The sequence below is a fragment of the Neoarius graeffei genome, chromosome 4, assembly GCF_027579695.1.
Source record: "Neoarius graeffei isolate fNeoGra1 chromosome 4, fNeoGra1.pri, whole genome shotgun sequence".
NCBI lineage: Eukaryota > Metazoa > Chordata > Actinopteri > Siluriformes > Ariidae > Neoarius > Neoarius graeffei.
In genome coordinates, this window is record NC_083572.1 from 57,551,221 (window position 1) to 57,796,359 (window position 245,139).

Genomic DNA, 245,139 nt, shown 5'->3' on the forward strand with positions numbered 1-245,139 from the left:
ACACACATGTTCTGGTCGGGAGAGAGCCCGCTCTGCTCTCGCTCTCTTCCTTAAATAGGGTGCGGCTCCTGGGAAGACACACAAACACAGGTTAATTCACATCAGGTGTAGTGATTCTGCCACTTAGCTTCCCTGACTCTGCCCTCCGGTCACAGACTGATGCTTGACCACGCCCCCACTGCCACAGTATACTATAATCCAAAGTCCAAAGAAATGCGGTTAGGTTAATATGGGACGGCCTTGGGCTGAGGCGCCCTTGAGCGAGGCAGTTGACTCCCAACTGCTCCCCGGGTGCCATACATTATGGCTGGGAAACCACTACAGCTTGCACCAATTACAGTGGCCTTGTTGTATTTAATCTGCATGTCTTTTGAACTGTGGGGGAAACTGGAGCACCCAGAGGAAACCTGTGGGGAGAAAGGCCCTTGTCAGTGTCTGGGTTTGACCCCAGAACTTTCTTGCTGTGATGCGACAGTGCTAACCATTATGCCACCTGATTCAGCCATTCCTGCTGTGTCCATGGAATTGAACCAGCAACTTTTTGGTCCCAAAGCTGCTTCTCTAACCATTAGGCCAGGGCTTCCCATGTATGCTGTAATGTATACTATAATCCAAAGTCCAAAGAAATGCGGCTAGGTTAATATGGGACGGCCTTGGGCTGAGGTGCCCTTGAGCGAGGCACTTGACTCCCAACTGCTCCCCAGGCACCATACATTATGGCTGGGAAACCACTACAGCTTGCACCAATTACAGCGGCCTCGTTGTATTTAATCTGCATGTCTTTTGAACTGTGGGGGAAACTGGAGCACCCAGAGGAAACCCATGGGGAGAAAGGCCCTTTGTCAACGTCTGGGCTCGACCCCAGAACCTTCTTGCTGTGAGGCGACAGTGCTAACCACTACGCCACCTGATTCAGCCATTCCTGCTGCGTCCATGGAATTGAACCAGCAACCTTTTGGTCCCAAAGCTGCTTCTCTAACCCAGGGTTAGACCACGTACAGTATACAAACATGTGCTTCTAACTTTGTGGCAACTGTTTGGGGAAGAACCACATACGAGTGTGATGGTCAGGTGTCCACAAACTTTTAGCTAAATAAGATAGCACGATAGCTAGCTCGATATCTCAGGGGTGGAAGTTTGAATTAGTCTCAATTAGATTGCGGTTGATTTCAGTTTAATAGCGTAAATACAAAGGTGAAATAAAACACACATCACGTTTTATCTTTGCAAGTTTTCTCTTTCCCCCCTTTTATTGCACTTATGCGACATCCGAACATTCGTTTCTGACATGTATATATTTATAGTTAAAGTCCGCTCTTTCAGAGCCATAACTCGAGCTAAGCTAAATGAAGCTAAGCTAAGCTAAGCTAGCTGGTGGATGGCGGCTCTAACAGCATTAACTACCCGCTGTGGACTAGCGTGTTTAGCTAACGGGCTTTAGGCAGCGACAGGCGGCCAGTCAGTGCTGGTTTGCAGGAGCTGCAGTTCCACAGCGCAGGCTCTTACTGCAGGCACACAAGTACTGAAGACATTTAGCTCACTGAATGCAACAATCTGCACGCCGGCATTTTACTGTATGAGTGGGGTTTCTATCGCGCTGTGGTTAATAAGTTAATGATAAGTTAGTGGTTCAGGGTTAGAGCGCTAACCCGAGCCAAACTAGACGGACAAATCACACAGCGCTTCGCTGACATTTTAATCAACCGGTGTCGTGCTGACTCTCAGTCGGTAACAGTGGAGTTGGCGGTTTCCTGCATTGAACGCACGGTAAGTTGAAACAAGTTTATGTCCGGTGATGCTCGTGTATCCTATCGACACTTAGCCAGTGTTAGTAATGTAACTTAGCTAGCTAGCGCTAACTAGCTAAACCCGTAGCTTGCTTCAAAGTTCGGGATGGCTACAGCTAGCTGGCTAGTTAACTAGCAGGCGTCCTGACCTGCTTATTGAACACGGAAAAAGGCTAATTAGTTTAGCTTAGCAGCCTGGATAGCGCGACACGGTGTAGCTGAAAGACATGTTTACCTGTTTAACCATGTTAAAGATTATATGTAAATTTTTTTTTTTGCCTTTTGTCACTTATAAATAGTATCATTAGGATAATAGGTATTCACTGGTGAGTAGCTTTTCATTCAGACTAGCTAAGGAGGCTAACCGACTAATCTCAGCTCTCATAACTGTCTTTGCAGAAGGATGGATTTGTCGCATCCATGACAGAGAGAGAGAAATGATTTTATTAAATCTCGTTGCCTCACTGATACCCAGTGCAACATATGCACTGCACCCCCGATTAATAATTTACAGGATGTGTAATGTATCGGCTCAGTCGCACTTACAAATATGAACCTTTTTTTTTTTTTGCATAATTTTATTAAATGCTGACTGAACTTGTACAGCAAAATAAAGCAACAACTCCAATTCATCCTCACTGACCATAGGACAGCTCCAGTGAAATTATTAAAAGAAAAAAAATGAATAAAAACCAAATTATTTTTTATACGTAGGGCGACGGCTACAGTTATCGACACCTTAACGATGATTTGGCCGTTGCAAAAGCAGAAAAGACCTTTTCAGTACGTAAATTGTGCATGAATAATTACTCAAACTTCCACTGGGAAAAAATGAGTTGATTCCTGATTACTTAGTGTATCAGATCATGTGACACCGTTCGACGATTACCGACACGCTTGTCCACGGTTATCAACACTGTTCCACGATTATCGATACGCTTGTCCACGGTTATCAACACCATTCCACGGTTATCGACATGCTTGTCCACAGTTATTAACACTGTTCCATGATCGACACCGTTCCACAGTTATTGACACCGTTCGACGATTATCAACACCGTTCCACGGTTATCGACACGCTTGTCCACGGTTATCGACACGGTTCGACGGTTATCGACGCGCTTGTCCACGGTTATCGACACGGTTCGACGGTTATCGACGCGCTTGTCCACGGTTATCGACACGGTTCGACGGTTATCGACGCGCTTGTCCACGGTTTTCGACACGGTTCGACGGTTATCGACGCGCTTGTCCACGGTTTTCGACACGGTTCGACGATTATCGACGCGCTTGTCCACGGTTTTCGACACGGTTCGACGATTATCGACGCGCTTGTCCACAGTTTTCGACACGGTTCGACGATTATCGACGCGCTTGTCCACAGTTATCGACACGGTTCGACGATTATCGACACGCTTGTCCACGGTTATCGACACGGTTCGACGATTATCGACACGCTTGTCCACGGTTATCGACATGCGTGTCCACAGTTATTGACACCGTTCCATGATCGACACCGTTCCACAGTTATCGACACTGTTTGACGACTATCGACACTGACGATTATCGACACCGTTCCACAGTTATCGACACGCTTGTCCACAGTTATCGACACACTTGTCCACGGTTATCGACATGGTTCGACGGTTATCGACGCGCTTGTCCACGGTTATCGACGCGCTTGTCCACGGTTATCGACGCGCTTGTCCACGGTTATCGACACGGTTCGACGATTATCGACGCGCTTGTCCACAGTTATCGACACGGTTCGACGATTATCGACGCGCTTGTCCACGGTTATCGACACGGTTCGACGATTATCGACGCGCTTGTCCACGGTTATCGACACGGTTCGACGCGCTTGTCCACGGTTATCGACACGGTTCGACGATTATCGACGCGCTTGTCCACAGTTATCGACACACTTGTCCACGGTTATCGACATGGTTTGACGGTTATCGACGCGCTTGTCCACGGTTATCGACGCGCTTGTCCACGGTTATCGACGCGCTTGTCCACGGTTATCGACGCGCTTGTCCACGGTTATCGACGCGCTTGTCCACGGTTATCGACACGGTTCGACGATTATCGACGCGCTTGTCCACGGTTATCGACACGGTTCGACGATTATCGACGCGCTTGTCCACGGTCATCGACACGGTTCGACCATTATCGACGCGCTTGTCCACGGTCATCGACACGGTTCGACGATTATTGACGCGCTTGTCCACGGTTATCGACATGCGTGTCCACAGTTATTGACACCGTTCCATGATCGACACCGTTCCACAGTTATCGACACTGACGATTATCGACACCGTTCCGCAGTTATCGACACGCTTGTCCACAGTTATCGACACACTTGTCCACGGTTATCGACATGGTTTGACGATTATCGACGCGCTTGTCCACGGTTATCGACGCGCTTGTCCACGGTTATCGACGCGCTCGTCCACGGTTATCGACACGGTTCGACGATTATCGACGCGCTCGTCCACGGTTATCGACACGGTTCGACGATTATCGACGCGCTCGTCCACGGTTATCGACACGGTTCGACGATTATCGACGCGCTCGTCCACGGTTATCGACACGGTTCGACGATTATCGACGCGCTCGTCCACGGTTATCGACACGGTTCGACGATTATCGACGCGCTCGTCCACGGTTATCGACACGGTTCGACGATTATCGACGCGCTCGTCCACGGTTATCGACACGGTTCGACGATTATCGACGCGCTCGTCCACGGTTATCGACACGGTTCGACGATTATCGACGCGCTCGTCCACGGTTATCGACACGGTTCGACGATTATCGACGCGCTCGTCCACGGTTATCGACACGGTTCGACGATTATCGACGCGCTCGTCCACGGTTATCGACACGGTTCGACGATTATCGACGCGCTCGTCCACGGTTATCGACACGGTTCGACGATTATTTCTAAAAATAATAGGTACAGTATATGGTATTAAGTTAAGAAAACATATAGTTTTTATTTAAAATTTGTTGTACATAAACTTATATTTATTACAAAATATCTTTTCTATAAATATGTCGGTGCTTATGTAAATGAGGAAGTAATTCTAATGTTTGTAAACAAATGAACTGATAATGTTTAACCTGTCAGAAAATCTTTTTGTTCCACTTTCTAAGTATTTTCGTAGATCATATTTTGTTAATCATTCGTTGTTTGTATTAATTTCCAGTTTTGTAGTTTACCAGTAAATGTCAACAGGCAATTGAAATTGTCGCCACATGAAAATCCAGGTCAAAGGTCGCATGTCATTCCTTGAACCAAAATATTACAATATCAGTAGACATTTTATGTGTGGTAGATATTTACAGCAAACTGCAAAAAAAAAAAAAAATTCTGAATGGAATAGAAAAATCTGAATATTTCAAGCATGTAATTTTTTTTTATATGCTAGGGATTTAATTCTGGTCTAATTATATTTATTGCAATAGGATTCCAAATACTCTATAAACATTCCATTCTGTTATGAATCAGAAAAAAAATTGCAGCGCTTTATTATTTTTTTTAAAGTACTTCAGCAATGTTACACAAAGATCAATCCATAACAGTTGTAAATGTCACTTAATTCCACAGGGTGTCGATAATGGTGGACACCGGTGAAAGTGATCACTATTATCGACACCTCACGTGATTCTCAAACGTGCGTTTAGCTACAAAATGGCGACTGTCAAATGAAAGAGTAAGAAACAAAGTAGGTTTTGACAAGGAGATCATGAAATATCGGTGAATTTGATCAGTAAAAATATGTCCATGATCTTTCTACCATGCTTACCTGCGATGATAACGTCCGGGTTTTCCTCAAATTGCTGATTGCGCTAAAAAAATTCCATCTTGGATAAAGAGTTGTCATCAGATGACAAGATCGAAGGGCGAGGCGAGTCTTCCGGTTGATTAATTAACCAATAATAACTGTTGTAACTGAAACTCACCTTTGTAAAATTGTTTTTTATTGGTAAATCTGAAAAGGTGTCTAATTGTAGACTGTCTAATTGTAGCCACCGCTCTAGTACAGTTATGTCTTAATTTCTTCATGTTTAAGTTTAGACAGCTAGAATTTGTAAAAGTACAGCTCCATAATAGTCATTGTTTTGGAAATGTCTGGTAAAGTGACTGACTAACATGACAAGAATGTCGACTGAAGTTATCTTTTAAAGTGCATATCACGGGTAAATTCAGGAGCGAGATCAATGTAATTCTCTTATTTTATATTAAACTTTGGTCAAATATCTGTCACATTTTGTGCAATTTTTTTTTTACCTTGCGCAATACCAGAAAACTTCAGTTGAAATCAAGCCATGTGAGGTGAATTGGTCCGCCTCTGAAAAAACTCGGCATTTGAATTCCCCGGCAAACAGTGATTTTCGTGACGTCGCGTGCGGGACGCCTCCCTCTGAATCCTACGCCAGCGCTGGTTTGTTTATGAGAAAACGACCTGGTGGTTTTCTGCAAATTTCTTCAACGTTCTCGCGTAATTATTACAATGGTTAACAGATGTATCTTAGGAGGGTGTAGCAACACCAATCGTGATGGGATTAGTGCTCATCGTTTCCCAAAAGACCGGACAATGAGAGAGAAATGGGAGCGCTTGGTCTACACAGGCTGTGCACTGAAACCGTGCAAAGCTCGCGCAGCCTGCTGGCGCTTCCGCAGGTGACGTCACGATTCTGGCTCCAGACTCCCTTGGGATTTTTCCAGATGTGTTTTGTTATTTTATTTTTTTCTGCTGTAGACAGATGGCCTTGCGCAAAATTACCCTTCTGGATGAGTGTGTAAAGGGACATACTTTCATATAAAAAAAACACGAAATTGGTCCAGAATATGCACTTTTTTTAATGTTTAACCATTTTAGTAATAGCTTGTTTTTTGGCTATAAATAAGTTGTGGTTTTTTTTTTTTTTTTTTTTGGTAGTAGCACCCCACGTTATGAATTTGACTAAAGCCAAATTTTGAAAGAGATGTTTCGAATTAGGGCTGTCCCAAATGATTATTCTTTAAACGATTAATCTAGCAATTATTTTTTTCGATTATTCGACTAATCTAACGACTTATATTTTGATTAACCTAATAATTTTATTGCAATTATTGTCCAGTTAGTTTTTTAAATTAATTAACTGGAAAATAATTTTAGCCCTCTGAAATTTTAACATTTCAATATTTATTAAAATATTTCTTAAACACCACACTGAGCATTATTCTTTAACAAAACACTTTCCAAACTCAAAAAGCAAGACCTTTTGGTGAGATTTTGGATGTGACATTTTTGAGGGCAGCTTTCACTTTCTCTCTGATGGCCAAATACTACTTTCTCTATTAAATCCATGAAGTGATGTCTGGAGGGAAGTGCATACCCTGGGTGAAATGTTTTTATCATGTCACGGAAGCCTTCATTTTCCACAGTGGAGACGGGTCTCATGTCTTTTACAATCATCTGTAAAATGCTGTCAGTAAGGTCTGCAGCCATCTGGGGATCGCAGGGATTTGAGGTCCTTTTCTGAAAAAAATCCCCCACACTGCTTTGTCTGCTCCTAAAAAGATTAACATATACCCTGTCCACAGTAGGGATTTTGTACCGATACGATACTCCTTTCGTACCGCAACATCTGTCCACACTAGCAACTATACCGGTACTGTAGCGGTATAACTGTATCGGTACGAAACCCACAAATGTATGGGTTTCGTACCGGTACAGTATCGGTACTGTAGCGCTTCACTGTAGCGTGGACAGATGAAGCGGTTCTGTATCGATACAAATATAATGCGCATGCGCAATAAACCATTCCTACTTCTTCCAGGTGTAGAAGAAGAAAAAGTGAAGAACGGAGATTCGTTTTCTTTGTTTCTTTCTCAACTGCCTCACACGTTTTATACAATTCGACTGAATAAATGACCACCAGAAATACAGACTGTACATTGACAACAAAAAGCACACACGCGTTGTTTCATCCGCCATATTCATGGAAGGAAGTTACTCGGTAACCACGGAAACATTTCGCGCACGCGCATTTCAACTACCGTGAAAGAAAACCGCAAACATTTCTTGCTAGTGTGGACAGATGCACTAAACTGTACTGGTATACTTCGTATCGATACAGTTATACCACTTTCATACCGGTATATATGTGAACACAGCAATAATGCACATGAAGAATGACAATAGCAAATTTGAAACCTGATATTATAATTTCTAAACTATTGCTGTGTTATGTCATGCACCTATTCAGAGATATTGGTCCTCAGATCCAATAGGATTTCTATCTCTTGGATTAAGTTAATCACTGCAATATTTTTTACTTAATAAATTGCTTCAGTAGGCCTATAGCTGCTAAAAGATGGAATGATTTCAAAACTAGAGAAACATTTTTATCATCACCACTGGCAAAGGTAGCTCATAGTTAGGCTTACAGTTGTGCTCAAAATAATAGCAGTGTCTTTAAAAAGGCGAGTAAATGTCAAAATTCTTCAAATAAATTGTACTTTAATGAACACAAATGCATTGGGCATACTGCACATTCTATTTCAAAGCAAGCAAATTGGAAAAAGTAATTACATTTCATAATATTTCACAGAAAGTCAAGAAATGTAATGTTCAAAAAATAGCAGTGTTGACACCTTTCTTTGGAAACTCAAAAATGTACCATACAAACTAAGAAATCCTTGAAAATTCAACTTTGCTGAGTATCCTAAACTAATATTTTGTTGCATAACCATGGTTTCTGATAACTGCTTCGCATCTGTGGTGCATGGAGTCGACCAACTTCTGGCAACGGTCAACAGGTATTGCAGCCCAGGTCAATTGTACTACGTTCCACAATTCCTCTGCATTTCTTGCTTTTGCCTCATGAACAGCATTTTTTATGTCAGCCCACAAGTTTTCTATGGGATTGAGGTCCGGGGATTGTGCTGGCCCCTCCATTAGTTGGATGCTGTTTGTCTGGAACCATGATTTTGCTCGCTTGCTGGTGTGTTTGGGGTCATTGTCTTGTTGAAACACCCACTTCAAAGGCATTTCCTCTTCAGCATATGGCAACATGACTTCTTCCAGTATCCTGATGTACTCAAACTGATCCATGATCCCTGGTATGCGGTAAATAGGACCAACACTGGGCGGCACGGTGGTGTAGTGGTTAGTGCTGTCGCCTCACAACAAGAAGGTCCTGGGTTCGAGCCCCGGGGCCGGCGAGGGCCTTTCTGTGGGGAGTTTGCATGTTCTCCCCGTGTCCGCGTGGGTTTCCTCCGGGTGCTCCGGTTTCCCCCACAGTCCAAAGACATGCAGGTTAGGTTAACTGGTGACTCTAAATTGACCGTAGGTGTGAATGTGTGTGTGAATGGTTGTCTGTGTCAGCCCTGTGATGACCTGGCGACTTGTCCAGGGTGTACCCCGCCTTTCGCCCGTAGTAGTCAGCTGGGATAGGCTCCAGCTTGCCTGCGACCCTGTAGAACAGGATAAAGCGGCTAGAGATAATGAGAGAGATGAGAGGACCAACACTGTAGTATGAAAAACATCCCCATATCATGATGCTTGCACCACCATGCTTGACAGTCTTCACTGTGTACTGTGGCTTGAATTCTGTGTTTGCAGGACGTCTGACAAACTGTCTGTGACCCTTAGACCCAAAAAGAACAATCTTACTTTCATCTGTCCACAAAATATGACGCCATTTCTTTTCAGGCCAGTCAGTGTGTTCTTTGGCAAATTGTAGCCGCTTCAGCACATGTCTTTTCTTTAACAATGGGACTTTGCAGGGGCTTCTTGCTGGTAGATTGGCTTCACATAGACGTCGTCTGATTGTACCAGTACTCGCAGGCAAGTTTAGATCTTCTTTCATCCTCCTGGAGCTGATCATTGGCTGAGCCTTTGCCAGTTTGGTTATTCTCCGATCCATTCGAGAAGTTGTTTTTCTTTTTCTTCCTCGTCTTTCTGGTTTTGGCTGCCATTTTAAAGCGTTTGATATCATTTTAGCTGAACAGCCTATAAGTTTCTGCACTTCTTTGTAGGTTTTCCCCTCTTTTATCCATTTCTTGATTAAAAGCCGCTCTTCATCAGAACAGTGTCTTGAACGACCCATTTTACTTGGTTTTTCAGGACCAATGCAGGACAGCCAGCATACGCAATGTCAGTTGCCTTGATCCTTAAATAAGGACCACCTGTTAACACCTTTTTTTTTTCACAAAATCAATGCCCTCCTTAATTGAACTCGCCACTGCTATTTTTTTTGAACACACCCCTTTCAGCTAATCATTCAATTTCACAGAATCAGTAGCATGCACGGCAGGCCTGTTGGGTCTGTTGGTTTTCTATAGACCCTTTTCAGTCACGTGACCTTCGTAAACGCGACCACCATTTTGGACATGTAGCGGACTTCGGCTCGAATCAGTTTGAATGCGAGGAAGGCGACAAACAGAGAACATACAAGAAAAAGGAGTGAGATGCAGAAAACACCTTCAGTATCCAGCGACGTAGGGCATTTACAGGGCGAGCAGAGGGAGAGGTATTTGCAAAAATTGAGGTTAGCAGGCTTAGAGAACGACGTTTACCTGCTTCCACCAGGATTGTTCACTGACGTACGGAAGTACACGAAGCCCTCGTCTTTACCTGACTTCGGCCCACATGATCTGTGTACCTATGTCGTTAAAAACCCATCGCCATACACATACACGCCAACGTCCGAGGTTCCGGAGCGCGCTCCGGCTTGCTCCCGGAGTGCTCCGGCCGAGGTTCCCCTCAAATTAAGCAGCGCGCGCCGGCTTGCTCCCGGAGTGCTCCGGCCGAGGTTCCCTTCAAATTAAGCAGCGCACGCCGGCTTGCTCCCGGAGTGCTCCGGCCGGAGCAAGCCGGAGCGCGCTGCTTAATTTGAGGGGAACTTCGGCCGGAGTGTGCTCCGGAACCTCGTCCGGAGCACTCCGGGAGCAAGCCGGCGCGCGCTGCTTAATTTGAGGGAGAGCAAGCCGAAGCGCGCTCCAGAACCTCGGACGTTGGCTCCGGCAGCTATTTATACTGGATCCGGTGTAAATAGCTGCCGGATCATAATTACAGTAAACTAGTAAATACAGTAAAGGAAAAACTTGAGACTGAAAGGTTAACAGTCATCCAAATGACTGAACGTAAACATTGCTACAGTAACATACCAGCTACTTGTTGACATTAGCTAGTCAACAATCGCTACTACAGAAGAACAAAGAGGTTACAATGGGTTACTTTAGCCTATTTGGTTACACACTCGCCGCCACAGAATGTTAACAGCAATGTAATGCCTTTTCTGGCTAATTTTATTCGTCTTACCTCCAACAAAGTGGTCACTACACAAGCGTTGGTATGCCGCTATCCATCTTCTCCGTCGGTCAGCATCTACCGGGATCCGATAAAATGATAACCCTTGCCTTGTTTGTTGATGGTTACTACATCCAGGTGCACAACAATATAGTGGCATGATGGAAGTCTTGCTGAAAGTAAAAACTTTCTTTGCTGCCGTTCCTCAATGTTGGCTGTGGTAAACTACTGGTAGTACACGTCCAAAATGGCGGCCGCGTTTGTCGTGACGTCACGTGAAAAGGGTCCATACCTTTACTATACCCTCCAGAAACTTGCTTGCGGTGTAAAGGTTGAAATTTTAACAAAAACAGTGATTTATCTTGCTACTGTTGAGGGACTGCTATTATTTTGAACATAACTGTACATCCGTAGCTTCCTTGCTCACTTTCTGTGAAAATAGTTGTAAACGATAATTTGGCTCACTCACTCGTGGAATAAGTAAACCGAAAGAACCTAAAACAGCGTTATTAACGTCTGCTACATTAGCGGTGTAGAATTTAGTATGATATAAAAAATTACACAAATCAGTGGATTGACTGCGGTAATGTTTCCAGGCTTGGGTGGAGAAGAGGCGAAGAAAGTAAACAGAACTTGGGGAGTTTTGCTGCTATCTTGACTCACTGCACCAGGGGGTTTCCTCTTCATGTGCTCGTGCATGACTGTCGTGCTAGAGTGATATGCCAGATGCACTTTGCAGAGTCTGCAGACGACCCCACTGTTGGTGTCAAGATTAAAGTATTTCCAAAACTTTGGATGACCGTGTGCGAGCCTTTTTTGCCATGTGTCGCTCCACACGCTCCGTTGTACTGCTGGTAGACGCAGCCATGTTGCTCAAGTAGATTACACAGATGCAAATTATTCACGTAATCAATTATGTCAACGCGTCGTCCCAGCCCTTGCTCTGCGTCTGTATCCGGTTAAACCAAAGACGATTGATATAAGCGGTCCTATTTGAAAGTTCCGGTTTTGTTCTATGAACATTTACCCTGTGTGGTTTCACACAACGTGTCGACACTAAAATTCCACGTCGGCTAATTTTTATAATCGACAATGTCGATCACGTCGGATAATCGTCCCAGCCCTATTTCGAATGCATCTCGAGTGAGTGGATAACAAGCGGAAACAACCACAGAGACGGATTCATTCAAACCACGCGCTGAGGTAGTCTGGGACGCGTTTGACCACGTATCTTTTGCAGTGTAAATGCTAATGTGTCCTGTTGTGACAAGGATGTCCGTTTCTGCACCGCAGTCCACCAGTTAATCACTCCTGGCAGGTATCTCTCCCAGAAAAAAGTTTTGAGTGGACTTTGAATTTAAGTGCTTCAATGTCATTATGAGGCTTCCAACATCACGAGGCTTATTCAAAGCTGTAAAACAGCTGTAAAGACGTGTCCCTGTGCTCATTTATATGGCGCTATATAGTGAGATAACAGCAAATATGAAGTGTTTTGCTATGCATGTCAGCAGTGAGAGGTACAGTGGTGGAAATTAGAAGCCAGAAGTAATTTGTCTACCAGTAGAGACTTGGACAGACCTTTTCTGCTGTAGAGATTGGGTACTGCAAACATCTACAGTGGTGCTTGAAAGTTTGTGAACCCTTTAGAATTTTCTATGTTTCTGCATAAATATGACCTAAAACAACATCAGCTTTTCACACAAGTCCTAAAAGTAGATAAAGAGAACCCAGTTAAACAAATGAGACAAAAATATGATACTTGGTCATTTATTTATAGAGGAAAATGATCCAATATTACATATCTGTAAGTGGCAAAAGTATGTGAACCTTTGCTTTCAGTATCTGGTGTGACCCCCTTGTGCAGCAATAACTGCAACTAAACGTTTGCGGTAACTGTTGATCAGTCCTGCACACCGGCTTGGAGGAATTTTAGCCCGTTCCTCCGTACAGAACAGCTTCAACTCTGGGATGTTGGCGGGTTTCCTCACATGAACTGCTCGCTTCAGGTCCTTCCACAACATTTCCATTGGATTAAGGTCAGGACATTGACTTGGCCATTTCAAAACATTAACTTTATTCTTCTTTAACCATTCTTTGGTAGAACTACTTGTGTGCTTAGGGTCGTTGTCTTGCTGCATGACCCACCTTCTCTTGAGATTCAGTTCATGGACAGATGTCCTGACATTTTCCTTTAGAATTCGCTGGTATAATTCAGAATTCATTGTTCCATCAATGATGGCAAACCATCCTGGCCCAGATGCAGCAAAACAGGCCCAAACCATGATGCTACCACCACCATGTTTCACAGATGGGATAAAGTTCTTATGCTGGAATGCAGTGTTTTTTCTTTCTCCAAACATAACGCTTCTCATTTCAACCCAAAAGTTTCTATTTTGGTCTCATCCATCCACAAAACATTTTTCCAATAGCCTTCTGGCTTGTCCATGTGATCTTTAGCAAACTGCAGATGAGCAGCAATGTTCTTTTTGGAGAGCAGTGGCTTTCTCCTTGCAGCTCTGCCACGCACACCATTTGTTGTTCAGTGTTCTCCTGATGGTGGACTCATGAACATTGGCTAATGTGAGAGAGGCCTTCAGTTGCTTAGAAGTTACCCTGGGGTCCTTTGTGATCTCGCCGACTATTGCACGCTTTGCTCTTGGAGTGATCTTTGTTGGTCGACCACTCCTGGGGAGGGTAGCAATGGTCTTGAATTTCCTCCATTTGTACACAATCTGTCTGACTGTGGATTGGTGGAGTCCAAACTCTTTAGAGATGGTTTTGTAACCTTTTCCAGCCTGATGAGCATCAACAACGCTTTTTCTGAGGTCCTCAGAAATCTCCTTTGCGTGTGCCATGATACACTTCCACAAGCATGTGTTGTGAAGATCAGACTTTGATAGATCCCTGTTCTTTAAATAAAACAGGGTGCCCACTCACACCTGATTGTCATCCCCTTGATTAAAAACACCTGACTCTAATTAACTGCTCATCCTAGAGGTTCACATACTTTTGCCACTCACAGATATGTAATATTGGATCATTTTCCTCAATAAATAAATGACCAAGTATAATTTTTGTCTCATCTGTTTAACTGGGTTCTCTTTATCTACTTTTAGGACTTGTGTGAAAATCTGATGATGTTTTAGGTCATATTTATGCAGAAATATAGAAAATTCTAAAGGGTTCACAAGCTTTCAAGCACCACTGTACAGAGTACATGTGTCTGTCTGTCCAAGTGTGTAAATTCAGCCGTAGCATCGAAGAGAATAAAGTACACTGTAGTTCTGTGGCATTCCAAGGGCCTTGATCCCAATTACATTTCACTACTCAAATGTTCTTATCAATATCTATTACCATCATTTTTTTTGGCTTTTTTCACCTTTATTGGATAGGACAGTGTAGAGACAGGACAGGAAATGAGTGGGAGAGAGAGACGGGGAGGGATCGGGAAATGACCTCGGGTCGGAATCGAACCCGGGTCCCCGGATTTTTACGCCTTAGCCACCTGAGCCACGACGCCCCAATATCTATTACCATCTTACCAATACCAGAATTCCGGGCAGCACGGTGGTGTAGTAGTTAGCACTGTCGCCTCATAGCAAGAAGGTTCTGGATTCAAGCCCAATGGCTGATGGGGGCCTTTCTGTGTGGAGTTTGCATGTTCTCCCCGTGTCTGCATGGGTTTCCTCCGGGTGCTCTGGTTTCCCCCACAGTCCAAAGACATGCAGGTTAGGTAAAATACCCAACCACTGGGGTTGCACAAGCCAGTGCATACTTGGTGCTGGTCCCAAGCCCGGATAGATTTGAAGGCCCAGTGTGAGATTAGCATGCGCCAAACTGGTTATTTACCTTCTGAAATAAAATCTTTATCTGTTTTTACTATAAATATGCAGGTGATTAATAGAAAATCGTGCGTGCTGATTTGTCGAGAAATTCGGACTATTTCTCAATAATCGCCTCAAGTGACTCAGCAAAATGGCGGCCGATTGGTTTGTCACCATAAGTGAGGAAGAATTACAAATTATGAAGGAAAACACTGTTCCTAAAAGCCCTAAAGATGCTACAAAGTTTGGTCTAAAACTATTCAAAGGGAAGGTGGAATTGTTATTTTAATTTATCTGCTTCAAAACAAAGTATTTTATGTGAGTCGGCATTGATAAGTGACCCAAGACCTTTATTACATTGTGCATGCTGTTTTTGAAGTTTGAAATAAATAATAACCATCTGCGTATGTATACTAAAGCAATTATCCACCTCAGGCTCCGTGAATATCGGTCAGTCATAACCTTGTCTTTATCTCTATTGTTATTTAAATAATTTTGGGTGGCATTGAGTGATATATCAGATATATTCCATTCAGCTAGCATGATTATTTAACAAGTTGAAGACACTTACACAGTGTGCGTCAAGTTAAAGTCTCTCTCACGCCAGAATCTGGTCTTCCCAGCCAGTCTCCTGTCCCAGTACTAACCACCTCTCTAAGGTGTATGGGTGTGACGCCAGTCTCCGTTTCAGTAGCCCTCGGCCTCTCGCCTAAACAGCTAGGGGTACAGTGGGGGGCTAGTCCTCTGATAACCACGAGAGTTTGACTTCCCTACTCGCATCTGTATTTCAGCGTGCCTTGCCAGACGGTAGCAGGTACCATTTTATAAAAGTAGTCTTTGGTACGACCCGACCGCGAGTAGAACTCGCGATCTCCTGGTTGATTGGCGGTCAGTATACAGTGTACGGTATTGCCTTACTGCCCAGCCATTTTTTCATCTTGCACATCAATTGCAGTTTGACGTTTTCTTCAGTATGAATGTTCTGCTATTTTTCAAGACAATAAAACAAGCCTAACCTACACTGAAAAGCCATTTGCTTTCAATCTGCAAGAGCATGCCTTACAAAAGCAAAGACCTTTACAAATGCCAGTAAAAGCAGTGCGTTTGTGAAAGGGTGCTGATCTGGACACACAACCAGCATCTACGTCGTTGTTGTTACCTGTGTGTGTGTGTGTGTGTGTGTGTGTGTGTGTGTGTGTGTGTGTGTGTGTTTTTTTTTTTTTTTTAATTTTCAACCCCCCCCCCCCCCCCCTTTTTTTTTTTAACCTTTCAGTTGTGAAAGTGATCGTTCTTTAAACCTGATGCAACATGTTGTGTTTCCAGTATGGATCCAGTAGGTACAGCTGTCGTGAAATGTGACTCTCCTGATTAGCACCATATCACCCCTTATGCTCAGTGGAGGAAAACGTTCGTACCTCTCGCCCAGATAAATTGATAAAGCGGATAATTACAACGTGCTGTAAGTACAAGCAGCACCATCGTGAATAATTTAGATTGAATTGATTTTCTCATATTTCTTCTTGTTTGCTAAATCGGCGAGTCCCAGTCTCATTGTGGTCAGTTTCTAAAAGTGTTGTTTAATGTATGAACCTGCACAATAGAATACAGTATGATTTCAGTGAGATAAGCTTGACTTTGATTTGATATTAGTTTGCATGATCACATCATCCGTGACTTGTTTAAAGCTGCTTTTATATATATATGTGTGTGTGTATATGTGATTGTGGTAACACGTAGGGTTTAATGAACTATGAATTTGATTCACATTTGGCCTGGCCATCGCTTTCGTTCCTCATGTCATCATGGACAAATAGATAAAAAAAAAAAAAAAATACAGCTTCTTTCCAAAAGCCATAACCGCCCTGAACTCAGATATGCTCTGACTTTATAGTCCATCTTATTTTACTATTTTACTAATTTATAATGTGCAGTACTTTATAAGGTGACTCTCTATGCCGGGGGGGGGCAATTATTTTTTCCATAGGGCCACATGAGAAACAGAAAATTTTGTGGCGGGCCGGACCATAAGGCTGAACTAAATTCTGCATAGTATTAATTGTATTTCTTTATATAAAGCAATAAATATCATTGTTTTTACAAGCTGCTAAGACTGGTAAGAGTATGGAAAAAAACGAGGTTGCCTTACAAAAAATGTCATTTATTCAATCAAATTTCCCAAAACAATGGTTAACAAAATGGAACGTTTGTGCCTTTTTTTTTTTCAGTCACATTCACCCCAAAACACAATGAAGACATCACAATATTGTCTTTCTACTCCAAATATCAAACAAGATACGTCATATTATAATAATGATGCCCACATTTGTAGTCTAATCACCTCATTTGGTGTTTTTTATTTGTTCAGTGAGAGAAATCTAGTCTCTGTTGGTCTTTAACGAGTACATCAGAGTCAGGTTGAATGTCTGAGGTGGAGATGCAAAGCACAGCCGACAGATGATCATCAGTCGATTCGGTGTAGGGATCAGATTGGCTCAGGCGCCTGCTGGTGACGTCACACTATGTGATTGGCTGGACCGTTTGAAGGATGACGTACAAGTTTGTGGTTGGTCTGGACAAATTACGGAAGTAGTTATCGCGGGATTAGGTTTCGTGGGATTTCATGTCATGTTCATGTCGCGCGCGTTGCGTTTTTGTTGAACACAACTTCAAAATAAAAGCGATGCACATTCAGTCCATGCATGAGGTAAAATTAGAAAATGCGTTTGTTTTGTAATTTCTAATTAACCTTACGCGGGCCGGTCAGAATGAACCAAAGGGCCGGATGCGGCCTGCGGGCCGGAAAATGCCCAGGTCTGCTCTATGCAGTACTTTTATAATGTGCAATACCACACTCCAAAATGTGAAACGCAACACATGCACCTCAGGACTGTGCACCTTGCACACAGCACATGCACCTCAAGTCTGTGCACCTTCCCTTCCCTTGCAATACTTCATAATGTGTAATATTTTATCTTATGTGACTCTCTCGTGCAGTAATTTACAATGTGACTGTCACTGTGCAATACCTCACTCCATAATGTGTAACACAACACATACACCTCAGACTGTGCACCTTACCCCCCTTTTTTTTTTCTCTTCCCCCCCCCCCCCCCCTCTCTCTCCCCCTCTCTACACGCTGTTTGCACGGTTATTGGAGATGCTTTAATCTCATTGTACATGTGTATAGTGACAATAAAGGCATTCTGTTCTATTCTCAAGAAGCAGAACAGTGATGCGTATTTTGTGCTCACGCTAACGAGAGATAACATGAGCGAGCGTTCATGTTCTATGTATGTGCGCAACACAGAGCTGCAATTTCAGCGAAAAGTGACGAGCTGTAACACACTCGGTTCTCTCCAGCCAGAGAAACTCACCCCATTTTCTCCCCCCCGTCTGTTCTCATTTTATTGGTAATATTTGTCTGCATGAAATGTTTTGCCTTGTAACGTGTCTGCTTTCTTCTTCTGATCTATTTGCATTTCATGCAACATGCATGTGCAAAATAGGAGGTATATGCACAAATGCCTCCATGCGCTATTTAATAACGTATTTGGTGTGATTGTCTGACTTGCTGGTTGGGACAGTTACAAAGACTAGACATATTTAACTAGTTGCTTCTCACATGCCAAGAGCTTTTTCCCCAAATGTACAAAGCAGCTTTTAAAGCACATGTAGTAATAATAATAATCTCTCAAATAGGTTTAACTACACCAGAAGCAGTCTTTCTCCCGTTTGAAGGCACACTGCTATTTTCTCTTATATTTGGCCATGAGAGCTTGGTGTCAGCTATAACAATGTGCAGCTTTATTTGGTGCGGTCCTCCCACATACAGCACTGAGTCATAGATGCCGGTGATTCTGGCTCATGTTTAACAGGAAGTACTGCTCAGATATCGATGAGGGAGAATCCACAGTGTTACGTCTTAATGCAGTTTGCACATCACGGACCGCATTGCTCAATCATTTATTAAAGTTAAACATAAGTTGCTTTTGACGCCAAAGCAAGCTAAAAATTTCCACGAGGTTTTGGTAACTCCGATTTTCTTCTTGCGCACATGTTGAGAAATGCCACGTGCCTGTGGATGCACATAGACACATCTTTTATAAAGGGCTTAACATGATTGAAATGGAAATAAATAAGCTGTTTAAACCATATGTGTATGTAAAATTGCCTGGTGTATAATTTGAAGATGATCACGGCTTTATTTGTCACATGCATGCTCAAGCACAGTGAAATTTGTCCTCTGCGTTTAACCCATCTGAAGCAGTGAGCGCACACGCACCCCCAGGGCAGTGGGCAGCTATGCTACAGTGCCCAGGGAGCAGTTGGGGGTTAGGGGACTTGCTCGAGGGCACTTCAGCCCATGGCTGCCTCACGTTAATCTAACTGCATGTCTTTGGACTGTGGAGGAAACCCACACAGACACGGAGAGAACATGCAAACTCCACACAGAAAGGCCCCCGTCGGCCACTGGGCTCGAACCCAGAACCTTCTTGCTGTGAGACAACAGTACTAATGATGACGCCACCGTGCCGCCAATCAATTTATATTGGTGAGTCACCCCCAGAGCAGTGGGCAGCTATGCTACAGTGCCCAGGGAGCAGTTGGGGGTTCGGTGACTTGCTCGAGGGCACTTCAGCCCATGGCTGCCTCACGTTAATCTAACAGCATGTCTTTGGACTGTGGAGGAAACCCACACAGACACGGGGAGAACATGCAAACTCCACACACACCCCTTTTCCACCAAATCAGTGTCAGGGCTGGTGCTGGTTCACAACTTGTTCAACTTGCGAGCCAGCTGAGAACCAGTTTGCTTTTCTATAGTTCGCGGTGCTAAGCGGAGCCACGTCATTACGTCGCTGTATATGTCAGTTACGTCGCTGCGTTTGCATAAACCTTGGCGCAAATATCAAAGCAAAAACAACACGGAAGAAGCAGCAGCAGCAACAATAATAATAATAATAATAATGTCTGACTTTGCGTTTGTACAGCTGCTGCTTCTCGTTGCTTAAAAATGGCGATCTTTCGCGGTCTTGTTATTGTTGTTGGTCTTAACAACTCCGCCCCCCGCTGACGTAAGCGGTTCTTTCCTCTGGCCCAGCAGAGAGTTGGTGCTAGCCTGGAACCGGTTTTTCTGGCCCCAGAGCCAGTTCTTTGTCAGTGGAAACAGAAAACCCAGTTCCAAACTAAGCACCGGCCCCGAACCAGCCCTGGAACTGCTTTGGTGGAAAAGGGGCAACAGAAAGGCCCCCGTCGGCCACTGGGCTCGAACCCAGAACCTTCTTGCTGTGAGACAACAGTACTAACGCCGCCGCCACCGTGCCGCCAATCAATTCATATTGGTGAGTCTCATTATAAATATATTTATACAGGCGATTTAGTGTCACACGTTTTTTCCAAGCTAACAGGATTTACATGAATACACGTGTTTTTGTGTATCAAACGATTTGTATATAAATTTGTTTGCTTTATAAATGGGTCACTGCATCTCTAAACTGTTACTGTAACATCATAAGAGAAACATGCATGCAAATGGAGACGTACAGTATTCGTGCACATTCTCTTGCCTGCTTTCGTATGGTTGGTTTACAGCAGAAGCAGAATAGGGTTTTTTTTTTCTTCTTCTTCTTCAGAGATTGGAAGTGCTATTTATAGACATCTACTGGAGCACCAAGTGTGTGGTGCTGCTGCATCTCCCTCCCTCTCTCTGTCACGCTCACCTACAAGCTTTCCCACTCCCCCCCCATATTTACCATGCTGTTTAATTTCTGTATTTGCACCTCTCACAACTTCTCATTTTATCGAATTCCTGTCTATTTCTATTTTGGTTCTTTTCGCCTTTTGTCTTCTACATCCTGCTTTTTTTTTTCTTCTTTCTTCACGCTCATTTTCTGATCTTTCCATGCTCTCATTTTCTGCTGTTGCCTCTTTCTCTCCTCCATGCTCCTTTTCCTTCTGCACCCCATCTCTCTCTCTCTCTGTCTGAATTGTTGAATGTTAATTATTGATGGTTACTGGAGGGTGGGGAATGCTGTTTTAGCAAGTCAGGAGTCTGGTTTCTGACTGGACATGCAAGCCTTTTCCGGAAGTCGCACTTCTTCTAAAAAGAAAGGTGGCCAAACTTAAAAGATCATCTATCTTACTTCAGAATCACTGAAAATGATTTTGCAGATGTCTGTGACCGAACAATGTACAGGCAAGCCTACTGAAATACATCTCCAGTTCTAGTTAATCTCCACTAAACAGTGGTGCGGTGTTAGTGCTACAGCGGTTGGCGCGACTGGAACTGACTGTTCTTGTGACAGAACATGAAGCTTTCCAAACAAAGCAATTTACTTCACAATTACTTGTATTCATAGTCGCAGGCAGACATGGGTGTAGATTTGGGTAATGATGGCAGGTACATGTACCTTCCAAGTTTCACAGTAGCTGAGCTATCTCTACCTCATATCTCTTTCAGACTGAATAGTAATAGCTGTTAGTTTTGTGTGGGCCATACCTTTTCATAGGTCTCTACCAAATTTCAAGACAAACCTATGGACCCTTTTCACGTGACGTCGCGACAAACGCGGCCGCCATTTTGGACATGTACTACCAGTAGTTTACCACAGCCAGCATTGAGGAACGGCAGCAAAGAAAGTTTTTACTTTCAGCAAGACTTCCATCATGCCACTATATTGTTGTGCACCTGGATGTAGTAACCATCAACAAACAAGGCAAGGGTTATCATTTTATCGGATCCCGACGGAGAAGATGGATAGCGGCCATTAACAGGAAAGATTGGCAGCCCTCGGCATACCAGCGCTTGTGTAGTGACCACTTTGATGGAGGTAAGACAAATAAAATTAGCCAGAAAAGGCATTACATTGCTGTTAACATTCTGTGGCGGCGAGTGTGTAACCAAATAGGCTAAAATAACCCATTGTAACCTCTTTGTTCTTCTGTAGTAGCTATTGTTGACTAGCTAATGTCAACAACATAGTAGCTAGTATGTTACTGTAACAATGTTTACGTTCAGTCATTTGGATGACTGTTAAAACCTTTCAGTCTCAAGTTTTTCCTTTACTGTATTTACTAGTTTACTGTAATTATGATCCGGCAGCTATTTACACCGGATCCAGTGTAAATAGCTGCCGGAGCCAACGTCCGAGGTTCCGGAGCGCGCTCCGGCTTGCTCCCCCTCAAATTAAGCAGCGCGCTCCGGCTTGCTCCCGGAGTGCTCCGGCCGAGGTTCCGGAGCACGTTCCGGCTTGCTCCCCCTCAAATTAAGCAGCGCGCTCCGGTTTGCTCCCCCTCAAATTAAGCAGCGCGCTCCGGCTTGCTCCCGGAGTGCTCCGGCCGAGGTTCCGGAGCGGGCTCCGGCTTGCTCCCCTTCAAATTAAGCAGCGCGCTCCGGCTTGCTTCCGGAGTGCTCCGGCCGAGGTTCCGGAGCGGGCTCCGGCTTGCTCCCCTTCAAATTAAGCAGCGCGCTCCGGCTTGCTCCCGGAGTGCTCCGGCCGAGGTTCCGGAGCGGGCTCCGGCTTGCTCCCCTTCAAATTAAGCAGCGCGCTCCGGCTTACTCCCGGAGTGCTCCGGCCGAGGTTCCGGAGCGCGCTCCGGCTTGCTCCCCCTCAAATTAAGCAGCGCGCTCCGGAAGCCGGAGCGCGCTGCTTAATTTGAGGGGGAGCAAGCCAGAGCGCGCTGCTTAATTTGAGGGGGAGCAAGCCGGAGCGTACGTCAGTGAACAATCCTGGTGGAAGCAGGTAAACGTCGTTCTCTAAGCCTGCTAACCTCAATTTTTGCAAATACCTCTCCCTCTGCTCGCCCTGTAAATGCCCTACGTCGCTGGATACTGAAGGTGTTTTCTGCATCTCGCTCCTTTTTCTTTTATGTTTTTCGTTTGTCGCCTTCCTCGCATTCAAACTGATTCGAGCCGAAGTCCACTACATGTCCAAAATGGTGGTCGCGTTTATGAAGGTCACGTGACTGGAAAGGGTCTATACCAGGTCGTGAACAGAAAAGCACTCACGCTGACGTCGGGAGATCTCAAAATTCAAATCCTAGCACTGCTACTGTCTTCCAGAGTGGCCGTGGTCTCTGGGAGGGAGGGATGGCATGCTCATTTCTGTCAATCACAGCGACGCTAGGCAGCCGTGAACGAATCATCTAGGTGGAAGAGGGTAGATGATTGGTGTTTTCCTCTGAGTGTGTTACTCTGCCCTGTGCAGCAGCAGTTTGAAAATAAGAGGTTTCATGTGTCTTGTAGGAAAAACATTTGCTTGAACATCCCCGGTTGGGGCGGCACGGTGGTGTAGTGGTTAGCGCTGTCGCCTCACAGCAAGAAGGTCTGGGTTCGAGCCCCGGGGCCGGCGAGGGCCTTTCTGTGTGGAGTTTGCATGTTCTCCCCGTGTCCGCGTGGGTTTCCTCCGGGTGCTCCGGTTTCCCCCACAGTCCAAAGACATGCAGGTTAGGTTAACTGGTGACTCTAAATTGACCGTAGGTGTGAATGTGAGTGTGAATGGTTGTCTGTGTCTATGGTGGGGTTTACATTAGACCGTATCAGCGGATCATCAGATTAACGTTTTTAAAACGATTAGTGTGCACACAGCAACGCCAATACACGATTCGCGTGCACACAGCAACGCCAATACACGGATACGCTCGGCTCCGCAGGCATCCTGCGCTCCAAATCATTCCGCCCTGAACAGCGAGTGCCCTCTGGAGGGTGCGCACTCCGGCCCTGCGCAGCTCACAGAGCGCGCGAGTGAAGTGCACAAGCTGTGATTCGGGACTGAGCCGCTGTGTGTGTGATCCCAGCGCATATCACCACTTGCAAGTGGAAGGATGGCAAGCCTAAAGACAATCATAACTACACAATGGGCAGTATTTGCATCAGTATTTGCAGTATTTTCATACTTTTATACTCTTTAATGAAAGGTGATACAAGGCGGAAGTCCGCGCCGTTTTTCAGCAGTCGCGTCACATGACCAACGCCAGCGAATCAGGAAGGTGGATGTCACGGTGACGTTGTCCAATGACGACGCCAGCTAGAGCTCGGCACAGCGTATCCGCGTATTCTCAATGTTTACACAGCACCGGACCAGACACGATCTGGATTGAATACGTGGACCCTGGCGGATTCCCGTTTCCCGGCGTTTCCAGGCGTTTTAATGTAAACGGACAGTGCATCCGCGAAGAAAACGAGACAAATACGGTCTAATGTAAACTTGGCCTATGTGTCAGCCCTGTGATGACCTGGCGACTTGTCCAGGGTGTACCCCGCCTTTCACCCGTAGTCAGCTGGGATAGGCTCCAGCTTGCCTGCGACCCTGTAGAACAGGATAAAGCGGCTAGAATTAATGAGATGAGATGAGATCCCTGGTTGGTAGCTGTTGTGTTTTTTGAGCTGATTTTCTTCAATTCAAACCAGTGATCCTTGGGTAAAACTACTCAAATCTAAATGGTTGCTTGATTACAGAATGACTGACTGACTGACTGACTGACTGACTTTTTTGTAACCTCGCAATCCAAAGTTCTTTTATTTTCCCATTTATTGTGTAGAAATGGAAGACCCAGCGCTCCAGCATGGTGCTGATGCTAAACTCGTTAAAGTGCTAGTCTAAGGAAAATTGCATCATAAAATCCCAGGTTTTCTGTGTGATATGCTCAAAAAGGTTGTAAAGTTCACTGATTTAAATAAAAAAAAAAATTGGTTCGAAAAATAAAATTTTTTGCATTTGGATTCTATTCCAAAAATCACTAAAAGCTTGTCTGCCATTATTAGATTGCAGCGATCTACAGGTCCGCAGCGCTGCGTGATGTCATATGCGCCACTGCCTGCTTTTGTGTCCACACAGACTCTATACTATTCTCTGCAATGGTATGCGTTCTTGATACTGATTCTTTTGAAAAAGATGAGACAGCTCTTCAAATTCGTCCACAATCTTTGGTTGGTTGTCTGAGGACGATTTAGAACCTACAGCCACGGAGAAAGAGGCGGCCGAATACACAAGCCAAGTCGCTCATGAAAAAGAAGAGCAACAACTGCTCCAGCGGTTTTCTGGAACCCAGGAAGTTAATACATGGAACAAATCATAGTTTGCTTATTCATTTTAAAACACCTTTTTTTTTTTTTTTTTTTAAGTCTGTCTCTGTTTGTTTATTTTTACTGCTGATTTGGTGTTCAACTTTTCACAATTATGATAAAGCAGTGTCTTTGTAACCTCACTTGGCAGGCACAAGGCTACATAATGGCAGTAATTAGGCACTTACTTTCAGTGCTGGGCAGGAGCGGGTGGTGCGTTGTGCCGTATGCATTGTGCGCAGCGAGCGTGCAGCAGCCAGGGATTTGTTAGGGTTCACCTCCAAAACTAAGTTGTTCATAAAACTACAACCTTTTTCTGTTTCTAACAGTACCAGTTAGGGCCATGTAGACCCTTTCTGTTTTGTGCTATAATGTTAAGTAGTGTGTGTGTGTGTGTGGTGGGGGGGGGTCAGCGTGCAATTACCATTTTATTTATTTATTTTTGTACTAAAATCACCATATCTCTGCAACCTCATCTCATTATCTGTAGCCGCTTTATCCTGTTCTACAGGGTCGCAGGCAAGCTGGAGCCTATCCCAGCTGACTACAGGCGAGAGGCGGGGTACACCCTGGACAAGTCGCCAGGTCATCACAGGGCTGACACATAGGCTACATTCACACTGCAGGCTGAAGTGACTCAAATCCGATCTTTTCACCCATATGTGACCTGTATCCGATCTTTTATTGACAATATGAACGACACAGATCCGATTTTTTCAAATCCGACCCAGGCCGTTTGGATATGTGGTCCTAATTCCGATTCCTATCCGCTCTTTTCATATGCGACTTCAGTCTGAACCGCCAGGTCGCATTCATCCGACTTACACGTCATCAACAAGCCACAAACGTCACTATTCTGCACTGAAGTAGGCGGCGGGTCTCTCAAAAAAAGTTACAACAACATGGCGCATAATCACGGGCACAGATAGAGGGTGGGACGGGTGGGATTCGTCCCACCCAGATTTAAATTCACTTCGTTCGGTCCCCCCCACTTATAGGGAGGAAAAAACGTCTATGCTGTCTTTCTTTGCATAAGGCAAACCTCACGGAAAAATCAAAAGACTAATTACCATTCGGTTTATTGAGGTGCACAGCAGTGTATACATAGTTGCAACAACTCACATAAAACAAAGACTGATATTCGGTTGGTTGAGCTGCGCAGACTGCACAGGTTGCGAGCTCGAGCTTGGTTGCTATGGTAACCCACAACAAGTTTGACAGGCATATCGAGGTTGGGGTTGGTTTGCTGGCAGCTTTGTCCCCCCCAGTTCAAAAAACGTATCTGCGCCCCTGCATCAATGCGAGGGACGCTTCAGGCTGTGAAGGTTCTGAATCTTCTCAATGGAAGGACGCAGAGGTTAGGGAGCTGATTTCCATTTGGGGGGATACAGCTATTCAAGCTAGATTGGATGGGTCATACCGCAACCGGGCGGTTTTACTTCCGTAAACACTGGCCATGCTCACTGTGTGTGACGTCGTCGTATCCTGCAATGCGCATGCGGAACACTTTTAGGTCGCTTTTCGTTCATACTGAGGATCACATACAAGTTGCATATATTTGTTAATGTGAACGACCTCATAGACACAGACAACCATTCACACTCGCATTCACACCTACGGTCAATTTAGAGTCACCAGTTAACCTAACCTGCATGTCTTTGGACTGTGGGGGAAACCGGAGCACCCGGAGGAAACCCATGCGGACACGGGGAGAACATGCAAACTCCGCACAGAAAGGCCCTCGCCGGGCATGGGGCTCGAACCCAGGACCTTCTTGCTGTGAGGCGACGGCGCTAACCACTACACCACTGTGCCGCCATCTCTGCAACCATAAAATATATATATTTTTTTAAAATTCCAAAACCTATGATCTTACATTTTGCTCATGTTGTGAATCTCTTTCAGAGCCTATAAATACAAAAAAAAAACCCTGATGAGTTAGTTGAGAGAAATAACAGGATGGTGTGTCCATTGATTTGATATTGAAATAATGTTTTTAGAAACAATATAACGTCACACGTGTTTCAGTGGACAAAAAGGCAACGGTAACAGGGTAGTCACACTAGAGGCAGAATGCTGTTGGAATGAAAATTCTTCGTATATTCCGGGATATTCGAAGTGCATTTCTAAAAATTCTGACTGTATTCTGAGTACGTTCCAAACATTCGGGCCCATTCTTGTGGTCGGCCCAAATGTTTTGCTCATGCTCAAAACATTCGAGGTGCATTCGAAGAGGAGAAATATCGAACGGCATTCGAAGTGTATTCTAACTGCATTCTAAATATTCTTACGGCATTCGAAACTTTCTGATCACGTTTGAGGGGAAAAATCGAAATGGCAAGCCACTTCAAATCCTGCCAGAATGTCCCGAATGTGCATCGAATGAGCCGGAATGCACCTCGAGTGCATCTCGGTTGCTGCCGGAATCTATTTTGATATTAAAATAGTTCAGCCGGAATGCACTTCGAATACCATCTGAATATCTTGATTGCCGCTCGAATACATCTCGAATGCAGTCGGAACGTCCCGATTGGCCCTCGAATGAGTCCGGACGTGATTCAGAACACCACCGAATCGCATAAAAATGTGGCTAGCTGCCGCTGGAACTTCAGTCTGCATTGAGGAGTCGCCTGCTCAACATCAACCTTTTGTCCATTGGTTTAAAAAGTTTAAAAAGTTTCCCAAGTTTCTCACGTCATGCCGCCAAGGAAGAAGGGAGCCAAGGTCAAGAACTCCACCACTGGCCGTGGCCAAGGTCGGGTCTGATACCTTCTGGGTTTTCTCCTCCTAATGTTTCTTCTCCTAGCCTCCTCCACATCTCTTTCAAGCAGGTCTTGCTGGAGGACAGCAATCTGGATCAAAGCAACATGGTCCAGGGGGTCCATACTCTATGGTGTCTGGGCTGAGACTGATGAAAAATGCTAGATTCGGCAGCATTTTATACCCTATTGGGGACCATTCTGGTGGTACACTTGGGACATTCGTGTTACATTCTAAGCACATTTGAAGTACATTCTAAGTATTCGAGCTGCATTCTCTTTGAATTCTTAGACGTTCGAAACGTATTCGGCAGCTATTCCGGGAGCGTTCTGACTGTATTTGAGGTGAATTCGTACAGCATTCGAGGCACCTTCCAACCCGACTTCGGGTGGTATTCGGGCAGCAATCGAGCTGCACTCGTACAGCATTTGAAGTGCATTCTTAATATTCTTACTGCATTCTAACAGCATTCTAGGTATTCCTACTGTGTTCCAACTACATTTGAACTGCATTCGAAAGCTAATACGCCTGAAATGCGGAAGAATCATTCGAGGCGGGTTCGAAATGCATTCTAAGTATTCAAATGGCATTCTTACAAAGCTGTAAGAATGTTGATCAGTTTGAAATTCCCGCCTGAATGTGGCATGAATTTTGAAAAATTTTTCATTCCGGCTGGTTCTGCTTGATTTCCTGCTAATTCCGAATAAGTGTGATGGGGGCTTAAGATTCAGAAATACACAGGGAAGTTTATCAGAGTGATTTTCTAAATTAATCTTTCAGTGGCCTTTTCCTTCACTCCATTTCCATGATTGTTGTAGAGACTTTACCTTAAAACTTTAAACACCTTCAATTCACAAATCAGCTCTCTGTCAAGGGAACACCGTAAGTGTCAGGGAAGTGTTGGAGATGGATGTATGTGCAGAAGACGGTTTTATTTATAAAGGTGACAACAGGCAAGCAATCCAAATTGGCGAGAAGAAATCAAAAATGGTAAACGAGCAAAAGGTTGGGTGAGGCACAAACAGGTGCGCAGGTAAAGGCGGAAGCCAAAATAAAAGGAATCAGGAAAACGGGAGAGAAGTCTCAGTAATGTGTATGAAACATAATGCAATACTTCGCAGTAAGTGTGTGTTTTCAGAGTCTTTATATAGGTGCACTGATTGCGCCTTCATTTTGTGCAGGTGCGCATAGTTAACAGCGAGAGTCCGCTAGGCACATGCGTGGCCTGGAGCGCGCCTGAGAGTCTGACTGATGCACGCAGATGTGACAGGAAGAAGATCGTAGGTTTTGAAATTTTGAAAAAATCTTTTATGGTTGCAGAGATATGGTGACTTTTTAGTGTAAAAAAAAACCCCAAACATTGCGGTAATTGCACGGTCACACACAACTCTACTTAACATTGTAGTACAAAATAGAAAGGGTCGACATGGCCCAAACTGGTACTGTTAGAACCAGAAAAGGTTGTAGTTTTATGAGCAACTTTAGTTTTGGAAGTGAACCCTAACAAATCCCTGGCTGCTGCGCACAATGCATATGGCACAACGCACCACCCGCTTCTGCCCAGCACTGAAAATGAAGGTGCCTGATTACTGCCATTATTTAGCCTTGTATAAAACTTCAGAACTGCTATCAGTTGCCCCTTTTCCACCAAAGCAGTTCCAGGGCTGGTTCGGGGCCAGTGCTTAGTTTGGAACCGGGTTTTCTGTTTCCACTGACAAAGAACTGGCTCTGGGGCCAGAAAAACCGGTTCCAGGCTAGCACCAGCTCTCTGCTGGGCCAGAGGAAAGAACCGCTTACGTCAGCGGGGGCGGAGTTGTTAAGACCAACAATAACAACAAGACCGCGAAAGATCGCCATTTTTAAGCGACGAGAAGCAGCAGCTGTACGAACGCGAAGTCATCTATTATTATTATTATTATTATTATTATTATTGTTGCTGCTGCTTCTTCCATGTTGTTTTTGCTTCGATATTCGCGCCAAGGTTTATGCAAACGTAACTGGCGTATACAGCGACGTAATGACGTGGCTTCCCTTAGCACCGCGAGCTATGGAAAAGCAAACTGGTTTTCAGCTGGCTCGCAAGTTGAACAAGTTGTGAACCAGCACCAGCCCCGAACCAGCCCTGGAACTGATTTGGTGGAAAAGGGGTAAGTGAAAAGGATAAAATACAAATTAGACAGTAAACTATTTTATAATGTCTAGTTTTATAAGGTATAATTTCCAGGGGTGATGTCATTTTTTGTAAGACTAGCACTTTTAAACACATCACAGCCAAGTCAATGCGGCATCTACAAATGGTACCAGCCAAACGTTTGGCCACGCCTACCCATTCAGAGGTTTTTCTGTATTTTGACTATTTTCTACATTGTAGAACAATACTGAAGACATCAAAACTATGAAATAGCATCTGAGATGTATATGGAGTTACGTGGTAAAGAAACAAAATGTTTTGTATTTGAGATTCTTCAAAGTAGCCAGCGTTTGCCTTGATGACGCTTTGTACACTATCTGCGTTATCTTAACCAGCTTCATGACGTAGTCACCTGGAATACTTTTCAATTAACAGGTGCCTCGTCAAAAGTTAATTACTGCAATTTCTTGTCTCTTTAATGTGTTTGAGATCAAATATTAAATAATAATAATAATAATACAGTAAATAGCCCTGTTCCACAACTGTAGTAATCCATATGATGTCAAGAACTGATCAGCGAAGTAAAGAGAAACGACATCCATTGTTACTTTAAGACATGAAGTGTCTTTTTTTTTTTTTTTTTTTTTTTATTTATTTTTTATTTTTTTTAAATTAATAAAAAAAAAAACCTTTCAATTAGAAGGTGTGTCCAAACTTTTGACTGGTAGTGTATGTATTTGTGTCTATGCTCACACCAATGATCAGAGCATTCTATACATATGATAGACCTTGAAATGTGTCCAATTAAAGGATTTCACCGTTACAGCACAACTTTGTTTGCTTTTGTATAAAGACGTTTATTTGTCTGATTTTGTAGCTCTGCCTTCATCAGCTCTGTCTCTTGGCTGCGGAGTATCGTGTACTAGTTAAACTGATTTCCTGATTTACTTTTTCACCAGCAAGTTTTACTAAATCCTGGCCTGGCAGTTCGAAGGAAAATCTGTAGGTGTTTTGAGTTTGCAAAGACAAAGGTATAATATTAACTACTTATTAACTGAGCATGAGGTCTTTACAGGAAAATATCAGCTTGAGGTCTCGACAGTACAGACTGAGCTGTAGGCGAGGTCTGTACGAAAAGACCGAGGTCTGATATTTTCCCATAAAGACTGAACAAGCGATGTTAATAAGGAGTTTATTATATGTCGTCTTTTATTTCTAATATGAAAATAGACGGTCGTTATAATGAGGTGTGACACTGCTTTCAGTCACGTCATATTTGTAACTTAGTTGAGTCGCACATGCAGAATAAATGGCTAGCGGTTTCAAAATTGAATTTGTTAGCGGTTAGCAGTCTCTGAATGCTCTACGTTGCTTATTTCTTGAATAACTCTTTGCCTTTTTATTTATTTATTTATTTATTTAGGGCAGCACGGTGGTGTAGTGGTTAGCGCTGTCGCCTCACAGCAAGAAGGTCCGGGTTCGAGCCCCGTGGCCGGCGAGGGCCTTTCTGTGTGGAGTTTGCATGTTCTCCCCGTGTCTGCGTGGGTTTCCTCCGGGTGCTCCAGTTTCCCCCACAGTCCAAAGACATGCAGGTTAGGTTAACTGGTGACTCTAAATTGACCGTAGGTGTGAATGTGAGTGTGAATGGTCGTCTGTGTCTATGTGTCAGCCCTGTGATGACCTGGCGACTTGTCCAGGGTGTACCCCGCCTTTCGCCCGTAGTCAGCTGGGATAGGCTCCAGCTTGCCTGCGACCCTGTAGGACAGGATAAAGTGGCTACAGATAATGAGATGATATTTATTTATTTATTTATTTATTTATTTATTTTAGTGCTGTCAAAAATGTCGCGTTATTAACGCGTTAACTTGACTCAATTTTAACGCCGATCATTTTTTTATCGCGAGATTAACGCTCTGTGACATGATGTAGGTTTTTCATAAGCTTTTGAAACTGCCAGGAACTTGGAACAGAGACTTTGCTTAGAAAACCGATAGCAGCTAGACTGTAATGCCCTGCACAGCCAGAGTCCTCTGCCCTCCTCCCCCAAAGAACCAGCGCGGGCAGGGCGCGCTAGTAGAAATGGGATTTATGGCTCTTTGATGGGATCCGCATCTTTGTGGTCCGTTCTTTGAAAAGAGCCGTTCAAAAGACTGGCTCATTTGGCTCTTTTTAAATATTTATTCAGTTTTAAGAAGACAGCGTCTAAAGAAGCCAGATCCCTCTGAACTGTAAACTCAATGCTATCCCAGAGATCCTTCCTGTAATATGCAAATTTGGCCGCCTCTGATTGGACAGCGCGATGCATCAACAGGCAGAAAGTGTAAAAGTACAAAATGTGTTAAGTGAGCTGAAACAGTAAAGATCAGACTCAATGCAATATTTATCAACGAACAACTTAAAGTTAATATAATAGTGTACTTTATATTATAATCAAGCATGTCAAGCCTACCGTCACTGTGTAACCTGTCTCTCTGATTAGAGCTGTAGACTAACTCAAACAGTAGATCATTTCACTCATGGTTCTCTTGCTAGCCCCGCGCCGGTGCTCGGCTTAGGTTTCACTTTGCAGTGGTTGTGTCAAGACGTGTTATGCTTTGCCATAAAAAAAACCATTGGTACAAAGCAAGCCCATTCACTTTTTTATGCTGATAAGAGAATTACAATGGTTTTTTATGTGACAAAAATGTGTGATTAAATTGCGATTAATCGCGAGTTAAATATGACTGTCGCGACATTAATCGCGATTAAATATTTTAATCGCTTGACAGCACTAATTTATTTATTTATTTATTTTTGCAGGGCTTGACATTAACTACTGCCCGATTGCCCAGGGCAAGTGAAATATTTGATTCGGGCATGTGGGATATGTCCCTGACATGCCCGACTGTGCAAGTTGGAATGAGCATATATTATGAAGTAGCACCACAAAACTTAGGCTTTTTGATCTTTTAGATCCGTTCCTAAAAGCGTCCCTCACTACGTATCCGCCATTTATGTCTTGGCTGTTTTCTTAGTCTCAGTTTCATTTACTGCTTTGCAAGTTATTTTATATAACCCCGCTGTTGTGGTATGGTACGCATACTGTTTATAGACCCCTTGTGCATGACGTCACGCATCACGTAATAATTACAGGTGGGGTCAGACAGAAACTGTCTTACATGCAAGCAAGGCTTAATCTGTCTTCAGTATAGTTAATTTTTGTGCTGTTTTCGCTTGTTCAAACAGAGAAATAGATAAAAGGCATTACTGTCTGCCTGCTATCAAGAAAATTGTTAACAAATAGAAGCAAATGATTCAAGAACAACGGGGAAATGAGTGGTTAAAGAATACGACGAGAGGAGCTCAGCCTGAAAACTCCAGAGAAATTCACGATTGTATTTAAAATGTATTTAACAAAAACAAAAATTGGGAAGTGAGGATGGAAGAGTTTGCTTAAGAATCTCGTTTTATTTTTTTCTCCTCGCATTTGAGTTAGCTCCTTCATGAAAGTGTTTGATTTTCTTAAAGGTGAAGCCGCTTCCTTATTCAACACAGAAAACCCAGATTGGTTTCAAACAACGTGGGCATAAAAAACTCAAAGAGCAAAATGTGCGATAAATCCGAAATGAACAGAACAGATTAAGAACAGAGAGAGCTGGAGCTTTGTTTCTGTTATCAGAGGAACACAGTCCTGGGCAAAATATTTATATACAGGTTTTTTTAAATATCCTCCACCTCTAGGTTTATTAAAAAAAAAACCCGTGCTGTGTGATGACAGAACGGCTGCACTGATTCAGTTACGGGTTGCCAGGTCTGTATAAAAGACCCACAACCTACATACTGAACAATAATTTTAAACTCCAAACATTATCCTGTCTGCCATGATGCAGCGTTGTTTTTTTTTTTTTTTTTAAACAAAAAAAAAAAACCTAGTGGATGATATCACAAAAAGCCCGATTATATAAATATTCTCAAACACAGGACTGTTCAAAAGTCTTGGCACCCTATTTTCTTCATACAAACTTTGTTATAGATTTCTACTTTATGATTTCTACATTATCGAGTAATGAACCTACAGTCTGAGAGAGTTCTACACAAGCACACTGAACTTTACAGCAGCTGCATGCATGTGAAATGGAAATAAATCGACTAAAGCAGGAAAAACTATTTTGGATAAAATTGTTATTGTCCGTTACAAGTAAAAAGTAACCAATAACCAAACTTCAACTCAATGTGTGATCTTCATTTTATGTTGCAATTCACAACTATTCTATGGTTTTTCTAAAATAAAAAGTCGTACTCGCAAAATGGGGGGCAAGTGGAAATTTACCCCCACTTGCCCCCCAGGGCAAGTGGGTTTAAAAGTTAATGTCGAGCCCTGTTTTGTCTTTTGTGTTTTGGCTGTTTTTAATTCCGTTTTGATTTCCAATTAAACTTTTTTATTATTTAATTTTTTTTTTTTTTTGCAATAAAGCTGGCACCTTGGAAAGAAAGTCCATTGTTGCTCATGGGCATTATGGGAAAATACTGCCTGCCAAGGAACCAATTGGAGCACACCATTTTCCCAGAAGTAGCTCGTGCCATATAATATAGATATACAGGCACTGCCTAAAAGCGGAGCTCCTGATGAGTGTATGAGCAAAATATTTGCAAGGGCACAAAATCAACCTGAATAGAATAATAATATAGCATATGAACCATCGAATTGCGTATTTCCTGTCAGGAAATTGTTGCATTGTCTTGTGACAGTGATGCCAATAATGAGACGCATCACAGTGAGGAAGACAGATTTATTCTTTTCTTTGACATCTCCTGCCATGCGCTAGAAACGCCACCACGACATTTATTAAGATGTGACTCTGCTGGGTGCCTGGTGGACAGTAGTGAACCAGCGCTTTCACTTTACATCATTTACTGTATAGTTACCATTCAGTATCAAACTTGATGTGACCGGACAACTGACATATCAGTCACGTCCACATGCGCTGGAGCTCGGTGCGCACGGCTGCAGATCGTAAAGCGTACACATGCCGTTAGGACTAATTAGTATGCACCTGTTCCTGATTAGAGCTCAATCACAGCGCATACATAAAAGGACCATCAGTGGCACAAAGACTTTGCGAAATCCATGTATTTTGTACTGTATAAGTTTTCTGGTTTTGGACTGCGAGTATTGTATTACCTCTAATATTGCCTCACTTGACCACTGCCTGTTATTCGACTCTGCCTTCCTTTCCATTTTGGATCTGTTTGCTAGCGTGTTTTCAATAAAACTCTATCACTCTTTTCTATGAAACTGTTGAATATATTCTGTAAAATGTGTTAGTAAATAATCCCACATTACTTAAACAAAAGTAAATTAAAAATAAGCACCAGATTAAAAAATCCATCTATTTTATGTACATAAATATGGAAATTTCATTGTCCAGTGGTCAAGAGTTTGAGAGCTACGTTGCTTTGCACTTGTGGTCAGGTTCCCTGTGGTGGTACACATGCATCGTTTGTTGTTCATAAGCACAGACACTGTACGGTCAAAGCCACCAAATATCAGGTCAATGCATTACCGTATTCTCTTAAAGCTAGACGGCCTTTCGATTTCATAAAATCGGTGAAATTTACAATGGTGCTTAGAAGTTTGTGAACCCTTTCGAATTTTCTATATTTCTGCATAAATATGGCCTAAAACATCAGCAGATTTTCACACAAGTCCTAAAAGTAGATAAAGAGAACCCAGTTAAACAAATGAGACAAAAATATTTGACTTGGTCATTTATTTATTGAGGAAAATGATCCAATATTACATATCTGTGAGTGGCAAAAGTATGTGAACCTCTAGGATTAGCGGTTAATTACAACCCCGATTCCAAAAAAGTTGGGACAAAGTACAAATTTGTAAATAAAAACGGAATGCAATGATGTGGAAGTTTCAAAATTCCATTTTTTATTCAGAATAGAACATAGAGGACATATCAAATGTTTTTAAACTGAGAAAATGTATCATTTAAAGAGAAAAATTAGGTGATTTATTTATTTATTTATTTTCTTAAATTTCATGACAACAACACATCTGAGTTGGGACAAGGCTGTGTTTACCACTGTGAGACATCCCCTTTTCTCTTTACAACAGTCTGTAAACGTCTAGGGACTGAGGAGACAAGTTGCTCAAGTTTAGGGATAGGAATGTTAACCCATTCTTGTCTAATGTAGGATTCTGGTTGCTCAACTGTCTTAGGTCTTTTTTGTTGTATCTTCTGTTTTATGATGCGCCAAATGTTTTCTATGGGTGAAAGATCTGGACTGCAGGCTGGCCAGTTCAGTACCCGGACCCTTCTTCTACGCAGCCATGATGCTGTAATTGATGCAGTATGTGGTTTGGCATTGTCATGTTGGAAAATGCAAGGTCTTCCCTGAAAGAGACGTCGTCTGGATGGGAGCATATGTTGCTCTAGAACCTGGATATCCCTTTCAGCATTGATGGTGTCTTTCCAGATGTGTAAGCTGCCCATGCCACATGCACTAATGCAACCCCATACCATCAGAGATGCAGGCTTCTGAACTGAGCACTGATAACAACTTGGGTCGTCCTTCTCCTCTTTAGTCCGAATGACACGGCGTCCCTGATTTCCATAAAGAACTCCAAATTTTGATTCGTCTGACCACAGAACAGTTTTCCACTTTGCCACAGTCCATTTTAAATGAGCCTTGGCCCAGAGAAGACGTCTGCGCTTCTGGATCATGTTTAGATACGGCTTCTTCTTTGAACTATAGAGTTTTAGCTGGCAACGGCGGATGGCACGGTGAATTGTGTTCACAGATAATGTTCTCTGGAAATATTCCTGAGCCCATTTTGTGATTTCCAATACAGAAGCATGCCTGCATGTGATGCAGTGCCGTCTAAGGGCCCGAAGATCACGGGCACCCAGTATGGTTTTCCGGCCTTGACCCTTACGCACAGAGATTCTTCCAGAGTCTCTGAATCTTTTGATGATATTATGCACTGTAGATGATGATATGTTCAAACTCTTTGGAATTTTACAGTGTCGAACTCCTTTCTGATATTGCTCCACTATTTGTCGGCGCAGAATTAGGGGGATTGGTGATCCTCTTCCCATCTTTACTTCTGAGAGCTGCTGCCACTCCAAGATGCTCTTTTTATACCCAGTCATGTTAATGACTGTGGCAGCGGGGGCGTGGTCAAGCGCCGGTCTGTGACAGGAGGGCGGAGCCAGGGAAGGTGAGTGGCAGAATCGCTACACCTGATGGTGATTAACCTGTGTTTTGTGTGTTTTCCCAGTAACCGCTCCCTATTTAAGGAGGCAGAGGGAGAGCAGAGGGAGCGCAACCCGGGACCAGAACGCAGTGTGTGTGTGTGCTTACGCCGCATAATAGAAACTGGCGATTGAAACTGAAAAGTTGTTTAATAAAAAGCCTTCTCTGCCTCTAAAGCGTTGTCCTGCTGTCCTCTGTGCTCCACCCACACGTTGTAAGCGCTACAATGACCTATTGCCAATTGACCTAATGAGTTGCAATTTGGTCCTCCAGCTGTTCCTTTTTTGTACCTTTAACTTTTCCAGCCTCTTATTGCCCCTGTCCCAACTTTTTTGAGATGTGTTGCTGTCATGAAATTTCAAATGAGTCAATATTTGGCATGAAATTTCAAAATGTCTCACTTTCAACGACTTTCACTTTATGTTGTCTATGTTCTATTGTGAATACAATATCAGTTTTTGAGATTTGTAAATTATTGCATTCCGTTTTTATTTACAATTTGTACTTTGTCCCAACTTTTTTGGAATCTGGGTTGTAGAAGGTAAAATTAGAGTCAGGTGTTTTCAATTAATGGGATGACAATCAGGTGTGAGTGGGCACCCTGTTTTATTTAAAGAACAGGGATCTATCAAAGTCTGATCTTCACAACACATGTTTGTGGAAGTGTATCATGGCATGAACAAAGGAGATTTCTGAGGACCTCAGAAAAAGCATTGTTGATGCTAATCAGGCTGGAAAAGGTTACAAAACCATCTCTGAAGAGTTTGGACTCCACCAATCCACAGTCAGACAGATTGTGTCCAAATGGAGGAAATTCAAGACCATTGTTACCCTCCCCAGGAGTGGTCGACCAACAAAGATCACTCCAAGAGCAAGGCGTGTAATAGTCGTCGAGATCACAAAGGACCCCAGGGTAACTTCTAAGGAACTGAAGGCCTCTCTCTCACATTGGCTAATGTTAATGAGTCCACCATCAGGAGAACACTGAACAACAATGGTGTGCATGGCAGGGTTGCAAGGAGAAAGCCACTGATCTCCAAAAAGAACATTTCTACTCGTCTGCAGTTTGCTAAAGATCACGTGGACAAGCCAGAAGGCTATTGGAAAAATGTTTTATGGATGGATGAGACCAAAATAGAACTTTTTGGTTTAAATGAGAAGCGTTATGTTTGGAGAAAGGAAAACACTGCATTCCAGCATAAGAACCTTATCCCATCTGTGAAACATGGTGGTGGTAGAATCATGGTTTGGGCCTGTTTTGCTGCATCTGGGCCAGGACGGCTTGCCATCATTGATGGAACAATGAATTCTGAATTATACCAGCGAATTCTAAAGGAAAATGTCAGGACATCTGTCCATGAACTGAATCTCAAGAGAAGGTGGGTCATGCAGCAAGACAACGACCCTAAGCACCCAAGTTGTTCTACCAAAGAATGGTTAAAGAAGAATAAAGTTAATGTTTTGGAATGGCCAAGTCAAAGTCCTGACCTTAATCCAATCGAAATGTTGTGGAAGGACCTGAAGTGAACAGTTCATGTGAGGAAACCCACCAACATCCCAGAGTTGAAGCTGTTCTGTACGGAGGAACGGGCTAAAATTCCTCCAAGCCGGTGTGCAGGACTGATCAACAGTTACCGCAAACGTTTAGTTGCAGTTATTGCTGCACAAGGGGGTCACACCAGATACTGAAAGCAAAGGTTCATATACTTTTGCCACTCACAGATATGTAATATTGGACCATTTTCCTCAATAAATAAATGACCAAGTATAATATTTTTGTCTCATTTGTTTAACTGGGTTCTCTTTATCTACTTTTAGGACTTGTGTGAAAATCTGATGATGTTTTTGGTCATATTTATGCAGAAATATAGAAAATTCTAAAGGGTTCACAAACTTTCAAGCACCACTGTAGGTCCCTGTGAAATTTGGTCATTGTGATATGTTTATTTCTGTAATATCTCACAAAATATCAGGCCGTTCTGTGGCTGGTAAGTAATTTAATTTGAGAGGATTCCCGAGCAAATAACGTGCATGAACTCGCTTCATGCAGACAGAGGAAGTCCGTGTGCACATGCACAGGTTTACCTTCTTCTTCTGGGTTTTACAGCAGCTGGCATCCACACTGTGGCATTACTGCCATCTACAGGTTTACCTTTGACCGTGCACTGACAGTTACATCATTCTGCCACTAAACGAACAGCTGATCACACCGAGGTGCTCGCTGACTGTAGATATTTATTAGTTTGGTCCTGTTTTTCCTTTCCCTCGCAGCTTAAAGTCTTTTCTTCTTGCTTTCAGTTACTGTAGTTGGTCTTCTGTGTTTCATTTGCACACTCACATCCTCCATTTTTCTCTCCTGTTTCAAATTTTATCCCACAATGCTTTGCGTGAACGCAGAAAGCCCACCATGTGATGCGTGACGTTGTATTGGGTCATGGTGAAGCTGGAAAAAAAACGGAGGAGAATTTCGGGCCACGTAGCCCTAAATTCATTGTTCTGTTAAAAAAAAAGGATATAATTGGAAGTCTGTGATTCAAATTCAGTAGCTTTCGGTCCACTAAACAAAAATGATTGGGTGTCGGGGGGTGGTTCTTCTCATGACCTACACTTGAAAAATCTGAAAGTCAGTCTACCTTTATTTATGGGACTCTGGTCTGCTATAAAAAGCAGATTCTGTGATTTCTTCAGCCTCGCTAACAGAACAGTGGGCTTTTATTTCTATGGTGCAGGACTTGATACATGATATCACTGTCTTTTGACATGTGTGAGTGAACGTGGGTGAAGCCAACATTTTATATTTGACACGTTTACATGCACGCGCACATCCCTCTTTTAGCCTCTGTGGTATTGGGTATTATTAGTACAGGCTCTCTTTCTTAGTCATGTGAAGTGTATCTGGTCTAGCCTGTCCTAAAACACACGTGCTTACACACCTGATCACAGTGGTGGTGAAATACAGATTTCTAATGTTTGTCTATCAAAATGAATGAAAAACCGGTTTAGTTGAATATGCAGACCAGGCAATATCAGAAAAATACACACATATGGATATTTTTAACATTATTTTTATATTTGGTTTTTTTTTTCTGTTTTCCAAAAAATGCAGTGTGATGTACAACCCCGATTCCAAAAAAGTTGGGACAAAGTACAAATTGTAAATAAAAACGGAATGCAATAATTTACAAATCTCAAAAACTGATATTGTATTCACAATAGAACATAGACAACATATCAAATGTCGAAAGTGAGACATTTTGAAATTTCATGCCAAATATTGGCTCATTTGAAATTTCATGACAGGAACACATCTCAAAAAAGTTGGAACGGGGCAATAAGAGGCTGGAAAAGTTAAAGGTACAAAAAAGGAACAGCTGGAGGACCAAATTGCAACTCATTAGGTCAATTGGCAATAGGTCATTAACATGACTGGGTATAAAAAGAGCATCTTGGAGTGGCAGCGGCTCTCAGAAGTAAAGATGGGAAGAGGATCACCAATCCCCCTAATTCTGCGCCAACAAATAGTGGAGCAATATCAGAAAGGAGTTCGACAGTGTAAAATTGCAAAGAGTTTGAACATATCATCATCTACAGTGCATAATATCATCAAAAGATTCAGAGAATCTGGAAGAATCTCTGTGCGTAAGGGTCAAGGCCGGAAAACCATACCGGGTGCCCGTGATCTTCGGGCCCTTAGACGGCACTGCATCACATACAGGCATGCTTCTGTATTGGAAATCACAAAATGGGCTCAGGAATATTTCCAGAGAACATTATCTGTGAACACAATTCACCGTGCCATCCGCCGTTGCCAGCTAAAACTCTATAGTTCAAAGAAGAAGCCGTATCTAAACACGATCCAGAAGCGCAGACGTCTTCTCTGGGCCAAGGCTCATTTAAAATGGACTGTGACAAAGTGGAAAACTGTTCTGTGGTCAGACGAATCAAAATTTGAAGTTCTTTATGGAAATCAGGGACGCCGTGTCATTCAGACCAAAGAGGAGAAGGACGAGCCAAGTTGTTCTCAGCGCTCAGTTCAGAAGCCTGCATCTCTGATGGTATGGGGTTGCATTAGTGCGTGTGGCATGGACAGCTTACACATCTGGAAAGACACCATCAATGCTGAAAGGTATATCCAGGTTCTAGAGCAACATATGCTCCCATCCAGACGACGTCTCTTTCAGGGAAGACCTTGCATTTTCCAACATGACAATGCCAAACCACATACTGTATCAATTACAGCATCATGGCTGCGTAGAAGAAGGGTCTGGGTACTGAACTGGCCAGCCTGCAGTCCAGATCTTTCACCCATAGAAAACATTTGGCGCATCATAAAACGGAAGATACGACAAAAAAGACCTAAGACAGTTGAGCAACTAGAATCCTACATTAGACAAGAATGGGTTAACATTCCTCTCCCTAAACTTGAGCAACTTGTCTCCTCAGTCCCCAGACGTTTACAGACTGTTGTAAAGAGAAAAGGGGATGGCTCACAGTGGTAAACATGGCCTTATCCCAACTTTTTTGTGATGTGCTGTTGTCATGAAATTTAAAATCACCTAATTTTTCTCTTTAACCCATTGATGCCGGATGCTGCATCGCACAACGTTGCCCCTAGTGCCGGTTGTTGCATAACGCAACATTGCCCCAAATGCTGGTTGCTGCATAACGCAGCATTGTTGATTTGTCATTATTTTTAAGACGCATGCCAGATTTATTTTTTTTTAATAAAAATGTTAGTGTTGATGCTGAATGAGCATGATCCAATAAAAGCAGAGAATTTTATCTTTTGAATGCAACTTATTTCATGTCTTTATGTGCTTCAGAGGCTGAGATATTGAATTTTTCATAGGCGTTTTCAATTAATTTTATTTCAGAAAACCCTCAGGCAGATGGGGACCTTCTCTAAAAACTGGCTTAGGCATTTGCAGACGTTTTTTTGCAGGCGTTTCAGGCGTCAGTGGGTTAAATGATATACATTTTCTCAGTTTAAACATTTGATATGTCCTCTATGTTCTATTCTGAATAAAATATGGAATTTTGAAACTTCCACATCATTTCATTCCGTTTTTATTTACAATTTGTACTTTGTCCCAACTTTTTTGGAATCGGGGTTGTATTTTAGTCTGCTGACTTGAGTGAATTATTTAACAAATCTAATATCCAGAGAGATCTGAGCTGGTGAGATTTATTCCCTGCTCTCTCCTCCAGTCCTATAGTCAAATCGTCCAGATGCTTCAAACCTGTTGAGACTCTCCGGGAATGTGATCATACTGAAAAGTGCTTTTTCAGATCTAGATTTTAACATTAGGGGTCAGGCTTGACACCTTTACTTGTCTGGAACAGAATATGAATGTGCATGTGTAGCAGGATTCATGTGCTTAAAAACGCCATGCCGTGTTTACGGATACAAAACATCACATGCAAGAAGTGATGATTGATTGATTGATTATTTTAAGCTCAAGCACATAAGAACGTTGTAAATAATTCTTTGAACAGATTTTTTTTTTTTTTTTTAAATTCTCTGCTAGCTGAAAGGCCTGGGAGGGATTATGTCGTGGCGATTTCCATCCGTCTGTCCCAGGAAGGGTAATCATCTTCTGAAATCAACTCCTCACACAATCTTTGGAGGAATTTCACAAAACTTGGCAAAAGGCATTGTTATATGTCAGTAGTACGCAGAATGTAATTTCATTCAATTCGGTCGCATTCTACCAGAGTTACAGCCCTTGATTAACAAAATTATACTTTGACAACTTCACGAGAGTGTGTTTTCCTTCTGAAATCAACTCCTCTCATAATTTGTGGAGGAATTTCACGAAACTTGACGAGGCATTGTTATATGTCGGTAGTACGCATATTATTTTGGTCAATTCGGTCGCATTTTACCAGAGTTGTGGCCCTTGATTAACAATCTTGTACTTTCACAATTTCATGAAGGTGTGCTCGCCTTCTGACATCAACTCCTCTCACGATTTTTGGACGAATTTCTCGAAGCTTGGCAAAAGGCCTTGTTATATGATGCTAATGCGCATGTTGTGATTTAATTTCATTTGTGAAAATTTTCCCAGAGTTTTGACCCTTGATTAAATCTCATTATCTGTAGCTGCTTTATCCTGTCCTACAGGGTCGCAGGCAAGCTGGAGCCTATCCCAGCTGCCTACGGGTGAAAGGCGGGGTACACCCTGGACAAGTCGCCAGGTCATCACAGGGCTGACACATAGACAACCATTCACACTCACATTCACACCTACGGTCAATTTAGAGTCACCAGTTAACCTAACCTGCATGTCTTTGGACTGTGGGGGAAACCCACGCGGACACGGGGAGAACATGCAAACTCCACACAGAAAGGCCCTCGCCGGCCACGGGGCTCGAACCCGGACCTTCTTGCTGTGAGGCGACAGTGCTAACCACTACACCGCCGTGCTGCCACTTGGACAATTTAATGAGGGTGTATGTACGTTCTTCTGGAATCAGCTCCTCTCACAGTGTATGGAGGAATTTTACCAAACTTGGCAGAAGGCTTTGTGTTATGACAGTTATATGCATATTGAAATTTAGTTTAATTTGGGCAGATTTTACCCGAGTTATGCCCTTGATTATTAACAAACTTGTACTTTGGTAATTTCATCAAGGTGTGCTCGCTTTCTGAAATCAACTCCTCTCACAATTTTTGAAGGAATTTCACCAAACTTGGTAGGATTCTTTGTTATATGTCAGTAATGTGCATACTGCAATTTCATTCAATTCAGTCAAATTTTACCAGAGTTATGGCCTAGTTGCCAGTGGGGGATACTGTGCTGTCAGAGCGCACTCCTTTTTTGTTTTTTTTAAGTAGTGCAAAATGGTTTATTGCTACCCATACAGTTAATCTTTTGTGATGCCTGTTCTGGAGAGAGTAACAGCACCGAGTCTCTTCCTGTAGTGCATCACAAAACATTAACTGTGTGTGTACCAATAAACCATTTTGCACTACTTTAAAAAAAAAAAAAATCTATTCGGGCGGCACGGTGGTGTAGTGGTTAGCGCTGTCGCCTCACAGCAAGAAGGTCCGGGTTCGAGCCCCGTGGCTGGCGAGAGCCTTTCTGTGCGGAGTTTGCATGTTCTCCCCGTGTCCGCGTGGGTTTCCTCCGGGCGCTCCGGTTTCCCCCACAGTCCAAAGACATGCAGGTTAGGTTAACTGGTGACTCTAAATTGACCGTAGGTGTGAACGTGAGTGTGAATGGTTGTCTGTGTCAGCCCTGTGATGACCTGGCGACTTGTCCAGGGTGTACCCCGCCTTTCGCCCGTAGTCAGCTGGGATAGGCTCCAGCTTGCCTGCGACCCTGTAGAACAGGATAAAGCGGCTAGAGACAATGAGATGAGATTAAAAAAAAATCTATTCAAAGAATTATTTCTAATGTTCCTGTGGGCTTGAGCTTAAAATTAATTATCACTTCTTGCATGTGATGTTTTTGCATATTGTAGAGGGATTTTGGTCCACTTTTCATGCAGACCATTTTAAGCTCCTTTATACAGTCACGGATAAAAGAAAGTACACCCTACCTTCCTTCAATTCTATGTTTTTATTTATCAAGGCCTAAATAACAATTGTTTTTTCCTCACTAACTTCTGATAACGATAAAAAAAAAACACAACAGGTTTCAAGATGTCATTTTTCTTCCAAACATCAAACCAACATTCAGAAACCAGGTGGGGGGAAATCAGCACACCCTATATTTTGGTAACCTGTCAAGCCAACTTGAGTGGTTGGCACCGTCGCCTCACAGCAAGAAGGTGCCAAGTTTGAGTCCAGTGGCTGACGGGCCTTTCTGTGTGGAGTTTGCATGTTCTTGTGTCTGCGTGGGTTTCCTCCGGGTGCCCCGGTTTCCCCCACAGTTCAAAGACATGCGGTTAGATTTAACATGGGGCGGCCATGGTCTGAGGTTGGGTTGAAGTGCCCTTGAACAAGGCACCTAACCCCTGGGCACTGTAGCATAGCTGTCCACTGCTCCGGGTATGTGTGCGCGCTCATTGCTCACTTTTGTGCACTGCTTCAGGTGGGTTAAATGGAGAGGAAACATTTCACTGTGCTCAAGTCTGTGCTCGAGTCTCGTCTCGTCTTCTTCCGCTTATCCAGGACCGGGTCGCGGAGGCAGCAGTCTAAGCATGGAAGCCCAAACTTCCCTTTCCCCAGACACCTTGGCCAGCTCCTCGGGAAGAACACTGAGGCGTTCCCAGGCCAGCCGAGAGACATAGTCCCTCCAGCGTGTCCTGGGTCTTCCCCGGGGCCTCCTCCCGGGGGGACATGCCTGGAACACCTCCCCAGGGAGGCGTCCAGGAGGCATCCGAAAAAGATGCCCGAGCCACCTCAGCTGGTTCCTCTCGATGTGGAGGAGCAGCGGCTCTACTCCGAGCTCCTCCCGAGTGACTGTGCTTCTCACCCTATCTCTAAGGGAGCGCCCAGCCACCCTGCGAAGGAAACTCATTTCGGCCGCTTGTATCCGCGATCTTGTTCTTTCTGTCATTACCCAAAGCTCATGACCATAGGTGAGAGTCGGAACGTAGATCGACCGGTAAATTGAGAGCTTCGCCTTTTGGCTCAGCTCCTTCTTCACCACGACGGACCGGTAAAGCGACCGCATCACTGCGGAGGCTGCACCGATCCGCCTGTCGATCTCACGCTCCATCCTTCCCTCACTCGTGAACAAGATCCCGAGATACTTAAACTCCTCCACTTGAGGCAGGACTTCTCCACCAACCTGGAGAGGGCAAGCCACCCTTTTCCGTTCGAGAACCATGGCCTCGGACTTGGAGGTGCTGATTCTCATCCCAGCCGCTTCACACTCGACTGCAAACCGCCCCAGTGCATGCTGAAGGTCCTGGTTTGAAGAAGCCAACAGGACAACATCATCCGCAAAAAGCAGAGATGAAATCCTGTGGTTCCCAAACAGGATTCCTTCCGGCCCCTGGCTGCGCCTAGAAATTCTGTCCATAAAAATTATGAACAGAACCGGTGACAAAGGGCAGCCCTGACGGAGTCCAACATGCACTGGGAACAGGTCTGACTTACTGCCGGCAATGCGAACCAGACTCCTGCTCCGTTCGTACAGGGACCGGACAGCCCTTAGCAAAGAGCCCCGAACCCCATACTCCCGAAGCACCCCCCACAGAATACCACGGGGGACACGGTCGAATGCCTTCTCCAGATCCACAAAGCACATGTGGACTGGTTGGGCAAACTCCCATGAACCCTCGAGCACCCTATGAAGGGTATAGAGCTGGTCCAGTGTTCCGCGACCAGGACGAAAACCGCATTGTTCCTCCTGGATCCGAGGTTCGACTATTGGTCGAATTCTCCTCTCCAGTACCCTGGAGTAAACTTTCCCTGGGAGGCTGAGAAGTGTGATTCCCCTATAATTGGAGCACACTCTCCGGTCCCCTTTCTTAAAAAGAGGGACCACCACCCCAGTCTGCCACTCCAGAGGCACTGTCCCCGACCGCCACGCGATGTTGCAGAGGCGTGTCAACCAAGACAGCCCCACAACATCCAAAGACTTGAGATACTCAGGGCGGATCTCATCCACCCCCGGTGCCTTGCCACCGAGGAGCTTGCAAACCACCTCAGTGACTTCGGCTTGGGTAATGGACGAGTCCACCTCTGAGTCATCAGCCTCAGTCTCCTCAGTGGAAGACATGACGGTGGGATTGAGGAGATCCTCAAAGTATTCCTTCCACCGCCCGACAATGTCCCCAGTCGAGGTCAACAGCTCCCCACCCGCACTGTAAACAGTGTTGGCAGAGTACTGCTTCCCCCTCCTGAGGCGCCGGACGGTTTGCCAGAATTTCTTCGAGGCCGACCGATAGTCCTTCTCCATGGCCTCCCCGAACTCCTCCCAGTTCTGAGTTTTTGCCTCTGCAGCTGCCCGAGCTGCAGCACGCCTGGCCTGCCGATACCCGTCGGCTGCCTCAGGAGTCCCGGAGGTCAACATGGCCCGATAGGACTCCTTCTTCAGCTTGACGGCATCCCTTACTTCCGGTGTCCACCACCGGGTTCGGGGATTGCCGCCACGACAGGCACTGGAGACCTTGCGGCCACAGCTCCGAACAGCTGCGTCCACAATGGAGGTAGAGAACATGGTCCACTCAGACTCAATGTCCCCCGCCTCCCTCGGAAGCTGGGAAAAGCTCTCCCGGAGGTGGGAGTTAAAGACCTCCCCAACAGAGTGCTCGGCCAGACGTTCCCAGCAGACCCTCACCATACGTTTGGGCCTGCCAGGTCTGTCCAGCTTCCTCCTCCGCCAGCGGATCCAACTCACCACCAGGTGGTGATCAGTTGACAACTCGGCCCCTCTCTTCACCCGAGTGTCCAAGACATAGGGTCGGAGATCAGATGACACGACTACAAAGTCGATCATCGACCTCCGACCTAAGGTGTCCTGGTGCCACGTGCACTTATGGACACCCCTATGCTCGAACATGGTGTTCGTTATGGACAAACTGTGACTAGCACAGAAGTCCAATAACAAAACACCACTCGGGTTCAGATCGGGGAGGCCGTTCCTCCCAACCACGCCCCTCCAGGTGTCACTGTCATCGCCCACGTGAGCATTGAAGTCCCCCAGTAGCACAATGGAGTCCCCAGTCTGAGCACCCCTCAGTACCTCTCCCAGGGACTCCAAGAAGGCCGGATACTCTATACTGCTATTTGGCCCGTAGGCACAAACAACAGCAACAGCTGTGCTCGAGTGTATGTGTGATTTAAATAAAGGCTTCTTGTCTTGTCCTGGCAGAGACAGTGATGTGATCAGTCTTCACAAAAGCCCCTGAACCGCCATAGAACAGCACGAGGTATCAGCAGTGTTCTCCACTTTTCAAAAATAAAAGGTGGTGGCGGGGGTTTGGGGGCCGCCTAGCTGACGGACTTTGGGCTTTTTTGACAGTGAAACTGGCCAATAAATGGATAGGAGATGCTAAATTATTGATAAAATCATTTTATAAAAATTAACGCATTGTTACTGTATACATCTTTTGTCAACGTGAGACTCATTTGACATTTCAGTTGAGATTGATGCGCCTGCTGCGCATCTCTGAATTAATAATAATTTTTTTGTGTGTGGAAATGAATGAACTTCCATGCATAAACAAAATACCCAATTACAATAAATGCATACATTTTTACATAATGTTAATTGGGTGAAACCACTCCAATCAATGCACGAGCTGGTGCGCGTGCCCGAGACTGGCACTACAAAGAAGAAGAAGAAACCTTTTTATTTGTCACATGCACAGTGAAATTCATCCTCTGTATTTAACCCATCTGAAGCAGTGAACACGCGCGCACACACCCAGAGCAGTGGGCAGCCACACTACAGCGCCCGGGGAGCAGTCGGGGTTGGGTGCCTTGATCAAGGGCACCTCAGCCCAAGGCCGCCCCACGTTAACCTAACCTGCATGTCTTTGGACTGTGGGGAAACCGGAGCACCCGGAGGAAACCCACGCGGACACGGGGAGAACATGCAAACTCCACACAGAAAGGCCCTCGCCGACCGATGGGTTCGAACCCAGAACCTTCTTGCTGCGAGGCGACAGTGCTAACCACTACACCACCGTGCCACCTGTTCAAAGCCACCCTGGACTCTGTAGTTCAGGTCCTTTGACCCGGGAACCTGGAAGTCCTGCAGTAAACAACCACCGGGAAGCAACGGGAAAATGCAGCTCTCGCCTACACAATCACAGACACGTAAAATAAAAGACCTGTACTTAACTTTAGAGTGTGTGTGCGCGCGCTGTTCTATGATTACTGTAACTGTGTACGGTCAGAAAAGACGATAGATAACTGTTACACAATGCTACAAACACCCGCAAAGCTAGCTGCTGGCTAACTGCAGCTTGTAGCTTCCAGCGTTACTGTGTGTCAGTATCGTGTAATGTAGTGCGGTGTAGTGTAACGCAGGGATAGACCTCAATCTGCACAGCTGTGTCACAATCTGTATGCAGCCAGCCGGATGGCTTTCTATTGCAATCGCGTGGCCACTTCAGGTAGCCCCGTATGCATTCGTTTAATGGTCTAATGCATGTTAAATAGTTACAAAATTATAATAAAGCAAATACTTTTACGATTTATTTGGTGTATACTGATGAAGTTTGTCACATGGGTTCTATGACAAAATGACGACACAGCCAAGGAGTGCAACTTCGGTGCAGAAAAAGGTGTTTATTTTCATTCCGTTTTCCCCCAAAGTGAACAAAAATAAAATACGAATGGGGAAAAATAGTGTTCAAACTTTTAAACAAAATAAAATAGGCCTATGAATTTCACAAAATAAACAAACAAAAAAAAAGTGTATTTACAAGAAAAGCAGAAAAATAATTCCAGTCTTACCCCTTTTCCACCAAATCAGTTCCAGGGCTGGTTCGGGTCCAGTGCTGGTGCTGGTTCACAACTCGTTCAACTTGCGAGCCAGCTGAGAACCAGTTTGCTTTTCCATAGCTCACGGTGCTAAGGGAAGCCACGTCATTACGTCGCTGTATACGTCAGTTACGTCGCTACGTTTGCATAAACCTTGGCGCAAACATCGAAGCAAAAACAACACGGAAGCAGCAGCAGCAACAACAACAATAATAATAATAATAATGGATGACTTCGCGTTTGTACAGCTGCTGCTTCTCGTTGCTTAAAAATGGCGATCTTTCGCGGTCTTGTTATTGTTGTTGGTCTTAACAACTCCGCCCCCCGCTGACATAAGCGGTTCTTTCCTCTGGCCCAGCAGAGAGTTGGTGCTAGCCTGGAACCGGTTTTTCTGGCCCCAGAGCCAGTTCTTTGTCAGTGGAAACAGAAAACCCAGTTCCAAACTAAGCACTGGCCCCGAACCAGCCCTGGAACTGCTTTGGTGGAAAAGGGGCAACAGACAAAAACCCCATTTACCACCATTTACATACAATGTCAGGTTTCACAAACTACAAATGTTACATAATTATCGTCCAACACCTCCGTTCCCAATACAACAACATTATGTGTTCACAACAATTCATTTTTCCGTTAATTGATGGTAATTGGAGGAACCCATTAGACCATCAGCACAAGCTTGTGGTCATTGACGAGACTGGCACTACAAAGCCAGCCCGGTCTCCAATGTTCGGGTCCTTTGCAACCAGGAAATACTGCAGGACGGAACAGAGAGACAACAACGCAAGGCTCCGACTCCCCACGCTAAAATAAGTAACTAAAAAATGTTAAATGCATTCCTGTGTGTATGTTGTCATTTACAATAGCTACGAGAGAGTTTCCTGTAACAAAAGTATCACTACAAATAACTTGTGTGCGCACCCACAAAGTTAGATGGCTGAAATTAGCGATAGCAACATGAAATGTATCAGTACGTATGTGTGTAGTGCATTTTATAGCGTCTCACGCTGGTGCATCAAGAGCTCCGTGTGACAGTTCTTTTTTTTTTTTTCTTTCTGGCCAAGGAAAGGGCGGTGGGCCAGAATTATAACGTGGTGGTGCGCCACTTTAAAAGCGCCCGTGGAGAACACGATCAGTGATGCATCATACTTCATAGGGCAACAACAGGGTTCTTGGGAATGAGAGCAAATGAAAATACATTTTTCAAGAACGATAATTTAGTTGCATTTATCGTAGCTCATTTGTGATGCACTGTTATTGAGAAGAGTTGAAATGCATTTTTTTTTCTTCTCCTTGGAACAAAAAATTTCTCATTGAGTAGATAATTGCATGTTTTTATGCGTAACGTTTATTATATAATCCGTTCTCATTTGTACAAAGTGTCCTGATGATTCTGAAGGGTACTGTGTAGTAGGAAGATTTCGACCGAGAGCTGCAGACGTATTTAATATGCAACGTAACGTCTTGTTTTCTGACGATTTACTCCGAGAAGGAATTGGATGAAGTTCCTTGAACTGTCCGTCTGTGACCCCGCACGTTAGCGAACGTATACTCGAGTTCAGATATGCTGCACTGGAAAAAGTGTTTTCAATGAGAGCAGGTTTAGTGGAGAGAATGAATGAGCGCATGCTCGTAAGTTGGGATGAGAGAGCGCGAGAGAGAGAGAGAGGGAGGGAGGGAGAGCGAGCGAGCGAACGAACGAGTGTGTGTGAGTGAGTGCAGTTCAGTTCTTCTTGCGCTTCATTCAGAAAAAGAAAGGGGGCATCAGAACCGAAGCATCCTCCGTTCACGCTAAGCACAGAGGAGGAGAGAGGGAAGAGCTGACCGTAAGAGAAGGGGGGAAAAAAAGAAGGTGAAGATTTGTCTCTTTCTGCAGGTGAGTGTCTGAGTGAGGTTCTACAGCTGCAGGTTTACGATCGGTCACTGTGCACTTAGCTGTCAGTTGACGCTTCAGGCACGTAGCACTGATCGGGATCCCTGAGAATACGACGCTGACGACAGTAAGGTGTGCGCGCGGGCGCATGCAGCCTGAAGGTAATTGAAGTGTTTAAGGAACTCTTAGTGATGTTTTGTACAGTATTGCATCTCATTCATCGTTTGTTTGAATCTCGGTCTTCTCCTGCTGTCTCCATTTACTGTTTCTTAGTGGAGTTTCTGGTTTCCTCTTCGCTCAAGAAAGAATGATTTTTATTTATTTATTTTTTTAAACAAACCAGGAATATGCTAAGGCTAATGTAGTGTAACCGAGTGCCTTGCATGAAGCAGAGTGTGGATCGCATCTGGATCATATAGTGATGTAACTAACTCACGGGTGAATTGGAGTATTTGTGTGTGTGAGCGAGCACGTGTGGATTTTGAACTCGGCGTGGGTGATTTTGGTGAATATCTGCCTCTACAGTACAGTCCTTGCACTATTATGCTTATGAAGCATCTTCAGTATGATGTACTGCCTGCTCTCGTTCGCCTCGCTTGTAAACTGCGCTGCGTGTTTGTTAGTAAGCTGCTGTGCCATTCACATCTTGTGTGTATGTGGCATTGAGAAAGGTCCCTGTGTAGCCACCCACTTGAGGCGAGAAAGAGTGGAGGAGGGATGGATGGAGGCAGGGCCATTTTCTGAGGTAATGAGGAATTCCCTTTTACTGAGTCCTTGCACACCACGCGCCGGTGGTGGACGTGGAGGTGGAGAGTCGGTGGGAAACTTGCCATGCTCCCGTTATTCACACCGTCACGCACAGTTCAAGGAGCGCGTAACCGTGTGGGAGGTGAAGGTGGAGGATGGCTAGATTAAAGTGCCATTCCACCATTGGATGTATTCTTTGGCATAAAATACAATATATTTTGACAACATATATAAACGGTATCACTAGATAGAGAAATCTTTTAGCTTCAAAATGATATATCAAACATAATTTTTTGACAACGACAAGTATATTAATTTTGCGACCAAAGTCACCTACCCTTTTAATTTCCGTGCGTGATGTCATCGGCAGGTTCCCCTTCTTGTGTACCGTGTGACGTGGCACATATTATCAGCAATGGCGGACAGAACGCGATAAAAATAATACCAATAAATCTAGCTAATACCAATAAATCTAGCTAACTGAAAGATTAACTCAAAATTTTTCGCAATTTTTTTGGCCCCCATATACGAGGAGAAATGACTCTCTCACTTTGGGGGTTTCCTGGTCTAAAAATAGACAGACACGTGGTACACAAGAAGGGGAACCTGCCGATGACATCACGTTTCACTACCGCGCGGAAATTAAAAGGGTAGGTGACTTTGGTCGCAAAATTAATATACTTGCCGTTGTCAAAAAATGATGTTTGATATATCATTTTGAAGCTAAAAGATTTCTCTGTCTAGTCATGTTGTCATAAAATATATTGTATTTTATGCCAAAGAATACATCCAATGGTGGAATGGCACTTTAAGAGGAGGTGGTTAAAAGAACCCATAAGAGAAATTTTCAGACTTGGTTCATACGGATGCTTACCTTTACGCCCACACGGTGGGGTGGGGTGGGGTGGGGCAGAAAGGAAAAAAAAAATCCCCCACCCCAGTGTTCTTCTGTTTCTTCATCTTTCTCTGTTCTTTCTCACTTTGTCTCACTGAGTACATCTCTGCCCCTGCCATCAACAGCCCTGTCTGCACCTCAACCTGAGCCTTGTGCACACACGCGCGCGCACACGGGTTATTTTTGAACATTGTTGGAACAAAGTCGGAGAAAGGATTAAGTAGAAATGGAGAGTAAGAATTGGAAATGGGGATGTAGGAGAGAGAGAGCGAGCAAGGACACACAGAAGCATTGCCTGAATTAAAAAAAAAAAAAAAAAAAATCTGGTACTATAAATAGAAGATAGTCCTCATGGCTTCGGCGCTCTGTGTGCTTTTTTTTTTTTTTCCTTCCTCGCTCAAGCCTAGTTCCTGTCTTCCCTGCCTCTGAACATGTCGGGTCATCAACTTGTTTTAAATGGCTGTGTTGTAGTGTAATTTTCTACAGCGGGTCCAGCTCTTATTCAAGGTTTTAAAAAATGCACGAGATCTATTTATTAGAGGAAAAAAAAATAAAGCCTGCAAGCGCACTTTCACCTGAAAGTGATGATTTATGCACTCACTGGAAGTTGTGTAATTGGTTTTTAAAGTCGGCGAGTTCACACTCCTCTCACCGGAAATCACAGCATCAGAGGCTGCATGCATGCATCAATCACAGTCATTACAGAAACAAGGCTCCGCATGATGATTGTGTTAAAACCCAGCAAATGCATCAAGTAAAAGCTTCCCCCAAATTAGCTGATATTTTTGAGGAAGGCGCTTTTTTTTTTCCTCCCTTTTCTGCCATTTTAAGTGCGAAAAGCACTCACGCAAATGTCAGATAAGTAATTACTAAAAGAAGCACTGGACAAGGTTCTTCTGATCATACTCGATCTACATACCGTACATCTTTGCATTTAGGACTGATCTGCGTTCCCGTCATACGGGCCTCGTGTTCTTTTTGTATCCACAGACCTCCTTCTTCGGTTGCGGATTTATAGATAGATGGGTAAAACGGTTTTAGTCCATCGTCATTATTTGAGATTTGGCTGCCTAGTCTGCTACAAAGCCCAGGAAAAATAAAACCTTGCTCAGATGTCTGTCAAAGAACTGAATTTGCACCTGCAAACTAAATGCTATTGCAATTTTTCCATAGAATACTAACTTTTTTTGTTGGATCGGAATGAAGCAGAGGTGCCAAAATAATGGGATGGGACTTGTTCAGGGCCTGGTCTTGCTCTTATTCACTGAGACTCTTCACTAAAGCTGAAGTGTCCTCTACCTGCACCGATCCTCCACTTTCAGACTTTGCATAGTTAGTTAGTAATTTGAGTTGCGAATTGGGTTTAATGCCAATTAAACTAGTCATGAAAGTGTTCCGGATTTTCCCGGAATTCCGGGTTTTTAGATTTTACCCCGGATTTTTTCCACTAATGACCCGGAAATCCGGATATTTGACAAAACTCTTCAAAATCTCCTGTTTTCCGAGTGGAGAAATTTATTTTTCACGTTCCTAGACGCGGCGTGATACTTCACATCGTCCTTGCATGGGCGCGGTCCTTAAACAGCCCAAACACAGTGCATTGATTAAAGACAGGTGTTCTTTGTTAACGGCGCGCATGCCGGAGCTCGTTAGGCGCGCGCGCCTTCAGGTGCATGTGCTAAAGCGCGCAGGACTGTTCTACGCAAGCGCAACACAATCGCACTAGAAAGCGTGTTCAAGCTGCCAGTGTAGCTGCAGTCTTTTTAGTTGCGAATTATGAGTATTTTCTCTCGTTAATAATTCGCCATGTCAAAACAAGCAAAACTTTCCTCCTTCTTTTGACGTGAAGAGAGGTAAGCAATTTATTTTACAACCCCGATTCCAAAAAAGTTGGGACAAAGTACAAATTGTAAATAAAAACGGAATGCAATGATGTGGAAGTTTCAGAATTCCATATTTTATTCAGAATAGAACATAGATGACATATCAAATGTTTAAACTGAGAAAATGTATCATTTAAAGAGAAAAATTACGTGATTTTAAATTTCACGACAACACCACATCTCAAAAAAGTTGGGACAAGGCCATGTTTACCACTGTGAGACATCCCCTTTTCTCTTTACAACAGTCTGTAAACGTCTGGGGACTGAGGAGACAAGTTGCTCAAGTTTAGGGATAGGAATGTTAACCCATTCTTGTCTAATGTAGGATTCTAGTTGCTCAACTGTCTTAGGTCTTTTTTGTCGTATCTTCCGTTTTACGATGCGCCAAATGTTTTCTATGGGTGAAAGATCTGGACTGCAGGCTGGCCAGTTCAGTACCCGGACCCTTCTTCTACGCAGCCATGATGCTGTAATTGATGCAGTATGTGGTTTGGCATTGTCATGTTGGAAAATGCAAGGTCTTCCCTGAAAGAGACGTCGTCTGGATGGGAGCATATGTTGCTCTAGAACCTGGATATCCCTTTCAGCATTGATGGTGTCTTTCCAGATGTGTAAGCTGCCCATGCCACACGCACTAATGCAACCCCATACCATCAGAGATGCAGGCTTCTGAACTGAGCGCTGATGATAACTTGGGTCGTCCTTCTCTTTAGTCCGAATGACACGGCGTCCCTGATTTCCATAAAGAATTTCAAATTTTGATTCGTCTGACCACAAAACAGTTTTCCACTTTGCCACAGTCCATTTTAAATGAGCCTTGGCCCAGAGAAGACGTCTGCGCTTCTGGATCATGTTTAGATACGGCTTCTTCTTTGAACTATAGAGTTTTAGCTGGCAACGGCGGATGGCACGGTGAATTGTGTTCACAGATAATGTTCTCTGGAAATATTCCTGAGCCCATTTTGTGATTTCCAATACAGAAGCATGCCTGTATGTGATGCAGTGCCGTCTAAGGGCCTGAAGATCACGGGCACCCAGTATGGTTTTCCGGCCTTGACCCTTACGCACAGAGATTCTTCCAGATTCTCTGAATCTTTTGATATTATGCACTGTAGATGATGATATGTTCAAACTCCTTTGCAATTTTACACTGTTGAACTCCTTTCTGATATTGCTCCACTATTTGTCGGCGCAGAATTAGGGGGATTGGTGATCCTCTTCCCATCTTTACTTCTGAGCAGGCTTTTAGATAGAGGGGCGTCTGGGCGTCTTTTCGACGCCCTGTACTGAAAAAAACAAGAAATTGGACGCCCTACTTTTTAGTACGACGCCCTAAAGACGCCCTAATATTTCCGCCCGTGTTATGTCCGGTAACTTAGCTGAATATGTTAAAAAATCGCCGAGTCTGAGCTTTCCGAGGATCTACAAGCTTTGTTGACACCGCCATTTTGGAAATTTCAGAAGTCTCGCTTTGACAGCTGTCTTTCCCGAAGACGCCCAGGGTTACCATAGCAACAGCACGAGCCCAGAGTACAAAATATAGGCACCCGCCGCAGAGCTACAGAAACACGCGTTTCTATGGCTGCACTAATTTCAAAGTTGTGAGAGCCCTCGTTATAAATAAATGGGTTATTAAATAAATTTGGTGTACAAAGCACTTGTAATATGCGTTCCCAGAGCAGAGGGGGAAAAGATGTATGCCTAGGAGACACTGGCATAAATATCCAGACAATATAGCCGTAGACTATATTGCCGCAGCTAAATGTGGAATGTAGTCTATAGAAAACCGGCCTTACCTGACATGTTATTTATCCCGAATAAATCCTTTTAACAGTAAATAACACATTTTCATGCAGATTTTCCCAACATTACAGGCTACGTAGTGGAGAGTGTGGTAGTCGAGCCGGCGGGTAGTATTTCTAGTAGGCTAAACAATAATCAAATACGACACGTTCTAAAGGATGCTGGGATTCCAAAGAACACACGTGAAAAGGACGAACACGTGGGATATTTGGTAAGGAAGATAGAAGATAGATTTTTCTGAGTTTTTTGGGCATGACAGGAAGAAAATGAAGAAAAGAGGAAGGCAAACAACGATTTCCAACTTCTTTCAGAAGAGAACTCATGTAAGTTTTTTTTTTTTTCTTCTGTAACTGTTGATAGGCTTGGAATGTCAAAAAACTATCACAATCCCAGCCGCCAGAAAGTTGTACCTCAAGGCCCCCAGGCGGTTGTAAACATATTGTTGCCAGTGGACTGTTGCAGTGAAACCATTTTGTTTACATTAAGACATTAAAGAAAGTTGTTTTACCTAAAATGAATCTGGCTTGAATTTTTCCATGCACACATGCCTCCCCCCAGTCCAGCCTTACTATTGATACAAGAATGTTGTAACAAAGGCAAAAACACTTGGCTGTATTGCTCAAAATTTGCTGTCAAAATGAAGGAAATAGCATTTGAGAGCATTAGAAATTTCAAAATTTTCCGGGGGAGTACCCCCGGAACCCCCTAAAACACTCGTGCCAGCGGCGCTCAACGCGCCGCTACACCTCGCCACATACAGTGACACCTGCAAAAAAGTTAGACTCCCTAAAAAAAAATCCTGCCTAAAAGCCTGCTTCTGAGAGCCGCTGCCACTCCAAGATGCTCTTTTTATACCCAGTCATGTTAATGACCTATTGCCAATTGACCTAATGAGTTGCAATTTGGTCCTCCAGCTGTTCCTTTTTTGTACCTTTTAACTTTTCCAGCCTCTTATTGCCCCGTTCCAACTTTTTTGAGATGTGTTGCTGTCATGAAATTTCAAATGAGCCAATATTTGGCATGAAATTTCAAAATGTCTCACTTTCGACATGTGATATGTTGTCTATGTTCTATTGTGAATAGAATATCAGTTTTTGAGATTTGTAAATTATTGCATTCCGTTTTTATTTACAATTTGTACTTTGTCCCAACTTTTTTGGAATCGGGGTTGTATATCAAAGTTGCATTTTGTGGCTTTGAAGCTAAGTTTTAGTGCCGTTTCTAGAACACATCAAGAAAACGTGGAAGAAACAGCAGTAATGGAAGAGCCGGTTTCTAAGCTGCCTAAAACTAGCAATGGTAATTATTTTTTGTTACATAATGCACTCAGGCTGCCAGTCAGTGAGTGCGTTTACATGCACATAGAGAAAATCGAATTTCTGCCGTAGCTCGACTGAAATCGAAGTTCTAAATGCCATGGAAACACCTTAGCTCGGCTGAAATCGAACCGAACTGGATTTCTCGTAATCGAGCTACGCGACCTAGATTATGCGATTGTAGCCGAGCTACTAAGTGCATGTAAACCCTGTCGAGCTACGGAGTCGAGCTACTTACTTCAGCACTGCCCCTTCCGGAAGTGACGAGTGACGAGACCACAAGCGGGAAACACAACAGCCTCGGTCGGCATGACAACAGAGTAGCGAGCAGCAGAAGAGGTCAGGAGGAACAAGGAGACCAAAAACAAAAACAGTTGAACCTTTTGTGTGTTTATTAAGACATAAGTTAAATTGTAAGCAAAAAATGGACTTTAGAAAAATATACAATTGTGCAAAATAAGGTGTCTTACAAAACAGTGGTCTGTGCAGGACCGTTTGTGGCCAACAGGTGGCAATGACATGTGGTGTGAATGTAAAGTGGAAATCACTCCTCTTCTTCATGACGACAACCGGAAGTGTAGCAACACGATGGGGCGTGTAGCGCCACCTGTGGCTCGGGTGCACAATGTACCTCACACAATAGCTCGATTTCCTTGTGTGCATGTAGGATTGGATTTCTCTGGCACCCCTGCTGGGACCCTTAGCTCGATTACCGACAATAGCTTGATTTGGATGTGCATGTAAACACACTGTGTGTGTGACACACGCACGCACGCACGCACACACACACACACACACACACACACACCCTACACCCCTGATTTATATGAGAAATTTGGTATTCATTGGTGTGTTTAAATTTACAGACAATATGAACTAATGTAAACAATTGGCTTCAACTCGCATAAATCTGAATTGGAAATGTTTAGTTCACTTTAGCTTCTGCAAACGCACAACTCTACTAAAGGGGTGTTCACATGGCACATATTTGCATCGATGCTGCACCGATGTATTTTGTTGCGATATATCTTACACCCGTGTAAATTTTGTGGAGCGTTCACACGTCACAACCCTGCTTACTAGAGAGAAGTGTGTTCGCACCGGTGCAGCCCCACTTGCGTTCACACGGCAGTTTTTGCGACCGTGCTATACGATAGTAATAATGCGGAAATGAAATATGCGCATGCGTGAAAATGTACTTCTTTTTCCCGGTTGTCATGGCATCACCAAGCGCTGGCAAAACACCGTGGATGAAGACACCAGTGTTGCCAGATACTGCTGACATTTTCCAACCCAAAATATGTTCAAATCCGCCAAAATGAACTTAAAACCGCCCAATCTGGCAACACTGGAAGACACGCAGTTCTGTTGTTGTTGAAATTCGCCATTTTGGAAGCGCAAAATACCAGGATGCAAATTATGCAGTGCCCGTATGTAATCAACTCTCCTCGCGCGTAGTGAGTCTACCCCTGTAGCGTTCAGACGTCCCATTTTATATCGGTGCTGCCCCGCAAACTAGCATTTACTCCGGAGTAAATTTCTTAAACCACCTCCCGAGCAGGGTTAGATTTGCACCGGTTTAAGCAGCTTTCAGGGGCTACACCGGTATAACTTTGTACCGTGTGAACGCTCTACCGGGGCAGCCCCGGTGCTACACCGGAGTAAAAGTTGCCGTGTGAACACCCCTTAAAAGATTGATAAACGAGGCTCAGCGTCCCCAACGTTGAAACCTGAAAGCTTGAGAAACTCTAACAGGCCTTTACTTTTTAACAGGACTATTTTGGGATTTTGCTGAGTTTACCTTCAACTGTCTGATATTTTTTCAAACTAATGAACTGTGTAGCAGGAAAATCACCGCGTTTTCTAAATGCACGCCTGAAAATTACTCATTAACTAGGGGAATTAAATTTGATATTTTTGACATGTTAATCATTAATGTACATGAAAGTAAAAGGCTTAAAAGTTATAACTTGTTTTAGTGAAAATAAGTACTAAAATGCACTAGAATGCAGGGTTTTGCGTGTTATTAAAATATTTTCGGGGGACGTTGCCCCCCCATTTCAGTTTTTTTTTTCTTTGCTCCACGTTCATCTCTATTAAACATGCAAGACGTTACTGTAATAAAACATAATATATTTACTGTTTTCCCCACTCGTAATAATTTCCATAGCAAGTTGTATAAAATTGCCAATGCAGCATTTTGGTAAAGACTCAGTTTTGATATTGAGTACTCGCACTGTCGAAATTGGCCAAAAAATGATTGATTATTCCTTCTTAAACATGCGTGCACACACAGGTTTGAACCATTTGAATATCTGTTTTTGTGCATCATGTCTATAAGAGGGCAAAGCAATACAACGAGAAACGTGTGTGTCTTTTTAAAAGACCAACATACCTACTCATTACAAAATAAACCAAGAAAATAATTAAGTTATGGTATCTAGAATGAACATTTAACCATCGGAGTGTGCTGTGATGACCCTAACCAATTGGGTAACACTTTCATCAGGAATATTAATGAGCGTTCCCCGGCCACCCTGCAAAAAAAACCAACCCAAAAAACCTACAGGCAATCAAATATTAATTTCAGTTAGAATCAGGTTTGTCATTTCTAAATGCATCTTGGCATGTGTAGAAGCAAAATGTCGTTCTCCTCAAGCAGGGCCGGCTCTAGGTCTTTGGTAGCCTGGCTAACGCGACAAAGCTCTCCGAGCTATTGGTCTGGCCAAGATATTAAGCCCAACCGTTTCCCAGAGCCCGTGGTTGACCCGCCTCCCTGAAATGCCTCAGTTTGCTACTGGTCGAAGCCAGAAAAGGCTGTGACGAAGCTTAAACCAATCACATCACTCTTTCCTCTGACGTATGCGACGCGACGGGGCTAACTGGTAGATTAAACTCTTACCGAAGCCGGTCGGGAGCAAGGCGAAAACGTCCTTCCTTTCAATAAATACCTCCAGGGCTGCTCTTTGGTCCGTTTTCAATCAGAACTTCCCGTTGAATGCTTTCAATACAGCATCTATGCGTAATAGATGCGGAAGCGTGAATGAAGCGCTTCTGGCATAGATTCTGTAAACAATCTATGGCTTCCGGTCGCAGTTTTACTACGTCAGTGCCTTGAACACGCCTCTACCCAGGGCCGTTGGAGATGCTCAAAGTTGATTGGTTCCCGATTTTTCGGGAGCTTGGAAGAGCTGTAGATAGCCTGCCTGGCCAGACTAAGCTTGCAACAGGCCCTCGTGTTGCGTCACGCTTAGGATGGGCGGGCCCAGGCTAGGTCTTTGGCTGCCCTAGGCGAGATTGAGTTTTGCCCCCCCCCCCCCCCCCCCCCCCCCCCCCAAGGAAAAAAACCCCTCTCCAAGGAAAACCCCCCCTCTAATAACATCTAAATAACACTTTAATCTAATCACTCTATTCAGTTACCATTAAACAGTGTACGGTGCATGGACAATAAACAAGAAGTCATTTTTATCTTTTTCATTATTGTTATCATTATTCACATAAAGTGTCACAAAGTAAAATGACCACACAAATTCAATACATATCTCCATATAATGGGCAAAAACTCTTCCGCACCCTGTTCAAAGTGTAGTGCATGGACAATAAACAAGAAATTATTATTAGTTTCTTTTTTGCTATTAAAAGTTAAGTCATCTCTGAAGAATTAACAAATTAAAAAATTCTACAATTCTAAATTGTGCAAACTTAAGCACCCTGTTAGGACATCAATGGGCTGTATTTTCAAACAAAAGTGCTATTATGGGTACTTTGTTATTGCTGTTTGCAATAACAAAGTTATGGGTTAATAATAACTTAGTACCCATAATAAAGTTATTATGGGTACTAAGTCTGTTGCTGTTTGCATCTAGTTAGCTAGGCAGACATTGATTCAGGCGTCTAAAATATTAATTTGCCACTATAATGGTTGATATGAGAGATTAGATCAGACTTGCCTCTATACTTGGCTCTATTTGTTTCTTCCTGTAGCCTTCGTTTGCACCCTTGCGCACCCGAGAGTTTGGATTTCTTCATTTAAGCACTTGTCTGGGCTACTTTTTGCAGTGGATAGCCATTCTCATTCCCCGATGAGCACCGCTCCCCCCGCCCCCCTTATAACCTATCATTGCGCATTTTTAGTAGGCATAAGGAAATCACCGACCACTACTGCGTAGGCTACACTTGTTTTTCAACCTTTTTGAGCCAGGGCACACTTTTTTCAATGAAAAAATCTCAAGGCACATCACCAATAGAAAATGTTGACTGAAACTAAAACGCTGTTGCCAATATTTACAATATACAGTCATTCTATAATTTTCCACGGTACACTTGGTGATCTCTCACGGCACACTAGTGGTCCGCGGTACTAGAGTTCGGCAGCACAGTGGTTGAAAACACTGTACACCACTGATGCACTTGGTAACATCTCCATTCAATAACTCCACCCCTCCTTTTTGGTGGGGTTTTGGTCGCCCTTGGCGCCCCTGGGGCGCACTTTGCGCTCTAGGCAATTGCCTAGGTCGCCTATCGCAATCGCCGGCTATGATTACATGGCCAAAACAGAGAATAGCCGCGGATGCGCACTTGCGCGCCCGAAGACACACTATAGACAGGGCGAACCACTGTTGAGCACTTATTGTTTCATGATTAACAACCACCACCACACCCCACCCCACCCCGCTTTTTTTGACAAATTGCACCCTGACTACATGCTTTGCTGTACAATTAAATTAGACTAAGACATTATAATGCTGACTCGTTTTCAGAATAGTGGAAGTCATAATTTTTCTCCCCCCGTTTCTGCGCCCCTGGATGGACGCAGCGCCCTTAGCATTTGCCTATATTGCCTATGCCATGGGCCGGCTCTGTCCTCAAGTCAGAGTAAAATAAATCGCATTTAAAAACATGCACTCACGTTATCTAAAAGTTAACATTTCTAAAAACAAATGAAAAATGAAAGTGCTGGTGGTATTTGTGCAATGAATTTGCGAGGCTATAATACTGGAACTGATGAGTACATGAAGTGCATTTCAGCACACAATTTTGAATTTTTGCAATCTTTTTTTTTAGCAATTTGATTATATAATCAAATTTAGAATATTTGTTGACGGCAGTATTGGGTGCTGCTGCAAAATGTTTAGGCATGTGATCAGGTCCTTGAGTTACAGTGGTGCTTGAAAGTTTGTGAACCCTTTAGAATGTTCTATATTTCTGCAAAAATCTGACCTAAAACATCAGACTTTCACACAAGTCCTAAAAGTAGATAAAGAGAACCCAGTTAAACAAATGAGACAAAAATATTATACTTGGTCATTTATTTATTGAGGAAAATGATCCAATATTACATATCTGTGAGTGGCAAAAGTGATTTTGATTTGATTTATTAGCTTTGCCATAGCAAGATCTATACAAGTACGTATATTACGGCTGGGGAAACCACTACAGCTTGCGCCAATTACAGTGGCCCTGTTGTACCGAAGCTGCATGTCTTTGAACTGTGGGGGAAACCGGAGCACCCGGAGGAAACCCACGCAGACACGGGGAGAACATGCAAGTATGTGAACCTCTAGAATTAGCAAATAATTTGTAAACTTTTTGGTTTAAATGAGAAGCGCTATGTTTGGAGAAAGGAAAACACTGCATTCCAGCATAAGAACCTTATCCCATCTGTGAAACATGGTGGTGGTAGTATCATGGTTTGGGCCTGTTTTGCTGCATCTGGGCCAGGACGGTTTGCCATCGTTGATGGAACAATGAATTCTGAATTATACCAGCGAATTCTAAAGGAAAATGTCAGGACATCTGTCCATGAACTGAATCTCAAGAGAAGGTGGGTCATGCAGCAAGACAACGACCCTAAGCTCACAAGTCGTTCTACCAAAGAATGGTTAAAGAAGAATAAAGCTAATATTTTGGAATGGCCAAGTCAAAGTCCTGACCTTAATCCAATCGAAATGTTGTGGAAGGACCTGAAGCGAGCAGTTCATGTGAGGAAACCCACCAACATCCCAGAGTTGAAGCTGTTCTGTACGGAGGAATGGGCTAAAATTCCTCCAAGCCGGTGTGCAGGACTGATCAACAGTTACCGCAAACGTTTAGTTGCAGTTATTGCTGCACAAGGGGGTCACACCAGATACTGAAAGCAAAGGTTCACATACTCTTGCCACTCACAGATATGTAATATTGGATCATTTTCCTCAATAAATAAATGAGCAAGTATTATAATTTTGTCTTATTTGTTTAACTGGGTTCTCTTTATCTACTTTTAGGACTTGTATGAAAATCTGATGTTGTTTTAGGTCATATTTATGCAGAAATATAGAAAATTCTAAAGGGTTTGCAAACTTTCAAGCACCACTGTATTTCCCCCTTCACAGTAGTTCACTAATGCTTTGTACCTCACTGGCTCAGAGTACAATATGGATGAGACACTATACATGAAAAGCACATACAAAGTTTTAGGGAATTGCTGAAAAATAAAATGAATCAGTTTACCGAATTATGACACGAAATGGCACTGGCTACATCATGAGTGATTGTAGTTACAAAATAGGAAATTTTAATTTCCCTGAGGGAACCCTCCCAAAGGAATCAATAAAGTTTTATCTTATCTAATCTAATCTAGTCAACACGTTGTAGAAGATTTTATAAAGCTAACTCACCTTAAAGGAACAGTCCACCGTACTTCCATAATGAAATGTGCTCTTATCTGAATTGAGACGAGCTGCTCCGTACCTCTCCGAGCTTTGCGCGACCTCCCAGTCAGTCAGACGCAGTCAGACGCGCTGTCACTCCTGTTAGCAATGTAGCTAGGCTCAGTATGGCCAATGATATTTTTTGGGGCTGTAGTTAGATGCGACCAAACTCTTCCGCGTTTTTCCTGTTTACATAGGTTTATATGACCAGTGATATGAAACAAGTTCAGTTACACACATTGAAACGTAGCGATTTTCTATGCTATGGAAAGTCTGCACTATAATGACAGGCGTACTAACACCTTCTGCGCGCTTCGGCAGCGCATTGATACGGAGCTCAGATATCAATGCGCTGCCGAAGCGCGCAGAAGGTGTTAGTACGCCTGTCATTATAGTGCGGACTTTCCATAGCATAGAAAATCGCTACGTTTCAATTTGTGTAACTGAACTTGTTTCATATCACTGGTCATATAAACCTATGTAAACAGGAAAAACACGGAAGAGTTTGGTCGCATCTAACTACAGCCCCAAAAAATACCATTGGCCATACTGAGCCTAGCTACATTGCTAACAGGAGTGACAGCGCGTCTGACTGCGTCTGACTGACTGGGAGGTCGCGCAAAGCTCGGAGAGGTACGGAGCAGCTCGTCTCAATTCAGATAAGAGCATATTTCATTATGGAAGTACGGTGGACTGTTCCTTTAAAGGATGACATTTTTGGCAGCAGGCTAACTGACTAGCTGATTGTTCAGCTTCTGCTAGCTCTAAGACCAAATAAATATCATGCACAATAGTGTAAAAATATTGTACCTTTCTTGAGTTGTTTCCTGAGATTTTTTTTGTTTTGTTTTCACTTCAGAAAAAATGCAATTTTAATACGGACATCATTCTGTACTGTGCTAACTTCACATACCAGTGAATGAAATGATATTGATTGCTGGGATTTAGCGCAACCATGATTTACAACCAGGAAAGGCTGCACCCTGAACAGTTAGATTTTTAAACTAACTCAGTCTTTTTAAACTGGTCACACTTGTGCAGTAATTTATCAAATGTATTGAACGTTAAGCATGTTATCAAACTACAACCCTATTTCCAGTTGGGACACTGTGTAAAATGTCAATAAAAAACAGAATGTGATGATTTTCCAGTCATGGAAACCCTGTATTTCTTTGAAAATGGTCCGAAGACGACATGTCAAATGTTGAAACTGAGAAATCTTATTATTTAAAAAAAAATGCTGATTTTGAATTTAATACCAGCAATATGTTTCAAATATCCTGGGAAATATGACCGGGGCAACAAAAGACTTGGAAAAAAAATTATATAACGTTTAAAAAAACCAAACAACCCGCCCCCCAAATTAACCTAATTTGGTTAATTGGCAACAGGTCAGTAACACAATTAAGTATTGCTGGGTTTCACGTGACGTCACATCCGCCTCATTAGTTATTCAAAACTTTAGCTGGTGCTCTACTAAAGCTCAGTTGACAAAGCGTTTGTACGGAGAAGGCTCACATGAAAAATGCCTTACGCTTGCGTTGTTTTAGGTTGTTCGAATCGATCAAACCATGAAACTGATAAGTTTCTTCAGGGTTCCCTGTGAACTAATAAAAAAGGGTGAACGAACACAGGGTTTCACAAAAAGACGTCGAGAAAGGTGGCTTTTGAACCTCTCGCTGAAATCGAAGGGAGCCGAGTCGAAGCATGCTCGAGTTTGCAGTGATCACTTGGTGAAAGGTTTGTATCTCCCTCTCAGCTATGGCGTTAGTGTTTTCCAAGTATTTTTCTTGCGATGTGTCGTTATTTTATGAGACTTTTTTTTTTTTTTGTCATGAAGCGCTAAAGTCCCCAGCTGTTTCTTTGTTTCCTCCTCACAAAGTCCATATGCATGAAGGTTGTGACAGAATTCTTCCCAAGCTGTATGGTTACAATGCGCCGTGATCACTTCTCCGTCTCGTTTAACTAAGATCCAGGTCTTTAAAGGGGTTTCTGATGATCTTTGTGAATGATTTACCTGAGAGATAAGAGCCAACACAAGTGAGAATCAAGCAAACTGTTTTGTTTACACTTCAACTTGCAGCGCTTCATTGTAAAGATGCCAACGAAAAGCTTAAAAAAACCATACTTGCACGGGCAAAACCAATACAGGATTCATTCGGCAGCGACTTGATACCGAGGTCCTTTACCCAGCCACATACAAAAAAGTTGTAAGGCTCCATACTCTTCCACACTTTCATCTGTTTTGCGGTGTAGAAGGACGTCTGCAACACCAGATAGTTCGAGATGTCGGGGAACTCGACTGAAGGGTAGTTTTCGAGATCGTATGACAAATCCTTCTTTCCCAGACTGTAGGGGTCGATTCCATTGCACACAGCAATCTTCTGAATATATCTAAAGTGAGCAGTGGCTTCTAGATTACTCTGATAACTTATCACTAGTTGTTTGCACTACGGCAGCCTTTAGACCACCAGCTATTTCACTTCCGGTAAAACCGCTAAGAAAAGTCAGGTGATTTGAAACCCAGCAATAAAAAAAAAAAAGCATCCCAGAGAGGCAGAGTCTCTCAGAAGTAAAGATGGGGAGGGGTTCACCGCTCTGTGAAAGATTGAGTAGGCAAACAGTGCAACAATTTAAGAATAACATCCCTCAATGTAAAATTGCAAAGAATTTGAGGATCACATGATCTGTGGTACATAATATCATTAAAAGATTCAGAGAATCTGGAGGAATCTCTGTATGCAAGAGACAAGGCTAAAAACTAACATTGGATACCTGTGATCTTCAGGCCCTCAGGTGACGCTGAATTAAAAATGGATTCATGATTCGGTCATAGAAGTTACTGCATGGGCTCAGGAACGCTTAAAGTAATTGTCTGTCTGTGAAAACAGTTCTTTACTGTATCCACAAATGCAAGTTAAAACCAGATATATAAACAATATCCAGAAACACTGTTGCCATCTCTGGGCCCGAGTTCAATGAACTGGGGCAAATTGGAAAACTGTCCTGTGGTCTGATGAATTGAAATTTGAAATTCTTTTTGGAAATCATGGACACCGTGTCCTCCAGGCTAAAAAGGAGAGGGACCATCCGGCTTATCCGCATACAGTTTGAAAGCCAGCATCTGTGACGGTATGGGGGTACATCTGTGAAGGCACCGTTAATACTGAACAATATTTACAGGTTTTGAAGCAACATGTTGGCATCCAGAGGACATCTTTTTCAGGGAAGACCTTGCTTATTTCTATAAGACCATGCCAAAACGCATTCTGCACGTATTACAACTGCATGGCTCTGGAGTAAAAGAGTCCAGGTGCTAAACTGGCCTGCCTGCAGGTCCAGACCTGTCTCCCATTGAAAGCGTATGAAGTGTAAAATGTGACAAAGGAGACCCTGAACTGTTGAGCAACGAAAATTGTATATCGGCAAGAATGGGACATTTTTACTTTCAAAACTACAGCAATCGATCTCTTCAGTTCCCAAACATTTAGTGTTGTTAAAAGTAGAGGCGGTGCAACATGGTGGTAAACATGTCCCTTTCCCAACTTTTTTGAAATGTGTTGCTGGCAAATTCAAAATGAGCATATATTTTTCAAAAAACAATAAAATTTCTCAGTTTCAACATTTTGATATGTTGTCTTTGTACTATTTTCAATTAAATATAAAGTTTCCATGATTTGCAAATCATCACATTGTTTGTTTTATATAGTGTCCCTACATTTTTGGAATTGGGGTTGTATTATGATTTACTTTGTGCTGTTGTATTTGTCTTACTGTAACGGAGCTGCCCTGCTACATGCAGGCATTGGTAGGAATGATGTGCCACAGCAGTTTAAGGGTTGCCAGGTCTTTTTTTTGGTTGAGGTAATTAAAAAAAGCTCCAATCTAACAACAGTAAAGAAATCAGGCAGCATCTTTTTAACCACTATGAACTTGTTTGTAAAGGGTTGTGGATAACTGACCATCACATCCATATATACGATGGAATGTTGGGGTCATTGGTAATATTCTGAGAAACACTTGGAATTTCCAAGGTTTACGAGAAAAGTATCGGATGTTTTCCAAGATTATAAAGTCATAAATTTGCTCGAAAAAAACCCGTCAATTTATTTGTATCAGGCTTTTAACAATAGACGTTGTCGCAAAGCAGCTTTACAGAAAAATAAAGATTGTAAGCATGTGATCTATAAATGCAGAGATTAAAAAGTTGGAAATTACACGATTACAAAGCGACACATTTATGAGAAAAAAAACCTCAGCAAAATAGCGTTTTTGTGAAGGAACCAGATGGCTTCACTGTGCAAGGTTGGCTCAACCTCATCACACCACAAACAGCACAGCTGAGCAGAGAGTTAGAGGAAATGCAGTCTTTCCTCTTCTATTGTTGCAATATAAAAGAATAAATCCCTAAAAGAATTTCAGCAGCATTTCCCAGAATGCATTGCAGTTGGGAAGTTAGGAAGCACATGACTGTTGCGCTTCCTGAACGCAGCGGGAAATTAATGTAAAAACCTCACGGCTTTATGTCTGTCTTCTTTTGCTTTTGTCTTTTGCTGTTTATGAATGTATAATTATTGTGCGTCTCATTTGCTGAAGTCTGTTACTTTGAAATGGCTGAGCAGAGAGTTCTAGGAAATGTAGTCTTTCTTCCGACAGATTTTCTCCTATTGCTGGGTTTCAGTCACGTGACTTTCCTTAGCGGTTTTACAGGAAGTGAAATAGCTGGTGGTCTAAAGGATGCTGTAGTGCAAACAACTAGCGCTAAGTTATCAGAGTATGCTCGTAATCTAGAAGCCACTGCTCGCTTTAGATATATTCAGAAGATTATGCGCAATGGAATCGACCCCTACAGTCTGGGAAAGAAGGATTTGTCCTATGATCTCGAAAACTACCCTTCAGTCGAGTTCCCCGACATCTGGAACTATCTGGTGTTGCAGACGTCCTTCTACACCGCAAAACAGATGAAAGCGTGGAAGAGTATGGAGGCTTACAGCTTTTTTTGTACAACCCCGATTCCAAAAAAGTTGGGACAAAGTACAAATTGTAAATAAAAACGGAATGCAATAATTTACAAATCTCAAAAACTGATATTGTATTCACAATAGAACATAGACAACATATCAAATGTCGAAAGTGAGACATTTTGAAATTTCATGACAAATATTGGCTCATTTGAAATTTCATGACAGCAACACATCTCAAAAAAGTTGGGACAGGGGCAATAAGAGGCTGGAAAAGTTAAAGGTACAAAAAAGGAACAGCTGGAGGACCAAATTGCAACTCATTAGGTCAACTGGCAATAAGTCATTAACATGACTGGGTATAAAAAGAGCATCTTGGAGTGGCAGCGGCTCTCAGAAGTAAAGATGGGAAGAGGATCACCAATCCCCCTAATTCTGCGCCGACAAATAGTGGAGCAATATCAGAAAGGAGTTCGACAGTGTAAAATTGCAAAGAGTTTGAACATATCATCATCTACAGTGCATAATATCATCAAAAGATTCAGAGAATCTGGAAGAATCTCTGTGCGTAAGGGTCAAGGCCGGAAAACCATACTGGGTGCCTGTGATCTTCGGGCCCTTAAGGCCAATTTATGCTGACAACGCAGTCCTCGCAGATGGTGTCGCAGATGGCGTCTGCGTAGCCCTCCCCTTCGCAGACGCTCTGCACGCACCTCCCAAAAATTGTGACCACCGCAGAAGCCTCGCAGACAGCGTCGCAGACAAGAGGGCTCTGATTGGTCCACTCTACATCTGCTGTACACGCACTTCCGCTTCCCTACTTTCCCGGTTTGGTTTGTTTTCACTACCGCCATTTTTAAAAACGCGAGCAAAGATGGAGCAGCACGAAGAGCGGTTGATCGAGGAAGTGAGGAAGTACGGACATCTATACGACTCCAGTTCTAGTCATTATAAGTAACCGGAGGATAAACACTCCACTAACCACATCCACCAACTACTCCTAGCGATTTCGCGACTTCGCGCCCCCTTGCGTTGTGGCGGTGAATAACATCGCGCACGCCTATTACTCCCCGCTCAACGATAAATTACAACTGTCTGCGAAAAGCTATCTGCGAAAGCCTTGTCGCAAGAGCATGCAGAGGCCCTTAGACGGCACTGCATCACATACAGGCATGCTTCTGTATTGGAAATCACAATGTGCTCAGGAATATTTCCGGAGAACATTATCTGTGAACACAATTCACCGTGCCATCCGCCGTTGCCAGCTAAAACTCTATAGTTCAAAGAAGAAGCCGTATCTAAACATGATCCAGAAGCGCAGATGTCTTCTCTGGGCCAAGGCTCATTTAAAATGGACTGTGGCAAAGTGGAAAACTGTTCTGTGGTCAGACGAATCAAAATTTGAAGTTCTTTATGGAAATCAGGGACGCCGTATCATTCGGACTAAAGAGGAGAAGGACGACCCAAGTTGTTATCAGCGCTCAGTTCAGAAGCCTGCATCTCTGATGGTATGGGGTTGCATTAGTGCGTGTGGCATGGGCAGCTTACACATCTGGAAAGACACCATCAATGCTGAAAGGTATATCCAGGTTCTAGAGCGGCAGACATAATGCACGCAAAGCGTGCATATATATATATATATATATATATATATATATATATATATATATATATATATATATATATATATATATATATGAGAGAGAGAGATATGCAAGTACGAATTTTTCATGGGGCGGGATGGTTTGGAACAGGCCATCTAAAATTGGGATAACATTTACCCGGGACGGGTATTTGAGGCGGGTCGTCTAGCTTAAGCTTGATTAGAGTTGTTACGCATGCCAGTGTTTCCCACAGAAATTTTGGAGACTATGGGGGAGGCGCGGGGGTTGTTTAAAATTGAGTGATATGTTAAATATTAAGTTATTACTGAAAAACTATTGATTAAAAAAACAGACACTGAGAAATGGTCCTATAAACAACTTGACCAATATAAAAGATTACCAGGACTACAAAAATGCAGAAAAATAGGCTTTACTTATCCAAATGCACCTGTTGGTTCAAAAGTTAAAGTGCAGAGAACCTCACAGCACAACATGAAGTTACCTTAAAATATAATATAAATGCCTCAGCTTTCATGTAAGAAAAAAAAAAACTATTAATACTAGTACTGTGTGCAGGCAGTCTCTCCTGAAGACTAAATTAAACAATAATTATAAACTAATAAAATAAATGGCTCAGGCTTCATAGAAGAAAAAAACAATTTGAACAGAATCTCACAGTATGATGCTGAAGCTGCCTAAACAATGGAAAATAAAATACCATTTTGGCAAAAACGTTGGCATCCATTAATTTCTTGTATTAAGTAAAAAAAAATATGTTGCCAGATACTGCTGATGTTTTACAGCCCAAAATATGTTCAAAACCTGCCAAAATGCACTTAAAACAGCCCAAATTGGGCGGGAAAACGCGCGATCTGGCAACACAGGTGGCAGTAATGGCTGCACTCGTGTCGAGGATGTAAACACAGTTGACGCGGCAACGGACATACATGACATAGTGGATGTAATTTACGTTCACAACTTTTTTTGAAGTCAGAAATATTTAATATTAAATTTTGTGACTCGACTGACAATAGCCGGCGGCATAAGCCATAGCCGGCGATTTGCCGCCGGTGACCGGCTACTTTTGAGACCGCTGGACAATGCCAAACCACATACTGCATCAATTACAGCATCATGGCTGTGTAGAAGAAGGGTCCGGGTACTGAACTGGCCAGCCTGCAGTCCAGATCTTTCACCCATAGAAAACATTTGGCGTATCATAAAACGGAAGATACGACAAAAAAGACCCAAGACAGTTGAGCAACTAGAATCCTACATTAGACAAGAATGGGTTAACATTCCTCTCCCTAAACTTGAGCAACTTGTCTCCTCAGTCCCCAGACGTTTACAGACTGTTGTAAAGAGAAAAGGGGATGTCTCACAGTGGTAAACATGGCCTTGTCCCAACTTTTTTGACATGTTGTTATGAAATTTAAAATCACCTAATTTTTCTCTTTAAATGATATATTTCCTCAGTTTAAACATTTGATGTGTCATCTATGTTCTATTCTGAATAAAATATGGAATTTTGAAACTTCCACATCATTGCATTCCGTTTTTATTTACAATTTGTACTTTCTCCCAACTTTTTTGGAATTGGGGTTGTATGTGGCTGGGTAAAGGACCTCGGTATCAAGTCGCTGCTGAATGAATCCTGTATTGGTTTTGTCCGTGTGAGGTTTTTTTTTTTTTTTAAGCTTTTTGTTTGCATCTTTACAACGAAGCGCTGCAAGTTGAAGTGTAAACCAACAGTTCGCTTGATTCTCACTTGCGCTCGCTCTTATCTCTCAGGTAAATCATTCACAAAGATCATCAGAAACCCCTTTAAAGACCTGGAGCTTAGTTAAACAAGACGGAGAAGTGATCACTGTACGGCTGGGGAAGAATTTTGTCGCAGTCTTCATGCATATGGACTTTGTGAGGAGGAAACAAAGAAACAGCTGGGGACTTTAGCGATTCGTGACTTAAAAAAAAAAAGTACCGTAAAACAACGACACAGCAAGAAAAGTACTTGGAAAACACTAACGCCATAGCTGAGAGGGAGATACAAACCATTCACACTGCAAAAAACGATATCTTAGCAAGTGAAAATATCTTGAAAATAGTTGAAACGATCTAGCATTTCCTATTAGAAGGATACAAGACACTAATTCTGAGATTATTAAACCTAGTTCTAGATCGCAACCAACTTATTCCAAGATGTCTTATCAAGTAAAGTTATCTGTCCATGCAGCAAGATCATTTCACTAGCATAAAGTAATTTTCTCCTCAAATTCAGTTTTCAATTTTTTGCAGCGCACGAAGTGATCACTGCAAACTCGAGCATGCTTCGACTCGGCTCCCTTCGATTTCAGCGAGAGGTTCAAAAGCCACCTTTCTCGACGTCTTTTTGTGAAACCCTGTGTTCGTTCACCCTTTTTTATTAGTTCACAGGGAACCCTGAAGAAACTTTCATCAGATTCATGGTTTGATCAATTCAAACAACCTCAACGCAAGCGTAAGGCATTTTTCATGCGAGCAATGCACCTTCTCCGTACAAACGCTTTGTCAACTGAACTTTGGTAGAGCACCAGCTAAAGTTTTGAATAACTCATGAGGCGGATGTGACGTCACGTGAAACCCAGCAGTATTTCCCCAGAAGGTATTGCAGCTAGTAAGCTGGGAAATTTTTTTTTTTTTTTAATATATACACAATTTTTTTTTTTTTTTGTAAAAGTGTCACTTAATCTCTGAATTTGAGTTTAAGGTAAGCGTACCCATTAAGCCCACCAAAATCTAAATTTCTTTATTTTTCATCCATATTCACACAATGTTTTAGTGAAATGATTTGCTAAATAGTAAGATTTACCTCTCATCTCAATGCTTATTGATGAGTTGATGTGAATTTCAAAATACACGATTAAGATATTTTAGTAAAAAAGTCAAAAGTCTGGCTGGGCTTAAAGGGTACCATCGGTACCCTTTTAAGCCCACTTGTGTTCCTAATAAGCCCACTTCAACATCTTTCATAGAATAATGTTGTTTAATGAAATATAAATATATCAATAGATGAAATAACAATGAAAGTGTGCTGTAAACATTCTTTTTCATAAATATGATCAACTGACAAACATGACAAAACAACACAGAACAATGAATCATTTCATCTAATTTTGTTTCATTTCAGGCAAGCGGATCAGCGAGCGGATTTGATCATCTTACCGTATTTTCTGGACTATAAGCCGCTACTTTTTTCCTAGGTTTTGAACCATGCGGCTTATACAAAGGTGCGGCTATTCTGTGGATTTTTCTTCCACCGCTAGGGGCGCTCTAACCGGAAGTAGAATCAAAAATAAGACAGACGAAAAATCAATGCAAAGAAGAATTAGCAGATCTTTAGCAGATAGAACACGCACGACAAATTACTAACTGGTAATTATTTTCAAATCCAGCGAAGATGATTAAAGTGACTTGTGGTTTCAAACACAGGAGAAATGAAGGTAAATAAATACCGGTTATTTTCTCTTGGCTCTGTTCCGTTTTAATCAGCAAAGTTGCTGCCGTGTTAAAAGGCACTGTTCGGAAAGAATCTGTTCAGGTACATACATGTACATTTACAGTACAAAATCGTTCTGTACATGCAGTAAATATCTAATTTTTCAACATAGATATCTGCGGCTTATAGCCCGGTGCGGCTTGTATATCTTTTTAAAAATTTTTTTTTTTTAAATAGAGCGGATGCGGCTTATATACAGGTGCGCTCTATAGTCCAGAAAATACGGTAAGTTTTTGTTTGTATACATTTTCCACCTCAGTGTAGTTGCTGAGGTAGAATGGGCCAGCTCCCACTAGGTTTGCCTTGCACAGTATGAACTTTTTTTCCACATCTTCAACCTTCTTCCTTGAAGGGAGATGGTGCGTGTTGTTTGGGCCCCGGTCAAGAAATTTCATGACGTAAGACGTCTCACCCTCTGGTGGCGTGGACTCATTGAGGACTCGCGCTATATAATATTTTGCAGGCTTGGTAAAAAGCACTGCGTAGCGGTGATTAGATAACAATAGTTCGCTATTATTATGTTAATAGCGCTATTTTGCGCTGCCGTCGGGGGCAGTGCTTCAAAATGATGCTGCTTGTAGCACTGCCCCTTTTGCCTAGCATTTGCTAGCTGTAGTTTGCATACATTTCAATGGGTGGTACCATTTAAGCCCACCTGTACAAAAGGCTAATTTATGTAAACACAACTAAACAGGGCCTTTTATGATACATATATTTAAATATCAATGTTAAACAAATCATAAAATGGTCACTATTTCTATCTAACAACTTTAACTGTTCTGCTGGAGAAGGATTAGCAACACTAGCGTTGTTGTTTTTTTTTGAGAGGTTAGCTACTTTCGCAAGCTCACAAAACTCATCTTTTCATTAAAAGAGAAAATATATATAATTTAAGAAAACACATCGTTTTTTTCAATAAAAATCAGCACATTTGCCTCTTATTTGACATAATATCAATATACTTACCAAAGATGTAGCTGAAAAGTGTTGAAAATTGGGGATTTCTAACAGGTTGCAAAAGTGCAAAGTTTTTCTGTGTCTTCTCGTCAGTTGTCCTGGGACTGTATACACATGGGCGGGGCTAATTCAACCATACAAAATGTTATTGGTATGCAATAAAAAACACTTCGTAAAGAACAAATTATTTAATTGAATGAAGTAACTTTTGGCAAAAAAAAAAAATGTTTTCCTTTTTTGTAATTTGACCTCAAAGTTGAAAGTGGGCTTAAATGGTACATGCGCTTATTGGGTACGCTCGCCTTATTTATTTATTTTTAAACTCTAATGGCCCTACTACCCTGACATGGATGTTTGTTCAACATCCCATTCAAGATTTACTCCCCTTTTGTAGTTCTAATAAGCCGCACTTTTCAGGGAATGCTTCTCACTGGATTTCGAACCGTGGCTGTGGGAATGTGCTCGCTCAGCCGCTAGAGCATTAGTGAGGTCAGACACTGATGTTGGTTGAGAAGACCTGGTGTGCGGTCAGCGTTTAAAATTGATCCCAAAGGCGTTCAATGGGGTTGAGGTCAGGACTTCAGTTATTCCACTCCATCCATCCATTCCATCCGTTATCTGTAGCCGCTTATCCTGTTCTACAGGGTCGCAGGCAAGCTGGAGCCTATCCCAGCTGACTACGGGCGAAAGGCGGGGTACACCCTGGACAAGTCGCCAGGTCATCACAGGGTTGACACATAGACACAGACAACCATTCACACTCACATTCACACCTACGCTCAATTTAGAGTCACCAGTTAACCTAACCTGCATAAATCATGTCTTCATGGAGCACGCTCGGTGCACAGCGGCATTATCAAGCTAGAACAGGTTTAAGGCCTCTTATGCTGTGTTCACACTTATACCGGTACGATAGTGGTATAACTGTATCGATACAAAGTATACCGGTACAGTTTAGTGCATCTGTCCACACTAGCGAGAAATGTTTGTGGTTTTCTTTCACGGTAGTTGAAATGCGCGTGTGCGAAATGTTTCCGTGGTTACAGAGTAACTTCCTTCTGAGAATATGGCGGATGAAACAACGTGTGTGTGCTTTTTGTTGTCAGTGTACAGTCTGTATTTCTGGTGGTCATTTATTCAGTCGAATCGTATAAAACGCGCGAGGCAGTTCCCCCCCCCCCACTTTCTCCCTCTTCCCTTCTCTTCCCCTCCCTTTCTCCCCCCTTTCTTTGCTCCATGTAGCTCCACGGTCGTTTTGAGCCATTTTGACGTTTTATTTACAGCTGGAAAGCACAGGAGTATTGTATTGTATGAATAACCCGGAAGAAGTAGGAATGGATTATTGCGCATGCGCATTATATTTGTATCGATACAGAACCGCTTCATCTGTCCACACTACAGCGAAGCACTACAGTACCGATACTGTACCGGTACGAAACCCATACATTTGTGGGTTTCGTACCGATACGGTTATACCGCTACACTACCGGTATAGTTGCTAGTGTGGACAGGTGTTGCGATACCAAAGTAGTATCGTATTGGTACAAAATCCCTAGTGTGGACAGGGTATATGTTCCAGTGAAGGGAAACTGTAATGCTACACCATACAAAGGCATTCTACACAGTTGTTCTTCCAACTTTGGGGAAGGGTGTGATGGTCAGGTGTCCACATCCATTTGGTGACCGTGTACATTTGTACTCTTCAGGACAAAATAATGCATGCCTATTTGGCTCCTGGCATATTCAGCTGATCAGCTACTTTATATTCTATTGTGAACTGGTGAGCAGCAAGCTAACAACAAAACTGACTCAGTTCAGGAGCACAGAATGTAATTCATCTTGCGCAACGTGTATAGTAACCCATTGTTTCTTTTGTCGAATGTACTGGTACGTGCTGTATTGGTGACTGCGCTTAAAGATCTGATGACACATTTTTGACATCTTTGGCGATGTTTTATAACATAAAAAGTAATTCCTGATGATCCATATGTTAATTCATGAAGGCGCCTATTTTACAAGTGATGATAAAAAACGCGGCTATTTGGGCAAATTTGACGGGGCTGCAGCACCCAGGAGACGAAAGAGGAGGAGGAGCTATATGACGTCAACGAAAGAACCTTCCTCCTCACTTACCAGTTTGTTGTTGATGCGGCAGGTGTTCAGTTTGTCATTATTAGTATTATTATTATACATTTTATATATATATATATATATATATATATATATATATATATATATATTAGGGTTGGGCGGTATTACGGTAAGAAGGTATCCCGAGGTATCCAAAAGTACCAACGGTATCGGTCTCATTACCGTCATTTTAAAAAAATATATAATATCTAAATAAATATGGAGTACATGAGGTCATAATATAAAATAATAAATTGAAGATCATCCCGAATAACTGTGTGATCGTATTTTCACTAATTCTATCAATTTCCTAAAGAAGTTCTCATCGCGTGCAGGGTTGTTTATGTCGTTACCATGGCAACCCTGCGTGACATTTGGAGTCTGACAGAAAGCTTCGCAAGAGACTGAGACCACGGTTGAAAGATGGCAAGTCAAGATAACGAGTTAGTGGCAAAAAAAAAAAACCATCGGCAGTGTGGCAGTATTTTGGTTTCAAACCAAACGAAAAGGGAGAGCCAGCAAACACAGATGAAGCTGTGTGTAAAGTATGTAAGAAGACGGTCACGGCGCGAGAGGGGAACACCTCCAATCTGAGTGTTTTGAGTAGGTTACATGAGTAACAACAAGGTAAAATAATATAACGTATGACATTTGGGATGTGGGTAATAAACGTTTGAAATGTCATCTACTGAAGAAACGGAAGAAAACATCGTAGCGTAAACCGTTAGGTTTCTGGTGGGAATTAGCAATGCGCTTGCTGTCTTTGTTGGGTGTGTTAAACCGTATGGATTTAAGTGGAATAATTGTAAGGAGTTATGTGATCAAGACAACGTTTTAAGCAAGGTAAGGCCATTTGATTATTAATTTCCCCGCCATGGCATGACGTGGGCCCATATGATTTTGCCTTGTGCAGCTATCACGCATTTGAATTAGGTTCGCCTCATTTGCGCTGAAGAATATGGTTTATCGCGCAGTCTAAACGGGATGTTGGTTGATTCTTTTTCTTTTCTTTTTTTTTTTATTTCCCATGCTTGAAAGGGTATGATCCTGCTCATCGTGTAGTTTTTTTTGATGGAGTAGGTGAAATAGTGCTGCAAATGGCGTTTCAACGCAGACGTGTAAACGACAGTTGAATGCTATTTTCAAGATGAAGGAAGAGTTGCGTGATGCTTTGAAATATCTCTTAATCCATTCATCAATGCACAAAATTCGCTTTGCTGCTTAATCCATACCACAATGCACACAATTCGCTATGCTGCTTTTAAATAGTACATTTGAGGCATAGGCGCAGGTCTGGACAAGGTCCGCCGGTATAGGCGCACGTTACACAGTAGGCCGAAACAAAATATTATTTTTTTCTCGGTAATACCGTATACCCCGGGAAAACACAGAGACAGTTTAAAGGTATCAAAATTTGGATACCGCCCAACCTTAATATATATATATATATATATATATATATATATATATATATATTAGTGCTGTCAAGTGATTAAAATATTTAATCGCGATTAATGGTGCGACTGTCATAGTTAACTCGCGATTAATCGCACATTTTTGTCACATGAAAAACCATTGTAATTCTCTTATCAGCATAAAAACGTGAATGGGGTTGCTTTGTATTGCAAAGCATAACACGTCTTGACACAGCCACTGCAAAGTGAAACCTAAGCCGAACACCGGGGCTGGCAAAAGAACCATGAGTGAAGTAATCTACTGTTTGAGTTAGTCTACAACTCAGAGAGACAGGTTACACAGTGACGGTAGGCTTGACATGCTTGATTATAATATAAAGTACACTATTATATTAACTTTAAGTTGTTCGTTGATAAATATTGCGTTGAATCTGATCTTTACTGTTTCAGCTCACTTAACACATTTTGTACTTTTACACTTTCTGCCTGTTGATGCGTCGCGCTGTCCAATCAGAGGCGGCCAAATTTGCACATTACAGGAAGGATTTCTGGGATAGCATTGAGTTTACAGTTCAGAGGGATCTGGCTTCTTTAGACGCTGTCTTCTTAAAACTGAATAAATATTTAAAAAGAGCCAAATGAGCCAGTCTTTTGAACGGCTCTTTTCAAAGAACGGATCACAAAGATGCGGATCCCATCAAAGAGCCATAAATCCCATCTCTACTAGTGCGCCCTGCCCGCGCTGGTTCTTTGGGGGAGGAGGGACTCCTGGCTGTGCGGGGCGTGGCATTACAGTCTAGCTGCTATCGGTTTTCTAAGCAAAGTCTCTGTTGCAAGTTCCTGGCAGTTTCAAAAGCTTATGAAAAACCTACATCATGTCACAGAGCGTTAATTTCTCGATAAAAAAATTATCGCCGTTAAAATTGACGCGTTAATAACGCGACAAAAGTATATATATATATATATATATATATATATATATATATATATATATATAAAAATAAATATAAATAAGTTATGCCTTCACGTTGTGTTGCCGACTTTTGCTCCAAAACCCACAAGGATGGGGTAAGTTTATTCAAGTTTCCCAGAGATCCCGAGCTGCATGCGAAGTGGGTGAAGCAAGTCAGGTGCACTCGTGACAAGTGGGAGCCCTCACCAACATCCGTCCTGTGCTCTGAACACTTCGATTTGGATTGTTTTGACACCCTTCCCAGCTTAAAAGAATCTCTTGGGTGTTCAGTTCAGCACAAACGTGTGTTCCTACCATCAGCAGTGCCTACAGTATTCCGGAGGGGGTCTACTAGTAGCTATGCCGGATCCAGCAGTCGCCTGGGACAAGGCGACTCCTCCAAAGACAGTCCAACTGTCAGAACATGTGTTGTGAAACGACATAAGATAAAGGTACGTAGAGCTATAGAGTGCTCCGACATGATGCTAAAAATAGTAACCATGCAGTCTGCATGGCCATCTTGGACGTCACTCGCTCCAGAGCGCTCGTAGAGTACACATTCATGATAATCATAAATGTAATCATAAAGTCGGCGTGATATCAGTCATGTACTTGCTTGTGAAAGCTTGCGGCTTTCATGTAACTGCCGCCTAGCAACAAGAGGCAAATGTGAAAATATTGATTCCGTAACATTTTGAACAAATACGGGTTGACCTACCAATCCTTGTTATCCAACCTTGTGGTGTTCGTCAATGCTGGGCTGTCTGCCTGTCCGCTGTCCATCTCGGGGTCGGAGTCGCTCTCAGATTGCACAGTAACAGGTTCAAACCTGTACGGTTGGATGCACCCGTGTTCGTCATCACTAGATTCTTCCGATCTATCCCACTCGCAACACAATTCTAGACTCCCAGAAGAGGAAGAGCTAGCACTAGAGAGTTCACCGGCGTTTTCATGCGCCATTTCCATTGAGTAGAACCAGAGTAGAACAGCCAGTGAACCGCAGCGTGTTCTCCCGCTGACGTCACAGCATGGCCGCGAGCCACGGACCCAGTTTTCTTGCGCTGTGCAATTAAAAGTTGGATATTCGCGTAACAGCTTCTTTTCACGTAATTATAACAGAAAGCTAACATGTTTGCCATGTTGTATAGTTTATTTAAGAAATTGCATAGAGTCATGTTCGTGGCATCAGATCTTTAACTGTTGGCAAGCCGCTTATTCGGATATCTGTCGAAGACATTATTCAGTCGAAGACCATTTGTAAGCTGCTGTTAAAGTGTTAAGGCCAATTTATGCTGACAACCCAGTCCTCGCAGACGGTGTCGCAGATAGCATCTGCGTAGCCCCCCCCACCTTCGCAGACGCTCTGCGCGCACCTCCCAAAAATTGTGACCACCGCAGAAGCCTCGCAGACAGCGTCGCAGACGAGAGGGCTCTGATTGGTCCACTCTACATCCGCTGTACACGCGCTTCCGCTTCCCTACTTTCCCGGTTTGGTTTGTTTTCACTACCGCCATTTTTAAAAACACGAGCGAAGATGGAGCAGCACGAAGAGCGGTTGATTGAGGAAGTGAGGAAGTACGTACATCTATACGACTCCAGTTCTAGTCATTATAAGTAACCGGAGGATAAACACTCCACTAACCACACCCACCAACTACTCCTAGCGATTTCACGACTTCGCGCTCCCTTGCGTTGTGGCGGTGAATAACATCGCGCACGCCTATTACTCCCCGCTCAACGATAAATTACAACTGTCTGCGAAAAGCTGTCTGCGAAAGCCTTGTCGCAAGAGCATGCAGAGGCCTTTAGTGTTATGTGAATAAGGCATTGGAGCTCGTGTGTGTTTTTTTTTTTTTTTGCATTGTGATGTTTTTTAATGCATCCCTTCATGCTTGCTAACAAAACAGATGGAAGTGTGCTATGACCTCACACCTAGAAGGCGCCGAACTGCAGCTCACAAATTGGCCATGTGTGCAAATTCGGAGAAGGTTTTTAACCCCGTGGAAGACGAGTGCTAATGAGTGATGCGTGTTTCAGCCCTTATATGTAGTCACTCCTCTCACCATGTGTGCGCTTTTTCATTTTGCAGTTCATAAGATTCATACGAGATCTATCAGACTTTGTTTCAGTGTAAGCTACAGTTGAAGCCACAGGAGGCCTGGATGAAAATAGAAATATTTTTGTGCAGAGGCGTGAGGGAGAGGTAACATTCGGAGAAAGAGAATAATCGAAGGGACTGTTGGGGAAGGGTACAATGAGTATTCTGTGCCATCCTATTTGGAAAAGTGTGGCACCTGAGCAGATGGCATGGCTCAGTGTGATATGGGCAGTGGCAGCGCTCATAGGTTACTTGCGTCACCCAGAAGACTCCAGCTCTACATTACTGAAATGCTCGTGAGCTACCCGTGTGCAAACGAGACCGCTAGAAGCCCAGGATTACAACCCCAGTAAGTAGGGAAAGTGGTAAAAACACTTTTAGTATCCTTTCTGCTGTTTATGATCAGAAAAAATATCTGAAGAGTAATCTTCATCTATAAACTCTACCAGATTTCTTCAGTGAGTAAATTAATCTCAAATAAAACTTGAATTCAGTACGTTCAGTCATAAATGGCAAAAAGCAGGGCTTTGAAGCAGAATTTTTTTCCTATTGGTTCGTTCCGAACAGAAACGGAATTTTAACGTTTCCGGTTTTGGGTTCCACCATTAAATAGACGTTCCCGAACCGGTTAGAACAAAAAAAATTTCGTTCCCGGAACGGTTAATTACGTTCCCTGTCAGCTGTTTAACAAATGGCTATAAAATGATGTCTCTGTCTCATCCAGCTTAAGCCAAATGTAGGCTAATTCTATTACAACCTTCATTAAATAAGACAAGAAATTATTCAAAACAATTATTATTTCAAATGTTGGCGATTTGGATTCTCAGTATGTCTTCCCATCTACACAAACAGAAAAAGTGCCAAAAATGAAAGATAATTCGTTTAGTGTGTTACCAAAGGCTAGTCAGGCCCTATGCATTGATAGGCTAACAGAGGTTAACGTCATTTAATGTTCGCGAGCCTCTCATTAACGTGGACAAATATATTGATATTGTGTTTGAAATTGACGTTTTTGAATAACGATAGACTGCAATATTTACCTCTTATTTAAGATGTGGAGACGTGATAGTAGTCCACCCTCCCGCTCTCTCCATTCAGTCAGCGAACGTCACACAGGAAGTGAACCCCAGCGGGTCATAGAAACTTGCGCAGGAGAACAATGACTTTTTTATTTGTAGGCTACAGAAACTTTGAGGAACGAAATAAAAACCGGTATTAACCGGTTACCATTATTTTTAATAAGCATTTCTGTTCCGGAACATAAAAAATAATAAAGTTTCTGGTTTCGTTTCTGTTCCATGTGAAATAGAAAAAGTTCCCGGTTTTCGTTCCTTGAACCGGTTCAAAGCCCTGGCAAAAAGAAACATATTCTATATTTGATGAATGAGACAATTTAAAATTTGTGTTGGACACAAAAGTCACACATCTGAAAAAGACACGGTGTCTCGTTTTAATTTTTTACAGTTTATAATCTCATCTCATTATCTGTAGCCGCTTTATCCTGTTCTACAGTGTCGCAGGCAAGCTGGAGCCTATCCCAGCTGACTACGGGCGAAAGGCGGGGTACACCCTGGACAAGTCGCCAGGTCATCACAGGGCCGATACGTAGACACAGACAACCATTCACACTCACATTCACACCTACGCTCAATTTAGAGTCACCAGTTAACCTAACCTGCATGCCTTTGGACTGTGGGGGAAACCGGAGCACCCGGAGGAAACCCACGCGGACAACATGCAAACTCCGCACAGAAAGGCCCTCGTCGGCCACGGGGCTCGAACCCGGACCTTCTTGCTGCGAGGCGACAGCGCTAACCGCTACACCACCGTGCTGCCCACAGTTTATAATTTCCTGGAAACTACAAGATTTTAAATAATTCGTCCTGTACATCCATATTTTGGGCAATTTCACCCAGTCTGCCAATTGGCAGGTGTTGCTGTGATTGACGGGGGAAAGAAACGGTAGGCCCTCCTTCCCACCCAGAGATCACAGCCAGTTTTCCGCTCATAGATGGCGGTCACGTCACTGCGATTTTAACTCGTGATCTCCGGATGATGGAGTGAGCGTTTTTCTGTGCTGCCACTCGGGAGCCCAATTCATCCAATTTGTGTCGACTCAAATGAGAGCATGCGTCCCACTCCTGGAAACAAAATGCTGTGTACTAATCTGAAGAGAAGTGGTTGGAGACATCTGCTGTAGGAAACTGACCACAAGTCACAATGGGGGGAAAAATGGCAGTGTAAAATCTTGCACAGCTGAAAATGAGCTCTTTTTAAATTGTAGGTTGCATTATTTAGCCACTTTGCTAAGCCACTGTTGAGTCTATTTCGAATTGAGAGGTGGTGTGGTGAGACACGGGGCAACATTTTGGGTGATATTGCCGGCAACGGGCAACCAGGTGAGACACAGGGCAACTAATTAGAGCAACAGTCAATCGGACAAGACCAACTTGTGCAAAAAAAAAAAAAATCATGACTTGCCTATACAGGCTTGTAGTACTCGAGTCCGACTCGTGCCCTGATTTTAAGGACTTGTGACTCGGACTCGTGCGTTAACTGCATTCGGACTCGTAAATTGGAGACGAGGACTCGGATTTTTTCTTTATTTTTTGGAACATGCCATAATAATTTGGCATAAGATATTTATAGCTACATTAATTTTGTACTAATTTCGTGCAAGAGTGTCACACCTGTGCGCTTTGCTGTGTGCATTAGATAGATTCTCGGGCATGCTCCAGACAGCGTACGCCAAGCGGACTCTCGCACGCGCACCGTAAACGACTCACACCTGCACACGATTAAGGTGCAATCAACGTGCCTGTATAAAAACTGTGAAAACACGCTTACTTTGCGAAGTATTTATTTAGTTGATTTGCTGACACATTACCGAGCCTTATTTCCTGGTTTGGTTTCCTGATCCCTGATTTCCTGTTTCTCATCTTTTGATTCTGCCGAGTCTCTGATGGCCTGTTTGCGCCTCGCTCGACCTGTTGCCCGTTTCACCGTTTTACGATTTTGCCTGCCATTCTGGATTGTTTACCTGTCTACACTTGCATTAATAAACACGGCTTCTGCATTTATATTCGTCTCCCAACCGTCTCTGACAGAATACTTCACACTCCCTGATAAAGAGACTGCATATTCACCTGTTCATACTAGGGATGTTAACCGATGACCGTTTGACCGGTGGTTGACCGAATCAGCGTCAACCGGTTAATTTTTTTTTTGGTTGTCGGTTAAAAAAAAAAAAAAAATCAATCGTTTTGAAGCTGCCGATTTTGGAGCGGAGGACTTGGAATTCTGTATTGTAAATGCTTGGGGCGTGCCATGCGGTGTAAGGACGACAGCTGACGAATCAGAAACACCCATTCAGTCATGTCCCGCCCTCCCACCCCAGTTAAAGACAGCTAACAAATCAGAAACACCCATTCAGTTATGTCCCGCCCCAGTTGAACACAGCTGCCACTCGGCGAAAGAAAAAAGTGTAGACACAGGCTTTTTAGCTTACAAATTACTATTCTGTTTTTTTTTTTTAATTATTATTAGAAGGCACATGGAGTTTAGTCCTGCCTTGGCCAGTGAATTCTGAAAGTATGTTTCGGTCTGTAGCCAACAATGCATGTTATTGCAGATCATATCTCTCCACACAAACTAAAGGCGCAGATGCCGACTTTTTCACGGCTGAATCGTGCAGATCTGATTGCTTTCCTTTGAGCATACAGAATTTACTCTGATGAAATTATTCAGACACTCCGACACCCCCCCCCCCCCCCCCCCCCCCAAAAAAAAAAATGGGATCTGCATGATTCAGCCGCGAAAAAGGCGGCATCCGCTAAAAGGCATGCCGTTTGCATCCCTGTTTAAACTCATAGGTTAACCAACTTTAACCGGCTAATGAGGCTCGGTGGTCGGTCAAGATTTTTTTTAGTTTTCGCCATCCCTAGTTCATGCGTCATGTTCAGGAACAAACTAATGTTAATGGGGCTAAAACAGCCGCCGTCAAATGGTGCAGTTTGGAGTCTTGTTCTTGGACTTGACTCGGGTTTTTATTTTTTATTTTATTTTATTTTTTTTAAATGACTTTGACTTGACTCGGACTCGGTTTAGTGACTCGACTACAACACTGGTTGCCCATCACTTTTAACTTGACGTAAGAGAGCTAACATTATCCCAACATGCAGTGTCTTGCAAAAGTATTCATTCCCCTTGGTCTTTGTCCTGTTTTGTTGCATTACAAGCTAGAATTAAAGTGGATTTTTTTTGGGGGGGGATTGGCACCATTTACACATGCCTACAACTTTTTAAAGGTGCAAATTGTTTATTTATTTTTATTGTGACCCAATAATTAAGATGAAAAAAGCAGAAATCTGGAGTGTGCATAGGTATTCACCCCCTTTCATAAGCAACCCCGAAATAAGAGCTGGTCCAACCAATTCACTTCATAAGTCACATAATTAGTTGATTAAGATCCACTTGTGTGCAATCAAAGTGTCACATGATCTGTCACATGATGTCTGTATAAATCAACCTGTTCTGGAAGGACCCTGACTCTGCTAGCCTGGGAAATCCCATGCTGCTTTGCACAATCGTTCCGATCTGAAAAGACAGCATGGAAACTATGGTCTAAAGGCTCGCCTGAGTTAGGGAGCCAATCAGAGAGTGGGGAGGGGTGGAAAGACGGTGACGCGTACTACTTGACAAACGGAAGCTTGTAGTTTATTTGGGACTGGTTACGGATCACATTTAACATGGCGGCGAGCGATACGAACCAAACCAGCTTCTCTCATATTTGTCTTGCACAAACGGCAGTAATCGTTCGGTGCCATTGTTTTCCTATTTTTGTTTTGCCTTCTCTTTCTCTTTCCTTCTCTTCTTCGCCGCTCTAACTACGTCACCGGGTACAACTGCCATGATTGGCCATGGGCTACGTATACGCCAAATGATAGACATTCGCAACGTCCAATAAACGGCCGATGACAATCGTAAACCACACCTCCCCTACGAGAAATTCAATAGGCGGATTCCAGACCATATTTCACTTGTGATATGGTCTGGTGTTAACCAGGCTATGACTCTGCTACACTACTAAGCAAGCAACATGAAAACCAAGGAGCCTCCAAACAGGTCAGAGACAAAGTTGTGGAGAAGTACAGATCAGGGCTGGGTTATTTTATTTAAATTTTTTTAAGACTTAGGACGAGATGTTGATCGTCCTTTGTATGATTGTCCCAAACTTTGAATATCCCAGGGAGCACCATTAAATCAATTACAGATAGTCGTCGACTTATGACCCATGCGACTTGCGACCGATCGACTTTACGACCGTCTGGTTACGACTGGCGAGTGAAGCCTTGCTTAATTTATCACTCGCAAAACCTGCGGGCGTTCAGGAATGTAAACAAGCACACTTTTTGCCAGTCTACTTTCATTCTAACCATAAAGCATAGATGACACAGGCACTGTTCGAAGACTGGTTTATGAAATTTATGAGGAGAAAAAGAAACAAACAATTCAGACGAGGCTTACCATGTTTATGAAACGAGCAACTCCTCCCGCCAGCCTGAGCGCTGCAACAGCTGATGATGACGTAGACGACCCACAGCCAAGCACCAGTCATGCCAGCGGTCACCAAGTTTTGTATTTTGCTATGTTTTACATTTGTATTCTGGTATGTTTCAAACTAAAATGTTTTCTATTTTTCACACCTGTATTTCGTATTTTTTGTTTTGCACATAATAAACGAATTGTACTGTACGCAGTGTAGTATGCAGTGTTTGACTTAAACCAAATAATGAGCCAAGGTAATGAAATAAGAAAATGTTGATAAAATAAGACTTGAAGATGATTACAATATCATTACACATCACACGTTCATTTAACATAGGCCGACTTACGACCAGATCGGTTTATGACCGGTCAGTCGTAACCAAACGCAGTCGTAAGTCGACGCATAATTGTATAGCAAAATGGAAAGAATATGGCACCACTACAAATCTGACAAGAGACGGCCGCCCACCAGACTGGGCAAGGAGGGCATTAATCAGAGATGCAACAAAGACACAAAAGATAACACTGAAAGAGCTGCAAAGATCCACAGCGGACATGGAATTATCTGTCTATAGACCCCTTCGCATGTTTGTAAACAAACCGACCGTTGCCAGGATGCGCGCGCAGCCTGGACTCAGAAACAATGGCGCTGCCCATAGACCGGCATTATGAGCTGTCAGATTATGCCAAACGATTGTCGTTACAAGATCGAGAATGCTACATAAATAAGTTAACTCTAACAAGTGGACATCGCCTACCGGATCCGCATTTAATTAAAGAGTGGACGGACGATGTTAGTAAGTTCCCTGGTATACAATGGCCCAGGCCCGGCGCCAGGAACAGTTTACTAAGGGGGCAATTAGAAATCGCAAGGGGGCAAATATTTTTCATATTGTGTGTAGTAGTGATGGCGGTCTGACAACGTGTTTCAAACAATTAACTGCGCCAACCACAAAACCACCACGGCCCCGAAGGTTGCTTTAGTCCGGGAAAATCATGTGACATATTACCAGGGCAGTTGCGCTTTCTCAGCCCCCGTGCCCACCTGTTAACCCTCCCCTCCGATTTTCTCACAGACACGCGGTACAACCGGAAAGATGCCAAACATAAAACAACACACGCAAACCTACAGGCAAGTCCTTTACATTTAAAATACATACAAATAGCTCCGCGGCATGAAAACAAAACGTCAATGCAAGTCTAAGGTACTTGGCTCGGCGGCCAAAATCATAATTTAAAAAAATCAACAGACCCCGCGGCTGCACCAGTAATAGCCTTCCTGACTCGCACCGAGTCAACGCTAACCACTTAATCCGCGATCCCAGTTTAGGCGTGTAGGGGACTAAACACTCTGAAGTGATGAATTTTCACCCCCGCTGCATGGGGGGTGACGTCAACGACACATATTCTTACGCTATTTGCGCACAAAGCGGACCATATATGAACACATACACCAACATAAACGGAGATAAACTTAGCCTATAGAAAGAAAATGGATTCACAATATTGTGATTGAATTCGTTTAATTCGGTGGGGGAAAGACTACTCCCGTAAACTGACTGCATATTACAGGATATTGCAGAGACAGTGCACTTGTAAGTGTAGACTACATGTAAAACCCCCGCCCGCCCGCGCGACCCCTCCCCTTGTCCTTATCACAGGTCTGTGTGTGCGCGGCTGTGTCAGCATTTCACACACAGTACACCCACAATAACAATTAAGAAAACAATTAAGTGATCCGAGTCTCCGTTGAGGGGGCGGGGCTGTAGCCATGAGGGGGCGACGCCCCCTTTCGCCCCTCCACGGCGCCAGGCCTGCAATGGCCAGATATATACTCGTACCTTATTGACAAGACTTCAGTGTACACCCACGAAAAACTTCGTGCCTACAAGTCTTTAGACGCATATGATTATGTTATGTGCGGGCATGTACAACTTGATTAACAATGGGACATTCATATTCATTTTATTTTAATCAAATTATGCCAGTGATGTGATGGCAATGTGGCTTTAGCTACAACAGCAAATACCAACACTAAACAGCAATTTGCAGGAGGGAATGGCATGAAAGGAATGATAGTGTAAAGAGTGCAGCTAAGAGAAATCAGAGCTGCGTAAAAAGCGAGAGGCAGAGAGCGGAAATGAAACTGAACGGGGCGGGAGCTAGGTTAGAGCAGTCAGCGTAAGTTGGCATTTAGAGTGAGGGCACACAATTTTACCTTTCCATCCTTGCTTTAAAATTGTGATTTTCGGCATACACAAATGATGACGGCACAAAATCTGGACTGCTTGAGTCAAGCGAGAGCTCTCCTACAAACAAAACTGCATGCAAAGCTAAGTTAACATGCTAACAATATTCATTACATTGTGGAACTATGACCCAGCTAATCAGACAAACGTTACCAAAGTATTTTGCTACATCAATAAACGAAGACTAGAAAGAATAAAAAAGAAAGATTTAATAAATAGCCTGATCTTACCTGTGATGAAGTGGGCGCTGCAAACCCGCGCATTTTTGATAGTGCTTTCATCCCACTCTACACGTTTGATGGCTTGTAGCCATAGACGTCGGCGATTTTTTTGGAATGGGTGAGATCCTGCTGGAATTCTGTACATTTTAACCCCATCACTGCTACGATTCTGACACCCGACAACACAACAACTAGGCATTTCTGAGTCTTTTTTGAGTCCAGGCTGCGCGCGCAATTTCCGCTTACGTATGAATGACGTACTGCGAAGGGATCTATAGGACCACTTTAAGCCATACACTCCACAGAGTGGGGCTTTATGGAAGAGTGGCCAGAAAAAAGCCATTGCTTAAAGGGGAGGAAAAAAAAAACGTTTGGAGTTTGCACAACAGCATGTGGCAGACTCTCCAAACACATGGAAGATTCTCTGGTCAAATGAGATTAAAATTGAATTTTTTGGCCATCATGGGAAACACCACGTGTGGTGCAAACCCAACACTTCCCATCACCATGAGAACACCATTCCTACAGTGAAGCATGGTGGCGGCAGCATCAAACTGTGGGGATGTTTTTCATCTGCAGGGACAGGAAAGCTGGTCAGCACTGAAGGAAAGATGGATGGCACTAAATACAGGGGAATTCTGGAGGAAAACCTGTTTGAGACTGGGACGAAGGTTCAGGTTCCAGCAGGACAATGACCCTAATCATACTGTTAAAGTGCCATTCCACCATTGGATGTATTTTTTTGGCATAAAAATACAATATATTTTATGACAACATGACTAGACAGAGAAATCTTTTAGCTTCAAAATGATATATCAAACCTAATTTTTTGACAACGACAAGTATATTAATTTTGCGACCAAAGTCACCTACCCTTTTAATTTCCGCACGGTAGTGAAACGTGATGTCATCGGCAGGTTCCCCTTCTTGTGTGACGTGGCACAGATTATCAGCAATGGATAGAACGCGATTGTCAGCTTCGGAAAAGAAGCGAAGGAAAATAGCAAGTGATGCCCAAAGGAGACGGTCGATGGTGAATATCGGCACAGCAATCGACAAGTGGAAATCGCGTTCTATCCGCCATTGCTGATAATCTGTGCCACGTCACACAAGAAGGGGAACCTGCCGATGACATCACGTTTCACTACCGCACGGAAATTAAAAGGGTAGGTGACTTTGGTCGCAAAATTAATATACTTGTCATTGTCTCAAAATTATGTTTGATATATCATTCTGAAGCTAAAAGATTTCTCTGTCTAGTCATGTTGTCATAAAATATATTGTATTTTATGCCAAAGAATACATCCAATGGTGGAATGGCACTTTAAAGCTACACTGGAGTGGCTTAAAGGGAAACATTTTAAATGTCTTGGAATGGCCTCATCAAAGCCCAGATCTCAATCCAATTGAGAATCTGTGGCATAACTTGAAGATTGCTGTACACCAACGCAACCCATCTATGTAACTTGAAGGAATTGGAGCAGTTTTGCCTTGAGGAATGGGCAAAAATACCAGTGGCTAGAAGTGCTAAGCTAATAGAGACATACCACAAGAGACTTGCAGCTGTAATTGCAGCAAAAGGTGGCTCTACAAAGTATTGACTTGGGGGAGTGAATACCTTTGCACACTCCAGATTTCTGTTTTTTTCATCTTAATTATTGTTTGCATCATAATTTTAAAAATTGTGACGCAAAATCCATTTTCATTCCAGCTTGTAATGCGACAAAACGGGACAAACACCAAGGGGAATGAATACTTTTGCAAGACACTGTAGCTAGAGATAACTTTCAGCTAACTATGTTAGCAAAAACCACTGCTAGTTAGCTAAATTCCATTCAAACTCTGGTGCGGTGGTTAGCTAACGGCAGTTTACGCTTTGATTTTTTTTCAGCTATGTTTTAATTACAACCTGAGCACATAAAAGTACAGTAGATGTCTGTTGGTTTTCTAAGCATTTGATGAGGTGAAGTCACCACTTGCGTTTACATGTTACTTATCGGCATAAAAAGATAAGTTGTCTGTCTTTTTCTTCGCTCCATTGCTGTTACGATGCCGCCATCTTTGTTGAAAATTTCAGTTCTCAGGTGGTCATGTGTTTTGTTGCTAGTGCTCTGATTGATTGATTGATTGGATGATCTTAAAAAGTTGCCCAGAATGATCAAAATCGTTCGGTTAGAAATTATGTTGCTCAATCTCAGTGGGAAAGTGTTGACGCGCAGTTGCCCAGCAACATTGCCCAAAAAGTTGCCCCATGCATCATCACCTTCAGAGCGTTGGCTGTTGTGAAATCAGTGAAACCCATTCAACATGCTGTCTCTTGTCCTTGAAAATGAAATTCTGCTAAGTTTTCCAGAACTAAGAAAATAATGGAAAACTGTTTAGGTCTCACCTTATAATGGTGTAAGTCTAAGGGCAGGTGTTGGAGCAGTCAGTGCTTATATGAAGTTTTTGTACAAGGACTCTGACTCCGCTCGAACTCCGAGTTTTTTATTCAGTGGTAGTTTAGTCAGTGATGTAAATTAAATGATCTAATTTTTATAACTTCTGACCTTTTAACCCTCTGGGGTCGAGAACTTCGCCGGTGAAGCTCGACAGGTTTAGAATAGGTCATGTATTTGGATAAATATCTTCACGAGTTTTTCATCATACAAGCAACATATTGACAGAAACTTTACACTTTCCTATGTGCCCACTGCCAAACAATATTAGTTTTAAATTGCCTAAGGCCCTGTCCACACGGCAACGGATTCAGGTGAATCTGATAAAATTGTTTATCGTTTCGGCCTGGCGTCCACACGGCACCGGCGTTTTGGGTGCCCCAAAACGAAATCTTTTGAGAACGGGTTCCAGAGTGGAAAAATCTGGCAACGGCGCCGTTGTGAAGTCGTCTGGATGAGTAGAACGGATTTGTTTACGATGACATCACAACCACATGACTAGAACAAGCAGCACTCTCGCTGTTTTGTATGAACCACTGCATTGCATTCACTTTTGTATACAGCTTTTCTTTTAAATAAACAAGTAACTGAACCATTTCTTGAATTTATTTTTTCTTATTGGATAAGACTGCTTTTCAAAATGTTCATACACAATATAAAAAGTTCTATAAATTATATAAAAATGCTTTTCAAAATGTTCACACACAATAAGAAAATTAAGTTATATAAAACTATGCACACTAATAAAACTAATTTGTACACACAGAAGGCACGATTTCCTCGCGTAGTCGCAGCCATCTTCTTCTTGTTGTGCGTTTGTTCCTGACAGTGCTTCACACCAGGTAGAAGAAGGGGTTTATGCGCATGCGTTTACTTCTTCTATTGTTCTGGTGTCTCCGATGGGACCGTCTTACAGCGCCCCTAGAGGTGTGGCATGTGTATTGCATCGTTTTCAGCAAGCGTTGCGTTGCCATATGGACCTGATATTTTACTGATCCGTTGCCCATGTGGACGCGATATATTATTATTTTTTTTAATAATGTCTCGTTGCCGTTGTCGTGTGGATGTAGCCTAAGGCTACATCCACACGACAACGGCAACGAGATGTTATTTAAAAATATATCGCATCCAAATGGGCAACAATCAGTAAAATATCAGGTCCATATGGCAACGCAACGCTTGCTGAAAACGATGCAATACACATGCCACACCTCTAGGGGCGCTGTAAGACGGTCCCTTCGGAGACACCAGAACAATAGAAGAAGTAAGGACGCATGCGCATAAACTATTATGCGCGAGACTTCATATTAGCCACAAAGTCAGGAAAATCTGTTTGTAAAATTACATTATAATGACCAAATACAATGAAAAGTATTTTTCCAGTCTCACCTGTGAAAGGTAATCCCATGTGATCTCGTTTGGACGGCAAACCTGTTGGTACAGTTAAACGCAGCTAATCTTTATTCTCCGCTTTGACCTATCCAATATGGCGGCGAGGATGACGTATGATTCTACGCGGAAGGCGGCGTCTTTAATGGTCCGGAATAAATTGAATGCTACACGTTGATGGATTAATTTGTTGTTTCTCACCTGTGAAAGGTAATCCCATGTGATCTCGTTTGGACGGTAAACCTGTTGGTACAGTTAAACGCAGCACATGAATCTTTATTCTCCGCTTTGACCTATCCAATATGGCGGCGAGGATGACGTATGATTCTACGCGGAAGGCGGCGTCTTTAATGGTCCGGAATAAATTGAATGCTACACGTTGATGGATTAATTTGTTGTTTCTCACCTGTGAAAGGTAATCCCATGTGATCTCGTTTGGACGGTAAACCTGTTGGTACAGTTAAACGCAGCACATGAATCTTTATTCTCCGCTTTGACCCATCCAATATGGCGGCGAGGATGACGTATGATTCTACGCGGAAGGCGGCGTCTTTAATGGTCCGGAATAAATTGAATGCTACACGTTGATGGATTAATTTGCTCCTCTACGCCCTTTTTGAGGAATGTATTGTAGGACTTAAACCCACATCTGAAGAGGTAAGATCGCTCCTTTTTTTTTTCCCTATTTTTGCTGGCGGGATTGACTCTGCCCTAAGGGCTATTCTCTCTCTCTCTCTCACTTTGCACCATTGCACAATAAATATTCACAGTGAAAATATTTTGTAAGCGCGTTTCATGAACCAAGTTATAGGATTTGTTGACAACTCGCATCGAGTTCGTTACACTTCTACCCGGCGTGAAGCACTCACAGTCATGTGGTTGTGACGTCATCGTAAACAAATCCGTTCTACTCATCCAGACGACTTCACAACGGCAACGTTGCCAGATCTTTCCACTCTGGAACCCGTTCTCAAAAAGATTGCGTTTTGGGCACCCAAAACGCCGGTGCCGTGTGGACGCCAGGCCTAAACGATAAGCAATTGTATCGGAGTCACCTGAATCCGTTGCCGTGTGGACAGGGCCAAAATTAGATGAAACATAAAACTTGTCACCTTCCTCAATCACACCGGAGTCAGAGCGCTGAGCGCCCACTTACACATTCACAAAAGACTATTCACATGGTAACGGCATGATAATCACCTTCACTCTTTTGGTTTCAGTTGGTTTTTCTCTCACGGTGGGAATGCCTACTGTAAACAGGATAAAATCTGTCAGCCGTAGTTTAGGCTATTTGGAGGTAAAATTTGTATTCAGGTAACATGTTTTAAAATGGGCCTCATTAACGAATGAGATCAAATTTTTTTTTTTCTTAAACACCCCCCCCCAAGATATTTACATGGAAATTGGCAGGCACATAGGCTACGTTTACACTAGACCGTATCTGTCTCGTTTTCTTCGCGGATGCACTGTCCGTTTACATTAAAACGCCGGGAAACGGGAATCCGCCAGCGTCCACGTATTCAATCCAGATCGTGTCAGCTCCGGTGCTGTGTAAACATTCAGAACACGCGGATACGCTGTGCTGAGCTCTAGCTGGCGTCTCATTGGACAACGTCACTGTGACATCCACCTTCCTGATTCGCTGGCGTTGGTCATGTGACGCGACTGCTGAAAAACGGCGCGGACTTCCGCCTTGTATCACCTTTCATTAAAGAGTATAAAAGTATGAAAATACTGCAAATACTGATGCAAATACTGCCCATTGTGTAGTTATGATTGTCTTTAGGCTTGCCATCCTTCCACTTGCAAGTGGTAAGTGATATGCGCTGGAATCACACACACAGCGGCTCAGTCCCGAATCACTGCTTGTTCACTTCACTCGCGCACTCTGTGAGCTGCGCAGGGCCGGAGTGCGCACCCTCCAGAGGGCACTCGCTGTTCAGGGCGGAGTGATTTGAAGCGCAGGATGCCTGCGGAGCCGAGCGTATCCGTGTATTGGTGTTGCTGTGTGCACACTAATCGTGTACTGGTGTTGCTGTGTGCACACTAATCGTTTTAAAAACGTTAATCTGATGATCCGCTGATACGGTCTAATGTAAACATGGGCATAGATTGTATACTGAATACAAAATTTAAAAAATGAGTAAAAACCATTGATGCAAATCAGTATTTAATTACTATTAATTATGCTAATTAGGTAAACACATTAAATCAGTACACTCTCCTTCTTCAAAGTTTCACCAAATGGCTTTATTTATGCAATATAAAGCTGATCTCAACTCTCATTTATACATCACAAAGAAGGAGAAATCAGTGTTAATTACAAAATATGCATAAATAAACACAATGTCATTCACATCTACCATTCTCTATCAAAATTTAAAAAAAAAAAGAATATTTCTAATACCCTGTTTGTGCTCTGTAGGCCTTTGTATTTCTCAAAAGTAGGGCCTACTGGTGTTTACTTCAATTAAGATTCACAGCTTTCAAGGCGAACCTCGAAAAAACTCTGTGAGCCACATCCAATAAATAATTCCAGTTAATAGAACTGAAATTAACACTTGCGTTTCTGGCTTCCGGTTTTTTTGAAATGTCATTCCGACCACTAAGATCTCGATATTTTTCATAAAAACTACAGCCGTATTCTATTTATTTACATGAATCAGTTTGATTTGAAAAAAAAAATTAGTAGGTAAAGCTATGAAAACTCACTTCAAAGCCTCTTGTGACTCATAACATCAAAACTAGCTGGCGGAAAAATTTTTCTGAATACTTCATCAGAAACGGTGAGAACTAGAGAACATCCCTGTAGAGGTTATCCAGTGTTTTCCCCAGAAAAAAATTAAAGCCCTAAATTCTGGCATGATGATACACAGACAATTGAGCGCTAACGGCGCGAAGTGAAACTAGGGGGGTGCGGGGGCATGCCCCCCCGGAAAATTTTTTGAAAATAGATGCTCTCAGGTGCATTTTCAGGATCTCTGAGAGGTTTTAGATGCATGATTAGCTATAGGATGGATTTTAACAGTGCTTCAATGATTTCTGACCTAATAGTATTAACGCAGGGTTCTCGCCAGCGCTTTATATGGTTGCGGCCCGCTACGCTAAAATTTCAGACCGCAACGGTAATTTCCCCCCGCTACGCTAAATTTTTAATATAGCGTAACGGTTGTTTTCAGTTGTTCATCACCATCGCCAAAAGTTTTTTTTTTCCTGCGCACTTGAGCAGTTTTCAAGGTGTCAAAATCAGCCTACGTTTGTTAGGAAACCCATGCCTGGAAATCAGTTCCGAGAGAGAGAGAGAGAGAGAGAGAGAGAGATCCTGGCGATAACTTTCTCTTGAGCTGGACTTCGGTGAATGACAATGGATGACGGACCCCCTCGCAAAAAAAGAGACATTCGCTCTTTCTTCACAGTTAGAAATGTAAGTGCACCACTTCTACAGGTTTTCCATCACGCTTGAAAACTTAACCCAAAGCCCTTTGATGAATGAAAACGTCTACTTTGTAAGCAGGTTTAGCAATATGACAGGGTGCACGTATCGGATGATTAGCGCTAATTTACTAGATCCCACTGTGGCTAACATTAACACACTGGTAATCTGCCTGCATGCCATCCATCGTTATATTTCTATAAGGAGACAGGCACAAGAGAGGTTGGAGGAGATGAAGGAAAGGACATAGGAGGCAGAGGAAAGGAGGTTTATAGATTATAATAGATTATATATTAATTATTTATTAAGGGGGCTGGGTGTATGTTATGCCTGAATGAAAATGCAATTTGTTTTTTTTTTATTTTTATGTGCTCAGGCATTTCTTAATTTCTTAATACAATAAAACATTCATTATCTCTTTGGTTGTGTCTGAGTTTACATATCTTTTGACAACACCCTTTGTAGTTCAGTGAAATACAACAGTAGGTAACACATTGCCAAGATCCAAAGATGTAACAATTTTCCATCAAGGATATACAACATAAAAAATGCAATTTATCCCCTCCAGGAACGTCAAATATGGCCAATTTTGGGCATGATTTTTCAAAATCTCCGCACCATCCCCCCGCTCGGTCGCTACGCTCCCTCGCCATAACCCATTACGCTAAAAAAAAATCCTGGTGAGAACCCTGATTAACGTAAACACATTTGAAATTTCACCTTAAAGTTCAACATGCAAGTTAAACTGTTTTGTTATAGATTACTGAGGTCTACGATCGATTTGAAAATCTACGGGGATGCCTTGCACTTAATTATCTATGATCAAGTAGTGCTGTAACAAAAATGTGCATGACCAGTGGTTTGCTCCATCTTATGCAATCCAATGAAGAGAATCGATCATCATGACCTCCTGTTGATCACAAAGGGATCTGAACCTAAGAACTGCCACCTTAAAATAAGTCGCTGTATTACTATAACTGTAATGATTTAGAATGTTTCAATTACCGTAATATATGTATAACTAAGATGCACTGAAAAGAAAAGTAAGGCAACTGCATATTATAAAGTTTAAATTTTGGCACTTTATTAAATAGACTAGATTAAGATTAAAACATTTAAAGGAAAAGAAAACTTAATTCGTACATTTAAGTTTGCAGAAAGATTATGTATTTATAAACACGTTCATGAATGATAATAGACGAGGTCAAACTTTTGTGATTTAGGGCCCGTTTACACGAGGACGCTGTCGGGTAAAAACGACTAAATATTTTATCGGAGGTGCCTTTCGTCTACACGGGGACGGCGTTTCCGAGGCTGAAAAACGGAAAAAATTGAAAATGCCTTCCAGAGTGGAGAAGTTAAAAACAGCCCCCGTTGCATATCCGTCTAAACTACCCAATACGCGAAACTCTGCTCGGATCTGCTCACGTCGGGTACGCGTTTACGTCATACACATGTCATATACTGTACATGCCAGCCCGGGAAGTAAGAAAGTAAGTAAAAAAGTAAGAGCATGTCTGATTACATCGATCCAACGGACCTTCAAGCTGCTCTGGCAGCTTTAATAAACGTCCAGGAGTCCTTCGAACATCTATACCGAATCTGCACATATACCGTTAATGAACAGAGGCGGGTATAGCACGCTCTTACTTTTTTACTTACTTTCTTACTTGCCATAGCCAGAGTAGTCAAAGTTTTCGCGGCGCAGATGTGCAGATCAGACAAGACGGAAGACGTTGCGCATGCGTGCAGACATAGCGGAGGTCTTTCACAGCACCACCTAGCCGCCTGGCATGCACATCCAATTGAATTCCACACATTTATGCGTCACCGTATAGACGCAGATTTCCTCCTTGAAAACGGTCGTGTTGACGCGGAAAAAAGTGAGAACGAAAACGGACTTTTACGTTTTTGTTTCAGACCGTCCCCGTGTAAAGTGGGCCTTAAAGTCAGTCGGCTTTGTCCGTCTGGTGGGGGACAACATCGGCAGCCAATGAGATCACTTATAATGAATCGGAAACTTCCGGGATGTTTGACGTTTTCTTTCGATATTTTTATTGGACGGTTTGAACATGTGATCTTGACACAGCCAATAGATTAGTTTGTTTACATCATACCATGCGGACATATTACTTTGACAGAATCAACACAAACATTGGAAAAAAAGAGCGCTTGTTTAAGACAAAAATCAATCAGTATGTAAATGGATCTGTGATGATCTGGCGACTTATCCAGGGTGTACCCCGCCTTTCGCCCGTAGTCAGCTGGGATAGGCTCCAGCTTGCCTGCGACCCTGTAGAACAGGATAAAGCGGCTAGAGATAATGAGATGAGAGGAGATATGCACTTTAATACTGAAATAAAGGTTGCTATATGGCTAGTTAACTTGCGTGATTTTCCGATGAAAGGTTTGATGTTCCAAACAGTTTTAATAGAAATTGCTAACAGTTTGTGTTGGCGCATGCGTCCAGTAAAGTTCAAATAAGTAGATATGAGATGAAGTTAGAAAAGTTAAAATAAATGAATATCAGTACTGTACAAAAGTCTTAGGCACCCTATTTTTTCATGCAAACTTTGTTGTAGATTTCTATTTTATGACTTCTACATTATCGAGTCAGTACAAAAACATTTTAGAGTTCCAAACGTTTGTTTTTCAGCACAAAATTAAATGTTGGAGGGAAAAAAATTTGTTTGTATCTGAGCAGCATATTACATAAGAGACCACTTTACAGATTAAAAAAAAGAAAACGTTATGAAGGCTACTGGGTTTTGCTGCAAAATTAAGAAGCAAGTGAGACAAAGTGTCCAGAAGAACTGGGGCTGGTTTTGCAAGATGCTCAGTAAAACCTACAGCTCACTTCCTTATGAAACTGCACTCACTGTACCGGAGACTACAGAGTTCTTTATTTTAAAGTAAAGAGTCGTCTCACACCAAATTTTGGTTGCTTCATTTATTATGGCTTGCTGCTGTTTTATAGTTGTTTTTTTTTTTTTTTAAAGTGTTGAAACATTTTTCATTATTTTTAAGACATTTTTGGTCTCCAGCATTTCTTTACATGTGCCCAAGATTGTTGCGCAGTACTTTGTCTCAATATGGATTGCGATTCATTGAACTTTGATTTTAATTTCTAGTCAAAATAATTCAAACTGACCCGAGGATCGCATTGCTGTTTTTCATATTGAATTGCCAGTTGCAAAATTTATTTACAAATTGCATGACCAACTTGTGCAATTGAATGAGCCCCCCCCCCCCCCCCCCCCCCCCCCAAAAAAAAAAAAAACCACCCTTTAATTGAAAGTTGTGTTCCTCTAACCATACCATCTGCATCTTTTGGGCTTATTTCAGCTCCATAGAGCGAGTGCTTTTATACACACTGCTGACACACTGCAGTACTACTGCACTACATTTTACCACGCAGATCTCTCACAGAGATGGCATACTTGTTCTTGCAGGAATGCTGAAAGGGAGAGCATATTGCCAGAGGAGTCATGGGACGGCCAGCTGGGGTTGCTGCCTTTATACAGCAGGGTACCATACAATGTGCAGGATGTCAGAAGAAGGATTCGGTAATATATTGAGGAAGTACCACTGAGAAACATGCTCTGCTATTCACCTAGGTGTCTGGAAGTGTTTAATATTTGAAGGCTAAAAAGTTTCGCTCCTGGCAGGGGGACTCATTGGAGTGACTGCCTGACACGTGCAAATTGGCCCTACTAGCAAACAGACCTCAGATAGGAAGGGGCAGGTTTTCAAAGCCAGCATGGCCAAATGGGCCGTCTGTGTAGAGCCTTTAGTATGCCGCACCCCATTCTGTGTCGTGAGCCCACCTGCCTCACACTACCTTTCAGCAGGGGGACCACGCTCTGAAACGATTATACCCCTTTTCCACCAAATCAGTTCCAGGGCTGGTTCGGGGCCAGTGCTGGTGCTGGTTCACAACTCGTTCAACTTGCGAGCCAGCTGAGAATCAGTTTGCTTTTCCATAGCTCACGGTGCTAAGGGGAACCACGTCAGTTACGTCGCTGTATACGTCAGTTACGTCGCTACGTTTGCATAAACCTTGGCGCGAACATCGAAGCAAAAACAACATGGAAGAAGCAGCAGCAGCAACAACAACAACAACAATAATAATGGATGACTTCGCGTTTGTACAGCTGCTGCTTCTCGTTGCTTAAAAATGGCGATCTTTCGCGGTCTTGTTATTGTTGTTGGTTTTAACAACTCCGCCCCCCCTGCTGACGTAAGCGGTTCTTTCCTCTGGCCCAGCAGAGAGCTGGTGCTAGCCTGGAACTGGTTTTTCTGGCCCCAGAGCCAGTTCTTTGTCAGTGGAAACAGAAAACCCGGTTCCAAACTAAGCACCAGCCCCGAACCAGCCCTGGAACTGCTTTGGTGGAAAAGGGGCAACAGTAGACTTGTGAGTGCGCCACATCTACAGCGTGGGATGGGCAGCCCACGAGCTGTGGACCAAAACATTGCTGTATTCAGAATGCAAGTACGATACACCAACGCTAATACCACAAATGGCTAAAAGTTTGTGGACATCGGATCATCACACCCATATGTGCTTGTTGAACATCCCAGTGTTTCCCCTACCATTTGATATGATAATTTCTTTTGTCTGTAACTCGGCAAGGACAGCTGCCCCATGTGACAGACAGGGAGTAGGAACAGCATGTAGAAAGTGGAGAGGTGAGTGAATTCCACATTACAGAATCAAGCAATACGGTACGAGAGGCTGTGGTACAGATGGGTGGCAAAGCCAAAGTGAAGTGTCTTCGTAGTGAGGCCACCATGAGTCTCCAGAATATCTTGAGTGCTCCTTGGCAAGTCTGTGGAAGTATATTGGAGGGATGAACTTTCCTCCAAGATGTTCCCTCATTGATGTACAACCTTTATTTCATCAGGTGATTTTAATTGAGATCAGGAGTTCTTTTGCAAGAGAAACCGGAGTACAGTAGACAGACCTCAAGTAGGGGTATCTGAAAAATTTGAGCCCTTTTGAGGATTTGCACCTGTATTTCCCCCCCCCCCCCCCCCCCAATCAAAATTCTGCCCCTGCCCGAATAGAACCCTACCAGTTCTCCTGCTGAAACTGCATCCCACCAGCACAGGACTCCCCACAGGATCAGTGGTGATCCAACTTGGATAAAAGAAAAAAAAGTTATCTTGTAAAAATTGTTCTAAATGTTGTAATAAAATAAATGTGAATACTTAAATACGACTCCTTTAATGGTTTGTTCAGGTCTAAACGCTCTAATAGGAGCTGCAAGGAAGGGTCCTGCAGAGGACCATCCTCATCCAGTACACTCTTGCCCCTTTTCCACCAAATCAGTTCCAGGGCTGGTTCGGGGCTGGTGCTGGTTCACAACTCGTTCAACTTGCGAGCCAGCTGAGAACCAGTTTGCTTTTCCATAGCTCGGGGTGCTAAGGGGAGCCACGTCATTACGTCGCTACGTTTGCATAAACCTTGGCACGAACATCGAAGCAACAACAACACGGAGAAGAAGAAGCAGCAACAACAACAATAATGGATGACTTTGCGTTTGTACAGCTGCTGCTTCTCGTCGCTTAAAAATGGCGACCTTTCGCTGTCTTGCAATTGTTGTCGGTCTTAACAACTCCGCCTGCCCCCCCGCTGACGTAAGCGGTTCTTTCCTCTGGCCCAGCAGAGAGTTGGTGCTAGCCTGGAACCGTTTTTTCTGGCCCAGAGCCAGTTCTTTGTCAGTGGAAACAGAAAACCCGGTTTCAAACTAAACACTGGCCCCGAACCAGCCCTGGAACTGCTTTGGTGGAAAAGGGGCATCAGGGAAACCACTGCATCCTGTTTCAGATTTGGGAAGGCCTTTAAACAGATTTTGGAGCATGGCTGTGGGGGTTTGCCCTTTCACCCATAAGAGATCAAGCACTGACCTTGGGTGAGAAAGCTTGGGGCAAGATACAAGTCATTTCGTCCAAAGCCTTTTTCATACGCATTATCAATTATTTTGTTTCCGGTATTTGTTTGTTCAACAAAAGGAGGAATTCTCAATGGAATTTGACCGACGCAAAACACATTTTTGCAGCGTGTAGTTTAACCACCTGCCACTCGCCAAATTCGAGTTGTGAAATCTAATGGCGAGTAAAGATCGCCCCAGACTCGCCTTTCTCTCAGCGACTGTGTGGTCAAAACGATGGGCTCCTACCCAGCATTCATGCCAAATCCAAGAAATATTCAACAAAAAGTCCTTCCTCACGCATGTCGGGGGCCACCATTGCAAAACGAAACCGGAAATGATGGGAATCAGCGAGTGTCAACTTCAGGCGTGTTTGGCAGTGCGTATGAAAAAGGCTTTGGATGAAGTGTCCTGATCCCCTGGGGCACAGTCTGCGTTCCAGTTTGTTCCAGGTGTTCAGTGGAGTTGAGGCCAGTGCTTTGTGCAGGACACTCAAGTTCTTCCACTCCAACTATTGGCCCCTTTTCCACTACCCTTTTTCAGCTCACTTCAGCTCGCTTCAGCTCACTTCAGCCCGACACGGCTCGCGTTTCGACTACCTCAGAGCAGCACGACTCAGCTCGCTTCAGCCCTGCTTAGCACCCAAAACTCGCACGGTTTTGGAGTAGGGCTGAAGCGAGCCAAACCAAGCCGAGTGGGGCTGGGGGCGTGAGCAGACACTCCCCTGTGCACTGATTGGTGAGGAGGAGTGTCCTCACACGCCCACACACGCCCCGCGAGCACGCTGGGATCTGTAAACACCGCAAACCCGGAAGAATTACGAATTACGAGAATTTCTGAAGCCTTATGCGCCTCGCCTCATCTATACGCTCTTGCCAGTATCTGTTGGCGTTGTCGGTGACAACAAGCCACAGCACCAAGACCAGCAACACTAACGACTCCATGTTTATTGTTTACTATCCGGGTCGTGAGACTACCGCTTAAAAGGTCACTGATGTCACTGTTTGCGCCGCCGAACGACATCACGTGACGTCCACCCACTTTCGCTAACTCCACCCAATGTGTCCACCCACTTCCAGCCAGCACGGCTCAGCGCGGCTGTAGTCGAAATGCAACTCAAACAGCCCCACTCAGCCCAACTCAGCACGGCACGGCTCAGCCCAACTCAGCCGCGTTGGTAGTGGAAAAGCGGCATATGACGCATCATGTCTTTTACGGACCTTACTTTGTGTTCAGGGACTTTGTCTTGTTGGAGCAGCTTTGGTCTCCTCCTTAATTCCTCCTCCTCTTCTTTTTCACCCGTCTACTGTCCCTTTCCTGGGGTTTCTTGGCTAAGTTAGTACAGCCGAATAGCCACTCCTCTGTCGCACCGCTTTTGGTCGTGGACAATTTAGAGTAGCCAATTGGCTTAACTGGACTGTGGGGAGAAACCAGAGCACCTGGAGGAAACCCATGCAGACACGAAGAGAACGTGCAAACTCCACACAGAAAGGCCCCCGTCAGCCACTGGGCTCGAACCCAGAACCTTCTTGCTGCGAGGCGACAGTATTAACCACCGTGCCGTCCCTCCTTAAGTCCAGTGAAGGGAAATTGTAAAGCTACAGGATACATGGACTTTCTACGCAAATGCGTGCTCCCATATTTGTGGCAAGTTTTGATGAGGACCCACATATGGGTGTGAAGATCATGTGTCCACATACTTTTTGCCATATAGTGCATTTCTGACCTCACCTGTGCCTCTAAAACTAGAAGAAATCATGAATCAACGCACACACAACTCAGGCTTGAGAAAGCACTGTGGCATTTGGGAACTAGTTATTCGGTAATGGAGAGAGGGCGGGATCCAAAACCCCTCTAGGGCGACAGAGAGCCAGGCGACTCTCTAAGAGCAACTAGCGAACAGCAGAATAAGAAAATCCCCATGCTTCAGACACGCACTTCTTATGAGTCACACCAGTGAAGGATTCGCCATATTTATTTTATTACATTCTATTAAGATTAGATTAGATAAAACTTTATTGATCCCTTTGGGCGGGTTCCCTCAGGGAAATTAAGATTCCAGCAGCATCATTACAGATAAACAGAGAAAAGAAATAGAGAAAACTTCTAGATGAATTAAAATAAATTATACAAATATAAAAAGAATAAGATATGGGGAAGGAGGGAAAAAAACGGGGGGGGGGCGGCAGGAGAGATATATGCAGCTTTTTTATTATATGCTGCTACAGTCTGAATGCACCACGTGAACACTGTCCGTATTAAATTTCACCTATTGCACTTGTGTAATGTTTTAATTGATTGAAAATGGATACCAAAGGCGCACAGCCTCTATAGGCAATGCCCATCAAATATATACCGCATCATATTTTATTGAGACGCCACCGTATCATATGTTTTTGAAGTTTGTGTATCATTCCACCCCAGTATGTAACTGTAATGTCTCCCTTGTATAGTGGACACTGGTACAGGCGGGCGGGATCAAGTTCACTTTCGGTTTTTATTTTCAACCGGTAATCAAAACAAAATGCTCTTTTCAGCGGCTTGACGAAGCTTCACCGTCCCAATGCACGGGTGTGATTTCAGCCAGAGGAAGAGATCCTCTCACACTGCTCCTACTCACTGCATGCAAACACACAGACAGCGGATTCATTCACAACAGGTGCTTGCCACTCACCTTCCCTGGCCTCACTCTCCATTCACAAACCGGCGCTTGACCACACCCCCACTGCCACGGGAACTAAATATTTTTCCATCATCGAAACTGCAGTGGAAATTTTTAGACGAAAATTACACACATTCTATACAAATTTCTAATTTGTGCTTAATGGATTTGCTCAGTGGCGGCACGGTGGTTTAGTAGTTAGCGCTGTTGCCTCACAGCAAGAAGGTCCGGGTCGAGCCCCGTGGCCGGCGAGGGCCTTTCTGTGTGGAGTTTGCATGTTCTCCCCGTGTCCACGTGGGTTTCCTCCGGGTGCTCCGGTTTCCCCCACAGTCCAAAGACATGCAGGTTAGGTTAACTGGTGACTCTAAACTGACCGTAGGTGTGAATGTGAGTGTGAATGGTTGTCTGTGTCTATGTGTCAGCCTTGCAATGATCTGGTGACTTGTCCAGGGTGTACCCCGCCTTTCGCCCGTAATCACCTGGGATAGGCTCCAGCTTGCTTGCGACCCTGTAGAACAGGATAAGCGGCTCAAGCACAAATTGGACAACTGTCAAAATAATGTGGTTGTTGCAGTTAGGTGGCAGCCATGGCCTGAAGGTTGTTAAAGAAGCAGCCTTGGGCCCAAAAGGTTGCCGGTTCAATACCCAGGACCGACAGGAAAAATGTGAGGGGGAATTGAGTGAATGAATAACACGTACCCCCGCCCCCCCGGTATCATGGCTGAAGTGCCCTTGAGCAACTGCCCACTGCCCTGGGTTTGTATGTGTGCTCATGGCTCACTTGTGTGTGCAAGCATGTGTTCCCTGCTTCAGGGTTAAATGGAGAGGAGGAATTTTGCTGTGCTCGATTGTGCATGTGACCAAATAAAGGCTTCTTCTTCTTGATTAGTTTGGAGTCATGCATCTATTGATCCAGGTGGTGACCGTGTGACTTTTTGATGATGGGGACCACACCCCTTTTCCGTTTTTCACACGTCATTTAATAACAAAAGTATAAACTAGCCTTAACCTCCTAGGGCTTAGCGGTCACATGCGTGGACAGCACTTTATGGAAATTCGGAACAAGAATCCACATATGTGGACATACTTTTTCTCTAAAAGTACATCTTATCAAAAGATGATGCTTAGTTTTTATTCTAATCAGGTTCTAATAAGCCCAAATAGCAAAGAGAAATAAAAAATGCATGTAAAAAAACAGCTTGGGCCTTAGGAGGTTAAAGGAGTCTGTATGTCCAGTGCCCGGCACAACCTCACAGCCCTATACAGCTGTATTCACTAGTTGCCTTTGTAGTTTTGCTTAATTACAATCGCAACGGTATTTGAAATTGAGCCCCTTTTTTGGCTGATATAATTTGTCTTGTATTGGTTGCGGCACGGTGGCGTAGTGGTTAGCGCTGTCGCCTCACAGCAAGAAGGTCCGGGTTCGAGCCCCGTGGCCGGCGAGGGCCTTTCTGTGCGGAGTTTGCATGTTCTCCCCGTGTCCGCGTGGGTTTCCTCCGGGTGCTCCGGTTTCCCCCACAGTCCAAAGACATGCAGGTTAGGTTAACTGGTGACTCTAAATTGAGCGTAGGTGTGAATGTGAGTGTGAATGGTTGTCTGTGTCTATGTGTCAGCCCTGTGATGACCTGGCGACTTGTCCAGGGTGTACCCCGCCTTTCGCCCGTAGTCAGCTGGGATAGGCTCCAGCTTGCCTGCGACCCTGTAGAACAGGATAAAGCGGCTACAGATAATGAGATGAGATGGTTATGGCACATCTTAAACCCCATGTGACGAAACCTTTTCATATGTAGTCTCTAAGCTCCATGGAGAAAATGCACAGTGGGAGCAGAGCAACGTTGTGGATGCGGTGTCCTACATCCATTCAAAGCCATGACTGCCTGTCTAACCGGAAGGGGAGAATTAGAATAGGGTCAGGATGCGTGTTTGCGTGTGAGGGAGTGAGTAAGCCTGTTTACTGAACTCCTCTCTCAGTCATGAATAACTGGGGTGATGCAGAAAGGTGTGTGAGAGAGTGATCGGGGGACGGGGCTGAAGTAAGATGGATCGGGGATAGAGGGAGAGATCACTGTTCTCTCTTGGTGACAGAGCCTGTTGCCATGGAGCTGCCATTCCTATTGGCGAAGGCATCAGCCAATGGCACCGCTGCATTTACTGTTTCATCATTGAGAATTTTTCCTTTCCTTCCTTCTCTCTCTCTCTGTGTGTGCATGTCTCTCCCCCCACCTTTCTCGAACACTCCCCCAGCAGGGAGGAGTTGCATAAGCTTTGCAATGGGATCCAGGTTTTTACCTGACACACTTATTTTTAGAGCATCGAACTGGAGGAGAGAAACAGCATCAGTTCTCACCAAGTCTCTCTCTCTCTCTCTCTCTTCACACGCACTCTTTCTTTCGCTTGAGAGTGATTGACACATGAGCATGCACAGCCTCAGTTACTTCCTCCGAAGTCTTAGTCTGAATAGCTGAGCAAAAAAAAAGCCTTAGCTTTATAGACTTTGTATGCAGCCTCTCTCTCTCTCTCTCTCTCTCTCTCTCTCTCTCTCTCTCTCTCTCTCTCGTTTTGTTCTCACTCTACTTCGTCAGAGAGAGGATCCCCTTCTGCAACCTCACCCTTCCCCTCCCTCTCCATCTATACCTACTTGGATGATGTGTGTGTGTGTGTTGCTGACGCCATCCTCCTCCTCACGTCCTACTCAGTCCAGTGGGACCATCTCTGACTCATACTCATACCCCCCCCACCCCTCTCTATATCTCTTTCCATTAAAAAAAAAAAAACCTGTGTTGGTCTATCATTCTTGAAGTCTACTGCTATTGGCTTGAATTAACATTCACCTCATCATCTCTCATTCTCTAAAATGAACTCGTACTTCACTTGTGTGATTGCCTGTCCTCCTGGGCATCCTCACTTTGCACAAGGGTAAACCCTGCTACCACCTGATCAACACTCATGCAGGACTGTACAGATGGATTATCCACATAAAAACGCAGGTGTAAATTCACCCAAGGTTCATCTCATCTCATTATCTGTAGCCGCTTTATCCTGTTCTACAGGGTCGCAGGCAAGCTGGAGCCTATCCCAGCTGACTACGGGCGAAAGGCGGGGTACACCCTGGACAAGTCGCCAGGTCATCACAGGGCTGACACATAGACACAGACAACCATTCACACTCACACCTACGGTCAATTTAGAGTCACCAGTTAACCTAACCTGCATGTCTTTGGACTGTGGGGGAAACCGGAGCACCAGGGCTCGAAATTAACTTTTTTTCTTTGTGTCCCCCCCAGTGGTCCCGAATTCTGTGTTGTATTGTCCCGAATGGAAGCAATAGTGTCCCCATTTTTTTCCTCTCTGAAATAACCAGTGGTTAATAGTATCATATGAAGTTACTATTATATTTGTAACTATGCAATTTTGAACCCTTTATATCATTTTTACAATAAGTCACAAGACACAAGCGACACATGTCCTATACATCATCTACTTCAAAATTAGTTATTGCATTTTCAGTTTATTAAACTTTGGCGATCTCACTGTATGAATAGATACCCGTTTATTTAAAGGGGCCAACTAGCTCATTCAGAAAATGTTTCAACTCCCTACATCTGCAGTACACTTTAGTTGAAAATAAGACCCCTTTTATGTTCATTTCATCTACTTATACCTTGAACATCTGTTGGCACTTATAAGGCCAACTTATCATTTTCACCATTACCGTTATCCATTTTTATGAACTTTCCGTTATCCATTACCGTTATCCATTTTTATGAACTTTCCGTTATCCATTACCGTTATCCATTTTTATGAACTTTCCGTTAGCCATTACCGTTATCCATTTTTATGAACTTTCCATTATCCATTTTTATGAACTTTCCGTTATCCATTACCGTTATCCATTTTTATGAACTTTCCGTTAGCCATTACCGTTATCCATTTTTATGAACTTTCCGTTATCCATTTTATGAACTTTCGCTGCCGGGTGCAAACGTTAGCAGCATCAACATAGTGGCAGGTCCGAGCCTAGTTGTGCTGCTGACTGACTAAACTTTCTGAACTAGAAAGACACCAAGAAAACTCACTTATTCTGTTGAACGGTATCTTCCGTCAATATCATCCACATCATTCCTGTTGTATTTTATAACGTGTCTAACAGTGTTCATTCAGTTCATTCAGTTGCTAGCGTTGCCTGCAGACCAGGCGATGACACTTTGGATCCTGAAGGTCCCGGAGACGTTATGTCTGGGCTTTCAGTTTCTTCCCCGCGGTCGGTCCGCTTCAACCACTTCAGCATTTTTGTTCTGGCAAGAGTCGGCGCAGCGTGTGCGGTAGCAATTCCATTCCAAGTCCATATAATGCGGACTCCGGCCGAAGATTCTAGAACAGAATGCGCTGCTCTGTAGCCTACGGATGCAGGTGCATCGAAAGTGTAGCTACTATGTATTTTTCGCTGTTAACGTTTTAAAATTAAAATTGACAAATTAGGTGAATGTCTACGTATGTGTTACGGCTTTGTAAATAATATTAATGTAGAACTTTTTTTGTAGATCTATTTTTTTTTCCATTGTCCCGGGATTGTCCCAGATATGATAACTTTGTGTCCCGATGACATTTTTTATGGTCCCCGGGACATCGGGACACCGTTAGTTTCGAGCGCTGCGGAGCACCCGGAGGAAACCCACGCGGACACGGGGAGAACATGCAAACTCCACACAGAAAGGCCCTCGCTGGCCACGGGGCTCAAACCCGGACCTTCTTGCTGTGAGGCGACAGCGCTAACCATTACCCCCCCCCCCCCCAAGATTCATTTGAAACAAATTTAAATTGAATTGCACAAGCCATTTCAGGTGCTCTGAGGTACGTTTTAAGCACTAATATCCTACAGCTTTCTCTCTCTTTGTATTGCACTGCTGCATATTAAACAGTTAATTGTAAATTGTAGTCGTCTACACAAACGTGCGTGGCTGTGATATTCAGTAACATTAATGGCCGTTATGAATTGTTCTACCACAAAATGGTTTAATTCTCCTATTTGATTGGTCAGTAGATATGCATTATTTTTGTATTGGCACACATCTTGGACAGTAGTTCAAATGATAGGTTTGCATTAATGCGCTCGTTTGTATAGGTAATCGTATGGGGCCGAGTAAAATTAAGGAGTGACTTCGAAGTTTTGTCGCGACTCGGGCAGTTTCACAACTTCGAAATTGTGAGTGAAATTGATCCTTAATTTTACGAGGAACCATACAATTACTTGTTTATAATATATAGGGCCAAATTCATACTTCGGAAGCTATTCAAGTTCACATTTGTCATTCATGTTTTCTGAACCAATCAGGGCGCGAGACTATCTCGCACGTTTGAATCCGTTTCTAAAGCGTCTTTCATCATGACACGGCGACACGACACGAGGATTTTGTACAGGATTTTAACATCTTTCAGGACTGATCCCGGAGATTTCTCTCGTCTCAGATGCCGATCCAATGCTGCCTGCATTACTTTAAGAGCGTCTGGTTCGTAGTTTTTCCCATTTTCTTTCCTCACTTCTGCATAAAACTGCGATAACACCTTGTCTAACTCACAGCATTCATACGCCACTAGAGAGGCGTTTATTTGTCTTTCTGCAGCCCATTTCTTAAACACAGAAAGCTAAAAATTCGTACTTTTTTTTTGGCATTTTTGCTTGCAGCTTTTAGTTGGTTTATCATTTCTTCGACAAACATTGCGAAACGTGGGCTGCACGGTGGTGTAGTGGTTAGCGCTGTCACCTCACAGCAAGAAGGTCCGGGTTCGAGCCCCGGGGCCGGCGAGGGCCTTTCTGTGTGGAGTTTGCATGTTCTCCCCGTGTCCGCGTGGGTTTCCTCCGGGTGCTCCGGTTTCCCCCACAGTCCAAAGACATGCAGGTTAGGTTAACTGGTGACTCTAAATTGAGCGTAGGTGTGAATGTGAGTGTGAATGGTTGTCTGTGTCTATGTGTCAGCCCTGTGATGACCTGGCGACTTGTCCAGGGTGTACCCCGCCTTTCGCCCGTAGTCAGCTGGGATAGGCTCCAGCTTGCCTGCAACCCTGTAGAACAGGACAAAGCGGCTACAGATAATGAGATGAATGAAATGAGATTGCGAAGCGCAGCATTGAGTCAGCAGAGTCCGCCATTTTGCTGACAGAATTTGCTCATTTTTGTAACCATAACCAAGCCTGGCTGTAAACCATAACCAGGCTAAAAGCAGTACTCTCTCTGATCCAAGATGTTTGGGGCGTGTCCACTGAAGGTATAGATGACTTGCAACCACGCCATGATGGCGGATATCAGAGGTGGACAGTAATGAAGTACATTTACTTGAGTACTGTACTTGGGTATTTTTTTTAGTTTTTGGAAACTTATGATGTTAACTTCACTACATTTGAAAGACAAATATCGTACTTTTTACTCTACTACATTTCTCTCAAGGTCCTCGTTACTATGAAGCAGCTTTGAAAGTGGATGGGTCGTCCCCCCCGGCATGCGACACTGAGACAGCCCGTCAGTAATCACTCGGGTCACGTCACATCCATAGACTGTATAAAATCAAGTTCAATGATTTTCTCAGCAACGTTATTTGAACTCGATCAGTTGATGGCAGAATGTAAGGAGGCGGTTCTTCTGGAGAACGCACGCACCCATGGCCATACCTAGACCCCATGTTTCAGTTTTTGGTACAGATTAAAGATTTGTTTCGTTTTAGATGTTTGCTTTGTTTGCATAAAACAAACCATATCACGGCCTACAAAAACTCGCTGCCCAACCTGCGGAAGCATATTGATCTATATAAATGTTTTATTCCAAGAGAATGCTTGTAATGAAGTTGTCTGTGCTTTTAGAGCTAGCGATAGCATTGCATTAGCTATGCAGTCCGGTCCCTCAAATGACTTTCTATGGATTTGCCCACCAAGTTGCCATCGCCTTGTCCACGGCTAATGTTGACACACAGCTGGTTAGCTTGTAAAAACGGAGTTACGCTAACATGAATAACGTTAACTTATCTGAAGTCCTTTCAGAAATGTGTTTTAGCTTAATCTTGCCAAATAAACAATGTAGAAATCCGTGTTTAAAGGCGTTTATTCTACAGGTTCTACAAGCAAGTCAGTAAATCTCGTCAGTTGATTCAGAGGCATTAGGTTTTGTAAGCATTGTGGCAATAATACAACAATGTGTCGACATAAAATGTACTTAAGTATTTTTAAAAGCAAGTACTTCAGTACTGTAACTTAAGTAAAAATTTGACTGGATAACTTTCACTTGTGTCGGAGTAATATTTGACCAGTGGGATCTGTACTTTGACTTAAGTAATGAAGGTGGGTACTCTGTCCACCTCTGGTGGATATACAAAGCAACTAGGATAGACGTGCTTTCAGCGGCTGCCGTAAACAATGCTGAATTTCCTCAGTATTACCACGATTTAAACGATCGAGCGAAGATGTGATACAAAGAGAAGATAAATGTGTGTAGTTTTGACCCATATTATTATTTTAAAAAGTCAGACTTTTCTGAAGATAAGATGCTTCTACTGACCAAGTACGAATACAGGTCATTTCGTCCAATGCCTTTTTCATATACAGTACACTTCTCATCTCATCTCATTATCTGTAGCCGCTTTATCCTGTTCTACAGGGTTGCAGGCAAGCTGGAGCCTATCCCAGCTGACTACGGGCGAAAGGCAGGGTACACCCTGGACAAGTCACCAGGTCATCACAGGGCTGACACATAGACACAGACAACCATTCACACTCACATTCACACCTACGGTCAATTTAGAGCCTAGGTTTTCAAAGTGGGGGCCGTGGCCCCCTGGGGGTGCTGGGGGGCCTCAGAAAGTTGGAGGGACGATAACAAAAAATTGCGAGAAAAAAAATATATTAAAAAAAAAATTATTAAATATAATGTAATTAGCTTTTTAATCATTATTATAAAATATAATTATTAATAATAATACATCATATCGAAACGTTTGCCATGCTCATCTCTCCGATTGCCTGTGACGTTGCGGTTTGCGCCATTTATCAAGCTGCTTTGCTCCTCAAGCTAGCGTATTGCTAGCGCAAAATGGACAGGTTTTTGAAGAAGAGACCGAAGGAACAAACCAACAGCCCTGCTGTGGAGGACACTGCTGCGAAAAAAAACATAAGTCCTGGCCAACTAAAATCCGAAAATATGAGGCAGCATACATTTAAGTATGGCTTTACAGCCATACAGAAAAACGGCCATGATTGCCCGAAATGCGTCCTCTGTCTGGAGACCCTGTCAAACGAGTGCTTAAAACCTTCGAAACTTCAGCGTCACTTGGTACAAAAACATCCGACAGATGCCGAAAAAACAGTAGATTTCTTCAGACGCAAAGAAGAGCATTTGGTCAGGCAATCTGCTGCATTCACCCAGCAAGCTACTGTCCCCGAGCGGGCCCTGAAGGCATCATTTTTAGCCTCATACCACATTGCTCGTGCTAAAAAAACCTCACTCAACTGGAGAAGATTTGATTTTACCAGCCACGAAAGACATTGTCCGAGAATTGCTTGGTGAGGATGCTGCCAAAAAAATCGATGCCGTCCCACTCTCTGATAACACCGTGAGCCGACGGATTGGTGACATGGCTCAAGACGTATCTGCTCAGCTGTTGGAGCAGGTGAGAGCCAGCGAATACTTCGCACTTCAGCTGGATGAGAGCACAGATTTATCCACTGAGGCCAACTGCTTGTGTACATCAGATTTTTCACAGGAAAGATTTGTGGAGGAAATACTATTTTGTAAAGCACTTGAAAGAAGAACTACTGGGAAAGACATTTTTCAAGTTTTGGACGATTACATCGAGTCTAACGGATTGGGCTGGACCCGTTGTGTGGGGGTGTGTTCGGACGGAGCTGCGGCAATGACCGGGAAGATCAGTGGAGTGACCGCTCTCATTAAGCAGAAGGCCCCGCATGTAGTGGCCACACACGGCATGCTCCATCGCGAGGCACTGGTCACAAAAAGGATGGATAACGAGTTGAATCAGGTACTACAGGAGGTTATACAAGTAGTGAATTTTATTAAAGCCCGTCCCATGAAACACAGACTGTTTACCCTGCTTTGTAATGAGATGGGCGCTCGTTTTGAGGGGCTGCTGCTTCACTCGAACGTGCGCTGGCTGTCGCGGGGCGCAGTTTTGAACCGTGTCTATGAGCTGCGGAGGGAGGTTGCAGAGTTCCTCTCATCTGAAAAGCATCAGCTGGCAGATCGGTTCACCGATGCAACCCGGATCCACAAACTTGCTTACGTCAGACATTTTCCAGCATCTATTGCTGTGTTCACACTTACACCGGTACGAAAGTGGTATAACTGTATCGATACAAAGTATACCGGTACAGTTTAGTGCATCTGTCCACACTAGCGAGAAATGTTTGCGGTTTTCTTTCACAGTAGTTGAAGTGCGCGAAATGTTTCCGCGGTTACTGAGTAACTTCCTTCCGAGAATATGGCGGATGAAACAACGTGTGTGCGCTTTTTGTTGTCAGTGTACAGTCTGTATTTCTGGTGGTCATTTATTCAGTCGAATCGAATAAAACGCGCGAGGCAGTTGAGAAAGAAACAACGAAAATGAATCTCCGTTCTTCACTATTTTATTCAGCGAAGACATCAATTGAGGTGTGTGACTTTGCGCATGCGCATTATATTTGTATCGATACAGAACCGCTTCATCTGTCCACGCTACAGCGAAGCGCTACAGTACCGATACTGTACCGGTACGAAACCCATACATTTGTGGGTTTCGTACCGATACGGTTATACCGCTACAGTAGCGGTATAGTTGCTAGTGTGGACAGGTGTTGCGGTACAAAATCCCTAGTGTGGACAGGGTAATAATGTACTGAATCAAAGCGTGCAAGGACGGGACACGTACATACTCCAGGTGCAAGACAAAGTGCGTGCTTTTTCCAAAAAGATCATGCTGTGGTCAAACAAGCTCCAGGAGGGAGTTACAGAAATGTTCCCACTACTTCACCAGGAGCTGCTGTCGTGTGATGATTTGGGCTCCGTCTCTCCATTGATCCAGTCCCACCTGGAGCACCTCCAAGGATATTTCAAAGACTGTTTCCCTGACCTCGAGAAAACATTTAAACTGGGTTAGGAACCCCTTTGCCCCCGGTGTCGGTTCTAGTCTGGACTTAAAGTCACAGGAGGAGCTGATTGAGATGACAAACTCGGGGGATTTAAAAATGGACTTTGAGGCTCTTCCCCTGTCTAACTACTGGCTGCATGTAAGAAAGGACGATCCCAGCTTGGCTGACAGGGCACTGAAATGCCTTCTCCCTTTAGCAACAACCTATTTGTGTGAGTCTGGCTTTTCAACTTTAAAGGTACTCAAAACCAAACATAGAGCACGTCTACATGCAGACAATGACATGCGTATGGCGCTGACGGAGATTAAGCCCAGGGTTGACAAACTATGCCCATCCCTCCCACTAGTGTAAACCGTCTGTCACTCCCACACACACACACATATATATATATATATATATATATATATATATATATATATATATATATATATATATGAGTGATTCCACGCTTATGGGTACTGAAATGGGGACATGAACTTATTCACCTAAAACCATTTCTTTTTTTACCATCAGGTCACAAAACATGTAATCTTTAATGAATGATATGTTAAAAGATAACTTTAATTTTCTGAGATGTAATAAAAACATATTTATATGCCAAAGTCAAGCCTATGAGTTCCAAAATGATGTCTGTTACATTACTTCTGTTACGATTGTCCATCTCGCGTCTGTTACAAATTAATTACAATCAGCTATATACCATGTTAATCTTATTGAAAGAATGTGTATGTTTATTCTACTACACATGTTTATTAATTATATTTGCTCAAACATCACCTTCCTATGTTTCAAAAAGTAATTCTACATTGTTAAAATTGAGAATATATATGTCCACAACACTTCTGTTACGTTCTGACTTTGGCATATAAATATGTTTTTATTACATCTCAGAAAATTAAAGTTATCTTTTAACATATCATTCATTAAAGATTACATGTTTTGTGACCTGATGGTAAAAAAAAAGAAATGGTTTTAGGTGAATTTTTAAAAATAAGTTCATGTCCCCATTTCAGTACCCATAAGCGTGGAATCACTCATATATACCGGTACACACACACAATTGGGAGTGGTTTGATTTCTTTTGTGCTGTTCTTATCAACAGTTTGTTGAAAAGTTTATTGTTCAGTGCGAAAATATTTGTGTTGAAAACATGTTAATTAATATTCTTATGATCAACAAATGTAACAAATATTGAATAAAAGTAAGAGAAAACATTCTAAAAGTTGATGTTTCTTTACATATTTTGTAGCATTGTCTGTGGGTTTGCAAAGGGGGTCCCCGGCCAGAAGCTAATGCTGTTTGGGGGGCCTTGGCATGGAAAAGTTTGGGAACCCCTGATTTAGAGTCACCAGTTAACCTAACCTGCATGTCTTTGGACTGTGGGGGAAACCGGAGCACCCGGAGGAAACCCACGTGGACACGGGGAGAACATGCAAACTCCGCACAGAAAGGCCCTCACTGGCCGCTGGGCTCGAACCCGGACCTTCTTGCTGTGAGGCGACAGCGCTAACCACTACACCACCGTGCCGCCCATGCACTTATCAATTGTTTTATATTTCAGATATTTGTTTGTGGTGGCATGGTGGTGTAGTGGTCAGCACTGTCGCCTCACAGCAAGAAGGTCCTGGGTTCGAGCCCCGTGGCCGGTGAGGGCCTTTCTGTGTGGAGTTTGCATGTTCTCCCCGTGTCCGCGTGGGTTTCCTCCGGGTGCTCCGGTTTCCCGCACAGTCCAAAGACATGCAGGTTAGGTTAACTGGTGACTGTAAATTGAGCGTAGGTGTGAATGTGAGTGTGAATGGTTGTCTGTGTGTCAGCCCTGTGATGACCTGGCGACTTGTCCAGGGTGTACCCCGCCTTTCGCCCGTAGTCAGCTGGGATAGGCTCCAGCTTGCCTGCGACCCTGTAGAACAGGATAAAGCGGCTAGAGACAATGAGAGGAGATATTTGTTTGTTCGGGAAAAAAAAGGAGGAATTCTCAATGGAATTTGACCAGCGCAAAACACATTTTTGTAAAGCAAACAAGTGCCATGGTATATGCGCTTCGACACTAAAGAACGTACTGGGGGGGTAACCATGTTGGCCCGTGCCACTTGCTGACCCTGGGATGAGTTAACTCCCTTGTCCATTGCAGGCTGCTCGCTTGCATGTCTAGGTTTCCGACTGAATCATATTAAATCTTCAGGTGCGGAGCAGCGCTCTCGCAGTGGCTTCGTTCATGAATTCCGGGCTGAGGCGTGGTCCTACCGACCTGAGACCATGCTCTTTCGAAGGGTGAGGCTTAAGGCCAATTTATGCTGACAACCCAGTCCTCGCAGATGGCGTCGCAGACAGCGTCTGTGTAGCCCCCCCCACCTTCGCAGACGCTCTGCGCGCACCTCCCAAAAATTGTGACCACCGCAGAAGCCTCGCAGACAAGAGGGCTCTGATTGGTCCACTCTACATCTGCTGTACACGCACTTCCGCTTCCCTACTTTCCCGGTTTGGTTTGTTTTCACGACCGGCATTTTTAAAAACACGAGCGAAGACGGAGCAGCACGAAGAGCGGTTGATCGAGGAAGTGAGGAAGTACGGACATCTATACGACTCCAGTTCTAGTCATTATAAGTAACTGGAGGATAAACACTCCACTAACCACACCCACCAACTACTCCTAGCAACTTCGCGCCCCCTTGCGTTGTGGCGGTGAATAACATCGCGCACGCCTATTACTCCCCGCTCAACGATAAATTACAACTGTCTGCGAAAAGCTATCTGCGAAAGCCTTGTCGCAAGAGCATGCAGAGGCCCTTAGAGCGAGGTGTCTGTAAAAAATTTGGCTTCGCTGTGCGCTCCCATGGCCGAGTTATTAATTTTTCAAGCCAGCTTGATCATGTTAAATCTTTGGGCACCGAGCAGCGCTCTCACGGGGATTTCATTCGCAAACGCCGGAATACCGTAAAAAATCGGAACGTGCCAAGGTCACGAGTACTGTTGTGACCACAACCATATACAGCACAAAGATATGGCATAGCTAAAAGAACGCTAAAGCAGTGGAAAAACAGAGAGCTGCGCACATGTGACTGTCGCTTGACCCCGGATTTGTACATCCACCAGCGTGGCCGACATCCGGGTTTCTATTTTGCTTTGACGTCACTTGCAAGTCGAAGATTGAAACCACGCCTGATTTGCAGGAAAGGCAGAGCCTCTCTCAACTCTCGAGTGCCACTTTGACCTGAAAAATGAATGCTCTCGGCTTTATTGTAATTGTACAGCTGTACATGTTTGAGCCTCCAGAGCCAGAATCCAATTCTGAGCCGGAAGACTCTGACCTACCCAAGAATTCCTCTCAGTCTGTAACTGAATGGGGAATTTTCTCTTCCATTTTCTCCCCATTTGCAAGTTAGCAATATGCATTAGTGACGAGCATAACCTCGCCAAAATATTGTTAGGCTATCAATAAGGAACATGTAACAAAACATATATATTTTCTCATTTGACCTGATCATACTTGCAACCATCCTCTGCATATCGTACAATATTCATCCATTTTTATAATTCTTGTTTTGTGAGTAGCATAAAGGTGTTATGGGGATGGACACTTGAGCTCCTTTCACATACGAAATCCATTATCGTACGAGGTAAACAATGAGTGACGGGATACGATGTATAATTTACGACGCGGCAAGTCCGCTGTTGTAAAAAGCCCAATCTGAGACATTAGCTAGTTAGCTACATGACAGGAGTTGACCTGCATCACGTCTCTTGTCAGAGTTCTCCTTCTGTTTCTGAACATTTGTTCAAGCGAAGCCTATTTATAACTTTTTTTTTTTTTGCTTAGATCAGTCACTCCGTGCGTTTACATGCACATAGAGAAAATCGAATTTCTGCCGTAGCTCGACTGAAATCGAAGTTCTAAATGCCATGGAAACACCTTAGCTCGGCTGAAATCGAACCGAACTGGATTTCTCGTAATCGAGCTACGCGACCTAGATTATGCGATTGTAGCCGAGCTACTTAGTGCATGTAAACCCTATCGAGCTACGGAGTCGAGCTACTTACTTCAGCACTGCCCCTTCCGGGAGTGACGAGACCACAAGCGGGAAACACAACAGCCTCGGTCGGCATGACAACAGTAGTAGAAACGTGCACTTCTGGAGCAATGAGGAGATAGAGTTCATGCTCATTCAGCTTAAGGAGTTGAATATATAATATATCTTGATGTTGCTGTCCTTGTCGTCGTTCTTCTTGTGAACACGGAACTGATAACTTTGTTTATACTCTTGAATAGCTCTTCTTCATGACGACAACCGGAAGTGTACCAACACGATGGGGCGTGTAGCGCCACCTGTGGCTCGGGTGCACAATGTACCTCACACAATAGCTCGATTTCCTTGTGTGCATGTAGGATTGGATTTCTCTGGCACCCCTGCTGGGACCCTTAGCTCGATTACCGACAGTAGCTCGATTTGGATGTGCATGTAAACACACTGAATGTTGTTTGTTGTTTTGAGTTTGCTGCCGGTTGCTTTACATTGAGGCAGTATGAGTAGTTCAGTCACACCATCACTACATCATTTACATCATTGGCAGCAGCGTCACGGTCGATCACAACCAGAGGTGGACAGTAACGAAGTACATTTACTCGAGTACTGTACTGAAGTACACCTTGAGTATTTGTACTTTACTTGAGTATTATTATTATTATTATTATTATTATTATTTTAAAACTTATGACTTTAACTTCACTACATTTGAAAGACAAATATTGTACTTTTCACTCCACTACATTTCCATACATGTCAACCTATACGGAATGTCTGTATTTTATACAGATTTGATTCAATAAACGTAGTATACGGGCGTACAAATAGTTATACGGATTCTTTAAAAAAAACTTCAATATTTATTTAGAGCTATAATCAATTCCCACGATGATAAAAGCGTGCATAACATTTACAAACGTACTGTACACCACAGACAGCCAGTAAAGAGTCTTATGAAATCGCGCGTTATCTTGTGGTAGCGAGACTTCGTTCCACTTTTGATCATGCGCACACCGCATTGCGAGAATCCCGCCAACCGTGAAGTCATAGACATATAGACGCCGCCTTCTGCGTAGAATCATACGTCATCCTCGCCGCCATATTGGATGTGGCAAAGTGGAGATTCTTCAACCGTCTCTGGTATAGCGTCTAGACAGTAGCCGAGAATAAAGATGCCTCATTCACGTGCTGCGTTTAACTGTACCAACAGGTTTACCGTCCAAACGAGATCACATGGGATTACCTTTCACAGGTGAGACTGGAAAAATACTTTTCATTGTATTTGGTCATTATAACGTAATTTTACGAACAGATTTTTCTGACTTTGTGGCTAATATGAAGTCTCGCGCATAATAGCCGCTCGGTGAAACCTGTCTCCAAACAACGAAGTATTTCCTTCGTAACTACACTGATAACACTGTGTTTTTGTCAAACATTGGAGCTTTGTATTCATTCTGAAGGTTTATTGTTATTAATATTGAATAAAAAGTAACTGGGATACATCATTGTTAATTATCATTCAAATTTTAGGTAAATTATTTAAATTTGCATCTTATACGGATTTTATAAGGGAAATGCGGATTTTGGAGGTTGGTTATACAGGTTTGATTGACCAAAGGTTGACATGTATGCATTTCTATCAAGGTCCTCGTTACTATGAAGCAGCTTTGAAAGTGGATGTTTGTTCTTTTCTTTTCTAAAAAACGCAATTTGGGATTTTTTTTGCCCCCCCCCCCCCCCCCCCCCCCCCCACACACACACACACACACACACACACACACACAGGTGACACTGAGACAGCCCATCAGTAATCACTAGGGTCACATCCATAGACTGTATAAAATCAAGTTAAATTATTTCTCCCCAGCATTATTTAACACGATTAGTTGATGGCAGAATGGAAGGAGGTGGTTTTTCTGGGGAATGCACTCACCCATGTTTCAGTTTTCTGAAAGGAATAGTCGTTTCGTTTTAAATGTTTGCTTTGTTTGTCTAAAACGGAGCAAATCACAGCCTACAAAAACTTGCCGTCCGACCTGCGGAAGCATATCGAGGTATATAAATGTTTTATTCCGAGAGAAAGCTTGTAATGAAGTTTTATGTGCATTTAGAGCTAGCAGTAATGTTGCAATATCTATGCAGTCTGATTAGTCAAATGACTTTCTATGGATTTGCCCGCCAAGTTGCCGTAGCCTTGTTCACGGCTAACATTAACACACAGCTAGTTAACTTGGACACTTTTACACTACGTTCACACTGCAGGCTGAAGTGACTCAAATCCGATCTTTTCGCCCATATGTGACCTGTATCCGATCTTTTATTGACAATACGAACGACACAGATCCGATTTTTTTCAAATCCGACCCAGGCCGTTTGGATATGTGGTCCTAATTCCGATTCCTATCCGATCTTTTCATATGCGACTTCAGTCTGAACCGCCAGGTCGCATTCATCCGACTTACACGTCATCAACAAGCCACAAACGTCACTATTCTGCGCTGAAGTAGGCGGCGGGTCTCTCAAAGTTACAACAACATGGCTTTGATGTTCCTTTGAACAGAGGTTGCAGTCACTACCCCACAGAACGCCTGAGCCAAAACCCTTGCCCTCTTCCTTCTCAACCTCCTCCTTAACATCAGGCTATTGTGCATGTTCTGGCTCCGTCGCAACAACAACTGCATCATCGCCAGGTACTCCATGCTGGCTACTGTCATACACAGGAAACTTTAGGTTACTTCCGTAAACACTAGCCATGCTCACTGCGTGTGACGTCGTCGTATCCTGCAATGCGCATGCGGAACACTTTTAGGTCGCTTTTCGTTCATACAAGTCATACGATCACATACAAGTCGCATATATTTGTTAATGTGAACGACCTCACAAAAAAATCGGATTTCACAAAAAAATCGGAATTGAGCATTAAGCCTTGCAGTGTGAACGTAGTGCTAGTTAGCATGTAAAAATGGAGTTAAGCTAACATGAATAACGTTAACTTATCTGAAGTCCTTTCAGAAATATGTTTTAGCATAATCTTGCCAAATAAACAAAACGGAGAAATCTTTCTTGTCGAGTAACGTTAGCTACCTAATATGATTTTGAGTTTGAAAATAGTTTGCTAGCATGTCAGGTGGAGCTTCACTGACTAGCTAGCTTAACGTTAAACCATCATTATTCCATAGGTAGATTCATATGTGCATGAATACATACACTTACACGCGCACACACACGAGACCTGTGAGATGGACAGTATTGTACTAGTCAGTCACAACAAATTGCTGGAATTCTTGCTTTTTTTTTTTGTCTTGCTTAAAGCAGTGTTGCTGTTAAGCAGTTCTTAAGCTTGAGGTGTGGACCTGGGTTTTAAGTCGGTTGGGTTGTCCTTTTTATTTTCTGAGCAAGCTGCATTTAGAGCTATTTCACTGTCTTCCTGATTAACATACACATACGGTACATGTGTGCACACACTGCCAGGGCTGGGTCAGAACACTACCATGCTGGTTTGCGGGGGTGGGGAGGAGTGTTACAATTTAAAAAAAAAAAAAAATGAAAATGACACTGGCTCTTTTTCAGTTCAGTTGTGTTTCATTTTGTAACATTCTACAGGTTCTACAAGCTGGTCAGTTAATCCAGTCAGTTGTTTCAGTGGCATTAGGTTTTGTTAGCGTTGTGGTAACAATACAATAATGCGTTGACAGAAACTGTACTTTTAATACTTAAGTATTTTTAAAAGCAAGTACTTCAGTACTTTAAGTCAAGTCAAAGTCCTTCCTGCGTCATGTGGCGCATCGGGCAGCGCCGATCTCCGTTTCCGTAGCCCTCGGCCTCTCACCTATTACATAGCTAGGGTTACAGTGGGGGGCTAGTCCTCTGGTAACCACGAGAGTTTGACTCCCCACTCGCATCTGTATTGCAGCGTGCCTTGCCAGATGGTAGTAGGTACCATTTTTATGATGGTCTTTGGTATGACCCAACCGGGAGTAGAACTCGCGATCTCCCGATCGAGAGGCGGATACACTAACCACTAGGCCACTAGCCGGTACTTCAGTACTTTAACTTAAGTAAAAGTTTGACTGGACAACTTTCACTTGTATCGGAATAATATTTGACCAGTGGGATCTGTACTTTGCCTTAAGTAATAAAGTTGGGTACTTTTTGTTCACCTCTGGTCACAACACAGAAATCTGATGGCTCCGGTTCTCACTGGAGCCGTGACAGAAGATTTCCGTAAATGTTACTAGGTCAGCAGGGGGTAGATTAATGTTTCGACTTTGCCATTTTGCTCCCATTTCTGCATGACACCATTACAGCATAATGGCAGAAATTGTATGGCTTTCAGTGGGAGTGGGAATGGGGTATTAAAGTGAAGCAAGCACTTTGAGACCTGTTGACCCCTGAGAGGTCCAAAAGGTGTAGGGAACCAAATGTGAGTGTGGGATCAAGGATGCTTTTCTGCTCACCATGGTTGTAAAGAGTGCTATTTTTATCCCCGCTGGCCAAAAGGCCCGAAGGGGGATTATGTTGTGGCGATGTCCGTCTGTCCCAGGAAGGGTAATCACCTTCTGAAATCAACTCCTCACACAATCTTTGGAGGAATTTCACAAAACTTGGCAAAAGGCATTGTTATATGTCAGTAGTACGCAGAATGTAATTTCATTCAATTCGGTCGCATTCTACCAGAGTTACAGCCCTTGATTAACAAAATTATACTTTGACAATTTCACGAGAGTGTGTTTTCCTTCTGAAATCAACTCCTCTCATAATTTGTGGAGGAATTTCACGAAACTTGACGAGGCATTGTTATATGTCGGTAGTACGCATATTATTTTGGTCAATTCGGTCGCATTTTACCAGAGTTGTGGCCCTTGATTAACAATCTTGTACTTTCACAATTTCATGAAGGTGTGCTCGCCTTCTGACATCAACTCCTCTCACGATTTTTGGATGAATTTCTTGAAGCTTGGCAAAAGGCCTTGTTATATGACAGTAATACGCATATTGTGATTTAATTTCATTTGTGAAAATTTTCCCAGAGTTTTGACCCTTGATTGAATAACTTGGACAATTTAATGAGGGTGTACGTACGTTCTTCTGGAATCAACTCCTCTCACAGCGTATGGAGGAATTTTACCAAACTTGGCAGAAGGCTTTGTGTTATGACAGTTATACGCATATTGAAATTTAGTTTAATTTGGGCAGATTTTACCCGAGTTATGCCCTTGATTATTAACAAACTTGTACTTTGGTAATTTCATCAAGGTGTGCTCGCTTTCTGAAATCAACTTCCCTCACGATTTTTACCTCCCGCTGGCCGAAAGGCCCGAAGGGGGATTATGTCGTGGCGATGTCCGTCTGCCCGTCCCGGGAAGGGTACTCACCTTCTGAAATCAACTCCTCTCACAATTTTTGGAGGAATTTCACCAAACTTTGGATTCTTTGTTATATGTCAGTAATACGCATATTGCAATTTTCGTTCAATTCAGTCACGTTTTACCAGTGTTGTGGCCTAGTTGCCAGTGGGGGATACTGTGCTCTCAGAGCACTCTTTGGGGCTTTTTTTTTTTTTGATTACTCAAGACTCCTGTCAGCTTGGACCAGTCTGGTAATTCTCCTCTAATTTCTCTCACGAGAGAGAGAGGTTTCGGCCTGCTGATCCTCTGCTTGCAGGACATTTTTCACACCGCAACTCCTAGAGACTGTAGAGTATGAAAACCCCAGGAGATTAGCAGAAATACTCAAACCAGCCTTTCTGGTAACAGCAACCATGCCATGCTTAAAGTCATGGAGAGCACTCTTCCCCCCCCCCCCCCCCCCCATGTTTGATGTGAACATTATCTGAAGCGCTTGACCTGTATGTGCATGATTTTAAGCATTATGCTGGTGCTGCGTGATTGGCTGATTGGATAACTGCATAAATAAGCAGATGTACAGGTGTTCCAATTAAAGTGAACAGTGTGTGTGAGATATATACACACACTACCGTTCAAAAGTTTGGGGTCACCCAGACAATTTAGTGTTTTCCATGAAAAGTCACACTTTTATTTACCACCATAAGTTGTAAAATGAATAGAAAATATAGTCAAGACATTTTTCTGGCCATTTTGAGCATTTAATCGACCCCACAAATGTGATGCTCCAGAAACTCAATCTGCTCAAAGGAAGGTCAGTTTTATAGCTTCTCTAAAGAGCTCAACTGTTTTCAGCTGTGCTAACATGATTGTACAAGGGTTTTCTAATCATCCATTAGCCTTCTGAGGCAATGAGCAAACACATTCAGTGCGTTTAGGTCGCGTTAACCGACAATTGTCCGTCATTGACGGATTTTTTTTTTTAGCTATGACGGAAAAATCTGAAGGCCGTTGGTCATTTTGACGGATGTTTGCCGTTACCATTACCAATAACAATAATAGCCTAATAATAACAATAATAAAACATAATGAAACACACAATTGAAATGATTGGCAAGTTGTGGCAGAGTTTTCTTACATACAGTATACATAGTCTTCACTGCTGTCACTTTCAATCTGAGCCGACGTTGCGGCAGTCTTGATGTTCAGTGCATAGGCTGCTCATGTATACACTGTAGCCACTGCGCAAGGCTGTTCCCCCCCATCGCGCTCCTGACCGCGCTCTCACTTTTCTAACCACTAGCACAGTGAGATGTATTAATGTTTCCCTTCTCTGCAGAAGACACGTCATTTTTGCTATTAAAAAAAGAGATGCATTGGGTTGTTTGTGTCGTTTCCCTGCCTGTACGTCTTAATGCAATAGCGCTCATTTAGGCTAGTTGTTTTCTTGTTTTTAAAATGAAACAAATGTCGATTTATTGTATTCTTCCCCAGCAAGCTTAGGAACATCACTGCTCGAATATCTGCTAAACTATCATTTTAATGAGAGCACGGGTAGACAAACTAACATTTAAACATAACTTCGTTTTATTGAAGACCTTCCGTGTCAGCCCACTACGGGTCACCGCGGGGTGCAGCTGCACCACTGGTGCAGAAAGACCGCATGCTGCAGGATTTCCTCCCTATGAAGAGAGTACTAGCAGGGTCGGGAAATCCAACTTTCAGAGGCTCTTGCCGGCTTCTGATCACTTCCCTGGGAGAAATGTTTCCCGACTTCAGAACTTTGGCTGAAGTGGCGCTGGTTATTCCAGTCTCCAGTGTCGCAGCAGAGCGCGGGTTCAGCCTTCAGAATAAAATTAAAATGTCAATGAGAAGTCGTCTGTCCGAGGCAAAGACGCAAAATTTAATGACAATTGCCTCGGCAGCAGTCTCCATTGACGACTTGGATTATGCACAAGCGAGCTCCCAATTTAAATCCATGCGGGCCAGAAGGAAGGTTTGAGCTCACGCAAACAGGTCAAATTAGATCGTCACTTAAACCGTTGTAGTGGACTGTTCATATTTTAACTGCAATTGTCTTGCTACGTTGTAAAATAACATTGTTCATATGCCCGTTAAGGCACAACAGCCGCAATGTTTTTAGCGGAGGGAAAATGGGTTCACAAGTGACCGAACGTCAGAATCTCTGTTCATCTTTTTGCATCATAAATACATAAATGATGAAATAATACAAGCTTGTTCTGTGAATTAATTTTTAAATGAAAATAAGTCCATGAAAACACAAGTTATTAAATATATAGCATTTATAGCCTATATACATTGTCATTTAAAAGTTAAAATAAAATGACAGATAATAATGGACAATGACGGAATTTTTACGACCCTGTCCGTCAAAATGACGGACAATGAAAAAGTCTAATGCAACCACTGGTTTACATGCACATCCAAATCGAGCTACTGTCGGTAATCGAGCTAAGGGTCCCAGCAGGGGTGCCAGAGAAATCCAATCCTACATGCACACAAGGAAATCGAGCTATTGTGTGCGGTACATTGTGCACCCGAGCCACAGGTGGCGCTACACGCCCCATCGTGTTGGTACACTTCCGGTTGTCGTCATGAAGAAGAGCTATTCAAGAGTATAAACAAAGTTATCAGTTCCGTGTTCACAAGAAGAACGACGACAAGGACAGCAACATCGAGAGATGTTGTTCCTCCTGACCTCTTCTGCTGCTCGCTACTATTACTGTTGTCATCCTGACCGAGGCTGTTGTGTTTCCCGCTTGTGGTCTCGTCACTCGTCACTTCCGGAAGGGGCAGTGCTGAAGTAAGTAGCTCGACTACGTAGCTTGATAGGGTTTACATGCACTAAGTAGCTCGGCTACAATCGCATAATCTAGGTCGCGTAGCTCGATTACGAGAAATCCAGTTCGGTTCGATTTCAGCCGAGCTAAGGTGTTTCCACGGCATTTAGAACTTCGATTTCAGTCGAGCTACGGCAGAAATTCGATTTTCTCTATGTGCATGTAAACGCACTGACTGTACCATTAGAACACTGGAGTGAGAGTTGCTGGAAATGGGCCTCTATACACCTATGGAGATATTGCACCAAAAACCAGACATTTAGTAGAATTTAGCTAGAATAGTCATTTACCACATGAGCAATGTATAGAGTGGATTTCTAATTAGTTTAAAGTGATCATCATTGAAAAGAACAGTGCTTTTCTTTCAAAAATAAGGACATTTCAAAGTGACCCAAAACTTTTGAACGGTAGTGTGTGTGTATATATATATATATATGTGTGTGTGTGTGTGTATATATATATATATATATATATATATATATATATATATATATATATATATTTTTTTTTTTTATTTTAATGTAATTAATTTTAAGTAAATAAGGTTGGAAAGAGCTTTTGTTTTTAAAACGATTAATACTGAACAGAAAGCAGCCATCCATAAAATCCACTATTTTGATCCCATTTCAGTATTCGATTCTCTTACAAAAATGTGAAAATATAATGATGTAAGATTTTGTGTAAAATAGCGCAGTTGGGTCAATCACGATTTTTGGTTTCCAGCTCGGTGTAATCGCAGCTGAATTTAGCACACACCTTCCAGCGTTGTTTGGGAGCTCGGGCTCAGATTAAGAATGCAAAGGCAAACGATGAGTAGTAATGTGGTTTATTTAATGCTGTGGTCTCCCAATTTGAGTGTGTCTTTATTAAAAAAAAAAAGGATCTTGCAAAATTAGTGTATTCTATTTTAAAAAGTCCATGGTGTGTGAGAAGTCAGGCTGCATGGTGTAACTGAAGCTTTGGAGCGAGTACTTTCAGCTAAAGCGAAGGGAGGGAGCACAGAACGAAATGGTCAAAAATAGGCACAGTCTAGCAAAGTGTAGGAGGAAAGGGTTAGCAGTCGCACTGCTGGGAGAGACAGTCTCTCTCTCTCTCTCTCTCTCTCTCTCTCTCTCTCTCTCTCGCACACAATGAGTGGACTGCTGCACTAATGGCAAGTGTGTAATTTATGCGTGACTAACATGGGAAGTGGAAGTACATGCGTACATCATGTTGTATGTTGTCAGTGTCCTTATTGTCTGCTGTTATCAAACAACCCCCCCCCCCCCCCCCCCCCCCCCCCCCCGGACACTCTAAAACGATCACGAGCGCAAAATTTAAGATTGGACATTGTGTGAAGTTTGATCACTTTCATGACCATTCAGGTTAGAGCTGGAGAAGATCTCCTTAGTTAATTCATAATAGTACCTTTGGTAGTGTGCAGATGAGCCTTCTAATTAGTAACGTACTGTTTTGTTTCTGCATTGTGATCCTCCTGATCGTCCTAATGTGTTTCTGTGGGTGTTTCGATGAGTCATGTCGTTTCCAGGATCAAACAAAAACTTTAAATAATGCAGGCCCGACTTTAATCATCAGTGGTGTGTTTATATTATGAAAGGCCTATGACGGTTACAATGCGTAGTACTGTAATCTAACGTACAGTACGGCGTTTTATCTTGTATAGACATCCTCTGTGTGTGTGTGTGTGTGTATATACACAGTGCTCAGTGTAAATGAGTGCACCCCCTTTGAAAAGTAACATTTTAAACAATATCTCAATGAACACAAACAATTTCCAAAATGTTGACAAGACAAAGTTTAATATAACATCTGTTTAACTTATAACGGGAAAGTAAGGTTAATAATATAACTTGGATTACACATTTTTCAGTTTTACTCAAATTAGGGTGGTGCAAAAATGAGTACACCCCACAACAAAAACTACTACATCTAGTACTTTGTACGGCCTCCATGATTTTTAATGGCAGCACCAAGTCTTCTAGGCATGGAATGAACAAGTTGGCGACATTTTGCAACATCAATCTTTTTCCATTCTTCAACAATGACCTCTTTTAGTGACTGGATGCTGGATGGAGAGTGACGCTCAACTCGTCTCTTCAGAATTCCCCAAAGAAAATAATTTCTTTACACCACAACGGTGAAGGCTACAAGAAGATCAGCAAAGCTTTACTTATCAGTCAGAATACTGTAGAAAAAGTAGTACAAAAATTTAAGAAAGATGGAACTGCAACCATCTCACAGAGACGTCCAGGTCGTCCACGGAAGTTAACACCTCGACAGGAGCGTCTTCTGATGAGAAGAAAATCGGCATGCAAGTTCACTGCAGTTATCTCAAGAAGTAGAAAGCCAAACTGGGGTGACTATTTCCCGTGACACAATACGGCGTACACTGCAGAGGAATGGCATGCATGGAAAGAAGCCTCTCCTAAAGCCCAGGCACAAAAAAGCCCGCCTAGAGTTTGCCAGGGCCCATGCTGACAAAGATGAAGACTACTGGGACTCCACACTCTGGAGTGATGAGACCAAGATAAATGTTTTTGGAACCGATGGCTTCAAAACTGTATGGCGTCGCAAGGTGAGGAATACAAAGAAAAATGCATGGTGCCTACAGTGAAACATGGTGGTGGCAGCGTCCTTATGTGGGGCTGCATGAGTGCTGCTGGTGTCGGGGAGCTGCGTTTCATTGATGGCATCATGAATTCACAGATGTATTGCTCTATACTGAAAGAGAAGATGCTACCATCACTCTGTGCCCTTGGTCGTCGTGTACTTTTCCAACATGACTAAACACACATCTAAGGCCACTGTTGGATTTCTGAAGAACAACAGGGTGAAAGTGATTCAGTGGCCAAGTTGATCTGAACCCAATCGAACACCTATGGGGAATTCTGAAGAGACAAGTTGAGCATCACTCTCCATCCAGCATCCAGTCACTAAAAGAGGTCGTTGTTGAAGAATGGAAAAAGATTGATGTTGCAAAACGTCGCCAACTTGTTCATTCCATGCCTAGAAGACTTGGTGCTGTCATTAAAAATCATGGAGGCCATACAAAGTACTAGATGTAGTAGTTTTTGTTGTGGGGTGTACTCATTTTTGCACCACCCTAATTTGAGTAAAACTGAAAAATGTGTAATCTAACTTTATATACTTCTTTTTATATTATTAACCTTACTTTCCCGTTATAAGTTAAACAGATGTTATATTAAACTTTGTCTTGTCAACATTTTGCAAATTGTTTGTTCATTGAGATAATTGTTTAAAATGTTACTTTTCAAAGGGGGTGTACTCATTTACGCTCAGCACTGTGTGTCTGTCTGTCTGTCTATCTATCTATCTATCTATCTATCTATCTATACACACACACACACACACACGTGTGTATGTGTGTGTGTGTGTATATATATATATATATATATAAAAAATGTGTGTATATATGATAGTATAACATTTTATATATATATATATATATATATATATATATATATATATATATATATATATATATATATATATATATATCATCTCATCTCATTATCTGTAGCCGCTTTATCCTACAGGGTCACAGGCAAGCTGGAGCCTATCCCAGCTGACTACGGGCGAAAGGCGGGGTACACCCTGGACAAGTCGCCAGGTCATCACAGGGCTGACACATAGACACAGACAACCATTCACACTCACATTCACACCTACGCTCAATTTAGAGTCACCAGTTAACCTAACCTGCATGTCTTTGGACTGTGGGGGAAACCGGAGCACCCGGAGGAAACCCACGCGGACACAGGGAGAACATGCAAACTCCGCACAGAAAGGCCCTCGCCGGCCACGGGGCTCGAACCCAGACCTTCTTGCTGTGAGGCGACAGCGCTAACCACTACACCACCGTGCCGCCCATATATATATATATATATATATATATATATATATATATATCTCGTAAAATACCAAATAATAGCCCGGGCGATTATTTGTCTCAATCGCGTAAGAGACCCGGCGCGTATTAGAGACTAGGCGGCTATTTGGAACAGGCGATTAATTCCTTCTTCACAAACACCTTCCCCAAAATCTACCTCAAAACGGGGAAAAAATCATTCTCAGATAGGCCTACTTTTAACCAGTATAACTTACAGTTTGTTTAGAGTTAGATTACAGATAGCATGGTGCCGACTTCGGGGAATTTTGAAGACGCAGAATGTATCTTCGCATGGCACAGTCGGGATGGATAAAGGATAAATCACACACCTTTTCCTGTTAATGACTAGTTAAGCGCATGCTTTACAAAATAATCAAGAAACCACACCATTGTCTGTGCGCAGCACTGTGATTTAATTACTCTGCAAAGTTATGGTCACTTGCTATCACCCTCACCCATGCAGCTTCCACCCTTTGCGCTTCGCGATGTCTGTCAATCTGAAATTGCATGGAGGGCGCGACGTTGAAGCAACATAATTAGGGTGCGAAGTGTCAAACCAAAGGGTTTTTTCTTATGCTGAAAAATAAGTGACCTGCAGTGGCTACATACTGTCATCTTGCATTCTCACGTTTCTCTCCAAGACGTCTCCCTATTTGGCGGATATGAGCCTATTCCCCGAGTGAGTTGGTACGGTGGCTCGACCCCGTAGAAAACTTAAAGTTCGGATGAAAGTTAGTTGAATAGGTTACTGACTTGTAGGCCTACATGTTGCCTGCCTGACGCGTGCTTCTGCCCAACTTGCACGACAGATTACTTGTTGAAAAGGCCCCTTGGATTAGATTGGCCGCAAGCAGACTGAAATGCATGTTAGAACGCTCTCACCTTTTTTGTAAAGCGTCTTCCAGATCCGAATGGGTAAGGGCAAGTGAAATGGTATAAGGTCTTTAATAAAACTCAGCAGGGGCGATTCTAGCATCAGATCTTTGGGGGTGCTTAGCCCCCAGAGCTGACAGAGGCACCTGGCTTGAACGACAGTGTTCCCACGTTTATTCCGCATTTAGACTAGACTTAACTAGACAAGAAGACTAGACTAGACAAGACTAGACTTATGCAATGTTTTAACAGAAGCTGACCCAATAAACTATGATATCTACACATTTACAACCACTGACACAAATATTTACGTTATATTTTTAACTAAACAAGACCTACTACTGCATTTGTAATGTTGGAGCTATTCATTTTGAACAGTGGTAATTGTTAATGTGTTTACAATTGTTTACAACAATTAATTAATTAATTAATTAACAGTAAATAAAATTGACTAACACACGGTGGTCTAGCATCGTAGCACTTGTACAGCTCTGCACAAAAGTATCTCGATATGGATGATAAATGTGGTTTTTATCATTCTGTTCATAGACCAGGGAACATCAATATTGCATTATGCATATTATTGTGTTGTGTTTAACAATTGTAACTCCAGTCCGTACCTTCACATCTCGCTGTGCCAGTAAGACTCAGGTGCTACTTCGAGTTCCTCATCGGCGTGGAATCCAGTAAAAAAAAACCCACCATGTCGTAGCAAGCATTCGCGTGGACAGGCAACCCAATCAGAGGGGACGCAAGGAGGAGAGGTATTTTACTGGTCATAGAACTATTACGTAACAGGTGAATTCAAGAACACACACACGCCCGCGCACACATTCACTGCGGCGCAATGAATTAAATACGTAAGTGCCCTTGCGCACTGCGCAATGATTGCGCAGTGCGCAAGGGCACTTATTTCTGAAAATTACGTCCAAAAGCAGTGTTTTTGAGGGTGCTGAGCTAGGGGGTGCTGAGCTCATTTTTGGGGGTGCTTGAGCACCCCCAAAAATAGGCTAAACACGCCCCTGAAACTCAGTGTGTGCTTTGACGCATGCATTCGGCAATTTAGGTCGTTTAACAGAAGCAGCAGTCCAACCTTGGAAACCCGCAGTCCTCAATGTCACCACACACGCTGGCTTTCGTTGGGTATACCCAAAGGGGTGGCTAAGACATCTGTCAAAAGTTACGGAGTTGCATTCCTCAAGAAATATTACGGTAGACCAAGATTATAACATTGAAATGGCATGTTTATTATCACGTAACAAAATGTTGTAAACAGTATTATAGAAATAATTTCATTCATTCATTCATTCATTCATTCATATTGTTTCGGTAGAAAACTATGCAATGCAAAATCGTTTAAACACCAGAAAACCAGAAAAGTGCTGGGCCTCAAGATTCTAGATAGAACGTTCGGACGCTTTTTTTTTTTTTTTAGACCCCGGCGAGTATTCGGAACCGGCCTTTATTTGTCACAACACACGCGTACACCCGGCCATTAAAGGGAACTCGGCGGTTAATTGGAACTCGGCTATTATTTGGTATTTTACGGTATATATATATAAAATGTGTGTATATATATGATAGTATAACATTACATATACACACACTATATATACACACACAATATGTGTGTGTGTGTGTGTGTATATATATATATATATATATATATATATATATATATATATATATATATATAATAAAATGTGTGTGTTTTTATTTTTTTTATCATCATAAACAGCTCTGAAATGGATAGATAGTGGCAGTGAAAAGCTACATGAGGAATATCATCGCTGTTTTCCCAGCGTTGAGCAGAAAGATGAGCTGGAACATTGGTTATACTTGTTGAATCTTATTTTCCATTAGACCCATCACTGAGATTTGACCAAATTGATTTGATTGTCTTGTCGGTCTGGATGAGCAGCATTGCTAAATCGATTCTCCTAAAATTACAACCCCAAATCCGAGAAAGTTGGGATAGTATGTTGAAATTGGAATTAAAACTGAAAACAATGATTTATAAATAACATTTGACCTTGTGTTGCACTCAAAACAATACAACAGCACATGATTTGATGTTTTACCGCATGAATTTTTTTCCCCTCAAAATAAACACGTTTCAGTTTTGATTCTTGCAACTCAGATGGGATGAAAGTTGGGATGGTGCAGCATGTTGCTATTCCTTCTCTCAACAATTAGGATGTTTAGGGACTGAAGACACCTGATGAAGTGTTTCAGGTGTTATTTTCTCCCAGTCTTCCTGCAAACAGGTCTTAAAGTGTGAAACGGTACGGGGTCGTCATTGTCATTTTTTCATTTCAAAATTCGCCACACATTCTCTGTTGGGGACGGAGTGAACAGGCACCCTCTTCTTCCACAGCCCTGCCTTTGTAATGTGTGCAGAATGTGGTTTTGCTTTGTCTTGTTGAAATATCCCTGGAAAAGATGTCGTTTTGAAGGCAGCATATGTTACTCCAAAATCTCAGTCTACTTTTCTGCATTAATGCTGCCGTTCCAGAAGTGTAATTTAACTTTGCCAAGGACACTGACACAACCCCATACTGTGACAGATTCTGGCTTTTGGACTTGTTGCTAGTAACAGTCTGGATGGTCCTTTGTCTTTGATTCAGAGCACGCAACATCCATTTCCTCCAAAAAAAAAAGACCTGGAATACTGATTCGTCTGACCACAGTACACATTTCCACTGTGTGATGGTCCATCCCAGATGCCTCTGAGCCCAGAGAAGTCGACAGCACTTCTAGATACAGTTAACAAAAGGCTTCCTTTTTGCACAGTCAAGTTTTAACTGGGGTCAGCACGGTGGTGTAGTGGTTAGCGCTGTCGCCTCACAGCAAGAAGGTCCTGGGTTCGAGCCCCGTGGCCGATGAGGGCCTTTCTGCGCGGAGTTTGCATGTTCTCCCCGTGTCCGCGTGGGTTTCCTCCGGGTGCTCTGGTTTCCCCCACAGTCCAAAGACATGCAGGTTAGGTTAACTGGTGGCTCTAAATTGACCGTAGGTGTGAATGTGAGTGTGAATGGTTGTCTGTGTCTATGTGTCAGCCCTGTGATGACCTGGCGACTTGTCCAGGGTGTACCCCGCCTTTCGCCCGTAGTCAGCTGGGATAGGCTCCAGCTTGCCTGCGACCCTGTAGAACAGGATAAAGCGGCTAGAGACGATGAGATAAGAAGATTTAACTGGTATTTGTGGATGTAACTCCACATTGTAGTGCTTGACGAAGGTTTGCCAAAGTAATCCTGAGCCCATGTGGTTATATCAGCTATAGATGAACGACAGTTCTTGATACAGTGCCGTCCGAGGGGCCGGAGATCATGGATGTTCAGCTTCGGCTTGTGCCCTTTCCCTTTTCGCACCAAAATTCCTCCAGATTCCTTGAATCATTTAATGATATGGACCGTGGAGGGTGAAATGTCCAAATCCTTTCATATCTTTCTGAGGAACATTTGTTTTTAAGCATTTCAATGATTTTCTCATGCATTTGTTGATAAACTGGAGATCCTCAGCCCAGCTTTGCTCCTCAAAGACTAGGACTACGTTCAGACTGCACCCTGAAACGACCCGTATGTGACCTGTATCCGATTTGTTATTGACAATCTGAACTACACAGATCCGATTTTTTCACATGCGACCCAGGCCGCTTGGATATGTGGTCCTAAATCCAATGCATATCCGATGTTTTCACATGCGACTGCAGTCTGACCGGACAGGTCGCATTCATGCGACCTACACGTCATCAACAAGAGACAAACGTCACTATTCTGCGTTGGCTAATCCCGCCTCTTTGGTGGAAAACAACAACATTTGTACAGTTTTCAGAATTTAAGTAGACTTTTATAGAATTGATCAAGCTAATGGTGGATTTGGTAGGGACCTGGATGTTGATCTGTTAGCCTGATTAAATAAAACAGTTTCTATAACTGATTTATAACTTATACCATCCTGTATTACAAGATTATAAGATTGTTCTGGAAATTTCCAGTAATTTGACACCTTCGGTCTCATTAGTCTGCTGCCCACATTAATCAGATTATTGTGCGAGTTCCGCCGCCGCCACAAAAACCACATCGCCAGGTCTCGCCTCATCTCCATAGCAAACTGCACTGGTGTTTCTGCACCTTGAGCCAGCGCTGAGAGAAGTTGCAGAATTCAGCTGGCTATAAACAATCTAAATAAATATTTATCAAAATGTAGAAAAAGTTTATTAATATGACGAAATAAATATGTGCAAATTATTAAGCCTGAATGAAGAGTTTGGTAATACAGCGGCCGTATCCCAAATGACTGCCTGCTGAAGCTCGAGTGCACTATATAGAGTTTAAAAATCCATTACTTCCTAGTAACATGTAGTGCACTTATATAGAAATTAGAGAGACATTTAGGAGTCAACCCTCGTTACCAGGCTACACGTTTTCATTTCAGTTCAGAAACAAAAACACACACGAGACCTCACACTTTAACACTAACCAGATAATTAAACAAACAAACAAAAAAATCATTAAACTTGAAGAGTGCGCTTTTTTTTTGGTTTACGTATTACGTAGATGTGCTTATTACGTGTCAATTTGCGCATGCGGGACACTTTTGGGTCGTTTTCCGTTCATATTGGAGATCGCATACAAGTCTCATATAATTGGTAATGTGAACGGCCTAACAAAAAAATCGGATTTCACAACAAATCGGATATGGGTCGTTTCAGGTTGCAGTCTGAACGTAGTGTAGGGCTTCATGGACACTGATTTTGTACCAGGTCATGATTACGATCCCCGGTTTCAAATCACATCATTATTTAATTGTTTTACTTGATTACCGGCCCTAAATTGCCCCAGTCCTTAAATGCAGGAATGGATGTCTAATAACAAATGAAATTTGAATTGACCAGGAAAAAAAAAAAGCATTTTCCATACCATGCCAATCTTTTTTTCTGATTTGGGGTTGTAAAATCGTTGTATTCAAGATCAAGTTTAGTCGGTCGTTGGAGGATTGCAGGATAAAGCCATCACAACCTGCACGCCTGCTCTTTGATTCGGAAGGACAGGCCTTCTCTCTCTCTCTCTCTCTCTCTCTCTCTCTCTCTCCAGTTGAGAGCAGGTAATGCTGACCTTCAGTGCATTCCACACCCTTCTAACGTTGCGTGTGCAGCACATTTCAAAAAGAGTGGTGTGTCTGAGGAAGCATGTGTTAGACTTGAAGGGTTTTGTACTGATAACATTGCAGCACTTCTCCCAACATGCTTTTCGTGCTAGTTCTGGTTTCGGTCCTGTCCCGACCATACTGGATGTGCTTCTCCGCTCAAATACCATTTGCTTTGCTCACAGTGATGCAGATCTGCACACGATTTTGAACCCCGTCGCTGTTTCATGAGCCAGATATGCACACATGCATCTTCTCTTGATTTCTGATGAACTGACGATCAGATGACTAGTTCTCTCGATGTGTTTGAAAATGGAGTGCAGTTTAAAAAAAAAAAAATTATTATTAAATAAATAACTCGACCAGTCTGTTCTATATTTTCAGCTGGCTTTCAGACAAGGTCTAAGAGCCAGACCTTATGTTGTTTGTGTGTGTGTGTGTGTGTGTGTGTTACACAAGCTTGTCCATGTCCCTGCTCAGGCCAGTGTGGTTTAAATTGTTGTTGAGCTGGCCAGGCGAAATGAGGGCACATGGTTTCCGTGGTTACCAGCATCGAGCCCAAACATGCTGTTTAACACGGTGGGACGTGATGTTTGTCATTGGTCGTCTGCAAAACAAATGACCTGATTTTTTTTATTTTTTTTTTATTTTTTTTTTAAACTTTCCCTCTGTCCCCAATTTCCTTAGCTTCCACTTCCTTCTCCTATTTATTTTTATTTTTATTTTTAATAACACCCTTCGGCCTTCACTCGCATTCATGCGAACGGACACAGTTGAGAATGGTGTTATTGTCTCCTTGGCAACCCTGGCTGCCCTGCGAAAAAGGGGGAGCGTGTGCAGCGAAACAGGGGAGTGAATGAAAGCAATCATTCATTCATGAACATTCTCCGCTCTCATTCACCGTCACTGGAGTTTAGTTCACTTTTGACTTCCGAGTCTTATGTTCCAACCATCATCATAGGTGTTATATAACAGCAGCACTGTTACACAGCTGTGTGTGTGTGCGCGGTGTACTGGCAAGTGTAAGGATGAGTGGGTGACTGGTCAGCAGTGTCATGAATTGCTGATGACGTCTTTTCAGCAGTTGGGAATCCCTCCTCTTTGTGTGCGCTCTCTCTCTCTGTGTGTTTGTGTTTTTGCTGCCTTCCTCTCTTGCTCTATTGCTCACATACGCACTTTCCCCCTCCCTCTCCCAGCGTCTGTCTCTGCAGTATGACGTCATTACTGGAGGTTCCTCTCTCCTTGCAGCGCCTGCTGTCCTGCTTCCTTCACGTCCAAAGCCTCAAGCTTTCGAAGCCTTCATGTCCAAATGATCCATTTTCTCCCTTTTCTTTCTGTGTGTCAGTGTTTTTGTGTTTTTTTTTTTTTTTATATTCATGTGTTTATTTTTTGTGGCAGATGGTTGGTTACTCAGCCTTGCCACTTTGAACTGTTCCTCACCACACAGACACATCCAGCTGAACTGACTGTATGAATAAAACTATGACCTTTAGCTTGTCATTTTCTGTATTTTAAGATGCAAGTCATACTGTGTCGGTCATAGCGCGTATACAGTATTCATTCAGTCCTGTGCAAATGTCGTCTTTTTTTTTTTTTTTTTAAGCGTAACTTTTTTTTTTTCTCCCCCCCCTCTGGATGACTCATTCATTAAAGTTCTCCCACTCTGTGTGTTTCCAGCAGGAGGGGTTGATGTGACAGTGTGTGGGGAACTGCAAGATGCAGGAGCACTGAGGACGCACACTCTCGCCATGGCGTGTCCCCCATCCCCTTCCCCTGTTTAAGAGCACCATCTGTCCAGCATCTTGTCTCTGGGGCTTCAGAGTGGAGCCCCACACCTCAACCCACTCCAGTTTCAGGTAGTGACCTTTTTTCTCTTTGATGGTTATGATTCTGCACAAGTATATAAGCTATGTATTTGAACACATCTCTCTCTCTTTTTCCTGGCTCTGTTTCTCAGTCTTGTGTGTTTGTATGTGCAGAAAGTGTGTGCGAGTTGGGTTCTAGCTGCTTTTCTGAAGGAAGATGTCTATGGTATTGCCCCTGGATGGGGTGAGAGAGGTGGAGAGCGTGCTGGTTACTGAAACTCCTGCTGCCAGCCGCTGTAAAGGAACCTCAACCACACTGAGCAAAGACAACAACGTTGAGAACAATGGCGCGGAGCCCGACGACAACCTCGCACAAGACACACAGGTAGCATCTGCTAGTGTACAGACTGTCAAGGCCAAGATATCATTATGAACAACTACTATAGTAGTGTTAAACACAGAAACCACAACCATAATCTTACCTTCGACTCAAGGATCACACTAATATACCGTCGTAATGGCTCTAAATTATTCCTGATTCTTCTTTCCCCCAAAATGCATTTCTTACTCATAGAGGGTGAGGGTTAGCACATGCTTCGTACGAGATGTGAAGCCAGCTGAACGCATCTTTTCAAACTGCTGCATTCCAGGGCAGTATAACGCGTTCAGAGGAAAGTGCCCTCTGCCCTCTTCCACATACATGAGCTCACAAAAGCCCATGATTGGTTAGTGTTGCTGTGATTGACAGGGGAGAAAGACGCCCTGTCCACACTAGGGATTTTGTACCGATACGAAACTACTTTCGTATCGCAACACCTGTCCACACTAGCAACTATACCGGTACTGTAGCGGTATAACCGTATCGGTACGAAACCCACAAATGTATGGGTTTTGTACCGGTACAGTATCGGTACTGTAGCGCTTCGCTGTAGTGTGGACAGATGAAGCGGCTCCGTATCGATACAAATATAATACGCATGCGCAATAATCCATTCCTACTTCTTCCGGGTTATTCATACAATACAATACGCACGTGCTTTCCAGCTGTAAATAAAACGTCAAAATGGCTCAAAACGACCGTGGAGCTACATGGAGCAAAGAAAGGGGGGAGAAAGGGGGAGGGGGAGGGGGGAAGAAAGGAGGAAGAGGGGAAAAGGGAGGGGAAGAGAAGGAAAGAGGGAGAAAGTGAGGGGGGAGAAAGGGAGATTTGTTTTCTTTGTTTCTTTCTCAACTGCCTCGCGCGTTTTATACAATTCGACTGAATAAATGACCACCAGAAATACAGACTGTACATTGACAACAAAAAGCGCACACACGTTGTTTCATCCGCCATATTCTCGGACGGAAGTTACCTGGTAACCACGGAAACATTTCGTGCACGCGCATTTCAACTTCCGTGAAAGAAAACCGCAAACATTTCTCGCTAGTGTGGACAGATGCACTAAACTGTACCGGTATACTTCGTATCAATACAGTTATACCACTTTCGTACCGGTATAAGTGTGAACACAGCAAGAGTATGCCAGCCCTTCTGTCCAGAGAATACAGGCCAGTCTGCTCTCATGACTCCCAGGCATGGATGGCTGTGACATCATCAGCAATCAAACTCGCACCATCCGAATCTGTGTGAGAGAAAGCACTCTGCATACAGTGTGAGCAGCTGGGAGACAACAAAAGTGTTAACTGAGCAAGCAGGGGTAAACGAAAGTACCTGGTGCTAATTGCTTTGGCATTATTCCCATTAAACTACTTTTCTGATATGCAGGTGCTGGATGCTGTAATGTACATCTGATACAAAGACATTTCTGTTTGTAAAATAGCATTCAGTTAAAAACAAAACAAAGCGCAAATGTTCTATCTGGGCAGCATAAGGACAGGTAGCACAAAACATATAATCTTGTACTGTTGAGTACCGTATATGTTCAGTTTGTAATAAATCTCCAGTTTCTGTTCATGCACAGCCCCAATTCCAAAAAAGTTGGGACGCTGTGTAAACTGTAAATAAAAGCAGAATGCGATAATTTGCAAATCATGGAAATCCTATATTTCTTTGAAAATAGTATAAAGACAACATATCAAATGTTGAAACTGAGAAATTTTTATTGTTTTTTGAAAAGGATGTGCTCAGTTCGAATTTGATGCCTGCAACATGTTTCAAAAACAGTTGGGACGGTGCATGTTTACGATCATGTTGCATCACCTCTACTTTTAACAATACTTTGTAAACGTTTGGGAACTGAGGAGACCAGTTGCTGTAGTTTTGAAAGAGAAATGTTGTCCCATTCTTGCCTGATTTTATAAAATTTCAGTTGCTCAACAGTTCGGGGTCTCCTTTTGTCATATTTTGCGCTTCGTAATGCACCGAATGTTTAAATGGGGGACAGGTCTAGACTGCAAGCAGGCCAGTTTAGCACCCAGACTCTCTTATTACAGAGCCATGCAGTTTTAATATGTGCAGAAAGCGGTTTGGCATTGTCTTGCTGAAAAAAGGAAGGCCTTCCCTGAAAAAAGATTTTGTCTGGATGGCAGCATATTGCTCCGAAACGTGTATATATCATTCAGCATTAATGATTCTTTCCCAGATGTACAAGCTACCCATGTCATGTGCACTAATGCACCCTCGTACCATCACAGATGCTGGCTTTTGAGCTGTGCACTGATAACAAGCTGGATGGTCCCTCTCCTCTTTAGCCTGGAGGACATGGTGTCTGATTTTCTGAAAATAATTTCTACTTTTGATTCATGAGACCTCAGGACAATTTTCCACTTCGCTTTAGTCCATCATAAAAGAGCTTGGGCCCAGAGAAGGTGGTGGTGTTTCTGGATATTGCTTATATGGTTTTAACTTGCATTTGTGGATGCAGTAATTAACTGTTTTCACAGATGATGGTTTTCTGAAGTGTTCCTGAGCCCATACAGTGATTTCCACTTAGGGCTGTGCGTTATATCGAATATACTTGATATATCTCCGAAAATTCTGTGTGAGATACATAAAATTATTACATCGTAACTATCGAGTATTTTATGGTCATCTGCTGACTTGCATTTGTTTCGTGTTTGTTGCGTTTGTTTAAAAGATTTTCCGGTGGTTTTCTCCCTGTCCCTTAGGCAGTAACATGAGAGGCTGCCTAAGGGTGAAAAAAACAATAATGTCACACACTCGCCAACCAATCCCGGGCGACATCTAGCTGCTGAAAGGAACTTGTGGGAAGATTTTCTAGTTTCAGTTTACTGCGCTGACTCAGTTCGTGCAATCGCTGGTGTTGCATAGGCTACTGTGTAAGCTCTGTCAATTTCAGTGACAAATTAAAAATGGAAGCGGATGAATTGGTTCCTAAAAGAACTAGTAAGGGGTCAGTCATCTGGCATTTTTTTTGGATATTGCGAGGAGGACGTGGAACAGCAAATGCCAATTTGTAAAGTGTGCAAAAAAACTGTCATCACGAAAGGCAGCAGCACTACAAATATGTTCCATCACCTGAAAACTCACCCGGTACAGTATGAAGTCTCTTAAACTCCGAACTACTTGCCCACGAGCTAAAACTAAAATCAATTGTGATTAATCACTAACATGAAAATTTAAAATGTGTTGTTGAAAACCACCTGTAAAGTTAACCAGGAAATGTTATTTAATCTGCAGGGATTGTAGTGAAAACAGTAAAGAGTAAAAGTTAGATTTCATGGGGTCCTTTAGAGGAGATTTCAGTATATCGAGATGTATATCGTATATCATGAAATGGAGAAAATGTATCGGGATATTCATTTTTTTCCCATATCGCACAGCCCTATTTCCACTACAGACACATGTCTGCTTTTAATGCAGTGTCGCCTGAGGGCCTGAAGATCACAGACACCCAATGTCAGTTTTCAGTCTTGTCTCTTGCATACAGAGATTTCCCCAGATTCTCTGAATCTTTTAATATTATGTACCATAGCTGATGTGATCTCCAAGTTCTTTGTAATTTTACATTTGATGAATGTTATTCTTAAATTGTTGCACTGTTTGCCCACGCAGTCTTTCACAGAGCGGTGAACCCCTCCCCATCTTTACTTCTGAGAGACTCCGCCTCTCTGGGATGCTCTTTTTATGCCCAATCATGTTACTGACCTGTTGCCAATCGACCAAATTAGTAATGGTGTTTTTTTTAAAGCATTACACAACTTTCAGTCTTTTGTTGCCCCGTCCCACCTTTTCTGAAACTTATTGCTGACATCAAATTCAAAATGAGCCTATATTTAAAAAAATAAATAATAAAAAAATAAAATTTCTCAGTTTCAACATTCAATATGCTGTCTTTGTACTGTTTTCAATGAAATATAGGGTTTCCATGATTTGCATCTTCACATTATTTTTATTTCTGTTTTACACAGTGTCCCAACTTTTTTGGAATCGAGATTGTCGTTTATAGGGGTGTTCACACGGCAACTTTTACTCCGGTGTAGCACCAGGGCTGCCCCGGTAGAGCGTTCACACGGTACAAAGTTATAGCGGTGTAGCCCCTGAAAGCTGCTTAAACCGGTGCAAATCTAACCCTGCTCGGGAGGTGGTTTAAGAAATTTACTCCGGAGTAAATGCTAGTTTGCGGGGCAGCACCGATATAAAATCTGAACGCTACAGGGGTAGACTCGCTACGCGTGAGGAGAGTTGATTACATACGGGCATTGCATAATTTGCATCCCGGTATTTTGCGCTTCCAAAATGGCGAATATCAACAACAACAGAACTGCGTGTCTTCATCCACGTTGTTTTCCCGGCGCTTGGTGATGCCATGACAACCGTCCACGTGGCCTTGAACGACACGAAGTCGTCGATTTGTTGCCGAATGAATTGTAGAATGCGTTGTTTTCGTGCTCTCTTGTACTTGCGCAACCTTTCCTTTCTCTCTTTTACCCTTTTACAGTGTCTGATAGACCACAACATAGAAAGTTTGTCTGGAGAAGTATAAACCATGGTTTTTCGATATATCAATCACAAACAAGGCGGGAACAGGAAGTACATTTTCACGCATGCGCATATTTAATTTCCGCATTATTACTATTGTATAGCACGGTCGCAAAAACTGCCGTGTGAACGCAAGTGGGGCTGCACCGGTGCTAACACGCTTCTCTCTAGTAAGCAGGTTTGTGACGTGTGAACGCTCCACAAAATTGACACCGATGTAAGATATATCGCAACAAAATACATCGGTGCAGCATCGATGCAAATATGTGCCGTGTGAACACCCCTAATGTGTCTCAAATCCACTGAACAACTCCATTGGTGTTGCTCATGCCACAGAACCCAATAGATTGGATTCTAGAAATATTCTGTAACCTTTACTGGTTTCTGTCTGGCTCTACAGCGATGTGGCTCGTTAATCTTCAGGTTTCATCAACATGGAGAAGTCTTGCTGTAGTGACCAATTACTTTGATGACATGCAAATTTGCTCGTCACTTTTAATTGGTATGGAAGATTAGTCAACATAACCTTTAAACTGTTCACTCCAGGTGGTGATATTAAGGTTTCGCATCTATATTTCACTTTTCAGTGGTAGTGAGGAAGTTCTAACTCATTTAAGCACAAATGGTTGTAGCCGTGAAGTTATTAGTGCTGGTCCTGTCAAAAAGGGTTGCAGATATCACCCAGCTGCTCAGACATACAGTATTGTACACCATTGTCTCCTTCAACAGTAGAATTTGGTTTCTTTTTGGAGTGGTTGAACAGGATAGGCTTGAGTGTGCCACTTAACGTAGGCTCCTGCAATAAACTACTTTAAAGCCCTTGTGGAGGCAGACTGAGGGATTTGAGCAGAAAGGCAGACTCACAATCACTCTAGAAAAAAGCTCTTGTTTGAATGCCGCTGAAATGTCGCTCCTCTTACGGACCTCCGCTCTGACCTTCCCACTGATGGGAAGACGTTTCTGCAGGTGTTTGAAGACAAGCTGGAAATGTTGTTCATCAGCTCTCCACATCTATAAAATAACATTCTTAATTTCCAAGTCCGGGTTGATATGACATTTCATATAAACCATTCAGCTTTTATTATGTTCCACAAATCCATTGATGACGGTGTTTTTGAGATCAGAAATCATTCCTTTTCGATATACGGTATATTCATACCTACTCTTAATTAGGGCTGTGCCGATAGACGATGCCATCGTCCATCGACGATGGTGGTCATCCATCATGATGGAGAGCCACCATCGTGATACCACGCCCCCTCCTGTCATAATCATGCATATACGGTATCATCTGGGCCGATTTAACCTAAAAAGTTAGTTTTTTGTTAGTTTAGTTAGTTTTGTTTAATATATAAATATATTATATAACATATAATTATAAATACATTAATTATATAAATCATTATAAAGTAATATCCTATTACCGCTTGTTCACGTAGGCTATGGTGCAGGGACGTGCTAGTGAACATAACATGTGGTTACACAAATACAGTATGCTACTAATAATACATTTTGACTTCATTTTTTAGCCTACACTATACTTTTAATGTAAAATTTGTCATGTTGTTCAAACAAATAGCCACTATTAACGACTTCAGTCGGGAAATATTGCACCTTATCAAACGGCAGTGAAGCGCAGACTTCGGCAGAAGTCAAATAACTTTAATCTGGTAAATAGGCCTACTTTCAGACACAAAATGGTCCACTCTAAGCCATAATGTCAAACCAAAGGGAACAATGAAGGCGATTCTGACAAATGTAAAGACAGTAAAAAAAAAAACAGTTTTAAATCATGATTTTAAAAGCTGGCACAATAATTCAAACACTAATAAATTGGAAAAATTAGCGCGTTCAAGTGCACACTAAAGGCCGAAACGCATCTTCAATTGATATGGTGTAAATAAACAATGAGTAATAGCTTAAGTGTAGTTTCTTCTCATAGTTTGAATACTAGTCTTTCATTGTTAGAGCAGATTAATATCTTACCGTGATCAGTGAGTGCTCGGGGAGGTTCATTTCCACCTGCGCTTTGCGCAGCTCATTTCTCCGAAGCCAGCTGTGCGCAAACGTAGTGTTGACTGCTCGACAAACGCTCAGGCTGTACTGGCCCTCTGTTGCGCAAGCGAGTTGGTTATGGCCAGCTTCAAATTGTGCCCAAAACAACTTAACCACGGCCATTTCAATTGCCTGATGGCTGTGACAGTATTCGCCCTGTTGTCCGTTGTTATGCAGGCGATCTTTTTCTCCTCTATTTTCCATTCGGCAAGTGTCTCGCGCAATGCGTCTTCTAAATTGTCCACTGAATGTGTCTCTGGCATGAAACTCGTCTGCAGGCATTTGGACTGCATTGCCCACTCTCGGTCCACATAATGTACGGTTGCTGACCTATAGGGCATCATGTTGCAGCTGGACCACATATCCGTTATCAAGGCCAAATATTCCACATCACCTAGCGCTTTTTTTTCTTAACGTGCCAAAGCCTCGGATGAGTATCTAATACTTTTAATAATAATAATATAATAATAATATATTTAATAATGTGGTGTTAAAATTCCCCGCCCACGATATGATCGTCCATCACGATGTTTGCACTGTAAACATCGTCGATGCCAATTAAGGGGACATCGCACAGCCCTACTCTTAATATTTCACACACTGAGTCAAGGCTTCAGTAGTTCATAAATGTCATTTGTGATCAGTTTCTCTTTGTGATCATTTCATAATCTCATCTCTCTCATTATCTCTAGCCGCTTTATCCTGTTCTGCAGGGTCGCAGGCAAGCTGGAGCCTATCCCAGCTGACTACAGGTGAAAGGCGGGGTACACCCTGGACAAGTCACCAGGTCATCACAGGGCTGACACATAGACACAGACAACCATTCACACTCACATTCACACCTACGGTCAATTTAGAGTCACCAGTTAACCTAACCTGCATGTCTTTGGACTGTGGGGGAAACCGGAGCACCCGGAGGAAACCCACGCGGACACGGGGAGAACATGCAAACTCTGCACAGAAAGGCCCTCGCCGGCCCCGGGGCTCGAACCCGGACCTTCTTGCTGTGAGGCGACAGCGCTAACCACTACACCACCGTGCCGCCCCTCATTTCATAATGTTTATTCAAATTTTTCTTGCGATACATCTTCCATTTGAGAACTGCTAAATTGGTGATGCAGTGTTCTGTATTTGAGTATTGTATGAATAGTGTTTCAAAAAATCTGATATCATTTCACAATCTAATAACTTTGCCAATTCTCGTTCAGTTGACCTCAAAGCTTAACAGCATGTGTGGAAACAGGTCAAAATTTTGTGTTATTTTATTAGGTATAGAAATGCCATTGACTGGAAAAGAAAAGGCGTTTTGTGTGTTAGAGTACAGTCGAACAAGACTTCTCCTTAATGCACTGTTACCAGAAAAGACTGTTACCAAGGACATGTTGCAGCGTGTTTGGCAGGAGTTGGACTACCGACTCAACGTGTGCCATGTCTCAGGCGGCACATGTATTGAAAATTTGTGAAATCGTTCCTGGAACCCACATACCTTTTTGAATTTCTCATTCAAATTTTGAGGAATAAATCTTGTAGTGCATATCACGGGTAAATTCAGGAGCGAGATCAATGTAATTTTCCTATTTTATATTAAACTTTGGTCAAATATCTGTAACATTCTGCGCAATTTTTTTACCTTGCGCAATACCAGAAAAATTCAGCTGAAATCAAGCCATTTGAGGCGAATTGGTCTGCCTCTGAAAAAACTTGGCATTTGAATTTCCCGGCAAACATTGATTTTCGTGACGTCGCATGCGGGACGCCTCCCTCTGAATCCTACGCCAGCGCTGGTTTGTTTATGAGAAAACGACCTGGTGGTTTTCTGCAAATTTCTTCAACGTTCTCGCGTAATTATTAAAATGGTGAACAGATGTATCGTAGGAGGGTGTAGCAACACCAATCTTGATGGGATTAGTACTCATCGTTTCCCAAAAGACCGGACAATGAGAGAGAAATGGGAGCGCTTGGTCTACACAGGCTGTGCACTGAAACCGTGCAAAGCTCGCGCAGCCTGCTGGCGCTTCCGCAGGTGACGTCACGAATCTGGCTCCAGACTCACTTGGGATTTTTCCAGACGCGTTTTATTTTATTTTTTTCTGCTGTAGACAGATGGCCTTGTGCAAAATTACCCTTCTGGATGAGTGTGTAAAGGGACATACTTTCATATAAAAAAAAACAAACAAAACTGGTCCAGAATATGCACTTTACGCCTGTTCAGTTTCATTTGCCTAGACTATGTAGTTTCTGGGATGTTTACATCTCAGTTTTTGAAACACCCTGTATATTTCAAACAATGTATGTTTGTGTTATGAGAAGTGATCTAAAAGAGGGTTTTTTTTTTTCCTCTTCTTCTTTCCCCCCTCCCCATGTAACACAGAAACGCTGTCAAAATCATGGCCATAGCAGGAAAAGAGCCAAGGTAAACACTGCTGCATGATGCACCATAGCACCATGTTGCCATTAGTGGTGTTTGCTAATCCTCCTGGCAAAATTCCAACTGTGGCAGAGGAAAGGCAACATGCACAGAAACACATAACACAAATATTTCAGGTAGATACACTACCGTTCAAAAGTTTGGGGTCACCCAGACAATTTAGTGTTTTCCATGAAAAGTCACACTTTTATTTACCACCATAAGTTGTAAAATGAATAGAAAATATAGTCGAGACATTTTTCTGGCCATTTTGAGCATTTAATCGACCCCACAAATGTGATGCTCCAGAAACTCAATCTGCTCAAAGGAAGGTCAGTTTTATAGCTTCTCTAAAGAGCTCAACTGTTTTCAGCTGTGCTAACATGATTGTACAAGGGTTTTCTAATCATCCATTAGCCTTCTGAGGCAATGAGCAAACACATTGTACCATTAGAACACTGAAGTGAGAGTTGCTGGAAATGGGCCTCTATACACCTATGGAGATATTGCACCAAAAACCAGACATTTGCAGCTAGAATAGTCATTTACCACATTAGCAATGTACAGAGTGGATTTCTGATTAGTTTAAAGTGATCTTCGTTGAAAAGAACAGTGCTTTTCTTTCAAAAATAAGGACATTTCAAAGTGACCCCAAACTTTGGAACGGTAGTGTATGACTCACAGGCTTTAGATGCAAGTGTGCATTAAGTTCACTTTAACCCACATCATTCCCTCAGTACTTTTGAGTTAAATAAAAAAAAAAAAAAATTATTCATAGAAAATCTTCTAAGGCCCACTTTACACGGGGACGGTCTGAAACAAAAACGCAAAAGTCCGTTTTTGTTCTCACTTTTTTCCGCGTCTACACGACCGTTTTCAAGGAGGAAATCTGCGTCTATACGGTGACGCATAAATGTGTGGAATTCAACTGGATGTGCATACCAGGCGGCTAGGTGGTGCTGTGAAAGACCTCCGCTATGTCTGCACGCATGTGCAACGTCTTCTGTCTTGTCTGATCTGCACATCTGCGCCGCGAAAACTTTGACTACTCTGGCTATGGTAAGTAAGAAAGTAAGTAAAAAAGTAAGAGCATACTATACCCGCCTCTGTTCATTAACGGTATATGTGCAGATTCGGTATAGATGTTCGAAGGACTCCTGGACGTTTATTAAAGCTGCCAGAGCAGCTTGAAGGTCCGTTGGATCGATGTAATCAGACATGCTCTTACTTTTTTACTTACTTTCTTACTTCCCGAGCTGGCATGTACAGTATATGACGTGTATGACGTAAACGCGTACCCGACGTGAGCAGATCCGAGCAGAGTTTCGCGTATTGGGTAGTTTAGATGGATATGCAACGGGGGCTGTTTTTAACTTATCCACTCTGGAAGGCGTTTTCAATTTTTTTCCGTTTTTCAACCTCGGAAACGCCGTCCCCGTGTAGACGAAAGGCACCTCCGATAAAATATTTAGTCGTTTTTACCCGACAGCGTCCTCGTGTAAACGGGCCCTAAGTGTCTTCGGAAACCTATTCTAAGTATCGAATAGAGCTGAGGTTTAATTACATATTTGGTGATGTGCTCATTGTCTTAGTCCAATGCCAAGCTAAAGCTGGTGAGGAGTCTCGCGGTGTGTGAGGAGTCATCAGGCATGTTTTCTACTGATGGACCTGTCGAGAGTCAGGTACTGCACCGTCCCTCACCAGTTCTTACAGAAGAGTTGAACTGTGTCCTGTATAATTGTGTACTGATGTATTTATATATTTTTTTCCCCTCCCTGCCGTTCCTGAACTCTCTAGGATATTATTCAGCTCCACATCAGCTGTCCGTCAGACAAAGAGGAAGAGAAGTCTTCGAAAGATGAGTATGAGAGCGAGGAGAGGGAGAAGAAGGACAAGACTCCACACAAGATGCTCTCGCGTGGTGAGTTCTCCTCTGTGTGTGTGCACGTACATGTCTTTTCAAATTCACTAAGGAACATCGACTGTTACCTCATCTCCTACAGTTGAGGTCATCTGCCATCTCTCAAAAACTACATCTGTGTACTCTGTGCTCACTTGTGACAAGAGTCCAGTTGCAGACACTTGAATCTTCATCGGTGACGAGGTCTGATCTGATGTGTTTCTGCTCATTTTGAAGAGAAAGACTTAAAGCCTCGGTCACAACCGGCCGTGCGTGCTCCTACGGCCGGTCTACGTGCAAAAAACGCAAGAAACGCGTGCGTGTGACGTGCTGACCGAGCCGTAGACCGGCCGCAGAGGTTTTTTGTCATGTCAAACAAACTCTACGGGTGCTTACGTTTTTTTCAGGTTGCAAGACAAACTTGCGGCCAACGTGCATCTTTCTCCACGAACAAAAAAAACGCAGCGATTTGGGAAACGCCAAAAAATCGCACGGCCAAAAAATCGTACGTCCGGTTGTGACCTATGCTTATAGTGCATATCACGGGTAAATTCAGGAGCGAGATCAATGTAATTCTATTTTATATTACACTTCAGTCAAATATCTGTAACATTCTGCATTCTGTGCAATTTTTTTTTTTACCTTGCGCAATACCAGAAAAATTCAGTTGAAATCAAGCCATTTGAGGCGAATTGGTCCGCCTCTGAAAAAACTTGGCATTTGAATTTCCCGGGAAACACTGATTTTCATGACGTCGCGTGCGGGACGCCTCCCTCTGAATCCTACGCCAGCGCTGGTTTGTTTATGAGAAAACGACCTGGTGGTTTTCTGCAAATTTCTTCAACGTTCTCGCGTAATTATTAAAATGGTTAACAGATGTATCATAGGAGGGTGTAGCAACACCAATCTTGATGGGATTAGTACTCATCGTTTCCCAAAAGACCGGACAATGAGAGAGAAATGGGAGCGCTTGGTCTACACAGGCTGTGCACTGAAACCGTGCAAAGCTCTCTCAGCCTGCTGGCGCTTCCGCAGGTGACGTCACGAATCTGGCTCCAGACTCCCTTGGGATTTTTCCAGACGCGTTTTATTTTATTTTTTTTTCTGCTGTAGACAGATGGCCTTGCGCAAAATTACCCTTCTGGATGAGTGTGTAAAGGGACATACATGAGTGTGTAAAGGGACATACATATTTAAAAAAAAAAAATGAAATTGGTCCAGGATATGCACTTTAACGTGTTAGTGTGTGTTCCTAATAACAGAATACCAGGGAGCCAGTAGATACAGCTCACTGGTTGTTGTATTTGTAGTTGACTGCATTTAAGCGTCATGGTAAGACACTTGAGATGACTGCAACAGACCAGATTCAGTCTTGAGGAAAAACAACAAATCACAATAGGAACGTTTGAACAGATCATTTGAGCTACTGAGTTCTAATGTCCCCTAATGAGTGCCTGGAAAGCACTCAGGATTTCCTAATGACCGGATTGGTTCATGCTTCAGGCACTTCGAACGCAACAATGAGTTGTTTAGCCTGAGGAGGACCCATTTCTACAGGCCTTGAAATTCCTTATTTATTTCAGTCGGATTGCTTGCAAATTGCATGCTGCTCCAATGAAATCGGCTCTCCCGTTTTGGGAGTGGAAGGGTGAGCGCAGAGATGTGAGAAGTCAACTTTTACTGCTGTTTTTCTTTCCATTTGGTACAAAACTGTACTGAATCCACTGGCTGAATGGCTATAGGTTTTACCATCCTGTTTTTCTTCCTGCAGACTCCAGCCAGGAGTACACAGACTCCACAGGCATCGATGTGCACGAGTTCTTGGTGAACACACTGAAAAACAACCCCAGGTACAAACGACACAACATCGGATGCAAGCCGATGCCTTCGAATGCGTGACTGCATCTTTTCACCATATACTCTTGAGTGTCGGAATCAATTAGTTCTTAGTATTAATATAAGCCCAGGGTTCTCCAGAAAATCTCAAGTAGCCGGCTAAAAAAAAAAAAAAAAGTAACAAAGCCATCACGGCACCCTAAAGGTGTGAGAAAATTTTGAAACTTGCAGTACATGCCTTCTGATGCCTTCTGGTGCAGTCTCAGCGAATAAATTACTAACCATTTCCCTATAAAATACTTGCAAAATATGTATGAAACTTCCCTCCAGATGTGTGTGTGCCAGGCCCGGCGCCATGGGGGGGCGAAAGGGGGCGTCGCCCCCTCGTGGCTACAGCCCCGCCCCCTCAACGGAGACTCAGGTCACTTAATTGTTTTCTTATGAAAATATAATGTATTATAGACGTATTAATAATTTGCATTTTCAAATACGAAATATTAAGTGGTTGCGCATTGCACAAAAATACATTTCACATAAATCACTACTAAAACTGGCACGGTAGAACAAATCTGATTTGTTATGATTCTTACGTTGCAATCGTAGAATTCAACTGTATTAAGGTAGGATTATTTCAGAAAGCCTGAATTTAATATTAACCCTGTTTTAGACATATGTATCAATCCTAACTACTGGGGACTAGTTATTGTGGGTGTGTGTGTGAAATGCTGACACAGCCGCGCACACACAGACCTGTGATAAGGACAAGGGGAGGGGTCGCGCGGGCGGGCGGGGGTTTTACATGTAGTCTACACTTACAAGTGCACTGTCTCTGCAATATCCTGTAATATGCAGTCAGTTTACGGGAGTAGTCTTTCCTCCTCCGAATTAAACGAATTCAATCACAATATTGTGAATCCATTTTCTTTCTATAGGCTAAGTTTATCTCCGTTTATGTTGGTGTATGTGTTCATATATGGTCCGCTTTGTGCGCAAATAGCGTAAGAATATGTGTCGTTGACGTCACCCCCCATGCAGCGGGGGTGAAAATTCATCACTTCAGAGTGTTTAGTCCCCTACACGCCTAAACTGGGATCGCGGATTAAGTGGTTAGCATTACTTGCATTGACGTTTTGTTTTCATGCCGCGGAGCTATTTGTATGTATTTTAAATGTAAAGGACTTGCCTGTAGGTTTGTGTGTGTTGTTTTATGTTTGGCATCTTTCCGGTTGTACCGCGTGTCTGTGAGAAAATCGGAGGGGAGGGTTAACAGGTGGGCACGGGGGTTGATAAAGCGCAACTGCCCTGGTAATATGTCACATGATTTTCCCGGACTAAAGCAACCTTCGGGGCCGTGGTGGTTTTGTGGTTGGCGCAGTTAATTGTTTGAAACACGTTGTCAGACCGCCATCACTACTACACACTATATGAAAAATATTTGCCCCCTTGCGATTTCTAATTGCCCCCTTAGTAAACTGTTCCTGGCGCCGGGCCTGGTGTGTGCTTGGCTTTCTCAGTTACCCTCTGTAATGCGCTGCCTGGCTCTGTAACACAACTACATAGTGTAACATAACTACAGTGCTGAGCGTAAATGAGTGCACCCCCTTTGAGAAGTAACATTTTAAACAATCTCTCAATGAACACAAACAATTTCCAAAATGTTGACAAGACAAAGTTTAATATAACATCTGTTTAACTTATAACAGGAAAGTAAGGTTAATAATATAACTTAGATTACTCATTTTTCAGTTTTACTCAAATTAGGGTGGTGCAAAAATGAGTACACCCCACAACAAAAACTACTACATCTAGTACTTTTTATGGCCTCCATGATTTTTAATGACAGCACCAAGTCTTCTAGGCATGGAATGAACAAGTTGGTGACGTTTTGCAACATCAATCTGTTTCCATTCTTCAACAATGACCTCTTTTAGTGACTGGATGATGGATGGAGAGTGATGCTCAACTTGTCTCTTCAGAATTCCCCATACGTGTTCGATTGGGTTCAGATCAGGAGACATACTTGGCCACTGAATCACTTTCACCCTGTTCTTCTTCAGAAATCCAACAGTGGCCTTAGATGTGTGTTTAGTCATGTTGGAAAAGTACACGACGACCAAGGGCACGGAGTGATGGTAGCATCTTCTCTTTCAGTATAGAGCAATACATCTGTGAATTCATGATGCCATCAATGAAATGCAGCTCCCCGACACCAGTAGCACTCATGCAGCCCCACATAAGGACGCTGCCACCACCATGTTTCACTGTAGGCACCATGCATTTTTCTTTGTATTCCTCACCTTGCGACACCATACAGTTTTGAAGCCATCAGTTCCAAAAACATTTATCTTGGTCTCATCACTCCAGAGTGTGGAGTCCCAGTAGTCTTCATCTTTGTCAGCATGGGCCCTGGCAAACTCTAGGCGGGCTTTTTTGTGCCTGGGCTTTAGGAGAGGCTTCTTTCCATGCATGCCATTCCTCTGCAGTGTACGCCGTATTGTGTCACGGGAAATAGTCACCCCAGTTTGGCTTTCTACTTCTTGAGATAACTGCAGTGAACTTGCATGCCGATTTTCTTCAACCCTTCTCATCAGAAGACGCTCCTGTCGAGGTGTTAACTTCCGTGGACGACCTGGACGTCTCTGTGAGATGGTTGCAGTTTCATCTTTCTTAAATTTTTGTACCACTTTTGCTACAGTATTCTGACTGATAAGTAAAGCTTTGCTGATCTTCTTGTAGCCTTCACCGTTGTGGTGTAAAGAAATTATTTTCTTTGGGGAATTCTGAAGAGACAAGTTGAGCATCACTCTCCATCCAGCATCCAGTCACTAAAAGAGGTCGTTGTTGAAGAATGGAAAAAAGATTGATGTTGCAAAACGTCGCCAACTTGTTCATTCCATGCCTAGAAGACTTGGTGCTGTCATTAAAAATCATGGAGGCCATACAAAGTACTAGATGTAGTAGTTTTTGTTGTGGGGTGTACTCATTTTTGCACCACCCTAATTTGAGTAAAACTGAAAAATGTGTAATCTAAGTTATATTATTAACCTTACTTTCCTGTTATAAGTTAAACAGATGTTATATTAAACTTTGTCTTGTCAACATTTTGGAAATTTTGTGTTCATTGAGATATTGTTTAAAATGTTACTTTTCAAAGGGGGTGGACTCATTTATGCTGAGTGCTGCACGTACACTACAGTGTGGACCGACTTAGCCAATCAGAGCGCAAGAATCGATCAACAAATATGGCGTCACTTCTGGTCCTGCTAAACTCGAATCGAAGACAGTTTCGTGGTGGAATAATTGGATTTGCAGTAAATTATGGGCAACGGGGACAATATAAATTGCTCGAACATTGAAAGGCAAGGTTTTTTTTTTTTCCTTTTCTGGGATCGAGTAGCCAGTGCAGACCATCTGTGTAGGTGGAGAAAACCGCCAGTCGCTGGCGCTTGTGGACATCTCTGTAAGCTTAATTAATTTGGAATTAATTCATCTTGTATGCAGTGTATATAAGGACTGAAACACTTTGGGTTGATGGGTGGTGTGTTGTGCCCTGCCAAGAATGCTAATTATATAAGAGATGATGTGCAGCGAGTTGGTCATTATTGTGAAATAAATCCAACCGGGTGATGCGGTATACAAAGCAGAGGGGTCTTGAATCACCCTGAAGAGTTTTATTTTGAGATAATGACTGGCTTTATGTACATTATCTCATTCATTATGTGGCTATTTACTTAAATCAATAATTCGACACATTGATTTTCAATATTTTGTTGCTTCTGCTAATGGAAATAACAGATGCCGCAATTGACCAGTCAGAATCGAGTATTCAAATGGACTGTGTAATAAATTCCAATAACAGTCTTATGACACAGAAATTTGCTCAGAGTCATAATCTTTTATATTTATGAAAGAATACATCACACTTTTTATCTGTTTGTTGCTGGGTTTCACGTGACGTCACATCCGCCTCATTAGTTATTCAAACCTTTAGCTGGTGCTCTACCAAAGCTCAGTTGACAAAGCGTTTGTACGGAGAAGGTGCATTGCTCGCATGAAAAATGCCTGACGCTTGCGTTGTTTTACGTTGTTTGACTTGATCAAACCGTGAATCTGATAAAAGTTTCTTCAGGGTTCCCTGTGAACTAATAAAAAAGGGTGAACGAACACAGGATTTCACAAAAAGACGTCGAGAAAGGTGGCTTTTGAACCTCACTGAAATCGAAGGGAGCTGAGTCGAAGCATGCTCAAGTTTTCAGTGATCACTTGGTGAAAGGTTTGCATCTCCCTCTCAGCTATGGCGTTAGTGTTTTCCAAGTATTTTTCTTGCTGTCTCGTTATTTTATGGCACTTTTTCTAGTCACGAAGCGCTAAAGTCCCCAGCTGTTTCTTTGTTTCCTCCTCACAAAGTCCATATGCATGAAGGTCGCAACAAAATTCTTACCCAGCCATACGGTTACAATGTGCCGTGATCACTTCTCCGTCTCGTTTAACTAAGATCCAGGTCTTTAAAGGGGTTTCTGATGATCTTTGTGAATGATTTACCTGAGAGATAAGAGCCAACACAAGTGAGAATCAAGCGAACTGTTGTTTGTTTACACTTCAACTTGCAGCGCTTTGTTGTAAAGACGTGAACGAAAAGCTTTAAAAAAAAAAAAAAAAGTACTTGCACGGGCAAAACCAATACAGGATTCATTCGGCAGCGACTTGATACCGAGGTCCTTTACCCAGCCACATACAAAAAAGTTTGTAAGCCTCCATACTCTTCCACGCTTTCATCTGTTTTGCGGTGTAGAAGGACGTCTGCAACACCAGATAGTTCGAGATGTCGGGGAACTCGACTGAAGGGTAGTTTTCGAGATCGTATGACAAATCCTTCTTTCCCAGACTGTAGGGGTCGATTCCATTGCACACAGCAATCTTCTGAATATATCTAAAGCGAGCAGTGGCTTCTAGATTACGAGCATACTCTGATAACTTAGCGCTAGTTGTTTGCACTACGGCAGCCTTTGGACCACCAGCTATTTCACTTCTGGTAAAACCGCTAAGAAAAGTCACATGACTGAAACCCAGCAATAGTTATGTTTATAGTTAGTTCCTGTTATCACTTGCATTATCAGAGTCCCTCCCGTGCCAGGATCTGGTCTTCCCAGGCAGTCTCCTGTACCAGTACTAACCATCTCTTAATGCGCATTAGGTGGCGCCAATCTCCATTTCTATAGCCCTCGGCCTCTCGCCTATTATATAACTAGGGTTACAGTGGGGGGTAGTCCTCTAGTAACTGGGAGTGTTTGACTCCCTACTTGTGTTTGTATTGCAGCGTGCCTTGCCAGATGGCAGTAGGTACCACTTTTATGATGGTCTTTGGTATGACCTGACTGCATGTAGAACTCGCCATCTCCTGATCGAGAGGTGGACATGCTAACCACTCAGCCAGCTCGTGGTAGACTCGCTTACATTATAGCAGCTATGAACAGTTGTTGTCTCCACCGATGCTTCCTTCGAGACACCGTGGCCTTGCTGGGATCTCCAGATTATAAGCCAAACGGTTTCTGGAAATCTTACAGCTTTACCTCTGGCTGTAATATTGGAGACGACTTCTTCCCACAATGTTAAATAAATATCTCCTCATGCAAAGCCTCACCATATAAATGACTAAACACATTTTAAATCCGATCATATGGAGTAGTCTCTGTGTAAGCTGTTACTATAGACACGGTAACGTATTAGAATGAGTGCATTAATATAAACCTGGTAGGCCATGCTCCTGTCATAACTGTACTGTATAGAGAAAATTAATCAACTTTCTGACCAGTTAGATTCAACCATTCAGCAGAGATATGATTTTTTTTTTAAATAATTATTGTTATCAGGTTGTGGTTTAACACACATTTATGTATGTAGATATTCCTAGGCTTGTATTCATAAAGATTTCATTATACATGACGGAGGGTTTTCTTGGTCTCTTGTGTGTATAACATTTATTTGGAAGCTCTTGAAACACCATCTGTTTTGTCCTTTATTTCTGCTTTATTGACCCGCCTCTTCCTTTACTTCATCCTTTACTCACTGTGGCAGGGACAGAATGATGCTGCTGAAGTTGGAACAAGATATACTGGAGTTTATTAATGATGATAAGTAAGTGTGTGTGTGCTTATGTTGTTCATGTGGGTTACGGGGCATTTAGAAATGTGTGGTACTTTATGGCTCAGCAAGTAAATAAGGTCGTTATTAAAACTGGAAAAATAATTATAGTTGATGTACAGATGTGTTAAAAAAACAACAACCCAGAAAACAGGACCATATACTGTTTTTTGCATAGGGCCACACCAGTTCGATTAGTTGGTTCTCGGAATTGCCGCTTGAAGAAAATGCAAAATGAAAAGAAAAAAAAATCGAACTCAAACTCCCACCAACAGAAAAACATCGTCGTGGCTGATGGTTCAAAATACTGAAGACTGCAGGTTGAAGTCACGTGACGTCGAAAACCAATCAAATCGCCCCTTTCACTTTAGATAAAGAGTTGTGGAAGAAACATGCCTGTGGAGGGGAGTCCTGCAGAGCCTGTGTTTGTGATTGTTAGGATATTCAGCGAACAGAAGCGTAAAATCTTTGACAGGTGTGTCGAAATTCAAGAGGGGGAAAACTTTGCACAGTTGTACTCAAGATGCCGTGAGCTTGTTACCCTGCGATGTGCCAACTTGGACTACAGCTCTGTGGAGGTGGGTTTGATTTATATATTTCACTGATTGATGTGAGGGGCAAACAAAAAATCAGTCGAAGTATTTAGCCATCAGAAGTAGCCTACTCCTGGTCAAGTCTTTTTTTTTTTTTTTCCTGTGCACTGTAGATGTTCAATTGACTGTAATTCAATCGTTTATTTAGCCCATCTGTTTACTGGTTTGCCTGATAAAAGACGTGCAGAGAGATGGCATTCTGACTCGTCAGGCACAGTTGTTTGAGTTCCCCTTGGGGGCTTGTTTACACAAATAAAAGGAAAAAATGAAGACTGTTGTTTCAGACTTTTATTTTAAACTTTGCAATAAAATCAGACAAAAACTCAGAGAACTCTTGAATAAAGTCCATTTTAAACCATTTGTACAAAATCTTGGGGTAACGTTTGACAGTGGGCTTAAATTTGATAAACAGATTCGTTCTGTTGTTAGAACGAGCTTTTTTCAACTTCGTCTCTTGGCCAAAGCGAAGCCGTTTCTCAGTCGGCAGGATCTCGAGAAGGCAATTCATGCATTTATCAGTTCGAGACTGGACTATTGTAATGCCCTGTATGTTGGCCTCAGCCAGTCTTCAATTTTACGTCTTCAACTTGTACAGAACGCTGTGGCCCTAGTCTGGCTAACGCAACTTCAAAGCTCTGCGAGCATTGGTCTGGCATAGATATTAAGCCCAACCGTTTCCCAAAGCACGTGGTTGACCCGCCTCCCTGAAATGCCTCAGTTTGCTACTGGTCGAAGCCAGAAAAGGCTGTGACGAAGCTTAAACCAATCACATCACTCTTTCCTCTGACGTATGTGACGCGACGGAAACTGCTTGAGTAACAGGAAGAAGATAAATACCTCCAGGGCTGCTCTTTGCTCCGTTTTCAATGAGAACTTCCCGTTGAATGCTTTCAATACAGCATCTACCGCTGTGTCAAAGGCTTGCCGCTGCTCCATGTTCGTAATGTTTCTAGTGAATGAAGCGCTTCCGGCATAGATTCTGTAAACAATCTATGGCTTCCGGTCGCAGTTCTACTACGTCAGTGCCTTGAACACGCCTCTACCCAGGGCCGTTGGAGATGCTCAAAGTTGATTGGCTCCCGATTTTTTGGGAGCTTGGAAAAGCTGGAGATAGCTTGCCTTGCCAGACTAAGTTCGCAACAGCCCCCCGTGTTGCGTCACGCTTAGGATGGGCGGGCCCAGGCTACTGCGGCCCGATTTTTAACAAGCACGTCTAGACGTGAACACATTACTCCTGTGTTGTCGTCACTCCATTGGCTTCCAGTTCGTTTTAGAATTGATTTTAAACTTCTGTTGTTTGTTTTTAATGCCATCAATGGCCTGGCTCCCTCTTACTTGTCTGAGATTTTAACTATTCGTGATCATGTTAGGGCCCTGCGTTCTTCGGGTCAGCTTCTGTTAGAAGTTCCAAGGTCGAGATATAAACAGTGGGGTGATCGTTCTTTTGCTGCCGCTGCTCCCAGACTGTGGAACAATCTGCCCCCCGACATTTGCACCACTATTGATCCCGGCCTTTTTAAATCAAAGTTGAAGACCTACTTTTTTAGATTGGCATACAATCCTGACTAGGGGAGTCTTGTTTTTGAGGGATGCTTCGTTTCGTCTGTTTTATTTCATGTACTTCTGAAAGGCTTTTGGTAATCTGCAGCACGGTGGCACCTTCCGCAGTCAAAACCTGTGTTTTTATGTGTTTTGGTGTTCTGTTTTATGGCTTTGATGTAAAGCACTTTGGGTACCTTTTGGTTATTGTAAAGGGCTATATAAATAAAATTTGATTGATTTGATTGATTTTATTTTCAATTATCCTTAATGCATATGGGTGGAAATAAGATAAGCTATTAAAAGAGCCATATGAAATGTGTAACAATAATGTATTGTCTTTGTTTTGTTTCTCTATTATGAAAGCCCTCTATTTCCACCGCTAATTTTACCATCAGAGCATTTTTTTTTTAATTTTATTTTTATTTTGCTCGCTCGCTTCATATTTTTCCTGAAAAAATTCGAGAACCAACTAATTAAATTGGTGTGGCCTAAGTATACATCCCCCTTGAATTTTTCCATATTTTATAGTGTTTTAGACGGGAACCGAAAAGGCGCTAATTAACGTTATATGCCATGAATCTGCAAAAAAAAACCCAAACCCATAATATTGAAGTGGGGAGAAAAATATATACAGGTGCTGGTCATATAATTAGAATATCATGAAAAAGTTGATTTATTTCAATAATTCCATTCAAAAAGTGAAACTTGTATATTATATTCATTCATTACACACAGACTTATATATTTCAGGTGTTTATTTCTTTTAATTTTGATGATTATAACTGACAACTAATGAAAATCCCAAATTCAGTATCTCAGAAAATTAGAATGTTACTTAAGACCAATACAAAAAAAGGATTTTTAGAAATGTTGGCCAACTGAAAAGTATGAACATGAAAAGTATGAGCATGTACACCACTCAGTACTTAGGTAGGGTTTACATTAGACCGGATCAGCGGATCATCAGATTAACGTTTTTAAAACGATTAGTGTGCACACAGCAATGCCAATACACGATTCGCGTGCACACAGCAACGCCAATACACGGATACGCTCGGCTCCGCAGGCATCCTGCGCTCCAAATCACTCCGCCCTGAACAGCGAGTGCCCTCTGGAGGGTGCGCACTCCGGCCCTGCACAGCTCACAGAGCGCGCGAGTGAAGTGCACAAGCTGTGATTCGGGACTGAGCTGCTGTGTGTGTGATCCCAGCGCACATCACTTACCACTTGCAAGTGGAAGGATGGCAAGCCTAAAGACAATCATAACTACACAATGGGCAGTATTTGCATCAGTATTTGCAGTATTTTCATACTTTTATACTCTTTAATGAAAGGTGATACAAGGCGGAAGTCCGCGCCGTTTTTCAGCAGTCGCGTCACATAACCAACGCCAGCGAATCAGGAAGGTGGATGTCACAGTGACGTTGTCCAATGATGACGCCAGCTAGAGCTCAGCACAGCGTATCCGCGTATTCTCAATGTTTACACAGCACTGGACCAGACACGATCTGGATTGAATACGTGGCCCCTGGCGGATTCCCGTTTCCCGGCGTTTCCAGGCGGTTTAATGTAAACGGACAGTGCATCCGCGAAGAAAACGAGACAGATATGGTCTAATGTAAACTTGGCCTTAGTTGGGGCTCCTTTTGCCTGAATTACTGCAGCAATGCGGCGTGGCATGGAGTCGATCAGTCTGTGGCACTGCTCAGGTGTTATGAGAGCCCAGGTTGCTTTGATAGTGGCCTTCAGCTCTTCTGCATTGTTGGGTCTGGCGTATCACATCTTCCTCTTCACAATACCCCATAGATTTTCTATGGGGTTAAGGTCAGGCGAGTTTGCTGGCCAATTAAGAACAGGGATACCATGGTCCTTAAACCAGGTACTGGTAGCTTTGGCACTGTGTGCAGGTGCCAAGTCCTGTTGGAAAATGAAATCTGCATCTCCATAAAGTTGGTCAGCAGCAGGAAGCATGAAGTGCTCTAAAACTTCCTGGTAGACGGCTGTGTTGACCTTGGACCTCAGAAAACACAGTGGACCAACACCAGCAGATGACTTGGCACCCCAAACCATCACTGACTGTGGAAACTTTACACTGGACCTCAAGCAACATGGATTCTGTGCCTCTCCTATCTTCTTGCAGACTCTGGGACCTTGATTTCCAAAGGAAATACAAAATTTACTTTCATCAGAGAACATAACTTTGGACCACTCAGCAGCAGTCCAGTCCTTTTTGTCTTTAGCCCAGGCGAGACACTTCTGACGCTGTCTCTTGTTCAAGAGTGGCTTGACACAAGGAATGCGACAGCTGAAACCCATGTCTTGCATACGTCTGTGCGTGGTGGTTCTTGAAGCACTGACTCCAGCTGCAGTCCACTCTTTGTGAATGGGTTTTGTTTCACAATCCTCTCCAGGGTGCGGTTATCCCTATTGCTTGTACACTTTTTTCTACCACGTCTTTTCCTTCCCTTCGCCTCTCTATAGATAGTTTTTACTGACGTCACGGCATTCCGGGGAACTCTCTCCAGCCGCCATCTTGTGGGGCAAACAAAACGGACCATCGCCATTACCGGCTACGTTATCTCGGACGAATTTATGAAGTTATATAGTCAGTTTTCTAAAATAAAGATCAATGTCGGCAAAATTAAGCAAACAGAAGTATATAGATACATTAGACGACATCTCACGACAACGGTATGCAGCCAAACTGGCCTTGATTGGGGGAATTGACCCCTACGAAGTGGACAAAGATGCATTTTCAAGTGACTATGCAGGGCTGCCAAAGCCTGAAACTGCCAAAGCCTGCTCCAAAGCCTGAAACTGACTTCATCAAACTTTAAAGGCTGTCTGATATATACAACTTTATATATTCACAGCGCGCCTTTTGGCGGATGCCGCCTTTTTCACGGCTGAATCGCGCAGATCCGATTTTTTTTTTGGGGGGGGGGCGTTGGAGTGTCTGATTATAATTTCAAAGTAAATTCTGTATTAAAATTACTAAATAAGCAAATCTGTTACAGTCCATGAAACAGGAAGTATAAGGATGAGAAAACAGTTTAAATCGCAAAGCTGCGCACATTTGCGCAGTCCTGCACACCGCTCGGGCTGCGCAAATGTGCGCAGCTTCCTGATTTAAACAGGCAGCATCCGCCAAAAGGCGTGCTGTTTGCATCCCAAACACAAGTCAAATCATACAGAATAGACCTAAAATGTTTTTCAAAAATGACCCTTGCGTGAGTGAAGTGACAAGTTTCAAATAGAAACGTGACAAACGAGCGATATTAAATGTACATTACAATGTAAACGTACACTCAGCGGTTCCAGTTAGGCATTCTCCAGAGATTGTTTACACGATGTTTTGGTTTCCAAAAACCAAAACACTTACCACTTATAAAATGATCGGAGCAGACTTTGCTGTGTTTGGAAGGCTGATAATCCTTGCGGTTGATTCTCGCAAGCCATAGATTTCTCCTTTGTATGCTGAGTTTCTTTGTTTGCTCACCTTCGTGCTCCCGTACAGTGGGAATTCCATAAAAGCTAGGCTTGACGTCATCGTCTGACCTATTACGACAGCCGTGAATACAACAGGTGTGCACCATTGCTAGCTTTAAATAGCCTGCTTGGGTTCTTTTGAAGACTTTGTACTCGCGTGTTACAATGTGTGCTCAGTGACCCGTACGGTAAGCTTGGCCCGCAAGATGGCCGCCACTAGGGAATCCCTGACACTGTTACGTCATGTGAAAACTATCTATTAATGTGCTTGGACACAGAGCTCTGTGAACAGCCAGCCTCTTTAGCAATGACCTTTTGTGTCTTGCCCTCCTTGTGCAAGGTGTCAGTGGTCATCTTTTGGACAACTGTCAAGTCCGCAGTCTTCCCCATGATTGTGTTGCCTACAGAACGAGACGGAGAGACCATTTAAAGGCCTTTGCAGGTGTTTTGAGTTAATTAGCTGATTAGCGTGTGGCACCAGGTGTCTTCAATATTGAACCTTTTCACAATATTCTAATTTTCTGAGGGTGTTTTCACACCTGGTCCCCTTTAAAGGAACCAGACTCAGTCCTCTTTAAGTGGACCAAAAAGTGGACCAACAGAAAAAGAACTCGGTTCTTTTTGTGTTCACACTGTGAATTTATTACAAAGAGGACTGGGTTCTCTTTCTGGTCCAGTTAAGCTTTGATGGGGCCTCAGTCCTCTTTCTGTTCACACCAGGTCCTCTAGAGCCCTCAGACCCCCAGTGCATGGAATTCTGGGTAATTTTCTCTTGAATCAAAATGTCTGCTGCCATGCTTGCCCTGCTGTATTCTTTGATCAAAATGGTGCGGATTAAGGAAAATAAATTTATTATATTTTTATATATATATATATATATATATATATATATATATATATATATATATATATTTTATTGTGGCCGACTCATCAGTCAGTAAGTTCAGAGAACTAAAGCGGCTGTGGTAAGTTCCAAAAGGAAGTTGAGTTTCCCTGCTACAGTCACGTGACCAACTACGGCAAACGAAGAAGGTTAAACTACAGTGAAAAAGGCGAAGTGAACCCGGTGCGCTTTTTGTTCACAATGCGCAGATTAGGCGAATCGTACTGAGACCACCTCCTGAGGTGGTCTCAGTTCGGTTTGCTTTAAAGGGGTCTGGGTACGGTTGGAGTGTTCACATATGCGCAAAAAATGCTGAGTCATCGATCTGAGTTCGGTTAGATGGCTGAAAGGGACCAAGTGTGAAAACACCCTGAGATACTGAATTTGGGGTTTTCATTCGTTGTCAGTTATAATCATCAAAATTAAAAGAAATAAACACTTGAAATATATCAGTCTGTGTGGAATGAATGTATACATTATACAAGTTTCACTTTTTGAATGGAATTACTGAAATCAACTTTTTCATGATATTCTAATTACATGACCAGCACCTGTACAGCTGTGCAAGCAAAGTGTTAATTTTAACCATTGAGCTGTTGGTGTAAGCCAATGGATTTGGCAAGAATAAAAAATTTGTGTGGTGTTGAGTTTGTCCCTGTTGTGCCTCTGTCACTTCAATATGTCACTTATGGCCCCCTGTTGGTATGTCAAAGCCTTGCTTTTTGATTAGTTTTGTGAAGTTTTAAGACGATTTAAAATGTATTTAAATGTTTTAGGCGTTGACATTTTGTAAAGGAAACTGGTACTCAGTTGTACGTAATTTTTGTTTGTTTTCATGTATTTTTAGCAATCAGTATAAGAAGTTCCCCCAGATGACCTCATACCATCGCATGCTGCTACATCGAGTCGCAGCTTACTTTGGCATGGACCACAATGTGGACCAAACCGGCAAAGCAGTCATCATCAATAAGACGTGCAACACCCGCATGTAAGACGTTTTCATCCAAATTAAAAAAAAAAAAAAAATCTTTTTTTTTTTCTTCAAACAGCAAATTATCAGCCTGCTGTAGCTGCCTCTGGTTTTAAAATATGTGAAATAAATGATGTTAAGTGCAAATAATTTTAAAGGTATGGTGCATTAGCTTGATGTAAAAACAGCACCCATTATTAATGCTATTATTAATTATTAGTAGACCTAATTAAGGTATGAGGTCTTGCGGGCATTAATTAATAATGTTAAAAATCACACCAGCTGACTGAACAGATTGAGTGTGTCTCGTTCGCAGCCCTGAGCAAAGGTTTTCCGAGCACATTAAAGATGACCGAACCATGGATTTCCAGAAGAAGTTCATCTTGAAGAGGGATGATGCAAGCATGGACAAAGATGACAACCAGGTAAGCCTTCAGCCCTCCAAATCACAATGAACATTTTATTTATTTATACACACACACAGTGCTGAGCGTAAATGAGTGCACCCCTTTTGAAAAGTAACATTTTTTTTTTACAATATCTCAATGAACACACACAATTTCCAAAATGTTGACAAGACAAAGTTTAATATAACATCTGTTTAACTTATAACGGGAAAGTAAGGTTAATAATATAAACTGAGATTACACATTTTTCAGTTTTACTCAAATTAGGGTGGTGCAAAAATGAGTACACCCCAGAACAAAAACTACGATATCTAGTACTTTGTATGGCCTCCATGATTTTTAATGGCAGCACCAAGTCTTCTAGGCATGGAATGAACAAGTTGGCGACATTTTGCAACATCAATCTTTTTCCATTCTTCAACAATGACCTCTTTTAGTGACTGGATGCTGGATGGAGAGTGATGCTCAACTTGTCTCTTCAGAATTCCCCATAGGTGTTTGATTGGGTTCAGATCAGGAGACATACTTGGCCACTGAATCACTTTCATCCTGTTCTTCTTCAGAAATCCAACAGAGTCCCAGTAATCTTCATCTTTGTCAGCATGGGCCCTGGCAAACTCTAGGCGGGCTTTTTTGTGCCTGGGCTTTAGGAGAGGCTTCTTTCCATGCATGCCATTCCTCTGCAGTGTACGCCGTATTGTGTCACGGGAAATAGTCACCCCAGTTTGGCTTTCTACTTCTTGAGATAACTGCAGTGAACTTGCATGCCGATTTTCTTCAACCCTTCTCATCAGAAGACGCTCCTGTCGAGGTGTTAACTTCCGTGGACGACCTGGACGTCTCTGTGAGATGGTTGCAGTTCCATCTTTCTTAAATTTTTGTACTACTTTTGCTACAGTATTCTGACTGATAAGTAAAGCTTTGCTGATCTTCTTGTAGCCTTCACCTTTGTGGTGTAAAGAAATTATTTTCTTTGGGGAATTCTGAAGAGACAAGTTGAGCATCACTCTCCATCCAGCATCCAGTCACTAAAAGAGGTCATTGTTGAAGAATGGAAAAAGATTGATGATGCAAAATGTCGCCAACTTGTTCATTCCATGCCTAGAAGACTTGGTGCTGCCATTAAAAATCATGGAGGCCATACAAAGTACTAGATGTAGTAGTTTTCGTTGTGGGGTGTACTCATTTTTGCACCACCCTAATTTGAGTAAAACTGAAAAATGTGTAATCTAAGTTATATTATTCATCTTACTTTCACGTTATACAATGGGGCAAAAAAGTATTTAATCAGCCACCAATTGTGCAAGTTCTCACATTTAAAAAGATGAGAGAAGCCTGTAATTTTCATCATAGGTATACCTCAGCTATGAGAGACAGAATGGGGGGAAAGAATCCAGGAAATCACATTGTAGGATTTTTAATGAATTAATTGGTAAATTCCTCGGTAAAATAAGTATTTGGTCACCTACAAACAAGCAAGATTTCTGGCTCTCACAGACCTGTAACTACTTCTTTAAGAGGCTCCTCTGTCCTCCACTCGTTACCTGTATTAATGGCACCTGTTTGAACTCGTTATCAGTATAAAAGACACCTGTCCACAACCTCAAACAGTCACACTCCAAACTCCACTATGGCCAAGACCAAAGAGTTGTCAAAGGACACCAGAAACAAAATTGTAGACCTGCACCAGGCTGGGAAGACTGAATCTGCAATAGGTAAGCAGCTTGGTGTGAAGAAATCAACTGTGGGAGCAATTATTAGAAAATGGAAGACATACAAAACCACTGATGATCTCCCTCGATCTGGGGCTCCATGCAAGATCTCACCCCGTGGGGTCAAAATGATCACAAGAACGGTGAGCAAAAATCCCAGAACCACACAGGGGGATCTAGTGAATGACCTGCAGAGAGCTGGGACCAAAGTAACAAAGGCTACCATCAGTAACACACTACGCCGCCAGGGACTCAAATCCTGCAGTGCCAGACGTGTCCCCCTGCTTAAGCCAGTACACGTCCAGGCCCGTCTGAAGTTTGCTAGAGAGCATTTGGATGATCCAGAAGAGGGTTGGGAGAATGTCATATGGTCAGATGAAACCAAAATAGAACTTTTTGGTAAAAACTCAACTTGTCATATTTGGAGGAGAAAGAATGCTGAGTTGCATCCAAAGAACACCATACCTACTGTGAAGCATGGGGGTGGAAACATCATGCTTTGGGGCTGTTTTTCTGCAAAGGGACCAGGACGACTGATCCGTGTAAAGGAAAGAACGAATGGGGCCATGTATCGTGAGATTTTGAGTGAAAACCTCCTTCCATCAACAAAGGCATTGAAGATGAAACGTGGCTGGGTCTTTCAGCATGACAATGATCCCAAACATACCACCCGGGCAACGAAGGAGTGGCTTCGTAAGAAGCATTTCAAGGTCCTGGAGTGGCCTAGCCAGTCTCCAGATCTCAACCCCATAGAAAATCTTTGGAGGGAGTTGAAAGTCCGTGTTGCCCAGCGACAGCCCCAAAACATCACTGCTCTAGAGGAGATCTGCATGGAGGAATGGGCCAAAATACCAGCAACAGTGTGTGAAAACCTTGTGAAGACTTACAGAAAACATTTGACCTCTGTCATTGCCAACAAAGGGTTTATAACAAAGTATTGAGATGAACTTTTGTTATTGACCAAATACTTATTTTCCACCATAATTAGCAAATAAATTCTTTAAAGATCAGACAATGTAATTTTCTGGATTTTTTTTCTCATTTTGGCTCTCATAGTTGAAGTGTACCTATGATGAAAATTACAGGCCTCTCTCATCTTTTTAAGTGGGAGAACTTGCACAATTGGTGACTGACTAAATACTTTTTTGCCCCACTGTAAGTTACAGATGTTATATTAGACTTGTCAACATTTTGGAAATTGTTTGTGTTCATTGAGAGATTGTTTAAAATGTTACTTTTCAAAGGGGGTGCACTCGTTTACGCTGAGCACTGTACATACGTACGTACGTACGTACATGCATACATATATCCATACATGCTGTACCTAACAGGTTTTGTATGGTTCTTTTCAGATTCGGGTTCCTCTGCAGGACGGCCGTCGTAGTAAGTCCATCGAGGAGAGAGAGGAGGAGTATCAGCGTGTCAGAGATCGAATCTTTGCTCGGGAAGTAAGTGCACAGGAAATGCAGGAGTCCAGTAAAAAGAGATCTGTATTGCTGATGGGGCTCAAATGTAAAGAGTAATAATAATAGAAATAAAAAGACTCAATATTTTAACTTTTCCCTTTTTGCATTCCAACTCCATCATACTGTTCTTAAACTAGTTAAAACATTTAAATCTCAGTTAATATTGTTCCTTTTACATAGGCAGTATGAATCTAATCAGATCCTCGGTTTGGAAAACTCTGAGACTCAGCAGTTGTGTCCGTGTTGAGGACATGTCCATGCATACACAGGCTATGGAATTTTATTCTTTGTGCATGAATATACAGTGAATAAATATCTTTATGATTTAATAAGAGGTTCTTCTTCCTAAAAGAAGTCCGATGTATTCGTAGTCTGGGTTAGCTTATGCGTACAGCGCTACAGTAAACTGGCCTGAGTATCTGTCTCATGCAACATTTATACTAATAAGGCATCACGCCTCTCAAATTTTATTAACCGGGAACAAAACTTTTTCATTTTAACATTTGCGTTCCAGAACAGTTAGAGATGATTTTTTTTTTGTTCTTGTCGAAAATAAAAAGCCCTTATTGCCAGTGCATTTCCCTCGGACCATATTATTTTCACTGTACGATGCAAGTTCTTTGAAGGACCAAAGAAACCACCTGCTACCAAATTCCTCTTCTGATGCATCAGGTCTTCTTCAAGCTGCTTAAGATCCGATAAAGAGGGAACTCGGACTCCGTCGCAAATGTGCTTTAGTTGATGTTCACAGAGTTTTGCTCTGATTAAAGTTTTTCAAGTAGTTAATTTCAGCAGGGCCGTGCAAAGACCTTTTGGAGGGGCAGGGGCTCAACATTCAAAAAAGGGCACTTGGAACAAATTTTTCACACAAGTTAACTTTATTCAAAACTAAATTTCAATTGCAGCTGAACATTCTGTGCGTCTTGATAGAATATGTTGTGGACGTCGTCATTCAGCCTTAAGTTTTCGAAGCTGCTAGAATATGTTATTAACGCCGTCGTTCAAACTAAAGTTTCCGAATCTGCCACGTTAATGAAATGGATGGAGCAAACGGTTTAAATACAGCCTAGGCGGCTTCATTAAATGATAAACAACCCTACGCATTTACTGTTGTGTTCTAAGCTGCACAATATTGCATGTTCAGATAAGAAATGAAAGGAGACTTTCAGTGTGACCTTTCCATGCCATTCCTCGCACTGTCTCCCACTGTCAACCGCCTGCATGCGCTTTCTGCACGGAGGCTCACTGACGTCACGGATTGATGCCCGCATTTACATAGAAAAACGTTATTTTATAAATCTATAATTTCATATATTATTGTCAAATTGTAGAGAATATTGATGTTGGAGCTAACTTATCTTTTACAAATATTTAAAAAAAAAACCCAAAACAACAAAACAGTCGCTATGAAAAGGGCACTTTGGACAGCAAACAGAAAAGGGGCAGGGGCTAGAGCACCTGTAGCACCGGTTCATTGCACGTGGGTGAATTTCAGTACGACCTGAATAAACGCTACTATTTTATAAATTCATTAATATTTAGCTAATTAGCAAAAAGAAATTCCTGTTTAAATTTGCATTTGTAAGCAAGTGTTTGGGGATTCAGCTTAGCTGTAGAGCTATTCGTAATGTGCAGGTGTTTTTTTCTTCACAGTCTTCTCAAAACGGATACCTCAACGAGAACAGGTAAGACACACTTACACCGGTGAGCAACGCAGGTTTGAGTCAGTGGGGATTTTTTTTTTTAAAGGCACAAATAAATTGCTGGTGTGATCTTGTGTGCGTGTAAAAGATGTGTGGGTGAATTTATCAACTACTTATTTATTTGGCATCCTTACTGCTTCATTGAACTGGTTTTTACTGATTTCCTGTTTGGTATACAGCTTTAGAGCGAAACAAATTACCAGGATGGGTTTATACAAGATGATTTCTGATCATTTTTTTTTTTTTTAAATTGAACCTTTTTTGATGTAATGATGAACATTTTCTAAACCAATACCTTATACTGAATGGGTGTCTACGTAAGAGTTACACCTTCCGCATAAGATGATGGTTCAGTTTTAAAAGCACCCCAGAGCACAATTTTTCAAAGTTAAGCACTTTTTGCTGAAAGGAGGATGAGGTGGAGGAGTGCTGAGACAAACACTGGGGGCTCGTGAGGAGAAATTGCCCTGTTTGCATTTCTCCTCTACGCAGTCGGCGGTCTGTGATCAGATCAAACAAATTCACTTAAAATCTTGTTTTAATTAAGTTTTTCTCAGCCTGGTTTTGGTCTGTTCCAGATGCACGCGCGCACACGTGTACAAACTGCCGAACGTACAAGTTGAGTCACTTCCTTCACCTCACACAATACAGTAACTTGCAGCCTTTCTCTTCCCAATGTGACCCCACAGACTTTCCACTGAAGGCTACTCCTCTTCCTCCCAAAGGAGGAGGCAAATCTTTAGGTACTTAGTGTTTGCTGTGTGTTCCCATACGCGTTTCCGTGACAAGTGTGTGTGTGTGTGCTTAGCGTCAGCTCGGTGCATGGCTGCTCTGTGGATTTGAAACACGGCTCTTTTAAAGGGGAGGGACTTGTGAAGTCACGACCATTCTTGCACTTTTCTCTGATTGTGCACTTGCACTTTAGTGGGTGGGTGGGAGTGTGTGTGTGTGTTGATGTGGGTCCAGGCTAAGCTTGGTTGCTATGGTTGCTGTGGGGAATGTTCTGGAATTGTCATTTGCTAACTAGCGCATGCTATGGAGTTATTTGTCAGGTGTCTTGCTATTTTCATAGCAGTATGCTAGTGGTGTTAGACTTGTGCTTTTGTTTTTATAAAATGTTAAACCACTTATATTTGATTGCTTTAGTTTTGTGCCATGAAAGGGAGGAATGGTGGAGAAAAGAGAATGGAGGAAAAAATGTCCCCCACCCCCACCCCCCTCTTTCTCGCTGTCTGTCTCTGCAGTAAGTCTGTGTCAGTAATGGGCTGTGTAGGCAGCAGCTCATTCATTAATTGCATACACAAATGTTCGCTACCTTACTGCACCTTTTAAAAGCACACCCTCTTAGACATATAATTCAAGAGGTTTTTTTGTGTTCATTTGTGTGTGAAAGAGTCTAGTCTTCATGAATTCTGCTACGACATCTGAATTGTGTACGACTTCTAAATATAGTGAATATAATTGGTGGTATCCTCCCCGTATTACACTGGGTTAATTTGCTTCACGGGACAAAAATGAGTCAGGGTGTTGTCAGTGTACCCCCCCCCCCCTTTTTGTGTTAATAGGAAATTTTACTTCAAACTAAATTTCTGTGTTTCTTCGAACAGTGATTTAGAGTGGGCTGTTTTGGGTCAGCAATTATTTAAGTCTTTTTAAGTAGGTTTTTACTTCTCTTGTGTAATGATTAATAAAGTAATGGCAGGGTAGCACTGTAATTAACACACACGGACCTTAAAGTGACATTCCACCATTGGATGTATTCTTTGGCATAAAATACAATATATTTTGACAACATATATAAATGGTATCACTAGACAGAGAAATCTTTTAGCTTCAAAATGATATATCAAACATAATTTTTTGACAACGACAAGTATATTAATTTTGCGACCAAAGTCACCTACCCTTTTAATTTCCGCGCGTGATGTCATCGGCAGGTTCCCCTTCTTGTGTACCGTGTGACGTGGCGCACATATCAGCAATGGCGGATAGAACGCGATAAAAATAATACCAATAAATCTAGCTAATACCAATAAATCTAGCTAACTGAAAGATTAACTCAAAATTTTTCGCAATTTTTTTGGCCCCATATACGAGGAGAAATGACTCTCTCACTTTGGGGGTTTCCTGGTCTAAAAATAGACCGACACGTGGTACACAAGAAGGGGAACCTGCCGATGACATCACGTTTCACTACCGCGCGGAAATTGAAAGGGTAGGTGACTTTGGTCGCAAAATTAATATACTTGTCGTTGTCAAAAAATTATGTTTGATATATCATTTTGAAGCTAAAAGATTTCTCTGTCTAGTCATGTTGTCATAAAATATATTGTATTTTATGCCAAAGAATACATCCAATGGTGGAATGGCACTTTAACACGTCTTCTCCCCTCTGGACTATCAAAAGCATATAAAAAAATACATTTTATGTAAACAGTCAGAATGCAACAATATAAGTTGATTTTGTACGTAAATGCACTTTATCACAAAGTACGCCAACCAGCTACTCGCTACATCACTCGCTCGTGGTACGTCACTTCCTGATTTCTCAAACGACAGGGAAGGGGGCACAGAACATGCATGTGTTAATCATGCGTCAAAAAAAAATTCTTTAAAAGGAATTTGCATTAATGCATTCTTGCGCTAATTTCAACAGCCCTTTATTTATATATATATATATATATATATATATATATATATATATATATATATATATATATGTGTGTGTGTGTGTGTGTGTGTGTGTATGTAAGTTATCCCACTATGTGCTGAGTTGGCTATAAGCCATGTATAACGAGCTTAAATGGAATAACTGTTTTTTTTATTTTGTCCACATTCACTGGATTTTGAGAAACGAAGCATTTTCAATTTTTGCACATTCGATAAAAAAAACTTTGTACCAAATGTCCGACAAAATCATTTGCGCTTAGAATGTAAACAAACCAGTGAAATGACCAGAGCAATTTGTGAAAAATGCTGTAATAATAATTCTTGAAAAATAAAAACATACATTCTTGCCATCAAATACTTTCATTCCATATTTTTTGGGGGGGGGGGGGGGGGCTTTGTTTTCGAGTAGAGATTTTATTTCATCCTTGGTTGGTTCAGCAACATGCTCCGCCATTTTGTTTTTCTCTACTCATGGTATATGAGCTGATAGCCTAGTAGTAGAGTAGCCAATTAGAGCATGCAATTGCTCATATCCAGTGAATAGAAATATATATATATATTATAGAAATACACTACTGGTCAAAAGTTTTAGAACACCCCAAATTTTCCAGTTTTTTATTGGAAACTATTCAGTTTAATGTCTCATTGCACTCTGAAATGAAAGCATAATACAAATAAGCAATTGGAGTTAAAAAAGAAACCATGGAATCAATTTATAGACCAAAATGTATTCTAAACTTTTGACTCATCAAAGTAGCCACCTTTGGCAGATATAACAGCTGAACACACTCATGGCATTCTTTCTACAAAAGAAATCAAATATTCTTCAGAAAATTCTTCCCGAATCTGTTGCAGAAGTTCCCATAAATGTGTGGCACTTGTAGGTTGCTTTGCTTTCACTCTTCTGTCCAGTTCATCCCAAACCAGCTCGATGGGGTTTAAGTCTGGAGACTGTGCTAGCCACTCCATGTTTTCAAGCTTACCATCTTATTTTTTTCCTGAGGTAGTTCTGGCATAGCTTGGACTTATGTTTTGGGTCATTATCTTGCTGTAGGATGAGCCCCTGACCAACTAGGCGCATGCCAGAGGGTATTGCATGGCTCTGCAGAATGCTGTGGTAGCCGTTTTGGTTCAGGGTGCCTCTCACTCTGTACAAGTCACCGACCCTGAATCCAGCAAAACAGCCCCAGACCATCACACTTCCTCCTCCATGTTTGACAGTTGATGTCACACACTATGGAACCATCCTTTCGCCTACTTGACGGTGTACAAAGATCCTGCGTGATGAACCGAAGATTTCAAATTTTGATTCCTCAGTCTATAATACCTTCTTCCAGTCTTCAGCAGCCCAATGGTGGTGTTTCATGGCCCAGTCAAGCCTCTTTGTCTTATTCTGACATCTTAGCAATGGCTTTCTTGCTGAAACTCGTCTTGTCAAACCTGCAGCTCGAAGTCTTCTCTTCACAGTTGAAACTGAGACTTGCTTACTACAACCACTATTAAGCCGTGCTTGCCGCCTATCACGCAAGCTCTTAATGCTCAGAAATTTGTCCTCCGATTCAGTTGCGGCTTTGGGTCTGCCAGACCTCTTCCTGTCAGAGTTTCCCCCCAGTTTCTGAGTGCCTTTTGATGGTGAAGAAAACTGTACTCACTGACACCTTGACTTTCTTGGCAATTTCTCTGTAGGAAAGACCTACATTTTTAAGTGTTATGATGGTCTGTCTCTCTTCCATTGTTAATTGCCTTTTTCTCGCCATTTTTGTAGCAACACGCTACTTTCTGCAGTACAATACTGTTCAACTGATGCTCACGAGGGTATGGTACCACAGTGTGTTCCAACACTGCTTTTCTGCAGACAGACAGGGTTGGAAGCAATCAAGAAAAGTTGGAACACCGGTAGGAATTAGTAGCACCAGCTTTCAAGGCTTGATCAACCTTCATTGCTGCAGAGCAGCTTTAAATTGTTAACCCATTGCATTTTCCCTGAAAGAGGCCTTTTTGTATCATTCTGAAATGTACATTAATTTTCAGTTTTGGGTAATCTTACCTTTTTTTTTTTAAATTAATTAATTTATTTATTTTTACCTCTGACAGTTGAGCACCTACCTTTCTACCATTTCAAGCTATTCATTGGAGTTGAACGACTTGAATTGCAATAAATAAGTGGAAAAATTGGGGTGTTGTAAAACTTTTGACCGGTTGCGTATGTGTGTGTACTGTATATATTATAGATGTGTGAGACACATCATACCATTGCTCTTTATACTTAGAATTAAGGCAACAGAACTAACATTGTAGAGTAATAATACAGTATTGCTGCCGAAGCATTCAGTATTGCAGTTTATTGTATCTTGTACCACAGCGCAGCTGAATCTTTGAATCCGATTCGTCAGTAGCTGTGCATTATTAACAGCATGGCTCAGACTCTTCAGGCTGTAACATGAACAGGTTTATGTTAATGCACTTATTCTAATATGTTTCTATAGCAACAGCTCATACACAGGGACTTGCATAGCAGACGTACCCCGTAATCCAAATGACTAATAATCAACTGATATATTTTTTTATTTTTTTAAATGTGGTGTTTAACAAAGTAAAACTTAAATTCATCACATCAGTGATTTCGATTATAGGAGACATTTATTTCATGTTCATGGAAGTTGTTTAGGTGTAAGTGCTTTGAAACAGTCACATTTTCCCAGCACGTGAAAAAACGGCTTCAGGACAAAGTTGTTTACGCTTTCTCAATAAAATGATGGGCGGCATTTTGACCTCAAGAGTATGTGAAAGATGAAGACCGGTGTGGGAATGGCGGTTTATTGCAGCTATATCGTGAGAACAGGAACTAGTTTATCACTCAGACATTCCACAACATTTAATCTAACTAGAAACCATTAAAATGTGTGATGTAACATTTCTTAATGAACTAAACATTGTAATCATAGGCAGATTGCTGTCGTATAAATGGAATAACTCATTCCAGATCCTGCTGTTATTCTGTGTTCCGGTAATCTACAGTTAGTTACAAAGAATAAAAAGGTCGTCTAACGGCTACACTTTTGGGGGAAACTACACTGTTAGACTGTGGCTACATCCACACGACAACGGCAACGAGATTTATTTTTTAAAAATATAGCGTCCACATGAGCAACGGATCAGTAAAATATCAGGTTCATATGGCAACACAACGCTTGCTGAAAACGATGCAATACACATGCCACACCACTACGTGCGCTGTAAGACGGTCCCATCGGAGACACCGGAACAATAGAAGTAGACGCATGCGCATAACTGCACATGCGCACAGTGACTATCCCGGTCACTGTCACACGCACACACTTTCTCACTCCCTATCCTATGGATATAGTCCCTTTAAATCACGTGCTCGTTGTTTGAATGGAGACACAGAAAGAGGAATGAATGGGGGTAGATGGAAGCCGGTACGCCAACATTCTGATATCCTCCAGAATTCTTTAATGGTCCGGAATAAATTGAATGCTACACGTTGATGGATTACTTTGTTCTTCTACGCCCTTTTTGAGGAATGTATTGTTGGACTTAAACCAACATCTGAAGAGGTGAGATCGCTCCTTTTTTTTCCCTATTTTTGCTGGCGGGATTGACTCTGCCCGAAGGGCTATTCTCTCACTCTCTCTCTCACTTTGCACCATTACACAATAAATATTCACAGTGAAAATATTTTGTAAGCGCGTTTCATGAACCAAGTTATAGGATTTGTTGACAACTCGCATCGAGTTCGTTACACTTCTACCCGGCGTGAAGCACATGTGGTTGTGACGTCATCGTAAACAAATCCATTCTACTCATCCAGACGACTTCGCAACGGCTCCGTTGCCAGATTTTTTCACTCTGGAACCCGTTCTCAAAAGATTTCGTTTTGGGGCACCCAAAACGCCGGTGCCGTGTGGATGCCAGGCCGAAACGATAAACAATTTTATCAGATTCACCTGAATCCGTTGCCGTGTGGACAGGGCCTGTGTGTTAAGTTTCTGTAGCTGTCTAGGAAACCCCACTGCATGACGCTATGGCTAAATTCTGGGAAACAACTGAGTAAATAAAATAGGATATTGTGCCCATAACACAATCTGACATCATTACATTCACAAAAGATAAATGTATCTTCCCAAAACACCATGGAAATGTTTATATTTACTTTTTAATTTTGCCTAGACTTCCTGCACGTGATGTCTAAAACCTTGCTGGCTGAGCATGATTTCCTCACACAGTGAATTCCAGACTTTCATCAAGTTGTTGAATAGGGGTGTGCTATAGTTAATTGGGTGGAAACATAATCAGCTCAGCATGTGGTTAAATTTGAACAATGGAAAGATGCGTCTTAGGAACAAAACTCAAGGATGGAGTATCAGCTGGACAAATTCGTGAAAGAACTGGTTTTGCTGACATTCTAATAGAAATTAAGAAAAGGAAATGGAGATCGGCGGGCCACTTAATGTGGAGAACCGATGGACCATGAAAACAACACTATGGCAACCACAAACTGGTAAAAGAATACGAGGTTTTCAGAAGAAACGATGGCGGGGTGAGCTGGAAGCGTTTGGAGGTTGGCATTGGGAGAGAATTGCAGTCAACCGGAAGGAGTGGAAGAATTTAGACGAGGGCTTCATCCAGCACTGGATAGATACAGCCATAAACTAAGTAACTTGTGGTTCAGATCCAAGCATAAATATTATTTGAAGGGCTTTCCTAGGCCTGAACACCCATGTTTGAGCTTGTATTAACTTGTTCATGCTGCAAAAAGGCCTTTGCAGATTGTAATAATTAAACTATTCTGGGGGGGGGGAGCATGTGACACGTGTTTGAACTTGAGCAATAGCTTATTTTCGAAGGTGTCTATTTTATACTGGTGAATTGATGGATTGTGTCTTAGAGGTTTGTAAATGTGCATGTAGTGGTCCTGTTATCAAGTTGTAATATAAGGTATTCACTGAGTTTTGGGAAGAAATGTTTATAAACACTATGAACTTACACCTGTAATCTTGATATGCTGTACAGCCAGCTCAGTTATCCTGGACTGTTCACTGTAAATTACCAATTTCTTCATGCCATACGTTGGTGGTGCTTCAGACAGAAGTATGGCGTATGTTGTGAGTATAGAATATTGACCCAGGAGCCCTAAGAGCACTAGGATAAAGAAAATGAGTAGTCACATATTTTCAGGTAAGTGTGTTTATATGACGGCAGGTCACGTTTAAGGGATTCAGCAAGTGGACACTCTGTGAGAACTAACAAAGGGATTCGCAAAGTGTCGTGATCCAGTGAAATTAGGGACCATGATCGGAAATGCATGGACTTCCCAGTTATAACAAAATAGCCAAAAATAATGATAAACTGATGAATTAGGTGTGAGCAGGAAAATCACCAAACTCGAGACAAAAACAGGCCTGGTCAGCCTCCTAAAAATAATATAGTATTATCTAGCTGTTGCTGAATTTCATACTTAGATTGATTGATTTTGCAATTCTATTCCAGTAAAATCCAAGTTTCTAGATCATATTTGAAGTGTTGTGATTAGGGAACTCACATAATTAAAAATGACGATTGATTATTGGTGGCTGCTCCTGTCAAGAGAGACACACTTGCAATGAGTGTACAATGGTGCTTGAAAAGTTTGTGAACCCTTTAGAATTTTCTATATTTCTGCATAAATAGGACCTAAAACATCATCAGATTTTCACACCAGTCCTAAAAGTAGATAAAGAGAAGGCAGTTAAACAAATGAGACAAAAATATTATACTTGGTCATTTATTTATTGAGGAAAATGATCCAATATTACATATCTGTGAGTGGCAAAAGTATGTGAACCTCTAGGATGAGCAGTTGATTTGAAGGTGAAATTAGAGTCAGGTGTTTTCAATCAATGGGTTGGCAATCAGGTGTGAGTGGGCACCCTGTTTTATTTAAAGAACAGGGATCTATCAAAGTCTGATCTTCACAACACGTTTGTGGAAGTGTATCATGGCACGAACAAAGGAGGTTTCTGAGGACCTCAGAAAAAGCATTGTTGATGCTCATCAGGCTGGAAAAGGTTACAAAACCATCTCTAAAGAGTTTGGACTCCACCAATCCACAGTCAGACAGATTGTGTACAAATGGAGGAAATTCAAGATCATTGTTACCCTCTCCAGGAGTGGTCGACCAACAAAGATCACTCCAAGAGCAAGGTGTGTAATAGTCGACGAGGTCACAAAGGACTCCAGGGTAACTTCTAAGCAACTGAAGGCCTCTCTCACATTGGCTAATGTTAATGTTCATGAGTCCACCATCAGGAGAACACTGAACAACAATGGTGTGCATGGCAGGATTGCAAGGAGGAAAGCCACTGCTCTCCAAAAATAACATTGCTGCTCGTCTGCAGTTTGCTAAAGATCATGTGGAGAAGCCTGAAGACTATTGGAAAATGTTTTGTGGATGGATGAGACCAAAATAGAACTTTTTGTTGAAATGAGAAGTGGTGTGTTTGGAGAAAGGAAAACACTGCATCCCATCTGTGAAACATGGTAGTGGTAGTATCATGGTTTGGGCCTGTTTTGCTGCATCTGGGCCAGGACAGCTTGCCATCATTGATGGAACAATTAATTCTGAATTATACCAGCGAATTCTAAAGGAAAATGTCAGGGCATCTGTCCATGAACTGAATCTCAAGAGAAGGTGGGTCATGCAGCAAGACAACGACCCTAAGCACACAAGTCGTTCTACCAAAGAATGGTTAAAGAAGAATAAAGTTAATGTTTTGGAATGGCCAAGTCAAAGTCCTGACCTTAATCCAATCGAAATGTTGTGGAAGGACCTGAAGCGAGCAGTTCATGTGAGGAAACCCACCAACATCCCAGAGTTGCAGCTGTTCTGTACGGAGGAATGGGCTAAAATTCCTCCAAGCCGGTGTGCAGGACTGATCAACAGTTACCGCAAAAGTTTAGCTGCAGTTATTGCTGCACAAGGGGGTCACACCAGATACTGAAAGCAAAGGTTCACATACTTTTGCTACTCACAGAAATGTAATATTGGATCATTTTCCTCAATAAATAAATGACCAAGTATTATAATTTTGTCTCATTTGTTTAACTGGGTTCTCTTTATCTACTTTTAGGACTTGTGTGAAAATCTGATGATGATTTGGGTCATATTTATGCAGAAATATAGAAAATTCTAAAGGGTTCACAAACTTTCAGGCACCACTGTATATCCTAAAAGTGGTATGTGTGAATGTGTCAAATTGTTTCATTGTGCAATTACTATCTAAAGTGTTTAAAGGGCATGAAACTGTACAAATACCCAATTTTTTTGGTGTGTTTATTTTCTGTTTTTGTGTTTGAGTACGTGTTTCATGTTGTCTGGTTTGTGTTGCTTGCTGTAACAATACTCAAGGCATTTACCGAGTGTGCATCTTGAGTGGTTTATGTGACTGGGGCCTTGTCATTGTAAATATTGTTTTCAGGTATTCCTCTGAGATGCTGACACTTCATGTTTTTATTTGTCGTGGTATGTGTATATAAACATGTACATTGTGGATGTGTGTCTGATGTCTTGTTTTAAAGTGAAACATGGGCTTGATTTGAGTGCGTCTTTCTGGAACGTCTAGCTCTGTTCTCAGTCCTTACTAGTATTTCAAAAATAAGGTTGTCTTGTTTCTTTCATCCTGTCCCTTTCTGCTTTTTGCTTCCTCCTCTCCCTTCCCCACCTGTTTTCTTTCTCTCTCTCTCTCTCTCTCTCTCTCTCTGTCTCTCTCTCTCTCTCTGTTCTGCTGGCCCGTTCTACAGGGGGAATAAAGAGAGCTCGAGCCGGCCATCGAGCAGTCGTCAAAGCAGCACTGACAGCGATATGAAGAGTCTGGAGCCGCGTCCATGGAGCAGCACGGACTCTGATAGCTCAAACCGCACACTCCGGCCTCCCGTTACCAAGGCCAGCAGCTTCAGCGGCATCTCCATCCTCACACGCGGAGATAGTCTGGGTAGCAAAGGCTCACAGGGCAGTGCAAGGGGCTCACGCACAGGTACACACACGCGCACACATGCCTTTGCAAAAGTCGGCCAAGCAGCCAGATCTATACTAAAATACTCACTTGCATACCTTTTCATGGTTCCCACATACACACAACCAGTAATTTGTTACAGTTCTATCGGCTTGGTAAACGTAATCTCGAGAGCCCTCTAGTGCCTGAGAGGTGGATTGCAATTGCAAGTGTGAAGGGATCCATCCATCCATTATCTGTAGCTGTTTATCCTGTTCTACAGGGTCACAGGCAAGCTGGAGTCTATCCCAGCTGACTACGGGCGAGAGGCGGGGTACACCCTGGACAAGTCGCCAGGTCATCACAGGGCTGACACATAGACACAGACAACCATTCACACTCACATTCACACCTACGCTCAATTTAGAGTCACCAGTTACCCTAACCTGCATGTCTTTGGACTGTGGGGGAAACCGGAGCACCCGGAGGAAACCCACGCGGACACGGGGAGAACATGCAAACTCCACACAGAAAGGCCCTCGTCGGCCACTGGGCTCGAACCCGGACTTTCTTGCTGTGACGCGACAGTGCTAACCACTACGCCACTGTGCCGCCCCATGAAGGGATCCTGTTCCTCCAAAATTGAGGATTCATTAATATAATACCCTCTAAGGACCAACAGCCCACTCTTTCATTGACTGAAGTCAGTATTCATGAGTCCACCATCAGACAAATACTGAACAAAAAAGGTATGCATGGCAGGATAGCAAGGAGGAAGCCACTCCTCTTCAAAAAAGTACACTGCTGCCTGCCTCAAGACCACATGGATAAACCAGAAACCTGCTTGGCAAAAATACCAACATATGCACCTTATTCCAACCATGAAGCATGGGCGTGGCAGTATCGTGGTTTGGTGCCGCTTTCTAGTACAGGACGGCTTGCCATTGTTGATAGATTTGTGTATTCTGGATTGTCCCAGCAAATTCTGCTAATCACAGCCGGGTTTATATTTAGTACAACACCGCAACCTTGAGTGTTTATTGCTTAGTAATTATATTGCTTTGATGCAACAGTTCTATAAATAAGAAAATGATATTAAGTGACATTTTGGACACAATATGGCCAAATGTCATGGGGGTTGGCTTAATGAACGAAAACAGATCCCAAAGAAACCACACTCATTTTTATAGTACGTCAGCTAGCTACAGTGGGGCAAAAGAGTATTTAGTCAGTCACCAATTGTGCAAGTTCTCCCACTTAAAAAGATGAGAGAGGCCTGTAATTTTCATCATAGGTACACTTCAACTATGAGAGACAGAATGAGAAAAAAAATCCAGAAAATCACATTGTCTGATTTTTAAAGAATTTATTTGCAAATTATGGTGGAAAATAAGTATTTGGTCAATAACAAAAGTTCATCTCAATACTTTGTTATATACCCTTTGTTGGCAATGACAGAGGTCAAATGTTTTCTGTAAGTCTTCACAAGGTTTTCACACACTGTTGCTGGTATTTTGGCCCATTCCTCCATGCAGATCTCCTCTAGAGCAGTAATGTTTTGGGGCTGTCGCTGGGCAACACAGACTTTCAACTCCCTCCAAAGATTTTCTATGGGGTTGAGATCTGGAGACTGGCTCGGCCACTCCAGGACCTTGAAATGCTTCTTACGAAGCCACTCCTTCGTTGCCCGGGCGGTGTGTTTGGGATCATTGTCATGCTGAAAGACCCAGCCATGTTTCATCTTCAATGCCTTTGTTGATGGAAGGAGGTTTTCACTCAAAATCTCACGATACATGGCCCCATTCATTCTTTCCTTTACACGGATCAGTCGTCCTGGTCCCTTTGCAGAAAAACAGCCCCAAAGCATGATGTTTCCACCCCCATGCTTCACAGTAGGTATGGTGTTCTTTGGATGCAACTCAGCATTCTTTCTCCTCCAAACATGACAAGTTGAGTTTTTACCAAAAAGTTCTATTTTGGTTTCATCTGACCATATGACATTCTCCCAATCCTCTTCTGGATCATCCAAATGCTCTCTAGCAAACTTCAGACGGGCCTGGACATGTACTGGCTTAAGCAGGGGGACACGTCTGGCACTGCAGGATTTGAGTCCCTGGCGGCGTAGTGTGTTACTGATGGTAGCCTTTGTTACTTTGGTCCCAGCTCTCTGCAGGTCATTCACTAGGTCCCCCCGTGAGGTTCTGGGATTTTTGCTCACCGTTCTTGTGGTCATTTTGACCCCACGGGGTGAGATCTTGCATGGAGCCCCAGATCGAGGGTCTTGTATGTCTTCCATTTTCTAATAATTGCTCCCACAGTTGATTTCTTCACACCAAGCTGCTTACCTATTGCAGATTCAGTCTTCCCAGCCTGGTGCAGGGCTACAATTTTGTTTCTGGTGTCCTTTGACAGCTCTTTGGTCTTGGCCATAGTGGAGTTTGGAGTGTGACTGTTTGAGGTTGTGGACAGGTGTCTTTTATACTGATAATGAGTTCAAACAGGTGCCATTAATACAGGTAACGAGTGGAGGACAGAGGAGCCTCTTAAAGAAGTAGTTACAGGTCTGTGAGAGCCAGAAATCTTGCTTGTTTGTAGGTGACCAAATACTTATTTTACTGAGGAATTTACCAATTAATTCATTAAAAATCCTACAATGTGATTTCCTGGATTCTTTCCCCCCATTCTGTCTCTCATAGTTGAGGTATACCTATGATGAAAATTACAGGCCTCTCTCATCTTTTTAAGTGGGAGAACTTGCACAATTGGTGGCTGACTAAATACTTTTTTGCCCCACTGTACCTCCCATTGATTTGTTACCTTGCCTTACCTTACCCATCTTCTTTGTGCCTTGTGGCACATAAGGCCTCCACAGAGTATCTCTATCTTTCTCGGTTGGCCGCTACTGCCTGCACTTCCTCCCACGAGCCCCAGCCTGCCTCTTTCCTTTTCTTTCTCGACTGTACATCTACACCTGGTCTTGGGTCTTCCTCTTTTCCTTTTACTCTCTGGCACCCAGCTTATCGCGACATTGCTATCATTATCCCGATCTTGCCTTTAGTTATATTGCCAATCATTTTCCATCTGTGGCACTTTACAGTCCTCACTTAGTGACTCCGTATTTGCGCTTTCCAGTAGCTCCTTTGCACTGGTGTGTTTTTGCCATCGAATTTGGAGGATTCTTCTGAGAAACCTGTCATGGAACACATCCACTGCTTCATTGTCTTCCTTGGTCATTTTCCATGTTTTGCACCCATATAGCAATCCCAGTGTCTTGTATAGCCTCAGTTTTGTTTTTCTCCAGATGTTATTGGTGCTCCAGATCATCTTTAGTCTGATGAATGCACCTCTTGCTTCTGATGGCCTGTTCAAGTCCTTCATAGCACCTCCGTCCTTGCAAACTTTGGCATGTTGATTTATACAGTCCCGCTAAAGGTGCCTCCAGTAAAATTGCCATCCATTCTTCCTTTTCATCTTCATCTGACAAGCTTTCATATTTGAAATCAAGTGATATTCCTAAAAAGCATAATTTGGCATGTCGGCTGATGTCGTAGCGTCTGTATACTGCAGTAAGCATTTCAAATTAGGAAGTGGAACTTTACGTGAACGAGCGGCGTGATGCACGCAGTGAAGCGTCCCAGTGCTGTTGAGGTGAAATATCAGCACTCTTGGCATGCTGCTCAACCAATTAAATTGCTGGACCAGAACTAACTGTTGTATAATAATGTTTAGTTAATGAATGAATAAATAAATAATAAATGTTTTTATCTAGCTTTAAAATTTGAAAAGCTGATCACATTTCAGGTCAAATGTATGCAGAAATACAAAAGAATGTAAAGGGGTTCAAAGTTTGTGTGTGTGTATATAAATAAAAATGTCAACATGTCTTTGCGCTGCTGTGTGATGGTTTTATTATATAGACACAGCTACAAAAAAAATGCAAGTTAATCAAAAGAATTTTAATTTTGAACCAGTTTGCCATTTCGTCTAGTCAGTGCGAAAACACTGGGAGTGACGACAGAGCGAAATATCAGAAAATGCCACTCAGATCCGCGATGTATTTCTGTATGTAGAAACTTAATATCTTCAAACCAACATGTGATTTTTCTTTGTATTATATAGACCAGGGGTTTTCAAAGTGTGGGAGAGTCAGCCCCCCCGAGCAAATAAACAACAGCGCCCCCCACCACAATTTTTGTTGTTGCTATACTTAATGTTCCATTCGCATGTAAAAAAAAAAAAAAATGGTTGTTGTACACATTTTAATTTTTTTCTTTTACACATTTTAAACATCTGTGCTTGCTCCCCCTCAAATTAAGCAGCGCGCTCCGGCTTGCTCCCGGAGTGCTCCGGCCGAGGTTCCGGAGCGCGCTCCGGCTTGCTCCCCCTCAAATTAAGCAGCACGCTCCGGCTTGCTCCCAGAGCGTGCTGCTTAATTTGAGGGGGAGCAAGCCGGAGCGCGCTCCGGCAGCTATTTACACTGGATCCGGTGTAAATAGCTGCCGGATCATAATTACAGTAAACTAGTAAATCCAGTAAAGGAAAAACTTGAGACTGAAAGGTTTTAACAGTCATTCAAATGACTGAACGTAAACATTGCTACAGTAACATACTAGCTACTATGTTGTTGACATTAGCTAGTGCTAACAGCTAGCTGCTAGTACACTGCTACAACACAGACACCGACCCTAATAATACAGTTCTTGGTCATTGCCTGGTAACAGCAAATTTATAACGGGCCATGTCTCAACAGACTAAGAAGTTATTTCACTGACATTTAATAACATTTTGTTTATCCTGAGGACCGAAAGTAAATGAAAATGTGAACAAACCTTAGCTGTAATAAGATGGCGACCACCGGCTCCAGGGACGACCCGCTGATGTGGGCATGTTACCCAGCCTGACACAAAATATTTGTAGGCATCCAAACTCTCATATGCTTTCAGATCAATACCTGTGTATGGCGATGGGTTTTTAACGACATAGATATACAGATCATGTGGGCCGAAGTCAGGTAAAGACGAGGGCTTCGTGTACTTCCGTACGTCAGTGAACAATCCTGGTGGAAGCAGGTAAACGTCGTTCTCTAAGCCTGCTAACCTCAATTTTTGCAAATACCTCTCCCTCTGCTCGCCCTGTAAATGCCCTACGTCGCTGGATAGTGAAGGTGTTTTCTGCATCTCGCTCCTTTTTCTTTTATGTTTTTCGTTTGTCGCCTTCCTCGCATTCAAGCTGATTCGAGCCGTGACGTCCAAAATGGCAGCCCAACGATGCATCACATGACTTGGTCACGTGGGTGAAAAACCTCAATTGCAATTTCATTCGATTCAGTCGCGTTTTACCAGAGATATGGTCCTTGATTACCAAACTTGTACTTTGACAATTTCACGAGTGTGTATTAAGCACTTCAAGCATAGATATAGTTGCCAGTGGCAGATATTGTGCTCTCGGAGCGCTCTTGTCATTCTTGTGTTGGGATTTCATAAAAATAAAATCTTAACTATGATTCCCAACCACAATTTATATTGCAGGTCTTCCTCTTGTAACTACAGAGGCTTGCCCACAGCCACTTCAGCAGAGCCGCACTCTTCTGCCCTGTCCATCCAGCTGCCCCTCCAATGTTCCTCAGAGCCAGGCTCCACCACCACCACCTCCACAAACGGCTCTGCTGCCCACCCCTACTCACACTCACACGCACTCTCACCCACAGCACCCCATCGGCAGCCATAGCCATAATCACATGCTGCCACAGGTGAGTCATTGGGACTTGGGGGGGAATAATAATCGACCTGTAATGGATGAGTGGTACAGAGAATGAATGATGTACACTTAAACCCACTGTATTTGAGTTAACTGATCATGTGTTCTGTATTTATATTTTTCGAAATGTATTTTCGTTAACATGGTGTCAAGAGTTCCTTAAGTTAATGTTTCATTCTTTACTTCCAGCTTTTTCAAATGTCTTTTTTCTTTTCTTTTGTGACTCCTCCTTTATTGGTCCCTCTAACACTTCCCCCCCCCCCCCTTCTCCATTCTTTTTCCCTTTTGCTTTTTCTCTCCATCCCTCTCTTGCACTTCCTTTCCCTGACCGTATGTAGCCGGTGGCATCTCTGCAGCCTGCTCCACAGCCTGTATCATACTCCAGCACTTCCTGCCCTCAGGTCATCCTGCCTGTTTCTCCTTCTCAGCAGTATAACTTGGTACTAATTGTTCTTTTCTGCTTTACATATCGCTGCTGTCTTCTCCTCTCGTACCCTGTCATAAGCTCTTAGCCGTACAATAGCTTCTCAAACAGCACAACAATTTGCCTGCATCATCTTTATCTCTCTGTCTCTTTCTTTTATGGACGCTCTTGCTGTTTCTTTTTGTAATGGGTAATAATTTTTAGGTTATTAGGTTCAGTTTGGCCTGTGAAGATTTAGATTACTGCAAGGTCTGAATGATAACTTTTTGGTGTGTTTTCTTTTTTTTGGGGGGAGGGTTTGTTAATTCAGTGCTAAGAGTAACAATAATACCAGTTAACAATAAATATTGTCATGCTATGGCTGTTTGTCTTTACAGTCTCGCAGCAGTACTTTGAGTTGTGACCTGAGTATTATTGGGCTTCTCCTGGCCAAAAAAATTGTCGCACACTTCATGGTTTTCATTTGGTCTTTTTGTCTTTGTTTCATCTAATTTAGGTAGTTTAAAAACTGTTATTTGGCAGTGGGCAAATAGGAAAGTGTAAAGTATACAGCTTCTGTCGATATGATTATCATGCTTCTATGATTAAAAAAAACTCGCAAAGATTTTTATCTAAATACATGACCTACTCATTCTAAACCTGCCGAGCTTCACCGGCAAAGCTCTCGACCCCGGAGGGTTAACGTATTCTCAAAATGTGGATGGTAACATTTATTTCAGGTCTGTTCTTTGCCTACATAGAACCTACATAGTTATGCACCTCTCTCTTTCAATCTTGTTCGCTCACGCTCTCTCTCTCTCTCTCTCTCTCTCTCAGGCTGAGGAGTTGACTCCAGGTTTTGGACAGATGTCTTTGAGCCGTCAGGGCTCCAGCGAAGCTCCCGAGCCACCAGGACTCTATCAGCCTCCACCTGCCGTGTTATCCCAGCATCCTCCGCCACAGCCAGGCTACATTATTGCCCCACCTCCGTCCAGCTATCAGCCACCCACGGCCCATCCGCACCCTCCTCCACCAGCTCCACCCCCAACTCAGCCTGTACTGCAGACAGCTCCACCTGCACAGGGCTACATGCAGCCCCCTCCACCACCACAGCAGGTGTGCCTTAAACATGCAGCTTGGGCAGTGTAGATGGTTTAAAGTGGGTACTTATTTGTCTTTAATCCTGTTTTAAAAAAAAAAAAACCAGTATAAATTGGTGTGGGCCATGGCTTTCAAAAAAATCCTGCATATTACATTTTAACTGTAATTTTGTCACTTCTTCAAAATTATATTCATCTAATCTTTATTTTGTTTGCTTTCTAAGAGATTACTGTATGAAAATGTGTTAAAATTGTACAAATATGAAAAGCTGCTACTTTTAATGACTTGACTGAATTGCACAACCTTATAGCAACCCTCAGATTGTAAAGTGCTTGGTTTGCTTAAACTTAAGTTCGGAATGCAAGGTGTTTGGTCATACCTTCTGCTTATTAGGGCAAATGAGGCAGGAGTATGTACAGTAGAGGTCAAATGATTGGGCACACCTAATTCAATGGTTTTTCATTTTTATTAATTAAGACACTTAATGTCTTAAAGGATGGATGGTCATTTCTCTTGACTGTGTTGAGCAGTTCTTGACATCAGGGATTACTACAGTTGTAGAATAGGACTTCTTTTTCTTCTTTCGGCTGCTCCCGTTAGGGGTCGCCACAGCAAATCTGTTCTGCACATTTGATTTGGCGTAGGTTTTACGCTGGATGCCCTTCCTGATGCAACTCTCCCCAATATATCCGGGCTTGGAACGGGCACAAAGTATGCACTGGCTTATGCAACCCCAGTGGCTGGGTATTTTATTTGGTAGTTCAAAGACTGCATGTCTTTGGACTGTGGGGGAAACCAGAGCACCTGGAAGAAACCCACGCAGACACGGGGACAACATGCAAACTCCACACAGAAAGACCCCCATCGACCGAGCAGTTTGAACCCAGAACCTTCTTGCTGTGAGGTGACAGTGCTAACCACTACACCACCATGCCGCCCCAGTTATGGAATAGGGCTGTTTGCTGTTTTATTATTTACTATTTATGGTTTGATGATCCTCAAATGCATTAAGAAGGCAAGAAGCTCCACTAATTAACTTTTGATGAGGCACAGCTGTTAATTGAAAAGCATTCCAGGTTGACGACCTCATGAAACCGGTTAAGATAACGCCAATAGTGTGCAAAGAGTCATCAAGGTAAACGCTGGCTACTTTGAAGAATCTAAAATATGAAACATATTTTGCCTTTTTTATTTAACACCGTTTTTGTTTACCACATAATTCCATACATGTTCTCTATTACAACCCTGATTCCAAAAAAGTTGGGACAAAATACAAATTGTAAATAAAAACGGAATGCAATGATGTGGAAGTTTCAAAATTCCATATTTTATTCAGAATAGAACACAGATGACATATCAAATGTTTAAACTGAGAAAATGTATCATTTAAAGAGGAAAAATTAGGTGATTTTAAATTTCATGACAACACATCTCAAAAAAGTTGGGACAAGGCCATGTTTCCCACTGTGAGACATCCCCTTTTCTCTTTACAACAGTCTGTAAACGTCTGGGGACTGAGGAGACAAGTTGCTCAAGTTTAGGGACAGGAATGTTAACCCATTCTTGTCTAATGTAGGATTCTAGTTGCTCAACTGTCTTAGGTCTTTTTTGTCGTATCTTCCATTTTATGATGCGCCAAATGTTTTCTATGGGTGAAAGATCTGGACTGCAGGCTGGCCAGTTCAGTACCCGGACCCTTCTTCTACGCAGCCATGATGCTGTAATTGATGCAGTATGTGGTTTTGGCATTGTCATGTTGGAAAATGCAAGGTCTTCCCTGAAAGAGACGTTGTCTGGATGGGAGCATATGTTGCTCTAGAACCTGGATATACCTTTCAGCACTGATGGTGTCTTTCCAGATGTGTAAGCTGCCCATGCCACACGCACTAATGCAACCCCATACCATCAGAGATGCAGGCTTCTGAACTGAGCGCTGATAACAACTTGGGTCATCCTTCTCCTCTTTGGTCTGAATGACACGGCGTCCCTGATTTCCATAAAGAACTTCAAATTTTGATTCGTCTGACCACAGAACAGTTTTCCACTTTGCCACAGTCCATTTTAAATGAGCCTTGGCCCAGAGAAGACGTCTGCGCTTCTGGATCATGCTTAGATACGGCTGCTTCTTTGAACTATAGAGTTTTAGCTGGCAATGGCGGATGACACGGTGAATTGTGTTCACAGATAATGTTCTCTGGAAATATTCCTGAGCCCATTTTGTGATTTCCAATACAGAAGCATGCCTGTATGTGATGCAGTGCTGTCTAAGGGCCCGAAGATCACGGGCACCCGGTATGGTTTTCCGGTCTTGACCCTTACACACAGGGATTCTTCCAGATTCTCTGAATCTTTTGATGATGATATGCACTGTAGATGATGATATGTTCAAACTCTTTGCAATTTTACACTGTCGAACTCCTTTCTGATATTGCTCCACTATTTGTCGGCGCAGAATTAGGGGGATTGGTGATCCTCTTCCCATCTTTACTTCTGAGAGCCGCTGCCACTCCAAGATGCTCTTTTTATACCCAGTCATGTTAATGACCTATTGCCAATTGACCTAATGAGTTGCAATTTGGTCCTCCAGCTGTTCCTTTTTTGTACCTTTAACTTTTCCAGCCTCTTATTGCCCCGTTCCAACTTTTTTGAGATGTGTTGCTGTCATGAAATTTCAAATGAGCCAATATTTGGCATGAAATTTCGAAATGTCTCACTTTCGACATTTGATATGTTGTCTATGTTCTATTGTGAATACAATATCAGTTTTTGAGATTTGTAAATTATTGCATTCCGTTTTTTACAATTTGTACTTTGTCCCACCTTTTTTGGAATCGGGGTTGTATATTTCATAGTTTTGATGTCTTTGGTATTGTTCTACAATGTAGAAAATAGTCAAAATACAGAAAAACCTATGTATCAGTAGGTGTGTCCAAACGCTTGACTGGTACTGTATTCTACACTTATTTATTAAAACTGTGATGTTCTGTCATTGAGAAATGTTCAGCCATTCCAAGGAAGGAAGACCTTGTTTCTTTTTGGTTAACAAAATGACAACCCAGAAAGGCTTTGCTAAGGGGTAAAACAGAAAGATGTATAGCTGCTGTATTAGATAAAGCGGTGCATATGCGAAGAATTAGCATAAACGATGCACTTTGGTTGTATGTGCATGATTCCACCTCTAGGTTGAGATGTCACTTTAGAAGAATCTCATCTCATTATCTCTAGCCGCTTTATCCTGTCCTACAGGGTCGCAGGCAAGCTGGAGCCTATCCCAGCTGACTACGGGCGAAAGACGGGGTACACCCTGGACAAGTCGCCAGGTCATCACAGGGCACTTTAGAAGCATGTGAAATAATAAAATGTAAGGTTTTTTTTTTAAGCAAACATTCTTTAAGTATGTTTGTATGGTGTGTGAGCTTTTGTGTGTGTATGTGTCTACCCTGAAGATTGACAGTGTTTCCTAAGGCAGCAATAGTGTCTTGCAGGGCAACTCATGGTCAGCTCTCCATGGTAATGGTATCTGGCATTAGAGCTTCTCTGATGCCTTTGGCTCTTTGGGAATATCCTGTTCAAAATGTACGTGTGTGTATGTATTCGTGCAAAATGGCAGCAGTGAAGAGTGTATCAGCTGTTGCATCCTGTAACTGAGCATCAGCAAGTCTTGATCTCTCCTCTTTCTCAGATCCAGGTGCAGTATTATTCTGCTGGTGGACAGTATCCAAGTTCAGGACAACAGTACAGGTCCATGTCTCACCAGGTGTCATACCCTGCTCAGCGCTCTCAGCCCATGCCACCACAAGCACAGCCCACTGGTCAGTCCATCCCTCACTCCCTTACTGCCACCCCCCATCCATCCTGTGCATCTGTTGTGGTCTTTTCTGTATTTTCTACATAGGGAAATGTAGTTTTCTCATAAGGGACCAGATATATTTACATACAGCCCAACATCATAATATAGCTGATGGTATAAGCTCTGCATGGTAATGGTATCTGGCATTGTAAGCAAATTAGAATAGGGTGAACCAATTAAGGCCAATCTGCACAAGCATCAAACTCCATGCTGACCAACATGCTGGGGGCAAAAAAAAAAAAAGGTCCTTGATGAATAAAAGTTCTGTTTCCCTCCTCCTGACTGCCAGGAGTGGTGTGAATTAACTGCACACGCATGCCATGACACATGATGCATTATTTGCAATAAATATTGCTGTCCTACAGCCATCCTTCCTTTATTCGTCTCAACTCGTACACACTGAACCATGTGCACACAATAAGGAGCTATCTGCCTAGCACCTTGCGACTACAGGTTTTCTGCCTGTCAAAGCTGGCCATGGCCTCCTATCAGTTTACAAGTTCAGTTTCGAAATTGAAAAGCTGTTTTTTTTTTTTTTTTGAGAACCCCCCTGGAACTGCTAGCCTTGAACATCTGCCACTCTGACTCCACAAGAATGCTGATGTCGAAACTACATGCTCAGCTGGGATTTTTGGACCCTGTTTTATATTCTAATCTGACTTGAGACCAGTAGCCAAAACAGATAGTCGCTAATTATACAGGGGTTGAAATAGTCGCTGACCCGGAGCCAGAAGCTTTTTGGAAGGGCCAGAAGTGGTTTTAAGTTGCCAGCCTGTCTGGCTAGTTGGTTTTATCGTGTATATACATGTGAAAGACCTTGATGTTAATTTTTCTTGTGTATATAGACAACATTTGCTTGTGTACATAAACTACATTTATGAATGAGATTGTAAGAGAGAGCCAATCACGTTGCATCTATTTATTTCCATGCCATTTTTGTCATCTCGCCCATGTTTGGTCTCTGTGCATATTGCAAATGGCGGTCCTTGTGTTTCACTACTAAGCTATTAGCGACCATTGTCATGGAAGACCAAACCTCAAAAGTAGCCAAAAATACGCTTGCACGAAAAAAGTTACCTGTAAAAGTACCTTTACTGTATAAAAACACTTTCAACACTGAGTAAGCCCGGACCGCACTGAAGTCTAAACTTCCACCAGTGATTTCTAAACCCTGTCACATTACAATGATAGCAGTCAGTGGTGAAGAAACACAAGATCCTCTGAACATTTGAGCTCCCAAATTGTTCTGAGGGTCAGCTTAATGGAGCCTAGTGTCAGAAAACCTCCGAAGTAGAATATTGAAAACTCAGTCTAAGTAACACAACATAATTTCTCCATGATCTTGGAAACCTATTTGTAGCAGGCTAACGCAGTTTTGTGTATCATGCCCACTAAATATTGGAATGAGAAAGTACTAACTTTCTAAACTGGCTAACAAAAATACATTCCACAGTCTGACCTGCCGACCCTTGTAACACAGAAAGCCTGGCACAAAGATAACTGTGGGCCACAGAAATAGAATTTTTAACACGTTGTGAAGCCCTAAACAGTAATCTTTTAGGTATAAAATAATCCTGCAGCATTTATTTATATGTTTAATTTTTTTTTTTACTTTCTGGAGAGAAGGTAGACGTAGTACAAGAGGAAGTTTCTGGAGAGAAGGTAGTATCACGTGAATGGGCGATGGATGGATGTAAGTGCAGAAAGAGTTTATTTGAAAGCAAGCTGGCAGTTCCAAAATGTGAGGCAAAGAGAAGAATTAGGGACTGGCAGTGATCAGGTAAGACACAAACAGGATATACAAGGCAAGGGAAAACATGGTCATGAAAACAGAAAGCAACGTCGAAACCAGAGTAGCAAAACAGTAATTAAGGCTTGGTAAAGTCAGACATAAGGAACGGATCATATACTTCGCACAGTCTGTGTGAATAGAGTCCTTATATGCATAAGCTGTGATTGTGCTCTGATCAGGAACAGGTGCATGGCAATTAGTCCTAATGAGCTTGAGTGTGGTGCTGCACGTGAGTTACAGTCAGAAGTGTACCGCTTCATGCTCCAAGCGCCAATGCATGTGAATGTGATAGGTAAACAGTCGTCGTCGTCGTCATCAGCTGTTCATGCCACTACAGGCAGGTAGCCTCCATAGACTCTTTCATTCCCTCCTGTCTTGCACAGTTCTCATCAAAGAGGTGCCACACTTTTTTTTTTCTTTGATGTCATCTCTCCATTTCCTTCTCAGTCTTCCTTTCACTGTCTTTCCTTCTTTTGGTGTCCATCCTGTTGATCCCCCCCCGGACACAGACGTAATAGAACATTATCAGTGATTTCAGATAAGTTCTCACAATTGAATGCAGTCTCTGCATAATATGGCTAGAATATGCTGTAGTATAAAAAAAACACTTGTACTATATTATTTAAGTACTGTAACTGTACTAATTCTAGTGTCCAAGTTTGAGCACTTTTGGAAAAGTTGCTACGTTTGCCTAATAGAACCATAGAATGATGAATTGTGAAATTCTATTTTTATTATACCAAAATTATTATTAGCACAGCTTTAATCTTAGCAAATTTTTAGTTAATTTCAGTTTTCTAAAAGTGCTAAAATAGCTAAAATAAAGTGGTCACTAATATTTGTAGATTTACAGTCCTCATGCTGGCCCCTCTTCGGTCTGTCGCTGATCTCACGCAAGACAGATTGAAGGCCAACCTGGAATTGGGAAGGGCCAGTAGATTTCTAACCCAACTATCCTTTCTGGGCAGTGACAAAAACTAACTTTCTGTTCCTGGTTACAAAGGTCCATGTATGCTAATGACCCGTATAACAAGATGAGCTGAATTGGTGGCCTGCAGGCAGATGTAGGTCAACTAAAATTGATATTTCTGAAGCAGATACTGTAGCACTGAATGTCATTGAAGCCCTCCTTTTAGCCTGATGACCAGATATCCTTCCTGTTCCTTATCAGAGGAGTGTGAGGATCCTATGTTCTACAGCCAAATCTTTGTGGGTGTTTCATTTAATGTAATTTTTTTAAAGGCTGAAAATTGCACAGCAATTGAACTGGCATGTTCCGCTTTGGCCCCCGCAGCATCTGACAAAGGGACTGGGTCAACCCCTGCTAGCTCATAAATGCCACTTGTAGGCTTTAAACTAGCTGTGGCAGGCCTTCTAAAGAAGGCAGTTACTTGATTACGAGTTGATGGTGCTATGCAATTTCGATTACTGAATGCACTCTTTCACTCAGCACTGGTTATGATGAACTTCATTGTGGCAATATGCAGTTTTTAAATTTGCACATGTCTGAGTGTTAATGTCAGATGTTCTTGTGAAAAAGATGCCCACAATTGTTAAAACTATGATAGGTTTTTTTTTTTTCTTTTCTCTGATTTTTTTTTACCTAATTCAGTTATAGCTAAATACCACCCACCAATTCGGTCTCCCTGTCATAGGACAGACAGCTAGCAACCAGGGAGAGTGACTGCTATCACATGCTTCCTCCAAGACATGTGGAGCCAACCATCTGCATCTTTTTGGATTGCTGCTCAAGCTGCGTCGGGGGGGGAGGGTCATGGGGTCGTAACGCACTTTGAGGAAAGCGAAATGAGGGAATGGGAGACAGGCTTGTGACATCTCAATGTGTGCTTTATTTCACTTGCTTTCACTTTTCAGCAACTTAATTTTACTCTTAGCCAACACACAGCAGTGGCTGTTCAGCGTGCTCTCTCTCTCTCTCTCTCTCTGGTTACTGGCTCCTCTGTAGAAGAATAGAAGAGACATGCACAAGTAAATTGTCAGTGATCTGACATGGTGAGACTCATCACATGTTACCTGCTGATTCTACCTGCCTCCTCTCCATCCACAACTGACACTCGATCATGCCCCCACTGCCATGTACCCCCACCGTGTGACTCAGGCTAAGGAGCTATCCGGCCTGCATCTGACAAACCCCCCCCCCCCCCCCCCCCCCCCCCCCATGAGGTGGAGCCATTGGGACATGATTGGGACATAGAGTGAAAGGGCGTCCCAGCAAGTAGTATCGGAGAAAGAGGACTGCCCGCTTGATGGCCAGATGCTGTACTTACTCTCCCGTGCTGAGAGCTTGCAGCTAATCTACAGCATGGGGTGCTACTCCCCCTACATCACCTAGAACAAAATGGCCCACAGCCTTCTGTCTGATGCCTCAGACTGCAGAATGAAAGCGAGAGAAAAGTCAGGTGAATGCAACAGCAGGCCCCCAGACAAAACCGCTTTAACCTGGGCAAAAGCCCCTTTGCCTGGCTCTGTCCACTGGACCAGATCTGGTGACCCCCTTTTTCGTGAGGCCAGTCATCAGGCTGGTGATATCTAAAAAAAAAAAAAAAAAAAATTGGTACAACCCTCCTGTACAGGCCAGCCTGCCCCAGGAATGTCTCACTCCCTTTTTGGTCTTGGGCAGGCTGCAATCGCAGTCTTATCAATTTGGGACCACACCTGCCCATGACCCAAGTGGAAGCTCAGATACCATTCCTAGCATCCCTGTGAAAGAAGTTACAAATCATATTTTTAAGTGTCTGATTAAATTGTATGACCAGTCCATCTGTTTGCAGATGGTACACAGTGGTATGAATCGATTTAATCCCCTGTAACTTGAACAGTTTGTGAAGTGTGTCTGACATGAACACTGTGCCTTGATTAATCAGAATCTTTTTCAGGATTCTGGCTTGGGAGATAGCATGGAAGAGTGCTTCTGCAACACCGCACATAGAAATGTCGCATAGCGGCACTGCTTTCGGGTATTGTTGCATAATCCAGTGAGACTAATGCAGAGTGATGCCTTTGTGCAGTCTGATCTATGATCCTCTTCAAAAAATCTATACTGATTTTTTGAAGAGGATCTCAATTAATGGTAAAGGGCACAGTCGCACTTTTGGGGTGGCTGGCGGATTCACCAGCTGTGACATTCGTGACATGCCATGAACCAACTGTGAACGTTGAACCATTTCTATTATCCAGGCATTCGCAGCAGTGTTTTATTCTGTCCTAAATGCCCTGCCATGGGATTATGATGAGCTGCATGGAGCAAAAGTTAACTACGGCTCTTTGGGATCAGCAACTGGGTCCTTTCCTTTTTTGTGCGAGTGTCCTCCATCACTCAATATAACCTATCTTTAATAACAGAAAAATACAGATAGGAGGGTGCAATATTCGACTGGAGGTTTTGACCATCGATTCCTCTCATTTGGTCAGAAGCATGCCTCAAGGTTTCATCTTGCTCCCGTGGGAAATCCAATGGGAAATCCCGAAGGGAAATTCTTGTGAAGAGTAGAGGGGTGGAGCTCTCCCCACTCTCCCTGTCCCCCTGATGAGGAACGGATGCAGACGTCCTTGGGATTGCCTCCCCAGAAAAGGCTGCACTCTTCTGCATTTCACCACTGGAGGATCCATCCACAAATAAATGCTCTACCAATGCCTGAAACCCCAGCCAGTTTGTTCCCAGAATTAGTGGATGGATGAGGCAAGAATAACCACTGCCTCCACACTGTTTTTGTCTCCTGAATTGTATAGTGATGGGCACCAGCAGATACTGCAGTGCGGGGATCGGGAGGGGTGGGGAGACATGAGGGGAGAGAGAAGGGGGGGGGTGTCAGGTGGCTGCCAGCCAGACCACCTCCACCAGCGATGCTGCGCAGAGGCACTGGACCCAAGCCGTGGCTCTCTTATTACTGGCTCTCTCTGAAAGAATATGAGACACATGCATAAGTAAATTGCTAGTAATCTGACACAGGTGAGACTCCTCACGTGTTGTCTGCTGGTTCTACCTGCCTCCTCTCCATCTACAGCTGATGCTTGATCTCATCCTTGCTCCCAAACAACCATTTGGGACATGTGCTCCCTGTATACTATTCTGCCTCACAGTGATTCATAAGCATGAGCCTAGAACCAGAGTGAATTCTAGCTACGCTGTCACCCAAGCGCGTGGCAGATATAATGCTTGTCAAACAGATTCAACTAGGCTGCAGTTTGCAACAACGTCTTATGTTGAGGATACTAGGACTGATGATTTCGGCCTAATCAGCAATTCCTCTAGATTTGCTGGAGCTACTGTCTTCCCAGTTGTATTCTCGACTGACAGTTGGATTCCAAAAGTGACAGAAACGTGGTCCTTTTCTCAGCAGTAGTGACATGAGCTCAAATTTGCTGGAGCTTATGGCCCTGAGGTTGCCAGCAAAACTTTGGCTTCCAGAAAGAAAGAAAAGCACAACTTTATTCATCACACAGTTGTGAAATTCCTCTCTGCATTTAACCCATCTGAAGCAGTGAACACACACATGCGGACACACATAGCCAGAGCAGTGGGCAGCCATGCTAACAGCGCCCGGAGAGCAGTTGGGAGTTAGGTGTCTTGTTCAAGGGCACCTCAGTCCAAGGCCATCCCATATTAACCTAACCGCATGTCTTTGGACCGTGAGAGAAACTGGAGCACCTGGAGGAAACCCATGCAGACACGGGGAGAACATGCAAACTCCACACAGAAAGGCCCCCTCTGGCAGCTGGGCTCAAACCCAGAACCTTCTTGCTGTGAGGCGACTGTGCTAACCACTTACACCACCGTGCCGCCCACTGGTACTACCATTGCAGCACATGGACTTTCTTGAGTAGATGTGTTGTACCAAGTGGATAGAGAAATTTGGCACCCTCAGCCAAGGTATGTGGGCCTGGCTCCATGGATTGAATCTCCAGCTGAGGGCTGCAAAATGGCCCTTAAGTAAAAGCTGTTCCTTGAATATGCACTTCATTGGCTGGATCCAGAGCATTTGCCAGATTCCCATACTAACCACAGCACCATGGGTTACATGTCTCTGAGCACTTTTAGGCTTACTACAGCCTTTTGGAAAGGGGTGAAGCATTTCTATCCTTGAAGACCCCTGCTTACATGGTAAGATAGCAAACTGAAATGGGTGTCTCTGAAAACTGCCTTTTGCTAGCAGTCTCTTCTCCAAAAAGAGGGAAAAAACATGCACGATCTGGTGGTAACCTTGGCTTACCGGTATGTGCATTTGTGATTCTGGGTTTCAGCCTAAGGCCCCATCACCCAGTTTTGTGAATCAGTGAATTGATCATGCAATGTTATATGAAGATGAGCCTGCAGAATGTTCTTTACTGTACCCATTATGTGCCACAAGTTATTGAACGTAGAGAGGATGGCAGACATCCTATCTTCATACCAGTTGTTTTTCTCATCTAAAGATGATGGTGGATGTCAACAGCATAATGATGTATACGGTAGATAGGCTGATGACCAACTGTTCCTGTGACATGCCAGTCTACAAGGAGCATCTCATCAGCATGCGTATTATTTAGAGATGTGCAGCACGAACGAGTCGATACTACTGTTGCCTGGACATCACCATGTTTCTGAGTTCTGCAAGGTTAACCTTGCCCTTCCCAGTACTGTGAGTTCTGCAATTATCTCTGAGGTCCTTTCCAGTTATCCCCAAGTTAATTAGTTCTCATGACAGGATTGATGTATGTTATCCAGGTGATTCCAGCAACCCCTGATCGTTAGGAGGGTTTCATAGAACTACATTTATACTGTATATGTGATTAATATAACTATCGTGATGTTAAACATTTGGATTTATGAAGGTTGAATGAATGCAAATCTTTCTTTAGTCATGCTCTTGTACTAAACAGCCAATCAAATGCTTTACAGTGCTCTGTGCAGCAAGAAAAACTTGGATGTATAACATTTGAGAAAACTTGACAGTAGAGGTGAATAGTGTTGTCTGTCTGCAGCCAGTGATTTGTAATTTGTTAACCAATTATATCAATTACACACGTACTGAAATGTGACCAAATAAAAGACTGAGCAAGGGAAAAAGATAAATCTACAAATATCAGAGTAAAGATGCAAAAAAACTAAGATTTCCTCTTTAAAAATCCAATTACCTGCCTCCTTTTATTATTTGTTAGACCTGTATACGATGTAATTGTTTACTGTGTTCAGCTTATGCTTACTTGTGATCAGGAGTTTTTTGTAGTCAATCTGAATTTAGTTATTGCCTTTGTCTAATCAGCTCCTCTCCAGCCCATTATGGCCAGTCAGCAGCCAGCATACCAGGGAATGATGGGAGTTCAGCAACCACAGAGTGCCAGTATCATGAATTCTCAACGTCCAGGCATGAGTGGACAGATACAAGGCATGGTGGTACAGTACACACCAATGCCCTCCTATCAGGTACTGTGTGTGTGACATGTGCATGTGGAAATGCTCTTAACAGGTATCCAGAAACATTTGTGCGCCAAACACCCCTGTACTTACCTCAGGTGCCTGTAGCTAATGAAACCCAGCCTGTGGTGCAGCAGCAGTACCAGCAGCCTGTCATGGTGCCAGTTAGCCAGTCTGTACAGGGTGCAATACCAGCTGCCCCACCCATGCCAGTCTACTATAGCGTCCTGACGCCAACACAACAGAACAGCACAAGGTAATGCAATCACAATGCAGAACTTTTATGCAACACTATACACTTCTACTGATAAGCATATGTAGTATGTTATACTTTGTATTCCAAATGTTTGTATGCATGTGTGGATCTGTATGTGTACATATTTCAGTCCATCTGTGGGCTACCTGCAGCCTCCCAGTTCAGATCAGTACCAGATGACTCAGTCCCCTTCCCCCTGCAGTCCTCAGCAGATACAGCAGCAGTATTCAGGTATCTGAATAATTTGGCATATTTTATTTGGTTAGTTCGTGTTGCAGTTTTATATATATAATTTTTAAAATTTCTCTGAATATAATATTTGGCTTTCTCTGCTTTTATTTATTTCCTGCTTTTTAAGTAGCTATTCTTCCTCACTGGATAAAGTGTTCTTAGAAGATTTGTGTACACAGTGAGAACTGTTTACAATTTCTGGCTGTTTTTTTTTTTAAACAGCAAATTAACAAAATGTACAAAACCCTACCCAACTTATTCCATATTCCTATAACTGATTGTGAGCTGAAAACAAAATCTGAAGAATTTTTTTTTTAATAATTATATATGAAACTGATATTTACACACATCAGATCAGGTACATCAGCCAAAACTCCCCAGTTTACAGACTAGACCCTCAGTGGTTAAATCTGCTCATCATTGATTGCTGGACACAGTCAGCTTTGTTGGACATAGCAGACAGACAACGGACAGGCTGTCCTACTGCAGAACATTTACTACCTCATGCTGAGCCCATACAACATACATAAACACACAGTCAGCCTCAAACTCTAAATATGATGGCAAGTGTTACATTATAGGTCGTCGTCGTCTTTTGGCTGCTCCCGATTAGGGGTCGCCACAGCGGATCTTTCGTCTCCATTGCTCCCTGTCTTCCACATCCTTCTCTACCACATATGCCACTTTCATGTCCTCTCTCACCACATCCATGTATCTCCTCTTTGGCCTTCCTCGTTTTCGTTTGCCTGGCAGCTCCATCCTCAACATTCTCCTTCCAACATGCTCTGCATCTCTCCTCAGGATGTGCTCATACCATCTCAGTCTTATCTCTCTTACCTTAATTCCCAAGCTGTCCACATGTGCTGTCCCTCTGATGTGCTCATTCATTATCCTGTCCAACCTTGTCACTCCCATCGCAAACCTTAACATCCTCAACTCCGCCACCTCCAACTTTGCCTCCTGTCTCTTCGTTAAGGGTACGGTCTCCGATCCATACATCACAGCTGGTCTCACTACTGTCTTGTACAGCTTACCTTTCACTTTTGCTGGAACTTTCCTATCACATGACTCCTGAAACCCTTCTCCAACTGCTCCACCCTGCCTGCACTCTCTTTCTCACCTCACTATCGCAGCCCCCATTTTCTGCACAGTTGACTCCAGGTACTTGAATTCACCAACTTTCTTTATGTCTACTCCTCACATCTTCACTACACTCTCATCCCCATTCTCATTGATGCACATGTATTCTGTTTTGATACTGCTCACCTTCATTCCTCTTTGTTCCAATGCATACCTCCATCTCTCCAAACCCAACTCAACCTCCTTTCCACTTTCACCACATATCACAATATCATCTGCAAACATTATGTTCCATGGTGACTCTTGCCTCACTTCGTCCGTCAAGCTATCCATCACTATGGCAAACAAAAAAGGACTCAAAGCAGATCCTTGATGGAGTCCCACCTTCACCTTGAACCGTTCAGTCGTTCCAACTGCACACCTCACTGCTGTTTCGCTGTTCTCATACATGTCTTGCACCACTCTAATATACTTCTCATTCACTCCACACTTTCTCATACAATACCATAACTCATCTCTCGGCACTCTATCGTATGCCTTCTCCAGGTCTACAAACACACAATGTAGCTTTCTCTGGCCTTCTCTGTACTTCTCCATTAACATTCTTAAAGCAAAAATTGCATCCGACGTGCTCTTCCTTGGCATAAACCCGTACTGCTGTTCACAGATTGCTACCTCTCTTCTCAATCTCGCCTCCAGTACCCTTTCCCATAGCTTCATGGTGTGGCTTATCAGTTTTATCCCTCTGTAATTACTGCAGCTCTGTACATCTCCCTTATTCTTGTATATTGGGACTAGCACACTCTCCATTCATTTGGCATTTTCTCATTCTCTAAGATCTTATTAAACAACCTCGTTAGGAACTCCACAGCCGTCTCACCCAAACATCTCCAAGCCTCAATCGGGATACCATCTGGTCCGACTGCTTTCCCAGTCTTCATTCTTTCATGGCTGCCCTCACCTCATCCTTACTAACCAACTCTATTTCCTGATTTGCTGTCTCCAACGAATCTGATCTTTTCTCTCTTGGATTCTCCTCATTTAATAAATTCTCAAAGTACTCTTTCCACCTTCTTAATACACTCTCTTTGTTTGTCAGCACATTTTCATTTACATCTTTGGTCACTCTTACCTGCTGTACATCCCTCGCTTCCCTGTTTCTCTGCCTAGCTAGTCTGTACAGGTCTTTCTCTCCTTCTTTGGTTTCCAGTCTTTCGTACAACTCCTGGTATGCATCTGCTTTTGCCTTCGCTACCGCTCTTTTTGCCTTCTGTCTCGTCTCTCTGTATAACCGCCTGCTTTGCTCATCTCTCTGATTGTCCTAATTCTTCTTTGCTAGCCTCTTCTCTATAATTTCCTGCACTTCATTGTTCCACCACCATGTCTTCTTGTCTTCCTTCCTCCTTCCCGATGACCACCCTAGCACCTTCCTTGCTACCTCTCTTACTAGTATAGCAGTAGTATCCCAATCTTCTGGCAGACTTCCATTACCACTCACTGCTCATCTCATTTCTTCCCTAAACTCCTTCTGATGATCAACCTCTTTTAGTTTCCACCACTTAATCTTCAGCTCCACTATTTCACGCTTCCTCTTTTTCACTTTCAAGCTCATCCTGCACACGACCACTCGATGTGGTCTAGCTACACTCTCCCCTGCCATCACTTTACAGTCTCCAATCTCCTTCAGGTTACCTCTTCTGCAGAGTATGTAGTCCACCTGTGTAGCTCTTCCTCCACTCTTAACCGTCACCCTGTGCTGTTCTTTCTTCTCGAAGTATGTATTGACCATTGCCAAATTCATCCTCTTTGAAAAATCAACCACCATTTGCCCTTCCACATTTCTCTCTCTTACACCATATCTGCCCATCATGTCCTCATCTACTCTGTTTCCCTCGCCAACATGTCCGTTGAAATCTACTCCTATCAACATGTGCTCCTCCCTTTTCTACCACTTCATTCATCTTTTCCCAGAAAGACTCTTTCTCTTCATTCTCACATCCAACCTGTGGGGCATACGCACACACAACATTGATTACCACTGCTTGAATCTCCAACTTCATGCCCATCACTCTATCTGACACTCTTCACATCAATCACACTGTTGACCAACTCACCCCTCAAAACAATGCCAACACCATTTCTCTTTCCCTCGACTCCATAATAAAACAACTTGCATCCACCTCCAGTGTTCTTGGCCTTGCTTCCCTTCCACTTCGGCTCCTGCACACACACAATATCCAACTTCCTTCTTTCCATCATACCTGCTAACTCTCTCGCTCTGCCAGTCAATGTTCCCACAGTGTTCCTACCCTCAATTCTAAGCTCCTTCCCTTCCATCTTTCATGCTGTCTCCTAACATGCCTCCCCCCTCTCTTTCTCATTCTCTGTTTTGGCGCAACAGTAGCATACTTTCCACCGGCACCTTGTTGACCAACAGTACTGGAGGCAGCCGTTGTTAAGGCGGGCCCTGACCGATCCGGTATGGTATTTCTCTTTTCAATCTGCATTATGGCCAGTCAGCAGCCAGAATACCAGGGAATGATGGTCTTCAGCCACTGGGGGTGCATAAGCGTACTCTTGGTGCTGGTCCCAAGCCCGGATAAATGGAGAGGGTTGCATCAGAAAGGGCATCCGGCATAAAACTGTGCCAAATCTAACACGTGGATTGAAAAATGTTACATTATAGGTAACACATTTATAATAATTTGTTGCATTTGTTTTCTTCATGTTAAAGCACCTTATAGTTACTGTTTCTTGGAAATAATTAGAAACCATTATATCTCTGTGTAGCTGAAACGGTCATTAATGACTGTACTAGCAGTCACTGTACCATACTTTCAGCCATTCACCAGGCTTTAAACATGCTTAAAAGTACATATGAGTTACTTAAATTTGTCATGATAATATAGCACCCTGTATTGAACTGAAATTTTGTATAAATTTTAAAATTAAACTAGATTGCACTTCCTCTGCAGAAACTGCTGGAGTGTGCTTGCTCAAATGAAGCCACATTCTCTGCTTCTGTCTCTCTCTCTCTCTCTCTCTCTCTGTGTCTCTCTGTTTCTCTACATCTCTCTCTCACCCAATCACTATCCCCACCAATACACATTGTCACACTGTCATGTTTTAAAAGAAGGATTTCAGAGCGCTTCGCACTCTGAAATCCTTGTTTTAAATGGCTTTGGTCAACAGCTCTCACTCCTTCTCTGGCTCAAAGTCTCTTTCACATCATTTTGAAGGGAGATTTCACTGCGCTTCGCGCAGTGAAATCTCCTCTCCACCCTTTTATATGTTTTTCAATTTAATTCAGAGGTTTTACAGGGTTTAAAACATGGATTTTGGCTGTAAAATCGCAGTTTTAATTTTGTTTTTCTGCTGCTCCCATTCTAACGTCTAGAGTGGAGGAGCTCCTTATGACATCACTCCAAAGTTCTACCCATTCATTTCAATGGCACGGAATTTTGCCGAAAAACGGGAATACCGAACGAACAACAAGGGGGAGTGCAACCATTTTAACAAGCACACCATTCCAGATCGGGCCCTACGTTTCAGCGTTGGAACGGTGTCTCTATCTCGAAAGCCCTAGGAGCAGTAGTGGATCCAAAATATGGGTGAAATGGAATAATAATAAAAACTAGATTGCATCTCCTCTGCAGAAACTGCTGGAGTGTGCTTGCTGAGCTGTAGCAGAACAGAAGAAAAAAGAAGGAAAAAAAAAGGAAAAGACGAGTGCAGTTCAGACCCGATTGCATGAATGTGTCAGGGGAGTTGGTCTGAAGTATCACATGAAGTTTGGTGCATCTCCGGTGGAGCGTGTCTGAGTAGGACGACTCGATTCGTGAGTCCTATTCATTTTCTATGGGGAAAAACACAACAGAAAAACGACAAGGACGACAGAACGGGTGCATCGATCCAAAAGCTGTATACAAGCGCACTACACCAGTGGATATGTGGTGAAGTGTTACTGAGCAAAACTCCATTCATTTGAATGGGGCCAAAAATCAATGGAAGCCTACGGAGGGAAAAAAAGGATGTGTGAAAACCAAGAAAAAGACGAGTGCAGGTCTCAGATGAGGGGATGGATATGTGTGGGGACTTGCCCTGAGGCATCATATGAAGTCTCTTGAAGTTTGGTCACTCAGTTAAAAAAAAAAAATTTGACGGAGAGTGAAAGCTTTTTTCCCGAAACGCCATTCATTTTCAATGGGGCCAAAAATGAATGGAAGTGAATGGATGAAGAAGTGGGGCATGAAAAGAAAGGAACAAATGAGTGCGGGTCAGAACCAAATGCATATACACTACCGTTCAAAAGTTTGGGGTCACTTTGAAATGTCCTTATTTTTGAAAGAAAAGCACTGTTCTTTTCAATGAAGATCACTTTAAACTAATCAGAAATCCACTCTATACATTGCTAATGTGGTAAATGACTATTCTAGCTGCAAATGTGTGGTTTTTGGTGCAATATCTCCATAGGTGTATAGAGGCCCATTTCCAGCAACTCTCACTCCAGTGTTCTAATGGTACAATGTGTTTGCTCATTGCCTCAGAAGGCTAATGGATGATTAGAAAACCCTTGTACAATCATGTTAGCACAGCTGAAAACAGTTGAGCTCTTTAGAGAAGCTATAAAACTGACCTTCCTTTGAGCAGATTGAGTTTCTGGAGCATCACATTTGTGGGGTCGATTAAATGCTCAAAATGGCCAGAAAAATGTCTTGACTATATTTTCTATTCATTTTACAACTTATGGTGGTAAATAAAAGTGTGACTTTTCATGGAAAGCACAAAATTGTCTGGGTGACCCCAAACTTTTGAACGGTAGTGTATGTGTCTGGGGAGTTGGCCTGAGGTATCACATGAGGTTTGGTGCGTCTGCGATGAAGCGTGTCCGAGCAGGACGATTCAGTTTGTGAGCCCTATTCATTCTCTATGGGAAAAAAATGACAGAAATATGACAAGAATGAGAGAACAGGTGTGTCAGTCCAAAAGCTGAAAACAAGCACGCCATTCCAGATCGGGCCCTACGTTTCAGCGTTGGAATGGTGTCTCTATCTCGAAAGCCCTAGGAGGAGTAGTGGATCCAAAAACCAGGTGAAATGTAATCATAAAAACAAAACTTAAGAAGAAAAATAATGTGCTTTTGCAAGCACATTAATAATTGCTGCAGACTTGAACCTCCTGAAGCTTGTGTCTAAATATCTAAAGCGGTATTCTTGAGTAGAAGCCAGTGACTGAGGGCGCAACATACTATAAATATTTACTGAAGTCTTGTGCTGTGTTCTAAACTTGTTGAATCTGGTACAGCACCTGCTGAACTTCTAAGGTCAAAGAAGTAATGGTGGTCATTGCCATGATCTTTGCCACAAATAGATATTCTTACCTTTCACCCCCTTTCATCTTTAGTCAGGTATCTGAATCAAGAATGTACCTACCATGACAGAGGTGTTTTTCATATATATATTAGAGAGAGAGACAGAAAACCAACCAATCAATCAAGTTACATATACACGCTTCTTAGGTGTTTTAATAGACGAAAAGCTTGCATAGAAAAATCATGTTGAGCTCATTATCAAAAAGATATACAGTAAGAATATAGGAATAATATGAAAGGTTAAATATTTACAATCACAAAAAAAACCCTCATTCTATACTACACCTTGATTTACCCAGGGGTGTAGTGGGCGTGGTACGCGGGGGTACGCCGTCCACCCACTTCTCCCGAGGTGAGATTAAAACAAAAAAACTGTCATTCAATGGCCTGAGTTTATACGCTCTACAGTAAGTGACACATGCCTTTGTGCTCATCATCAATGCCCCCTCCAATCGAACGTTACGTAAAACGTAGCGACGCAAAGTAGAATGCATTCTAAACGCAGCCGAGATATTAGAATTATGTAAACGGTTGACTCCGCCATTTTAATGGCTGCATGTCATGTATTTTGTATACGCAGGTGCCTCAATCGCGCCAGACTAAATGCTTGATTTATTCGATTGGTGCCTTTTATAATAAATTTCAGCCCATTGCTGGTTTGCATGCGATGCGAGTGAGTGACGCGACTTTTTTTGAACTTCTGGACACATGCTGTTGCCACGGCAGTAAGTAGGCTAGTAAAAATATCGAATTCCGAATGCAGCTCGGCTCAAATGAACATGAATCGAACATGAACAAAGGTGTTTGTGTATCATAATTTCCAATATTTTGGCTTCACGCCTGATAGTCCATGTTGAACCTATGCAAGGTTTATGTTGAGTTCCAGCAGCAGAGTGGTGCTGTCTACGACGATGCATTCGGAAGGAGAAGGCGAATTTGTTCCTCTTTAGCCATTTCGGCATATTTATTGGAGACAAAATAAACCGCGGCTTTTCGCCATAACAGTTGGGCTGTACTGACAAACACGAATGAAAATTGCACACACAAAAATGTCTGAAAAAAAGTGTCTTCTTGTGCCCTCTTGTGTTGTTAAAAGAACGTAACATTTATACAAATCATTCATACCAAACATAGGCGACCAAACAAAGGCTACCGCTTCTGACATGATATCAAATCGATGATGTCACGAATCGCGTACCCCCACTTTAAAAATCTCCACAACACCACTGGATTTACCCATACCTAACATACTGTAATATTATATGAGCAAGCACTTATCCAACAACGCTAAAGCCATTGCTCTTACTACAGAAACGCTTTATTAGGATTGCTTCAAATGTGTCATATACATTCCCTTCAGCAATTTTGTTTCATGATTTCAAAGTACAGTATTAACAATATACGACATTAACAAAATACAGCATAGTCTTTTTTTTTTTTCACAAAATCATCTATGGAAGTTCATGTTTAACAGCACATTAGAGATAGCATTACATTTAACTCAAATATCCAAAAACACAACACAAGACAGCGCAATAACTTAAGACCGTTTCTAATCAAATCTAATCAGCGACAGTTTAATGTATACAGGACCCTTTGTATGGAATAGTCTAAAAAAAAAAAACAATTACAAAACAGTACGTTTCTGCCCCTTTTCAAGAAGCAACTGATAAAGGAAATCTTGAATAATCCAACTACTAAATTACACTGATCTGTCTTTCCAAATCCTTATCAATAAATTGTTTATAATTGATGTTTTCATGTTTAATATTGGATTTGTTCAGTAAGTTGAGCTTTAGCTTAGCCCTATCATTTTATTCAGCAAATCGATGTCATTATTGTTATTTTACAATGTATTCATATATGTGCTTGTAGCAAATTGTATGTTTGTTTTTCCTGGCTATCTAGTTGATCAATTACTTGAATTATTAAGGGATTTTTTTTTAACTTTATGCTTTATATAAGTTGAACCTAATATTGTCATTTTTATTTTAGCAAGGGGAGACCCTCGAAAAACCATCAGGTTTCAGGCCTCCCCTACATGTCTTGTATTTGTTATATTTTGTTCAGCCAATTTTGTTCTTGTATGTGCAATAAACACGCGCGCGCACACACAGTGCTGAGCGTAAATGAGTGCACCCCCTTTGAGAAGTAACATTTTAAACAATCTCTCAATGAAGACAAACAATTTCCAAAATGTTGACAAGACAAAGTTTAATATACGTAACATCTGTTTAACTTATAACGGGAAAGTAAGGTTAATAATATAACTTAGATTACACATTTTTCAGTTTTACTCAAATTAGGGTGGTGCAAAAATGAGTACACCCCACAACAAAAACTACGATATCTAGTACTTTGTATGGCCTCCATGATTTTTAATGGCAGCACCAAGTCTTCTAGGCATGGAATGAACAAGTTGGCGACATTTTGCAACATCAATCTTTTTCCATTCTTCAACAATGACCTCTTTTAGTGACTGGATGCTGGATGGAGAGTGATGCTCAACTTGTCTCTTCAGAATTCCCCATAGGTGTTCGATTGGGTTCAGATCAGGAAACATACTTGGCCACTGAATCACTTTTACCCTGTTCTTCTTCAGAAATCCAGCAGTGGCCTTAGATGTGTGTTTAGTCATGTTGGAAAAGTGCACGACGACCAAGGGCACGGAGTGATGGTAGCATCTTCTCTTTCAGTACAGAGCAATACATCTGTGAATTCATGATGCCATCAATGAAATGCAGCTCCCCGACACCAGCAGCACTCATGCAGCCCCACATAAGGACGCTGCCACCACCATGTTTCACTGTAGGCACCATGCATTTTTCTTTGTATTCCTCACCTTGCGACGCCATACAGTTTTGAAGCCTTCAGTGTCAAAAACATTTATCTTGGTCTCATCACTCCAGAGTGTGGAGTCCCAGTAGTCTTCATCTTTGTCAGCATGGGCCCTGGCAAACTCTAGGCGGGTTTTTTGTGCCTGGGCTTTAGGAGAGGCTTCTTTCGTGGACAGCATCCATGCATGCCATTCCTCTGCAGTGTACGCCGTATTGTGTCACGGGAAATAGTCACCCCAGATTGGCTTTCTACTTCTTGAGATAACTGCAGTGAACTTGCATGCCGATTTTCTTCAACCCTTCTCATCAGAAGACGCTCCTGTCGAGGTGTTAACTTCCGTGGACGACCTGGACGTCTCTGTGAGATGGTTGCAGTTCCATCTTTCTTAAATTTTTGTACCACTTTTTCTACAGTGTTCTGACTGATAAGTAAAGCTTTGCTGATCATCTTGTAGCCTTCACCCTTGTGGTGTAAAGAAATTATTTTCTTTGGGGAATTCTGAAGAGACAAGTTGAGCATCACTCTCCATCCAGCATCCAGTCACTAAAAGAGGTCATTGTTGAAGAATGGAAAAAGATTGATGTTGCAAAATGTCTCCAACTTGTTCATTCCATGCCTAGAAGACTTGGTGCTGCCATTAAAAATCATGGAGGCCGTACAAAGTACTAGATGTAGTAGTTTTTGTTGTGGGGTGTACTCATTTTTGCACCACCCTAATTTGAGTAAAACTGAAAAATGTGTAATCTAAGTTATATTATTAACCTTACTTTCCCGTTACAAGTTAAACAGATGTTATATTAAACTTTGTCAACATTTTGGAAATTGTTTGTGTTCATTGAGAGATTGTTTAAAATGTTACTTTTCAAAGGGGGTGCACTCATTTATGCTGAGCACTGTGTGTATGTATATACAGATAGTGTGTGTATGTATGTATGTATGTATATATATATATATATATATATATATATATATATATATATATATTTATTTATTGGTCTAATCAAATTCAGAGAGATTCAATTGCACAGATGAGAGTTCATTATTGTTGTATTAATCATACAGTTTCTCATGAAATCTGATTTGTTTTCAGCACCATGTAGACAATTCTGAACAAGATTTCTCTAAAGTAGTGTCAGCATTAATGATGTGTGTGTGTGTGTGTGTGTGTGTGTGTGTGTGTATTTGATCTCTCTGTGCATGTGTGTAGGAGTGCCAGCTCCTGGTCCAAGTGTTATGGTGATGCAATTGAGTGTTCCAAATGGGCCACAGCCTACCCAGAATCCTCCCATGGTGCAGTGGAATCCCTGCAAGTATTACAGTGTGGAACAGAGACCCAGCAAACCTGAGCCGCAGGTATTAAACACGGTCCTACTAATTACCGTCCGGACCCTTCTGGATACTGTCCAGATATTGACATTTTTTTCCAGCTATATATAAAGTTAAAGGGTACATATTGAGAATTAATGATGTATACCAAACAGGGATTTTACCTACTATAATTTTAAATTGCACAGGGGCATACACTCAGAAGTAGGGGCCCCTGTGTGTGGTGTAACAAGAGATATGGAGAGCAAGCGAGTGAGTGTTCAGCTTGCATTAATTGAGAATTGTTTTTATTTTTTAATTTATTGACATTTTTTCCAGCAGTATATAGAGTTAAAGGGTACATATTGAGAAATAATGATGTAAGCAAGAGAGAAGAATGGAGGGACAGTACCGGCAGAACTCTGCAGACTACATTCAGGCAGTCATCTCTCAGCTAGACGACCACCCATTTGTTCAGCATGTGGTGCCTCCTAAAGGGAAACCACCTGGATTTATCCTGCATGTTGATGACCAGCTGAGGGACATTGCATAGTTCTGTTGAGCTGATGCCAAATATCCCTCCATCATGGGAATCGACAGGACCTTCAACCTGGGGGAATGCTGCGTAACATGTACAGTCTACAAGAACAACGGAGTCCTCCGGAAATCATCACAGGAACCACCCATCATGTTTAGGCTCCATCTGTCTACACTGGGATGGCAGTTATGAGAGCTACCATGGGTTTTTCTTTAACCTGCAGTATAAGTTTGACAGCAGCACTCTGGCAGGTATGGAATTCGGCATCGGGGATCTGCTGGTTGGCTCAGATGAGGAGAGAGCCCTGACTAAAGCCATAAGACGGTGCTTCCCAGGTTCTTCTCTGCTCCTTTGTACACGTCATCTAGAAGATAACACCAGACGTCGACTGCAGGACAAAGTTGGTGTGGGCAAGAAGACACACACGCTGATCCTATAGGACCTCTTTGGGCCAGATGGTCTCACAAGTGCCAAAGGCACATTCCAGTTTAATGAAGTGGCTCACACTCTTCAGCTGAAGTATGAAGAAAGTGTTCCCCTCTTCACTCCTTACCTATGCCAGAAGCTCCTGCCTGCCATCAGAGAACATGTGGTTGCACCACAGAGGACTCATGACAACATACCCATCAACTGGACCAACAACAACTGCGAGGCAGTCGACCATTTGCTGAAGCTGGAGACCAACTGGAAGCCTGAGAAAGTTCCAGATCTCATCGAGAAGATTCACCGCATCATGCTACTACAGTACGCTGATATCCGGCGAGCACTTCACGGTCAAGGCAATTTCCAACTTGTCCCACGTGTGCAACATCTGCAAGTTGCACACTTAAAGTGGACTGCTAAGATTGAGGAAGAGAAGAACAAAGACTTCGTGGCCAACAGGAGCCAAAAAAAAAAGATCCGCTAAGATGACCTCTGCTGATGGCAAACTGACCATTACTTCCACAACGCATCTAGCCAAAAACCCATGCCAGTGTTCCCGCCCCAGGGCAGCAAAGACCAAGTAAACAGCACAGATTGCCTATGTACAAATACATTGTAATTACATTATAAATGATCCATTCCCTTCCATATATTGCATACAGTGCCTTGCAAAAGTATTCATACCCCTTGAACTTTTTCACATTTTTCCACCTTACAACCACGAACTTAAAAGTTTTTTATTGGGATTTTATGTGATAGACCAACACAGAGTAGCACATAATTGTGAAGTGAAACGAAAATGATAAATGGTCTTCAAAATTTTAAACAAATACAAATCTGAAAAAATGTGGTGTGCATTAGTATTCAGCCCCCTGTACTCTGATACCTCTAAATACAATCCAGTGCAATCAATTGCCTTCAGAAGTCATCTAATTAGTTAAGAGTCCTACTGTGTGTAATTTACTCTCAGCATAAATACACTTGTTCTGTGAAGGCCTCAGTGGTTTGTTAGAGAACACTGAAGAACAAACAGCATCATGAAGACCAAAGAACTCACCAGATAGGTCAGGGATAAAGTTCTGGAGAAGTTTTAAAGCAGGGTTAGGTTATAAAAAAAATATCCCAACTTCTGAACATCTCAAGAAGCACTGTTCAATCCATCATTCAAAAATGGAAAAAGTATGGCACAACTGCAAACCTACCAAGACATGGCCGTCCACCTAAACTGACAGAGCGAGCAAGGAGAGCACTGGTCAGAGAAGCAGCCAAGAGGCCCATGATCACTCTGGAGGAGCTGCAGAAATCCACAGCTCAGGTGGGAGAATCTGTGCACAGGACAACTATAAGTCGTACACTCCACAAATCTGGCCTTTTTGGAAGAGTGGCAAGAAGAAAGCCATTGTTGAAAGACAGGCATAAGAAATGTAGGGGACACAGCAAACATGTGGAAGAAGGTGCTTTGGTCAGATGAGACCAAAGTTGAACTTTTTGGCCTAAATGCAAAGCGCTACGTGTGGCGGAAAACTAACACTGCTCATCACCCTGCACACACCATCCCCACTGTGAAACATGGTGGTGGCAGCATCATGCTATGGGGATGCTTTTCTTCAGCAGGGACAGGGAAGCTGGTCAGAGTTGATGGGAAGATGGATGGAGCTAAATACAGGGCAATCCTGGAAGAAAACCTGTTGGAGGCTGCAAAAGACTTGAGACTGGGAAGGAGATTCACCTTCCAGCAAGACAGTGACCCTAAACATACAGCCAGAGCTACAATGGAATGGTTTAGATCAAAGAATATTCATGTGTTAGAATGGCCCAGTCAAAGTCCAGACCTAAATCCCATTGAGCATCTGTGGCAAGACTTGAAAATTGCTGTTCACAGACGCTCTCCATCCAATCTGGCTGAGCTTGAGCTATTTTGCAAAGAAGAATGGGCAAAAATTTCAGTGTCTCGATGTGCAAAGCTGGTAGAGACATACCACAAAAGACTTGCAGCTGTAATTGCAGCAAAAGGTGGCTCTACAAAGTATTGATGCAGCGGGGCTGAATACTAATGCACATCACATTTTTCAGATTTTTATTTGTTTAAAATTTTGAAGACCATTTATCATTTTCGTTTCACTTCACAATTATGTGCTACTCTGTGTTGGTCTATCACATAAAATCTCAAGAAAAACTTTTAAGTTCGTGGTTGTAAGGTAGAAAAATGTGAAAAAGTTCAAGGGGTATGAATACTTTTGCAAGGCACTGTATATTGTGCTTGTATAGCCTCGGTCACAACCGGCCGTACGTGCTCCTACGGCCTGTCTACGTGCAAAAAATGCAAGAAACGCACGGAGGGCGCGCGTTAAACGCACGGAGGGCGCGCGTGTGACGTGTTGATTTTCGAGCCGTAGACCGGCCGCAGACCGGCCGCAGAGGTTCTTTGTCATGTCAAACAAACTCTACGGGCGCTTACGTTTTTTTCAGGTTGCAAGACAAACTTGCGGCCAACGTGCGTCTTTCTCCATGAACAAAAAAAACGCAGCGATTTGGGAAACGCCAAAAATCGCACGGCCAAAAAATCGTACTTCCGGTCGTGACCTAGGCTTATAATATGTTAACATATATTCCAGAATTCTTTAGTTTTGGGCTTTGATATTGATGATATGATAACAGTCCGGACGGTGTGCCTACTACATCAGAACAGTGTTAACACTGTCCGAACGGTGATGGAAAGTTCTGGATGGTATCCGGACGGCAATTAGTACGACCCGTTAAACATGCACACACAGACACACTCGCAGGCTCTCATAATGAATGTCATGCTTCAAATATCATAGGCATTTTCATAATACTTGCATATTTAAAGGCAAAAAAAAAATCCCACATTTGAATTAAGATCCCTTCCTAAATTTTTGAATGAATAATTCCTGTCTGTCTCGATGTATAGAACATGCAGAAACATTGTTATTTTTATATTTAGTAAATGTTATTTATTGCATGCTTTAATTTTGCAATGTTTCTAAAATTATCCACGATTTTTCTAATTAAACATCTCTATGCATGTGTACTGTGACACTATACAGTGTGTCAGTAGTTACAATTTACAACAAGCACTATCGGAGACGCTTTTTCTGTGGCCAAATTTGAAAAGGCATATTGTGCAGAATATTCTCTTATAATGGGCATATCAGGTGAAAATTCAATCCAAATTGCTTGAAACGGCTCTCTTTGAATTCAGAATTGAACGCAGAACAACATACTTTTTACAGAATTAAAATATTTGTTTATCCATTCTTGAGGTATTACAAATCAAACATTGAAAAAAATGGCTTAATTTTTAGAAAAATTATGTATTAGGATGGTGTGGTCCAAAATGGGCCTAATTAACGAATTAGATCAAATGTTTGTTCGTAATACCTTTATTTTTCAAGATATTTACATGGAAAATAATGTTAATTATGCTAATTAGGTAAAAACTAGTGCTGCCAAAAATGTCGCGTTATTAACGCGTTAACTTGACTCAATTTTAACGGCGCTAATTTTTTTATCGCGAGATTAACGCTCTGTGACATGATGCCACGCCCCGCACAGCCAGAGTCCTCTGCCCTCCCCCGAAGAGCCACGGTGCTCGGCTTAGGTTTCGTTTTCCCATCGGCGGCTCCAGCCCCATTTTGCAGTGGCTGTGACAAGACGTGTTATGCTCTGCAATAAAAAAAAAAAACACATTGGTACAACCAGTGTTCGAACTATGCCGATATTTTCAGGGGGTCCCTTTTTTTTCCCTTGGGGGGGGTGTGCTTGCGCTTGTCTCAGAGCGTGGATCTCCATCGCGCGCTCACTTCGGATATGCAAATGCTTCCCGTTACACACGATTGCTATGTCAATAAACATCATTTTGCCAATATTTTAGAGACCCCCCCAACATTTCCCAAATCATGTTTTCAAGGGATCTCATGTCTGTTTCAGGGGATCTCGGATCCCCCGAGTACCCCCGTAGTTCGAACGGTGAGCAAGCCCATTCACTTTTTTATGCTGATAAGAGAATTACAATGGTTTTTCATGTGACAAAAATGTGCGATTAAATTGCGATTAATCGCGAGTTAACTATGACAGTCGCGACATTAATCGCGATTAAATATTTTAATCGCTTGACAGCACTAGTAAAAACATCATCAGGGTTCCTGCGGGGTTTTAAAAGGTAGTAAAAGGTAGTTAATTAAAATAGGCTAAATTATGGCCGGTAAAAAGTAGTAAAAGGTAGTAAACGTAATCTGACGTGGTAGTAAATTTTTTTTTTTGACCCCCATCCAACTGGGCCTATGTGTTTTCTAATTCGTTTAATTAACCTGCATGCCATAATATCCATAAATTACTACATTTGGGCGAATTTATTTTTATGTATCGAGGAGGACCGCAGTGAGGAGTTGGTGGCGCATGCGCATTGAATTCCAATAACGGTCGAATCCAGTATAAATTTATACCAGAGATTGTTTAGTACGAGACTGACTTTGTTTATACGGCTCTAGTCGAATCTATCTGTTAACCCGACTGGCGACATCTGCACGAGAATTAAACAATGGGGAAATGCAAATTTTCAGACCTCTGGCTGGAGGAACCTGATTTTAAAGACTGGCTAAAGGCGGTAGATGGCAATCGGCGAGAGGCGTTCATTGAAAAGTTGATCGAAGAAAAGGTCCAACAACTGAGGCACATGTAATGCGTTGTGTGTGTGTGTGCCTGGTGCGTTGTGCGCGTGCGCGCCTGGTGCGTTGTGTGCGCGCGCGCGCCTGGTGCGTTGTGTGCGCGCGCGCTCCTGGTGCGTTGTGTGCGCGCGCGCGCGCGCCTGGTGCGTTGTGCGCGCGCGCGCCTGGTGCGTTGTGTGCGCGCGCGCCTGGTGCGTTGTGTGCGCGCGCGCCTGGTGCGTTGTGTGCGCGCGCGCCTGGTGCGTTGTGTGCGCGCGCCTGGTGCGTTGTGTGCGCGCGCGCGCGCGCCTGGTGCGTTGTGTGCGCGCGCGCCTGGTGCGTTGTGTGCGCGCGCGCCTGGTGCGTTGTGTGCGCGCGCGCCTGGTGCGTTGTGTGCGCGCGCGCCTGGTGCGTTGTGTGCGCGCGCGCCTGGTGCGTTGTGTGCGCGCGCGCCTGGTGCGTTGTGTGCGCGCGCGCCTGGTGCGTTGTGTGCGCGCGCGCCTGGTGCGTTGTGTGCGCGCGCGCCTGGTGCGTTGTGTGCGCGCGCGCCTGGTGCGTTGTGTGCGCGCGCGCCTGGTGCGTTGTGTGCGCGCGCGCGCCTGGTGCGCGCCATTTGAGGCATCCAAAATGTGATGAGCAAATCTGTTGAACTGTTCAAATGATTAAGATTAACCCTCTAAAACACTGATCTCTGGGAGGAAGGTGTTGACTCTGCCCACGGGCCTTCACGACTGCAGGACTGGTGCAAATGACTATCTTAAGCAAACTTGGCAATGTGTTGAGAGACTGCCAAAATAGGGCTTGGGTTATGTGTGTTTTGTATCTTTAGGGTGTGTGTCTTGTCTTTGTCATGTGTGTGTGCACACGTGTGCGTGCGCTTTGTGTGTGTGTGTGTGTGTGTGTGTGTGGGTTCGTGTTTGCCATTTGACCTGATCTAAATGTAATGAGTTGATGTACCTAAGCGCACAAGATTTTTTGTGCAAATCTGTTCACCTGTTCAAAAGATTATTCCACAAACAAAATGTTGGCCATCTTGAAAGTGTTGGCCGACAAAATGCAATCAGATCTTGTCCCTAATGTGAAGTGTTGACGCACAAGGTTTAGTGCAAATCTGTGTACCTGTTAAGAGGTTATGGGCCACAGTTTCACAGTTCAATAAAATTATAACTTATATGTGGAAGTTTGTTTTCTTTTATGCAAATATGCATTACTCCATGTGTAGCCCTAGCAATGGGAGGTTCTATTATGCGTCCAAAGGGAAAGAGTTACACTACCGGTACGTTCAGATTTTCTTTCTATCTTGTCTCATCAATCCAACTCTTTGGGTAGAGTTGTCACTAACTTATATGTAGCACATTCACTTGGACTAACACACACACTCAAAGATTACCTTGTTAAATTGTGAGAAAATGTCCAAATCCAAATTGTCACTGTGGTAGTAAAAAAAAAAAATTGTGAAGGTAGTAAAAAGGTAGTAAATTCAACATAAAATATCTGTAGGAACCCTGATTATATTGGTACACTCTCTTCAAAGTTTCACCAAATGGCTTTATTTATGCAATATAAAGCTGATCTCAACTCTCATTTATGCATCACAAAGAAGGAGAAATCAATGTTAATTACAAAATATGCATAAATAAACACAATGTGATTCACATCTACCATTCTCTATCAAAATAAAGTAATAAAAGAATATTTCTAATACCCTCTTTGTGCTCTGCAGGCCTTTGTATTTCTAAGTAGGCCCTAGTAGTGTTTATATGAAAGAATATGAAAGATTGATTTATTTCAATTAATATTCACAACTTTCAAGGCTAACCTCGAAAAAACCTCTGTGAGCCACATCCAATAAATAATTCCATTGAATTGAACTGAAATTGACCCTCACGTTTCTGACTAACGTTTTTTTAAAACATCATTCCAACCACTAAGATCTCAATATTTTTCATCAAAACAACTAGAGTTATATTCTAAAATAGTTATTTATTTACATCAATCAGTTTGATTTGAAAAAAAAAAAAGTCGGTAAAGCTATGAAAACTCACTTCAAAGTCTCCCGTGAAGCATAACATCAAAACTATCCATCCATTCATTATCTGTAGCCGCTTATCCTGCGAACATCAAAACTAGCTGATGGAAATTTTTGCTGAATACTTCATCAGAAACAATGAAAACTAGAGAACATCCTGATAGAGGTTATCTGATTTGATATTCACGTGTAACTCATTGGGAAACCGATCAGAAGAGAGAGAGCCTGACCACTTTCGCATGACTCAGAAAGCATCGGCAGTTTCCCGATGTCACGCGAGCAGAACGTGGGCTCTGTTGTACTAACTTCAACCTGCCGTTATTCCCAAAGTACTGAACAGATCTTAACGAGATGCATTTCTTTGGAAAGCAGAAATTATAAGCTTTTTAATGATAGTATTCCAAAGATGGGACCAAGTCACACATGTGCAAGTCTCAAGTCTTAACCTTCAAGTCCCAAGTAAGTCCCAAGTCTTTTTTGTCTTGGGCAAGTCAAGTCACAGGCTATGTCAAGTCAAGTCCAAGTCAAGTCACCTTAGGCATATTGGCGTAACTTTAGCAGCAGAATATGAATTTAATACATTGAAAAGGCAATACATAAGTAAATGTCAGTAAACATCCCTGGCACATGTGCCCAACCTGTTAAATATTTGCATTTTAAATACTCATGTTCTGTAAAATACATCATGGAATAAAACAAAACAGTAATAATGTCACAAAGTTATTTATTGATGGCAAAATTGATTGCAAGATTGAAAGCCAACTAAGTTTCTCACATTGTCATCAGCCAACAAGACAGTCTGGCTAATGTACACGAACACACTTACACGAATTTGTACTGCTCATGAACGTGTACATGTTCACAAGCTGACCGTTAGCTTAACCCTGAAACAGAACAACAGGGTAGGAAGCTGCTTATGTTATTCAGCATCACGACTGCAAAGTGCACAATCAACTTACTACTACTGATATACAATATCATTAAACTTGATGTAACTACATTGCTTACCAGCATTCACATAAGAATTTCACAATAATAAACTGAATCCCTAGCTACATCTGCAACGGCTAAAATCCTCCTACCGCTCACTCTCGTGGCTAACATTGGCTAACGAGGAGTTTAGCTGCTATCACCAAATAACAACACATTAATAAACTTACTGGGCAGAATGGATCTTCAAATGCCGGACGAAATTGGAGGTCGTGGTCTGGCTGTCAGAAATCGTCACGTTGCAAATCTTGCACTGCGCCGTTCGTCGTTTACCTTCTAGGCAGTAGCCCTTGAAGCCGAAAGTGATTACTCTTGGGATGGCTGACATGATGATATGATGTGAAATCTGTGAACACATTGTGGCATGGGGCGTGTCGGTATATAGCCCACGCAGAGAGCGTGCCTGATGGACAGGGCGGTGACAACGCAACGGCAGTGCAATCAAAATTACTGAAGTATGTGCATATTACATTTTATTTTCACAATAAAAACACGATGGAAATAACACTCAAGTCACTTAAGTCATCGTGTGTCAAGTCAAGTCAAGTCCCGAGTCTTAAACTTCCAAGTCCGAGTCGTCTCAAGTATTTTCATGTTTCGTCAAGTCAAGTCACAAGTCATGAAAACAGTGACTCGAGTCGACTTGAGTCCAAGTCTCAAGTCCCCACCTCTGGTATTCACGATAGAAAATATTCAGGAGTTAAGCGATGACAGGTTTGTAAACTTAGATGAGCGTCTGCATGCACAATTTTCACACCATGGCCGGCAAGCGTTTGATGTGCCTACTTGTATTGTCCCTTAACTAATCAACAGTACATTTGGCCAAAATGTGCTAGGGGCTATACCACACTGAAAGCTCACTTGCTTTTATTTCAATTTATCCGCTGCTGGCTAGTTTATGTTTAAATGGCTCACTATCTGATACTTAATAAAAGTGACAAAAAATGTTGATACAATACACAAAGTGAATGCTCAGCACCTACAAACAGTATCTGAACACGAAAAAAGTAGATACAAAACTAAAAATAACGGAGAAATGGCAAAGGCTGAATAACAATAGACACAATGCTCAGTGCTACACTGATTATTCTAATCACGATCCATTTATTTGGCTCAAGATGGCAATTTTGCAACCGAATTGATGAAAAATGGTTTTCATACATCAAAAAGAACACACAATAATATGATTAGTATGTACATAATGGAAGACTAATGGGGAAAAGATGAAACACATGATGGTAAGGGGTCAGTACAGAAAGGAAGACGGCTTTGATTTAACTACAGTAGAAGTAAACGAACGTAAATTTGAGAGCAAATCCATTATCACAATCTTTGCAATTTTCTTTGTGTTTGTGTGGCATGAACCATGGGAGATGAAAATGATCATTTTCTATAGCAGGCTTTAATGCAAAATCATTTTTCAGGGAATCTGACTGTCCTAATACAGATTAATTTGTGAGACCTATATTTGTGATGATGTTCCTTGTTAGAGATCTCTCTCGCACTCTCTTTCTCCCCCCCCCGTTGGTGTAGGTCAGCACTCAGCTGAGTAGTCCACTGGCATCTCCTACTCAGTCACCCACTCCCACTCCATCGAGTAGTGGAAACAATGTGTGTCCTGGCCTCGGACCACTGCCTCTCATTTCCCAGTTCCCACGGCCTGGCGGACCTACACAAGGTAACGCTAATACCACTATGTATTCATTATGCATTGTCATTTTTGCACCACACTGTGATACATTTTCAGGACAGAGGTAAAAATAAGGTGCTATAATTTTGCATTAATTTGTTCTGTTATGTTGCCAGTGTCTGATAAAACATTATTTGATGCAAGTAATTATCTTAGAAGATAAATATGTACAAAAGGGAAGTTGCAGTCTAATTCCCAGCAAACAATGTAATGCAGGGCTTGATATTAACTTTTTAATCCGCTTGTCCAGTCGGACAAGCAGCAAGGTTTATCATTTGTCCTGACCATAACCTTGTTATTACTATGTATTTATGAGGTCAGTGAAAGGAAAGTTGTTAACAAAGTTTATCAAAAAGCAGGTCTAGTTATGATGATCATTTTATGTTTTACTGATTTTATAATTTTTCAATAAAACCCAAACTTCAACTGTAACAATAAACAAAAACTATCCAATGCCCCATTATGGTGCACGTGTTATAACCCATTACCTGATGTGCAGTTTTAAGAGTTTGACTCACCCAAATTCAAAGTTTCTGGAGGAAATAAAGTTAAATCTTGTTTAATCCAGTAAAACTTGAAGTACAAATTAATTTAAAGAAATGAAACCATACAAAGGAAAAATACTATGAACGTCAGAATGAAATGAAGATTTACCACAGATATTTATTTTATTGAGGTATTTGATTGCCATTTCTCCAGTTTCAATGAATTCAAAGTCTAATAATCTATAAATGGATATTACGACATGGTTATTTTTACGCACGTGTCTGCTGCACTTGGCTTCCCTGGAATTTTGTAAACATTAATACGGCCAGATCGAGTTGACTGAACTACTTTTGTTGGAACTTTATTGATTAATTACTATAAACATGATGATTTTCAACAAATATCCAACTTGTCTCGTCAGACAGGCAGGTGCAGATTTGACTTGCCCAGACCAAATGTTTGGTTGTCCCGGACAGTCGGACTACCATTTATGTTGAGCCCTGTAATGCAGGTTTATCTACAAACTGATAGTTCATTATTTGGAAACTACAAATATCCCATTCAGGGTGCCCGCTTAAATTGTGTTGTGACTCATTTTCTCTTTCTGCCAGTAACTGATAATTCCAAAAGATTGATCATGTTTGCGGTATTAGCACCAGCGTGTGATTCTCCTATTGAGCTATGTCAGCGTGTCGCCAGTGTTTGATAAACCACTTTTTGCTCATCACTGTTGTAGTCAATTGGAAAACTGTTGTGTTTCTTGAAGAGGAGACACATGTGACAATTTGTTTTTCCAGCAGTCACCATTTGAAAACTAAAACCCTTGCATACAGAGATTTCTCTGGATTCTCTGAATTGTTGCGTGATGTTATATACAGTAGATGATGTGATCCTTAAATTCTTCGCAGTTTTACATTGAGGAACTTTACTAGTTTATCTCAACCAATTAGTATATTGTGGAAAAGTTAATTTTGGCTGGCCAGTCAAGCATAGTAATATCCTGGTCAACAAACCATTTGGTAGTAGTTTTGGCACTGTCAGCAGGCGATAAGTCCTGCTGGAAAAGGAATTCAGAATCTCTATAAAGCTTGTCAGTAGATGGAAGCATGAAGTGCTTTAAAATCTCCTGGTAGACTACTGCATTGACTTTGGACTTGATAAAACACAGTGGACCAACACCAGCAGATGACACGGCACCCCAAATTATCACAGACTGTGGAAACTTCACACTGGACTTCAAACATCTTGGATTCTGTGCCTCTCTACTCCTCCTCCAGACTCTAGGACCTTAATTTCCAAATGAAATGCAAAATTTACTTTCATCTGAAAAGAGGACTTTGGACCACAGAACAACAGTCCAGTTCTTTCTCTCCTTAGCCCAGGTAAGACACTTCTGATATTGTCTCTGGTTCAGGAGTGGCTTGATATTAGGAATGCCACAGTTGTAACCCCTTTCCTGAAGACGGCTGTGTGTGATGGCTCCTGATGCACTGACACCAGCCTCAGTCCAGCAGGGATGTGATTTTTCCGCGAATTCGCGGAATTCCGCTTTTTTCACCTCAAAATTTGAAAAAAAATTTTTTCCAATTTTTCGCTCAAAAATCCTCATTCATATCCTATTCGTTCCGACTTTCAGTAATTCCGTCATTGAGATGAAACGAGGTACGTGATTGGCCCATCGCTCTGTAACAACCAATGAACGCGCTTGTTAGATAGCTGTACGCAAGCTTGCTTCAAACAAAGAGTTGAAAGATGGCAGCCTCCGTGATTGAGCGTAAAGATGCAAATCGAGTTAAAGAAATCGACAGAATAGTGAAAAACAAGTTCCGCTGGGAATGGTTGGAGAAAGAGGTTGCTACAGACGTTGGACGTAAGACTGAGACATTTGTTCAGCGATTTCGTTCTTTGGGGAGAGGGCAGAGGTCTCTGGCTGTCAAGTTTGGGGATGCTGGGACCTCCCCTGCCCGAGCTACGAGCGTGCAAAGTCGGGCTGGAGCCCGGGATAGAAACGAAACCTAAGTGAGTGAACACAGTAGTTTTGAATGTCCTTAAGTGAGTGAACACTGGGGTTCTGAATGTCCTTAAGTGAGTGAACACTGGGGTTCTGAATGTCCTTAAGTGAGTGAACACTGTGGAGTTATGATTATCCTTTCGTGAGTGAACACTATAGAGTTATGTATATGAAGTTGACATTGCTAGAGTAGAAACTGCAGAAAAAAGTGACTGATATGCTGGAACTGGACATGGATGCTAGCATCTTTTTTCTTTGAGAGTTCCTGAAGACTTGTGGATGAATTCTTATGTTGCATCATGTTTGTTTGAAAAGGCACATTTAGGTATGCTCAACTTCTACAGTAATTGAAAGTATAAATTTTGTTTTTCCTTATACAATTTTCTATTTATTCTAATGCGGATTTAATTTAGAATGACATTTTTATGTTTCATGTTTTGGCTTTTTGTCAGTTAAGAATCATTGAATTTACTATAGGGGCTCAGAGTTGCATATTGACCATTAAATTGGCTTGAATTTGTTAATCATGACAAGTTTTTTCTTGTGTGTTTGCTTGCCATTTTAGTACAATTTTTAAGTCAGAAAACCCCAGAACCCAGGAGCTTTGGGGGGCTTCACCCCCCTTATCCCCCCACCAGGGCGCTGCCCTGGACCAGCTGGGGGCCTGCGGCCCCCAGACCCCCGGCTAAAATTTTCAGATTATTTCACCAGCCCCAAATCACATCCCTGGTCCAGTCCTTGTGAAGCTCTCCCAAGTTCTTGAATCGACTTTTCTTGACAATCCTCTCAAGACTGCGGTCATCCCTGTTGCTTGTGTACCTTTTCCAGCCAGCCTCTTCAGCAATGACCTCCTGTGGCTCACCCTCCTTGTGGAGGGTGTCGATGATCATCTTTTGGACAACTGTCAAGTCAGCAATCTTCCCCATGATTGTGGTTGTGTGTAGTGAACTAGACTGAGAGATGCATGGAATTTATACTGTTTTACTCAAACTCGAAATGAGAGACTCCTAATATTTTGAGATTTTTTTTTAAAATTGATTTTTCTACTGTAAGCCATAATTATCAAAATTAAAATAGAAAAATGTTTGAAATGTTTTAGTTTCGATGTAATGAGTCTAGAATAAATTTAATTTTCATTTTCTTAAATAACTGATGGAAAATATTGAACTTTTTCACGATATTCTAATTGCATTTGTATGTGTGGTGGCCTGAGAAAACTTTACATGGTAAAATGTTAACGATTCTGGTTCCAAATTGAATTTATTAGGTTTATTCCCATTTCTCGATGGCATGTAGTTATTTTATAACTTGAAAGTTTGATTTCCTCACACAGTGAATCTCATTCAAATGAAGTTTTAAGCATCTTTAGGAAAACTACCCATCATGCTTTTACCACCATGTTTGTTAAACTGGCTCTTGAACCAACATCGTCTCTGAAGGAAGATAACCAAGGCAAGATTAAAAAGAACATTTCCATGTAGTTTTAATGAAAAATATTTATGGGTTCTTAAAGTTGTTGTGTCAGCCAGAGTGATATCAGATGGGTTTTTCCAGACTACCATGCATAGAGGCATGCACAGAATGATGTGTGAGAAACCAGTTGTGTCACTGTCACCCTTCTTGCCAGCAGATCAGTGCGACCTGATTTAAGCTCTGCACAAACAAACACATGATATCTAGTTCCCCCACTGATCTACTGATAGTGTGACCTGAGTGTTGCCTTTGGTCCTGCTCCAGTACCCTTAAACAATTTGCCATGTGTATGATACAGGAGATGGGCGATATTCGTTACTGGGGCAGCCTCTGCAGTACAGCTTGTGTCCTCCAACCATCATGCACAACCATAGTCAATCTTCCTACAGCTCCCACCAGGTGAGCATGCATGCATGTACACCATTTAGTTTATCCTATTTACACTCTCTAGCAACTTATTTGTTGTCTCTCAGGTGGGGTTTATATTAGACCGTATCAGCGGATCATCAGATTAACGTTTTTAAAACGATTAGTGTGCACACAGCAACGCCAATACACGATTCGCGTGCACACAGCAACGCCAATACACGGATACGCTCGGCTCCGCAGGCATCCTGCGCTCCAAATCACTCCGCCCTGAACAGCGAGTGCCCTCTGGAGGGTGCGCACTCCGGCCCTGCGCAGCTCACAGAGCGCGAGTGAAGTGCACGAGCAGTGATTCGGGACTGAGCCGCTGTGTGTGTGATCTCGGTGCATATCGGGCATGCGCGTCACTTACCACTTGCAAGTGGAAGGATAGCAAGCCTAAAGACAATCATAACTACACAATGGGCAGTATTTGCATCAGTATTTGCAGTATTTTCATACTTTTATACTCTTTAATGAAAGGTGATACAAGGCGGAAGTCCGCGCCGTTTTTCAGCAGTCGCGTCACATGACCAACGTCAGCGAATCAGGAAGGTGGATGTCACAGTGACGTTGTCCAATGACAACACCAGCTAGAGCTCAGCACAGCGTATCCGCGTATTCTCAATGTTTACACAGCACCGGACCAGACACAATCTGGATTGAATACGTGGACCCTGGCGGATTCCCGTTTCCCGGCGTTTCCAGGCGTTTTAATGTAAACGGACAGTGCATCCGCGAAGAAAACGAGACAGATACGGTCTAATGTAAACTTGGCCTCATACTCTCTGTTTCATGACTGGTCTTTCCTGTTTGAGAGCCATGTGAAATCACTGAATTTGTGTGTGTCTGTTCACAGAGCTCAGGAGTGATAAAGCATGGAGCCCGAGGAAAGAAACAGACACTAAAATCTGCCTCTACAGATCTAGGCACTACTGACGTGGGTATGGCCCACACACAAAGTAAATGTGAATCTACTTCACTGCTAAACCTACAGACTGGGCAGTATGGCCAAAATATCAGATGATAATGTTTTTCATATATTTAATGATATTTTGTTTTAGTCTGTGGAAATGACATCGGTCATTAGTCATAACTGAAATCTGTGCTGAAGGTCAGGATCTACTCTATCTGCAGTAGCCTGCAGTGTAGTTTGCAGCCATAGCATTTGTCTGCCAATCAGTGAATACATTTTGTCTATATTTTAGAGCCAGAGTGGTTGATTTTATGTTGTTACATGATGACACACACGCACAGTGGTGCTTGAAAATTTGTGAACTCTTGAGAATTTTCTATATTTCTGCATAAATAGGACCTAAAACAACATCAGATTTTCACACAAGTCCTAAAAGTAGATAAAGAGAACCCAGTTAAACAAATGAGACAAAAATATTATACTTGGTCATTTATTTATTGAGGAAAATGATCCAATTTTACATATCTGTGAGTGGCAAAAGTATGCGAACCTCTAGGATTTGCAGTTAATTTGAAGGTGAAATTAGAGTCAGGTGTTTTCAATCAATGGGATGACAATCAGGTGTGAGTGGACACCCGGTTTTATTTAAAGAACAGGGATCTATCAAAGTCTGATCTTCACAACACATGTTTGTGGAAGTGCATCATGGCAGGAACAAAGGAGATTTCTGAGGACCTCAGAAAAAGCGTTGTTGATGCTCATCAGGCTGGAAAAGGTTACAAAACCATCTCTAAAGAGTTTGGACTCCACCAATCCACAGTCAGACAGATTGTGTACAAATGGAGGAAATTCAAGACCATTGTTACCCTCCCCAGGAGTGGTCAACCAACAAAGATCACTCCAAGAGCAAGGCGTGTAATAGCCGGTGAGGTCACAAAGGACCCCAGGGTAACTTCTAAGCAACTGAAGGCTTCTCTCACATTGGTTAATGTTCATGAGTCCACCATCAGGAGAACATTGAACAACAATGGTGTGCATGGCAGGGTTGCAAGGAGAAAGCCACTGCTCTCCAAAAAGAACATTGCTACTCGTCTGCAGTTTGCTAAAGATCATGTGGACAAGCCAGAAGGCTATTGGAAAAATGTTTTGTGGATGGATGAGACCAAAATAGAACTTTTTGGTTGAAATGAGAAGCGTTATGTTTGAAGAAAGGAAAACATTTTATTCCAGCATAAGAACCTTAACGTTGTCCGATGCTGTAGTATGCTCTGGCCCCATCCCAATGTGGTGTGACGCTGTAGCTTACAGCAGGTTATGGTCGCTGAACTGCTGGTTGTCCAGGTGGTGCTCTGAAAACAGTGTGGGCTTTATAGATAATTGGGCTAATTTTGAGGGCACTGCTGGCCTGTTAGGGCGGGACGGTATCCATCCCACTCGGGCAGGTGCTGCTCTCATTTCTTGCAACATAGGTCATAGTCTCAGAACAGGCCTAGTTAATTTCTGACAATCCAGAGCCAAGGCCAGGGAGCAGACAAACAGGCTAAACCGACTGTCTGCTAGCTGCACAGAGTCATCACTCAGGGTTCACTACATCGAGACTGTGTCTGTTCCCCGAGCTCAACAAAAAGGTAGAAATATTCAGAGTTTGTTCCAGTAACCTAATCAATATAAAATTAGATCAAACTGACTGTACAGCTGCTGCCAGCACCTTTGATCTAAAGGTAGGGCTGTTAAATATTAGATCTCTTACATCTAAAGCGCTAATGGTTAATGAACTCATTACTGATCAGGAGTTTAATGTACTTTGTTTAACTGAAACATGGATTAAGCCAAATGAATATATAGCATTAAATGAAGCGAGTCCTCCTGGATAGAGTTATATACACCAGCCTCGTCTAACTGGCAGAGGAGGAGGCGTCGTGGTTATTTATTAGAGCTGTGGTCAAAAAATCGATCCACGATTCGATATCGATTCACGCGAAAAAAACACGATATCGATCCAACAACATGTGAATCGATTTCTTCCAGGTGCCTATAACACTATTTTCTCGAACGCGCAAGGGACTATTTTCTCTAACGCGCAAGGAGCACTATAAAAGCGGGTGCCGGTAAAACAAAACTTATAAAGAAAACAAGAAGATGGACGAAGCTGCCCGGTTAAAAACACCGCCGGGGATGAAGTCGGATGTGTGGAAACACTTCGGCTTCAAACGGTATGAGGACAGAGACGAACTGGACAAAACGAATGCAGTTTGCAAGTTGTGCCAAATAGAAGTAAAATATCTGGGCAATACCACCAATCTAAAGAAACCATTTATCCAGGCACCACCCCGAGACAGCTAGTGCTAAACCTGACGCGAAGCAGGCGGCACTTGAAAATGCATTTGGTGTGAAATTTCCCCCACAGTCTAAGCGTGCTATGAGCCTTACAGAGGGAGTCGGGATCTTTATTTGTAAAGACCTCCGCCCCTACAGCGTAGTCGAAAATGCTGGGTTTAGGCTACTAGTAAAGAGGTTAGAGCCACGCTACGTCTTGCCCAGCCGAAAACATCTAAGCGAGACAGTAATTTCTTGACTGATGAGCTATTTTTTTTTGTGTTCAGAAACCCAGACCTGGGTATGTTATTTAACTAGAAGAGGGCCACCAAATGTCATAGTTTGTTACACTCTGAGACTTATCAGTCAAACATAATTTCTTGACTGATGAGCTATTTTTTTTGTGGTCAGAAACCCAGACCTGGGTATGTTATTTAACTAAAAGAGGGCCACCAAATGTCATAATTTTGATTTAGACTTCAAATAAAACCTGGATATGTTTCATTCCAAAATAAATAAGCTTTCTTTCAAACTTGAACTCTTGTCTCTCTGTGTGTCCCTCTTACACATACACAGATACAAGCACAAACAGACATGGAGCTGTTTGTCAATAGGGTCAGTTTTTATTTAAAAGTTTTAAAGTGACAATACAGCAATATGTACATGAATCGAAATCGGATCGAATCGTGGATCGAATCGGATCGTGACCTAATGAATCGAAATCGAATCGATCCAGGAAATCCGGATCGATTCCCAGCCCTATTATTTATAATGACTATCTAGGTGTAACACAAAAACCTGGTAATAATGTAATACATTTGAAGTTCTTCATACTCATATAATGTATGTAGCCTCGAAAAATAAGTCTACGCAGTTAATTCCATTGCTTATTATTTACAGGCCCCCGGGGCCATATTCTGAGTTTCTTTCTGAATGTGCAGATTTTATCTCAGATCTGGTTATTTCCTTAGACAAAGCTTTAGTTGTCAGAGATTTTAATATTCACTTCGATAACCCAGAAGACCCTTTGAAAACAGCGTTTGTGTCCGTTTTAGAGTCAGTAGGGATTAATCAGAATGTCATAAAGCCGACCCATAATTGTGGTCACACCCTCGATCTAATACTAACATATGGGTTAAACATAGAAAATGTAGTCATACTTCCACAGTCTGAAGTTATCTCAGATCATTATCTCATCTCATTCAAAATATGTCTGAGTAATAATATATGCACCTCATCATGCTACTATATTAAACTTACATTCACGTCAACTACTGCACAGAGCTTTATAAATGATCTCCCAGAGTTATCAACTTTGATTGGGTCACTGTCAGCCCCTGCAGAACTTGATCAGGCAACTGAATGCTTAGAGTCAACATTTCGCCATACCTTAGATAATGTAGCTCCTCTTAAAAGGAAAATGGTCAGAGACAAAAAATTAGCACCCTGGTATGATGATGACACCCGCACATTAAAACAGACCACTCGAAAATTGGAACGTAAATGGCGTCAAACAAAATTGGTAGTGCTCAAATTAGCGTGGAAGGAGAGCTTCCTGAAATATAGAAAAGCTCTTAGTGCTGCTAGATCAACATATCTCTCCTCCCTAATAGAAGATGATAAAAATGATCCTAGATTCCTATTTAATACTGTAGCAAAATTAACCAGGAATAAGTCCACTATAGACACATGCACACCTGTAGTATGTAGTAGCATCAATTTCATGAATTTTTTTAATGACAAAATTGACAATATCCGACAAAAAATTCAAACTACTAATTTAAGGTCAGACACTGTAAGTGACCCTGTAGTTAACAATATAACTGTATCAGATCAGCAATTAGAATGTTTTACTCCCCTAAAAGAAACTGAATTACTTTCATTAATCTTGGCATCAAAAGCCTCAACTTGTGTACTACGGTAGATCCCTTACCTACACGTCTATTCAAACGGATTATACCTGAAGTAATTGAACCGCTTCTAAAAATAATAAATTCTTCTCTTAGGATCGGCTATGTACCCAAATCCTTTAAACTAGCAGTTATCAAACCCCTGATTAAAAAACCTGACCTTGATCCCTGTCAGCTGTCCAACTATCGGCCAATATCAAACCTCCCCTTTATCTCCAAGATCCTTGAAAAAGCTGTGGCACAGCAGTTATGCTCATATTTACATAGGAATAATATCCATGAAATGTATCAGTCAGGATTTAGACCTCATCATAGCACAGAGACAGCTCTGGTTAAAATAGTAAATGACCTACTGTTGGCGTCTGGTTAGGGCTGTGTCTCGCTGCTTGTGTTGCTTGACCTTAGTGCAGCATTTGATACCATTGATCATTCCATTCTCCTGGATAGACTAGAAAATGTTGTGGGAGTTAAGGGAACAGCCCTCTCCTGGCTCAGGTCTTATTTAACTGATCGCTATCAGTATGTTGATGTAAATTGTGATTTTTCTAGACATACTGAGGTAAAGTTTGGTGTTCCACAAGGTTCTGTCTTGGGTCCATTGCTTTTTTCTTTATACATGTTACATCTGGGTGATATTATTTGTAAACATTGTATTAGTTTCCACTGTTACGCTGATGACACACAGTTGTATGTTTCTGCAAAACCTGATGAGAGACACCAGCTTAATAGAATTGAGGAATGTGTAAAGGACATTAGACACTGGATGCTTATTAACTTCCTTCTGCTTAACTCTGACAAGACTAAAGTACTTGTACTAGGACCACATGCAGCTAGAAGTAATTTTTCTGATTACACAGTGACTCTGGATGGCCTTTCTGTTTCTTCACGTGCAGCAGTAAAAGACCTCGGGGTGATTATTGACCCCAGTCTTTCGTTCGAAACTCACATTGATAACATTACCCGGATAGCTTTCTATCATCTCAGAAATATTGCTAAGATAAGAAATTTAATGTTACTACATGATGCGGAAAAACTAGTTCATGCTTTCGTTACCTCCAGGTTGGATTATTGTAATGCCTTACTGTCTGGATGTTCCAATAAGTGCATAAACAAGCTCCAGTTAGTTCAAAATACAGCAGCAAGAGTCCTTACTAGAACTAGAAAATATGACCACATCACCCCTGTCTTATCCACACTGCATTGGCTCCCAATCAAATTTTGTATTGATTTGTAAAATACTACTATTGACCTTTAAAACACTGAATGGTCTCGCACCACAGTACCTGAGTGAACTTCTGGTCCTCTATGACCTGCCACGCCTACTTAGATCAAAAGGTGCAAGCTATCTGCTGGTACCTCATATAGTGAAGGCTACATCAGGGGCAGAGCCTTTTCTTACAAAGCCCCACAGTTATGGAACAGCCTTCCAAGTAGTGTTCGGGAATCAGACACAGTCGCAGCCTTTAAGTCTAGGCTGAAAACACATCTGTTTAGTCAAGCCTTTTGTTAATGGTGTTTATGAGGTAAAGATGTAGATCTGGAGGGTCCTGAGACATGTTGTCAGTCCCCACTCGCTTGCTCACTCGAGTTTGTTGACGGTGTAGTGGCCGCTGCTTTGTGTCCCGGGGCTCCCTCATGCCTGTGTTACCTTCTGGCTCTCCCCTTTTAGTTATGCTGTCATAGTTAGTTGCCGGAGTCCCTGCTTGTACTCAGTGCAATATGTATACTGTTCGTACTTATTCAGGTGACATTCGGCATACCTAACAACCTGTTTTCTCTTTCTCCCCCTCCCCCCCCCCCAAAAAAAAAAGAAAAAAAATTTGTCCCTCTGAGTTGCATGTCGGTTCTGGGATCGAGATGCTGACCTCTTCTGCTCCTCGGACCTGCCTGATCCATCCTGGTGCCCTGTGTCTGGTTGGAGTCTCATCGCATCGCTCCTGTGGAGGGCGGCCCCATGTGGACAGTTGGGGTTCGCGCCTGGAGGATGCTCTGGGACTCTTGCAATGGTGCTTTTCTGGCTGGGGACTGCAGTTGCCTTGCTGACTTTAGGACTGCAGTTGACTTGCTGACTTTGGGACTACGGTTGTCGTGAATGGTTTTGCGCTCGGGTTTCCGTCGGTGGGGGGGTTTATAGCATCAACGAAGCTGACTTTGTTAGGACTGTTAATGTTAGTCATGTTGTCTGTTGTTGCCCGGATGGGGATGGGTTCCCTTTTGAGTCTGGTTCCTTTCGAGGTTTCTTCCTCATGTTGTCTGAGGGAGTTTTTCCTTGCCACCATCGCCACAGGCTTGCTCATTGGGGATAGATTAGGGATAAAATTAGCTCATGTTTTAAGTTGTTCAAATTCTGTAAAGCTGCTTTGCGACAATGTTTATTGTTAAAAGCGCTATACAAATAAACTTGACTTTACTTATCCCATCTGTGAAACATGGTGGTGGTAGTAGTATCATGGTTTGGGCCTGTTTTGCTGCATCTGGGCCAGGACGGCTTGCCATCATTGATGGAACAATGAATTCTGAATTATACCAGCGAATTCTAAAGGAAAATGTCAGGACATCTGTCCATGAACTGAATCTCAAGAGAAGGTGGGTCATGCAGCAAGACAACGACCCTAAGCACACAAGTCGTTCTACCAAAGAATGGTTAAAGAAGAATAAAGTTCATGTTTTGGAATGGCCAAGTCAAAGTCCTGACCTTAATCCACTCGAAATGTTGTGGAAGGACCTGAAGTGAGCAGTTCATGTGAGGAAACCCACCAACATCCCAGAGTTGAAGCTGTTCTGTACGGAGGAATGGGCTAAAATTCCTCCAAGCCGGTGTGCAGGACTGATCAACAGTTACCGCAAACGTTTAGTTGCAGTTATTGCTGCACAAGGGGGCCACACCAGATACTGAAAGCAAAGGTTCACATACTTTTGCCACTCACAGATATGTAATATTGGATCATTTTCCTCAATAAATAAGTGACCAAGTATAATATTTTTGTCTCATTTGTTTAACTGGGTTCTCTTTGTCTACTTTTAGGACTTGTGTGAAAATCTGATGATGTTTTAGGTCATATTTATGCAGAAATATAGAACATTCTAAAGGGTTCACAAACTTTCAAGCACCACTCTGTGTGTGTGCACCTTCACTGGATTATCACTAGCAAGATGTTTTGCTTCTCGATGCATGCCTTCAATGTGTCAACCCATCTCTTTCTGTGCAGTGGTGAGTCGTGTGCTGGAGGTTACAGACCTGCCTGAGGGCATCTCTCGCCCAGAGGCCGAGAAGCTCTTCAACCAGCTCTCAATGTGTGGGGCCAAGATCCAGTGGCTGAAGGAGCCGCAGGCATCCCGGGGAACTGGCACTACCCCAGCACATGGAGCTGGAGGGGGCGGGGCAGTAGGAAAGGGTGACCCCCACGACCCAGCACACCTCTACACCGTGGTGGCAGTGTTCCCCAACACCATGGCTGCACAGAGCGCTTCCTTTAAGCTCAACAACAGTGGAGGGAGTCTGTTCAAACTGCGCGCTGCCAAAAAGAACTATGACCTGCGCGTACTAGAGAGAGCTAGCTCACAGTGAGGAAAGAGGGAGGGGGGAGAGAAGAGTGGGGTGGAAGATTGGAGAGAAAAGAGAGATCATACTGATTTTCTCAGTCTTTGTTTTTTGTATCATTACGCAAAGAGGACATAACACATGTAAGCATGTGCACCTCTGTTGTACCTCTGTATATATAATTCCTTATGTACACACAGAGGCGCACATACTTGCGCACGCACACAGCCATGCACTGGACAGAGGGTGTTGGACAGGCTCCTCCCCATCTTTTTCTGTCTCTCTTCATTTTTCATCCTGTCTCTCCTTCAGTCATCATAGGCCTCTCTCTCTCTTTTTCTTCCCCCCCTTGTCTGTTTTTTCTGCACTTTCAAGATGGCTTTCTCTCTCTCTCTCTCGCTTTCCGTTTGCCTTAATGCTGTTGTGGACTTCTGTATTGCGCTGTTCTTTCTCATATTTTCTCTCTCTCTCTCTCTCTCTCTCTTTTTCTCTCTCTCTCACAGATGAAATATTGAAATATTGTTCCTCTTTTGTTCGATATATTTATATAAGTGATGTAAGGATTATAAGAAATCTATATATTCAGTGACACCCCCCACCCCTCAGTGGATAAGTTAAAGTTCCTTTACAACCTGTTCCCATCCATGTCTTTCCTCCCTTTTCCTTATTTCCCCCACACTTCCTCATCCCTTCCTCCTTCATCTTTGTGTTTTGCATCTTTTTTTTTTGTGACAGCTGTGCAGAAAGTTATCTGAGGTATTTAAGTGCACAAAGATTGCAAATGTCTACTGTAAATTCCATTAATTCTGTTCTTTTTTGTTTGTTTTTAAAAATATAAAAGAAAACATAAGAAATGCCTTTATCTGTGTTTTTCAATGAGGAACTGAAGGAGTTTGTCACGTAAGAGCAGTAGAGATGCAAATGTATAATTTATAATGACTTGAGTCATAATATTCCTGATTATGCTATTTGAAATACTGAGAAATCAGTTATTTAAAAAAAAACTATTGAAAACCCTCTCAAGTGAAAGAATTATCATGAATAATCTCATGAGATTGGTCAGCAGATGCTCTGACAGTAATTCAAACCACAGGTTTATATAGATGCACTTGTTCTAATGCATGATTCCCCCCCCCCCCCCCCCCCCAAAAAAAAAAAAAAAAAAAACAGCTTATTCAAAGGAACATGTATGGCAGACACACCTCATAATCTAATAATAATAATACAACCCCAATTCCAAAAAGGTTGGGACACTGTGTAAACTGTAAGTAAAAACAGAATGCGATAATTAGCAAATCATGGAAATGCTATATTTCATTGAAAATAGTACAGAGACAACTTTATCAAATGTTGAAACAGAAATTTAATTCTTTTTTTGAAATATATGCTCGTTTTGAATTTGATGACAGCAACACATTAAAAAAAAAAAAAAAAAAAAGTTGTGACGGGGCATGTGACCCACTGTGTTGCATCACCTCTACTTTCAACAACACTGTTTAGCAGTTGGTCTCCTCAGTTCCCATAGTTTTGAAAGAGAAATGTCCCATTCTTGTCTGATATACAGTTTCAGTTGCTTGACAGTTCGGGGTCTCCTTTTGTTGTATTTTGCGCTTCATAATGCGCCAAATGTTTTAAATGGGAGACCGATCTGGACTGCAGGCAGGCCAGTTTAGCACCCAGACTCTCTTACTACGGAGCCATGCAGTTTTAATATGCGCAGAAAGCGGTTTGGCATTGTCTTGCTGAAAGAAGGAAGGCCTTCCCTGAAAAAGATTTTGTCTGTATGGCAGCATACAGTATTGCTCTGAAACGTGTATATATCATTCAGCATTAATGATTCCTTCCCAGATGTACAAGCTCCCTGTGTCATGTGCACTAATGCACCCTTATACCATCACAGACGCTGGCTTTTGAACTGTACACTGATAAACCGGATGGTCCCTCTCATCTTTAGCCTGGAGGATGTGGTGGCCATGATTTCTAAAAAGAATTTCTACTTTTGATTTGTCAGACCTCGGGACAATTTTCCACTTCGCCTCAGTCCATCGTGAAAGAGCTCGGGCCCAGAGAAGGTGGCGGTGTTTCTGGATATTGTTTATATCTGGTTTTAACTTGCATTTGTGGATGCAGGAATGAAATGTTTTCACAGACGATGGTTTTCTGAAGTGTTCCTGAGCCCATACGGTGATTTCCACTACAGACGCGTGTCTGCTTTTAATGCAGTGTCACCTGAGGGCTTGAAGATCTCAGACATCCAGTGTCAGTTTTCAGCCTCATCTCTTGCATACAGAGGTTTCTCCAGATTCTCAGAATCTTTTAAGATATGATGTGATCCCCAAATTCTTTGTAATTTTACACTGAGGAATGTTATTCTTAAATTGTTGCCCACACAGTCTTTCACAGAGCGGTGAACCCCTCCCCATCTTTACTTCTGAGAGACTCAACCTCTCTGGGATGCTCTTTTTATACCCAACATGTTACTGACCTGTTGCCAATTCACCAAATTAGTGTGTAGCCCAGGAGTAATCGGGTTATACCCGGAACAAATTAGTAACAAGCTGAAAATTTCAGAATATGTTCAGAATACCTTTAGGAATAACATACTAAAAGTCCCCGGAAATCCCCCTTGTGCTCTCTGAGAAATTCAAGATGGTGTCCAAAATGGCTGCCAAATGGAGATCTGCCCATATCTCAGGCCCAAAACAAAATATTAATGCAATTAAAAGGTCAGAATATATGTTTTGTAGGGTAGGAGAGTAAATTCCAACATGTGTGTATTAATTACATTGTGTATTAACATTATATAATAACAATGTACACATTATTATAACAGTATATTTGTGTATAGTGTGGATCCATTGGTTACTCGTTCACTCCGTATCATCCTATTCTGTTCACAAAACAACAAACACAATTACTAGGGGTTGGAGCACTTATTTTCATTAATATTAATTAAAGTAAATTGGTGGTGTAAAATGAAAAATGGCATGTTAAAAGGTCATGCTGAGTTCAGTCATTTTTAAAAGGTCATGCTGAGTTTAGTCATTTTTTGTCCGAACACACTGGCAGTGCTAGTAGTAAAGACTGGCGCTAGAAACTCAAAGATTAATTTTTTTCCACCCTTAAACAAGCTTGAATAAATTCCCTACTTCATTGATGGTACAACAAAGGTCCAAGCATTACAACTGAGGCACTGAGAAGTGTTTAAGTCTACTCATTGTTTATAAGCAAGAGCTTTTATTGAGGCAGACCATTTTGTCATGAAAGTTGCCGGAATGTTGAAGGAGTGTACTGAAACAGTTTGCCATTGTAGTTTTAGAAGATAGAGTTCTCAAATTTAATTTCCCTTTAATATTTTATCAAAGCTTAAAGATGCACTAAATATTAAGGAAATTGATGTCTAATTGTTGTCTTACATTATGTTCATGTATGTAGGTAGCCTACTAAGCTAATCTGTCAATCATGTCAACCATCAAATTCCATGTAATTTCCACATTAATGACCTTGTAATCTTGGTTAATTTTAACAGTGTGACAATGGTGAATTTGCATTGCTTGTATGAAAGAACATATAATTTAACATTTTAATTGCATTTATATTATGTTTTATCCCTGAGATATTGAAAAATCTCCAATCGGCGGCCATTTTGGACGCCATCTTGAATTTCTCAGAGAGCACAAGGTGGATTCCCGGGGACTTTTAGTATGTTATTCCTAAGGGTATTCTGAACATATTCTGAAAAATTCAGCTTGTTACTAATTTGTTCCGGGTTGGACTCAATTTTGAGCTAATGCTCTTGGGCTAGTGGGGGGGGGGGTTCCCCACATTACACATCATTTAAAGTCTTTTGTTGCCCCTGGCCCAACTTTTTTGAAACATGTTGCAGACATCAAATTCAAAATGAGCATATATTTTTCAAACAGCAATAAAATTTCTCAGTTTCAACATTAGATATGTTGTCTTTGCGCTATTTTCAATGAAATATAGGGTTTCCATGACTTCTGTTTTTTTTTATTTGTTTTACACAGTGTCCTAACTTTTTTGGAGTTGGAGTTGTAAACTGATAAAGATTGTGTACAGTCAGACATCGTGGAGATTTCTGTAGGGAGATTCCAGTGTCAGAATCTCAAAGTAAGAGAGAAAAGATTGAGTATTTTGAAGGAAGAACTGTGTACGGTATACTGCAGCTGCTATCAGCTGACAAAATAAACTAATTACAGTTAAGGTAAACATAAAGTTAACATAATTGATGTTTATTAATAAATTAAAACATTGTAATCATAAGCAAATTGTTATAAGGGGAATACAAGTGTTGATAACGCATTACATAACCCCATCACTGATTTTCTGATAACAGCACACCCCACTGTCTTCTATACTTACACAATGCAGATATTCCAACACTCACTTTATGTGGACTTGACGTTATTAAGTGTGTTATTATCTGCTAAAACTCCTATCCGGGAGGGACTATCAATTTAAAAGAATTGTCCATTTGGCTTGTTCATTTCTTTCAGTGGGGTGTAAACTCCTGACAGCTGTAACTGTTTCAAATACTGTTTGTGGTCCACACACATTGACTCACACACTTCTAAGGGGACTGGTGCATTATTCCTAGAATTCCCCACCTGTTGGGAGTGGGTGAGGGGTTTGGGTCCAGTTCTGAAGACCGCACACTTCCCTAAACCCCAGCGAGTGTGAAACCAAAGCAGTGCATGTTGATTAAGGTAAGACTGCATATTTTTAAATTAGCAAAGAGATTTTTCATTGGTAGACCATGTTTTAACTTCGAAGTGATTGGAAGCACTACAACTAGGGATTTTAGCTCCATGTTTTGACAAATTAATGTTAGATAGATAGATAGATAGATAGATAGATAGATAGATAGATAGATAGATAGATACACGCAGTTGTGGTCAGAATTTTACATACAGTGACATGAATGTCATCTTGGATAGGCATGTCATGGCAATGTTTGGACTTTCAATCATTTCTTTGAACTGTTATTTTTCTGTGGCAGAATGTACAGCATGCATACATCTTCAATTTAAAAAAAAAAACCAGGAGTTTGGTGCACAAGTTTTAATTTTCTTTGGGTTTTCTGAAATCAACACAGGGTCAAAATTATACCTACAACACATATTTGGGTAAAATGCCTCTTTGCAAACTTCACCTTTACCAAACATTTTTGTTTACCATGAACAAGCTTCTGGCAGAATTCTGGTTGGATATTTCATGACTCTTCATGGTAGAATTGGTAGAGTTCAGTTAATTTTTTTTTTCCTTGACATGGAGTCGACTTATAAGCATGGCCTATATATTTTCAATAGGGTTGAAGTCAGGGCTTGTTTTAAGCTTAATGTTAGCCTGCTTTATCCTCCACAACCAGCTCAGATGCGTGTTTGGGTTCATTGTCCTGTTGTAACTCCAAAGTCGTGTTCAAGTTTCTGATGGTTTATGCTGAAGAATTCTGAGGTAGTCCTCCTTCATTATTCCATCCACTTTGTGCAATGAACCAGTTCCACTGGCAGCAAAACAGCCCCAGAGCACGATGATCCTACCACCACCACCAGCTGGTACAGTGTCCCTCTGTACATGGTGGTCATTGTGGCCAAACAACTCCATCTTTGTCTCATCTGACCATACAGCTATCCTCCAGAAGGCTTTTTCTTTGTCCATGTGGTCAGCTTTAAACTTTAGTTAAGCTTGAAGGTGTCAATTTTGGAGCAGGGGGTTATTTCCTGGATAGCAGCCTCTTAGTCCATGGTGATGTAAAACTCACTGAACTGTAGACAGTGATCCATCAGCTTCCAGTTCATGGCAGGGCTGTGCCATGATGGTTCCCAGGTTGTTCCTGACCATCCAAACCAATACCCTTTCAGCTGAGGGTGACCGTTTGGGTTTTCTTGAAGCAAAGTGGCTTGGCAAAGTGACTACACCTCACAATAACTTGCATACAATTGTTTGAACTGATCTTGGAATTTGCAGTTGTTTAGAAATGGCTCCAAGAGACATTCTGGAGTTGTGTTCGTCTGCGATCCTCTTTCTCAGATCTGCACTGAGCTCCATGGACTTTCCCATTGTATTGTGTGTTGGTCAATCCAATGAGTGCTGTAAACAAACCTTTTTTATGAAGGCACAGAGAAGCTACCAGCTGTAGTCAATCATGATCACTAACAGGAAGTTAAGGGGCCTTGGCAAGATAAAAGACATTTTGGAAGTTTCAGCACCTCTGAATTAATAATCTAAGATTCAATTCAGGGCGGCACGGTGGTGTAGTGGTTAGCGCTGTCGCCTCACAGCAAGAAGGTCCGGGTTCGAGCCCCGTGGCCGGCGAGGGCCTTTCTGTGTGGAGTTTGCATGTTCTCCCCGTGTCCGCGTGGGTTTCCTCCGGGTGCTCCGGTTTCCCCCACAGTCCAAAGACATGCAGGTTAGGTTAACTGGTGACTCTAAATTGACCGTAGGTGTGAATGTGAGTGTGAATGGTTGTCTGTGTCTATGTGTCAGCCCTGTGATGACCTGGCGACTTGTCCAGGGTGTACCCCGCCTTTCACCCGTAGTCAGCTGGGATAGGCTCCAGCTTGCCTGCGACCCTGTAGAAGGATAAAGCGGCTAGAGATAATGAGATGAGATGAGATTCAATTCAAAGATTTTTTTTGTCGTCAATTCACTATATATCTAGGACATATAGGAGAATAGAAATGCTGTTTCTCTCTCACCTTACTTATAAAAACAGATAAATGTTTATATTAAGAAAAACAATATATATAAATATTTATCAATATAGATAAAATAGGTAAAAATACACTCTAAAATCAAACAATGTACAAAATGGCAGTAGTGCAAATACAGTACAATATCTGTAATGGAGAAGGTACTAGAAGAGTAGTTTATAAGGTGTACATGAACAGTAGTGCAAATGAGCAATAGCAGCAGATATGGCAGTAATGCAAATGATTGTAGTGTGATGTGCAAATGGATGAGAGAGAGTGATCTTGTGTGAATGAATGTGTTACAGACCAAGGGTGGGGGGTAGGTAATGGACAGAGTTCAGCATCCTGACAGCCTGGTGGATGAAGCTGTTCAGCAGTCTTGTGGAGCAGGCCCAGAGGCTCCGGTACCTTTTCCCTGAGGGCAGGAGGCTGAAGAGTGAGTGTGAAGGGTGGGAGGTGTCACCAGCGATGCTGATGGCTCTGCGGGTGAGACGGGAGTGATGGATGTCCGTAAGGGAAGGCTGAGGGGTACCAATGATCTTGCTGGCCATGTTCACTATATGTTGCAGAGTCTTCCGGCAGGAGGCACTGCAGCCTCCGTACCATGCAGTGATGCAGCCAGTGAGGACACACTCAGTGGTGCCCCCGTAGAATGAGCACATGATGGGGGGTGGGACTCGTGCACGCCTCAGTTTGCGGAGGAAGTAGAGGCGAGTTTGAGCCTTCTTGGCCAGCGATGCGGTGTTGTTGGACCAGGAGAGGTCCTCAGCAATGTGCACCCCTAGGAATTTGGTGCTGCTCACCCTCTCCACTGCAGCACCATCGATGGTCAGAGGGGGATGCTGTGAGTGACCTCTTCTGAAGTTGACTACAATCTCTTTGGTCTTCCCCACATTCAGGAAGAGATTGTTGTCTTTTCTCCACTGGACCAGTTGGCTCACCTCATTCCTGTAGTTGGCTTCATTGTTGTTAGTGATGAGGCCCACCACAGTCATGTCATCTGCAAACTTGATGATGTGGTTGGTGCTGTAGATTGGTACACAGTCATGGGTCAGCAGGGTGAAGAGCAGCGGGCTGAGCACACACCCTTGTGGGGCCCCTGTGCTCAGCATGATGGTCCTGGAGGTGTTACTGCCAACCCGAACGTTCTGTGGCCTCCCTGTAAGAAAGTCCAGTACCCAGTTGCAAAGAGAGGTGTTGAGTCCCAAATGCCTGAGTTTTTGTATTAGCTGCTAAGTGAGTGTATCTAAGTTTTTGACCCTGTATGTATAATTTTGACCCTGTGTTGATTTGAGAAAACCCAAAGAAAATTAAAACTTGTGGACCAAATTCGAGTGTTTTTTTTTTTAATTAAAGATGTATGCTGTACATTCTGCCACAGAAAAAGAACAGTTCAAAGAAATTACTGAAAGCCCAAATATTGCCATGACATTCATGTCACTGTATGTAAACTTCTGACCACACGAGTGTGTGTGTGTGTGTGTGTGTGTGTGTGTGTGTGTGTGTGAGAAAATCTCACTTTTTTAATAATGGATCACAAAGATAAAAATGAATTGCATCCACAAAACAAAAAATTCAGTTTATCATGTATTTGGCAGCA

The 245,139-nt window shown here is 42.5% G+C and overlaps 1 protein-coding gene across 11 annotated transcripts; it reads left to right on the top strand.

The window, feature by feature from the left end:
- The first annotated feature begins 1,445 nt into the window (after positions 1-1,445).
- LOC132885089 (R3H domain-containing protein 2) lies at positions 1,446-237,630 on the top strand. Of its 11 annotated transcripts, none has more exons than XM_060919392.1 (25): positions 1,446-1,767; positions 140,198-140,376; positions 140,478-140,710; positions 149,694-149,735; positions 151,322-151,411; positions 151,527-151,650; positions 153,401-153,479; positions 159,541-159,600; positions 166,961-167,101; positions 167,400-167,508; positions 170,555-170,650; positions 172,322-172,353; positions 173,061-173,114; positions 182,842-183,074; positions 188,561-188,781; positions 190,030-190,308; positions 193,976-194,105; positions 202,199-202,359; positions 202,449-202,606; positions 202,737-202,837; positions 213,334-213,479; positions 223,612-223,756; positions 228,037-228,137; positions 229,003-229,111; positions 236,495-237,630. In XM_060919392.1, the coding sequence occupies exons 3-25, from the start codon at positions 140,543-140,545 to the stop codon at positions 236,851-236,853; spliced, it is 3,138 nt and encodes a 1,045-aa protein (XP_060775375.1). In that variant the 5' UTR covers positions 1,446-1,767; positions 140,198-140,376; positions 140,478-140,542; the 3' UTR covers positions 236,854-237,630. The 11 variants fall into 11 exon arrangements, with proteins under 11 accessions (XP_060775375.1, XP_060775378.1, XP_060775379.1 ...); XM_060919395.1 differs by having other exon boundaries at positions 229,003-229,105; XM_060919396.1 differs by having other exon boundaries at positions 229,003-229,087.
- Positions 237,631-245,139: the final 7,509 nt, after the last annotated feature.

Excerpts from the sequence above, each read along its gene's own strand:
- LOC132885089 (XM_060919392.1), top strand. The coding sequence starts at position 140,543 with ATGTCTATGGTATTGCCCCTGGATGGGGTGAGAGAGGTGGAGAGCGTG. Across the intron at positions 173,115-182,841 it reads AGGAGGAGGCAAATCTTTAG|GGGGAATAAAGAGAGCTCGA; the intron begins GTACTTAGTGTT and ends CCCGTTCTACAG. Across the intron at positions 229,112-236,494 it reads GGCCCACACACAAAGTAAAT|TGGTGAGTCGTGTGCTGGAG; the intron begins GTGAATCTACTT and ends CTTTCTGTGCAG.